Source organism: Vulpes lagopus, chromosome 6 (assembly GCF_018345385.1).
Source record: "Vulpes lagopus strain Blue_001 chromosome 6, ASM1834538v1, whole genome shotgun sequence".
In the NCBI taxonomy this organism is placed as follows: domain Eukaryota; kingdom Metazoa; phylum Chordata; class Mammalia; order Carnivora; family Canidae; genus Vulpes; species Vulpes lagopus.
This window is the reverse complement of record NC_054829.1, coordinates 48572581-48860938: the sequence shown is the minus strand read 5'-3', so window position 1 is coordinate 48860938 and position 288358 is coordinate 48572581. Positions and strand designations below refer to the sequence as shown.

The 288358-nt window shown below is 34.3% G+C and overlaps 1 pseudogene; it reads left to right on the top strand.

The window, feature by feature from the left end:
• Nucleotides 1-219363: 219363 nt before the first annotated feature.
• Nucleotides 219364-220707, top strand: LOC121492546 (annotated as a pseudogene).
• Nucleotides 220708-288358: the final 67651 nt, after the last annotated feature.

Below are 288358 nucleotides of genomic sequence, written 5' to 3'. Positions count from 1 at the left end.
TATCAACAAATGAAAATTTGGGCAAAATAAAATGTAATTTCTTTCTCTTTAATTGTTTTAAGCATTAGTGGCTAAGCACTAGTGGCTTACGTTTTTCTACAAAACAAAGTAGTGTCACTAAATTTTGAGTCCAGGATATAACTGTATAATTCTTTCTTTAAATGGTTAGGGTACAGGGCGCGATCCTGGAGACCCGGGATCGAATCCCACATCGGGCTCCCGGTGCATGGAGCCTGCTTCTCCCTCCGCCTGTGTCTCTGCCTCTCTCTCTCTCTCTCTGTGACTATCATAAATAAATAAAAAATTTAAAAAAATAAATAAAAAAAAAATAAATGGTTAGGGTTTTTTTTTTTTTTCTTCCCTTTTTAAAGAAGAAACAAAGAAAACTTGTATTGTACCTTCCTCACCCTTTGGTCTGTCATAAAAAGAAAATTTTGCAGGAAGTATAATTAGAAAACTATGAGGAAGATGACTACTATTATTCATTTATGATGACCAATAATATTTTGGTGTGTGTCTTAATTGTTTTCCTTGTTATATAAATATATACTCTTTATATCCATATCTCTCTGCATATTTTTTTTAAATTTCTATTTATTTATGATAGTCACACGCACAGAGAGAGAGGCAGAGACACAGGCAGAGGGAGAAGCAGGCCCCATGCACCGGGAGCCCGACGTGGGATTCGATCCGGGGTCTCCAGGATCGCGCCCTGGGCCAAAGGCAGGCGCCAAACCGCTGCGCCACCCAGGGATCCCCTCTCTCTGTGTATTGAGCTATCTATGGTATCTAGATATACATTACAGTTGAACTCTCTATATAATATAATATAATATAATATGATATAATATAATATAATATAATATATAACGTTAGGATACTTTTACTCATCATATTTTGGGAATTTTCCTATAACTTACATCTACTTCAATGACTTGATTTTAGTAACTATATCTTGAGGTGGATTCCTTTTTTTAGATATTAGACATTTTACCAGATATTTCATTTCCACTTGTTTCATAGTCATATAATTATAATTCTGTATTGGGGCATTTGGGTGCCTAAGTCCATTAAGTATCTGACTTCAGCTCATGTCATAATTTCATATTTACATTCATTGCTATAACTCTTCTTGGTCTACTGTCATTTTGTTTTATATATTTGACTTTTTGATTTTCTTGCATTTCCTCTCTGACTATAAGTATTAACTTTCTTTTCTACTTTATCCTCACATAATTTGTAAGATACTCTAATAGTGGCAACATTATGATATTTTTAAACATCATTATTTAACTTTTTCTATTTTTTCACTTAAGAAGTAAAATCATATTACTTTTTCCTTCCTAGCTTATTTCTAGAAAGTGATATCACATAAATCTTATACATTAGACAAATTCATACAAGGAGATTTTGAAAATATTGAATTAATAGATAAATTTTCCCAGAATACTTATATTAGAATGTGGGAAATAAACTCTTTCACCTGAAAATGCCATACTGAAGAGTTCTCCTTTATGTAATAATGTGATCCCCCTAAATATTCAAAGAATTTTAGTGAGGTATATTATGTATGTTTATAAAATTTATTTATATACAGCCCAGTGTCCTAAAATATGTCATTGGAGAATTCGAAATATAAAATATGAAGCTTTTTGTATACTGGTCTTGAGGAATCATTTTATTTTTAGGTTTTTAATTTAGCTATGGATGTTTGTATGATGTACTTAAGATTATGAAGAAAATTGTAGGTTCTACTGTAAGTAAAATAATCTTTTTTAGGAAATATTGTATTCTTTTTTCTTATATCTATGTTATTTACATACAATTTCTATTTTCCATTTCCACTCTCAAATTCTTATGAATTTGAGTATGGTGAATGAAAATCAATGTAAAAATTATTGCTCTTTCATTTCTATCATTTTAGCAAACATATCCCTTTTGGTGGGTAGAAACCTTTGCTTTAAAAAAAAAAAAAAAAAAGAAACCTTTGCTTTGATCTTTCATTTCAAATGAGGGACTACTTTTTGACTTGAGTGGTCTTTTGACATATGTTATTTTCATCCGTCTTAATATATGCAATTAAGTTTGATAATGGTGATAACAGTAACATAACTATTTTTAAGAAATAGGGTAATCTTTAGAGTGTTTGAATTGTAAACTGTATTTGAACAATAACTGGGAATAGTCAAACTTTTATTTATTAATAAGAAGTTAATGGGGCACCTGGATGGCTTAGTCAGTTAGGCACGTCTGCCTTTGGCTCATGTCACGATCCCTGGATCCTGGATCTAGCCCCACATTGAGCTACTTGATCCATGGGGGTCTGCTTATTCCTCTCCCTCTGCCTGCGACTCCTCCTTCTTATGCCTGCTCTTTCTTTCTGTCAAATAAATAAATAAAATCTTAAAAAAAAAAAGAAGTTAAGGAACTAGAAGAATGGGCAAAATAGGTAAACGGGATTAAAAGATACAAACTTCCTATTGTGAAATTAATAAATCATGGAGACAAAAAGTACAGTATAAGGAATATAGTCAATATTATAATAATATCATATGGCGACAGATGGTGACTACACTTGTGGTGAGCACTGAGTAATGTATAGAATCATTGAATCACTATGCTGTGCACATGAAACTAACATAATGTATGTAAAAATTAATCCATAGTTTAAAAATAAATAAAAAAATAAAGTAATAACTGGACAGAAAAATGAGTTAAATATTTACAAAATTATGGAAAATATTCTCATTATCATTTCCATAATAAAGGGAATTTAAATACTCTTGGTATTATAGACAACTAATTAAAATAAGTTATTTAAAAGAGAAACCATAGTATGCATTAATCATAAATTTAATTTATAGGTTATATTCTTTTCTATTATTGTTGTTAAAACTATGTTTTTTCACATTTATTTACAAACTGATCATAAGCCAACTGTCTCTAATGAATAAACAGCTGCATACATCATATTACTATGAATATAAAGAAATTAGAACATATTTTCAATAAACATTAAAATGGTGGGTGATTTAAAAAATTTGCATAGGAAAATAAACAATAGCACTACAGCTTGGTGTTTTTTTTTTTTTTCTTAAAGTAGGTCTTTAAACTCTCGAAGCTTACTCTCCTCCTAAGAAATAAAAAATTGTCTGAATGCAAAGAATGCACTTGTTCATTAACCATACTAAAGGCTATTTTTATCTGCTCTCTGTATTTTAAGGGTTGTGGGTTTTCTCTATTCTGAGTGTCTTAATAAGACTTGCCTAGAGCAAGACATTCACCTCCCTATTTGCTGGTATCATGAGAATCCCAATTCCTTAAGTGCTGGAAGATAATGGATATCCAGAAAAATGACTTTAGATAAGTGTTGAGAGCAGGCTTAGGGTACTGAAGCCAACCATTGGGGCTCATGCACGGCATGGGCTCAGGGTCATAATGGTTGTTAAGAGGTAAGAACTGCTGTTTCCCTCTGCCTATGTCTCTTCCTCTCTCTGTGTCTCTCATGAATAAATAAATAAAATCTTAGAAAAAAATCAAAAAAGAATGTGAAGGCTGGTCCTACAGAAATACAATGGGTCTGAGTGGCAACATCCAAGCAAGCCACTGTGCTCTAGTGCCTGAGAGTGAGTATTCATAAATGCACAGGCCCTCCTGTAGCATCATTTTTGCTTCACTTCAGGGAGCTCTTTAGTTCTTGAGTAAAGTCCATTATGGTTATTCTTTGTAATACCTGCCCCTTTGCTTAAAATCATTTTATTCCCAGAACTTTGCTCTCTACTTCTTACTCAGTTTTTCATCACTCTTGCCTTAGTAAATACAAACTAATTACACATCAGGGTTCTTGAGTGAAAAATAGAAAGTCATCTAGTCAAATAATAAACTTCTTAATTGAGAGGAGTTTTGCTAGTTTATTCCATGTAGTCTTTATGGGCTCTTTGAACAGGACATACTAATGTTTCTTACATATTCCCCCTACTTTACATTCACAAAGACATTATAAGAATTCAAGAGCTTATTGCAGTGGCTTTCTTACCAATATCTCTGCCACTATTTTCTCCTACCCTCAATTTATTCCACATACTAATGATGTTACACATTTTTCAAAGCTGAAACAGTCAGTTTTTCAACAAGGAAACTTAAACCCCTTGGCTAGCATTCAAAAATCTAGAAGGTTTGTCAGTTATACTGCTGTTCTGGACTAATCTCCACTCTTCCACTTAGTATTCCATGAACCTCAGAAGAAGGTGAGTTTGGTTGGTCAGACTGAATGTATCCTTAATTTCCCTGACACTGTCCTTGTGCTTTAAGCTCTCTCTCTACAGAAGAACTATAGTTCTTCTCTCTTCATCCCATGCTCTCTCCTTTTGAGATCTTTTTAAACTTTTAAAGACTGCTCAGATGAGGGGCACCTGGATGGTTCAGTCAGTCAAGAATCTGACTCTTGATTTTGGGTCTGATTCACATCATGATTTCAGGGTCTTGGGATGGAGCCCTGTGTCAGGCTCTGTGCCCAGCAGGGAGGCTTCTGGAGATTGGCTCTCTCTCCTCTGCTTATGCTGTCTTTCTCTCAAATAAATAAATAAATAAATAAAATCTTTATTATTTTTTAAAGATTTTATTTATTCATGAGAGATATACAGAGAGAGAGGCAGAGACATAGGCAGAGGGAGAAAGCAAGCTGCATGCAGGGAGCCTGATGTGGGACTCAATCCTGGGACTCCGAGATCATCCCCTGAGCTGAAGGCAGACACTCAACCACTGTACTCAGGCATCCCAACAAATAAAATCTTTAAAAACAAAGCAAAGCAAAACAAAACAACAAGAAAAGCCCCACAGCTCAAATGATCAATTCTTTTAAACTTCCAGGATAATTTTCAGTCACTATTCAGGTGTCTCATTTTGGGCAGAAGGCAGACACTCAACCACTGTACTCAGGCATCCCAACAAATAAAATCTTTAAAAACAAAGCAAAGCAAAACAAAACAACAAGAAAAGCCCCACAGCTCAAATGATCAATTCTTTTAAACTTCCAGGATAATTTTCAGTCACTATTCAGGTGTCTCATTTTGGGGCTTCCCACAGGGTATTTCATTCTTCCTTTATTGAAAAAAAAATATATATTTCAATAAAGGAAGAATGGATATATATATATATATATATATATATATATATATATATATATATATTATGATAGTCACAGAGAGAGAGAGAGAGAGGCACAGGCAGAGGGAGAAGCAGGCTCCATGCACCAGGAGCCCGACGTGGGATTTGATCCTGGGTCTCCAGGATCGCGCCCTGGGCCAAAGGCAGGCACTAAACCACTGCGCCACCCAGGGATCCCGAAATATTTTATTATTATATCTAATCTCCCCTACTGGGTGTTAAGCTTTGTGGAGCAGATCCCCAATCTTATTTTTAGTTCTTATCACCATAACTAGCAAAATACCTGGCACATAGTAGGCCTTTAATAGATATTTATTTTGGAGGGAGGATGGATGGTGGAAGAGTAGGGGTACTCAACACATCTGGTCCCACAAACTTACCTCGATAACTTTCAAAACATCCTGAACACCTACGAATTCAACCTGAGATTTAAAGAGAGAACAGCTGGAATGCTACAGAGGGAAAATTTTTTGCTTCTTCTTTTTTTAAAAAATATTTTATTTATTTATTCATGAGAGACACACAGAGAGAGAGGCAGAGACATAGGGAGAGAGAGAAGAAGGCTCCAAGCAGGTAGCCGGGTGTGGGCCTTGATCTTGAGACTCCAGGATCACACCCTGGGCCAAAGGTAGACACTCCATTGCTGAGTCATCCATGCGTCCTAAGTTTTTGCTTTTAACAAGGCAGGAAGGCAGTAAAAAATAAAAAAAAGAATAAAATGGGGGGACGGGAACCCTGACTAGCAGGGCTAAAGCTGAGCCATGAAAGCCTCTGGGGCACAAAAGCCCAACCCTGGAGAAGTGGGAACTTTAAAAATCCAGGCCAGAGTTTTCCCTGATGGAAAAGTGCTTAGCAGGAAAATCGGACAGAATCGCAGGAGGGGCAGTGAAGCCTCAAGATTCCTGGAGTCACTATAAGAGAAGGGGCCCCCAAAGGAAAGATCATCGCAAACTGTGGTCCGATATTGGTAAAGGGCTGGAGTGCTGCAGCCCTCTAGGGCATTTGGGAGAAGCCAGTCAGTTAGGTGGGTGGGCTCTGGAGCTGCCTTTACAATAGAGACCAGCAATGGACAGAGGTGGCTCTACTCTGTTCCCTCCAGGAGAGGCGGTCCCTGGGAGTGCGAGTCCAGCTGCACAAGGCCCTGGATACCAGGGTACCCAAGTCGGCAAGGCTGGCAATCCTCCATTCCCCCTGGGACAGGCAGAAACAGGGAGGGCACAGGAAAGTGAGAACTCTCCTGCCACTGAGTACCCTGCAAGCTGTGCAGATTAGTGCACCTGTGCCTGGTCCCAGGAGTATCTAGGCCAATGAGGACTGGGAGACTCTGGTTAGGTACTTGTGGGGAGCTGGACTCCAGAGCTGGATTTGGCCCCCGCCATTTTTTTCCTCTTTGTTTCACCTTGTGCCTGGGAGAGGCGGGGCCCCAAGGAACAGAGGCCTCAGAGGATAAATAGCTCATACTGAGCCCCCCATCTGGCAAGGGTGGAGCATTTCTGCCCAGGCACAGACACCTAAAAATCAGCATAGCAGGCCCCCTCCCCCAGAAGAACTGCTGGGAGAACAAGGGAAGAGCAAGTTTACTGAACAAGTAGCATTGGAAAGCTCCAGAACTGAGGGAAAATAGTATATAGAAGTACAGGGTCTTCCTCTTTTTCCTCTTTGACCTCCGTTATTTTTTTTTTTTTTTTTGATTTTTGACCTCCATTATGACTCGTTTTTATATCAGACTAAAAATATCCAATATTTTTTCTCTTTTCTCACCTTAATTACAATATTTTACCCACTCTTCATTTTTAAGTTTTTTTTCCTTTTTGACCTTAATATTTCTACAATTATATGTCTTAGATATATTTTTCACTTCTGGATTCCCTTCAAAGTATTCAATTTAATTTTGGTAGATAATACAAGATGTGGGTATTTGTTTTTGCTTTTTGTTTTTTCTCTTCGCTTTGTTTTACAATGGTGGAATTTAGTACCTTCTAACACACGACCAAAATATACCCAGAACCAAGTGGAACACTATGTCGCTTCATTCTGTGAGATTATATTCTCTCTTCCTTCCCATTCTGCCCCCCATCTTTTATCTTTTTTTTTATGTTTTTGTGGTCAATGTTGGGGCTTTATATAAGTATTGCTGGTTTATATAAATTTGGGATTGAGCATCTTCTAACACACAGAAGAAAATACACTCAGAACTAAGAGGATCACCTTCTAGGACCCCTCATGTAGACTACACTCTCTCCACTACAACTTCCTCACCACCACCACCACCCATTTTTTTTCTTTACTTTTTTCTTCTTCTTTGTTTTTGGTTTTTGGCTTTTTATTTTTACTACTTTGTTTTAAAATTTGTTTTTCACTTTAGTGGTCCTTTGCTTTATTTTGTTCTGTTCTTTTTCTTTTTTTTTTTTTAGGATTTTATTTATTCATGAGAGATACACACACACACACACACACACACACAGAGAGAGAGAGAGAGAGAGACAGGAAGAGGGAGAAGCAGGCTCCACACAGAGAGCCCAATGTGGGACTCGATCCTGGGTCTCCAGGATCATGCCCCAGGCCAAAGGTGGCGCTAAACTGCTGAGCCACCCGGGCTGCCCTTCTTTTACTTTTTTTTTTTTTTTCTGGTCTCTGACCTCTTTGGAATCATTTAGCATGTATTTTACTATGTCATGTTTGATATTTTTGACTCAGCCCGCTCATACAGCCACTCTGCACTGGACAAAGTGACTAGAAGGAATAATTCATCACAAAAGAAAGAACCAGAAACAATACTCTCTGCCACAGAGCTACAGAATTTAGATTTAAATATGTCAGAAATTCAATTCAGAAGTACAATTATATAGCTACTGATGGCTCTGAAAAAAAGTGTAAATGATTCTAGAAACTTCATTACTGAGGATTTGAGATCTAATCAGGCTTAAATTAAAAATAGATGAAATGAGATGCAATCCAAACTGGATGATCTAACTGCTAGGGTTAATGAGGTGGAAGAGTGAGTGATATAGAAGACAAGTTGATGGTAAGAAAGAAAGATGAGGAAAAAAGAGAAAAGTGATTAAGAGCCCACAAAAAAAAAAAAAAAGACTTAGGGAAATAAATGATAGCTTGAGAAGGAAGAATATATGTCTAATTGGGATTCCAGGAGAGGCTGAGAGAGAGAGACCACAAAGTATATTTGAACAAATTATAGCTGAGAACTTCCCAAATCTGAGGAGGGAAACAGGCATTCAGATCCAAGAGATAGACAGGATCCCTCCCCAAATCCAATAAAAACCATTCAACACCTCGACATTTAATAGTGAAACGTGAAAATTCCAAAGATAAAGAGAAAATACTTAAAGCTGCAAGAGGCAAGAGATCCCTAACTTATGTGGGGAGAAAGATTAATAGCAGACCTCTCCACAGAGACCTGGAGGCCAGAAAGGGCTGGCAGGATATATTCAGGGTACTAAATGAGAAGAACATGCAGCCAATAATACTTTATCCAGCAAGACTCATTCAGAATACGAGGAAAGATAAAGAGCTTCCAAGAATTAGTGACACTAAATTCACTGAGGAGGACACTTCATGGGATGAGCACTGGGTGGTACATTATGTGTTGGCAAATCATACTTAAATAAAAACAACTGTAAAAAAGACATTTATTTTTGTTAAATATTAATAATTATATAAATCTTTGTGTGTTAAATCTTAAATTAAAGGTAAAGAAAATTATATTTTAAGTAAAGAATTATTTCATAAAAGCAAGTATGCCTTCATGTCTAAAATTCTGAAGTTGATTCTACTGGAGAAAAACATAAAAAGCACCAATTACTAAGACAAATATAGTACAAATCAACCTAGGAAATAAAAGAATTATACTTTTGAATTAATAACATGCTGAATATGTACCATAAACATATGCTATTATTTGATAATTATATCTTACTTAAACTAAATGCAATAAAAATTAAATGATATTCCTTACTTCAAAACAGTAAGATATTAGAATTGAGTTTTGGAATTATGTCTAAGATCATGCTATGGTGTTTAATATTTTGAAATGGCAAGAAGTTCTCTGCACTTGGAAATTTCTTTCTAATACTTTTCTCTAAGATGCTTGAATTAACTCAGTAACTCTTTTTTTTTCCTGTACTAATACCATTTAATGTTATATGATTTTTTTTTGTTCATGTTCAAGCTCCATTACTAAAACATGAGCTTACAATACTTAATCTTGCTTCTATTCTTTGGTGCACTGTGGATGTATGAATACATTCATATCACCTGATTTTTTTAGAAGGCACAATAATTTAGAATTTGGTCAATAAATTTTATATCAGCGCACATATTAACTCCAAGGGTGCATGAAAACAAAAAAAATATTTTTATTTATTTTTTTGTGGAGATAAATGAAGATAGGAATAGAGTAATACTAAAGACACTCAGAGTGAAAATAGACTTCAAAATGACTGTCTTAGAAGGCAGTGGTATCATCAAGATAGTGGGAGACATAGTTCTTTCCTGAATTGACTCCTCTTTAGGTGGAGGACAAGGAACATGGACACCACTGAGAGAATCCTGGAACCCAGGGGTAAGGCTGAAACACCCTCCTGCTACAAAGACCTGGGCAGACTACCTTAGAAAGGTAAGAGGGGAGTGTCTGATCATGATCTTGGAGTCCTAGGATTTGGCCCCATGTTGCCCCATATCTTGCTTTCCACTCAACAGGGCGTCTGCTTGTTCTTCTCTCTTTGCCCCTCTCCCTGCTTGTGCTATCTCTCTCAAATAAATAAAAATTAAAAAAAAAAGGTAAGGGGGAGTGGCTACACATGATGACATTTCTCTATCCCAGACTGAGGTCTTCTCTGAGCATACAGGTATTCCAGTGGGAAAAGAGAGCCAAGGGTAAACATCCAGCTTCCCCAGTGTTGTGGGTTACTTCTTGGGAGCTCTGAATCCATTCTCATCCCACAGAAATTCCAGGGGACTCTCTGGGGCTTGACCATGAGGAATCTGATTGTGACTGGGAAAGGGGGAGGGGGTTGCTATAACCAGCACTCTGATCTTGATGAAATTACTGGCTCTATAGAGGATATAGATGAAACAAAATAGTCAGTGTTAAGAGAACTGACTTTGAAGTCTGATTCACAGGTTAAATTCTGGTTTGCCCACTTACTAGAGGTATGTTCTTTGGCAAGTGATTTAGTATCTTTGTATCTCAGTTTCCCTGTTGGTAAAATATAATAATAGAAGCTACCTCATTGGGTTATAGTATTGAAATATTTATTTAATGTTAAACATTGAGAACTTACCTGTTCTATAGAAATGACAGTTGTAATTATGTCAGAAGAACTTCAAATACCCAGGAATATTAATAATACGTAACACTTTTTGTAGAACTTACTCTGTGCCAGGCACTTGACATATATTACCTCATTTAATCCATTCAATTACTTTCTAGTTGCCAACAGGAACATGATGGCATATTCAAAACATAATGTAAGGATAGTTGAATCTAATCTACCTTATTAAGGAATATGGATTTCACAGGGCTAGCATAGCAAAGTATTTTTACCAACTGTAGACCTGAAGGAGCAAATGGAGTTACTTGGACCTAGTACATGTAACTATATAAAGAGTGCTGCCAACCAGAAACTGTGGTTTTTGATAGGGGACTGTAGCCAGTCTATAGTTACCTGGCAAGAAGAGAGGAGGAGAAATGTCCCCACATCACACCACCCCCCCATCTCCATCTCTGGTCTAAGGTAGAAGGCAAGCGAATTCAATGATTTGGTTCATATGAGTAGGCCTTTCTAAGCACAGAGTAGGCTAGGGATAATTGAGAGCGGAATCTGGTGGGCAAACATAAGATACATAGCACAAAACTTTATGGAATAGGAATTATTGTTAAATTCAGGTACAGAAGAAAAAAGACTACACAATGTTGTATAATTTCTACCACCAACTTGCTAAGCAAAGGATGGGATCAAAGGAACCCAGACAAGCTAGCTCCCAAGGCGATGGTCTTAAACAATATGCTCTACTACACAATAAGGAGTCTAGTAGAGTTTACACTTAGCAGAAGCAGAAATCAAATGACTCATCTTTTTTTTAATAAATTTATTTTTTGTTGGTGTTCAATTTACCAACATAGAGAATAACACCCAGTGCTCATCCCGTCAAGTGCCCCCCTCAGTGCCCGTCACCCATTCACCCCCACCCCCCGCCCTCCTCCCCTTCCACCACCCCTAGTTCGTTTCCCAGAGTTAGGAGTATTTATGTTCTGTCTCCCTTTCTGATATTTCCCACACATTTCTTCTCCCTTCCCTTATATTCCCTTTCACTATTAATTATATTCTCCAAATGAATGAGAACATATAATGTTTGTCCTTCTCCGACTGACTTACTTCACTCAGCATAATACCCTCCAGTTCCATCCACGTTGAAGCAAATGGTGGGTATTTGTCGTTTCTAATGGCTGAGTAATATTCCATTGTATACATAAACCACAGCTTCTTTATCCATTCATCTTTCGATGGACACCGAGGCTCCTTCCACAGTTTGGCTATTGTAGACATTGCTGCTATAAACATTAGAGTGCAGGTGTCCTGCCATTTCACTGCATCTTTTCAGATGCTCCTTAGCAAGAATCCTACCATTTCTTAAACCTCAGATTCTTTGCAATCCCACTCATGTAGTTCTAGTTTGGTCTTTAAATACATTAATGGAAGAACTGTTCTATTGATTCTGTACCGGGAAATACAAGGCTGAGTAATATGCTGCTTATGCTATGAATGATCTCATGATTTGTCTGTCTCCTTCCTAGACTAGTGTATCATCTCTTTTCTGGCCCCCTTTTACCCATCTTCACACCAGTGTAATTTATCCTGAGGATTACCAACAGTGACAGTACAAAAATATAGATCTGATCATGTCACAACCCAATAATTTTCACATGTGCCTTTCCTGAATTACCAAAATTCCATTATGGATGGATAAATAGTATTGAGGTTGTTCTAAAACTTCTTCCTTTCTCAACTGGAAGTGCTGTGGGATGGGCAGTGAGTAAAGAAAAACAAAATACCTTCTCTTATAGGAAAAATCTCTGGGCTGTTTGATTATCTGACATTGATGACTCGAAAGAAAAGCAAAGCTCTAAGAAACTCTTCATAAAGTTAACATTTGGTTTATGAATTTAGAAAAACGTCTTTTTCTAATTATTTTAAGTCACTATGATTCTAAAAGTTTTATAGTAGAAAGTAAAATATAACCTTTGAAAATTAATTATGCAACTATTTAATAGGATTTTTGTGCTCACTTGTCTTTTAAGAATACTGAATAAAACAGAGAGAAAATAAAATAGCAAATTGCTGTATTATAGGCTAAACTATAAAAGGAATAAAGACTTAAGTAGTTTATTGCCTAGCATTCCTAAAAATCTATTTTAAATTCTGTAATATAATTATCATTCCACAAATTTAAATACTCTAATGGTAATGATATTAGATTCAGTCACTTCCATCATTTTTATTTAAACTTTCCTAATTTTAAGAAACAAGAGGGAAGATGAAATCTCTAGTGATGAACAACACAGTACTGATTTGAAGGAATATTCTATTCTCTCAAGTATTTCTCCTCCAAGCAGTGCCCAGATAGGGCATCTCTAATTATTTCAATTTACTAGACTTAATAATTTTACTCACAACAGAATGCTACATTTAAAATGTCATTTCATAGATAAGGAAATTGAGGTGCATAAAATTGAAATAATTTGCCCAGGGTCACATTGTTATTAAGAACTGGTGCTGGAATTTAAGCCCCAGTTTTTTGGGTCATATTGCACATTCCTAGGGCTTTCCATTTTGCACCATTCTTCCAATCAATATTTTTAGTAGACTATTTATCACTGCAAATATTCCAAATTCAATTACAGCAGTACTCAGAGGTGAGTTAAGTTTTGGCCTCCAAGTGCTGTTCACTGGGACTGTAGTAATGGTCCCTCAAGAACTGTCTTGATTTATCTGTAGTCTTTCCTCTTGTCTTGTTTCAGAGGGCTTAAATGCTGCTTCCACAAATATCTCACTGTCCTATTATCACCACAATTTCTAAGGTTTTCTTACATCTGCAACATAGTCCTCCAGATTAATTTTTTCCTGATTTCCACTTCTTCTGCACTTTCTCTTACAGGTTGCTTTCTTGTTCTTCTATACAACCTACAATTCACTTTCATTTCTTGCTTTTCTATTCCACAGTCATCTGCTCCCACTATAACTTTGCTTCTTGTACTGGTATTTTACTTTCTGTTTCCATTCATCTTGTAAAGGATCCTTTCTTTTCCTTTAAAAACCTCAATATTTAGAAGGAAACATTTTATTTCTGAGTAGGCCCTGTGAGGAAAACAAATTCTCTCAAAATCTGTGCAACCGTCCTCATGTGGCTTTTTTCCTCCTCAAATTTAAACCACCTTCTGTTCCAAGAACCTTTACATAAGTAGTTGAAAGGTTGTTAGACAGAAATGCCAATGTGGTGAATTGGTGAATTGTCTTTTTAATTCTCTGCTATCCACCTGCATTTACATCTGTTCACCTTTCTTACATAAGACTATGCGACTGTTCCTGATAGAAATTATTTGCCCTAACTTAGTAATGAAGTTTGAAAAATAATACAAAGCTTCGATCAGTTTTTTTCAATAACTAAAACCCATGTAAGGCCTTACTAGTGATAACCAGGAATGATTTGTAAAGAGCCAGATTTCTTAATCTGAGTGCTTCAACGATTTGAATTGCTAGCTCTTTCATTTCTTTCCCCCATTGCCTCTGCATAGACACACGTAAAAAAGTATTATTTGAAAAAAATTCCCTAAGTCTAAAAAAAATCCCCTTATAAATTATACTTGGAAAAGCCTGACCCATATGCTTTTCTATAAATTTTGAAAATATATACCAGATAAAATAAGGGTCATTAAAAAACTGTAGGAATTCTGAACACTTTTCACAAAGTCCAACTATCTGGATAAGCAAGTCCTGCTAAATAAGCACTTAAAGCAAAACGTGAAATGTAGTTAGGTAATACCGTGGCTGATTTGGAATTAGAGTCATATGACTCTTCCAGTTTTTTTTTTTTTTTTTTTTGCAAGAACCAGGTGAATAGGCACATATTATTTGAAGTTTGCATGTTATCAGCTTTATATCAATTTTGGAAGGTAGATACAGGTGCCCTGGAAACATTCTGAATTGTAAATAATTGAAAGGTGGGTTCTTTAGAGTATAGAAGATTTTTAACTGATTTCCACCAAGATCACAAGACTTACAGTGTTAGGATAGGAATTAGAGTGTCTGGGGGATTTCTTTTCTAGAGTGTCTGGTGGATTTTTATTGCTGTTTATAGTAAGTCTTCTGCATAGCCAATCCTATTATCTACACTACATACAACAGATATCAGTGGAGTGGCAAGGTCATCCACCCTGAGTGCCAAAGTCCCCGGAATCTTCCCGCCATACAGATGATACAAGGTCATCCAGCAGGAGTGGACGGGGCAAAAGGTGTGTTTAACTTAACCAAGGGGAAGCTAGCAGGTAAAACAGGTTATCTAAGCCAGTGATCAGGTTTATATGACAGGAAGGTGTGGTCAGGTACTCAGGGATACAAATATGAAGTATGAAATTAGGCAAACCAAGTGATGCAGAAATCAAATGCCCACGGGAAACATGGGTGAACCAACATTCCCCATTTAGTCAAAAGCTCATGTCATAGTCTGAGAACTCAGCAACTCACAACCAGGCATGGAGTGTATTATTATTGCATAGTAAAAATAGCTGACATTCAGATATCTATATATATCACTTCATATACAATGAAATGTTCTCAAAGACACCACACATTGTGATAATTTTATCATCCATTATTTAAAACCACCCAAGGAAGATGTTATTCTTACATTGAGGAGAGAAGCAAGAAGTCAGAACAAGAATGGAGCTTGACACTTGACTGTGTGTTCTGAGGCAAAAGCTTACGCGTCTCGTGCTCATCACCAGAATTAAGTGAATGCCTGAACTCACACAGGAAGCTCAGGAACATTTGTGGAACAAAAAACCACACAACTCCAACCCTGTAATTTGTTTCCATCCCCAAGCAGGATAGATGTGCTCTTCTTATATTTGGATACTATAGGTCTGATGAGGCAGAAAATTATATGGGGATCCTGGGAATGGCCATGTTGTGATAAGAACTTTTGTTAAAAAACTAGGACACTTGCCTCCATGTGACTGTATTTAAAAGGAAAAATGATGCTTTTGACCAGTAACTACTAAACACTGGTGCTGGGACTAGTCTTAATTGTATGTGTGTGTGTCTGCGTGTGTGTGCGTGTATGCACATACATATGTACCTACGTATCTATGAATATGTACTTAATATTTTGCGTGGAATGTGAAAAAAAGAAATATACTCAATATTCAGTAAATTTATTAAATATAAATAATTATTCTTTATTTTTAGATAATGAATTGCCTGTATTTTAATAAAATAAATCACTCTTTTATAAAATAGTAGTAAAAAATTAATTGGTGAAAATAGCTTTTTTTTTTTTTTTTTTTTAATAGCAGAGCCTATGTGCCAGGCACTGTTCTTAGCTTTTTTATAAACACTAGCCTGGAGGTGAATATCTTAAAAAATGGCCACATATGATTTGTTGATTCTCTCTTTAAGATGTGGAGTTTACTTTCTTTCCTTGAAATCTCTGTGATTTACTATGACCAATAGAAAGTGGCAGAAGTAATATTTTTGTTACTTCCCAGCCTCAGCCTCAAGGTGCTTTTATAGATTCTACTCTCTCTCACTTGAAATGCTGCTTACCTCAATGTAAGGGCCTCCAGTGGTCCTCCAAAGGGGCACAGGGAGAGGACCAAAGTACCCCAGATAACCACCAGAGATGTGAGTCTGACCCTCTTGAAGTACCTAGCTTTGCAACCTCTTGATGATGACATGATGAACTTTATGAATGATCCCAGGAGAGAGGGCAAAAGGAATATTTTGCTGAATCCTGAGCAAACTGAATGGTTACTCTTTCAAGCCCCTTAGTCTGGGGTGGTTTGTTATGCAACAGGGGCTATATAATATACATCATTATTTGCCACTGCAGCAGTTCTCCCTTGTCCGTGGATTTGCTTTCTGTGGTTTCAACAGCGATCTGGAAGCAGGTGATCCTCCTCTGGTGTATCATCAGAGGTCAGTGGGAACCTAACTCTGTCATGACACCTAAGTCATTTACCTCACTTCACCGTACTTCTCATCACCTGAGCATTTTATTACCTCACATCATCACAGGAAGAGTGGATATAGTACAATAAGATATTTAAAAATCTATTTTATTTGTTTGAGAGTGAGAGAGAGAACCAGAGCACAAGTGGGGGAAATGGCAGAGGGAGAAGGAGAAGCAGGCTTCCCACTGAGCAAAGAGTCTGATGTGGGGCTCTATTGCAGGACCCTCAGTTCATGACCTGAGCTGAAGGCACATGCTTAACCACTGAGCCATCCAGGTGCCCCTACAATAAGATATTTTGAGAGAGAGAGACCACATTCATATAACTTTTATTATATATATTGTTACAATTGTTCTGGTTTATTATTAGTTATTATTGCTAATCTCTTACTGAACCTAATTTGTAAGTTAAACCTTACCATAGGCATAAATGTTTGAAAAAAACATATATAGAATTTGGTAATATCTGCAGTTACAGACATCCACTAGTGGTCTTGAAACATACCCCCTGTGGATAAGGGGAGACCACCATCATATAACTTTCTAGTATGCTATTACTATCTCTATTTTACAAATGAGGAAACAGAGGCTCAGAGACATTAACAACTTGCCAAAGTCATACCTCTAGCAAATGGCATTTCTTAGATTCACATGTAGGCAAAATTTTAGAATCTAGGGTGTTAGGAAGATATTTAAATATCCATACCTGTTAAAAAATGTTGACAATGCTATATTAATCCTTTACTTGAAAGATTACCATTCAAGGAAGTTAAAAAAAAAACCCTTAGAAACTACACTCAGAATATTTGTCATACAATAAAACACAAGATAATTATGTTTAATAAAATCTCTCTATATGTCCATTGCTCTATGTCTTGTCTGTAATTCCTGAAAGCTATGACCGAGAGAAACTCTAGCATGTAGGCAGTTTATGTGGTAAGTGATTTTAGGGAGCAGAAGATAAGGAAACAACAAAACAAAACAAGACAAAACAGGGGAATGAGAAAATCATCCAAGGACGCAATACTAAGTTGGCATTTGCTACTGGCCACATGAGCTCTATCAGGTGGACATCTTGAGGAGTCTCATGAAATTAGTGCACAACTCCCTGCAGCTAGAAGAAAAGGAGAATAATTTATTCTCATTAAGTAGAGTGGTTTCATGAATGTTAGTTCCTCGGGGTTCTAGGTAACCTATGCATCCGAGAGGAGAACAGAAGAAATACAGGGCAATAGCATGAGGTAAAGTTCTTTCCATTTTACCTTCACAAAGCTGGTCAGAGTCTTCGAAGAAATGGTAAGCAGGAATAGGCTGGAGGAAGGATGGGACCAGGATGATTTGAAGGGGCCATCAGATGCATCATATATATTTAAAGACATTTCTTTAGAAGGCACAGTAAGAACACTGCTTTGTGTAAATTCTCAGTAAGGTTAAATAACCTTAGGTTGAATGCTCTGAGACCAAAATTAGAAAGATCGGCACAGGGAAGACCATAAGCACTTTCCTTTATGAGATCTGACTTCTAGAGTTGCTTCCTGCCCAATGTCAAGAGCAAACTATAAAGACATTAAACTCCATGTGGTATTTGACCTTGTCTGAACTTTCACTATTTTGCACCCCTGCCCCCACTTTCCTTTTTGCTTCTGAAAGCCAAGCATTAGTAATATATCCATGCAAGAGGAATGCTAAAATTCTCTTAATGAGCTACCCTTGCATTCAGTTATATAAGGTCAAAAAGGAAAGTGCACTTCATATTTGAGCCAAGCCAACTACTCATAGCAATGTCAGTGTAAGAGAGCCAATTTGAACTTAACATTAATTAGCTTTTTAGTGGGCTGTAAAACTTGCTCAATGTATGAAATACTTCATAATTATGGGACATTATGGTCATATTCTGAAGAACTGAGGCAGAAAGACCCCGAATAAAGCAAATTGCATTTAGGTCTGAATTATAAGAAAGTTTAATGCATTTCATATTTTTGAGAATGTTTTGAAATTATTTTAATATTGTGAGTTTTACAAAGTTTTAAGAAATGTTAAGTAACTATGTTATGCATGCAATGGCAAAGGTGAAAATTAATATTTACAATGCATAAAAAGTTACACGAAATAAGATTTTTTAATCACCTGGCGCTAAGTTTTTCAAAGAAACCAATCTGCTCACTATAGCTATAGTATGGTACTCTGAACACAAATCAAGGGCATGCTGTTACATCTATAACCAAGTGTAATAATCTATGTTTCCTTATTTGGAAGGGGCTCACACTTTACTCTCATGACAAACTTAGCCTTGCCTTAATAAAGACACTTAAATATCCATATACCTATGTGATGTGTTACTTCCAGGCCAATGTCAATTTTCTTCCTTTTAAAAACATTTTGTGTTGTTGCTTTCCTTTTTTTTTTTTTTTACTACTTATTTCAAATTCATTTCAAAGTTACAGAAAAGAATTAAAAAAAAGCAAAAAATATCATTTACCTTTAATTCGGATAAAATTCAAATCCTACACATTTTCCCAAAGTTATACTTAAGTTATTGAATTATACATCTTGCTTACAATTATCCCCTTAATATATGCTTCATTATAAATTATAGCTTTTTATCCATCTAGAAACAAAAGTTACATCAGAAGAGATCATGAAGCTAAAACCTCAAAGTGAACAAACAGTTCGTAGACATACAGCATAGATGCCAAATAAAAGGTGAAAAGATATTTATTTTTATGCACACTTAAAATGTCTGTTAACATTTACTAGATTGACAAAAATTTTAAAATTTGGTAATGTTCAATAATGTGAGGACTTAAACATATGCTCTCATATAATATTGGTGAGTATACAATGAAATATTAGAATTGAAAGCCAATTTCGAAGTAGCTATGGCCAGTTGCTATTAGATTTGTGAGAATTTTTTGCTTTGCAGTTTTTTCCTCCTAGTTTTCATTCTGATTACTGTCTTCTCTAATAAAGATATCTTTACTTCAGTGTAATCAAATCACCAGACTTTTTCTTATTTTGACTTATTGGTGAATTATAAGCAATATTTCACAATTATAAAAATACATTTAAAATTAGAAAAATAGGGATCCCTGGGTGGCGCAGTGGTTTGGCGCTTGCCTTTGGCCCAGGGCGCGATCCTGGAGACCTGGGATCGAATCCCACATCAGGCTCCCGGTGCATGGAGCCTGCTTCTCCCTCTGCCTATGTCTCTGCCTCTCTCTCTCTCTCTCTCTGTGACTATCATAAATAAATAAAAATTAAAAAAAAAATAAAATTAGAAAAATAAAAACATGTGCATTGTTATTCAATGCACAAGAGGCTAATTTAATTGAGGAGGCAGTAGAGGCCATTAGTGGAATTTAAGGTATTTGGAAATAGATACACAACTATTGCCTAAACCATTATTGAAAATTTAAAGAACTTTTACGAAATACTCTTGAAATTAAATATTTTTAATTCTATTGAAGAATGTAACATAGATGTTCAAATGTCATTCACAAGTCTATTTTACTAATATTAATTTATATTCTCCAACTAATATGAAGAAAAGGGTGGACCCCAATATTTCCTTTGTTTTCTAAGAAATTGTACATGGTGTTATGTGAGTGAATGTAGTTTATAGAGAGGGATTCCACCCCCCCAACATCTCATTACTGAATGACATTGATGTGGAGTTATGTAACAAAATAACCCTCAGTTTGCAAATTAACATTGGTGGCTTCATTGACTGTTTATGAGGTAGGTACTAAAAGACTCTACCTGGGAACCTTTCAAATACCATAATTTACTAAATAATTCTTTAGTTGTTAACCGTAGTTTGTAAGCAGCATCTATCTTAAGTTTGTGGAGGAAAAAGGTAGTGAACTGGACATAGAAAATGAAAGACAAATGTTAAGAATTCACATGTGATATTTACTTAAAATCTAAATAGTATACCCTTAAAACAAAATTTTCATTGGATTATTGGCATTTGGACTTGAGGTACAAATTGATGCCAGATGTTTTAGAGTCAAAAACTATATCACCTTTCTTGAATCCTTTTACTATTATTAGCGCATCTCTAAGTAGTAGAATCAGGTGTTACATTTTATATCCTTATTACTAGCAACCCAGCACCATAGTCTCAAGAAAAAATAGTTACCATGGCCTCAATGTTATCTTTGGCTTCTGAATAAGACCCTTTCTCCTATGACCTTTACTTACTTGTAAGTACAAAAAGACTCTTTTACGTACATACAAGTATATAATAAATAAATGTGTTTATGAAAATATATAGTAATTTCTTTTGAGAGAAAAGGATACATATTCAGTTTACAAATAAAGAGAACATGTTTAAAAATATAAATCAATGGACATTAAGGAGGGTGCATGATTTGATGAGCACTGAGTCTTATGTGTAACTGATGAATTATTGAACTCTACATTTGAAACTAATGAAACTATATGTTGGCTGATTGAATTTAAATTAAAAAAATAAATCAGTAAAAGTTAAGTCCATTTAGTTTCATAAACAGAAAATGAACAGTGGATGCTGCAAACAAATGTTAGTATTACAAAATTTCAAAATTAGAAGACTCTAAAGTTTATGGATTCATATGTTTTTATATAATATCCTCAGTAGATTGTCACACAGTATCTGTGAACTCACTAATGAAGGTATGCCACCTTTCCAAATATTTTGGGATAGCCTAATTATTAGAAATGTTCTCCCTAAAAACATAAATCTGATACCACTAAAAAAAGCTAGTTTTCAGAATAGTTGTGGAAACCACGGAGTTTGGCAAATGCTACATCGCAGCCTCTCCTCACCCTATCTCAGAGAGGAATTATTAAACTTTTATCAACATACTACTTTGTTTTACATCCATGCATGTTATGTTTATTAATAGTACACTCCTTTTTATTGCTGAGTAATATTCCAGTGGGTGAATATGCTATCTTTGTTTATTTTAGAGGTTTTCAAATAAGGCAGTTTCTCCCCTCAGGGTATATGTGGCGATGTCTGAAGATATTTTTGATTATCACTAACGGTGAGGTTACTAATGATACCTAATAGATAAAGGCCAAGGATACTTTTTTTAAAAATTTTTTTTTAATTTTTATTTATTTATGATAGTCACAGAGAGAGAGAGAGAGGCAGAGACACAGGCAGAGGGAGAAGCAGGCTCCATGCACCGGGAGCCTGACGTGGGATTCGATCCCGGGTGTCCAGGATTGCGCCCTGGGCCAAAGGCAGGCGCCAAACCGCTGCGCCACCCAGGGATCCCCAAGGATACTTTTAAACATCTTACAGTACACAAGATAGTTTATACAACATAAAACTATTTGACCTACAATGTCAATATTGCTACTCTTGAGAAATTTTAGTCTTCTTTGGTGGATATTAGGCTTGTTTCCTGTTTATGTCAATTATAAAGAAATAGTTTGAATATTTAAAAAAAAAGATTTTATTTATTTATTCATGAGAGACACACAGAGAAGGAGAGAGAGAAAGAGAGACAGAGAGAGAGAGAGAGAGAGAGACAGAGACAGAAAGAGAGAGAGGCAGAAACATAGGCAGCAGAGGGAGAAGCAGGCTCCATGCAGGAAGCCGGGTGTGGGTGGGATTCGATCCCGGGACGCCAGGATCGCCCTGAGCCGGAGGCAGGCCCTCAACTGCTGAATCACCCAGGCGTTCCTGAACATTTTTTAGATCTCTTTTGGGAGACATATGCGTTCATATTTCTTGGATAATTAGGTGTGGGAATGCTAGATTATAGGGTCTGTGTATGTTTAATTTCGGTAGATACTGGCAAAGAGTATCTGGAACTGGTTGTTCCAGTTTACACTCCCACCAGCAATGTACAGAAATGCAGTTTTTCACCTTCTTCACCAACACATGAACTTTTCATATGTTTCTGAGGGAAACTTTATGTGATAACTTTGAGTGATAACACATATTTAATTGTATAATTTAATGCTATTTGAGGAATTTTACAGTATAGAGTATTCCGATCATGCCAGGACGTTTCCTTTTGTCTCTACAATTTAATCTCAACTTCTATGAGCAATCACACTGATCCTATTAAAACACATGAATTTTGCCAATTCTCAAAATTTGTATAATGTAATCATGCTGTTTGTACTTTCTTGTAGCAAGCTTCTATGCTCAACATAATATTAACCTAATGTTGAGGTTCACACATGGTGCATGATTCACCATATCATTTTTTTCTAAATATTTCATTCTCTGAACATATCAGGATTTGTTTATCCATTCTCTTGTTGATTGACATTTGTTTTTTGGCAATAAATAATAAAATGAATGGAATATTTTATATGCAGTTATTTTACTTATATATGTTTTGTTTTTGGGGAAGGCTGGGTAAGCCCAACAAGTAGAATTGCTGGGTCATAAGCTAAATACATGTTTAGCTTGATTCAAAAACCATCAATTTTCTAAAATGATTTTACAATTTTACATTGCTTCAGCAATGTATGAATGCTCCAGTTGCTCCACAGTTTTGCCAATATGGGTGTTGATGTTCAATTTTAACTCTTCTAGTAGGTGTGAAGTGCTATGTCATTGTATTTTTAATGTCTTTTCACTGATGACTGAAGATGTAGAACTCTTTTTCATATACTTATTTCCCATTTAAATATCTCTTTGTGAAATATCTTTTCAATTATTTTGCCCAAATCTAATTGGAGTTTTTAAAAAAATATTTTATTTATTTATTCATGAGAGACCACACACACAGAGAAGCAGAGACAGGCAGAGGGAGAAGCAGGCTCCATGCAGGAAGCCTGACGTGGGACTCGATCCCGGGACTCCAGGATGACGTCCTGGGCTGAAGGCAGGCGCTAAACCGCGGAGCCACCCAGGGATCCCCCAGCCACCCAGGGATCCCCCCTAATTGGAGTTTTTAAGTGATTTGCTGAAGTTCTTTACATGCTAGATGAAAGTATTTTGTCATTTATAGGCATTGTAAATATTTCTCTCAGTCTGTGAGATATTTTTTGTCATTTCCTTAATACTTTTGATAAGCAATTTATGACCTTGCATTTATGCAGATGTTCCACAACATTTGTTGAACAGAGTTTCTTTCCCACTGCATTGCTCTGGAATCTGTCTTACTTTACATAAGTAGGTCCATTTAGGGGCTCTATATCTGTTCATTTGATCTATTCATCTATCTTTACATCAATATCACACACTGTTTTGAATACTCTAGCTTTAATTAAATTTTAAAATGATATAGTGTCAGTCTATCAACATTTTTATTTTGTAAGATTATTTTGGTTATTCTAGGTCTTTCTCACAGCCATAGACATTTTTGTATCAGTTTGTCTATAGATATACTTGTTGATATTTTAATTGAGATTATATCAAAACTATAGAAAATTTTGCAGATAATTTACATATTAATGACTGAATCTTCCAACTTATGGACAAAGTATAACTTCCCATTCATTTAGATATTCTTTAATTTCCCTTAACAATATTGTTTGCATTTTCATTTGGAGGCTCACATGCCTTTTGTTATAGATTCCTTGGGGTATATAGTCAATCATGTGATCTGTGAAGAAGACACTTTAACTATTTCTTTCCCATTCTGCACACCTTTTGTTTCCTCTGTTGTTTCTGCTAGCATCTTCAGTACAAAGCAGGATAGAAACAGTGTGAACAGAAATCCATGTCTTGTTTGTGAGAAAGTTTTTGATTATGAATCCAGAGCTTTTGATTAATATGAGCTATTCAGAGTTTTGGACTTTTCTTGAACAGTCATAGTTAATTTGTGTCTTCCAAGAAATTTGTCCAAGCCATCAAAGATTTGGAATTTATCAGCATAAAGTTGTTTATAACATTAACAAATTATTACTTGATACCTAAAGAAACTATAGGAAAGTATCCACTTCCAAAGCTGATATTAATTAAAGTCTTTTCTCTCTTTTTATTTTTATTCAAGGTAAGTTTTAATTTTTTACCATTTCATTTTACCTATGTTTAGGAAGTTGAGTCTTTTCCAACATGCACAAATGTTAATATTCAAATTCAATAAACATCAATAATTTCAGATTGTGCTATAACATTTTCTTAAGAAGTATAAACTTAACTGTGACTCCAGAATATAAGAAGTAGAGTAAATGTGGGCTGTCAGGTCCTGTTTTACAGAAAGGACAGTTCATGTTGGTCTTAGAACTGGTCTTCCATCCTGAACAAAATTGATGCCACCTAACTTTTTTTTTTAATTCAAACATTATGTGTTGAGAAGTATATACAATGGAAAGTAGCAGAGTGATTGCATTTTTAGGGAAAGCAGTGTGGGAAAGTAGTAGTTAAGCTGGTTAGAAGAGAAATGATTTAATGAAATGGCATGTTGTCCCAAAGATCCCAAAGGATCACACTGAGAAAATTGCAGGCTCCCAACTTAGCTTGTGACTGTTCCTATGAATCAAGGCCTACTCCCTGAACTGTGTAACTAAGTTGGCGCTATTACTGGCTTCTAACATTCTAAATAAAACAGTCTTTCCAAAAAAAAAAAAAAAAGAGAGAGAGAGAGAGAGAGAAAGAGAGAGAGCACAAAACTACATAGAAAAATTGAGTGTAGGTTAAACTGATTTTTTATTTCATTCATTCTGTATACTTTAAAATAACAAGCTTATTAGCTGTTAAGAAAACAGTACTTTTTTTTTCTTTTTCTCGTTCATGTATGTAGTAGTTTACCCATAGATGTATATTTTGTCATCATTTCTTTTTTGGACTTTTCACATTTTTAATGTATTACAAACTCTAATTTGGTTATCTAAGCTCTTGATCAAAGGGGAAGTTAAAGGAGATTAACCCTTAACAAGGCTTACCGTTGGGCTGTTTAATAAATTAGATATCTTCAAAATTTATCTTTAATTCTTCAATCCTCAAAACTACCTCCAACTTGATAATATAAAACCACAACTATTATATTACACCCACAAATTCTCTGGAACAAGATTTCAGACAGGGCATGAATATGGGCTTGTGCCTGTTCTCTGATGACTTGAGGCCTCTGCGGCTTTCTGCTTCAGTAACAGGAGTGATTTTAACCACTGGGGCAAATCATCTGGGGGCTTGACTCAAATGTCTGGCTCCTGGGCCGGGGTAAGTAAAAGTCTAAACTAGTTGGGGCTGTCTACTGGAGATCCCACATGGGGCCTCTTCATGAGACAGGCTTCTCATGAGCACAGAACCACATTCCATGGGACCCAGGCAGAAGCCGTAAGCCTCTTCCTGACCCAGTCCCAAGAATCTTATAGTATCACTTCTGTTGCATGATATTGGTTACAAGCAAGTCACTAGGGCAGGCCCATATTCAAGTGGAGAGGGATGAATCTCTACCTACCTCCTGAAGGTAGAGTTGGAAAAGACCCTGCCAAAGAGCATGTGCAATACGAAGTTCTGTTGTAACCGCATTTGGAAAGTGACTAAATAAAATATCATGATTTTAATTGTTACAGATGAATGAAGAGTTACTGAGCAAAGGACTTGGGTCTGTCACCAGTGCTTCTCTCATTCCAAAGTCCATGTGCTTTTACTTTATTAGATACTTAATCTGTGTTATGTGCAGAGATTGATTTCCATATGATTTCAGTGTTATTACCTAGGTCACACGTTTTGTGAAGTAGATTGATATTTCTTCACTTGGCATTGTTTTATTGTGTTGTGTATACTTAGATTCAAAAATTTAAAAAGCTGCCTTATCAATAAAAATAAAACTCGAGTGTTAGAAGTTCAGCTTAATGAACAAGTCCCTTATTTTTAAAAAGTGCTAGCCTTTGGGATCCTTAATGGTAGCTGGGTACAAGGAATATTAGATCTGAATTGAAAAAACAGTTATGGTAAGGTAAGAAAGATTTCTACTATATTCCTGTATCATCTTTCATCCCCTGTGCCCCAATTTCAATAGAAGCCTAACCATTCATATAATGTACATCTAATAATTTATATGATGTTGATGCTTTCACATTACATTGTAACATATAACACTGGAGGTTTGTAGGCCAGCTCTTTGATCCTTTGTCTCCCCTTACTCCTTTATAGCACCACCTTTATAGCAGATTTTCCCTAGTCTATTCCATCTCCCTACTAATTGATTGCTTTGAGGGTAATAAATAATATCATTAGTCCATTGAATGTGATATTTCTTCTCCCATGTTGCACTGAGTAGGCAGTGAAGTAAGTGCCTGGATCTGATGAAAGGTACCCAAGAGTTTCAAATTGGTTCAATATTTCCGGTTCTTTATAGCATATCAAGCATTGACTTCAGTCACTAGATATATTCAGTGCCAAGCCCAGAATATGCACAAATACATTTAAGTCTACTTGGAACAATAGGTAAAGGGCCAATGTTACCTACTTGCTAATTATGTGCTTGACGTTTACCTGTGGGAATGGGTTCTATGGTGAACCACAGATTCTGTCTTCATTGTTAAAAAACAAGGCAGGTTTTACTAAACATTTGAGCTTCAGGGGAGCCAACAATATATATCACTTTTACTTTTTTACATAATTGTGTATTTAATGTTTTTTTTTTCTCTAGGCAGCATATAGATAGGCCTTACTTTTAATCTCATCTAAACATATCTGCTTTTTAAATGTGATAGATGGATCACTTTTCCTTTAAAGTAATTATACAAGTCAATGTATAATCTTACTATTTGTTTTGTATTCGTCTTATACATTCTTTGCTTCCTTTTTTTACTGGATCAATTGAATATGATTCCATCTGCCTACCTCTTTTGTTGGCTTATAAGCAATAGCTCTTGTTATTTTTGTTATTGCTTTAAGGTATACCCTATGTATCTTTAACTTATTGCAATCAACCTTTAAAATATATTATTCTACTTTATATATATATATATATATTATAAAATCTTATAACAGTATACTTCTCTTCCTTCTCTTCCAGCTTTTTGCTCGTTATCATGCAATTTAGTTCTTTATATGTTAATCTCCAATGATGCATTGTTAAATCATTTTTTGTAAATACTCATCTTAATGTTAAAAAATAATAAAAACCCTCCTATCTCTAGCTACATAGTTACCATTTTCAGCATTCTTCATTCCTGTATGTTGATCTGTATTTTCATGTGGTATAACTTTATTTCTGTATAAAGAACTTCCTTTAATATTTCTTATAGTGCAGATCTGCTAGAGATTAATTCTTTTATCTTTGGAATATCTAAAAATGTCCCTTAGTTCAGCTTTGTTTTTGAAAGATATTTGCACTGGATATAGAATTCTCGGTTTATGCAAATTGTTTCAGTATTTTAAAAATGCTACTTCAAATTCTTTTCAATTTTAGTGTTTCCCACAAGAAATCTGCCACTACTCTTAACTTTGTTTTTATGTATGTACTTTATGTTTTTTTTCCTGCCATAAGATTTTCTCAAAATCACTAGTTTTGACTAATTTGATTAGGACATGCCGTGGTATAGTTTTCTTTCTATTTGTTGTGCTTGGGGATTCTTGGATTTTAAAAAATCTTTAAACTTATAATATTCTTCATAATAAAAGATTGTTCATGTATTTTCCTCTCTGACATCCCTCTCCCCCTACTTTCTCCCTTAGGAACTCCAATTACATAATTTTTAGGCCACTTAAATTTGTCCCAGAACTAAAAAATGCTATTAAACACAAGTGTGTTTAATTGTTTTCGTCAGTATTTTTTCTGTCTTTTGGATTACTATGTCTTCAAGTTAATTCTTTTCTCCTGAAATTTCTAATCTATTAATCCCACTTAGTATTTTTTTTATAACAGACGTTGAAATTTTCATCTTTATAAGCTTGGTTTTTAAAAATATCTTCCATGGGAGCACCTGGGGGGCTCAGCTGGTTGTCTGACTCTTGATTTTGGTTCAGGTATTGATCTCAAGGTTGTGAGATCAAACCCCATGTGGGGCTCCTCACTCAGTGGGAGTCTGCTCTCAGTTCCTCCCCTTGCTCATGCTCTCTCTAAAATAAATAAATGAATCTTTTAAACATTTTTCATTCTATGCTAAATTTCTGAAAATATGGAATATAGTTATAACCGTTTTATGTCCTTTGTTAATTTTTAACATGTATGTCAAATCTGAGTCAGTTAATTTCAGTTGGTTGATTTGTTTTGGGGTTGTGGTGTGTGCATGTAAATTCAGAATATAAGTATAGAATATATACAACCACGAGGTAAATTTAATATACCGAAAGACATAATATTGTCCATGTTGAAGAGAGGATGAGGTTACTTTGGTTACTTATAGCAGATAGAGACATTGTTGGGGATAGGGTCATTCCTCTTTTAAAGGTTTAACAATCTACAATATTTATCTATCTTTCTACATTCTCAACTTATTTAATAACCTAGTGCATGTGCATATGTGTATACATGTGTTTATATATCAGCACCTAGAATAGTGTCCAGTATTAACAATTAACAATTTGTCTCAATTAACAATTTGTTCAGTAAATGAATAGATCTATGAATAGATGAATGAATGAAATGGAGCAGCCTTGGTATATTCATTCAGTGCAGAAAGATTCAGGGGAAAAAAATATTGTTTCTTGGATGCTGGTTGAGGAAACTAAGTTAAACAATCAGATTATAGAGTACACTTTTAAAAATGTGTATTAACTTTTAAAAAGAATTGATTAAAAATATTATACCATTTAATAAAGGAATTCTACTAATAGGAATCCTTATGAACTGGTGTTTTAGGGGACTCCATTGTCTTTATAATTCATGAGAAATTATGTTTTATGTGAATTGTACCTCATCTTGAATAAATGGACCTTGAAAATGTATTCCATTCAACACATTCTGAAGATCAATCATACATGAAATTGGAGCTCTGGCAATATCCATGAAAATATAATCATATATGATTCATGATCTACAAAATCTGATTATTATATATATACTTTGAGACTAGAAGTATTTATATCATCATTCAGAATTCTTATATTAAAAAATTATTATTACCTCATGAATAATTTCTCAGAAATTATTTTTAAAATTCCTATTTTCTAAAGAGTAACTCAATATCTACTAGGATATATATTAGTAATATCATCTTTTATGATTCTTCTATTTTCTTAGGTAAGACTTCATGTAAATTGAGATTTTTCCTCAGTGACATTTACCATTTGGATCAAGATAATTTTATTCAGATTTTTAAACTATAAAATTTATGAAAAATTCATTCTAAAATATATTAGATCCTCAAATATATTAACTATCTTGAGATATATGTATATTTATATATGATTATAAAAATTAAAAAGAATAAGGAATAATTTTGTATTATTCATTTAATTGTCACCCATTCTGAAATAGAACAAGAGATTATCCATCCATATTAGATCATGTGGACTGCCAATTAAGTTCATCCAAAAGGAGGAAAAAAAGCTAAAAATAAATATTTGGAGACTAAATTATTCAAATTCGTTGTCAGGATGCTTTATTCTCAATGTTTTCTTTCTTTTATTTGCTCTGTAGACTGTCGTCATTGTCAGGTTCATGTCCAATATTGGAGTGCCTAGGGCCAGAGTGCATATGGAGGTCCACATACTATATTTATAAATATTTGAAAGTTATAAATTAAGGCAACAATTTACAATATAAAATATTATATTATATATGTATGTTTTATATATATATATATATCCTTCAACTTTGATAAACATCTTCATAAAAACCTGGAAGTTCTGACTTGAATTTATACTGCTTGAAACTTTTCAGGGTTCTATACCAAAGAGTTAATGCTAAGGAAGAACTGCTACAAATTCCTATGGCCTTCTACTGTGTCCCGCTACTTTTATACTCCCAGGGCTTTACTCGCCACCACCAATTACTCTACCCTCATCAACAGGTGCCTCATAGGTACTTTGAGATTAAGAGATATGCACAGCTTTGCAGTAGTCAGAGTGCACTGGCAACAGTCCTTGAGACAGGAAATTCCAGGTTTCTGTAAATCCATAGAGAGGATTTAAAAGGGGGCCAGGGGATCCCTGGGTGGCGCAGCGGTTTGGCGCCTGCCTTTGGCCCAGGGCGCGATCCTGGAGACCCGGGATCGAATCCCACATCAGGCTCCCAGTGCATGGAGCCTGCTTCTCCCTCTGCCTGTGTCTCTGCCTCTCTCTCTCTCTCTCTCTGTGACTATCATAAATAAATAAAAATTAAAAAAAAAAAAAAGGGGGCCAGGATTTCAGATGGGAGTATCATATCCTTGACACTTAAGATTCTTTATACTATAGAGAAGGACATGGTAAGAGTCATGGGTGAAGGAAAGCTAGATCCAGGCTTTCTAAAGCACTGGCCCCAGGGCAGTGGGTGCCTGTCTTCCCTGGCCTAAAGGAGGCCCCGACTAATAAACCTTAATATTGTAGACTTAACAATATTGTCAAAAAACCTTCAATCTAGTAATTATGTTTGTTTCACTTCCAAACTATGACTACAGTTAAGAGGAAAAAAATTAGCTTTCGTTCTGAATAATTAAAGTCATTAACTAAATATGTGCATTTACATAGAGAATACATCTAATTTCAAAGCTTTGTCAAATATAATAAGCAAGTATTCAGGAAAGAAAACATACAAAATGACATGAGTTGTAATAGAACATTTTTAGTTTGCCAAGTATGTGGTACTTAACTTTCAATGAAAGTTGTAATATACTTTTCAAACAACCTAAGTTTGCAAAGCTACACGATCCAGAAATTGATGACATGTTCCTAAAAATGATAACATATTTCTAAACCACTGTTTATTAACTATGCACTTTTACTTATATATGAGAATAACTATATTTTTATATAATCTCATTGTATAAATACACTTATGATTTAATTTTACATTTAAAAATATTTTATTTATTTATTCATGAGAGACACAGAGAGAGGCAGAGACATAGGCAGAGAGAGAAGCAGGCTCCCTGTGAGGAGCCCGTTGAAGGACTGGATCCCAGGACTCTGGGATCACACCCTGGGCCAAAGGCAGGTGGTAAACCACTGAGCCACCCAGGGATCTCCTAATTTTACATTGATAAGAATTATTTTGGGGTGCCTGGCTGGTTAGTAGAGCATGCAACTCTTCATCTCAGAGTTTTGAGTTCGAGCCCTACATTGGATGTAGAGAGTACTTACAAAAATTCTTTTAAAGAAAAAGAATAAAATAATTATATTCTTTTCCATGCTTCTAGTTTCAAAAGATACCAGAGAAGTTCTCTCAAAAATGTCCTTTTCTTATGTGCTTTACTTCTTTATTTGGATTCACTTAAGTATTAGCTTAGGATTTTCTAGTACAGCTACTTGAAAAATGAGGAAAATAAATTTTGTTCATAATGCACCCTTAGAATAATGATTTATTCCAATGATATATGAAACCGATTATCATGTTGAACACATTAAATTCAGTTGAAAAATAAGTATAGCACAAAAATGATTCATATGTCCTGTGTGTAAATCACAATATGGAATTAATTACGAATGGGATTTATGAAAGAAGATTTTTAAATCCATTAGAAAAGTGCTTTGGCATATCATAGCTAGCAGAGTAAAATCTTCCTTGGGAGCATGTCTGTATCTACAGAATACTTCCAGAACCAGTGTGTGCCTGTGTGTGTGTGTGTGTGTGTGTGTGTGTGTGTGTTTAACCACCGTTTGACTAACACTTGGCATAGGCCAGTCATTTGCCTCTGAATGTGAATTAGAGACACATTTGCCACTGAATGTGTATCTCTAACCCATACATCTCCATACCCACTTTTCCAAGAAACAAAGTTGATTTTCTCACCATATAAATTTCTCTGGAGGTGCCTTAGGGTTTGTGAGATAAGTGCTGGAGGTCTGGAGATACAGATGGAGAAAAATTCCCAGACCTGCATTCTCTTAGTCTGTTTCACAGAGAGATAGTCTATTTTTTTTTCTCTGTTAAATATTTTGAGGTATTTCTGATTTCACTTGAAAAATGCGTTCTACGTCTTAAAGGTATTTGGCAACACCTGGATGAACATCATTAACTTGGATTTCAGCAATCGTATAATTTTGAATCAATATTGTCATAAGATTATATGCATTGTTATTCAAATACAGGTAGATCAAATATAACCAGTGTTTCTTCTCTTTGGTAATTTAAAGTAGAAACATCTACCTGAAAAAAACAAATAGAAATTCATACAAATCTTATCTCTAAAAGAGGATAATAAAGACCTACTTTTGTTTTTGATAAAACATATCTTTGAGAGGACAGATGGCCAAGGAGATATGAGGAAATGTATAAATTAAACAAAATTGTTTAGTTGATAAACCTAATGAATATTGATTGAATGCTACTGGAAATTTTCAGAGGGAACTGAAAATGCATTAATCATAAATACATCCCCTTCTCTAAACCTAGATGAGAGACCTCTCCAACGTTTAGAGGTCAAATTCCATTTGGTATTACAGATTGGTTATCATCTAACTATTGGGTATATATTCAGATAATACTTTCTTGAATGATGTATAGGAAATGATATTATTTCTGGAAATAATAGTAGCATGATATTCTTTTTAAACAATAAGAAATACTATTCCAAATAGAGAATAATTATTATAGAAGGAAATATTATATACATTTTAATTATATTATATTTTCTTAAGATGTAATGTAAGATACGTGCTAAAAATGTGGAAATATACAACTCACTACCATTTCCTTCTATGATTATCATTTTTAAAATTTCATATCGGCATTAATGAGAAATCAGAAAGTTTTTTACAGTGATAGAAAACAAGAATTTTATTATAAAGTTCACATATAGAAACAGGCCTATCATTACTTAATTATGGAATAATCTACATTTTTAATAAGCTTTAAGTTTTTTCCTTTTTATTTTGAGAGCATAAGTGTTATGGTGAAGCTTATTTAACATAAAATGTTCAGGGGTACCTGGGTGGCTCAGTTGGTTAAGCATTGGACTCCTGATTTTGGATCAGGTCATGATTTCAGGGTCATGATATCAGGGTAGCAATCTCAGAGTCCTGAGATTGAGCCCTGCATTGGCCTCTGTGTTCAGCAGGGAGTCTGCTTGAGATTCTCTCTCTTTTCTCTCCCTCTGGCCCTCCTCTCAGTGCTCTCTCTCTCTTTCTCTCTCAAGTAAATAGATAAACCTTAAAAAAAAAACTGTTCATTTTATTATGTACCTAGTTCTATCAATGGATAAATTTAATCATATAATAGATTCATTAAACAGTTTAAAAATAAGAATATATTGTCCTTTATAATGTGCAAGATTATTGTTCAATAATATAAAAATATATTTTGCTTTGAAACATAGGTTTTTTAAAGTTCTCAGGGCAACAAAACAACCACTGGTATGCCCAAGAATAAAAAAGAAGAAAAACAAACAAAAAATCCTTCTTTCTAGCCAGTACCTCAGCTCTTATCTAGAAAGTATATTATACTATAATGTGTAAAACTTGTTTTATTACATAGATTGTTTTGATTAAATATCAAATCATTGTGAAAATATAAACAATTTAATAAATGATAGTTTGGCAATTGACTTTCATATATATAAAATTATATATATTTCATGCAAATAAAGATATTTCAAACCAACACCAATTTAATATATAAAGAACCTCAAAAATGTTTAGGTTATATTAGAGATGAAAATTTTTATGAACTTCTGCTAAGCATAAGAAAAGAAGCACACTAGAAATATTTCTAGTAAATAATGTTAAACGAGTAAAATTAAAAATCAATAGGCATGTATTGGTAGTATATTGTATATGCATAGGGTCTCTCTTCCAATATGAGTGCCCATATATCAAACTTTTGTCTCAGCATCTTGTTTGGTCTAATACATCTCAAACTTAATCTAAGTATTCTCCTGTGCCCCCAATCCCTTCACCTTTAGTTTTTTGTTCTGGAGGCCATTTCATTTAGATTCTCTTGTAGAAAACATGGCTACTATATCTCCCAAGGCTTATCACTTAAAATTTTAGGCACCATTAACTATGTGTCAAATTCAAAAATCCCAGTGAAACTTTCTGATTAATTCAGCTTGAGACTAGGAAATCCCTCAAATACCTTTTATTGTTTCTCTCCTCAAAAGACCTTAATGAGCAGATTCATTTCAGTAGAGATATTCTAAGAGAATAGCTCTCTGGGATAAAATGATTAAAAGAAACATATAGGTACCGCATCGTTGTCTTAAAATCCCCCTGTGTACACTAGCTTTCAGGTTTTCTTCAGCTGGTAAGGACTGATTAAAGTCTCCCTAACAAAAGTTTGAAGTGAGGTTTGGAGAAATAGTATAGATATTCCGGTAAAAAGAAAGGACTAGGAATTATAGTATTTTGAGTATTATTTGTGGCTTCTGTACTATTTTCTGGTGAATCTAACTAAAACATTTTCTTTGTGTTCTGATTTGTAAAATGTATATTATAAAAATAATACTTATCTTCTAGGATTGCTAAGGGTTTCTTTTTTTTTTTCTTAGATTATATATTTATTTATTCATTCATTTATTCATTCATTCATTCATTCATTCATTCATTCACGAGGGACACAGAGAGTGAAGCAGATACCTAGGCAGAGGCAGAAGTAGGCTTACTGTGGGGAGCCTGCTGTGGGACTCTATCCCAGGACCTCAGGATCATGACTTGAGCCAAAGGCAGATGCGCAACTACTGAGCCACTCAAGGGCCCTACTAAGACTTTCTTTTAATTAAAAGAATATAGATGGGTGCCAAAATATTCATGGCTTTAATACCATGGTGTGGATACACTAGTTGCAAGAAGATATATGTCAAATAACTGCCTACATGGGACTTAGGTTTTATTTGGGAAAAACAATAACAAAAGAAGTAGAATACATAGATCCTCAGATGGTGGTAAGTCCTGTGGTATAAATAAGATAAGGAAGAAAGATAGGGAATGCTGGGTATGGTTGGTGTTAAAAATGGGGTGGTGAGAAAAAAATGGGGTGGTGAGGAAACTTGCCCAAAAAGAAGATATCCTAGGACAGATTTGAAAGAGATGAAAGGGGAGAGGCAGGTAGTTGTGCATATACCTGTGAGAGGAGCATTCCAGGTAGAGGAAGTAGCAGTTGCAAAGGCTCTGAATCAAGCACAGTTTTGGAGTTTTGAGAAAAAAAAAGCAGGGAAACATTAAGGCTAGGGAACATGTGAATGGAGCAGAGATGGCAAAAGAGAGATACCTCATGAGAGAGGGCCAGATAGATAATGGAATAATAAGTATATTTAAGAGAATGTTGTATACCACTGAAAAAAAGTGACTTCTGCTCCTTTTTTTTTCTTAAAGATTTTATTTATTTGTTCATGACACACACACACACACACACACACACACACACAGAGAGAGAGAGAGAGAGAGAGAGAGAGAGGTAGAGACACAGGCAGAGGGAGAAGCAGGCTCCATGCAGGGAGTTCGACGTGGGCCTCAATCCCATGTCTCCAGGATCAGGCCCTGGGCTGAAGGCAGTGCTAAACTGCTGAGCCAACTGGGCTGCCCTACTTCTGCTCCTAATGCAATGGAAACTTACTGAAAAGTTTTAAGCAGGGTCAAGGTCTGAGGTAGGTTTGGAAAAGAATGTCTTTAGCTTTTGCTTAGAAAATAGACTGGAGGAAAGGGAGAGGCAGATACCACTTAAAATGCTACTGGGATACATAAAAGATGAATTGGAATGGTAAAAGTGGAAGTCACATCATCCAATTTTGGCAATAGTATGAAGGTAGAATCTGTTGAAAGTTTGGATTATTGATGTAAAAGAAAAATTACAAGAGTAAAAGTTGATTTGAAGATACTTACCTGCATAATTGGCAAGATGGAGTTTCCATTTGCTAAGATACAGACAACTATGAAGGAGCCATCATTTGGAGGGAAGACCATGATTTCAGTTCCGTACAAATTAAGTTTGAGATGTATATTAGACTTAAGATGTTGAGACAAAAGTTTGTTATATGGGCACTCATATTGGAGGAGTGGTCCTATGCATATACACTATACGACCAATACATGCCTACTGATTTTTTAATACCTACTCATCTAACATTATTTATGTTCTGCATTCCTTCATTCCCTATTTTCCTTCTGGACAATTGCTTCCTTCCCGCATAATTCACGTAAGTGGGTTTTTGTCTGTTACTTTTTAGTACTAGTTTTCTGGCCAAAAAAAAAAAAAAAAAAAAAAAAAAAAAAAACCTTTCACCTTTGTTTAGTCTGTCATAAATGTATTAATTCACCTATAATTTTAAGGATTAGTTCATTGATCATGCCCTTTTTAGATTGACAGTAATTTTCTTTCTGCATTATAAAGTATCATTCCATTATCTTTTGGCTGTCATAATTTCTATTAAGAAATTTCTATGATATATTTTATATTTCTATCTTGTTTCTTTGAAGATAATACAGGCATACTTCATTCTTTGTGCTTACTTCATTACACTTCACAGGTATTGTATTTTTTTTATAAATTGAAAGTTTATAGCAATCCTGTGTTGATGAGCAAGTCTGTAAGAGTCACTTTTCGAGAAGCATCTGGATGGCTTAGTTGGTTATGCATCCGACTCTTGGTTTCAGCTTAGGATTGTGGGATTGATCCCCTGTTGGGGTCTATACTCAGTGGGGAGTCTGCTGGGTATTCTCTCCCTGTCCCTCTGCCCCTCCCCCCACTCACTCACTCTCTCTTTCCTTCTCTCTCTCAAATAAAAAGGTCTTTTAAAAATTAACTTTTTCAACAGCAGGCTCACAGCATGTCTTTGTAACATTTTGGTAATTCTCACAATTTTTTAACTGTTTCATTATTATATTTTTATGGTGATCTATGATCCATTGTAATTGTTTTGGGCACCACATACTGCACCCATATAAGATGGTAAAATTAATCAATCAATATATGTGTTCTGAAAGCTCTGCTGACCAGCCCTTTCCCCATCTCTCTCCTCTTCTTGGGCCTTGTTATTGCCTGAGTAACAAGAAAATTGAAATGAAGCCAATTAGTAAGCATACAACAGCCTCTAAGTGCTCCAGTGAGAGGAAGAGTTGTAAGTCTCTCACTTTTAATCAAAAGCTAGAAATGATTATGCTTAGTGGAAGAAGGCATGTCAAAAGCACAAAATAGGCCAATAGGTAACCCTCTTGTGTGAAACAGCCAAGTTGTGAATGCAAGGGGAACATTCTTGAGGAAAATTAAAAATTCCAGGGAATAAACAAATGATAAGAAAGTGAAAAAGCCTTGTTGCTGTAATAAAGTTGTAGTGGTCTGAATAGATCAAGCCAGCCACAACATTCCCTTAAGCCAAAGCTTAATCCAGAGCAAGGCTCTAACTCTCTTGAATTCTATGAAGGCTAAGAGAAATGAAAAACCTGAAAAAGAAAAATATGAAGCTAGCAGAGATTGGTTCATGACATTTAAGATGCTGTCTTTATAACAAGGTAAAGCAGCACAAGCTGATATAGAAGCTGTAGCAAATTATTTAAAAGATCTAGCTAAGATAATTAAGGAAGGTGGCTACAGTAAACACAATTCAGTCTAATTTTGCTGAATATTTTAAGCCCACTGTTGAGACCTACTGCTCAGAATAAAAGATTCCTTTCAAAATATTAGTGTTCATTGACAATGCACCTGGTCAACCAAAGAGCTCTGTTGAAGATGTACAATGAAATTAATGTTGTTTTAATATCTAGAAACACAGCATCCATTTCGCAGCCCATGGATCAAAGAATCATTTTGTTTTCAAATCTTATTATGAAATAATATATTCATATATTATGAAATATATATATATATATATATATATATATATATATATATATATATAAGTCTAAAGCTGCTAATTGTAATGATTCCTCTGTTGGATCTGGCAAAGTAAATTGAAAATATTCTGGAAATGATTCACCATTCTAGATGCTATTATTCATTGGAGGAGGTCCAAATTTGACCATTAAAAGAATTTGGAAGAAGTTGACCCCAGCCCTCATGGATGACTGTGAGGAGTTCAAGACTTCAGAGAAGGAAGGAACTACAGAAGAGGCAAAAACAGTGGGAGAACTAGCATTAAAAGTAGAGCCTGAACATGGGTCTGAATTACTGCAATCTCAAGATAGAGTTGGACAGATGAGGAGTTGCCTCAAAAGGATGAACAAAGACAGTGGTTTCTTGTGATGGAATCTACTCCTGGTGAAGATGTCATGAATATTATGTAAATGACAGCAGAGGACTTAGAATACGACATAAACTTAGTTGATAAAGCAGCAGGAGACTTTGAGAGGATTGACTCCAATTTAGGAAAAAGTTCTACTGTGAATAAAATGTTATCAAACAGTATCACCTGCTACAGAGAGATCATTTATGAAAGGAAGAGCCAATGGATGTGGCAAACATTATTGTCTTATTTTAAGAAATTGCAACAATCACCACAGCCTTTGACAACTACCATTCTTGACCAGTCAGCAGCCATGAACATGGAAGCAAGGTCCTATAACTTTTTTGTTAATCCCATACTTTTTTTCTTTTTTATTGCTGTTTGAATATTTCTGTTGTTCTGACTTCGTTTTTAAATGTGCTACAGTTGACCGTTGAACAACCAGATGGGTTATGGGCATTGACCTCTATGCTGTCAAAAATTCCCATGTAAATTTTGACATCTCAAGTACTTAACTATTAGCCCACTGTTGACCAGAAGCCATGCTGACAACATAAATAGTTGATTAATACATACTTTGTATATTATAGTATTATATTCTGTATTCTTATAATAAATTCAACTCGAAAAAGACATGTTATCAAGAAAAGAAACAGAAAACACATTTGTAGTGTACATTTACAGCACAAATACACTGCAGTACAGAACTGTATTCATTGAAAAAAATCCACATATAAGAAGACCCATGCAGTTCAAACTTATGTTGTCCAAAGGTCAATTGTATTTTGCTGTATTTAATTTGCTGTTAATTCTATCTGCTGAGTTCCTAATTCAAAACATTTCTTTAGTTCTAACACATTTACTTGACTATAGTTTATTAATTGCAATTTTTTTTGGTGAAATTGGCTATTTAGAGACTAATTTGTATATCTCAAGGCAGTATTTTAATGTCAAGAATGAGAGATAAAAACAAGCATATGGATCTTGGCCGGGACCAGAGGCACACAGAAGTCTCAAGACCTCTTCTCACTATTGCTGTGGTGGTTTAGAGGTCCAGAGAGAGTTTGTCTCATTTAGAGTAGAAGTTCTTGATTTCTCTATAGATTTTTGAAGAGAGACAAGTGATATAATGAAAGCAAAACACTTAGCACTTAGCATTGTGTTGAATACATGATTCAAAACTTGATGAATGTTACTAGTGTTCCTATTAGTGATCTTTGCTGATACAAGATCCATGCTTTCACTTCCATGTTCTCTTTATCACTATAGCTTCTATATTTTGTGTCTTGAGCATATGATTAGATTATCTAACTGTGATCTCTGCTTTCAGCCAAGATAGAGTAACAGGGAGCAGGTTTACTTACCTGCCTGAATTACTCTGCTTGCTCTACTGCAGCAAAATATCACAATCTGTGTGGTTTAAGCAACAGAGACTTATTTTTTCACAATTCTAGAGGCCAGAAGTCTGAGATCAAGTTGCTACCAGATTTGGTTTCTGTTGAGAGCTCTCTTTCTGACTTGTAGAGAGCCGTCTTTTCACTGTGTCCTTACATGGCCTTTCCTCTCTGCACCTGTGAGAGGAGAGAGAAAGAGAGAGAGAGAGAGAGAGAGAGACAGAGACAGAGACAAAGACAGAGGAGAAAGAAAGAGAGAGAGTGCTTTGGTGTTTCTTCTTTTGAAAAAATTTAAGAAGATTGTATTTATTTGAGAGAGAGAGAAAGAGAAAGAGAGAGAGTGCAAACCAGAATAGAGGGAGAGGGACAAGCAGACTCCCTGCTGAGTGTGGAGTCAGACACAGGAATCTAATGATCCTGAGATCAAGACCCACGCTGAAACCAAGAGTCAGACACGTAACTGACTGAGCCTCTCAGGAACCCCTGGTGTTTCTTCTTATGAGGACATGAATCCTGTCAGAGTAGGGCTCCCTTCTTAGGACTTTATTTAACCTTAACAATTTCCTATGAGGCCGAGGTCCTGAAATAGCCACATTGTGGTTTAGGACTTCAATATATGAATTTTAGGGGCACATTCAGTCTATAGAACTGTCTAAAACAATGTAAAAAACAATAAAAATATATTAAACAATGGTTCTCAGGACACTGAACATAGGCAGCAAGACCATGATCTCTTAAAAGATGGAAAACAAATGAGGTGAACTTTTTAGGATTAACCCTTTAGCCATTTTAATTGCTCTGGTTTACTGCTTAGAGAGAGCAGATGTTGGCACAGCAAAAGTAAATAAATGGGGCCTGCTAGTGTCCTTGGGCATAAGGGATAAAACTAGGAGTTTGAAAAAGCCAAGATGGCTGGAGTTTGCAGCCTGGAGTACCAAAAAGGACAGTTGCCCAGAGACAGAAATACAGAGATGCCAGTACCCCATGAGTATTCTGTTGAGCACTGATGGAGGCATGCATGTGAGGAAACTACCTAAAGTTGGGAAGTAATTGCCAAAAACAGTTAAAGGAAATAATCTCCACAGTTTACACATGACCAGAAATAGTGCCTTTGTCTATAAGTCAGAGTGGGAAACTATAATTCGTGGGACATACTCTAGAGTATGTAGTAGTAGGAAAAAATGAGACTTCAAATATATGCTGCTATGGTCTCATCCAAAAACAGTTTAAAAACAAAGCCCCAAAAGATTATATTATTTCCAAGTAAGAAATTTAACTATATTCCAGAATAAATTTCAAAAATTTTAAAGGAATACAAAAATATCCAGTACCTAACAAAGCCAAATTTATCATGCAATGAAAATTTACAGGCATGAAAAAAATAAGGGAAAAAAGTTATAATCCTCACTTGGAGAAATATCTGCCCAAACTGATAACAATGATAACGTTAGTAGAAAAGATGTTTAAAACATTATGACTATATTTTATATGTTCTGGAAGGCTGAGAGTAATTCAATATGCTAAATAGAGAAATGGAAGATTGAATTGAATTTTTAAAGATAAAAACTGGGAAGTGTGGGTAGCTCAATTGGTTAAGCATCTGACTGGCTCAGGGTCCTGTGTTGGAGCCCTGCATGGGAGATCTGCGTGGGGCTCTACGCTCAGCAAGGGGTCTACTTTTCCATTTCCTTCTCCTTCTGCCCCTCTACTACTCCTCCCTTTCTCTCATGAGAAGAGAGAGATACACAGAGAGAGGCAGAGACATAGGTAGAGGGAGAAGCAGGCTCCCCATGAGAAGTCTGATGTCAGACATGGGATCATGGGATCATGGTATCATGACCTGAGCCAAAGGCAAATTCTCAACCTCTGAGCCATTTGGCATCCCTAAGTAAATAAAATCTTAAAAAACAATAAAAACTACAATGAGTGGGATGAAATATATACTGATTGCAATTAATGAGAAATTAAAAATTGTAGAAGAAAACGCTATAAAAGGAAACAGCAATAGACCTATCTAAAATGAGACATTCAGAGCAAGAAGACTTAACAAAAGAGAACATCAGTGAGCTGTAGGACAAATGGAAAGCAGTCTTCCAAGGTGAAGCTCTGTGAGATGGTGCTTCAAGGGTAGCAAGTGGTTTGGACTAATAAAAAAAATCACAAAAAGTTTGTAGCGTATAAGTTTAGCATGTTTGTTGATGATGCAATTAAGTTAGAAGCAATAATAACAAGCTGACATTCATGCCGTTTTCTGTTGGTTTCTGTGCTGCCCTATGTTTGTTGTTCCTACTTCTGGTGTGCTGATGACTTCCAATTTCTCATACCCACTGCATTTCAAGTTCCACAAATCACCATTTCATTTGGTGATTTTCATATATTTTTCATAATATTGGAAAGCTATTAGCACAATGTTTGTCATATGCTTAAATATTTGATGAATTCTAGTTTATATTTTTAGTACAGTCCTCCTGAAAATAGTCAAGTTGTTAGATATATTGTATTCCAATACAATAATTTACAATGAATGATTTGAACTAGTGTTTTATTAATGCAAGGATAAACAAATATTTGGCACACTTTGTGAGTTAAACCAGGTGGAGTCATAACCAATGAAACTACTTCAATTGAACAAGGGCATTTGAATTCCACCTGTAGTGGGACATTGGATGAGATTGTAACCTATTTTTTTGGTATACAGACAGACAAAAGAAGCTTTGAAAGCTGTATTTTCTTTTGTCTCTAGAGGTAGGTACTTCAATTTATATCTGGAGCAGGGTGTCCCTTCATTTTAGGCAAATTACCTGAATAGCCTCTAGCTTTAATCACTTGTTAGGGTTAGAGTTAATCAGAAGATAACATGTATACCAGAGTAAGGTGTAGATATGCTGGAGCTGCATGTCTCAGGGAGTGTGTGTTATTTCTATATGAAGTAGAGTGGGAAGGTAGGAGAAAGACATTTTTGTGTGTGGTTGAATGGAGAATCTTTATTTCTGTAGTGAGTGTGTGGTTTTTGTTGCTGATTTTTATTCATGAATGGTTTTTGTTGTTGATTTTTAACTTTGAGAGTTCCTTGCAGAAGCTGAGAAGCTGAAAGAAGAGGCAGAAAAACTCACTTTTGGGAGAAATTTCTTGAGATTTTGGGCCCAAATATTGTGGTTTGAGACAGATACAAATAGTTTTAGTTCTGAGTTGAGAAGGTAGCCATTTCTTTCCAACTCTACTCAGAACCTGGCACTCTCTCCTATCACAGAGAGTGGGAAGTTTCAGGGTTTCAGGAGAAACATCTCTGGCAAGGACATTACTTATTTCTGGATTCAGAATTCAGAATGTTCATCTTCATACCATGGCCCTGCCAATTATTTCTTTTCTTTTTTAAAAAAAATTATTTATTTATTCATGAGAGACACACAGAGAGAGTCAGAGACATAGGCAAAGGGAGAAGCAGGCTCCCTGTGGGGAGCCTGATGCTGGACTTGATACCAGGACCCCAGTATTACACACTGAGGCAAAAGGCAGATGCTCATGGGTCCTCTGCCAATTATTTCTTAAGAAACTCTGTTGGAAGTTGGAATGAGGCTATTGTTTAGAGTGATTTAAGGGTCAACAGGCCATGGGAAGGAGGAACTGGATCAGTAGTAAAGGAAGACCCTGAGTTGCAACTCCTGGGGGACTGCGGCACTGTAAAAACAAGTGACACCTTCCTTTGTAGGCTCCCAGTAAAACTGAGAGAGTCTTATGTTTTGCTGAGAAGTTTTAGATGCCACGATTATGAGAGGGGACTAAGGTGTTATAATATGGGAACATGACTTTATATTAATTCACAGGTTCATGAGGCCTGAACATTTGGCTGACTCATGATGTGTATCTCACAGGAGGAGAAGAACTCTGATCAACCAGCACTTTCACAGTCTTGATAATAGACAGCCTTTATTAAACAGGTGTTAGTCTTGGGAGTACAAACACAAACAATTACTGCTCAGTTATTTGCCATTTGTTTTTTGCTAAAGGCATTTATGTTTTGATGAAACCTGGTTAATATCAATATTAATAAAATAACTGGCTAAAGAGCAAAATAACATTAAAAATCTATCTGATAGTGAATGTCATCCTAAATAGAGCCCACTGGTGTGTTGCAGTCATAAATTTTCGAAAAGAGGAGAAAATGGCAAAAATGGCTGCCATTTGGATTGCAGCCTTAAAATGCCATCTCTCTATTGTACATCAGAAATGAATATTACCCTGTGTTAACTAACTGGAATTTAAATAACAAAATTAAAAAAAAAATTTTAAAAAAATACCTAAAAAAGTTACACCACTTTTAGGTACTAACTCCTAAACACTTGTTGAAACATTATAGCATTTTAGATCTTAAGGAAAGAAAAATCAGTAAAAACAAAATAGCAATGAGTTTGAAAAACGAGGACTATCCTAGCTGTAGATTAATTAACCAGTTAATATGAATGAAAATGAGTTTTATTTTTATTTTTTTAAAGATTTTATTTATTTATTCATGAGAGACAGAGAGAGAGAGAGAGGCAGAGACACAGGCAGAGGGAGAAGCAGGCTCCATGCAGGGAGCCCGAATGGGACTTTATCCCAGGTCTCCAGGATCACGCCCTGGGCTGAAGGCAAGTGCTAAACCACTGAGCCACCCTGGTATCCCCTAAACATGAGTTTTAGATTTGAATTTTTTAAACTCAATCTGGTAAGCAAAATCTGATTGAGCTGAATTCCAGTAGTAATGAGAAAATGGAGCTTTCCTATAATTCCACATTTCTCACTGATATAAATGTTTTACTGGGCATTTTAGGAAATTTTATTTGACAGAGAGAGAGAGCACAAGCAGGGGGAGCAACAGGCAGAGGGAGAGGGAGAGGCAGGTTCTGTGCTGAGCAGTGAGCCTTAAGTGGTACTCGATTGCAGGACCCAGTTCATGACCTGAGCTGAAGGCAAACGCTTAACCAACTGAGTCACCCAGGGGCCCCTTAGGCATTTTCAAAATGTTACATTCTGTCAAGGTAGAGGATACAGGTTGCAATGCCAGTTTCATTTATACCTGGAGTTAGCTAATGTTCCAGTTCACCACTGTGCCTCTGGCAGAAACTCCCATTTTGCATTTGACATGTCACTTAACGTGGGCCCCAATCTAACAGGCTTTTCTAAAAAGAGTTTTCAAAACATAAGATAGTAAACATATTTCCTGCACAGAATTTGACCTCTTACTATTTGGAGTTAGTCCCTATTACTTTCCAAGTGGCTCATTTAAAGGAGTCAATTTGTACTTCACATTGCCTTTCAGATAAATATATAAAGACTAGAAACACATTTAAGAATCTTGATTTTTTTGTGATGCTTTTAAAAAATAAACATAAGATAAACTATGACTAACAGAGAGCTGTAATAGGCCCTGATAATCTAAAAATATAAAAGATTTAACTTGACTTGGTTTAGCCAGAATTTCCTGAAAAGTAGCTTATATAATTGTTTGCTGCCTTTCAGTTTAAATTGGGAAAATATCTCCATATTAATTGTGGCCCATAGTATTTATTAGGCATAGATAAAGGGGTATAGTATAGTTTTCTTTATATTGCAAATTAGTAATAATTGATAAAATATATAAAATATATCTTAAGAAGTGTAGCATGTGTATGTCTTATCCTTGAAACAAATGTGTCACCTGAATATATTCAAAACATGAATTAAAATATCTAGAAGATAATGCTCTTAAATATGTAGATCCAGTTCATCAACATTACTGACAAATCTGTAGAAAGTCAATTTCATTAAGAAAGTAAATAAACCCTTATTTTTTCCTCTCCTAGAAGTAATCTGAAAATGAAATCATTGAAAAATAAATTCAGTTTCCAAAGTGTTTTTTTTTTTTTCCTTAAAATGTTATGTCCATATTAAGGACCGGTTTGGAATGGGAGCACCAAGTTTTCAGAGTGTTAAAGTAAATGAGGATGTAACTATTAAACAGCAATCAATGAAGAAGGAGTCCTGAATTTTCAGTCTTCACTTCTGAGTTATTTTTCAACTCTTCAGACAGTGATTCAAAAGAGTGCTAGGTAATCAGGTGTATTTATATGCTTAGATGTAAATGCATTCCCAATATTGTTTTTTTAAGTGTTTTATTTGCTTATCCTTTTCTTTTTATTTCCATCTAAGAATATTTTTCTGAAAAAAAAAAAAAAGAATATTTTTCTGAGATGCTGAGAGCACTTTATCATTATATCAATCTCTCAGTGTATCTGCAGAATCCCCAGGGATACCATTCCCGGGTGGCAAGCAGACATTCTAAGAACTTGAGGTGAATTTAAATCTGATTTACTAGACTGAAAAAGCTTTGACAGAAGGGCAAAAATACAATATTATCCTTGTTTCATATCTTTTTGTTCAAGGAAGTTAATATATATTAATCATTGTCAGTTAAAAAGACAATAATAATGTGCCTTATTTGTATTCTAAGGTATTTGGCACAGTCTGAATAATTAGCAAAAATGAGTTTGGTGTAGATTACCTGAAAAATTAAAAAAGAATATTTTACTCTAAAGAATAAGGCTCTAAATGTGATTCTTTTAGGTGATACTATCTCTCGTGACATTTTTCCCTCAGTAATAGCTCATGGGTATTATAGTTTCGAAACCCAAAACCATGATGTATGTGTTCTTTTCAGATGTATACAAATGGTGATGAACCACTGATTTGAAAATTAAGGAGTGGGAGGAGGCAGTTCAAGATGGCATCATAGGAAGATTCTGAACTCACCTCTTAGCGTGGACCTACCAAATTTATGATTAGGAGCTGAACAGATCCTTCCCCACAAATGGTGAAAGGGCCAAGTGAAGATGAATAGGAGAGGCAGAGACACGGTCTTCTCCAAAACTCCACTCCTGGCATGGAAACCCATAATTGCGAAGAATCCCATAAGACTAGAGTTTCTCCCTGAGGAGCAAGGAGTTGAAGTGCTCCACAATGGACACCTCAGCTCTTGGGATCGGCAACAGAGAGATGAGCGTTCAAAACATTTGGCTTTGAAAACCGCTGGGGCTCATATCCAGAAGGCCTGAAGAGCTATAAGGAACTGAGAAACTTCTGTTAGAGAGCTTGTAGACAGATTCATTTGCCCTGAGGACCAGTGCAAAAGCAGCAGTTTGAAATGCATCTAGGCTATGTGTGAAGAAGATTCATTTGTTGATCTTTAAGCATCTGCCTGAGAGGCAGGGACCTGTTGGGAATCTCTCCATGGATGAGAGCACTGGCATGTGCCATTTTTATGCTCTTCCTCTATCTTGATATGATTTTCTCTATATTGATAGCTTTGTGCTTGCCCGCTGTCCTGCAAAAGCCTTTGAGCATGCCATGACGTATGTTCTCTCACTGCCATACTAAAGCTAGTAGCTGTGTGCAGTTCACACAGGAGTTACTTCTTGATCACCTGTCATGGGTAGCCAGGGGAACCTGTGTTCTTGGGTCCCATGGGAATGTAACAATTGGAAAGACAGTTCCTGGAAGGCTACCACCCCCAGATCACTTCACAGACAGCAGACTGAAATGCACCACCAGTCTTTCTGTGAAAAAGTCCTATTTACTTGTCCTGGAGCTTTAGCCTGATGGACAGACTTCAGGTTTGCCACATATCTAGATGCTATTGATGTGCTCACAAGGATCATATTGTAGGGAATGGCAAATCAATTAAGAAACTTCAGACTTAAATGACACATTAAAACAGATGGACTTAGTAGATACATATAAAACGTTCCATCCCAAAACAGCAGAATACACATTCTTCTCAAGTGCAACATAGTGCATTCTCCAGGATGGATCATATGTTAGTCCACAAAAAAGTTTCAATAAACTTAGGAAAACTGAAATCATATTGGGCATCTTTTCCAACTACAGTGTTATGTGGCTAGAAATCAAATTCAAGAAGGGAATTGGCAAAATCACAAATATGTGGAGATTAAATAACATAATAACTAAACAATCAATGGGTCAATGAAAAAAATCAAAGGTGAAATCAAAAAATATCTTGAAAATTAAATGCCTCAGAAAATTAAAAATAGAAGTATCATATGATTCAGTAATTCCACAACTGAATATTTACCCAAAGAATATTAAAACACTAATTTAAGAAGATATATGCACCCTTATATTAATTGCATCACAGTTTATAGTAGAAAGATATGGAAGCAAATCAAGTGTCTACCTATAGATGAATGGATAGAGAAGATGTGGTATATATATACAATGACTTTCATATTCTTAAATTCCTATTATGGTACATGTGGATTTAGATCTTTGGCAGTGCTATTCTTTTTGCATTTTTCCCCCAGTATCTTACTGTAATTATATAGTTTGTGTTAAATCTATATTGAATGTTTATGTTAATATAATTCAAACATTATTCATAGCTAAACATTTTTGTGTGCTGTGGTATAATTCTTTATTACTATTGGTTTAGCTAATAATCACCTTATTTCATAATTCATTTAATTTTCTTTGTATTCACTGTTAACTTTTTTTTTTATAACTTTCAGTACCTTCTTAAAATATTTTTTTCTTCATGTTGTATTCCAATTATGTGATTGATGGGATGTATTAGATTCCTGAAGCTGCCGTAACAACTTATCACAAACTGAGTGACTTAAAACATACATTTCTTGTCTATGATTCTGGTGTCTAGAAGTCCAAAATCAGGGTGTCAGCAGGGCCAATGCCCCCTCTGAAACCTGTAGGAGAGAATCTTCCTTGCCCCTTCCTAGTTTTAGGTGGTTTGCTGGCAATCTTTATTTATTGCTTGCCTCTGCAGCACTTCAGTCTCTACTTCCTTCTATGGCTTTCTATTCCCACCCTCTTGCAACCTTCCTTCCCCACCTCCTGTTGTGTGTATATATCCCGGTGTCTCTCTTCCTCTTATAATGGCATCTGCTATATTGTATTAAGAGCCCACTGTACTTATGTATGACCTCATTTTAACTAAATACAACTACGACGCTTCTCTTTCCAAATAAAGTCACATTCTGAGGTGTGGGAGGTTAGAATTTTAACATGTTTGAAGAGGGAGGTGTCACAGTTCAACCCCTATAACAATAGGTCTTCTTCTTTCTTTTTCCTTTGGAGATATTCCCTTTTGAAGTCTCGATTTTTTTCTGCCTGAATTACTTTCTTTCAGTTTTATAGTACATTTATTATCCTGGAAATTTTTTCTAATGCTATCCCAGGAAATTCTGTCTTTCTCCTGAGTTACATTCTAGGGATCTTACGGATGCTTCCAGTGGCTTCATCAGGTCTGTCTCATAATTCTCATTTACTGTAATTGAATAGCAGCAACAGTAACATAGCTTAAACACAACTGGAACAGATGAAGAGAAAACTAATCAACAGTAATGTCAATAGGAAAAACTCTTACTGAGTCAACAATGAAAGAGTAATATAGAAAGCATGGAAGAAAAATTAAGGATGGGAGAGATGGCTTCCAAACTGATAACATCTTGTAAAAAGGACTTTGAGAAAGACAGAATAGGAAATGAAGACAAGGTTAAAACTCAAGGAACACAATGGAGGAAAAGTGCCTAAAACTGAATAAGACACATACTCGAATTATAAGAACCTTAAGTATTAAGTAATATTAAAATATTAATACATTCTTGACTGAGATATCAGAACACCAAGGAGTAATGAGAACATCTAAAATGCTTGTATAATATATATGATATATAGGCATATACATATGACAGTATATATTTCCTATTTGAGAATAAGAATCCTCCAAAGAAGAAAAACATAGAAGAATTCTCCTATAAGGAGAATTTAAAAAAAAATCATACTAAAAGAATTTAATATAAGTCAGAAATGGATAGAAACTAACAAAATGGGGCAGCCCAAGTGGCTCAACAGTTTAGCACTGCCTTCGGCCCAGGGCACAATCCTGGAGACCTGGGATCGAGTCCTGCATTGGGCTCTCTGCATGGAGCCTGCTTCTCCCTCTGCCTGTGTCTCTGCCTCTCTCTCTCTCTCTGTGTCTTTCATGAATAAATAAATAAAATATTAAAAAAACCCTGACAAAATGACAAATAATTAATATGTGGGAGAAATGAGTAACACATTAAGAACATTGATGTGACAGTAGACATAGAATTCTATGCCCCAAAGTAGAGAATGCACATCCTTTTTCAAAAGCACATGTGATAGTTTTTAAAAGTGGCTATTAGACCACAAAGTTAACATCAATAAATACCAAGCAAACTTGAGTGATATAAGTCATATAATTTTAAAATTCAAGTTTTGATATTTTAGATCTATTGTTCTTTAGGATAACAAAAATGAGATTTCTGGTCTAAATTTTATACATATTTTATTTGTCTTTAAATATTGTATATATTGTTCTCAAAAACAATATTCTGATCATATTTCTGTAATTATGAATTAATGTACTAATTTTACTGTTAATTAAAAAATTGATTCTATCACTTTTTGTTTACTATGCAATAGTATTGTTCCATTATTGTTTTAATTCACATATTATATGGCTAGTACAATTCACCATTTTGTAAGTTTATGTTTTTGTCTTTTAAAGTATTTTTATATTATTTTGCATAGATATTATTTAATAATACTATCACATTTACTTGGCAAATGTAAAATGTTAATATATCTTTATTTTCCTCATATATATTATTTTTTGCTGTAAAATTTATGTTTTAGCTTTATAATTTATTTTATTCCTCCTAAACCTATAATTTACTCCTTCCTATTTAATTACAATTTACCCAGTTGCCTTTAATTTTTTTCTGTGGCTTAATGCATAAAAGCTATTATAAAATATCCAATATAAAAAATATCCAATATATAAGTGTCTAAGTTGATATTTAAAAAATGTTAGTTAATACAAAGGTATTAATGGAAATATCTATCAATTTATTTTATTTTATTTTTTTTTAACTTTTATTGGTGTTTAATTTACCAACATACAGAAAAACACCCAGTGCTCATCCCGTCAAGTGTCCACCTCAGTGCCCGTCACCCATTCCCCTCCAACACCCGCCCTCCTCCCCTTCCACCACCCCTAGTTCGTTTCCCCGAGTTAGGAGTCTTTATGTTCTGTCTCCCTTCCTGATATTTCCCAACATTTCTTTTCCCTTCCTTTATATTCCCTTTCACTATTATTCATATTCCCCAAATGAATGAGAACATACACTGTTTGTCCTTCTCCGATTGACTTATTTCACTCAGCATAATACCCTCCAGTTCCATCCACGTTGAAGCAAATGGTGGGTATTTGTCGTTTCTAATTGCTGAGTAATATCCCATTGTATACATAAACCACATCTTCCTTATCCATTCATCTTTCGATGGACACCGAGGCTCCTTCCACAGTTTGGCTATTGTGGCCATTGCTGATAGAAACATCGGGGTGCAGGTGTCCCGACGTTTCATTGCATCTGAATCTTTGGGGTAAATCCCCAACAGTGCAATTGCTGGGTCGTAGGGCAGGTCTATTTTTAACTCTTTGAGGAACCTCCACACAGTTTTCCAGAGTGGCTGCACCAGTTCACATTCCCACCAACAGTGTAAGAGGGTTCCCTTTTCTCCGCATCCTCTCCAACATTTGCTGTTTCCTGCCTTGTTAATTTTCCCCATTCTCACTGGTGTGAGGTGGTATCTCATTGTGGTTTTGATTTGTATTTCCCTGATGGCAAGTGATGCAGAGCATTTTCTCATGTGCATGTTGGCCATGTCCATGTCTTCCTCTGTGAGGTTTCTCTTCATGTCTTTTGCCCATTTCATGGTTGGATTGTTTGTTTCTTTGGTGTTGAGTTTAATAAGTTCTTTATAGATTTTGGAAACTAGCCCTTTATCTGATATGTCATTTACAAATATCTTCTCCCATTCTGTAGGTTGTCTTTTAGTTTTGTTGACTGTATCCTTTGCTGTGCAAAAGCTTCTTATCTTGATGAAGTCCCAATAGTTCATTTTTGCTTTTGTTTCTTTTGCCTTCGTGGATGTATCTTGCAAGAAGTTACTGTGGCCAAGTTCAAAAAGGGTGTTGCCTGTGTTCTCCTCTAGGATTTTGATGGAATCTTGTCTCACATTTAGATCTCTCATCCATTTTGAGTTTATCTTTGTGTATGGTGAAAGAGAGTGGTCCAGTTTCATTCTTCTGCATGTGGATGTCCAATTTTCCCAGCACCATTTATTGAAGAGACTGTCTTTCTTCCAATGGATAGTCTTTCCTCCTTTATCGAATATTAGATGGCCGTACATTTCAGGGTCCACTTCTGGGTTCTCTATTCTGTTCCATTGATCTATGTGTCTGTTTTTGTGCCAGTACCACACTGTCTTGATGACCACAGCTTTGTAATACAACCTGAAATCTGGCATTGTGATGCCCCCAGCTAAGGTTTTCTTTTTTAAAATTCCCCTGGCTATTCGGGGTCTTTTCTGATTCCACACAAATCTTAAAATAATTTGTTCTAACTCTCTGAAGAAAGTCCATGGTATTTTGATAGGGATTGCATTAAACGTATAAATTGCCCTGGGTAACATTGACATTTTTACAATATTAATTCTGCCAATCCATGAGCATGGAATATTTTTCCATCTCTTTGTGTCTTCCTCAATTTCTTTCAGAAGTGTTCTATAGTTTTTAGGGTATAGATCTTTTACCTCTTTGGTTAGGTTTATTCCTAGGTATCTTATGCTTTTGGGTGCAATTGTAAATGGGATTGACTCCTTAATTTCTCTTTCTTCAGTCTCATTGTTAGTGTATAGAAATGCCATTGATTTCTGGGCATTGATTTTGTATCCTGCCACGCTACCAAATTGCTGTATGAGTTCTAGCAATCTGGGGGTGGAGGCTTTTGGGTTTTCTATGTAGAGTATCATGTCATCGGCGAAGAGGGAGAGTTTGACTTCTTCTTTGCCAATTTGAATGCCTTTAATGTCTTTTTGTTGTCTGATTGCTGAGGCGAGGACTTCCAGAACTATGTTGAACAGCAGTGGTGAGAGTGGACATCCCTGTCTTGTTCCTGATCTTAGGGGAAAGGCTCCCAGTGCTTCCCCATTGAGAATGATATTTGCTGTGGGCTTTTCGTAGATGGCTTTTAAGATGTCGAGGAAAGTTCCCTCTATCCCAACACTCTGAAGGGTTTTGATCAGGAATGGATGCTGTATTTTGTCAAATGCTTTCTCTGCATCTAATGAGAGTATCATATGGTTCTTGGTTTTTCTCTTGCTGATATGATGAATCACATTGATGGTTTTACGAGTGTTGAACCAGCCTTGTGTCCCAGGGATAAATCCTACTTGGTCATGGTGAATAATTTTCTTAATGTGTTGTTGGATCCTATTGGCTAGTATCTTGTTGAGAATTTTTGCATCCATGTTCATCAGGGATATTGGTCTGTAATTCTCCTTTTTGGTGGGGTCTTTGTCTGGTTTCGGAATTAAGGTGATGCTGGCCTCATAGAACGAATTTGGAAGTACTCCATCTCTTTCTATCTTTCCAAACAGCTTTAGTAGAATAGGTATGATTTCTTCTTTAAACGTTTGATAGAATTCCCCTGGGAAGCCATCTGGCCCTGGACTCTTGTGTCTTGGGAGGTTTTTGATGACTGCTTCAATTTCCTCCCTGGTTATTGGCCTGTTCAGGTTTTCTATTTCAATATCTATCAATTTAAAGTGGATTATTCCTTTAAAAATTCTCTTACTCTAATGTCTATATCTTATTCTGTGTTTTGTTCAATTAATCTCTCTTTTTTGTTAATATATTAATTATTTTATTGTGGGTTTATGACATTTTTAGTTTTATGAGTAAAGAATGTGGTTTGACAAATTCTTGAATTGCACTGCTTGGATTTGTTGAGTTTTTAATATTCATCTTTATAAATGTGCACATAGGGTGTTCTGGATAGGAGACATATATATTAGTTATTATAATTACATGTGTAATAATAATTGTGTTGCTTTCCCTAGTTCTGGTCCTTACTTCTAGGGTGACATGATGAAAGCCAGATGGAATAATTCCCTACATGAGTGAAAGTTACCGCATAGGTAAAAGATGGAGAAACATGGATTTTCTCTTTTTTTGCATGTAATGTACAGGGATGAGAGGCAACAGCCTCCTCCTCCCCTTTCATCTTTGGAGATAGGGTGGGAAGGATCCTAGGTTTCCACTTTAACCTTCTGGAATGTAAATTCATCCTTCCAAGGTCATGATAAGTTCCAGTGTCTCTGACTTTTATGACCTAGAGATATTTCCAAGGTTCTGGACCTCATTCTTCTTTGAAATGTAAATATCTAAGGAAATAGAGCACCCATGTTTGTGGCCCCTTAAGAGATTAGTTTAAAAGTCAAGCTTAGCCTGTAACTACTTGGACTTTTTGGGGAGACAACAAAAAATTTACTACATTTTAAAAAATATTTATTTATCTAATTTAAAGAGAGAGTGTGTGTGTGCAAGAATGACAGAGGGAAAGAGAGAGAGAATCTCAAGCAGATTCCTTGCTGAGCATGGAGCCTGACTCAGGACTCGATCTCACAACCCAGAGATCATGACCTGAGTTGAAATCAAGACAGCCAACCAACTGAGCCACCAAGGTACTCCATTTTACTATGTTTTTGATCAACATAATTAACTAAACAAGTGGTTACAGATCATTATAATCCTCAGAGTATGTTAAAAACAAAATACTTCCAGAGGAAGTATAGACACATGTTTCTATTCATATACAGCTCAGTAGCACTGAGAAACTCGGGGAAGATTTGCTTCTATATGGGTTTATAGCCTAGCTTTATCTTTCGTGTGAACATTGGATAAGTCTTCTCTAAGCCTCAGTTATTTCTTATTATAAAAAAAGAGAATGATTATAGCAGTATCTATCTGATAGAGATTAAATATTGATTGTGATACAGTTTATTATCTAAGCTGGGGCATTTTGACAGTGTCTGGGGGTACTATTATTCTTATGCTGGAGCAACAGCATAAACCAGGAGTGTCCCTGGCACACTAGACATAAGGCCATACTAATTGAAATAAGATATCTCATTACAGTGTCTGGTACCCAGTAATTACTCAAGGATTTTTAACTTTTATGGTTTACTTGCCTGCTTTATAAAAAAATATATTAGCGTTTTGTTACCTTGGTGGTTTATTTTAAGTCATTTTGTCTTGTTCAAGTAAAATATTTTAAGTTTTTTATTGGAATTTAACACCAATTTGAAGTCCTAATTTTAAAATACCTATGACATATTGTGGAAATAACTGAACCCCTTGTGTATATAGCAACACATTCTATTACTATATGAATGCAAGGATGCTTACATTTATTGAGTACTGGAAATTAGTGTTATGCAAACTATGCCCAGATTTTTCAAAAATAATTTTTAAAAACTTGTTTCCAAATTTGAGTTATGATTTGCAGAACTGACACTAAGCTGTGTATTCATCTTTTCTCTAAGCATTTATCAGAATGTCTTTCAGTTGCACTTGCTCTATGGGTAATCACAAGTCAATGCTAATACATAATGAAGCTGGGCTTAACTTGGGGTTAACCTCTGGTTCTCATTTTTTTTTATACATGTAGTTGAGAAGTTATGGATATTCCCCCTTCCAATTGGGCATATTTTTAGAAATAAATTTATGGGTTTTATGGGTTGTAATTATTATTGCACTCTTTCAACTATTTGTGAAATTCCACTTTGGTCAATAGGAAATGAAATTGTAATATTCTAATTAGGTAAATAAAAAGAACATTTTAAAAATTACTTTCTAAATTCATAATTTAAATAGCTTTCTCTGTGGGACATAGCCACACATTATTCTCTTTTTTGTTTTTAGTTTTGCATAATTTCTTTGCTTCATAGCATTTGACTTTTATGTAAGTATTTTTGTTGATTGTATATGGCCTACTTAGACTGTTCCTTTGATCATTTTTATTGGTAATTGCTTAAATAATCTGTTCCATTGATCTGTCAATTCTTGCACCAGGCTCATAGCTTCTTTATTGCTGCAGATTAATAGCATTTTTATAGAACTGAGAGATTTATGAGTGTTAGTGATTTAGGGAAGTAGACTGAGAATTACACATATCTCACTCCCTTCAGGCCTATATATTAAAACATACAAATTTTTGAGAGTAGTAAGGGTATCTAGCTTGTTTCTTTGGTGGTATATTTGTTTTTGTCCAGAACAGTGTTCACACACCCACCCACACACACGATGCTCAATAAATATTTGTTGAGTGAATGACCAAATCTTCTAAACAGAAATTCATATAGAAATGGAAATACTTCGAGGCGCCTGGGTGGCTCAGCGGTTGAGCGTCTTTGGCTCAGGGCGTGATCCCGAGATCCGGGACTGAGTCCCACATCCGGCTCCCTGCATGGAGCCTGCTTCTCCCTCTGCCTATGTCTCTGATTCTCTCTGTGTGTCTCTCATGAATAAATAAATGTCTTTAAAAAAAATGGAAATACTTCATTTTGAGATAATGCAGCTTAATATTTTCACATTTTTTTGTAATGTAAAAATTTCAATTACAATTTCTTTATCTCAATCTACCCCGAAAACTACTATTGGAAGATACATTTGTATAATAGCCTACATAGTCTTCATTTAAAAAAAAATTGAAATATCTCTTCTAAAAAAGCTTTAAACCAAAAACTTTATTTGTTCATTCCTTTGTGCTTGAAATATTTTCTTTTCTCAGTTTCTGGAACACCCTTCATTCTAATTTTCCTTCCAGCTCACTGACTGCTTCTTAATCTCTTTTACCTCCATAGCCTCTGAATGGAGCATATCAAGTCTTGCTCATGGGTGTTCTTCTCTACTTTAACTCTCCTTTTCTAGGTACTATCATCCATTCCCAAGTGTTTGAGTGTTAGTTATATGCTAAGTACTTCAACTTAATATCTTTAGCCTTGATGTCTCCCTCAAGCTGCAGACTTGATGCACAATTGCCTACTTGAATTTTGATCTCTCATCTCGCAAATATTTTAAACTTAGTATACCCAAACTGAGATTCTTGAGATTTCTTTCTCTCATCTCCATACTTAGCCTTTCCCCAAGATTCCATAATTCAATTAATGGAACCATCTCCTATCTAGTTACTAGTGTGAAAAACAAATGAGTTTTCCCAGAGACATTTAAAAATTCTTACCATTTTTTCAGTCTCTTTAGACACCATCCAATTTCAAACAACCATCATCTCTCACCAAGAATTTTTGGTCTCCTTGCCTCTCTTCTTCTCTCTACCTCCCATTGTCATTATTCTTCACTCATTTGTCTGAGTATATGAATACAATTATGACATACTTTTGCTTAAACTAATTCCATTCTTTATTATTCAGAATAAATTCTGAACTCCTTGCTGTGCCCTACACTGCTTACATGGTTTGAAGTTCCTGTACTTTTCCAACCTCATCTCCTTTCACTCTCCCATTCGCTTTGATTTTTTTGTTCTGAGAAATGCATTAAGCTCTTTAATATGTTACATCATTTGTCTCAATGACAGGTTTATTCTCATTCTTCAAATTTCTGTTTAAAATTTGCTTCTGTGAAGAAGCCTCAAGCAACCCCATCATATATCCCCATCATTCTCTCTTTATGGCCCAATATTTACTTCTTTCCATCTGGTAATCACAACCTATATCTATGTTACATATATATTTTTAGTATCTAAGGACTCACAAAACATCTCAAATATTTTTCTATTTTTAAAGTTTATTTTCACAATTTATTAATGTGCACTACATAGAGTTCAAACATTAAACATGTAAAATTAAGTGCAGTGTTTGACATAAAAAACATTTGATTTTTAAAAAATCTATGATGCAGTATTTAGCCCTAGAAAAGAAATTTTTTTTCTGTAGAATTGGTAAATTTTTGCCTTTCTAATAATATAAAATATATAACCAGTTTTGGTTTTCGTTTTACATTAGCTAACAGAATTCTGAATCAAAACCGTTTATATATCTAAATTATGTAACTATGTAATTATTTTATCTTGCTACTTTAAAACATTTCTATATAATTAAATACGATCTAGTAGAATAACATATCATTTTAATCGATGTTGGCTTCCTAATATATACTTTGTATTGTATGTATATTTTCACTTTTGAAAATGAAAAATAAATTTTTCCTTATAGTTTTTTGTGATTTTTCTGTGTAGTCTTTATCATTAGGAATATTTTATAAAATGAAAGACATATTTAGGTGAGCTCTTATCTCTTATTTAAGAGCACTTAGACTATATTTTAATTGCCTATTTCCTTTTTATTTATTTTCAACCAGGACTATAAAATATGATAGAAGAGGTTATATTGGTTTTTACAAGTGCTAAATCCTTTATGTATATTGCATGGTACTTACTAGATGATCAATATTTATTAAATGAAAGAACAAGTGGTATGGTTTTTATCTACAGCAATTATTGGGACAGATATGAAATCCATGATGCCTATTGTTGCATATATATCTTTAATAACATCCCTTGTTAAACTGCTGTTAAGCTTTAAATCTTTGAACAATCTTCACTCACAAAATCTTGTTTTGCTGATAGCTGAAGCAATGACAAACAAAATATAGTGCTTGACTCAGCAGTCTCTTGCATTTGCCTCATTAAAATTTATAATAAAATGTTTGGTTGGATTTATCTAAGATCATTACTTTATTTTGTGAACTGTGGATATGTGTTGGAGACATGGAAATGATTGATTTCACAATATGAAATCTAATTTTCCTCCGAACAACCTTTTAATCTGGGTTACAGGCCACATGAGAAAACATACACCTGGAATGCTCATTCTGCTCATGACATCTAATGCAAAAAATCCTAGTTATTTGTTTATATTTTTTTTTCATTTCTGGTTCAAAAGAACCCCTGTGAAGAACTGGTAATTGGGAAGTGTTGGCAGTCATATTATCACCAGTGGAAAGTAAATACTGTCATTAATCTAGTAAAGAATTCTCAAATACCTAGTAAAGTCTGGATATATATTAAAAGATCTAAGGCAATGGTAAAGGAAAAGTGGTAATCAGAAGCAAATTTGTATAGTCACACTTCAAATGTATTTAGGTTAGTTTACAAGTATTTTGCATTCTGCTCAGTACTTCTGTATTTTCCATTGTGTCTTGGTTAGATATACAATAGCTTTAACTCTAGTTATACAATAACTTTTTATATCCTGAGGAAAAGTAATTAAAAAGAAACAAAACCTATGCATAAAACTGACTAACATCTTAATTGGGCAACGATGTGTTAAAAGGTAGAAACAATTTCTGAAGATGCTTGGATAATAGTCTTTTATCAAAAAGTAGAGGGAAACTAAGATGTAAAATCCATTATTTTTATATGAGATAATAAAAAGTTAAAACATCCTGCTTTTAAAAGGAATACTATTATTTTTATGTGTTAATATGCTCCAAATACAGTTTCCCAGAGATACTTCCATATCAAATTATTTTGATAAATTTGGAATATTTGTCCCATTATTGTTAATGCTTTTAGATGCTCAGCGAACAAAGTATGTATTAAATATATAAATGTATTAAAATATATAAATATATATATTTATATAAATATATAAATAACAAAATATAATAATTCATAAGGTCTATCACTACAGAACTACTTAACATTTTGACAAATATTATTATTTAAAAATTTATAAATTTGCTTTCAGTTCTTACATGTAAAGAGCTTGAAAGTCATCATTTCCATTCTTACAAGAAAAAGCTGGACAAATGAAAAGCAATATGTATTTTTTTGAGCCAGAAGAGAGCTTGGTTTTCAGATAAAACTGCCACTCCAGAATTTGGAAAGACAGGCACATCTAGGAAATCAGCCCAAAACTGTTTATATGGAACAAAACCTCTGGTGCCATAAACTTATATTAGCACTAAATGGTAATTTTAATTAATAACTTGCTGGAGACTGCATGTAGATGAGAATGAGAGTGAGAAAATCCTGTGGACTTTAGTTATTGGTGGACCCCAAGGCTGTTGTAGACTTTCTCTCAAAGAACCTCACCAGATCCTCATAAGGAAGATTCGAGAAAAACCCCCTCATGGAGGGAAAGAGAAATCACTATAAAATACCCTTAAACCTTGTCCTTAACAAAAGACTAGTGTCCAGCAGAAAAGACTTTGCTAGAACCTTATCTCACTGGAGGAAGAGGAAGGGAATTCCTCCCACTTCAGCCTCCTGTAGCCTTTTTATCTCATTTAATAAGTGGCAGGGGGAAGATAGTTAAGAGATATCAGGTATTCAAAGAAATAGATTAAGGATGATACAGTCAGGGAAGAGTATGGACATAGAGAAAAAGGCTACATCACTGGAGAAACATTTATGAATGTCAACAAATGGGCTCTCATTGAAAGACTAAACAATATACAGGAAAAATGGGTAATGTGAGCAGAGAGGTAGAGATTCTAAGAAATGATTAAAATGAAATGTTATAAATTAAAAACATTGCAAGAGAGATGAAAAAATGCCTTCAACAGGCTCATCAGTAGACTTAACATGGTTAAAAAAAGAATTTGTGAACTTCACCAATAGAAACTTTTTAACTGGAATGTAAGAGAAAAAAAGAATGAAAGAAAGGAACACCCAAGAATTGTAGGCTTATTTCAAAGTATGTAATAGACATATAATCAGAATATCAGAAAGAAAAAGAATGGAGCAGAAGAAATATTGAAGTAATAATGGTGAAGAGGTCTCAAAGAAAGACATAAAACCACAGGAAGACCATAGAAGTCCAAGCAGTATAAATACCCAAGACCCCACACTCAGACTCATATTTAAACAGAAAAATCTTGTCAGAGGCCAGAAAGGAAAGTGAAGGGGAATATAACCAATAAAAGAACAAGAAAACGACTCACAGCTTCTTATGAGAACACAAGGAAGAAGAACATGGAGTAACATATTTAACATTTTTTAAGAAGCAGTTTAGAATTCTAGAGCTAGAATAATTATCTTCAAATAAAACAGACATATATATATATTTCTCAGATAAAAAGAAGAAATTTATGGCCAGCAGACCTTCTCTTAAAGGAATGTTAGAAGAACTTTTTAGGCAGGAGGAAAATGACAAAGTTCAGAAATCTGGATATATAATGAGAATAAATACATTGGAGAAGGCCTACATAAAGGCAAAATAAAACCTTGAATTTTCTTTATCTTGATCTATAAGATAACTGTTTAATATAATGATAGTAACAATTTATTGGGTGATTATAGCATATAGATAGGTGAAATAAATGTAAACATTATTACAAGTGATGAGTGACAGAAACATGAAAGATCTTATAAGGCACCTATACAACACCTATAGTGATATAGTGTTAGTTGAACGTGGACTTATATTAGATTAAATGTGTGTTATAAACTGTCTGGAAGCCACTGTTTTTTTACAAAAGGAAGTATGATATAATCAAATAGGAGAAAAATAGAATTATTTAAATACTCTTAAAACTAGAGACAGCAGAAAAAGAGGGAGAAAGAAACACACACAAAAAAACCCCAAATGGAACAAATAGAAAACAATAACAAATATGATATACATTAATTAAAAATATATGTAACCCATTATTTTAAGTGAGAATAGTATAAATAAATGAATTGAAAGAGATGATCAGAATAGACAAAAAAGACCCAACTGTAAGTTGTCTATATAATACCAAATTTAATAATAAAACAAAGATAAGTTAAAAGCAAAGGGATGAAGAAAGATATAATATGATAACACTAATCAATGAAAGCTGGATTAGCTATATTAACAAACAAAGTAGATTTATCATAGAATATTATCAAGGATAATCACAAAGGGGTCAATTCTCAAAAAATGAAGTAACAACCCTTAATGTGAATGAATATAATAACTATGCATCAACATATATGAAGCAAAATTGATAGAAGTGAAAGGAGAAGTGGGCAAATTATGGTTGGAGATTCCAACATTCTTGTCAGTAATTGACAGATCAAGCCAGAAGAAAATTACTAAGCACATGGATGGCATTAGCAGCATTGTCAATTAACATGATCTAAGAGACATTTATAGAATACTCCATCAAATAAGAGCATAGTATGCTTTATTCTTAAGCTCACTTGGAAGAATAAATAAAGAGATTGTGAAGAATTGGTATTTTTAAGACTGGGCTATAACACGAGTATACATTTAAAATAATGAAAGTTGTGAGGTGCCCGGGTAGCTCAGTCAGTTATGCATCCAACTCTTGATTTCAGCTCGGATCATGAAGTTGAGTCTTGTGTTAGCTTGAAATTCTCTCTATATGCCCCTCCCCCTCACTCAGGCTCTTCCTCTCTGTCTCTCTCTAAAATAAACAAAATCTTAAAAAAAATAATAAAATTTGTACAAAATTTGTCCTCAGACCACAGTGGAATTAAACAAAAAATCAATAACAATAAAATAGCTGGAAAATTCTCAGATATGTGGAAATTAATAACATACTTCTAAATAACCTATGGATCCAAGAAGGGGTCTTAAAGGAAATTAAAACAAATTGGAACTGTATCAATATGAGAATACAACTTATTAAAGTTTCTGGGATGCAAGGAAGCCATATTTAGAGGGAAATTCATAGCACTAAATGAATATATTAGAAAGAGAAAGATATAAAATAAATAACCTAACCTTTAGTCTTAAGAAAATAGAAAAAGAAGAGAAATTAAAATGTAAATTAAGCAGAAGTAGGAAATAATACAAATTTGAGAAAAATTAATGAAATTTACAACAAAGACATAAGAGCATCAACAAAACCAAAACCAATAGCTGGTATTTAAAAAGATCAATAAAAAAATAAAAAGATCAATAAACTTGGTAGACTTATAGTTAGAAATTAGGGTAATGCAAGTTGAACCAACGATGAGATAGACCTAACCAACTATGAGAAAGGGTAAAATCCCCCAAATGGACAAATTCATTCTTGATGATAAGGCGAAAAAGAAATGAGACACAAATTGCCAATAACATAAATGAAAGAGAAGTTCATCACTAGTGATCCCATGGACATTAAAAGAACAAGAAAGGAATAGAATGGATACCTCTATGCCCACAAATTTGATAACTTAGATTTAATAGAACAATTCCTTGAGGGTATCCCCAGTGGCTCAGTCATTTAGCACCACCTCTGGCTTAGGGTGTGATCCTAAAGACCTGGGATTGAGTCCCACGTCAGGCTTCCTGTATAGAGCCTGCTTCTCCCATTGCCTGTGTCTCTGCCTCTCTCTCTCTGTGTGTCTCTCATGAATAAATAACTGAAATCTTAAAAAAAAATCAATTCATTGAAAGAAACAAAGAATCGAAACTAACACAGAATATATAACATAAATTGCCTTATTATTACAGAATAAATTGAATTAATAATTAATAACCTTACAAAAAAAGAAAGCTCTAGGTCCAGATGCTTTCACTTATGTATATTTCCAAACATTCAAAGAAAAAAAAATACCAATTCTTCACAATCTCTTTCAGAAAGTAGAACCTAGGGGACCATTTCCTAACCCATTCTATGAGGTCAGCGTTATAATATCAAAAACAAATAAAGACATAACAAGAAAGGAAAACTATAAACCAGTATCTCTCATGACTGTAGATGCAACAAACCTCAGCAAAATATTACCAAATTCAATCCAACAATGATTTAAAAAAATTATACAGCATAGATAAGTGGTGTATAATTAAGGGATTAATTCACATATGCAAGCCTGGAATTTTTTTCCCCTGTATACCAACACTGGGATTACACTTTGAAATTACATTTAAAAAAGCAATACCACTTATCCTAGTAACCCCCAAAAAACAAAAGGGAAATACTATGGTGTAAATCTACAAAATATGTGCATGACTTGAATACCTAAATATGGAAAATTACAAAATACTGATGAAAGAAATAAAAAAATTTCAAATAAATAATTCTGATGGTTTTGAAGGTTAAATGTCATTAATATTATTTACATTTTCCCTAATTTCACCTATAGATTCAATATAATTCTAATTAAAATCCCAGAAAATTGTTTTGTAGACAATAACAAACATTTTAAAGTCCTTATGGAAAGCAAAAGACTTAAAATAGTCTACACAGTAGTGAACAAAAAAAAAAAAAAAACAAGCCGAAGGAGTCACACCATCTGATTTCAAGTTATAGTATTTAAGACAATGTGGTACAGCATTTCTCAACACTGTGGCTTTCAGCCCACTCGTGATCTATCGGACCAAACCTTCTGCACACCTGGCTGGTTTGGGTCTCTCCAATGTCCGGTGCATCTTTCTTGACCTTTGTTTCTTTCTGTTCAGGAACCATCAGTCCCCTTGTAATAAAGGTGGTAGATTTCATTGAGGTTTTAGATTGAAACTTTGAATAAATCAAAAATGTTCATTCTTAAAAAAAAAAAAAAATAAAAAAAAATATATATTTTTTTAGGCAAAATAATTAACGCATAGATCAATGCACTAGAATAGAGAGCTCAGAAATAGACCTACACACACACACACACACACACACACACACACACACACACACAAGAGATAGACCTGCATAAGTATATTCAACTGATCTTTAAGAAGTATAAGTCAATTCAAGGAAATTGAAATTTCTTTCAAAATTAGAGAAAAGAAAGTCTTTTCAACAAATAGCATTGGGGACAAATGAATATCCATTTGCAAAAATTGAACCTAGACACAGATCTTACATCTTTCATAAAATTTAAATCAAGATAGATTATAGACCTAAGTATAAAATGCAAACTATGGAACTTCTACAAGGAGGACTTGGGTTTGATGATGAGGTTTTAAATACCAAAAATATGGTGCATGAAAAAATAAGCTCAGAAGTCAGACTTTTTAAAAAAGGTCTATGTTTTGAAAGGCACTGTGAAGAGAATGAAAAGACAAAACAGACTTGGAGAAAATACTTGCAAAACACTTAACTGATAAAGGACGTGTACCCCAGATGTATTGAAAAAAATCTCTTAAAATTCAACAATAAGAAAAGAATCCAATCTTAAAAGTGTACAAAAGTCTGAATAGAGACCTCACCAAGGAAGCTCAACATCACTGGAAATTAGGGTAATGTAAGTTGAACCAACGATGAGATAGAACTAACCAACTATCTCAGAAAGGGTAGAATCTCCAAATGGACAAATTCATTCTTGATAATGATATAGAGCAGCAGAAATTCATTCATAGGATTGCAAAATGGTACAGCCACTTTGGAAGACTCCTTGGCATTTTCTTATGAAGCTAAATTAAACATAGTTTTATCATACAATCCATCCATCGTGCACCCAGGAGTTTACCCAACTGATTGGAAAATGTATGTTCAACACAGAAACCTACATGTTAATATTTGTAGAATCTTTGTTAATAGTGGCTGAAAATTGGAAGCAAACAATATGTCCTTCAATACATGAGCGAATAAACAACTTTTGACGCATCTGTACTGTAATACATAATATATTATTATGTGTATAGCATAATAATGTAATATTATTTAGTGATAAAAGAAATGAACTGTATTAAGCCATGTAAAAACATGGATATACTTCAATGCATATTTGTAGGTAAGAAGCCTGTCTGAAAGTGTTAACTACTCTGTAATTCCATTCTTGTGATAGTGTGTTAAAGACAAAATTATAGAGACATAAAAGGAATCAATGACTGCAGGGGTTCAGAGTGTGTGTGTGTGTGTGATGAGCATGGATGGAGGTGGAGGGTAAAGGTAGTTGAATATTTGAAGCAAAGGGCAGTAAAACCCGGTAATGAAGGAAAATGGCAGAAATATTAGAGATTAAATTTCTTAGCATTTTGGTAATCTCTACTCTTTAGAATTGGAAATTAATTTGATGTAAGAAGCAGATAAAATTAATACAGCGTAAAATCTGAGTTTATTTGCTACACACATATATCAAACGGTCTACTAAATACCTATTTCTGGATGCCTCAAGAGCACCCTCAAAGCAACATTTTCAAAATTAGTCTTGTAGCCTTTCTCTTAATTTTATTCTCCTTTAATGTTGCCTATTTCAAGAAATATTTCTACAACCCATAGTTATTGAAGCCATAAATACAGTCGTCTGTTTTAACACCCTCTGACACCATACATTTCCAAAGTTGGATCAATTTTGCCTCATAAAGATATCTTGAATTGGGGATCCCTGGGTGGCTCAGTGGTTTAGCGCCTGCCTTCGGCCCAGGGTGTGATCTTGGAGTCCCGGGATCGAGTCCCACATCCGGCTCCCTGCATGGAGCCTGTTTCTCCCTCTGCCTGTGTCTCTGCTTCTCTCTCTCTGTGTCTTTCATGAATAAATAAATAATTTTTTTAAAAAAGATATCTTGAATTGATTCTTTCTATTTGTATCAACACTTTTCTATTATTTCCTGTATGATCTGCTTAAAGTACCTTTTAAAAAGCCAATCTGCATTTTATCCATTCTAATCTCTACCCTGTGGCCAAAGTGATCTTTGTAAATTTGAGACTGTTTACATTACCTCTCTGCATTAAAAATGCTCAGTGATTTTCTGTTACTCTTAGTATAAAATATTAGGGCCTGTACATGCTATGTGAGTGTGTAATTGTTTTATTCACATCCCTTTTCATTCAGAGAGGTACATAATTTGGACAATAAATTATATGCTTACCCTAATTATAAGACTTTTTATTGTCTGGCCTCTTTCTATGTCTTATGCCCCATCCTGAAATTTGCTCCTTCTTCTCATAGCTCCCGTTTTTATTCATTCCTTGGTACCGGCCACACTCTCCTCCCACAATGCATTTGCCTGTGTTGTTTGCTATGTCTAAGACTCCATTACCCTGGCCTCTCCATCCCTCCCTTTATTATTATTATTATTTTTTGCCTAAACAATTTCTCCTTGTCCTTCAGACCACAACCTGACTACCCACAGTGCCCTGGACTTCCAAAATGTTTAAATCCTCCTACTATATTATTTCATAGGAATATGTATGCATGTTTCCTTTGTAGTACTTATTACCATAGCAACTTTACATGTTTGATTATTTTATTAATATCTGCTTCTCGTATTAGAAACTTACTAGTGTGTAAATACCATGACAGTGCCTAAATAAAATTTGTTAAGCTTAACCTTTAACATAATAGCTGAGCAAAAATGAATTGTTCCCATCATCATGCACAACTTAGGTCCATGGTTTGTCATACTAATCACTTCCATGCACAATCATTGGAATTCCTTGCCCTTTTCTTCCTGTTTTGTATGTATACAGCAAAAACACAACCTTAGAGAAAACCAAATATCAGTTACCAGTGGAGCTGTAGTAGCACCAGATATTATTAATCTCTTATTCCCTTATCTTTTTAGAAAACTATCTCATATCATATCCTTTGTCTTTGAGCCTTCAATACATCCTCCCCCAGTGTTACCCTCAGTTAATCATTTTTCTTTCTGTTCCACTGAAAAGAGAACTTGTAACGCCCGATCCACAACTATATTAACATATTACACATCTGTTTAGTCTCATGCTCTTATACACTGCCTTTCCTCCTATTAATATAGATGCTTTTGTGTTTCTATTTAATGCAATATTCTACTGGTTCACCGCTTCTAGCCCCATCTCACCATCTGAAGGCAATCTTTCTCTTTAGTTTCCATATTATCTATTTGTCTTCTCTACAAAAGCATTTTTATTAGCAATGAAACATGGTTCCATATTTAATGATAAAATCCCATTCTTAATACTTCACATATCCCTTCAGTTATTGATTTATTATCTACCACTTTACAACAAAAACTCCTCCAAAGTGTTGCTTGTACTTTCTCACAAACTATTTCAATCAGGCTTTTAAATTCACCATTCTACAAAAATATGCTTCTCAAAATCATTGATGATTTCCATGTTGTTAAGTATGATGCTGAACCTTTTTTTAAGAAAAAAATATTTATTTATTGGAGAGAAGGAGGGGAGGGGAGCCGGGCAGGGAGAGGGATAAGTGGACTTCTTGCTGAGTGCTGAGCCCAGTGTGGGGCTCACTCTCCTGATCCTGAGAACCAGATCTGAGCTTAAATCAAGAGTCAGACATCCAACTCTTCAACCTACTGAGCCACCTCTCATGGTGATTCTAATCTTTACTTGATCTATCAGGAGGAATTAAGAGTTGGTTACTCTTTCCTTTTTGAAATACGATCTTCACTTGTATCACATTTTCCACGTTTTCCTCTTACCTTCTTGACTGTGTCTTCTCAGTCTCCTTTGCTGGTTTTCCTCATTCCCCAACCTCCTAATATTTGAGTGACCCAGAGCTCAATCCTCCTACCTCTTACATCTCTATACTAATTCCCTCAGCAATTTCATTTGGTTTTATGGCCTTTGACACCATCTGTACTCTGATGACTCTTCAATTTATATCTCCATATAGGCACTTTCATCTGAATTTTAGATTCTCATATCCAAAAACACACATAACAACTCTACTGGAGATTTAATAGTTGTCTCAAAATTAACACATTCAAAATAAAACTCTACTTTTCCCCCAAATCTGTCCCTCCCACAATCTTTCTATTCTTAGTTATTGTCAAATCCATCTTTCCAATTTGTTCATGCCAGCAACATCTTTGGTTTTTCTTCATTTTGTACTTAACATCTACTCAGGTTGCAAACCCTGTTGACCCAACTTTCAAGATTTATGTAGACTTTGTTTCTTTTTTGCAGACTTTGAATACTTTACTTCATTTCTACTTCTGCAAGAGATACAAGCACTGTCATTCCTCAATAGAAATTTTGTGATAGCTTTTTAACTGGTTTTGTTGTTTTCACTCTTATCTTTCTATAGACTCTTCTCTACATAGGATCTAGAGTGATTCTTTAAAAAAAATGTAATATTAAAAATATTCTGTTTAAAATCCTCATAACTTCTCCTCTCACCCAAAAGAAAAACCAATGGCCCCATAATGCCCTATAGAGCCCTACATAATCGATCCTCACTGTTTCCCTTTGATAATGACTTTATTTACTCTCTCCTTTGTTCAAACTGCTCTAAACTCACTAGTCTTCATGATATTCCTGAACACACCCAAGTGCCCACAGCCTATGTTTAATTGACCAAGATATTTCTTTCTAATAACATCACTTATCCCCTTCATTTACCATTTAAGAATAAGCACTCCTTGCCCTTTCATTCCTGTGTTATGTTTTTCTGAAAACAATTATTACAATGTGCATGCTATTTGTTTGACTTATGCATTATGTATCACCTGTTTCCTTCTATCATAAAATTAAGGATTTTCCACCTCTATTTTGTTTTCTTTTTCTTTTTAAAAAGATTCTATTTATTTATTCATCAGGGACACAGAGAGAGAGAGGCAAATTGAGAAGCAGGTTCCTTGTGGGGAGCCCAATGCGGACTCCATCCAGGACCCTGGGATCACCCCCTGAGCCAAATGCACTGAGCCACCCAGGTGCCCCACTATTTTGTTTTCTTGATCTATTCCTCAAATTTAGAAAAGTGATGGGCACAAAATGGAACTCAGCATACATACCAAATGAGTGAATGAATAATTAATTAATTGAATTTATATAGGAGCTTAGATCCACTATTGATATAGTAGGTTTTATTGATCTCAACCCATTTCTTGTACTACTATAAATTCTCGAAACATCAAGCATGTGTTTTAACTCAGAAAATTGGAGAGGCAGGTGACTTAATTCCTGGAGGCATAGGAATAGTCTTGTGCGATTTAAAAAGTGTAGAATTTGTCTCTGGGGAACTAGTGAGACCTAAGATAAATTTGGAAACAAAGACAGAAGGGAGATAGTGTTAGGTGGTGCTGCATAGTAGGTCACAAAGGAGAAGTGTTTAAACTCATTATAGAAATGACAAATTGCTTATTTTGCATTGTAGACACAGAATGGAATGTTACTCTGTGGCATTATTGGAGATACTCAGCCAGATTTCAGTGTGTGATTTAGAACCTGCCATTTTCTGAAAATGATGTGGGAGTTGAGGAACGGGCTGACACACATAAAGTTATATACCAGGATCCAAGGAAATGAGGGGGTGGTTGGTTTGACAAGCACCAGATTTGATGTGCTTAAAACTAAGGCCTGATACTGTGGACGGAATTCTGGGCAGGGGTTTTTTAAGTCCTTTAAATTCATATTTCATATCTAATAGCTTTTTGCAAATATACAAGTCTGAAAGAGTAGGATTGCTAAGTGTAATCCACAGAGGTTTAATTTGGGAGATGTATAATGCCTACTAGAAATAGTTTGCAGTGGTATTTTGGCTTTATAAATAAAGCATTCTACTATGAATGGGATGTAAGCTATATGCAGAACTTACCATTCAATATGTAGTTGTATGGCACTAGGGTATATAGATGGTGGTTTAAAAGTTTTATTATAGGTACACAATTATTTTAGATATTTCTTTGGGGGTAAATACCCAGTAGATAAAGATGCAGTGAAATGGCAGGACACCCACACCCCAATGTTTATAGCAGCAATGTCCACAATAGCCAAACTGTGGAAGGAGCCTCAATGTCCATTGACAGATGAATGGGTAAAGATGTGGTATATATATATATATATATATATATATATATATATATATATATATATATAATGGAGTATTACTCAGCCATTAGAAACGATGAATACCCACCATTTGCTTCAATGTGGATAGAACTGGAGGGTATTATGCTGAGTGAAGTAAGTCAATCGGAGAAAGACAATCATATGGTTTCACTCATGCAGGGAATATAGAAATAGTGAAAGGGATTATAGGGGAAAGGAGGCAAAATAAGTGGGAAAAGCTAGAGAGGGAGACAAAACATGAGAGACTCCTAACTCTGGGAAAGGAACAAGGGGAAGTGGAAGGGAAGGTGGGAAGGGGGATGGGGTGACTGGGTGATGGGCACTGAGGGGGGCAATTGACGGGATGAGCACTGGGTATTATACTATATGTTGGCAAATTGAACTTCAATAAAAAATATAAATTAAAAAAAATAACAAAAATATATTTCTTAAATATCAGTTCTATAAGCCATATGTTTTCCCCATAGTGAAAGCAAAAAAAACCCCATCAAATTGGAGTACCATAAATATGTTAACTATAATCACATCTTAGAGTCTAAGTTAATACTTAGGCTTACATTTTGGAAAAAGTATCCCTCTGTTCTATACAGAGGAGTTAGAGTAGTAGAAATATCAGTAAATTCAGGGTCACATAGGAATTAGGAGGTTATCCCAATAGTCCAGGTGAGGGATTAAAGGTGCTTATATGGAGATGGAGTTTTGGGTACAATTAGATACCTTTAAGAGATATTAAATAGTAGAACTGATTAGACTTTGTACTGGCTGCCCTAGGCCTGGTGAGGAGAGTTGAGGTGTTGTGAATGGCAGTCTTCTGATTTTAGATATTGAATTAATGGTGTTGCCATTACTAAGAAAGGAAACTGCTGAGGTCAGCTTTGTTTGTGTGTGTGAGATTATAAATCCAGCTTTGAACCTAAATTTGAGACATTCCATTAGAACTGCAAACATATAGCTAGATATAAAAATATGAAATTCTAAAGTGTTGTCTAGACTGAAGATAAAAATTTGAAAATCATCCTGTTTATAGATACAATTGGAGGCAGGGAGTCAATGTGATATCTTATAAAAAATGATTAGAAAATTGGGCAGCCTGGGTGGCTCAAGGGCTCAGCGGTTCAGTGTCGCCTTTGGCCCAGGGTGTGATCCTGGAGACCGACATCGGGCTCCCTGCCTGGAGCCTGCTTCTCCCTCTGCCTGTGTCTCTGCCTCTCTCTCTCTCCCTCTGTGTCTCTCATGAATAAATACATAAAATCTTAAAACAAAATGATGAGAAAATTACCAGAAAATAATGTAAGGTCCAATATCTAGGGCTGGGATAAACATATTTTTTTCTGTGAAGGGTTATGTAAATAACAAATATTTTAGGCTTTGAAGGCTATGTGGTCTCTGACACAATTATATATCTTGCCATTATTGTGCCTAATTAGCCATAGACAGTATATACATGAAGGAACCTGGCTTTGTTCTGATAAAACTTTATTTACAGGGGTGCCAGTTAAGTGTCTGCCTTCAGTTCAGGTCATGATCCCAGGGTCCTGGAATCTAGCCCCATGTCAATAAGCCTGCTTCTTCCTCTCCTTCCTGCACATGGTTTCTCTTGCTATCTCTGTTGCTGTCTCTGTCTTTCTCTCTCTCAAATAAGTAAGATCTAAAAGAAAACTTTATTTACAACATCAGAAAGCAACTTGGATTTGATTCATGAGCCATAGTTTGCTGACCCATGAGCTAGGATCCTGAACTTAAATACTGTATCACATAAATGAAAATGAGTTGGTAAGGCAGAAATAGAAGTGAGAGGAGGCAGAAAAAATTAATTAAGGGTTGTGTCAGAAAAGTAGATGGAAAAGAGAATCCTAAAAAAAGAAAAACCTTATGAGTTAAAAAAAAATCTAGTTTGATTTAGCCACATTGGTAATCATTGGTCACTTTGCTAAAATATATTTTAAAGGTATAATGGGGTAGAAAAAAATTACAGTGTTTAAGAAAAGAGGTAAATGGACACTAAATACAGATAGCCCTTTATGAAAATTAGATGTGGAGGATAGAGATAAAATATGCCTAGAAAGGGAAGAGTTTTCTGAAAGTGAATATAAAATGGATATAGAATAGATAACCAGACATCTCATGTATATCATATATACATTCACATGTCTGGACCCCCCCCCCCCAAGTTCAGGCTCCCTACTCCATTCTGTGCTCACTAGCTTAAGCTAGAGGCTTTGGCATTTAGTGGTGTCACATCAGCAGATGCCGAGGTTCAACAAAACTCTAGTTTCTAAGCTCTCCCCGTTTTCAGGAAGGTAAGGTCATTTAAGGTAAGGTCATTTTCGGAATACACTTCTTTAGAACATGTGTATATGGGGAAGCATTGCTTTCAGTGACTATATACATTACCAGTGGCAGTGCCGCATAACAAAACAATATAAGTAAATGAAATTTACCAAATCTAAAAATATTATGTTAATTTGTTAATAAACTACTTGTAAACTGGCACCCTCTTTGTGATCTAGAAATCTAATTAAACATGGTTTGTAATGTTTGAGAATCTTGAGGTCTCCCTGTAATTTCTGGAGAATTGCCTAGAGTTAACATGCCTATATAGTCCTCTGTCACCACTCTGCTCTCTACCGGTGTGTGGGAAATAAGCGGATGCTTTATTATTTTCCATGAAAGATTACTTGCATCACTAGTTTTTCTGACTGTAATAATATCCTGGGAATAATGGTCTTCCACTACTTCTCCTTACTCAGCCTTAATATATATAAAAATATATATTTTTTTATCCATAGACTCCCTGATTCTCTGGGGATAACAATCCCATTTTTCCAACAGTCTCAAGATAAAAGTGCTTTTTGAGAACTTTTCCCACAAATGTGGATTATCTCTAAAAGAGAAGGTTTACAAATTACTAAATATAACAATTTTTGTATCTCATGGGTGTACTCTCATCTCTAGAAGGGACTAGGCACAGGTTTTATGATAAGGGCCTTTCTCACAGCCATTTTGACTTTAAGAGGCAGTCCAAAATTCTACTTAAATTTATCTCTTCTAGTTAAAAATGTACATTTAATAAAGACTTAAGTACAAACCTGAAAACCTGAGTTTTCTTCTCCCTTACACAATATAATTTAAAGAATTAATGCAGAATTTTAACATCTCTGTGATATTTCCAAGTTTTAGATTCAGATAAGCATTATCTTTCACATTATGTGCATTGCACTTTATTATTGCTTAGTAATAAAGGGTACTAAAAATGTACTAACTTGTTTAGTTAATAAACTGTAACTTTATTCTAGCATTAGAGACTGATGACTATTTAGAGTTCTATTGTATTCTAATATACTAAATCCATATTCTAGACAAATTCATACTCCTGAGCCCAAACTCTGAAAGTTTCTTTGTTCATACGTGATATAAAGCCATTTTACTTCCTATTGACAATGTGTTCAAAACTTTAGCTGTATAATAAATATTTTAGAATTTCATTTTTTATAGAATGATGTTCTATTTGTTTCCAGTCTTTATACAGAATGGTTGCAAGTTGCATATGCCATGCAAGTAAGGACTAACAAAAAATACATTTCAATTCCAGAATCAGAATTAGGAAAGTGAGATAGCTTTATGCTATTGGTAAAAGCAATGGAAACAGAAAAAAAAAAAAAAAAGTTGTAGTACCTTTTTTATTTTCTCAACTGCATTTGAGAAAAAAAAATCAAGAACTTAAGAATCCTTTGACTAGCAATATTTTGGAAAATATCAGACTTCTAATGATTGATGATAAAAGAATAGCAGACTGCTTTAATGGTATTTTTTCCCCTTAATGCTGAGTCAACAATATCAAAATCATAAATATCTTCCAGTCAGTTTTACTGTATGTTTAGAGATTGCATATTCTATCAGTATTTCCAGGATAGGGATGACACTAAGTGAAGGTGAGGCATAGGAGGTACCCAAGAACCTGGGAACGCAGATTAATAACAACCAGTGTTTGACCAAAGTCAAAGTGAAAAGGAGTTTTAGAGTACATTAACCACACCTAGGGAGCTCTCAAAAGTCCTGATACTCACACTTCTCTCAAATCAATCAAATCATAATCTCTGGGAGGGAGACCCAAGAATGGATATACTCTTAAAGTTAGCAGATAATTCTGACATGCGACTCAGTTTATGAATCACAAATTTAGAGCCTGAGACAGAAATGTTGTTATAGGGCATCAGTGACAAGGGAATTTTATTGTGCCTACTTGCTCATTTAAGAAGTTTTTATGTATTTTATTTTGTAGATAGATCCAATCTTTAAAGACCCAATATGTGCAGATAAGATCAATGAAGTGTATTAGAATTTTTGATTGTAGCAAGAAAGAGCTGATATACCATCATGACTAGCCAAATTAAAAATTGGGCCAGAGGAGATAGTTTTGAGAATAAAGAGTTAGCCAATATATAAAAGTTAGAAGCCATTGTTTCTACTTGTACCTAGATATTTATAGTCATTTAAATTTTGCTTTAATTGTGAATATCAAATACATAAATCTAAAATAATAATGTTTTTGTTTAGCTATTATATTAAAAATTAAATAATGGAAAAACATGCAAAAAACTTCTTTGCCAAATTAATACCATCAAGGCTAGTTCTTGAAATCAAAATATTGTAGTTAAGATCTTGAGTCAAATTTACCTATTCCAGAGTTTTTTAGTGTGGTTTATAGTACACATGAATTAGAATAACACTGTCTATTAGAGACGGACATCCTTGACTGCTACCTCAGATATACATAATTGTAATCTCTGGGTGATAGGCTTTGTAATGTAAATTTTATTCACAAACTTCTCAGGAGATTTTGTTACACACTAAATTTTAAAATAATTATTTTACTTCTTTCTAATGTGAAACTCAGATTTATAAATAGCTATATGCCATAGTAGGCCAGGAGAGGGCAGCAGAAAGCTGGAATTTATGGGAAAGAAGTGAAGCCTTGAGGGATCTGTAAAGTCACCTAGGATTTGGGAAAACATACATCTAGGTAATTGGACAAGAGTTTGTAACTCCAACTAAGAAGCAAATCTGTTGGTCTATTCTGTTCGGTACTTAAAAAGAGCTTGTGGAGGTTGGACGAGTTAATTTATAACCATACGTCAAAATGGAGAGCAAGTCAACTGGAAAGCATTCATTCCCCAGAAACAGATATTTTGACCACCCCTAAGCCCAAAATAAAGAAGAGAGACACCAAATAAAGAATAGAACAATAATACCTACAGTGTTTTGTAACATCTCTTTATAGAATATATTTATAAAGCCTGTCATTACTGAAATATTTTCCCTGTAATAACAATTGAGTAGAAACTGTTGGTGTTCTAGTTGATTTTGATTAGAAGAAAATAAGTTCTTAGCCTACTCACCAAGCCTTCTACCAGTGCTTAAATGTTTCAGATGTTTGCTCAAAGGATTATGACTAGCCAACTTTGCTTTAGCATGTTGTCTGTTATAATTTATGCTTTCATATTTATTCACATACTTGATATTAGGTATCCTGTAGACACATTAGATACATATTACTTGTTATTCCATTTCATATACTTAATGCCTAAAACTAGTGAAAATTAGTTTATCTTAGTATATTGCCAAATACAGAAACACAAGAGTACATAGCTATGTGGATTTAGAGAACAGAATCATCTATAAATAGATACCTTTGAATTATAAATACAACAAAGAAAAACAGCATTTCAGTCTATGACCAGTATTTGTTATACAGTGATAACATATGGCCAAAAGATAACACCTACTTTTGGAAATGGTTTAAGAAGAGAATGTTGTTTTTGATGAAAAGATAGAATGATAGAAAGATAGACTCCTTCTATAGAGTTATTGACACTGAACACTTAGTTGGAAATCTTTAAAATTGTTAGAAATATTTTGCAGTGAGGGTACTTAGAAAAAAAAGCCAAACTAGTTATAATGTTTATCAGAAATCGTTAATAGCCAATTGATGGTCAAGTTGGAGGAATAGTTATGTATGAGCTCAGAAAAATTATATACAAAAGTAAGTACTGAATGGGCATGGTATATAATGCAAGTATAAGACAATCTAGGGATACAAAAGACTCTTCCATGAAAGTGAAACAGTGAAATATTTCTACTAAAATGAAAAGAAAAAAAGAGGGGGTAGGGTAAAAGGGATACCTCAAAAGAAAAAAGGAAAAAGGAACTTATTTTTAATTGAGAAGAATGAATAATTTAGAAGAATGTAAGGTGATATAAGTAAACTGTATCAAGTGAATTGTCAAAATACCTGCCAAAAACATTCTCATATGCATAATTGCATTATGCATACATAGAAACAAGAACACAGGGTAAAGAGAGAAGGATTGATGGGCTAGTGCTCACTAACTTTTCAATGCATTTTTATTACACCAAAAGTTTAGGGTACCAAACAAAAAAAACAGAGAGTTAAACAGGATTAGCCATATTCTGTTCTTCAAAAAATTGTTAAAAATAGTTATTCTTAAATGTAACCATAATATTACACCAAAAGATGATATCCATAATTTTATGGGCTTTTTTGTCGTAAGCACGAAGCTTATAGCAATCAGATTCATTAATATAACTTCATAATTGAGAAGTTGATACATGTGTGAGATATTTGAAAGGGGAAAGAGATGATATTATAAAGCACTAAAGGAACAAAAGGAAGTAAGTAAAAAATAAATAGAATATATAACAATCTTAATTTATCCATCAATCGATCAATTAGTTTATCCATCCATCCATCCATCCATCCATCCATCTATCCATCCATAATCCAATATAGAATATATCCACTACAAATGGGGCACTGGGCAAGGTAAAAATCAGGTGTGGCTCTTTGGAGATTTTTATATAAGGAAGGCAGTGGGATGTGAGTGATGGATCGTAAGCTACAAGACAGAGAAAACCACCTACAAAATACTTATTTGAATTTTCTACTATAAAATATCCATCTTGGTTCACTTTGGAAGCCATATTACTCAAACAATAAAATAACAATAAAAAAAGCACCAAAAATATTTTTAGTATTTTCAGATGAGCATTCTGACAAAGTAAAGATTTATAAAGGAATGAACAAGTAGAGTAAAATAATTTTACAAGGCATTTGGCTCAGTTGCTTTTTAAATTTTATTAGTTTATTTTAAGACTAAAGCAGACACAAAATAATTCCAAATATAGTAAGAAACCTCAAGCGAAGATAGGAAAATTTACTTACAACTGCTACCATTTGAGGCACTCCATAAATTATTTTGGATTTCTAATGAACATTTGTTTGAGCTACTTTTTTGTTTATGTAATTCTAGTGCATTTATAAGGGGTAGCTATATCAGGCTAGGCAGAAGGAAAATCTTTTTTTTCTATATTCACATAGTCAGCAGGGCTGTGTATGGACCCTGAGCAGACAAGGGCATGCTGAATTGTTGCCTATTTGGTACGACTACCATGGGCAAGGTTGGAAATATTTCATTAGCATCCTTTTAGAGTTTACCAATAAAAGTAACTTTCTCATGATTTGGAAACCAGAAGTAAAGCAGAGACCATTATTCTAAAGAGATCATGGTTGTCATACATAGAAACTTTGACGGATGCAATATCATCATCTAGGCATGGTGACCTCAGTCTGCTCCATGAGTTACATATCACATGAATGGGGGTTACGTGGAAGTCTACTAGCTCTGACTTCATGAAGTTAATTTAGTGCTGAATATATTTTTTCACAACCTGTAGTAGCTTTTTTGAAAAATTTTAAGACTTTTAGAGCAGTTTTAAGTTCACAGCAATATTGAATAGAAGGTATAGTTTTTTTTAAATATACCTTCTGCCCCAATGCATCCTAGCATCCCCCATTGTCAATAGTCCCACCAGAGTAGTAATTTGTTACAATTGATGAACTTAAATTAACACATCCTTATCCTCTGGAGTCTATAGTTTACATTAGGATTCACTCTTGGTGTTGTAAATTCTGAGTTTGGACAAATGTATAATGGCATATATTCACCATTATAGATAGTATCAGAGTATTTTCACTGCACTTAAAATTTCTATACTTCACCTATTTGTCTCTGTCACCCACCCTACCTCTGGCAACCACTGATCATTTTACCACTTTCATAATTTTGCGTTTTCCAGAATGTTGTATACTCGGGATGATATATTATGTAAACTTTTCAAATTTTTTTTTCATGTAGAGTAATATACATTTAAAAATCTTCTGTCTTTTCATGGCCTGATAGCTCATTTCTCTTTAGTGTGGGATACTATTTCATTGTCTGTATGTACTACAGTTTATTTATCCATTCCCCTAATGAAGGACATCTTCGTTGCTTCCAAGTTTTGGTAATTACAAACAAAGTCAGTATAAATATCCATGTACCAATTTTTCTGTGAGTATGTTTCAAACTCCTTTGGGTAACTAACAATGATTATGATTGCTGGCTCGTATGATAAGAATATGTTTATTTTGTAAAACCATACTAAACTGTCTTTCAAAGTGGGTGAACCAGTTTGCATTCCCACAGCAATGAAAGAAATTTGCTGTTGCTCTCCATTCTCTTGGCAGTATTGGTTGTCAGTGTTGTGGATTTTGGCAATCCTAATAGATGTGTAGTGGTATCTCATTGTTTTAAATTACATTTCCCTGATGACATATGATGTAGTGTATCTTTTCATATGCTTATTTGCCATCTGTATATCTTCTTTGGTGAGGTGTCTGTTAAGGTCTTTGGCCCATTTTTTAATCTGGTTGTTTGATTTCTTATTATTGAATACTAAGAATTCTCTGTATAATTTGGATGACAGTTCTTTATCAGATAAATCTTTTACAAGTATTTTCTTTCTGATGCTTGTCTTCTCTTTCACTTGACAGAGTATTTTGCAGAGCATAAAATTTTATTTTATTTTATATTTTAGGAAATTTTAATTTCAGTGAAGTCCAGCTTAACAGTTCTTTCTTTTGTGGATCATGCCTTTGGTGTTATATCTAAAAAGTCATTGCCAAACCCAAAAGCATTTAGATTTTCTCCTATGTTATTTTCTAGGAATTTCATAGTTTTACATTCTACATGTATGTCTGTGATCCATTTTGGGCTAATTTTTAGGAAGGACATAAGGCTTTGGTTTAATTTCATTTTTTTGCACTTGAACATCCAATTGTTCTAGCTCTATCTTTGTTGTATGGCCTTTGCTTTTTTTGTTAATGACCAGCTGCCTATATTAATGCAGATCTATTCTGAGCTCTTTATTTATTGATCCTTTCACCAATACCACAGTTTCTTCACCACAGCTTCTTACTGTAGCTTTATATTAAGTCTTGAAATCAGGTGGTGTCAGTTATCTTTGTTCTCCTTCAATATTGTGTTACCGTTCAGGATCTTTTGTCTGTTCATGTAAACTATTTACAGAGAGAAGCAGTAATAGTGGGTTTATCCTAGCAAATCTTATCATAATAGTTCTTATTTCATAGGTCATGGAGCCAGTAAGGGGATCCTTCTAGTTATGATTATGAATATTGCCTTCTAGAAGCGAGGAAATAACCACAGGTGCATTTAGAAACTCATTGACCCTATCATGAGATGGACTTAAACCAAAACTTCATTAATAAACTGAGTCCACTGGCTCCTACTGGAGTGGCAAACCAGAATGTCATTTTGGGTTCCAAAGGATTAATGTCAGTTCCCAAGTCCAGTAATTTCGGAAAAGTCCAGAAGATTTCCTTTTCCTAATGTATAGTCACCCTCCTCTAACTCTGTCTTGTGGCGATCCAAGTCCTCGGTTTGGAAAAATAAAGCCAAACAAATGTCCCTATAAAAGTTTTTTGTCATTTATAATTTAAGTAAAATGGTAGTACACTGCACATCTATTTTCACCCTAGGGATGTCAACCATTGAATACTGCTCTTACCCTTCTGCTCATAATGTGCACAATTATCTTTTCTGATTTGTCTTCACTTATGGTCCAAACATGGCAGGACTTCCATCTAATTTTACCAGGACCTCTTCACATGGAAGGTTGTAGATTCTAATCCTCCTCCTAACTTGATGAGACTACTAAACTCTCTGCTTTCCTTTCCAGAGACTAGTTTTTAATCTTCATACTCCACGTACCTCTACTTTTCAGCAAATTTTGAGGGGAAAACAGGCTTGTGATTGCTCAACGCTTTTCCTTTCCTTCTCATTAAACTCAATTCTCGTTCCTCTCTTTGTCATTTCTCAAGACTTTTTCCACCTTCTGAGTGACCATACTCTATTCCATCTCTGCTTCCCAACAGTTCTACCCAGGCAAAGTCCAGATTTTCAGTTACCTGGTGGCCAGAGCCAGAAAATACCTCAAGGGAAAAAGGCTACAGAATCTCAGTTTATCTTTCATAAATCTTCTCTGTGGAGAATTTTGTCTTCTCTACTCCAGGTTGATTCATTAGCTCTCCAGTGCCTGTCAAGATATGCATTAGAATATTTTCCCATTATAGTTGCTCTCAAAAGGAGCATTGATATGCCACGAACTAATCCATCATACCTGGAAGCAAATGTTATGCTTACTATTTGAAAACAAATAAAATAGTCATTATTGGTTGATTAAGTCTTAACTGGAGTGTTCTTTAAAGAGAGAGAGATTGAGAGAGCATGTGTGGAAGGGTGAGGGGTGAGGGAGAGGGAGAGAGAGAATTTTAAGCAATCTCCACATCCAAAGCAAGCTTGATTTAGGGCTCAATCTCAGGACCCTGAGATCATGACCCGAGTCAAAATTAAGAGTTGGATGCTAAATCAATGAGCCCCCCAGGTACCCCATGAAGTGTTTTGAGCTTAGCAACTCCTATGCCCCAAATTTCTTTACCTACGGCTTTATAAAAAAGTAATTTTACACATAAAAATAAGATGATCCTTATTTATTTTCTAGTTAGGTACTTTCTTAACAGTCTCTAATCTAGCAATCACTAATACCCTCTTAACAAATACAGATTCAGATCTCTAGTTTCAGATGTTTTAGAAGGTTTTACTTTTCCTTTTCTATCACTTTTTTTCTGGCTTCTTATTTTTAGATAGAATTGCTTAATTTTTCATTTCTCTTATGGTCCCCTGTGTCTATCTTCTACTTTTTAAAAATCATTTTTGTTTCTCTGTTCCTTTACTTTGAATTTTGAAAAAAAATTTTTTTCAACTTTTCCCCCATGCCAGTAACATACTTTACTAAAGAGTGAATTCTGCAGTTGGGATTTAATTTTCTTAAAACATCTTTCAATTTGAAATACTTATTTGCCATGTATATGCATATATAAACCTCAGCTCACTTTTTGCTATGATTTTGATTATTTTTCTTGAACCTCATGTTTTTTTCCATGTTAAGAATTTCAAAGAGTTTTTGTAAAGTTCCTTTTCTCCTTCACTGTTTTTTTTCTGTTGAGATCTTCTTTTGAGACATTAGGAGGCCATTCCATTTTCCATGCACTGTGGTAAGTTTTCAACAATGAAATCTTCATTTTTTTGTCCTTCTACTTAATTATTCTCTATTGAAAATAGATTTATTCAGACCACGGGTTTGCCAATAGGTGATTTGCCCTGCTTATTTTCCATTTTTAGTTTAGATAAAAGTCCTTTTCACAGATAGAATTAGAGTGTGAAGTAGTATTTCAATATTCTCTCCAATGTCCCATACCTAGCAAGGACTCAGTTCATATAGCTTACAAGAGTTGAAGTGGGCTATTCCTTAACCTTCATTCTAGATCCTATGATACTAAACTGGATGGGCATGCAAAAATGATAGTTGTTAGAATGCATGCTGCCAAGGCTCTTCCTGTTTTTGTCCTATATTGAATGCTTAATTTACGTGAACTGAAAATGCCTCATATAATAAGCTAGTAATAGTAATTCCCCTTTTCTCCAGCTGACCTCTATATCAGTCATCCCCTACCACCACACACATACTTAGCTTTCAGTTGTTTTTCAAAAATATTAGTCTAAAAATGTCTGTAGAAGGAATCATATTGATACCTCAAAAGTCATTCTTATACAAAATGCACATTTTTAGGTTTTCTGTCTAGCTATTTGGTTGTTACATAAATGATTCTCTGAACAATGGTGCAAACAGCAGAGAGAGGAAGAAAAATATCTTCCATTTCTTTTATCTGGCAGATTGCATTTTAGATTGAAGAGCATATCAGCAATTAGATTGTAATTTTTCATTCCATTCCATTGTTCTTGCTGTTATGATTTCTTATAGCTATGATTCTCAGTATATTTTTTAATTTCTTCTATGTCTTTAAAATAATTTTATTTGGAATTTGACACAGGAAATGCTAGATATGATTTTAAATGAGAAGATATTGCCACAATTTTAAGTTATAAAAATTGTGCACACATTTTTATTCTTAATATTTTACTCTTAAATCTTTTTTTAAAAATATTTTATTTATTTATTCATGATAGACATATATATATAGAGAGAGAGGCAGAGACACAAGCAGAGAGAGAAGCAGGCTCCATGCAGGGAGCCCAGCGCGGGACTCGATCCCAGGACTCCAGGATCACGACCTGGGCCAAAGGCAGGCACTAAACCGCTGAGCCACCCAGGGATCTCCTTAATATTTTAGTCTTAAGAAGATTATTTCAGAATTTTATATAGCCATAATAAGCATTTGAGAAAGTAAATGTCTTATTTTTCTCAGCTCTACACTCATTACAGGGGAAAGAAAAACACTGCTCCTCTATGTTACTCATTTATTTACTTATTAATTACATGTCTTCCCTTACTAGAATAAACTCATTGAATAAACACTTTTTTTGGTTCAACATTATATTTACAACGTCTAAAGTAGTGCTTGATACTTGTCAACCCACAAAAAGAAATTTGTTGAGTGAATTATAATCTTTCTTTCTGCATTCAAGTTCATAAATCTGAGACCACTGGCTGGAGAGTTGTCATTTAAGGATAAAGCAATAAATTCCATTAGTATAGTTGGGCATCAAGGAGACTTCTTTTATATGTCTAAATTCACTGAGAGAGATTAAATTGATTTTCTCCTAGGGAGAATGAGAATAGCCAATTGATTTGAGATTTAGAAGGAGGTTCCTTGAATTCCAATACTGTTTGTGAGAGAGGTAATAGTGATATGGGTGCGGTGAGTTGTAGGTTCCACCTTTATTTAATGCAGTTTCTCATTCCTCTTGGAAGCTTTACTCAAGGTCCTGAGAATCATGTTTTATAAAGATGTGCATAAGTGTGAGCTTGCAGAGACACTGGGAAAGTGTAATCGGGTGATGGTTTTTTCAACATCAATAAATTCCACCTACAAAACAAAAAACAAAAAAATAAAACAAAAAAACCAAAGTGGCACCAATGGAGATAACCACCTCTTGAGAACATGTGGGCATAGGGAAGGAACAACAGCAGTTTCACTCACCAAGGATTAAGGATTAAAGCCTCTTTTGTTCCTGGTTGATGTGAGTTTTGTGGTTCTTCTGTTGTCAAAATCAGAAGAAAACACTTTGATTTCTTTAGCAGTTCTCCAGATGTTAGACAATTAGGGCTTTGTGCTTTTTAATTATTCACAATGAACTGAGCATCTTTGTGCATTAAATTTTGCAGAGGTAAATATATTTTTTTCTTAAGCTAGTTATTCAGATATTGAATTACTGGATAAAAGGAACAAATAGTTTTAAGGCTCTTCATTTACAGTTCCAAATGACTTCCTCCAAAACTGTTCACTTTTCACTACCATAAACTCTCTAACAAATATTTAAACATGATATTTATATTTACAAAACTGTTCACTTTTCACTACCATAAACTCTCTAACAAATATTTAAACATGATATTTATATTTAGTCATTGAAAGTTTAAAAAGTTCATTTATGAATATCATTTTTATTTGCTTAAAGGTAAAGTTGATAGCTTTTAAACTAATTTCTTTCATCTTTTGTGTCATCTTTCTTTATGTGATTTGTGCATGTACGTTGGAAAATTAGCACTTCTTAATGATTTGTGGGTGAATTTTATTTGTGGACTATTTTATCCCTTTGCCTTTAACAGTTCTTATAAATATCACCCTTTTTAAAAAAATATTATTGGTAAGCCTTTGAATGCATATTTATTGCTCCTTATTGTGCTCACTTGTTTAGAGTATTAGTTACCTTTAATTTTTTGTTAATTGTATGGAAAGTGTTGGACATTTTCCTGTTAAATTTGGTCCTAGCTTTTAATGAGAGAAAAATTCATCAACACGTTATGCAAATATTTTGAAAATTTGATGCTTATAATAAGCTTGTTTTGGCTGTTGACTGCTGTATTCAAGTAAAGAATAGCCATTTTAACTTATTAAAGGAAAAAACTCTACTCATCTTTATTTCACATTAAGGAGGATGATTATAAAATATCTGGGAATTTTTAGATAATGTATGACTTAAAAACTGTGTGACCATATTTAGCTTTAAATACTGCAAGGTATATCTTCTAAATTAGAATATACTAACTCAAAGAAGTAGCAGATAAAGTTTATATACTTGTATTTTGAGATGATTTCTATGTAAAATTTCCTTGTTTATGAAATGGAAAATAAAATGATGCAATGGACGTATTATATACATCTATGCATATGTATATGTGCATATGTGTATAAAATTAAATATATAACATGAGATGCATGGTTAAAAGGATCATAAGAAAGGCAGCATTTCTAGATTTTTATAGCTGATTTAATAATTTTTTTCTATTTTGCCATGTTATAATAAATTTCTAAAGCTTACTAAATATAAAAATTTCTAATATATGATTTATTTGACTCTCCATATCTCCATTAAAAAAGTAGATGAGCATTTTTTTTTTGGTTGTTTTAACTCTATGGACAGGATGCTGTGTTAAATAGTAGTTTGATTCTATAATAAGTGAACATAATAATGATTTGTTTCTCTCTTGCCTGCTCAAACGAGTGTTTATGGCATATATTAGTCCACATGTAGTTATGTATCATTATTCCATACTATCTTTATGTAGCTTATACTTCAAAAAATCACTCTGAAACAAAAGCCAAGCCATGAGATACCAGATGGGAACTGGATTTTTAAAATATATTTTGCTATTTCCTTATATAAATTTGGTTAGTGGTTTTATTTCAAAAAACTATAAAAATGCTCAGACATTTAATTTTTGTTTTTTAGAGAGAGAGAGAAAGAGAGAGAGAGAGAGAGAGAGAGAGAGAAAGATTAGGGGAGAAGGATAGAGAGAGAGAGAACATCTTAAGCTTGCCTCATGCCCAATGTGAAGCCCAATTCCAGGCTTAATTTCATGACCCTGAGATTCTGACCTAAATTGAAATGAAGAGTCAGATGCTTAACCAACTGAGCCACTAAGGTGCCCCTACATTTAATTTTTTTTAAATGAAGTATAGTTGATACACCATGACACATAAATTTTAAGTGTACAACATGGTGATTCAAGTTCTTGATACATTGTGTTACTCTTTAGCTATTTTCCCTATACTATACATTTTATCCTCATGACTTATTCATTCCATAACTGGAAGCCTTTATCTCCCACTCCCCTTCACCCATTTTGCCCAGCCCCTACCCTTCCTCCTTCTGACAACCATCGGTTTGTTCTCTCTCCTTATGGGTCACACATCTAAATTTTGAAAGGACAGAGGCATAAACACCTAACAACCTTAAGTGTTTTTTTTTTTTTCAAATTGTAACACAAATTCCTAATTAAATGACTCCTATTGAACACTGGAATGAAACGCATATCTTAGAGATCCTGTGGGTTCAGTTCCATACCAGTGCAACAAAGTGAATATCAATAAAATAAGTCAAATAAATATTTTGGTTTCCCAGTATATATAAAAGTTTTATTGATATTATAATACAATCTATTAAGTGTGACATAGCATTAAGTCTAAACAATAATGCATATACCTTAATTTGAAAATACTCAATTACTAGGGCACCTGAATGGCTCAGTTGATTGAAAGTCTGACTCTTGGTTTTGGCTCAGGTCATGATCTCAGGGTCATGAGACATAGCCCAGTGTGCTCAGTAGGGAGTCTGCTTAAGATTCTCTCCCTCTCCATCTGCCCCTCCTCCACTCACATGCTCTCTCTAAAAATAAATAAATAAATTTTTAAAAAACTTCTTATTGCTAAAAATTGCTATAATTTAAGCTTTCAATGAGTTTCAATCTTTTGGCTCAATGCTGATATCTGCTCACTAATTAGGGTGGCAGTTGCTAAAGGTTAGGGCAACTGTAGCTTTTTTATTATTTTATTTTATTTTTAAAAATATTTTATTTTTTTATTCATGAGAGACACAGAGAGAAAGGCAGAGACATAGGCAGGGAAAAAAATCAGGCTCCCTGCAAGGAGCCTGATGTGGGACTCGATCCCGGACCCTGGGATCAGGTACTGTGCCAAAGGCAGATGCTCAACCACTGAGCCACCCATGCATCCCATGTAGCTTTTTTTTAGAGAGAGAAAGAGCTTGAGGTTGGGAGGACCAGAGGAAGAAGGAGAGGGAGAATCTTAAGCAGCCTCCATGCTCAGTGCAGAACCCAATTCAGGGCTTGGTATCATGACCTGAGACATGACCTGAGCTGAAATTGACTCAGACACTTAACTAACTGAGCCATCCAAGGTCCCCTGGGTATGCCATCTTCGAAAAAAACAAGGGAAAAATGACATTTGCCACATCCACTGACTCTTCACAGATGGTTTCTCTGTAGTATGGAAGGCTGCTTGATAGCATTTTACCTTCAGTAGAGCTTCTTTCAAATTGGAGTTAACCTTGTCAAACCCTGCCACTGCTTCATTAACCAGTTTATGGAATATTCTGCTTCTTTTTATGTTATTTCCATATCTTCTCAGCATCTTCACTAGAAGTAGGTTCCAACTCAAGAAACCACTTTATTTGCTCATCCATAAGAATCAACTCCTCATCCATTCAAGTTTTACCATGAGATTGTAGCAATTTAACTATATCTTCAGGCTCCACCTCTAATTCTATTTCTCTTGGTATTTCTACCACATCTACAGTTACTTCTTTTACTGATGACTTGAACCCTTCAAAGTCATCCATGAGGGCTGAAATCAACTTCTTCCAAATTCTTTTAATGTCGATATTTTGACCTCTATTAAATACAAATATGCTTAATGGCATTGGTGAATCCTTTCCAGAAAATTTTCAACTTACTTTGCTTAGATTCGTCAGAGGAATTGTTATGGAAGCTACAAAATGTATTTCTTAATAAGGCTTAAAAGTCAAAATGACTCCTTGACCCGTGGACTGCAGAATGTGTTAGCAGGCATGAAAACAACATTAATCTCATTGTACATCTCCAGCAGAGCTTTGAGTGACAGGGTGCATTGTCAATTAGCAGTAATATTTTGAAAGGAATCTTTTTTTTTCAGAGCATTAGGTCTCAACACTGGGCTTAAAATATTCAATAAACCATGTTGTGAACAGATGTGCTGTCATCCAGGCTTTGTTATTCCATTTATAGAGCATAGACAGAGTAGATTTGGTAGAATTTTTAAGGATTTTAGAATGATTTATGGAATGATCAATGAGCATTGGCTTCAACTTAAAGTCACCAGCTGCATTAACCTCTAGCAAGAGATTCAGCCTGTCCTTTGAAGCTTTGGAGTCGAGTATTGACTTCTCTTTTCAGCTATGATAGTCAGTCCTACATAGGATCTTCTTCTAGGAGAAGTCTGTCTACTTTGAAACTCTGTTGTTTAATGCAGCCACATTCATTAATTTTCTTAGCTGGATCTTCTAGAAAATTTGTTGTAGCTTCTAATCAGTACTTGCCGTGTCACCTTGCAGTTTTATATTTTTGAGATTGCTTCCTTCTTTAGACCTCATGAACCAACTTCTGCTAGCTTCAAAGTTTTCTTCTATACCTTCCTCACTTCTCTCAGTGCGTAGCTGTGGATTAGTCTTTGGATTAAGGGAATGTCGTGGCTGGTTTGATCTGTCCAGACCACTAAATCTTTCTCCATATCAGCAACAGTGCTCTTTCACTTATCATTCATGTGTTCACTGGAGTAGCACTTTAATTTTCTTCAAGAACCTTTCCTTTGGATTCATAATTTGCTAAGTGTTTGGCTCAAGAGGCCTTGTTTTCAGCCGATTTTGGCTTTGAATATACCTTCCTTATTGAGTTTAATCATGTCTAGTTTTTTTATTTAAAATGAGAGATGTGTGACTCTTCCTTTCACTTGACCATTGTAGGATTATTAATTAGCCTCAGTTCAACACTGTTATTTCTCAGGCATAGAGAGGCCCAAGAAGAGGAAGAGAGATGGGGGAACAGCCAGTCAATGAAGCTGTCAGAACACATTTATGGATTAAGTTTACTGTCTTATTTGGATGAAATTTGTGGCAACCCAAAATAATTTTAATAGTAACAACAAAGATTACTAATCAGCACAACAAATATAATAATGATGAAAAAGTTTGAAATATTGCACAAATTATCAAAATGTGACAAAAGAACAATAAGACAACAAATGCTGTTGGAGAGTGGTACTGATAGACTTGCTCAATGGAAGGTTGTGGCAAACCTTCAATTAAACCAATGTGCAATAAAACAAGGTATGCCTGTATATAAAATTAATTTTCTCCTACAATTTTTTGTTGGTTGTCCTATTTAGTAGTGTTGCAGACCATTGAAAAAAAATCTCATATTTATTATTTTAAATGTTCTTTGATCCTCCAATCCTCTCACTACCAAAACTTATAATATGTTGCAATATGATGATCTCTATTATTTTAGAAATTTGGCCAATTTGGAAATTCAGTGTGTCTTTACGTGATCTTCTTTGTAATGTCATATGCTTGAGTTAGCCATTTTATCACATAAACTGTGAGCTAAAATCATTCCATTTGCATATTTAAAATCATAGAATATATAATCTGAGATTGGAACCTTGTTTATGAGTCTTAGCGAGAGGTAAATGCTATGGATCACATTCATCCATGGCCTTGCTGACCGAGTTTATAGAAGCGAAGTCATGCCTCAAAGAATTGATCATATTTTGACCAGATTAGCATCATTCCATTTCAGAAAGGGAAATACTGTACCTCTTCCCTAACTTGGTTTCATGAATCAACTCTAAAAAACCAAATCACTTTATTCTCATTGCAGCCATAGTTATAACAACAGTTGAAAGAAATAATGTAATTTTAACAGCTTCTTCTCTTACCTAATCTATTCATGATAGATACTCTCTTTAGGCATCAAAATATTTGGGATATGTAAAGCAGATGATTAAAATGATCTGAAAGTATCTCTTAGCCATCTGGGAATATGCAGATTGGTAGAGCATCCACTGACATAATAATGAAAGAAACTCCTTAAAGATACTTTGATTTGACAGAGAGGGCAGGGGTAGTTCCGGATGTATTAGGGAAGGGAGAGTGGGGAGAATGGCAGAATGTACAGTGACAGGGACCAGGAACCAAGCAAGAACCCAGGATTAAGAAAGACACAAAGAGAAAAGTCAAAACTTAAAAGATCTAAAATTTTAAAAAGTTAAAAATTAAAAAAAATTAAAAAGTGGCACAGAAAATACAGGAAGCTGCTCTTGGTACAAAGAACCTATAATTTTTAATCATCACATTGAGCTTATACTGTAGGTTCACTACATTTATTCCCCAGAATCAGTAACTAGACTAAGAGAAGTCACCTTATTTTTTTCAATTTAAAAAAATGTTTAAAAGATTATATTTATTTATTTGAGAGAGAGTGCACAAGCAGGGGGAGGCGGAGTGGCAGAGGAAGAGAGAGAAGCAGGCTTCCCTGCAGAGCAGGAGCCCTATGTGGGGCTCCATCCGAGGACCCTGAGATCATGACCTGAGCCGAGGTCAGAGGTTTAACCAGCTGAGCCACCCAATTAGAAGTCAATTTAAAACAATAAAGATAATGATTCTAGTCCTGCTATTTCATTTTCCCCTATTGGTCACCAGAATTGAAAAAAGCCAAGGGTAACTCTAATTGACAAATAAGACATCTGATACACAACATATTGTACGAACCACATTGTGAAGTGTTGAGTCAGGATTAACAGTTGGGGGCTTTTAAAAATATCACTTGTGGTGAAAATCCAATCAGGAAAATATTTAAAAGTGATTAGTTTGATTGAGATTTGGAGTTCAAGACAACTAGATTGAAACCACGTTTTCCAGAATTATTAGCTGTATGACCTTAGTTAAATTACTTATTCTCTGAAACTTGGCTTCCTCATAGAATGAGCATAATATATACATTATAGGTTTATAAGGGTTAAATAAGATAAGGCTTCCAAACTATTTGGCATGGTTATTGTCATATAATGGACACAGTAGATTTTAGTTATTATTGTCATAATTATTATTATTATGTTGATACCTAGTTATACATGACAGCTTCCAGATCCTGAACATAAAGGGACTGTACTTTCAAAGTCAAGCAAAGAGAAATACACAGAAACCCAATATATCAATTATCCTATGTCAGGAAATGTGGCTGTAGGTAAAAGTAAACAGTAGTGGAGATTGAAGTTTGAGACTAAGTAAACAGACAAAACCATGGTCTTTAATAAGATATGACATCAGGTATTCTCAGCTTGACCTAGGTATTTTGAGGATAGAGAGAGGATGGTAAAGTCAAATCTATACGAAGACTTTTTTGAATGCAGTATAACAGGGGTGTGAAAAAAACGAAAGACAGCTTTGTAATGAAGGTAAACTAGGATCAGAAATATTCTAATGCAGTTACCCAAGTGTCATCTAGGACTTCTTAAGTGCCTCTTGACTGGGGATATGATTGACTAAAGCCTTGATGCTTGTGATAGGCAATCACTAACTGTTGACAGTTTTTCAAATTGCGGAATGTTATCAGAGGGAGCTATGCAGATCACCATATTGTGGGTCAGAATTTTGGAAGAGTTTTATAATAGGTTTACTTATCTCTCCTGAAAATGCTGGTGTTGGATTTAGCCTACTCCAAAAAGTGATAGTGCCTTTTGAAGTGGCTTACCTACCACCTTACTGACAGGTTTTGTTTGGTTGGTTGTTTTTGTTTTGCTTTGTTTTGTTTTGTTTTGTTTTAATTTTTGTTAGTACAGGCAAGATACAGTACAAGCAAGTTTATCTTTCAGTCTTCCTATGAACTTTTGAAGAAGTGTTGAGAGACAATAATACCTAATATGTGATACAATTTTAGATTTAGTTTTGAAATTCTAAAAGTAAGAAATTGCACAACTGAGGCAAGGGATAAATTGCTGTTTTAAATAAGCTTAAATGTCGGGGCTATAGATTTAGCAGAGGGAATCTCAGACAATTCATGAGGATTGGTGATATCAGTGCCACATATATAAGTAAGAGTAGAAGTGAGATTATAGAAGAAGTGACAAATAGAGTTCCAAGACCATGATTGTAAGAACATTTGGGGTATATTAACTTTTGTCAAATTCTCTTGCTTTTGTGTGTGTGTGTGTGTGTGTGTGTGTGTGTTACTATTCCTGTTTGTTTCCTTCTTGTAGGAACCAGCAGAATTATTAAAATGCAAAGGATTTATATGTTCGCATTCAGTTTTACCAAAGAAAAGAGGAGGTTAGAAAGCATGTGTACCATTTTGTATCGTCTTTAAAAAAACATCTATTAGGAACGAAATGGGCAATGCTAGTTATGTAGTGGATAAGCAGCCAAAATCATCTGCACACACAATAGAGAAAAGAGAATAATGAGAAGAAATTATTTTATTTCAAGAAGATTTCTAATAGCTCATCCTTTAATATTTCCTTTTTCCAAACAAGAACAGAAGATAAATTGAAAATTTATGATATAGAAGAATAAGAATGTGACTGCCTGGGAAGACAATATCCTGGGTCAACATGAAATGCTTAATGATAGCTCACATAAAATAGAAACATATTGGGTCACAGTTTCAGAGTTAAGCAAGAGACACTGCACAAAAGTCCGACCTGTTAGCCTTTGTAAGGAAACGTGGCTGTAGCTACAAAGTGAACAAAGGGCGAAAAAAATATATATCCTTACATGTACAAAAAGGGAGAGATTTCTATATGAGTGCTTCATGCACAAATAAATACAGTGTTAGCCAAGGATGGTGTGGGGAGAAGATTAGTATATAAGATCTTACAGCAGGGAACTAGTAATAGAAGATATGACTGAACAGTAATATAAGATATAACTGAATCTACTCAAATAGGGCTAGAATTAGAAGTTTTCATAAATCAAGAACCTTCAAAAGCTATTGAACTTATGAAAAGAAGTTGAAAATCTTTGCCCACTTGTTCAGGTATATTGTAGAGTAGACTGTTTTCTTCCTTGAACTTTGGGTGGAAAGAAAAATAAAAATCACTTGTAAACAAACAAAAACAAACAAACAAAAAAAACAAGCTCCTGTCATCTGCTGGTGTACCGTCCCTATTTATATTGTTTATGTGCTATAGGAATATTAAACTGAGAAATTAAAAGCAACTTGTCTAAGACCTTGTAGTCTGCCGGGACAGTGGAAAAATCGATAGCAAAGTTTTCCAAGAGAGAGATTTTCAGTTAAGAGCACATGAGTTTTCTTAAAAAAAAAAAAAATGTGTATGTATTTATCCCATACTGAAGAGAAGCTCAAAAAGAGCTCAAAAAGAGAATTATAATATAAAAAGAAATAAATAAGAAAAAAGTCACCAACAGAACAGACAAAATAATTAGAAATACACATAACAAAATTACCCTAAAGACACTTTAGAGTGCCCATTAAAAAATATGTATTTGGAATCCAATTTCAGTTTCACATATTCAAAGTATTCTGTTTTAAAATCATTTTTCTTGGAAAAGAAGGATTAAACTTATGACGATATCTAATATGCTTCTAAGAATTTAAAAATGAAGGATATTTTAGATATGGGTAGTCTATGTGATGCCTGAATAGATGTAGAAGAACCTGACTGGTAAACAGCTGGCCACCAGGACAAGTCCTGTAGATGCAAAGTGTGTGTGGAGATTTTTGAAGAGCTTGAATCTAATTTCTACAAATCTAAAAATTTACTGTTGCTAGGAAGTAAAATCCTAAATGCCTTATGCCCAAACCTTTATTGAGAAGATATTTACTTCAATATGATCACATTAACTGACATCAAGAATCAGTATAATAATACGGGCTTGATTAAAGCAAAATTGAAGGTAAATTTGACATTTGGCTGCTGCAGTTTTAGCAATACAGAAAAGAAATGAAGGTTGTCCTAAATGTTGTGGGCAGTCGGAGAACTATTATTGAATTAGGCAACAGAAGTTGCCTAAACTCTGCTGTTGTGTCATGGAACAGAAAGAAATCTGCCATTTCTATTTTTAATAATAGCGATACCTACTTATAAATAATACTTCATAAACAATTTATAAATAATTTATAATAGAAATTTATGTTTTAAAAAGAACAGTATTTTGGGAAAAAGAAATTACATGGAAAAAGGACAGAATTTCTGGAGAAAAATCAACATTAAAATGAATGTGTAGAATGCTAAACATTGTTTAAGAGAAAATTAGCTATTTAAAATATCTGAAACAGATAAAGGGATGAAATATTGTCAAGAAAGATTAAGACAAATGGAAGACATGGGTAGGGCAACATATGTCTGATTGGAAGGACTTGACTGTATTTTCTCTAAGAAATTAAACACAGAGAGGGGAGAAAGGGGACAAAACTCAGAATAAAAGCTTTATGTATTTAAGTTAAAACAAGATATGTGGAATAAATATTTTTTATTTATAGTATTTATAAATTTATAAAGTAGTATTTATAAATTACCATAAATATTTCTAGAGGAACAAAGGAAGTTTATAGATCTACAATAATTAAATTGTATCATTGGTAGATACAATGATAGTAAAACAGTAAATTAGTAGAAATGAACCCTCCAAAATGCTTACAGATAAAAAATATCAAAATCTTAGGGGATATAAAACCTCTTCCATATATATATTATTCTAGAGAGTAGAAGAAAACACGAAAGCCCAGGATGGACCATTTCACTCATAAGAGGGAAATTATAGTCCTCTGAGTGTCATATTTGAGATCTTTCAGGCCAGATATGTTTTAGGATTTAGCATTAGCTTTATTTTTAAGTTTTTTTTTAATTTTTATTTATTTATGATAGTCACACACACAGAGAGAGAGGCAGAGACATAGGCAGAGGGAGAAGCAGGCTCCATGCACCGGGAGCCCGACGCAGGACTCGATCCCGGGTCTCCAGGATCGCGCCCTGGGCCAAAGGCAGGCGCCAAACCGCTGCGCCACCCAGGGATCCCTGCTTTATTTTTAGAGTGGTAATGAGTATATGTTTGCATGTTATAAAATATTATTAATAATGTCTATACACCACACTATTATATTAATAAACAATCTGTTTATATGAATAAACATTAGAATTTCATTAACAAAATGTATAACCATTAACAGTGTAACTATTAACTGTATGTCATAAAGTCTGTTATATGTATTATATTCATTCATGTTTTATATTTTGCTAAATTGATAAATTAAATAATGGGATAAATATAGACCTCAAACGCTAGAACACTGACATTGTTTTGAGGATTTTATTTATTTATTCATTAGAGATACAGAAAGAGAGGCAGAGAGAGACACAGGCAGAGGGAGAAGCAGGCTCCCTGTGGGGAGCCGGATGCGTGATTCCATCCCAGGACCCTGGGATCACCCCCGGAGCAGGAGCCGAAAGCAGACGCTCAACCGGTGAGCCACCCAGGCATCCCTAGAACACGTATTTTTAAGAAATATTTTCAGTACATTTTTATTTACATAGATTCAAACCACATTCTATCTGTACATACTAACGCAGTGCATTTATTATAATTATTTAAAAATATTGGAGATGAAGCATTATTATTGCCATTGTCATCAAACTGGAGTTGGACACCTTGTAATAACGATGAGACAGGATTCTTAGAGATAAAACGGCACTACAATAGTGATTTTAAAAGCATTGTTTTCTGGCCCAATGACATGGTTTTCCAAGCAATCCCTCTCTAGTTGAATAAATAGTCATGAATCTCTTACTGAAAAATTCAGGTTGTTCAAAAAGAGCAACAGAATGTAGATTTTCACTATATCCCCGAAAATGATCTTATCACCTGCATTTACAATACCATCATTATCATCTTCACTAGGACCTTATGCTTATGTATATTTAACTATAGTAGAATAATTTCACCATCATACAGAGAAAACACAATAGATATATCAAAGAATGTTTGTTATTTTTTCTGTCAACTTCTGACTTATTTATACTTTAGTCTGACAAACGTTTGAAATCAGTAACATGGTTTAATATTCATTTTCATTAATGAGTTTCCATTTTAAGTTTCCATTTCCGACATTATTATAGGATAAAGTTTTCACTGAGCATGTGTTCATATCGGTTTATTATCATTAGCATTTATTTACTATAAATTTATTATATATGAGCATCTTTATACTAAATTATTTCAGGAAATAATGATTCCTCATGTTTCTTAATTACAGGGAATATGCAAGGTAAAAGTAGTATTTATAATACTATTCCATAAGGATTTTTGGCATTGTTGTTGTCTGATATTTTACTTATACATATATTATAAACTTCAGTAGGTGTTAATATTTTAAGTCAATATTTAAATATTTAAATATTTAAATCAAAATTTAAGTCAATTATTTTTTAAAGACTTAATTGAAAATAAGGCAACCCTACAAATTTCTCACATAGTTACCCTTTTTTGTGCTTTTATTTCATTGTGGAGATCTTATATTTCAATCTGCTCTCATCTCATTCTGCCTGAAAGACTAGCATTTTTTGTAATGCCGGTTGTAGGTGATGAACTCTTTCAACTTTCATATGTCTGAAAAAGTCTATTTTGCCTCAAATTTTGAAAGATATTTTCTCTGGACATGGAATCTCAAATTGAATTTCTTTGCAACGCTTAAAGATGAGGCTCTGTATCTTCTGAGTCACGTTGTTTCCAATGAGAAATCTGCTGTCATCCATATCTTTATTCCTTTGTAAATAATGTGTCTGTCCTTTGCTGTTTTATGGCTTTTCTTGCTGCAAATGGCTTGAGCAATTAGACTGTGATTCATATGTCTCATGATTAATTTTTGTTTAGCTTGAGTTTATACTTTTCATCAAACTTGGGTACCTTTCAACCTTAATTTTTGCTAGTTGTGTTCCTGATTTTAAAACTACTAATCTTTTATTAAGTAATGTCTAATTGTAATTAATCTCATCCAGTATAATCTTTATTACAAACATTGTATTTTCAAGCCTAAAGTTTGATTTGAGTCTTTGGTATATGTCTTTACTCAACTTTTTGAGCATTGGAATTTAGTTCTAATAACTACTTAAATGTCCTTGTTTTATCAATTTAATATTTGTATTCACTTCTCATCAATGTCATCAATTGATTTCCTTCTCACTTTGGGATATATTGTCCTGCTCTTTTGTGTTCAAATCTTTGATTGGTCTAGACAGTGTGAATTCTACATTGTTTGCTGCATACTTTTGTATTCCTATAAGCATTCTAGGGCTTTATTCTGGGACACAATTTAGTATTTGGAAACAGTATGATATTTTTATTTAGTTATTTATAAACAGCTACAATATCCTTAAAATTTGTTATGCAGTAAAGAACATTTAGGCTAAGGTTAAACATTCGCTGCCACTGAAATAATACCATTCTCAATACTTGACCCAACACTAAAATTTTAGATTTTCTACACTGGCTAGGGGTAATAGATATTATTCTTGTCTCTTTTGATCTCTGAGTTCTATTTCTACTGATCCTTTTGGATAATTCTGTCCTTGGCCTCAGGTAATTTCTTCACATTCACATACTGATCAATGAGGTGTAATCAAGAGATACTCTCTGCAGAGATTAGATTCTGTGTGCAGTTCTCTCCTCTCTAGTGCTCTGTTTTATCATTCCAGCTACCTTGGTCTATGAGGAATCTAATATCCATCTCCTCAACTTAAGGAGAGAGCTGGGCTCCACCCTGGTTCCCCTTCGCTGTGCCAGGATCTGTAAAATTTTCAAGTCAGGACCAGGGGCATTTTTAGGTCTAATCCATTTTTTCCTTGTCTCAGTGATCATGGACGTTTGTTGCATGCTGTCCAATGCCTTAAAAACCATGCTGTAATATACTTAGTTTTTTTAAAAATTTTTGTTTCAGATGTGTGTCTGAAATTTCTACTTCAATAAAAGAACATGTTTTATTAAATAAAAGATAATTGAGTTTAATGGGATGCTGCATTAAGAATAAAATATTGAGATTGTAAATTGATTTTTAGCAATTAGGTGCTCAGAATTAACCAAACAGCTGCAGCAAATCTGTTATATAGACAATGAAATATGCAATATTAAAAAGTTTGTAAGTTACTAATATGACTGCATTTAAATTGTCAGCTCTAGAAGCTACTAAAATTATCCCATCAACCCCACTGTAATCAAAATTACTCATTTTTACACTTAGATTATGTCACTATTTTTCACATTACTGTAGCTCCATTTTTCAAACTAAGCCAGAAATCTCAAAGAATTTACTCAGGCACTGAGAAATGGAATTGCTCAAGAACTGGACTGGAATAACACAATAGTTTCTTTTCTATTATGGAGATCAATTTAAATTCAGAGAGGGAGAGAGAGAGAGAGAGAAGGAGCGAGAGAGAGTTCTAGAAAAAAATTGACCTTTATATTATCTTCATTTTTAGATATTTTAGATTTTATATGTTAACTTTCAGTTTAAGTTTTAAAAATACCATTTTAATATCAATATACAAAGTACCTAGGAATTAATTTAAAGAAAATGTATAATAAAAAATCAATAGAGATAAAGAAGACCAAAATAAGTGGGAAGATACAGCATCTTTATATATTGGAATTTTTAATCTTCAAAATGGAATTTTCAATCTTTAAAAATTCCAAGTCTCCATAATTTAATTCTAGATTTATTAGAGCAGTATCCACAATCTCAACATGTTTTTGTGGAATTGACTAGCTGATTCTAAAATTCATATGAAATGCAATGGAGAAAAAGGCCAAGTCAGTCATAAGGAAGAACAAAGATTACTCACATTATCAGTTATAAACACTAAAGATATATCTGCAGTAATGAAGCCAACATAGTTTTGTTTGAAGACAAAGAGACTGATAGCTTATAATAGCTCAGAAATAGATCCACACATATACAGACAATTGAAATATGATGAGGTGCTACAGTAAACCAGTAGGGCCAACATAGCATTTTAATTAAAAATTTAAAAAAAGCTCTAAGTGGATATCCATCCAGAAAAAGAAGTGAAATTGAACCCCTACCTCATGCAAAGTAAGTCATATCTAGTCAGATCAAAAACGTGAATCTGATATCCAAAATTGTACATCTTTCTAGAGAGTACTATAGGAAGTCATTTCCAATATTTTAAGGTAAAAAAGATGTGAAGGAAGAAGAGAAAACCACTAAATACAAATTAAAATAATAATAAAACATAATAAAAATGTGAAATGCCAAAAGAACTTTAAAAAAAAAGACAAGATTCCAAATGGAAAGAGATACTTGTTAAATACATAATAGACAATGAACTAGTCCCCAGAATGAGTAAGAAGTGTTTACATTAAAAAAAAAAAGGTAAACAGCATTAGAATAAGTACTTCACAGATGAGAAAATGCAAACAGATGACAAACACATGAAAAGATTTTCAATACTTCATAATATTGATAATAAGGAAAATGCAAATTAAAAAAATATGTTACCGCTACTCACCAATCATAAAAGTGTGATGATAACTATTGGCAAGGTTGTAGGCATACTATCTTCATATTTTGTTTCTAAGAATGTATGATTGCTTCAACCATCTTAGACCAGTTAGGCATTAATTAACAAACTTTAAGACATACACACTTTGTCATTAAGCAATTTTCCTCCTAAGCATATATGCAAATCTTCTGTACATGATTCTCAAGCTATATGAAGAAGAATTTTCTTTGCATATTTGTTTTAAATCAGGTTTGGTCATAGCTCACACACATTTCACCAGTAAAGTGGATAAATACAACATGGTATATTCATTCATTCAGTGCAAAGTAAGCAGAAAAAATCAATAAGCAATGGAGGATAAAGTGTAGTTGAATTTCATAAACGTAACAATTCTTGAAGAAAAAAGACACAAAGAATTCATATGATTATATTCATCTAAAAGTACAAGTAGGGAAGAATAACTGCAGAAGATAAAAGAATGTGCATAATCTGATGCTCTCCTTGATTTGCTAATTACTATGTCAGTTTTTCTTCACCTTAATAGCTAGGACAGACAGGAATCCAAGTTCATGGGAGATTTGAGAAACCAGGCTATAGAAACTCTAGAAAACATTCAGTCTGATTAGCCTGTTAGAAGCAAAATATTGATTAAATAAACAAAGTCAGATTTAATAAAAAAGAATTTGTCTCTATTCATCGACTATTAGTAAAAATATATAGGCGAAGCATTTATTTTGAAATTTCAATTAGGGAGAAACAAATAACTGTTTACTTAAATCTATGGGGAATAATTCTACTTACTGAAGTAAAGATATTAATAATTCCTTGACTTAATCCAAATAATTAGAATATAAATATAATTTTTCTTATAACCAAACTTCATTTAAAAAAAATTCAAAATATAAATTCCAACAAACTTCTGGTATCATTATCTGGTATGTGTTGTCCTTACTTTAGCAAATTATGTTCCACGCACATTTACAAAGGTAGCACGGTTGCAATTTTTTTTAAATTTTTGTCTTTGCTTTATTATTCTTTTCTCTATATATAATTTTTTCACACTGTTATACTATTTTCTATCCTTGGAATAAAGCCAACAATAAATAACCTGTCGGGATCAACTCCAAGTTGTATAATATATGGGCTATTAACAAAGAGAGCACAGCTGGTTTGCGTGCATCCTTAGTTTTATTTCATGGAAACGATATATAATTATGGGGAAATAGGAGAGAAATACATGATTTTAATATTAATTATTGGCAATTGGGTTAGATGAAGAAAGTAGGATACACAGATTTAAAAATATTAGGTATCTATTTTAAAGAATGTATAAAAAAGATTTATTTTCTTACTCCTATGTCATTTTTAAACATACAGTAGAAAGCTAAAAAGTAAGATCTTGTCGGATACCTTTTCAGAATTCAAGGTCTCTTTTTTCCTTTAATTATATTGTAAAGCCTAAAGCCAACATTTTCTTCCCCTGATACACGTTTTTGTTTCTTATTCATATGTATACTTAGGAGATAATGTTATTTTTTTTCCTTTCTTTCCTTCCCCTTCCCTCCCACCAAATTATCTATTCAAATAACATATTATGTTATAGTTATGTAAAGTTGGAATGCAGTTTCATCTAACTTAAATATGAACAGAAATTCATTACTAGATCTTATTTTAAAACTTGAATATAAAACATATTTTAAAATATATCTTAGTGCAATATGCTAAGTTAAAATTTGGTTCAGTGGCTGTCTTATTGTGGCTAAGTGTTTCTTTATGAAAATATATGGAACTATTACAATATTCTGTCAGTGGGTTGGGAAAACTCTCATATGTCTGTGTCTTTAGGCAATTATTCTTTCAAATGATGTTTAAATGAATGATGGTTGTGAAAATTAAGACCTGTATATATTTAGAATTTTTTTGTATAGCACTTGGCCTATACAAGTTTGGATTTTTGTTGTAATTATTTTGACCATTTAAAATTTTACTTTTTAAAACAAATGAAGAACTCTAACATTTGCATTTTTAACTTTCATGAAGTCACGTTAACTTCAGTGGTTTTTCTTATACATATACACCGAAAAGCTTTGAAATCTTTATCTCAGGCATTACTAACAGTAGGATGGAAAATTCCTAGATTCTGCTTGACTGTGTCTTCATTGAGGTAGATGATAGGAATTAAAGAAAAATACACCAAAAGAATTACTCTAATTCACAGAATTGTGTGTATTTGTGTATTCTCATATATCTCATTTTCCATCATGGCTGACTTCTGCATTAGACCAAATTATGTAGAACTGTATTCAAGTTAGGTAAGAAATTAGAACTTTCTGGTTGTAAGAAAGGTCCCTATAAAGCAGAATGTAACAGTTCATCTCAAATAGCAAGTCTCTGCTAAGAATCCTCAGTTTCTATCTCTAAGGCTATTGACAACTCTGAAGAATCTGCTGATTAGTTGCTATAAAATTTCCCTGAAAAAAGAAAAACAAATTTAACATATACAATTCAAACATCTTTCTAGTATTCTCTCATGAATTTCTTTAGGGTTCTAAGAAGAAAATATTCCTCATTTCCTTGGTGACAAGGCTCAAAAAAATCAAAACTAATTCTGCTACAAATGGCCCAAATTTTAGTTGTTTAGTTGGAATTGTTTCTTAATACCCTTTACAGGTTTGAATATTCACGACTTCTCTTACAGAGAAACTGCATATTTCCATCTGCCCTGAGCTCCAAGAGTTCCGACTGCAACTCTCAGTTCCTGACAAATATAACAAAGAGGTTGCCCTGAGCTGCTCATATGTTCATATTCAATATGTGATTTTTTTTACATTAGCCATCAAAATGGCTTTTTTTTTCTAAGAGGAGTGTCAGTACAAGCTACTAAAATGGATAAAACTGTCTCTAGCACAATGTGATTATGATGCTATTATGGAAAATATGTTACATACATGAACAAATGAGAACTAGAGGACTAAATTTAAAATATTATTTAAAAAGACAAAAATATACAGATGGTTGCAACATTTGTTATTTTTTATAGGATCTCTTTTCATATGTTGGTGACTGCCATTTGAAGCAAGGTAGGGAGAGCAAAAGGTGGGCTAGTCCCTGTCACACCTTCCTTGGAATTAGATAAATGAAGTACGGAGGAATTTGTTCTTTAATGTCTTTTGTTAACAATGCTGATAACTTGGTCTTTAATTTATTAAAATAATAGCCTTTTTAATATTACTTGCAGTTAGCATTTTACATCTATCACATTTGGACATTTCAATTTGCATAGATTTGAGTGATTGTTTAATTTTGAGAAATCAAGCTATCGCTTTTAACTTTCAACTCACAAATCACTTTTATGGCTAAATGTTGAAAAGGACAAATGTAATAAATGCTTGAAGAAGACAGAAGTATCTTCTGTTCTTGTAAGTTGCTATTTGACAAAATATCAGTAATGGAGGCAGGTGTTTTAAGAATAAAGAAATCACTGTTTCAGTAATTTCAAAAATGCATACATATATAATAAAGAATTTTAGAGCTCATATTTAAAAAGAAAAGCTTCTATGTGTTTCAGATTGGTAGCTGAAATTAGGTGAATTAATAACATTCTAAAGGCATAAGGAGACATATAATAATGTTAGCTACAATTTATTGAACATTAACTAGATAGCAAGGTCTGTGCTAGGCACTTGATATGAATTGCTCCTAATACTAAAAGGAAACATGCAAGATGATGGATTTAGCTTTATTTAAGTAATGGGAATTTAAACTTGGAATTTAAGTAATTTACCCAAGGGACACAGCAAAGCTGAATTTAAACTCAAGTTATCATTCTTAAAAGCCCATGTTCTACCATTGCATAAGCTCAGATGATCTTAAAAGTGAACTACAAAACAAACAAACTTAATTACAGACTTATCACTCTTTTATCTTCCTTTATCCCATATTTTCCTCATCTACAACAATTTAGGAAAACGAGTGCCAAGACTAAGATGAATCAAGTCTTTTCCAGCATGAGTATTTGAGTTTTAATCAGAAACTGGGGCAGAGTTCTCAGGGCAACATGTCAGTATGTTGTATATCCAGAAAGTTTCCAAACCCCCTTGGTTATACTGATTTGTGACTTCTATTCTTGATGAGATCTCTTTCAAAGGAAATTAGAGGTGCCAGTTTACAGGGGTGGGGAATAGAAAGTGATGGTATTGGTAGTGATGAGTCTCCCAGAGGGATCTACCTGGACTACCATGGTCTGATTGTATATGGGAATCTAAGTATTATGTATTTGTTGCTATTTTAATTCAACCAAAAACCAAGACAAGAAACATTGATCCTTTATCTAACTCATCAGATTACTTGTTCATTTCAGGAAACAAACAATAATTTTAAGGGATGCAAGATGCTAAGAAAAGCAGCAAAAAAAAAAAAATAAGGGATGTACTTTAATTTGCTTATTTTTCAGAACAGAAGTGAGCAGCTGTCTTTTCCCTCAGTAAATTTTGAGTGCAGTCCTATTTCAAAACAAAGGTGCATCTTAGCAACTCCTATAGCCTTATTCTTCAAATTTGCTAGTGTGTTTTTCCTTTTATCTCTTGATGAATAAAACATGATAAATAAAACATGAAAAGGTGAGTAGACGTTGTGCATAGTGATGGGAATTTGTAAATATAGAAGCTCCTTTTTAAATTTCCCATCAAGTTATTTAATTCATTTGTATTTAATTTCTGGTGAAATTTTAGAGATGTAAAATGCTATGACTGTCTTTTACGTATGGAATTTGACACATGAGAATATCTTCTGATTAAGCCTGTACAAATTACAATCTCATTTTATTATCCCAGAGTGATGTGATTAGAGTATAAACCAGTGTGGAGATGCTCACCAACCAACCAGACACCCTTGCTGAACAAATCGCAAATGGAGCCCAGTTGACATAAACACCTATGTCTTGTTTTAGTTCTATGAATAAGACATTAGGGAAGAGGTCTAAGGCTGTATTAGTCAGGAACATGACTCCTTTAATTCAAACATGTCTGTTCACTTGGTTTTCAGCTGACACTTTGGCTGCTGACAACCTTCCTGTCATCCCTCCGTCACCAATTTATTTCACAGCCCAGTCAGTTGAAAAGATCAGTGTGGATCCCTCAGAAGTCCCTAGTTGTGCTTCTCAATAAAACTTTAGAACTAAAAGCTCATGGAATCCGTGAGGAGAAATAAGGAAACTCAAGGCTGTAGCACTGCACAAGTGAGAAAAAAAAATTTCAAGAAATAATCCTGTGGTTTCGAAGAATTCTCATCTCACTCCTCTGGGGTGTTGCTGAGGCCCATTATCTGGTTACTTTCATAATTTATTGAAGAGCACGGTAGGGGGCAATGTATTGCCCCCTACTGTGTTATTCAATGGATAATGAATTAATGAACAGAGGAGCAAAGAGAGTTGAGCTTTAGAAGGAAAGAAAAAGATATGTGTGTGCAGCAAAGAGGCTAGGAGAAAAATAGAAGAAATTTCTATTGAATGTAAAAAGGGGTGCTCTTGTCCCAATATCTTGCTTCCTTCTTTTACAAAACTAAAATCAAAAGAAGAGAAAACAAAACAAAATTTAATAATCCTAATATCAAAGAGGCCAGATATGTAAGGGTGAATCATGACTTTTGGTTTGAACACTGGTCTAAGAAACATATGTCAAAAAAAAAAAAAAACCGACAACAATCTACACAATAGCTTAAGTTAAAAAAAGAAAAGAAATGGCTCAGAAACATGTCTAGTCATTAATGTGAAAGCCAATTTTGATGCTCCACAATAAGCAGAGAAGATCAACCCGGAGACCTAATGGCGTTCAAAAACTCCCAACTTTTCATTTGTTCAGCTCTGGACTCTTTAAGAGGTTTGAACTATTCTCATGTGAACATGTTTCCTCTGGCTCCCTAGATCTCTTTTCTTCTAGGAGCTATGACATGTTAAGATTGCTGGATACTTTCACAAAACTTTCTTTTGGTTTCTTTGGACACAAACAGAAGCTACAAAGCTGTTAATAAATAATTGTATTTTTTTTGATATTTCCACTGTGGGCTAATAGATAAAACTTGTTTCCTTGGGGTCCACAATAAATCCATCCAACACCTGGGTGGCTCAGTGGGTTAAATGTCTGCTCTGGACTCAGGTCCTCTCTCAGGGTCCTGGGATCAAGTTCTGCAAAGGATCTCTGCTCAGCGGGGAGCTTGCTTCTCCCTCTCCCTCTGCCCTTCCCCTCTGCTCATGCTGTCTCTCTCAAAATAAACAAATAAAATCTCTAAAAAAAAAACACCCCAATACGAATTCATCTCTATTGAAAAGTGCCGTGCCGTATTTCTAATGTATTGTCACTGCTATAATTAATACAAGTCTCTTTAGAAGTCATTTAATAAATATTAACAAATATTTCCTAAATAGAATTCCATTTCAAATATTTCTTATTGTGAAGACAAATATAAGAATAGTATTCTCTGATGCTACATTTTTCTTACTCAGAATAGGAAGAGTTGTTTCTCTTCACCAACTAATTTGAAATGGTTTTAGAAATGCAGGAGCAGGTGGATTCAATGGTTGCCTTATGTATGTGCACAAACCTGAGTAGGGACTTTCTGTGAATTTATATATATAAATAATTTATATAAATAATTAAATAATTTATATACACACACACATACACACACAAGAAGAACATATGAAAATGAAAGCAGGAGCCAGATAAAGGGGTAGAATTAGCCTCAAGATCATTGTCAAATGAGTAAGAAACATGAATAAAGCCAAATTGTTAAAAATGTTGTGAAACTTTGCAATAGAAATAGGTGTGCTAAGAATGGACTAAGAATCTGGAGGGCCAGTCAAGACCATAAGGAAGAAAGGGCATCAAGACAGTGTCTGCAATGATAATGGCATTGTTCTTACACAGAAATTTATAAGCATTGAAAATTAAAGGAAATTGACTTACATGAAACTTTTTATGAAACTTAAGTACATATAAATAGCTAATCACCAACGCCATCCTCATGTACATACAGTATCTTTGATATGGATTATCAATGTTTCCTTTATAGCCAAGCCCTCCCTCTGCTGTTATTTATTATCTTTATTATACTCTTGTGGAAAGAGTCCATGTTTTAAGAGGAAGAGAGATCAGGCTCTACCTATTGGCCATGCCATGTATTCTTTTGACCTGGGGTAACAGTCTTGAGTCTATTGGTAAATGTAAAACATATAGGTAAAAAGTTTGAATGTCACTAGGATTTTGTAAGCCAGGAGCTATATAAAATATGCTTACAATACATGACAGAAAATGAACAAACAACAAATGTTAGCTGATATTATATATTTTATGATACAGGAAAAATTATTTCTCATTATTTTATACAATCACATGATTTTAAGTTTGTGATAATTTTTCTTAGCACTCAAAGTTTATAAACTATTATACTTTTCCTTACTCTTCATTTAATAATTATTTTAAAATATTTTAGTTTTAATTTTTTAGTTTTAATTCTTGATAACTTATTCTGTTTTCTTTACTTTTCTCATCTATTTTTGTGACATTAACATTTCATTTCTCTTTTCCTTTAAAAATGCTCATTAACTATTTTGGATGAAAATTTAATTCTTCTTTGGGTGCTGTTGTATTTTTTTATATTTTACATATATATTTTTTTATTTATTAGAGACACACAGCGAGAGAGAGAGAGAGAGGCAGAGACACAGGCAGAGGGAGAAGCAAGCTCCATGCAGGGAGCCAACATGGGACTCCATCCCGGGTCTCCAGGATCACGCCCTGTACTGAAGGCGGCGCTAAACCGCTGAGCCACGGGGGCTGCCCTGTATTTTTTTTTTTTAATTCTTTACTTTCGGTTTTTAATTTTTATGCATTGATTTTGTTTTTGTGTTTTATTTTACAGCATTTATCTTTCACTCTAAGCACTTTTGAACTTAATAATGTTTCTTATTAAAATTTACACAAATCTTGTCAGCAGAGCTTTAGGAGCAACAGGCTTAGGGATGGTTAATTAATTAATTAATTAATTTATTTATTTATTTAAAGATTTTATTTATTTATGTATTCATGAGAGACACAGAGGGAGAGAAAGAGGCAGAGGCATAGGCAGAGGGAGAAGCAGGCTCCATGCAGGGAGCGGGATATAGGACTCAATCCTTGTACTCCAGGATCAAGCCCTGAGCCGAAGGCAGACACTTGACCACTGAGCCACCCAGGCGTCCTGGGATAGTTAATTTTATTTTTTTTTATTTTTATTTATTTTTTATTTATGATAGTCACAGAGAGAGAGAGAGGCAGAGACACAGGCGGAGGAAGAAGCAGGCTCCATGCACTGGGAGCCTGATGTGGGATTCGATCCGGGGTCTCCAGGATCGCGCCCTGGGCCAAAGGCAGGCGCCAAACCGCTGCGCCACCCAGGGATCCCCGATAGTTAATTTTAAAGGCCTACTTGCCCTCATCCCATCTAAGCCCTGTAGCTCTGTGTGTAGGACTCTGCAATAAACCTCTATGCAAACCAGTAAACAACAAAAAAATAAGGTACTATGTCCCGGTTTGCATAGAAAATTTGCTAGTTATTTCATAGATTATTTGCTATTTTATTCTGAAGATTCATGATACACTCAGCATAGATAACTTACTTGAATGTCTACAGTGTTTTGATATCATCTACCCTTCAATGTCTCTGTGCCTTGAAATCCATCTAATATAAAAAGGCCATGGATATTGGGCATGCTATAAGCAGTGTATTCCCTCCTTATAAAGCATATTTAGAATCTGAGGAGAAAAAAGTGGAGCTGCTATGCTTTTCCAGATGATTCTCACAATTACTGGACTCCATTCGAATTCCATTACTAATGGAGAAGTGGTCTCCACTCCATCTTTTGACCACTGGTCCATAACCTTGAGAGGGCTCTCAAAATGTGGCTGATAGCAGAACCCAGCCTTTGTTACTTGCTCTACAAGGAAATAGCTTAACATCTGTCCTATTCTTTTATAATCATACCAATAATACCTTCCTTCTAGGTCATAATTGTGAAATTTCTTATAGCTTGGCTATAGCTGAGGGTCTGGATCTTTAGACATTTTCTATATAATTCTTCTTACCATTTTTACTGTGATCTCTGGAACCCTGAGAGAAAGTTCTGATAAATTGTCTTACATATGCATGACTTTAATTTAGTTCCCTTTTATGCTGAATGTTAAGTTCTGCCTTAGTATTTATGAAATATCTTTTGGATACAGTATAACTTTTAGTTTATATAATTCACTCCATTTAAAATAAAAAAATTCTCTCAAATTCCCAAAAGGTTTCCTTTTTGTCTCTTTCTAAGTATTTAGTTTCAGAGTTTGGAAGCACTTGATATGATTTCAGACATTTCTCTCTCTCTCTTTTAAAACATAAACAATCAGAATAAAAATAGAAAAAATAAGCAATTTAAAAGTTTAAGAATCTTTGAAATGAGGCTACGAAAAATAGCAAATATAGATAAGAAAAATAATCAAATGCATACACCCATCAAACACTACATGTAGAGATTGTGAATGATTGGTATATATCATTTCAGATTAGTTTCCATGTAACGCAAAACATTACTTTAATGACATTAGTTCATTAAGGTAACAGTTTCATATATTAAATGGAAAGCTAAGGTCCTTATATTGGAATCTTTTATTTTTGCCTTTGTCCTGAGTTCTCTGCTGGTCATGTTGCATTATTTGCTTTTAATATTTAAGTGCTTAAATTCTAATTTCTGAGTGTTCAAAGTCTCTTGAAGTAGTGTCTATTTTCCTCTAAAAAATATATTCCATTATGTCTACCCTGTATACAATTAATATTTCAGTTTATACCTCCTGTTGTACAAATTTTTACAATGAGGAAGATAAGAGATGATTCTGTGCATTATAATTTACTTCAAGCTTTATATGATATGGAAGCCTTGGCTAATGTGTCTGTAGATATTTGTGGATTTTTGGAAGGAAACTGGCCATGTTTTATACTTTTTGATGCTCTCAAAACACTCTGGTATAAAAGTCACTAATGTCACACTTGGTTTCTTTTTCTAAAGGAAATTGAATCTACTTCCAACATTCAAAAATGGGAAGACTTGACAGAAGTAGTAATTTCTGGGTTTTTCTACAAAATTTAGAGTTTTTACAATACTAGCAACATTTTGTCATGAGCAGTGACTGCCACATTAATGAGGGTATGAGCTCCTCAGCTCATGACAAGCCTCCACTACTCTCTATTATAGACCTAAAACAACTGGCTTTGGTCTTTTATTTTTATTTATTTATTTATTTTTGCTTTTTTTTTTTGCTTTGGTCTTTTATAATTGATAACAACTTGGCCTCTGTATGTATTTAAAATGGTAATCCCAGATTTGTTGCTCTTTCCTATTTTTCACCATAAACATCCTTCCTGTGAGGCAATCATATTAATTCCCTAAGGCTTACCATATTTTGTCACTCCTGATTAAATAGGCTTCTTAACTTTAACATGTTCAATACATCAGGGTTACAAATGCATTTATAACAAATCTGATTTTCTTTGTAATGATGCAGGAATGTCCTTTATTTCCTAATTAGAAGCGACTGATAAAATATGATTGTGAGTACCATGGCATAGATATCTGAAATATATTAGTTTATTTGTTGCATTAAATTGTACTCTTCTTCTTCTTCTTCTTCTTCTTCTTCTTCTTCTTCTTCTTCTTCTCCTTCTTCTTCTTCTTCAGTGTTTTAGAAAAGTAAGATAAAAGTGAATGCCTAGCTTTGGTCTATGTTCATAATGTTCCATCAAATGCAAAAAGTAAGGACAAACCTTAGTGATCCCTGTATACATTGCTTAACCTTGAAGTTGCTTTGTGATAAACAGCAGGGGCTAATGAGAAATGGCAGCTTTCCACTTGCATGAGCATCATCCTGGCCATCAGGGCCCAACAATGCCTAAAATAAAGCCAAACAGAGAAAAGGGTTGAACTGATTCCAGAAAAAGTCTGGGGGAATTAATAATTCAGGAAAAGCTAGAATAAGAAAAATATAATATGTAGGAAAGAACAATTTTTGTAAAATATTGTAAGAAGCAAAATGCTAGGTAAAATATTAAATATAGAAGTAGTAGTGATCTGAGGCAGTGAAAAGTGAGGTTAAATTCTGGCACTTTTGGAGGACGCCTGGGTGGCTCAGTGGTTGAACATCTATCTGCTTTCAGCACAGGGCGTGATCCCCGGGTCCGGGATCAAGTCCCACATTGGGCTCCTTGCAGGGAGCCTGCTTATCTCTCTGTCTCTGCCTCTGTGTGTGTGTGTCTCTTATGAATAAATAAATAAAATATTGGGATCCCTGGGTGGCGCAGCGGTTTGGCGCCTGCCTTTGGCCCAGGGCGCGATCCTGGAGACCCGGAATCGAATCCCACATCGGGCTCCCGGTGCATGGAGCCTGCTTCTCCCTCTGCCTGTGTCTCTGCCTCTCTCTCTCTCTCTCTCTCTCTCTCTCTCTCTCTCTCTGTGACTATCATAAATAAATAAAAATTTAAAAAAAAGAATAAATAAAATATTTTTTTAATAAATAAAATCTTAAAAAAAATCCTGGCACTTTTGATATTTAGCTGTTTAATGGGTGGCTATTGGTCTAGGGAAACTGTTAACCTCTCTGATGGATTCCTCATCTTTATAGTTCTATATGCTTAGAGAAGGACGTCTGAGATATTCATATATTTGTTTGCATGTGTGTTGATATATTTACACATACATACACATATGGTCATACAACAAATAGCATCAGGAGTTGTTTACAGCTGCAGCTGAAGCTACAATTTCTATTATCCCCCTACTAATCCTCTAGTTGTATACTGTGGTCTCGTACCTGTCAGTTTCTATCATACTACACAAAGATTGTGAAGGGGACTGTCTCTTCCATGTTCTATTAGGAGACTACCTTCCACACTCTAGAGTTTATGATCCATTATGACCTGTTATATTTAATTACAACTACTTGAAGAGTCTGTACTCAATAAACAAATAAACAAAGATTCTGTCTTCTAATTCCTGCCGAGATTTTAGGAATGAGGCCCCAGACTTATTAGATTTATATTCCCTCACTTACCACTTGACCATATGAACTAATTTTTTTCAATATGTCAATGTCAAAAAAAAAAAATAATTTCAGTCATTTGCAACTCAAGCAAGGCATTTGCTGAAAAAGCAATGCTATGTTTGACAAAAAAAAAGAAACAAAATCTCTATTTCAATAGACTTCAAAGAGTCTCAAAAATCTCTCTCCATAGCTTTCCTAACATCGAGGGTTCTATATCCTGGATCTTGAGTTCAAGAAAAAAAAATGAAATTTAGGAGCTGGTGTTTGCTTAGTGAATTACAATGCAGATCTGTAACCCTTGACCAGGGGCTTTCTATCCTTTCCTTTTTTGAGTTAGTCTCTGAAATTTATCTCTCAAAATGGCCCTTGTCATTTATTCATTGGTCATTTCTAGAAATAATCAAGAAGGAAATGATGTATTGGCTGTATTCCAGACCTGAGAAAAATTATTTAGTTGTTCTTTTCATCCTATAGATGATGTTAAAAGTAGGAAAGAAAACAGTTAGACTTGGAATAAAAGAATATTTGTAAAAAAAAAAAGAATATTTGTCATATATAAGCAGTATATATTTACATTGCTTTTTAGAAATCATCTCTGCAAGAACATGATTGTGGGGACAAAAAACTATCATTTCTATAATTATGAGTACCAACTTAGTAGCAAGTGGACAGATATTCAAGAAAAATCCTAATGCTAAAGATTTATGTTTATATGGGTAAATTTATGATAAACAACTAAATACCTTTGTGATTTATTATAGCTAAATGTTATTTAGTTGAAGTTAATATAACTTCTATTGAAAATTATAGTTTTGTACATACATATGTACACATATATATATGTATATATTTTCTTACTTCTTCAGTAGTGACAGGCAAGCTTTGCACAGAAAAACCTTTCTATCAATGTCATCATGAAAAATCTCAACCAAAAAATAGTTTCTAAAACACCAGGGAATTTCTAAGGCAATGAAATCTTATAAGACTATGATCCTTTAGAGAAGGAAAAGTAAATGCTTCTCTTGAGAGATAGTAGCTATATATAGCCCCTGCCCCCCGCCTTTAGATATCTGTTGATTTGAAAACTGTGAGGAGAGGCTGAGCAGAATTGGTGGCTAAACAGCAGAATAGACCTGCTGGTAATTTTACAGGACCTAGAGAAAAGAGCATGGAACTCTTAAAATCTACCGAGGAGTAGGATCCGTGTGGCTAATGCCCCAGAGTTTTATCAGGGAACTCCAGCAAAGGTGTAGGCCTATATCCTAGAAACAAGAGGAACAGAAAATAAGCCTCTAAAGGACTGAAATAGAGCTAATTTCCCATTCTTTGAATAAAATTAAGGTCTGTCTGTTTTTGTGTTTCTGTTTTGTGAGCAAAAGTAAAATGAAATCTTCTTTGGAGGAATATAATATCAAATAGAGGCACAAATTGTCTCTATGGGTTTTCATTCAATGTACATGACAATAAATCAGAATTTTCAGAACTGCTAAGAGACAAAATGTCATGACATAAGCCATAATACAATGACTGAGAATAATAGTTCAAGAAATTAGATAACACTTGGAACAATTTCCATTGGAAAATATAAAAAATGTATGCAGTGAAAATTCTAGAATTGAAACATACCATGAATGAAACTAAGAATTGAAACTTTATTTTGTAACAGTGTAGAAAAATCTAAAGAAAAAGAAATTAACTAGAACTTAAAACAGAAGAAAATCCTAACTGTAATACTTAGAGAAAAGAGTGAAAAGTACAGATAGAGTGAAGAAATATATAAAATACAGTGAAAGTTTCTGACATATATATGTTGGAAATCCAGAGAAGGGAAGAGAGAGAATTTGACAGAAGCAATATTTGGAGAGATGAAATTTGATGAAAAAATTTGATGAAATTGATGAAAAAATTTCAAAATTTGATGAATTTGATGAAAAAATTTCAAAATTATGTTAAGTCATAGCTTCAGTATAAATGCAAAAAAGCTACATCAAATATATCTCTTGTGAAAACCAAAAGCAATATAAAACATTAAAGTCAGACAGAAAAATACATGTTCACAAAGCACTCGGAAACTGACGTTGGCCTTCTCAACAGACCAGAAGGCAGATGAAATGAAATGGCCATCATCAAAGGTAGAAAACAAAATCACGGATTTAGAATTCTATATCCAGCAAAATTATCCTACAAATTAGTGTTAAATCAGGAAATTTTGATATAAAAATGAGATAATCAGCAACATAAAGGTAATAAGAGAATATTATACACTTCCATCATCAAAAGGAAAATAATTCCAGATGGAGCAAGAATATGAGAAAGGCATGAAAAGGGGAAATGTGATAAGGAGTAATTTAATGACAAGCTACAGGGTATGATAATGTATTCATATGTATAAATGGAGAGAGAATTACTACATGGTAAAATTGCATGATATTTGGGAGACCATGTATGAATTAAATTTTAAAGTCCTTATATTGACTGAGATTAGTAAAGCAAAATTTACACTATGCTTTAAGAATTCAATAATATATATTGTAACAGATGTGGAACTGATTGTGTATTTATTTCTATATATATATTCAAGTTTAGTACAAATACAGAAGAATATAAAAATCAGAAACATACAGTTTAATATCAAAGGTGAACACAATTATGTTACCAACTTCTAGATAATTTCATATATATATATGTAATTATATATATGTGTGTGTATATGGCTTTCTTTCTTTCTTTCTTTCTTTCTTTCTTTCTTTCTTTCTTTCTTTCTTTCTTTCTTTTCTCCACAGCCAATATGGAGCTTGGAGTAACAATCTTGAGATCAAGAGATGCACAGTTTATTGACTGAACCAGCCAGGCACCCCAAGTATGTGTGTATGTTTAAAATACACACGCTGTTTTTCTCTAAAATGATGTTTTCCATTTACTGTGCTTAGACTAGGCATCTTATATAAAAACACAATAGGGTATCTCTCAAAAAAATTCATGTATGTTCTCCCATGTTTTATGCAATTTTACCATGCAGTAATTCTCTCTTCATTTCATGCCTAAAACTAATTATTATACCTGCAGTGTCATAGTTATTTTTATTTTACCTTTTCATCTCATCTTTCATATTTGTGTTTCTATATGGGATTATGAGGCCAGGCACCAGATAATGGCACCGGATCGTGTCAGACTTCATGAGAAATGTTAAGAAACATGTAATTTATCCAAAAAATCGTAAGAAGAAATAAAGATATATTTTATTTGAGTATAACAATGAAAATATTTTGAATTTGACGTTATCAGTAACATAATTTAAAAGTTTTCACACCAGACTGTCAACGGTAGTTTAGATTCTATGTGAAGACAAAACTGGGTATGCTATGGCAGAAAGCCAAGTAAGAGACCAGGTCAGGAGTAGTTGAAAGAATGTAGGAGATGGTAGAGATTTGAGGAATAGTATGAGATTTAAACTACTGGATTTAATGGCTAAATGTAGGAAGACAAGCAATGGGGAAAATGCGATCAGATTCATAGATTTTTTATTTTTTGTGAGCTAAATGATTTTGTGATTCACTGAGTTGGAAAATACAAGAGGAGGAAAAGCAATGACTCAGAAACAGAGCATTTCCCTTAGTTACTTAACAAACTAGTAATTCTAGTTTGAGATCTTATATCTTTTTTCTGAAATGTTGTTCTGATACTTCTTACACTTGTCCAATAGAGCCAATCAATTTAGATCTGTAAGAGACTTGTGATGTATTAATACTTTACAGAAATCTCCATGAGTGGAGGAGAGAACCTCTTAGGAGAATTGAGTGATTTAAACTAAATACACTAATTTCACAGCTGATGACTTGCATAATCTAACCAGGTTCTGTATGACAGCCTCTTGTTTAACATTTCAAGGGGATCCTATAAGTAAAATAAATTTTCTAGAGGCAAGCCGTCAATCTTTTAGTTTTGCTTGGCTCTAATCTTTTGAGGGAATCTGATAACCAGAAACACAGGATTGAAAATGATGCATGAAATAAAATGTTCAAAATATATTGAAAAGTGAAAGAGATGATGAGATTGGATGTGCTTTCTAGTTACCAATTTGTCTCCCTTTCTAAAGAATTTCACTGTCTTAGAGGTCTTTCAATGTTTTTTTTCCACTGTACCTATACTGCCCATCCTAGTACACACACTTAAAAGCAACTTTGATGGTTTCAACTCTATGGAAAAAAAAGCTCCATCTTAAATAATTTTTGATTTTCTTTATGCCTCTTGCTCTACATGTTCCATGAATACCTGGATATGTGGGGACTCTAATGTAGTAAATGGCTGTAAAGGAAGTGTGAGGCTAATTGAGGGAGGCAATGCATCATGATGGAAAGACTATGGAATTCAGCATTAGACACATCTAGATTCAGATCTACACTCCGGATCTTTGGTGGCTGTGTGATGATAATCAAATATCAACTTTAGTGTCCTCATGTGTAAAATGAAACTAACATTAAATAACCTAGAATTAGTGGGTTGTTGAAATTAAATATATACCCTAAATTTAATGACATTAAAATGAAAATAATTTAATAGAACATTATTAAATGATTAGCCTAACACAGATACTAAGTCAATATTTTGAAAATTGTATTGTTTATCAAAACGCTAATACCATTAACATTAATGATTATCAATACCATGAACATTAACACCATGGTATTAAGTTTTGAACTTATTCACACTTTTTAAAATATAGCATAACTTTATTAGTTTAGAATCTTACTTTAAATGACATAGTTGGAATAATTATAGACTAAAAAAGTTAAAGGGAAATTGTTAAAGAAAATATCAATAATTTAGAACAAAAGTCATTCTAAATCTGAAATGGCCAACAATTAAAATTATTTTTAACTTTCATTTTAAGAAGAATTTTCTAGATTGAATACAGAAGTGAATTTTGATGTGTCTTTTGTTTCAAAGTATTGAATAAGAAGTAGAAAATTTCTTAAAAATTGGAAAGTTATAATCATTTCTTTTGCTCTCTTTCAAATATCATGCTATCTATACTATACACTTTATAGAAAACTGATTTGAATTTGTGTGTATTTATTATGTGTGTTCAGGTCTGCATGTATGGGAAAGAATTCTCTTTTTACCACAAAATATGTATGAATTCCCATTTCCACTTGAAAAATACAAAAATTGAAAACATACTAGTAATATACCTTACGTTTGGAATGTTTCATACTGCTATCAAACATTATTTTTGGAAGTTATTATTTTGATGCCATCATCATCTATTTTTTAACATTGCTGCCCAATAAATAGATATTAAGAAAGCATAATAGGAGAAAATAATTAGTTAAAAAGAAATACAATCACAAGAAAATCTGGAAAGTGGATGTAAATAAATCCCCAGGATATGATGGAATTTCCCCAAGAGTTTTAAAAGAACTGAAGGGCGAAATTGTGAAATTGTTAGCCAAAATGAATTACCTGTTGGAGCAAAAACTACAGTGTCAGAGCACAAAAAGTCTGCCAATGTGACTGACATCTAGAAGACACTCTGCAAATACAGTTGTTGAGATTTGATTCTTTGGTGTCCATGCTGGTGGAATGTATAAAAAAAGAGGGATCATGATCTTTTTACATTTTAAAAAACAACTTGAATTCTGTAAGCAATAGTACACTGTACTAAAATTTTATTCTATTGTATTTATTTTTATTTGTTTTTTAAAGATTTATTTTATTTATTTTAGGGGGGGAAGAGAGAGAGAGAGAGAGAGAGTCAGAGAGCCTGAGCATCAGTGGGGGAGGAGCAGAGAGAGAGGAAGAGGGGAGAAGCAGACTCCCCCTTAGCATAGATTCCCAGAGTCACTGAGCTGGATCTCAGACCCTGAGATCATGACCTGAGCTGAAATCGAGTCAGAGGCTCAACCAACTAAGGCCCCCAGGTGCCCCTATTCTATTTATTTTTAAAGATCAAGTAGCTTTATTCAAGATCATACACATAGTTAATAAAATAGGTAACATCAGGATCAAGGACAGAGGTCTTCTGAATGAACTCCAGGCCTTTCCCATTAACACAGGCTTTTCTTGAAGTTACTGTGCCTTTTCCCAGACCCATCTTAAAAAAAAAAAAAGAAAAAAAAAGGAAAAGAAATTTTTTTGTTTAGTTTTGATGATACTTCTTTGATTATTTTCAATTCTTAATTTTTTTATTTGAATAGAGTTGACATACAACATCTGTGGTAAGCATAACATAATGTATAGAATTTGTGAATCACTGTGTTATATACCTGAAATGAAAATTTTATTGTAGCTTAATTATCTATTTTGCCAAAGATAATGAAATATTTCTATTTAGGGGAGATTGTTTCTATCATGTGTATTCCTCAGAGACAGGAATTAAAAGAGTTCATATATCTAGATGTCAAAATATCAGTTGTGATGCTTCACTGAAAACCATGTTTTCAATTTTCATCATGAGTTTCCAGCAATCAGTTACATCTTCAGACTCTCCTTCTAGTCCTCTTTCTATTTCCACCACATATGCAGTTACACCCTCCACTGAGGTTTTGAACCCTTCAAAGTCACCCATGAGGCTTGGAAAAACTTCTTCTAAACTCTTGTTAATATTGATATTTTGATCTTTTCTCATGAATCATGAATGTTCCTAATGGCATAAGGAATGATAACTCTTTCTAGAAGGTTTTCAATTTACTTTGCCCAGATCCATCAGAGGAATGACTATCTATAGTAGCTACAGATGTACAAAATGTATTTCTTAAATAATAAGGTTTGAAAGTCAAAATGACTCATTGATTCATGGGCTGCAGAATGAGTATTGTGTTAGCAGCCATGAAAACAACATTGCTTTCATTGTATATTTCTGTCAAAGCTCTTGGGTGACCAGGTACATTGCCAAAGAGAAGGGTTATTAACTGGCCTAATATCAAAATTGTTTCTCATGGAATAGTGAGACCGGAGGAGAAGGAGATGGAGAAAGGACTGATCAGTGGAGCAATCCAAACATACCCATTTATCAATTAATATGCTAACTTATATGGGTACAATTCATGGTGACCTAAAACAATTATAGTAACAACATCAAAGACCACTGATGGCAGATCTCCCTAACAAATATAATAATAATGAAAAATTTTGAGGGATTTTGAGAATTACCAAAATATGCCTTAGAGGTACAAAGCAGGCAAATTCTGTTGGAAAAATGGTGCCAATAGACTTGCTTGATACAGGGTTGCCACAAGCCTTCAATTAGTAACAAATGCAATATCTATGAAATCCAATAAAACAAGGAATCTCTTATTGTGGAAAGGAAAGTCAATCTCAAGGTTTGCCATTATTTTGAGTATTTAAACAATAGTGTGGGGACGCTTGGGTTGCTCAGTGGTTGAGCACCTGCCTTTGGCCCTGGGCATGATCCTGGACTCCCAGGATTGAGTCCCATATCGGGCTCCCTGTGTGGAGCCTGCTTCTCTTTCTGCTTCTCTCTCTGCCTACATCTCTGCCTCTCTCTCTCTTTCTCTCTCTCTGTGTCTCTCATGAATAAATAAATAAAATCTTTAAAAAAAAGTGAGGTTAATGAAAGTTTAGTGTGTTAGTTACTAGAGATAGAAAATAAATAAACTGCCCTGGTTATCAAGGGCTATATAGACATTAAATGGGGACAGATGTGCAAGTATGTATTACTTCTTTCCCATTATTCATGGTTTCACTAATGACCAGGGTCTACAGTTGCTAAAATGTGAATGAAAGCCCCAAATTACCTTTTACCTAGTGTTACCTGGAAGGGAAGAGTACTCTGAGTCACTAGCAATCTGGATCCCCTGAAGGGATGGTCTTGTGCTGGATTTTGTGTGAGGGTCATCCAATTCTTGATCTTATACTTTGATTTATCTTTAATCTTGGGGGAAAACATAAGCAAAGAGGGGAGAAGTGAATTTTGCTGATATAAATGATAAGAAAATGTATGTAAGAGCTGTCTTCTCTTCTGAACAGAATTTTCTTACAGACTCAAGTAAGGAAACATATTTCAGGGAAATGGGAGAATGCAATACAGAATGAATTTTGGATAAATCTGAGATAGGTAGATGTAGTGAAATGTAGCCAGAATGTAAGAAAAAGAAAAAGAAAGAAAGAAAGGAAGAAAGGAAGAAAGGAAGGAAGAAAAAGAAAGAAAGAAAGAAAGGAAGGAAGGAAGGAAGGAAGGAAGGAAGGAAGGAAGGAAGGAAGGAAGGAAGGAAGGAAGGAAAGGCTTTGCTGGGAGATAAGATGAAAAATGATTAGGAAAGAAAATGAAGAGTGAAGCAGATTCGTTTCTCTGATATTTTTTGAGAGAAGCTAAATTTCAGCAAGTTGTTTTGTTTTCAAAACATCTGCCTAATTTTTTTTCTCCTGTGATTCTTACAATCATTTTGGTAGTTAGCAATGCTTCTGGGTTTGTGTATATGGAACTGATTATTTGTCACAGTAGGAATGGGTTCATTTAAATTTCTTCCTGGTGGTGGAGAAAAAATATGCTGCTTTATGACAGTACAAAGAGGGGTCAAAGAGATCCAGATATTAGAGAGAATCATTTCCAAACACATAGTGCTTGCTATTTCTTAAATAGCAGGGTGACATTTATTTTAATGCTATTTAAATGCATCTAGATTCTATTACACTGTTCTGCATGCATGTATTCATGAGAAAGTCTACATTTTGTGCATAATGCATGGAATTTTGAGCTAATCATGTTCCATTTTACATAGTTATTAAATAGAGAAATATGTTTTCATTAATCAGCTGGCATTTAATTAATGTAAAATATCCATTTGATTAAATCTTCATTAGATGTCTATTCAAAACAGTGACATTTCATGTGTTATTGGACAACCTTACTGCCCACACAGATGGCATGCAATAAAAACATTAGCCAAATATTTTACCATGACTGGTTGAACAAACTAAAGCACATCCATCTTAATAAAATACATTATAGAGCAGGCCTCTGCAATACAGCCAACAATGAAATTATTACCACACCAGATTGGTGTTCACTCTAACATATGCTGCCAATCGAACATATTTCGCAATTGTGTGTGTAAACAAGCAGATGCAGATGTGTAATGTTCTGACTTTGATCTTGAGCACATTTTACATAGTATTAATACCAAACACCAAAGCAGATGGGTTATGGAGTTAAGAATTTGAGCATACCTGATGACCACTTGGGCATCTAACAGCAGTAGAAGTAGGCTACTAGAATTATTAAAATAAATTTTTAATCATATGGACATTCATCAATAGAGGGATTATATCTTTACTTTCTTATGAATAATTAGACATTTGGACAAAATATATCCAAAACAGGACACAATAATTCTTATTAATAGTTACAGTTAACATTATTTATTAGAATACATAGGTATTATTCTAAGAGTTTTATCTAGATTATGCAAATACTTCAGACAAGCTGAAGGAATATTAATGTTACACACATTTTACTGATAGAGAAAAATAATCGTAAATATATTAATTAATCTCCCTCAATGTTCAACTAAAGTTAGTTAAAGTCTGGCTTTAAAACTCATAAATTTAAGCAATTTATTGTATTTTCTTTTCAAATACATTCATTCAAAGCCATAGCATCAGTATTATTAACTGAACTTTAGTGCCACAGGGAACTATTTTATGGAATAAAATGTAGGATCATCAAGTAAAGGGATAATTCTTATTGATTTCTGTAATCCAGAGACTTAACATAGTACTTAAAATAAGAGTGGACATTCAATATGCTTAAGTGGTTAAATAAGTGATCTACCGATTGCGGAGTAGCTGATATTTGTGTTGATATATATGATGATGTATGTTTCCTGAGAAACGCTAATGCTTTTTTCTGTTTAATTTTTTTAAATTAAGAATTTTTTATAATTTTTTTCAAAATTTTCATTTATTTATGATAGTCACAGAGAGAGATAGAGAGGGAGGCAGAGACACAGGCAGAGGGAGAAGCAGGCTCCATGCACCGGGAGCCCGATGTGGGATTCGATTCCAGGTCTCCAGGAAAGCGCCCTGGGCCAAAGGCAGGCGCCAAACCACTGCACCACCCAGGGATCCCTAAATTAAGACTCTTTAAGAACAGTTTAAGGTTAATACCAAAATTGAAGGGAAGGTACAGATATTTCCCATTTACCCTCTGACCCCACACATGTATAGCCTTTCCCACTATCACTATGCCCACCAAAACACATTTGTGACATTGATGAACCTGCAGTGACATATTATCACCTAAAGCCCATAGTTCACATTTTGATTCACTCTTGGTATTATAAACATTGACTTTTTAAAACATATTCGTTGATCATATCCTCATACAGATGTGTTGATTAGCTGGGTTGAAATGTATGAGTAGACTTCTCAGAATCATACATACAAAAATGTATGCATGCATACAAATATTCACATACATATATACATACAAGTATTTATACATATAGATGAAAATATATTTGCTTAGAGGCATTTTATACAGTGTTTCAATGGTCCAAAAGCTAAATTATACTGTCTACTTTTTGCAAAGTACTCCTGTTTCTTTGGTGAAAGGAAAAAATCCTGCTTTAGAATATAATTTGAGCCTGAGTGCACTTTGGTGAATGAGTGAAGGCAGTAATTGCTGACTTATCACCTTCTTTGTGACAGGACTCTCTTTCATCCATTAGCTGGCATGACAGTATTTGTTTTTCATTTTTCCTCTAATGATGCAGCCTGATTTACCTTATTTTACATACTAAGGGTGAGTTAGTTAACATTCATGTAATCATATCATTGTTTTGGTAATGAAAAATTACACGGTACAGTGAGAGATCATATATGAGCACTCCATGCATTATTTTGAAATACTCAAAATTATCACAAGCCTTAAAATTGATTTCCATTTTATTTCCACATTTTTTTTTTAGTTAGTAAAAATATCAGGCACAGCCAAAGCAATGGCCAGGTAGTCTACTAAAATACCTTATTTGCTGTGGCATTTCTCTAAAATATGATTTGAAAAAGTTAAAATTGTCTTCTTTGTTTATCATTCAGTGAGTTGTTAAGTAAACAGTTCCTTTATAAGGAGAAGCATTTATTTAGTATTAGTCTTTCTGTTTCCATTTTCCTACAACCATCTCTTCTAATTCATTTTCTATATCACTTCTAGGCTGACTTGGTTTCTTAAATGTCTCATTAAGGAACTCTATCTTTCAAAATGCTCATTATTTCATTGCTATCAGAATTAAATTATTTCTCAGGGAAAGAAATATTCATCAAAGTTGGATTTTACTTCCCACCACTCTTCCTTCTTTCTGGCCATTTATTACCTTCGTTCACTCCAACTGCAATGTTCTTCCCTATCAAAGATTGGTGTCTGAGACAAAAAGACCAGTTGGATGGGCTTCACAGTCATATGTGACTTGGAGGTTCACAAGGGATAAAGTCAGATATGGAGCAGCATCCCAAAATAAAATCAACAGTGTATTTCTGAAAGAAAGACATATGGTTAATTTAAGACATCTGTGTTCAGAATCAGAAGACAGTTAAATACAGAGGTTGGAAGGAGGGCAAACAGCAGAATCAGAGTGAGTTCAGTGCTTTGGAAATATAAGAACATAGGGACAAGGTGAAGGTATGAATCCCATTGAGCAATTTGAGTCATTCATCCAAAAGAGATATATCATAGCATAGCTTTTTATATGGTGTCCATGCACTGGATTTCAGTATAGACAAGTCAGTACAACTATTTAAACATTGAGTTGGAGTGAGCCACGTAAGGCAGTAGCACATTTAAAAATCCTTTAAGAATGCAATGTGAAGGATGCCTCAGTGGCTCAGTAGGTTGAGCATCTGCCTTTGGCTTAGGTCATGATCCCAGGGTGCTGAGATTGAGACTAGCATTGAGCTGTCTGCTCAGTGAGGAGCTCGTTTCTCACTCTCCTCCTTGCTCATGCTCTGTGTTTCTATCTCTATTTTTCTCTTTATGTCTCTCAAATAAATAAGTAAAATCTTTTGTAAAAGATTTTATTTATTCATGGGAGACACACACAGAGAGAGGCAGAGACATAGGCAGAGATATAAGCAGGATCCATGCAGGGAGCCCGATGTGGAACCCGATTCCAGGACTCCAGGATCACGCCTGGGCTGAAGGCAGGTGCTCAACTGCTGAGCCACCCAGGCATCCCAGATAAGTAAAATCTTAAAAAAAAAAAAAAAAAAAAGTAATGCGAGCCCTCCATGATGATGATATCTGTGGTAACATGAGGCAAGAATCACCTATATGGAGCACTCTAGGTTTTTTCTTGTGTTTTACCTTTTTTATCTTGATTGTCAAGACAAGATTGTCAAAACAAGGAATTGTAAAATCTGGATTCTGAAGAGAATAGTGAAATGCAAAAGGAATGTACTTGAGGGTAACTGTGAACTCTGATATTGGAAATGATAGTATAAGATACTTGGAATAAACCAAAGTGGCATGGTCTTATACTAGAATCGGCTCCATAGCAAATGATTATTTCAAAAAAAAGTTCTGGTATCAGGTTTGGCCCCCTAGAAAGAAACTATCAGTTTTATAAACCCAGAGTTGCTGGCAGTCAGAAAGCTTTAACATCATTTAACATTTTAGGAAAAAGTCAATGACTGTTGGTATCATAATTTCCATAAAGATGATTTATAATTAATGAGGGGACTTTCACAGGCAGACTTGATCATTGAGAGAGGGTGACATAATTATCTTGTTGGGAGAAGACATATCACTTACAGATCTTGTTAAAAATCTTAATATCATCTATATGGATTTTGATTTGAAAGAAGCAAAATTGGAACCAATTTTTAGAGAGACTTGAAGAGAACTATTGAGAAAAATGTCCAAGAATACATAACTACAAAATTTATTTTGATATTTTAAATAGTATATTCTTATTTAAAAAATATCTTAGTTCATGTTTAGAAACTTTAAATAGACCTATTAGTCTTATATTCAATAATTTGTAAATTGCTATAATTTCTAACAAAATCTATAATTCCTTTGAATTTTTTCTTTTAGAAAATGACAATCTGTGAATAGAGACAGCTTTGTTACTTCTGTTCTGACCTTTAATCTTTCCATTTAGTTTTCCTAAATTATTACTTGGCTATATGTTCAATGGAAACTAAGTCAGATATTGACTTTTTCCTGATTTTAAAGGAAAAATTCCAATATTTTTCATTAAGGGTAATAATTGTTGTAGGTTTTACTTAGTAGCTACTCTTTAACAAATTAAGCATGTCATCTTCCAATACTATATTTTAAATTTTTCATTTGTTTGCTGATTTCCAAGAATGAATTGTAAAATTTATCAAATGCTTTTTCTAAATCTATCAAAATAAATTTTTTCATTTGAAGTTGTCATATAATTAGTTACAAATCTTCTTAATGGTTTTATTGTTTTTGAAAGTTATCATAGACTGAGTGGGTTAATATTTGTTAGAAGTTTTCCATTTATCTTCATTAGTGAGATTAATTTATAATTTTGATTACCTTTGTAATCAAGATTATTGTAACCTAGAAACAGTTGAGATGGAATTCCTGTTCTTTTTTTTCATATTGGAAATAGTTTGTAGAAGACTAGAATTATCTCTCCATTGACATATTGCCACAATTCACTTTCAAACCCACCTGAGTTTATGTTCTAAACTGTTTCTCAAATTCATTAATGTGTCTATAATTATTTATGATTACTAACTTTTTGTATTTTAAAAGTTATACTTTTCTAGAAATTTATTCTGATATTTAAAAATGTACTGGCACAAAGATTTTTGTACAATTGTCCCAACTTGGTTTATTTGTGCCTGCAATCATTTAGCAATAACACCAGATATTGGACTAGTCTTTAAGAAAACAACCTATAGATAGATAGATAGATAGACAGATAGATAGATAGATAGATAGATAGATAATCTTTATTGTAACATTATATTTTGTCTGTTACTTTCTGTTCCATTATTTATTTTTTCTACTCAAAGTCATATTTAACATTTATTTAAGCACATAATGGTTCAATTGTTTCTTTATTTCTTTATATACTCATCTATTTTATTCTTAGGATTTTTCTTTTATAATCTAAAGATCATTTCTTCTCAAAATAACTCTTACTCATAATTTGTACTTTTAATGTAGAATATTGTAATTTTTATTCAACTAAAAAAATTTAACCTATTAGTTATTTAATAATTATTGCTTAAGTTTCCAAAACTGTGGTTAATATTTTCTGCCTTTCAAACATTGATATTAAATTTGATGTCATCGTAGTCACAGAACATTGTGTGACTCATATTTTAAGAATTTTGTTGAGATTTTCCTTGATTCATTTTGCTTTGTTTTGTTGTTTTTTGTTTTTTTCTGTTCAAGTTTTTATTTAAATTCCAGTTAGTTAAAATATAGTGTAATATTAGTTTCAGGAGTAGATTTAGTGATTCCCACTAACATACAACACCCAGTACTTATTATAAATGCCCTGCTTAATATATATGCATTCACTTGTGTGGCCCATCCCCCTTATCCATCTATCCCATGTGCTTTTGGATGAGGTTCTATTATAATTTCTGAATGCAAGGCTTTATAAATGCTCATTAAATGAAATTGCTTAGACCATTTATTTCATGAATTCAATTTTATAGTTTTATGTTGACCTAATGAGTCATGTTTTTAAACCATTTTTGTATGATATTATTCATAATAAATTCATAGAAATAATAGAGAAAATGCACACATATGATTCAATGTTATATATTTTTGGAAAATACATGCATATTCAAAGACTTCAACAATTAGAGTGATTGTAAATGAGAAGAGTAGAAATAAACAGTGAAAAACATTTAACTAAAATAAATAAATAAATAAATGAAGTGAGAATGGTACCTCATCCAAACTGGTAAATTACCATAAACTGAGAGATAAAACTGTCTCTCAGAAGTATGTGGCTTAAGAGATAAGAAGGGAGAGAGAGAGAGGATTATTCTCAGAGAGAATGGTTAAAGCCTGTGACCCTTTAGCAAAGTTAAATTCTTGAAGAAATTCTGAGAATTTGTTTAAAAATTTGAAAAGGAAATTTAAATGCCACACCAAACACAAAAATTAATGGAAGAAAATATTTTATTTTGAAATTAGAAAAGCACTTGGCCAAAAATAAAAAGGAACTAGGAAATTCCTTTGTTAATTTGGAAAGTAAAGCACACACCACTCCTCTCTACCCAAAGGAAAGATAGCATAGAAAATTCCATTAGGGCACCTGGGTGACTCAGTGGTTGAACACTTGCCTTTGGTCCAGGTCATGATCCCAAGGTCCTGGGATCGAGTCCCACACTGGGCTCCCTGCAGGGAGCCGCTTCTCTCTTTGACTGTGTCTTTTCCTCTCTCTCTCTCTGTGTTTCTCATGAATAAATAAATAAAATCTTTTAAAAAAAGAAAATTCCTATTCATTCATTTATTACCTATTCATTCAATTATCAGTTTATTGATAAATATTTTCTTTGGGCAGCGCCGGTGGCCCAGCAGTTTAATGCCACCTTCAGCCCACTGCCTGCTCCTAGAGACCAGGGATTGAGTCACAGGTCAGGCTCCCTGCATGGAGCCTACTTCTCCCTCTGCCTGTATCTCTGCCATTCTCTCTCTGTGTCTGTCATGAATAAATAAGTAAAATCTTTAAAAATATATATTTTCAACATAAACAAAACAATGAAACAATTTAATATTATCCATATATCTGTGAGAAGAATAGTGATCTTTATTACCAACAGAAACTATCAATTATTTTTGGTATAATTAAGAATAGCTTTCTCATTATAAAAATAATATATGTCTGTTTTATAAAAAACTAAAAAATTAAAAGATACACATAGATAATTTGAAACAGTAAAAAAGTTCTTTTAATTACCAGGGCAGGGCAGCCCCAGTGGCTCAGCAGTTTAGCACTGCGTTTGGCCCAGGATATGATCCTGGAGACCCAGGATCGAGTCCCATGTTAGGCTCCCTGCATGGAGCCTGCTTCTCCCTCTGCCTGTGTCTCTGCCTCTCTCTCTCTCTGTGTCTCTCATGAGTAAATAAATAAAATCTTAAAAAAAAATCACCAGGGTAGATTTAATCACAGTTGGTATATATAGTTAGTGATTATTCCTGTATGTGTGTGTAGATCATATCTCTCCATGTTAATGAATATTAATGACCAAAATAATTTTTATTAGGTAAAAGTATCCCACTGGTGATTTATTTAATCTGGACATTTCTGTTGTTTGTTATTCATCACATGATAACTGTTACCATCCTACATTATTTTGGGGGGATTCATTTTCAGAAATGATATTACCAGAGTGAAGAAAATGAATACTGTTAAAGATTTTTAAAATGATTTGCTAAATTTGGACTAAATCACACTTCCAAAAGCAGTTTAAGAAAACTCTATTTCTCTGTGCTCTTATCAACACTGAGTTTTCATTCTTGAATTTGAAACTCTAAGAATTACATGTAAATAGATGGAAAAATAAATAGAATTTGTATCATTACACAACTACCTATTTGAATGGAAGTTTTGTTAATGAGTAAAATATCTTTATATTGCAATTTAATAAATTATTAGTCAATGATAACAGAAAACTGTCATCACTCTGAAATATGTTTTATATATATATATTCGATTCACAAGTATGCTTTGTTTTGTCATAAATCTATGATATAGTGTTTTGATTTGTCTTGGTAAATAGTTTTATAATAACTTTATGAATATAAGAATTATCGTTTTCCTTGTATGAATAAATTAGAGTCTACTGACCGATGGTTAAAATAAATATTTTGTAAAGATAACAAAAATTAACTTTTAGATATTGAATTTGACATTGTTATTAATCATATTATTTGATATTACATTCATTTGCCATTCATAGAAAATATCCTATTTAATATGAAAATTTATAATTTTATATTTCATATTTCTAATTTCAAACACTAATTTTCTAAGGATAAAGATTAAGTGGCTTGTTTGAACTGCAGTCTGGCGCTTGCTCTAGTTAATCTTGGCACAACAGTTTTATCTTCATGATATTACTAAGTAATTTTATCAGGCTTGATGTTATCTACTCCTGGGGGCAATCATCTCTTCTGAACTACCCCAGATAAATGAAGTCAATTGACATAACTCCCATTATATTTCAGCACAGCACCTGTTTTTTGCTTGTTTATCTTTTATAGGAATTATCACTACTGTATCCAATGCTTTATCTTTTAACTATGAATAACTCACTAACTCTCTGAGGCCAAAAGGCATATCTACTTTGTTCCAGGATTTAGTAGGAACAACATACTCTTGTTTAGACTTAGGAACTATTAGAATCGCGCTTACCTTTATTTAAAATCATTTCAAACTTATGCAGAAATGAGACAGGAGGCCAAGCTTTTTTAAAAAAAAAAAAAAACAGTACTGGAAATTATTCTGTTGTTTTGGTGACTTAAATGAGACAAAGAACCTGGTGTTTTCATAGGGAAAAACAAACAAATACATTCTTTTTTTTTTTTTTTTTTTTTTTTTTAAATTTTATTTATTTATGATAGGCACACAGTGAGAGAGAGAGAAGCAGAGACATAGGCAGAGGGAGAAGCAGGCTCTGTGCACCGGGAGCCTGATGTGGGATTCGATCCCGGGTCTCCAGGATCGCGCCCCGGGCCAAAGGCAGGCGCCAAACCGCTGCGCCACCCAGGGATCCCAAACAAATACATTCTTGAAAGTTCTTTAATTACATTTAATGTCATCAGCTACATAGTGATTGCCCAGGGAGGAATTCGCCAATGAGTCCTGACTGAACATTTTTGGAAGTAATTATTTTAAATTCCGGGAGTAGAATAAAGGATAAGGCAAATTTCTTTTCATATCTACCAATGTTGGCACTACTGAAAGCATTTGGAGAAAGTGTAGTACACTTTAAAAACACTAGAATATACTACTCATATTAAGAGGTATAAATGTGGCAATAAAATGGATCTTTAAGATCTCTGCTCTCATGCTTTTATCTTTATAGCTCTTTTGCCCTTGCAATATTTTCTTTTTAATGCTTATGTTGGAGTTATTGCTTAAATATTTTCTGCTTTGAAAATAATACTTATAATACACCCTGAAAAAATGTAGATACTACCAAGGGTATTCATTAATTTAGATATCATCTTATGTATCATCAGTATCATGAATACCTACTGATTGTCTTAGTTTTTTCAATGATATGATTTGATTGATATTTTTCTTAGTAAACCTTAGTTATACATATTTTCTTTAGTAATTACAAAACACAGATGAACTATAATACTTCCTTTAGGATTATCATTTTGTATAATTTATTTCATATTAAAATATACATAATTTAAAATTTTAAATATATGAAGTCTATAACAGATATGAGGTAGTTTTGTTAAAGCAGTCTTTTTTCTTTTTCCTTTCTCTCTTTTCTCCTTCTATTTTCCTTTCACCCACATCAAGTAATCCATGTTAATCATCTAGTGTGTATCCAAATGCATTTTCCTAATCACTCATATAATCCTATTAAGCTTTTATAAATGCAGTGGATTTGGGGGTCAGTGCTTGAAAAAAAGAGTTAATTGTATAAGTTGTTCTACATTTTGTTTCTCTCACCCAAAATATATTGAGCCTTGTAAAACTCATTTTTTTTCATGCACTCTCACGGTCTTCCAAAAATTATTTTATTAATGTTGCTGTTATTTTTGTATATCATGTGAGAGATGGACTCAACTTTTCCCCAAGATAAGTAAACAATTTCAATTATACCAACACTCTTACTGAATCAGGTCTGGTTGATGACTTGAAATGAAGGAAATCTATGGGCAGGCTGCTCTTCCTCTGTGGAGGCATCAGGAGGAAGTCCTACTGTTCCTCAATCTTCAAGGATTTTCCCAGCCTTCCATGGGTTCTTGGTGGCCCATGAGACCAGACTTATTCATGTTGAGCAGTGTTAACTTTAGCCACAAAAGGTGATGGTTTTGTAGTCCAAACTCTTTCCCAAACCCCCAGCATTCTAATCTTTACGTCAGACCCAATAGTTTCTTTCCTCTGGAAAGGAATACAGAATAATGAGGGAGGGGAGTGAGAGAAACTCAAGTCTGTCATTGTCTTAAGGATTCTCATCCAAGATTTCACTAATTAGGAAGAAAAAAATATGAGACATGAAAAACTACATGCTATAATCAACTAGTATTTTTAGAAGTATTAAAAAATAAGAGCATTTTACTTAAAGTTGGGATATGTGCTTTTTTCCTTTTTAGGGATTATATAGCTAAAGTGGTATTATTTCAAAGTATGCATAGATATATATATGTATACACACACAGACATAATCCATAATATATATACTAGTATCTATATTAGTATATATATAATATATATATACACTAATGTACATCTTATTTTGTACTACTAGTATATACTAGTAGTATATGTGCACTAGTATATATAGTGTATATTGTATATATGTATTCTAGGACATAGAATTTATGTATATAATATATATGTATACTTGGACAGCCCGGGTGGCTCAGCAGTTTAGCGCCGCCTTCAGCCCAGGGCCTGATCCTGGGGTCCTGGGATCCATCCCACGTCTGGCTCCCTGCATGGAGCCTGCTTCTCCCTCTGCCTGTGTCTCTGCCTCTTTCTATCTCTCTGTGTCTCTCATGAATAAATAAAATCTAAAAAAAAATAAAATACTTGAATTAAAAAATATATATGTATACTAGTATATACTGGTAGAATACATATTAATATATAATTATTATTATATATAATAACTAATTAATAATTAATGTATATAATAAATATATATTTATTACTAGTGCACATCTTATTTTGGTTGTCATAGTTACCATGCCTCTTATAGACATCAGTTCCAGTGTACTAAAGGAATGTAACAAAAATAAACCTGTGTTTGAAATTATTGCACCATAAACACAGTTGTATGTTCTTTAGATATAGACCTTTTTTTATTGATTCTTTCAGACGCTTTCTACTGCATGTTATCAGAGACATTTTTACTAGGCATCTGCATCAAAATTCATGTGCAACTAGCCTGCCTAGTCGAGCATTGTATTCTTTACTTTATATTCAAGACAGCTGAATGATTCTACTTAGTTTGAGTGGCACTCTGCCACACATATATTACAGCGCAAGGAGAAGTCGAAAGAATCACTGAAGCTAACCATACATTACATGCATGGTGCACACCAGATGTCTCTTCTTACATTGTTATGGTTTCATAAGCTATGCTGACATTGTCATTAAGTTCAGAAATTTGATTTTGCTTACTTTGCCATCCTTAAAATAGATGACTCTGAAGGTTGTTGCTTTAACAAATAGAATTTTCAGACAAAGAGTTCTTTCACCAACATATAAATAATTATGTTATTCCATTTATTCATACGAAGTAATGAAACAGTCAATTCAGAACTAAGAAATCCTACCAACCAAGAGCATGAAGAAATTCTAAAAATTCTATCACTGAGTTTCTCCTCTATAGTATTCTAATATAGAATAACCACTTCCCTATCTCTCTTTTATTCACTTTTAGAGGCATTTGTTTTTTATGGTGTGTACTAACATATATGACTGAGTCTGTAAAGTGTCACAGGCTGGATAAGACTGAAACATTCTCCTCATTAAAATTTATGTAGCTTAGTTAGATAGCTGAATTTGGCTTTGTGGTATAAAGCCAAAAATGCTCATCTTCCTTTAATGATGCCTTTGATGGCTTTCTGACATGTGGACCTAATCTCTAAGCCTGCCCATGTAATGTCATAGGGAAATGGAAGTGCTCTTCTGCTTAGAGCATTGCTTTTTCATTAGGCAATGAATGCTGCAGATATTTAAACTAGTGGCATTTGACAGTAATCAAAAATTTACTTTAAAAGAAAACTTTGCTGTTTTTAGAAATAAGGTTGTATAGAAGGGATGTGTGTTGGGATAATTAAAGGATTCATTTTTTTTTCATTTATTTAGGTGTTTCTGATTAAATTTAGTTTTGGATCAAATTACTTAATAGTTTCTATATTTATTCCTAAAGCTCTGATAACTTTTTTCAAGTAAATTGTGAATTAAAACATACAAACATTATTTAAATGTGTTTCACTCTAATTGAGTTACTGCTAGTATTGCTTATTTAACTTTGCTCTCCTGTTTACATTTTTAGAGATAAGCATCCCAGAGAGTGGTTCTTTATTAACTGCCACTAACACTTCTCTTTTTCCCTTCAATATATATTTCTTTGCTTTGGGAGCCATTTGAATGATGATTCTTCTTGATTACCAGATTAATGATTGAGTCCCATAGAGAGCAGATAAGTTTTTTTCTATTAATATGCTTTGGTCATTTGCCATTCCTAATTTTTATAGAGAATGATTTCATATGCTCTAATACTGGTCTCAATCACTTTTATTTTTTAAAGATTACCATGAAGCTCACTCACAGGACCTTGAGATCATAACCTGAGCCAAAATCAAGAGTCAGACACTTTACCAACTGAGCCACCCAGGTGCCCTTCAATCACTTCTATTCCTTTTATATATTATCTTGCTTCAGTTTACTTTTCCTGCTCTTTTCTAATCTTTAGAGGTCACAAATATTTAGAAATGTTTAAAGTAGGTTGACTAATGCATTTACCAGTTATTTTAACTTGGAGTATCTTTTGAAAATGCTAAAGAAGAAAACCTCTTATTGTTTACCGCAATTTATTATTGTAGTATTTCAACTGCACTCACTACTATCAAATAATAGTATTATATGTAAAAAAGATAGCTTTAACCCTTATGATCAGAATTTCAAATCCTCTATAGATGGCCAAATTGATATGATATTCATATGATGAGATGTAAATATTTAAGATTTTTTCTATTACCCAATATTTAATATTTTTCCATATAAGTAACCTGTAAGATGAAATAGTGTAGTCATTTTAATTTTTGCCTCTGACTTCTGTTTTATTTTATTCTGAGTAAACAGTTCTTTTTTTGCCCAAAGTCCATGGTGACTTAATAATCACTCTTCAGTAATAAAAAGTTGCCTACTCATATGTATTAATCTACTCATATTTCTACTCATATGTCTACTCATATGTCTACTCATATGTATTAATCTACTCATATGTATTAATCATAAGTTTCTCTTTGGGACACCTGGGTGCTCAGTCAAGTAAATGTCCAACTCTTGGTTTTGGCTCAGGTTGTGATCTCAGGCTGGTGAGATCCAGACCCCCATAAACTCTGTGCTCAGTGGGGAGTCAGCTTGAAGATCCTCTTCCTCTACTCCTTCTCCCATGCTTGCATGTGTGCTCCCTCCCCCCTCCCCTGGATCTATAAAACAAATAGATAAATCTTTATAAATAACAAAAAACAAAACAAAACCCAAAAATTCCTTTTTTTTATTTTTTATTTTTTATTTTTATTTTTATTTTTCAAAAATTCCTTCTTAATTTAAAATGGAGGCCTCTCTCATCCCTTCGTATAGACTGTTGTAGGTCAGAAAACTGTAGCTGAAAGCAGAACCTGGTTGAATTTTGCTTATCAAGTGTTTAGACTATGTTACTTGAAGAAGGAAGATGGGGAGGAGGATGTATGGAAGCAGAATAGCTCTTTCCTGATGAATGTCAAGGTGAGCTGACATTAGTACCCTCTGAACTTAGCAAATGCTTAAAAATGACATTTTAGGTACTACCTGTTGTCTTCTGATTGCCCAAAACTCATTTTTCATTCTCTCTAAACCAGTTTTTAGGTGAAAGTGGGAGGTCGTCTAAAGATTAACCATCTTTTTTTCTATTACCTTCTTTTCAAATATATATGTAGGGATCTAATATTCCTCTTTGTAACCTGACATATTTTATGTTAATGCTTCAGCAGGAACTGGAGCAGAAAGCATCCACTTTTGACATCCTGTTCCATAAATATTTGACTACACCTTTAACATGTTAGTGTTGTTGCATTTGTTTTATCTCTCCCCTTGAGGGTAGACTCGGAATGTGTCACCACCTTAGATGACAACAAATACTTTAAAACTCATGGGATAAATTGGTAGGTAATTTTTCAGAAAGTTGACCAATTTATAATGCACTAACCATGCTTGAAATGCACCTACTAGTAAATCCTAGCCCCCAACATTTCATTATTATTCTTTTGATGATTCCATGAGTAAAAAAAAAAAAAAAGGATTGTCTGGGTGCTATCTTTAATTTACATGAGTTTAATTATTAGCAAGATTGATCCTCTGTGCTTATGTTTACCAGATGTCTGTTTTCTCAGATTTTATCTACCCAGGTCACTTGTCCATTTGCTGAGATAAAAATTTCGTTTGATGCTTTAAATACATACATGCAAAATAACGTATAGTACAGTAAAACTAACAGGCATAATGTCTAATATAATTAGTAACTAATCTAGCCATCACTTAAGAACTAAAGCATGGTCTACATATTTGGAGCCCATCTGGTGTGAATCTTCTGCTATAACAAGACAATTTTTATTAACAATATTTTCACAAGTATTCGAAGTTGTTGCTTTTATTAATCATTTATATACATATATTTTTTAATTGTTAAGTTGAAAAAATTCAACAAACATTGACCACATTGTGTACAAATAAGTTGGAAATATAATTTATATTAACAATAATTTATATCTTTAATTTCAATCTTACCATCCAGAGCATCTTTGCACTTATTTAAATGTTGTAATATCTTTCTGTAGTTTTTCTTTGTTCATTCAGGTCCTTGATTTTTACTTAAGTTTTTATATATAGAATGTATCATTTATTTTTATAATAACTAACTTTCATCATAATTTTTAACTGTTTTGTTCTGTAGTATTAGAAAACAATTGATCTTTCCAACTATATTTAATGATTGGCCAGCTATTTGAAATTTATTTCATTTTTCAGTGATATGACTTTGCCTCATATTTTCCAATATATATTAATTTTATATTATGTCTTGTCATATTATATGTATGCTTTCTTGTGATAATATAGTCATGCCCACAATTTGAATGAAATATTTTGTATTCCCTGTAAATATTGTTGATAGTTATTAGGTGTATTATTTTCAAAAAGGATCTTTCTTTTATTATTAAGTATTTTATTATTCTGGTTTTTATTAGATGTTTATTTTTTTAATGAATATATTTTCCACCTTTCTGCCAGTCATGTATCTATCATTCATAGTCATTTATCTATCATTCATCTAAATGGTGCTGCTATATAAACATTGTAACTTACTTTCTGGATAGTTTAACTTCCTAAGGAATTATAAAAAAACATGAACAAGTCTTATTTTGTTTCCAGATTCTGGCTCACACCAAGGTGGACCCAGAATAGAGAACCACTCATCCATTTTCTGGAAGATAATCTGACAGACATTGCTGCAGAAGGTCAAGAACTTTTTTTTTTTTTTTTTAATTTTCAAGCATGTTATTTTCTGTTTTATAGCATATATGAATCTATGATTCTATTTTTTCTTCCAGTATCATTGGCTTTGGAATTACTAAGAATTCTCTGAGATTATGGAAAAGGACTACTGTTTATTTGAATTTTCAAATGGACTTTTTCTAGTGGGACTTGAGTACTCTCACAGAATAATTTTTTTTTAAAGATTTTTATTTATTCATTCATGAGAGAGGGAGAGAGAGAGAGGCAGAGACAAAGGCAGAGGGAGAAGAGGCTCCATGCAGGGAGCCCGACGTGGGACTCGATCTGGGGACTCCAGGATCGTGCCCTGGGCTGCAGGCAGGCGCTAAACTGCTAAGCCACCCAGGGATTCCCTCACAGAATAATTTTGACTATGATTTTCTTTTGGAGTTTATTTTCCCATTATCAAATCATATTTTTATAATAGGAACAGTGTGGGTATTTCATTTTACTTTTTTTATGGATTCATACTATTTTTCAAAAAGTAAATTTATAGGAAAACTAATTATTGTTATCAATATATTATATTTAAGAGGGACAAAAATAATCATACGATATGATGCCAGAAATGAATCAATGATTTTTACCTATTACGATGTTTCTGACTGTGAATAAAAGAAAACCCAAAATTGCTTAGACAATAATATGATACAGTGTTTCATATAAAACGTAGAATGGATTTCTTGATTGATTGATCTAGTGACTCCCCAGTAGTATTAAGGGCTCAGATTCTATCAATATCTCTGTCCATTGTTCCTATTGTAAATTTCCTCAGCTTATTTCTCTATCTGGTTATTAAAAAAGTGTCACTTGCTGTGGATTACAGGTTGCCTAGGTCACATTTGATAGAAGGGAACTGGAGAACTCCTCATTCCCATCAATTTCCTTTAGTCTAATTATCGCCAGCCTAGCTCACATGCCTTACCAAACCGATAACCAGCACTGTGGGAAAACTTTGCACTGATTCTGTGTCCTGGTCCAGCCCTGAACTCCTGTATTAACAGTGAATTTGGGATTACTAGTGATGACTTTCACTTACCAGGACCCACATCAAAACCCACTGCTGCTAGAAAACAGGGAGAAACACTGAGTATGTTGGGAGGTTGCATGTTGTGTGCCCCCCTAAACTTTATCCTTCATCGTTTTGTATTGCCAGCATCTTTGTGTGTGTGCCTATATTCTCTTCTAGTAGAAACAATGCTTTTTAAAGCTAGGAACCATTTTTTAACGGTTAGTCCTTTTAGGACTTACTGTGTTTTATAACTATTTCATAAACATTTGCTAAGTGAAGAGAATAATTTACTATTACCCATTTTATTATTTTTTTTAATATTTGGAAAATAGACCAAACATTGGTCCTGGGTTTTTTGGTCATAATTATTATTTCATGAGTTTTTGCTTTGTACCTGCTTATTCATGGATTACATCATTCCATATGATTTTTCTAAATGTGGTTCTATTGATCAGTGCCCTACTTATACTCATTTCTGTGGTAATAATAGGCATATATAGTATCTTTCATTCTATATGAAGTCCTGATATGCTCTGTTTCTTTCAAATGCCTTACTACTACTGGAAATATACTATTTCTATATATTTCTAAAATTGGTGTTTATGAGATTCTATACTGCTCACATAAAATCCTTAAAACAGAGTTTATGTTTTCTTTGAAATTTAGTCATTTTCCCATTGAAGATAAAATATATGATTTAAAAAATTTCCCCCCAAAAAAGAAATAAATATTAAAAAAATAAAAAATTTTCCATGTGATGCAAGGCACCTGGGTGGCTCAGTTGGTTAATAATTCAACTCTTGATTTCAGCTCGGGTCATGGTCTCAGGGTTGTGAGATCGAGCCCCATGTCAGGCTCTGTGCTGAGTGTGGAACCTGCTTAAGATCTCTCTCTCCTCCTAAAAAAAAAAATTATCTCCCTCTCTCTCTCCCTCTGTCCATTCCCCCTTCTCTCTTGCTCTCTAACTAAATAAATAATAAAATTTACATGTGATATTAAACTGATTTGTAATAACAGAGGCACTTCACTAACATATTTGTGAAGAAATATTCATTCTGTTTTGTATCCACTGTGGAAAGTGGTGATCTACTTGTCTAAGGCTAGGATTTATAGGATTCCATTACAAATGGATTATACTTCTGGATATACTGGTACATGTATATCCTGTGAGATAGAGCATGGCAAAATTGCATATACATTGGCATATACATTGTTATAGAATTTGTAAGTCATCATGTTTAATTTTATTATTATAAAATAAATTAACATCACCTCATAAATCTCTTCAGTTTAATTCTTATTACTAATTTCACTTATAACGGAAATATGTGAACTGTAAGAAATTTCTTATCGGATATGTCTATTTGTTCAATACTTAGTAAGTAAGCATCAGCAGAAAATGCCCTATATACCAGGTACCATGTCAAGTACTGGAGATAAAAGATGAATTGAACAGTCTCTATATTAAAGGAGCTCGAAGTCTACTAATGCAAATTAAAACAATGAGATAATTCCATACACTAGAATCATTAGAGAGCTCTAATGTGGAAAACCTTACTAAAACACAGAGAAATCTTTGTACAATTCTTGAGGCGGTTAAGAAAACTTTCCAGATGATAAAACCTAAGGTGAAACTTAAATATGTCTGTTTTTTCTTTATAATTTTTATTGATATCTTAAACTAAATAGCGTTTGAAACCACATAGCTAGTCTGCCAAGAAAACCAGTATAAAGTTATAAAGTATACTGGTGAAATCTTGTCACAATTAGACGATAGAGCAGGAAATGGGTTAATAGATTTTCCTTTTTGCAAGAAAGCAGAAGCAAAAATTATCTCCTCATTCTCAAGTTTGTTTGATATTTAGATAACAAGTCAGTCAGACAAATTAACAAATATATATAAAGTGTTGGAATCAACCAGAGCCAGGAATGGCATGAAAGTTCACAAATGGAAGATGAAGAAAACAACAAAGTATTATTCATTTGCTTTTTTAAAAAATGTATTTATTTATTCATGAGAGACACACAGAGAGAGGCAGAGACATAGAGGGAGAAGCAGGCCGATGCGGAACTCAATCGCTGGACCTGGGATAACACCCTGAGCCAAAGGCAGATGCTCAACCACTGAGCCATCCAGGCATCCCAACATAAAGTATTGTAAAATGACCCTTAGCATGGAACAAAATTTCCTTTGAGGAACAAAGTACCCCTAATATGAAGAGCTGAAGGGGAAGAGGCCAATCAATATAAGTAACTCAAAATCCCATTGGTTCAAGAAATAAAAAAATCTAAATTGCTACAGAAATCATTCATATATTATAAATACTGCATGCCAACTTTGTTTCCTTCATCTCATTAACTATTGCGTACTTGATCTGGAATAGTTTTTCTATCTTTTGAGGTCAGTACCCCTGTGTTACATTACTATTCATCTAAATGTTATTTTGCTTCTGTTTTCCTCAATCTGTTCAACTTAATTCTTCAATTTTTAAAAAAAGTTTATTTATTTATTTTGGAGAAAGAGAGCACTTGTGAGAGTGGGGGGAGGGCAGGGGAGAGAACTTCAAGCAGACAACCTGCCAAGGGCAGAGCCTGAGGTGGAACTTGAAGTGGAGCTCAATCCTACGAGGGGGAAAGAAATCATGACCTAAGCCAAAATCAAGTCAGCCATTTAACCAACTGAGCCTCCCAGGCACCTCAAATCTGCTCAACTTTAAAGGCAGCAGTTTTGTTGACATCCTGTAAAACAGTTCATACAGTGATATCACAGCTCTCAATATGTACTTCTACATTTAAGTACAGGATTTTTATTGCTGTTATCTTTGATAACCATTGTCTTTCATCATTTTTGGAGTATTTTAAGTTACATTTTCTAATTTTACCCCTAAAACACAATCAGAAATTACTAGAACAGTTTCAAATAAATGCAGTGATTCATTCACTACATTACACTGCTTCCTTTTTTTTTAAGATTTAAAAAATTTATTTGGTAGAGAGAGATAGCACAAGCAGGGGGAGCGGCAGGCAGAGGGAAAAGGAGAAGCAGGCTCCCTGATGAGCAGGGAACCTGATGCAGGGCTTGATCCCAGGACTCTAGGATCATAACCTGAGCCCAAGAAAGAGCTTAACGAACTCAGCCACCCTATGCCCCTATACTGTCTCTTATATACACCATACAAGCGACTTTTCACTTCTGGAACTTTAATTATATTATTATTTATAATCATGTTCTCAACTAACTACATTTATCTCTTGACTACCATATGTTTATTAACTTTTTTCAGGCATGCAGTTCATAGAACTCCACAATACAACTTTTTTGGGGGCTGAGTCTGGAAAGATCTAAGAAAATAGGATGGGTGGAATTAAGCTGAACTAAATATTGGTAGGAAAGAAGCAGTAAATGACAAGAACAGTGAAAGTTATATTCTTATTTTAAAGTAACAGATTCATTTTTGTTTCCTGATAATTAATTAAAATTAATTAATTGGAAAGTTCTGGTGATAATTCCAAAAGAGCACTTCTCAAATGTTTTAAATTTTGGCAACTTCGTTTGAATACAGGATTTCTACTTATTTTGATTAATTATATAATGGACAGCTCTCAATTTGGTGGATACATTTTGATATTATTATTAAAAGAGAAACTCTAATTTAATATTTCAAATTCTTATTTATTACAAAGAAAAAACAGTGTCACACAAATGATTGAGTTACATTATTAAAAATGTCCCCATATAAAAATTTCCACATATTTTAAATACCTCTGATTGAGATGGAAACTGATTTTTTAAATGGCAATTTATAATTTTGGATTATTTAGCCATTAGAAACAAATATGAGATGTTTTGACAATAAAATAAGTAACTTTACACAGGATCAGATAAACAAACCTTTAGAGGAACTAAAGATTTTAAAGGATTTTAACGGCTGGTAAACTCTGATCCTTTACTGTTATAAAATTCCAAGAAGGAAAAACATGTTCTATTCTGTGCCAGTCATTACAATTGTCAATAAATTTAACTCTATTGACTGCATTATCATAGGAGAAATTCACAAAATAAAAAAAGAAATAAGAAATCCATAAAACTGTTTATTTCTCCTTTTTTGACATCTTTATTTTATTTTTCAAAAAATTTTTAAATTTTTTAAAAATTTTTATTTATTTATGATAGTCACACACACACACAGAGAGAGAAGCAGAGACACAGGCAGAGGGAGGAGCAGGCTCCATGCACCGGGAGCCCGACATGGGATTCGATCCCAGGTCTCCAGGATCGCGCCCTGAGCCAAAGGCAGGCGCCAAACCGCTGCGCCACCCAGGGATCCCTATTTTTCAAATTTTTATTTAAATTCTAGATAGTTAACATATAGTGTAATATTGGTTTCAGGAGTAGAATTTAGTGAATCATCACCTGTGTATAATACCCAGTGCTCAAAAAAAGTGCCCTCCTTACTACCCATTCATGAAACTATTTTTAAGTAACTTCCCATTATCCCACCTGTTTTTTCAAATATCTTCAAGGAGAATAGCTAATGTATTAAGGTTTAGTTGCTTTATTTATAATATGGGACAAATTATAGCACCTATACCATGCAGTTTTGTGAAGATTAAATGGGGTAATCCTCTATATCCCAAAGAGCTTAGTATATTTCCTGGTAAATAACTAGGCATTACTATCATTATTTGAAAATATTTACCATATGTGTTTGTTTACCTGTGAGTGTGTGTATTTATAAACACAGAAATGCCACTGCTTTGTTTTGACATCTATATTTATAGACATATTTAAATGGAGAAAAATTAAATTTGGTGTATGCTTGGTGTAAAACTCTTCAGCTTGATTATACCAAAGACTCAGTTAGTTCCATATATATATATATAGATATAGATATAGATATAGATATAGATATAGATATAGATATAGATATATCTATATATATATATTGAGGATATATTGAAAGAATCATGGGCTAAGGTCCCGGAAGTAGCAGCCATGTTTACAAAGCTAATCGAGTCAGTGCATGCAACAGGATGTTTTGCAATGAACAATAAGGTAAATTTCGATTTTTTAATGAAAAACAGTTATTGATAACAGTGGTTTTAAAACACTTAGGTGATAGCAATCTCAAAATAATTAGATTTGAAATCAAAAGATGGAGATGAAAAATGTTATTAGTAAGATAAAAATGCGAATGGTAGAAAGTGCAATGTTTTGTATTCAAGAAACTATAAAGGTTAATTGGGAGCAAGAACTGAAGAAAAGCTATTAATGAGAATTTGGGAATATTCAGAACATTGCTGGAAAACACAGAATTTGAGTCAAATGCCTAAATCTACTAAAATTCACATTCCCTGATAATAAACTTTGTGAATATTTCACAAGCATTTATAGTATGCATTTTTTATGGAAAAAGTTAAGAATTTAATAATAGTTGAAAATTTAAAGCACAAAAAGGCATTTTGAATGAATGTTTGTTGAGAATTGACTAAAGATATTTATCTTTGGTAAGATTATATTACATTCGCAATGCATATTTATCTAAGGCTATATAAAGAATTGAAACTCCTTGCTTTTTCTTTTATAGAAATGTTTATAAACTTTGGGTTCTCATACATCCATATGAGAGGAGAAAGCACTGTTAAGCCTTAACCCTTCTGGAGCAATGTATCTAGTATTAGTTTTCTAGCTCTCCAGACAAAATGAAACCAAGAGTAAGGGCCAAAATATGCCTTTTACTTATTTTTCTTAGATTCTTAAATTCAATCTTGCTTGAAAAACCAAGAATTGTTTTAGTGAAATAGCATATACTCTGATAAAAAAGAGATCTACCTAAAATGTGACTCTATTTCTCTATGCATTTTATTATTTATCAAATCAGTCACAAGTAAAATATTATTTATTCCCTGTAATTTAATAAGTTTTGTGGCTTTCAATAGAAAATATCAAAGATGAACCAGCTGTTATAATCCTCTATTGGCCTTATTTTTCTTTAATGGTAAATAAGTGATAGGAATTGTTTTCTACAATATAAAGTTCATTTTGTTGTTCTAATATGCTACCAACAGGATATATGACCATAAAAATAAAGCAACTTATTTGATGGTTGAATGCTAATTTTCTGAAACAATATACATCCATGTTTAGGTTAAAATTTTAACTTAAATGAATTATAACTGGCTTAATAACCATTCTAAATTTACAGGTAAATTTTAATTTTTCTTGTATCCTGATGATGTTTTCATTCATTTGAATAACTCATTGATTAAAGAGGAATTGAACTCAGTTGTACTACTGGACTTCTATTAAAAATCCCAAGCCCTATCTTTGGCATTTGTTAGTCATGTGACTTAGAAAGCCATTTTCTATATCACTACTAAAATTTCCAATATACTGACACCCTGACATAAATTTGTGGCTCAGTTTCGAAATTAAAATAGATTATTTTTCTTTAATTTTCCTTTCAAACATTTTAATTGTGATATTTTGCATCAAAGTAAAAATATGAATACCTGAAGATCCACAAATTTCATTATTAGGTAATATTGTACAGCAAGATAAGTACAAGAGTGTTCATATCAGTGTTACTTGTAATTTTGCTGCATTGGATACTAATCATATGCAGAGTTCTTCAATTCTAGATAACAGTAAGAATCATCAAATTAGAGATAAGTAAGATAACATGTATAAATCTCTAGTAATATAATCTCTAGCAATATCTGAATGCACTTTTCACCTATAAAATAATAGTATTGCAGAAATAAAATAATTTGTGACACTTTTAGAGTCATAGAGTATTTGATTACAAAAGAGCTAAGTGATTTCCAATTAGATTAATTTGTGTATTTAGAAAGACTGTATGCCTAAGTAGTGTCCACTAAATTTCCTATTATAAATATTTCAGAACTATTAGAAATAGCTTAAAATCCTATGGTGTACAAAGGAAATATAAACTTAGTCTTCTCATTTGCAGCTAGAAAAATTGGAACTGTTGATTTTACAAACATGCTTTCTTTTCTGGTTTTGAACAGGTACTGCCTGTACATCATATGCTCTGCCATTCTTTCTGATTTAGTCCAAATGCTTTCTTTTTCATGGATTTTTTAAATTTATCAAATGTCATTTGCATATCACAATTATATTTTTTAAAAATAAATCTTACCACTGGTATGTTAGATAAACCAGCATCCATAAGAGTTAATGTAATATCTATTTTGAAGTTTCTACATTGAATCACATCACATCTGTAGTAACAGAACCACAATTCTCTCAAGATACTGAATTTGAATTAATCATCAGACTAATAGGAGCAAGAAGGATTCTTAAAATATAAAATTCATAATTATTGCACAATTATAGAATGTGAAAGACAGAACTAAAAAAATCCTATTTTTATTTAGTTCAAGAATTTTCCAAGTGAGTATAAAGATGTATCTCCAAAAAAAGGGACTTGTTTTGTAGAAGGCATTTTTTCTTTTTCCAAAATAGTTTTTGGAGAGGTACAATAGTTTTCCTGAATTTACAAATATCTTGAGGTTTGCCTAGTAGATTTTTCCAGTAGAAGCTGAAGCAACTCATGAGATGACCAAGTAGTCAGCAGTCTAAGCTTTAAATTGTAGACAGGGTCAAGCCAAATTTACTTGTGCATACATTATTTTAGAGCCTGGATGCTATAGTCAGAGAACCTTGAAATTTGGGTGGCAACTCATAATATTCCCCACTAATCTTGACATTTCTCAGGCCATTGGCAAAGTTTTTTTCTCTCTTCAAAATGGACCAGTGTATTAGAACAATTCTAAACTGGACACCCCTTCATCCTTGTCCTTCTCATGATATTCATCCCTTTTTTTAAGCCCATTCCACTAATGATCTGTTGGCAAAGGAACTGGAAAGTCCTTCAAAGGCTTTAGAAAACCTGTCCAGGCAGTGAGAAGGGACACAGTTATTACAAACGACAGGACAGACTTTCCAAATATCTGGAAATCACTATGTAACTTCTTTTTGTTTCGGTGCTCCATCACCTACCTTCATTGTTTATTTACCACACACCTTTTCTAGATTAGTTGTCCACAAAGTCAACAAGAGGAGATAAAAATGCTGCTAATTAAGCTTGGAGGGGTGACTGGATGTAAACTGTCTCAGTGTCATTAAACTTTTAAAATTTGTTTACTTTTTCATGACTACTCCATAGTTCAAACAAACGTCTTATTCTTACATTCTAAAGTTGGATCTTTAAGATTGAGATTGTTAAAAATATAAATAATGAAATAGTAAAAATCCAAATGACATCTTTTAACATTATTAATTCTTTATTTTTTAAAATTTTAACATCTAGGAGGTGCCTGGGTGGCTCAGGTAGCTAAGCGTCTGCATTTGGCTCAGGTCATGATCCCAGGGTCCTGGGATTGAGCCCCATGTCTGGCTCCCTGCTCAATGGGGAGTCAGCTGCTCTTTCTCCCCCAGCTCATGCTTTAGCTCCTTCTCTATCTCAAATAAATAAATAAAATCTTTTAAAAAATAAAATTTTAAGCTCTAGAATTTTGGATAACAGATAAACTACAAAACAAAATAAGTATGTTATAAATAATCTGAGAAGGACAAACATTATATGGTCTCATTCATTTGGGGAATATAAAAAAATAGTGAAAGAGAATAAAGGGGAAAGGAGAGAAAATGAGTGGGAAATATCAGTGAGGATGACAGAACATGAGAGACTCCTAACTCTGGGAAACGAACAATGGGTGGTAGAAAGGGAGGTGGGCAGGGTGGGGGGAATAGGGTGACTGGGTGATGGGCGCTGAGGGAGGCACTTGACGGGATGAGCACTGGGCGTTATGCTATATGTTGGCTAATTGAACTCCAATAAAAAATAATTAAAAACAAACAAACAAACAAAAAAACCCCAGTAAAGTTAAATTATCTACGTATCCAAACATAATTAACAAACAGTAAGTTTTCTAGTTTTTCTTATGATTATTTATCTTTTTTACATGATAGAAATAAAACATCATAAAGTCAAAGACCTAATTTTTTACCTGCCTTTTCTCCCCAAGGCATTCACTTCCTCTTTTCTGTAGAGGAAATCACTATCATACATTTGCTATATGTCTTTCAGTCTATTCTATAGAATTTACTTTATGTAAATGGGTCCATGAAAAATATAATAGTTCTGCATGTTTAATTTACTTAAGTGCTATTGTACTGTGACTTGTGTGATTTGTTTGTGTGAAATTTCTTTTTTATATTTGTTATTTAAGAGAATATTTTCAAGATCTATTCAAGTTGGTAAATATAAATCTAACTTCCATATATTATTTTATTGTTTGACCAAATCATAATTTATTAATCTATTTTCCTATGTAGATCTCTGGATGTTCTCATTTTACTCTATGATAAATAATTCTGCATTGAATTCAGTTGTTTTGTGTTCTCATGAGGGCACATCTTAGAGGACCCAGGCTCCTTAAGATTTATACCTAAGGGCAGTTATTACTCAGTCCTTTGCCATTTCAAGACTATTAGATGATGTCAAATTATTCTTCAAAGTGGAAATTCCAATTTACTTTCCAAAAGTTGATTAAGAAAGTTTTTGTTGCCCATATTCTAGCAGATATTTTCTATTAAGAGAATTTTGACTTTTGTCTACAAATGTAGTTTCTTTGATGATTATTTATCTTCATAGCAACTTATTTCTTTTAAATTATATTTGCACAGATTTAATATTTTCTAAAAATAGCTCATTTAACTGCCCAGTGTTGTTGACATAAAATTTGCAACTCTTTCAACAAATATGTATTAAGTGCCTGTCATGTACTGGGCAGTACACAGAAAAGTCAAACACTATTCATCACCCTGTTTGCAAATATTTCCTTTTTTATGGCTCTTTTCTTGGCCTCCGGTACTAGCATGCTCTGATTACAGTATCCAACAAAGTAGTTTGTTATCAGAAAATTATCAAACTACATATACACATAATAAAATAGATTAATTTCACAAACATTGTTAAGTGAAATAAATGATACAGAAAAGGTTTTATGTTATAAGACAAACTTGTTAGTTTCTGAATCAGATCTAAATAATACTCAGGGTGAAAAATTGTAATATTGTTTACATAAGAGTAGTTAGTGATTGGAAGAGGACATAATGAAGACTTCTGATTGGGAGATAGGTTCCAGTTATTGGCCAGCAGGATAGTTCCCAAATGTATTTATTTTGTGAAAATGCATTAACATATGACCTTATGATTTATGAATTATTATTTGTGATATGTTTTACACTGTGATTATATATTACTGGTTATTAAACCAATAGAAATATTGGAACATGAAGTTGAGAAATAATTTTTTTTAAAAAATGGATGAAATAGAAAAGAAATGAATAAAGAGATTCAAGGAATTAATTCAGGGGATAAAAATCAGATTAATAGAAATTCTTTAAAAAGTGTAAACAACTTGGGAAAATAAAATTGTCAAAGAAATCACAAAAAGAGAAATTTCCAGATTTGAAGGAAATAAGTCTTCAAATTAATAGTCAACCCAGAACCTTGTGTAATGAATGTGCATTTTGTGAAGTTAGAATTTAAAAAGTTAAAGAGAACACATGAAGGAGTCTGTAAATGAAATTGAAAGCACTAAAAATAAGTAAACTCAAAACATTAACAAAATAAAAAAATAAATACTAATGAACTGGAATTAGAATAGCATCAGACATCTCATCAATAGCATTGGGCATTAGAGAACAATGGATTGATGCTTTTAATTTTCAGTAAGAAAACAGTTTTCTCCCTAGAATTTTGTCCAAAATTAAACAATTGTCAAGGAAGACTAAAGTCATGTAATATTCTTTAAGCTTATCTTTCACCTTTACTTAGGATTTGATTGGGAGATTTATTCCCAACAAAATAAGACACTAAAACAAGAATGGAGATATGAGAATAAATTTTGCATCCAGCGTAGAAAAAAGTAAAGAGAAGCTTAACCATATATAAACAGCAGCTTTAAAAAAATATTTTATTTATTTATGAGAGACACAGAGAGAAAAGCAGGCTCCATGCAAGGAGCCCAACATGGTACCCGATCCCAGGTCTCCAGGATCATGCCCTGGTCTGAAGGCAGCATTAAACCACTGAGCCACCCAGGCTACTGCTAAATAGCAGCTTTTGAAAAGGATTAGTAGGATGAGAATTTAGAGAAACCTGAATTTATGATAAAGGCAATTGATATATAGTGAAAATGGAAACTTAATTGAAGTTGATGCAGTGCATACTCTGTTGAATAATATGGGAGTTCAGAATTAAGGTCACACTGAAACACATTTAGTGTTTTAACTTGCAAATACCTTAAAATATCTTATTTATGTGGTCAAAATGATCTATATAACATTATTAGTTTTAAGCTTTTATAATCAGTCTCAGAAAGCTATGTTTACAAAAAGAAGATATGAAAGTAAAGGCATTGGTGGCAATTTAGGCGATGAAAATATGTGAGAAGTACGGGTAACGAGGAAGGTGCTACTGTTCTCATCTAATAATGTAGAGAGTTAAAAGATAGTGTTTGCGGTTTATAAAACAAGAAATGTTTAAAGTTGCTTGAATGGTAGAGGTAATTAGAAGAGGGGATATGGATACCAGTATAATTATTAGGGGAGGTAGGAGTGAAGAGAGAGTTTAATCTAAGTCCTGTCTTTTGTCATCAACATCTGCATCACAACTCACATGCACAGAAAAAAGCTATCTTTATGTCTTCTTAAACGATTCCTTTTACTACAGTTTTACAAAAACTATTTTTTTTTCAAAAACTATTGTTTTTATTCCCGAGCCTCCACCTAGCTTCTAATGGCTGTTCTGCCATCAGCAAGATTCTATGGTTAATTATATGTAGTCTGCTTTTTTTGTCTCAGCTTGTTTCAGAGTCTGATACCTCTTCCTGGTTGACACGACTTCAGTTTGGGTCCCTCTGGCTGAAGTCTCTGAGACACAGCTACATCTTATATGCTTCCAGCTAACTTGGCATTCTATGCCTAGCCTTGGATGTGGATTGGCTAATTTTGGAGTCCTTATGGCAGTTGGTCTATTATGTCTCTACTTAGCAGGGGACTTGGAAAGCCTAACTTCAGACTCCATCTGCCTAACACGATGGTGCAATGTTAAGGTAATGTGGTGGGAGAATGGCCTGCAGTCAATTGGAAGGGTTCTGAAGAGATCTGTATTGGATATCCTATTGCTACTATAACAAATTGCCACATACTTAATGGTTTAAAAATCATTATCTTAAAATTTTTGAGGTCAGATCCAAAATATATTTCACTTTATTAAAATCAGAATATTGGTAGGTATACATTTGTTCTGGAGGCTCTCAAGAGAATCTGTTTTGTTACCATTTCTACATTCTCTGGATTGAGCTCTTGGATCCTTCCTCCATCTTCAAAACTAACAGAATAACATTTCACATATTTTGCTTTCTTCTTTCTGCCTCCACTTATAAGGACTCTTGTCATTACACTAGATTCACAGAGATAATCCAGGATAGTTTCCCCCATATCAATAGTTAGCCATATCTGCAAAGTCCCTTTTACCATGTAAGGTAACATCTTCAGAGATTCCAGGGATTAGGGTATGGACATCTTTGAAAAACCTTTTTCCCTGCTAAGGAGTCAAGGTTAAAAGTCCATTCTGTATTAATTGTCTCTACATTTCTTTCTTTCTTTTTTTTAATGTGATTCTATTTATTTATTTATTTATTTATTTATTTATTTATTTATTTATTTATGTCTCTACATTTCTAATGTAGCTCCTTCCCAGGAAACATAATTGTCTGACAGCTGTGCTTTCCTGTCACCTACTCAATGTCCCTTTCTTTTAATTTCCAGAATCTAGAGGCAGAGAATTCCCAAGCTGATTTATACCTTATTATTCTCTTTGCTATTTTGTCTGCAAGACATCCTCATCTTCTTTAGTTGGATAGATGTCTCTCACTTAGTAAGGAGAAGGTTAGATACTCAAGAGGCAGCTAAATAAAATGTAGAAAAATATCCAAATGTACTGTTAGAAAGTGATTTTCATCTATTATATGAGTAGTGGCAAATGTGAAAAAATATTATTAATATGATGTTACTTATTAGTGTAAAAAATCCAAAGTTATTTAAATTCTCCAGAATTTAGGGAGAGGAAAGAGAACTTCTGTAGTATTTGATTCTTTATCTGTGTATATATGTGATTTATATAGTAAACAAAAAGTTGAAAAAATCTTAATAAAGTACTGGGTGAGTTTTTAAGAAAATCTGTTTGGAGAAAAGTGGAAGTTAAACTCTTATAAATATTCTATTAAGGGAATATTTGTACAAAGCAGAACATGACACTCCCTTTGGGTAAATGCAGCACTGTGGGATACACCTTAATAGGTATCCTTATGGCAATTCATAAAATATGCTACTTTAAAGGCACCTGAGTGGCTCAGTGTGTTGAGCGTTGAGTGCTTGGTTTCAGCTCAGATCATGATTTCAGGATCCTGAAATCGAACCCTGTGTCCAACTCCATGCTCAGTCAGGAGTCTGCTGGAGATTCTCTTTCTTCCTCTCCTTCTTCTTCTCCTCTCCCCAACCAACCCTTCCATACACTCTCACCCTCTATTTCTCTAAAATAAATAAATCCTTTAAAAAATGTGCTACTTTCTCTGGGCAGATGCAATCATATGCATGAACTTATAGCTCACTGAGCAGAATGTTGGCTAGATTTTGTCCCTCACGGGCCATCAGCTGGACAACCTTCTAAAGTCTACAATCAGCAAAACCATATGAGGCATTCCTGCATGGAAAATTCAATTGTCCAATATTCCTAGTTATGTTACTACAAATTGAAAGAAAAATACAATATATAAGGCTTCAGAATTCAAATTGCTAGTGCTTATATTTGAGGTAGTTGAGTTTCAATATGCATTTCTACTGTTTTCAAAAGTTTCACTGTTGGATAGCCAATAGCAGCATTGGATTTTTTTCTCCTTTACTTCATAAAAGTCAGTTTTGCACCAACAACAAAGCAGTCAAAGTAGCATATCTTGGAGATGATCCCTTATCTGTGGAGAATTTGAGAATAGTTACATCAACTATAACTCACTTCACTTTTTTATTTTGACCATGAACTGGAAATTTCTTTTTTGAAACTAGAAATTCTAAATAACATCCATAAGAAAATACCCCTCCCTAGAAACAAATTTTTTAATTCAAATTATAAAGACAATTGCTATAGTTACTATTGAATTTTAGTGGTATATATATATATATATATATATATATAATATCAAAGTAGTTTGTTAAATTCTTAAAACTTAATTTTATTATCATTTTATTTATTATTGTTTTATATTTCATTTATTTTATTTTTATACTTCTTTCACATTACCTAAGAAACATTGTGTCCTATGTGAAAGGTAGTATGGAAAATTCATAGTTATAAATATATTCACTGCCTGGCATGCACAGATTCAGCTGCCTGCATTTACTTCCAGAGCACATTTGGAATTATTCCAGCTTGATTCTACTACACTTTATGTCTTCAACTCCTGTAGTACTACATTTCGCTGAATTTAATTGGTAGTTTTAGAGTTTTAAAAAATGACTTTCAAGATAGAGAAACTGATATACCAATTCTCTCAGCACAATCAGAGATTTTGTTTTTAAAATTTAAAACAGTGAAACAGAATAAAGCTGTAAGGTGTAATATTTTTGTTTGATATACACAAATTTTAGGTTATATGGAAACTGTTACCGAATTTGTGCTTAAACTGTCGTCATTAAAGCCAGAGAAGAGCCTGAGCCTGATACACTAGGCAGGCTAATAGTGTAGGATTTCTACAATTCCATGTGTAGGAAGGAATTAGTGCCTTTCTGGAAAAGAACTGATTAAAAGGGAAGAAAGAGTTGAGGTATATAATTTGGGATTAAGGTGGACTTTCAGGAAACAGTAATTTGTATCCTTGTATTTGTAGCATTATTAGTACTTATCATTTAATTTATTTGTTTGCTTTATCCCAGAATCCCATAATTGTATGCTGTGGCTTGCAAGGATTTCACAATAGGAATGTATAGACAAACTTAAATATTCATGGGATAAGCTAAAGTACTTATCTACATTTGTACATGATTTTATAAAAGCATTTAGTATGAAGGATGTGTTTAGTCGTATTGTCAGTTGCATGGGTTTTAATGGCAGTGAAAACTGATCTTGACATTGAACACTGGCGCCCTTGCCTGTGTCTCTGGCCCTGGGGATTGATCTCCTCAGCCTATAAGTCTACAGCCACTGTATCTCAGATAGTATTGCTTTATAACTAACAGAAACCATAGATTTCATGTCAGTGGACCAGAGTGGAAAGAAAGTGAAAGATGCTATGGTGTCAACTAGTACTCAGAGAACATTCTTTTAGATAACTATTTAAGTAGAAGTTAGGAAGGGAGGAGAATATCCAGGTAAAGATGACGATGGAGAAGATCAGTTTACTCTTTAGTGCATTTATAGTGATAGGAAGCATGTATTCAGAAAACTTATTTCCTTTGATTATTTTAACCCTGGGGAGGTTTCCTTTCCTATGTAATAGCTACTGAATTCTTTAAGGCAAGTAAGAGATGTGAATTAATGTCTTAGCACTGTCTACTTTATAAGATCCATTGCTACAAAGAGTTCTACTTACCCAAACCATCTTTTTTCTAGTTAATGGTTAATTTTATAACGAATAAATCTTAAATCTTTAAATATTGCTGAAAGGTTATAGAAATGTAACTGTTACAAAGTGTATTCATTAAGATTCCAGTATTTGACGCATTTTTTAAAAGAAATGAAAACAGACAATGTTAGTATCCTGTGATACTACAGGTTACAAAAAAATAAAAATAAAAAAAATAAAAATAGCGCGGTATCCCTGTTTTTTTTTTAGGACACCTGGGGCTGGAAATGTTACAGGTCTTGCAAGAAGAAAACAGTCATGAATTTTTAAGGAGCTTAGCTTAAGTGAGTTACAACAGAATCAATATTTAATCTAAGAAGGGTATGCCATTAATATGTCAGAAAAATCAAATTTATTCCAAAATTCATCATAAAAATAGACCTTTCTGGGGCACCTAGGTGGCTCAGTCAGTGGGCATTGGACTCTTGATTTCAACTCACATCTCAATCCCATAGTCATGGGTTTAGACTCCACCTTGGGCTCTGTACTGGGCAAGGAGCCTACTTTAAAAAAATTGGGCTTTTCTTTTTTTTTTTTTTTAACCATACATTCTCAAAATGTATGTTTTGATTTTTTTATGTAAATATAGTTAACATAAAATGCTATATTACTTTCATGTATACAACATAGTGATTTGACAATTCTACATATCATACAATGTGTCACAATAATGGTAGTTACCATTTGTCACCATACAATGTTATTACAATATTATTGTATTACATATTCCCTATGATTCACATATATTCTCATATATTCTGGTTATAATATATTATTGATATTGTAGTGTAGTATTCTTATTGGCTAGTTTTTGCTAAAAGCTCAATTGGTATAATGCCCTAACCATTTCTAACCATTCATTTCTGCCCTCACATTAAGATCCCTTGAATCTTTATTTAATATTTCGATTAAAATGATATTGAGTATAGATAGGAAATATACACATAGTTTGCATTTGAATTCTGGAATGCAATATTAAGTTCAATCCTGACCTTATACACAAGTTTTTTTTAGCTTTATTGTTATCTTTTTTTTACAATGTGCACTTCTTGCTACTCATCTATCAGGCACCTCTATCTCTCTAGATTTGGGGCCTCTATTAGTCTGTATAGACTAATTTATACTGTGGAAAAAGATGAATAAAAAATATTAGTGGCTCAACACTATAAAAGTTTGCTCTACCATACTACAGATTCCACATGAGTGAGGTGGTGCTTAGGTCCACAGAACCCTCAGATTCCCAGGAAGTTAGCAGCACCACCACGTTATGGACAGATGATTTTTGAAGAAGCAGGTTTATCTGGAATGTAGAATGGGAAAGTACACCTGGAGAACCATGCACATGGGCCTCACTTAGCTAGGAGGTGTCAAATCACTTTTCCTCATGTGTCATTGGCCGGAACTAGCTACATGGCCCTAGTCTAACTGCGAGAAAGGCTAAGAGAAGTGAAGGAAGAAATGAGAAGTTTGGTGAACACCACTGTCACAGTGGTCTTCCCTATTCTTGCTGTCAACAGAATCTTTATCTCTCAATATGAGCGTCAGGTCTTGGAAGCTATTCTCTCGTTTCTCTTAATTCCTGTTTGGATTTCCAAACATTGTCTGCATCTGTATTCTCTAACTCAAAGTTTTGAATGCTCTCTTGATAACCATGAATGGATGTAGGAATTCCTTATTGCCTGTTTTACAAAATGACTATACTCATTGAGCATCCCCAGGCTCTTTGAAATGAGGAAAAATCTCAGAATAGACATTAAAATCAATTTTTAAAATGTGACTCCATCATAAAATTTGGTCAACTCCCTATTACCAACTACTGAGTTTTGTCTCTATGCCCCAAAGGCTGAGAAAATTTTGAAATCCTCTACCAATAGACACTAGAGAAATTAATGGTTAGAAAAATACTGAGTTAACTCTTCTTTTCCCTACTTCCTTTTTACCCAATTTTCCTTCTCGGAGACTTTCCTGCCTGCCCAGAACATTGTTTCTCTATTTATACAAATTTTAAGTGGATTGAGAAGAAAATCAATGAAATAGGGCAACATACAGATAGAGAATTATGTAGAAATTTTGGTTTGTTGGTTGGTTGGTTTTCCTTTAAGGAAATTTGCTACTGGAATTTGCATTGTACATCATGTAATGAAAATTCAGAAAAATACAAGGAGAGAGGTGCCTATATTATGAGGGGTTCCAGAGTATGGGTATGTGCCAAAGATAAGGTATCAGGAAAAGAATAGGAGAAAAGAGGTTTGAGTCCTAGCACCTAAACTTATCAATGGAATAATAACCCCCCAAGCATTGAGGAAAAGCCTGAACTGGACAGAAAGGCAAGGACTTCTACCCTGATGGAGGGCCCTCCATATGAAAAATATGATGGAAGTAGAAATAGCATCTCCCACTTTTGCTACTTTTAATCGTGTAGGGTTAGCCATTAAGTCTGCGATTAACTGCAGATATGGTTTATGCCTCATAAGATCTTCCTTCCTTCAAGAGGCCAACCTCCTGCAATAGCCAGAGCCTCTGGTACATTTGATGTAATAAACATAGCAGGCGGATTAGCATTTTACCTCAGGAGATGCTGCATGACCCAAATAGTAAGAGATTAAATTAAATTCAAGAATACCTTATGCTGAGTGAAATAGGTCAGAGAAAGACAATCATCATATGGATTCACTCATATGTGGAATGTGAAGGACTATAAGAGAAAGGAGGGAAACTGAGTGGGAAAAATTAGAGAGGAAGACAAATCATGAGAGATTCCTAACTCTGGGAATCAAACAAAAAGTTGCAGAAGGAGAGGTAGGAGGGGGGATTGGGTAACTGGGTGATAGGCAATGAGGAGGGCACCTGATGGAATGAGCACTGGGTGTTATACTATATGTTGGCAAATTGAATTTAAATAAAATATTTTTAAAAATTTCAAGAATACCCTGTCCATAGGCAGAAATGGATTCTTTCTTTTGTTTTCTCTCTCAGTACGACCAGAGAATTTTTCTTTTGACCAAGATGGAATAAGTAGAACTGGATTTAGCTTGCCTAAAACAACAGCAACAATAGCAAAACAGCAAAAGAATAGGGGAAAAAATGAAATAATTGTTTTTAAAGTACTAGGCATTGAACAATGAAGAAAAAGGAAATGGAAAACAAATAAGGTAAGCCCTATCATTACCCAACTCACAGCAACTGTTTCTAGCACAGTGCAGTGACTGGAAACTTAGGGGGAGCCCAGAATATTCTTAAGGTTGAAGAGACAGAGCTGAGAGTCTAAAGAGATCAAGGATACCAGAATTCACAGGACAAAGTAACAGAGAGGAGAGAGAATCATGGAAAGAGAATACAAGACTTGCAGGGGGTTCTCCTAAAGTATAAAGCAAGTACTTAGCACGTGGATGTGAGGAAAATCCTGCAGGAAAATATTTAATAACAACAAAATAGTAGAACAGCATCTGATGTTCAAACAAGGCTATGAACAGTGTCCTTTCCTACCAGCTAAACTGGAAAAAAATTAAATCATGGACTACTGAACAGAGTATGAAGGAAGGTCTTTTTTCATATGTGGGTAATAATAAGCCCTAGACTTAGGGCTGTTCCAGACCCACAAATCATAAAGCAAGCCATAAGAGAACGAACCATTTCCAAGTCACTTAAATGCACCACAGAACAGAACTTAAGAATTTTAAATGTAAAAAATTGGGATGCCTTCGGCTCAGGGTGTGATCTTGGAGTTCTGGGATCGAGTCCCACGTCGGGCTCCCTGCATGGAGCCTGCTTCTCCCTCTGCCTGTGCCTCTGCCTCTCTCTCTCTCTCTGTGTGTGTCTCTAATGAATAAATAAATAAAATATTTTTTAAAAATGTGAAAAAAAATATCCAGCATGTACCAAAATAAAATTCACAATATCAGGAACCCTTCAAAGACTACCAGGAATACAAAGAGGTAGGAAAAGACAACCCAAAATGAGGAGAAAAATCAATCAATTAAGACTCAGAAGTGGTAGAGATATCTGAATTATCAAAAAAGTCATTAAAAATAGTTTTCAAAATTAGATTAAAAAGTAGATACAAGGAAGATATTTTAAGTGATCAAAATCAAACTACTAAAGTGAAAACTATAATATCTGAAAATAAAAAACTCTGAATTGGATAAATGCCATATCAGATATTACAGGTGAATATATTAATGATTCTGAGGATATATAAATAAAAACTATCCAATAGGGTACCTGGGTGTCTCAGTGGTTGAGCATCTGCCTTTGGTTCAGGTTGTGATCCCAGGTTCCTGGGATCAAGTTCCACTCTCCTGCAGGGAGCCTCCTTCTCCCTCTGCCTATGTTTCTGCCTCTGTTTCTTATGAATAAATAAATAAAATATTAAAAAATAAAGTATTCAAAACAAAATGCAGATGGAAACAAAGTTACTTGTAGGATATAGGACATTTTTGTAGGATAACTTCAAGCAGATTGCAATATATACAATTGTAGACTTTTAGTGGGAGGGATACGAAAGATTGAATAAATAATGGCCAGTGAATTCACAAGCATGATAGAAATTATAAACACATATACTCAAACACCTCAATAAACCACAAGCACAAGAAATATGAAGGAAACTATACCATTTCATGTCATAACCAATAGCAGCAATGAAAAGAGAATCTTAAGGCAAACAGAAAAAAAGATGCTGTGTACAGAGAAACAAGATGCAGATGTGGGAATATTTCTGAGAAATAATACAAGCTAAAATACAGTGATGAAATGTCTTTAAAATACTGATTAAGTTTAGGAATGAGGAATACCGTTGTTTATATAGTCACAGCCTTTATGATGTGATCATCATATGAGATCATCGTCAAAGTGAATACGATGGTGATAAAGGATTCTATCCATTTGTTAAAGCCCATAGAACTATACACCACTAAAATTTTTAGTATATGCAAACAACAAACACAATAAAAATAAACCAGGCTGTGACAAATGTATGTAACTGCAACACAAATGAATCACATAACAACACTGAAGTGAGAAAGGAGGAGAGTAGGTGTGATTTTTTTAAAAAGATTTAATTTATTTATTCATGAAAGACACACAGAGAGAGACAGAGACATAGGCAGAGGGAGAAGCAGGTTCCCTGCAGGGAGCCTAATATGGGACTTTGATCCCAGGGCCCCAGGATCAAGCCCTGAGCTTAAAGCAGAAGCTCAACGTTTGAGCCACCCAAGCGTCCCAGTAGGTGTGATCTAAGTAACTTTGGAAAACAGTATTTGGACTACCCACTGTAAATAAAATAGTAAAAATAAAACAAAAATACTGTATAGAAGCACTGTACTGTAGAGGTATTTTTCTGCACTTAATATACAAAGCTTGGCTTAAATTAAGTACTCAATAAATGGTCACAAATTATCTCCGTTTATGCTTTTATGTTTCATAATAATTTCTAAAATCTTCCCAAATTTTAAGGGTCTTTGGGGCTTGGTCCAACAAAGTAGACTATGAGATGAGCTGTAACCAAAATTGCGGTGCGATGAGAGATGAAATGATTACTCAGAGTCCAACACTTTGGAGCAAAGAGACACCTAAAGGGGCTGCATCATGAGGTACGGCCAAGAGCTCATGCGGAGGTGAAGACCCACGAACACGTGGACTCTGTTTTATTATTGCAGAATTTAAAGTATGTGGAAATGAGGAAGGGAAAACAACTCAAGAAATCAATCCTGTGGGTGCCTGGGTGGCTCAGTGGTTGAGCGTCTGCCTTTGGCTTACGGCATGATTCCCAGGTTGGGGGGATCGAGTCCCACATGGGGCTCCCTATGGGAGCCTGCTTCTCCCTCTGCCTATGTCTCTATCTCTCTCTGTGTGTGTCTCTCATGAATAAATAAATTAAATCTTTAAAAAGAAGAAGAAAGAAAGAAAGAAAGAAAGAAAGAAAGAAAGAAAGAAAGAAAGAAAGAAAGAAAGAAAGAAAGAAAGAAAGAAAGAAAGAAAGAAAGAAAGAAAGAAAAAGAACCAATTCTGTGAGGGACAGCTAGGGACTGAGAACGTGAGTAACTCCACGCGTCTCAGAGGGTACTGCAGGGAATGGGAGCACTGACCTCTGCAGGCCTGGCTATCTTATCTACTATCATTGCTGTTTTCAGCATGTACCATTTTCAGTACACTGATGGCAGGGATAATTGGCTTTTTCCACAGGCATAAAGCTGTGGCCATTTATACATGTTCCTGCTCTTGTTTCTTTTGCCAGCTGAAGTCTTGCTCTCCCACACAATATTATTTTTGAAGAAACCTAGGCAGCTCCTTAACCAAGATGGAGGTAATATAGTTGAATGGTAGTTAAGATGGAGTAGAGATGAGATCATTGGTAGTGAGGAGGCCCAGGAACTGAGAGGTTGAGCTACTGGAGGGATGGCTTTAATCACAGTAGTATGACATGATTTATGATGACAAAAATAAGCAAATATAAAATCATGAATAGCTTCAATATGTCTTGTTAGTCTTGAGATTTACTTCTTGACCTCTGTTGGGAAAGAGGAATCAAGCCTTAGTACGGTTATAGTGAAAGGAGGGATTTGGACCTGAGAGTTTGCTAAGCCTTAGAAGGAATAAAAAGAACAAGCAACTAGGAAAAATGGAAAAGAGTTGAAGTTATCTGAACTGTCTTTGTTCATATAGAAAAATGTTATAAAAAGTTATTTATTTAAAGATAATCAGAATATTACTTTGAACAGGCCTTCTGTTGTCAGAATTGGATAATTCTATAGGACATGATTTTCATGAAGAATTTCTTAGCAAAGCAAAAATCTTCAAATCCTGTTGATAAAAGACTCTTTAAGCATAAATAATATTTATTTAAAGAGCATAAAATCTGGCTCCAAGGAGGACAATTAACGTCCTTGGATATGGGGTTTACCTGAACAGATGCTCTGGTACTTTTATTTGAAGTAGCAAATGAGGCCACATATATTTGCAGAATTAGCACATTTAAACAGATGAAAATTGGACGTTGTACCCATTTTCATTGTTACGGGGATTGTGCTATGAGACACCCCAGATGTTACTCTTTGGCAAACACTTGTTATTTTTTTTGTTTGGGGCTCAGAAGATTATCTTATGATTCTGGATATGTACCAAACTCACTCTCAAAGCATCTGGCCTAATTTAGTCAAGCAGATAATATAAATGGACTTCCTTACTAACAAGGTAATGTGTAAAATGAAGTTCACTTGGTTTGGGAATCCTTCATGAATAACATTACCTTTCCCATGCAATGTGATGCACTTCACTATTTAATGAATGATAGTTGTTGGCTGAACAGAAGGCTCCATGTTCAACATGGAGACAAATTTCTTAATTTATACCGTGTGTTACAACTTCCTTTGGGCTCTACTTGCTTTCATTATAGTAGAGTATGAAATTTTAATAGTTGCTGAAAAGCAGACTGCTGTTAATCCAGTAGCAATTGTTGGTTAGTTTTATTTTTCTTTATGTATTTACAATGTTGCATCTCTTTTCCTAACTTCACTTTGTATTTCTGATATTACTTATTTTTTCATTTAGAATCTGAACTATCTTGGCAATGAGCCAGATAGGTGATTTCAATATATATGTGTTCCATTATTCCTCTCTCTTGGTGAGATGTCCAAAGTTGGTTTACTCTAGCCAAAATATGTCAGATGTGGAAACTTTTCTTTTGGCTTCTGATACTGATGAGGACCTTAGTAGATGAGGACCCACTTTTTTTTTTTTTTTTGCTTTACAACACTGGGAGCCTCTGGGGTGTAATCTGAACTAGTTTCTTTATGCAGAGGGCAAGAAGAAACTGAAGAAAGAGGCAGACCACTCCAGACTGGTAGGTGGCAGGTTTCATAGGCAAGGGAACTTACATTGTCTGGGGCTTGTCTGGGGCAGTCACAAGACAAGTAGATCTCGCTTGTCCTCCAAATCTTAAAAGTTTATATAGAGGCCTTAACTGGATTCGGTCACATATACTTTCTAGAGGGCCTCAACCACACATCACCATCTAAAGGGTATGCTCTTGGGGCAATTCTGGAAAGTGAGAAGGCAAGTGGAACACATTCCAAAAACAGGGGAGAGAGTAAAGAGCCTACATTTGCCTGAGTCAGGTTCATGGATCAACCATCTGTCACTTCCTCTCTATGGTTTCCCCCTATATCTTCATTCCAAGGACTTAAAAAATTTTCTGGGTTATTGGATGGATGTTTCTTCACTTGGGTCATATGTGTGTGTGTGTGGGGGGGGGTAATTTCTCCAATCAATAGCTTCATTAAAAGAGCCAGAGGTTATGTTTATCCATGAAGAAACCACAACCAGTGCAATATTCACCATTAAAGCTGCCACTTAATTAACATCATACTAGTCCTTCTTAGCCTATCATGATCTATCTATTATTGCAAAGGCCATACAGGAATATTCAAGGAACCACCACTCTGTATTCAAGCTGTTGGATGTGGCTCCATTCTCTGCAATGCCACCCTATATGTAGTGTAGCTTCTTTTGGTTGAGGAGAAACCAGTTTCAGGGTTTTCTACCTAATTGTTTCTAAAGTTTCTTTTTCTATAGGTCAGAGAACCAAAGTGAGGGTTCTGTTAGCTGCAAAGTTTATCTATTCCAATTTCATATTCAGAACACAGATAAATAACCACAGAGCCACAGATTCATTGGATTATTTGTCAGACAAATTTTGGCAACAGCACTTTCTTTTATTATTCATACTTCACTAGTCTAATTTGGTGGTCACCATAGGGTTTCATATGGTGGTGTGGAGTCGTTTTGTACAGTGTTTGCAGACTTTCAAAAGATGTGAGGATTCTCTCTGCCTTGGTATATACAGTTTGATAAATAACCACAAGTACATTTGGAGAAGTATTAGGAGAATACTAACATGTGGTGGTATTATAAGGTTGTGTTTTTAAGAGAAGTCAAACTCCATTTAATTCATGTGCTCTGACTCAGAACTGACCAAAAGTTGGAAATAGATGAAACTTCCATTCACTGGCTTTTGTTTTTCTTGGTTCAACAATCAAGCTTACCTTTGTTGCCTCTCCACTCATCTTGTACTATGCTTATTAATGGATCCTTGGTTTTCATTTCACCCTTGGTCCAATGATAGCAGTCATATTCACCTTGCCTTTGACACATTAAGTAATTTAAATGCCTCCACTTATTTACAATTCTATGACTCACATTGATCTAATGAGATCTATTAAAAGTATCATCTCATTCTGGGTTACAGGGTGCAGCCACCACAGAGCTTCTCAAATATGCTACCATATTAATTTGTTCATTACAGATTTAATAAAGAGAGTGTCGTCTGAGATCTCCTAGTGTCTGGTGGATTCTTTGGTCTCAAATTAAAAAAAAAAAAATGATTCTAACGTATTTACTACCATGAGGCTTTAGAGTCCCTGTTTCTATTGAAGTATAATTAACATACAGTGTTATTTTAGTTTCAGGCATACAATAAGATTCAACAATTTTGTACATTACTCAGAGCTCATCACAATAAGTATTCTCTTAATTTCCTTCATCTATTTCACCCATCCCCCACCCTCCACTCCCTGGCAACCACCGGTTAGTTCTCTATTTAAAAGTGTTTTCTCCTTCGTCTTTTTTGTTTGTTTTTCAATCTTAAATTCCATATATAGTGAAATCATAATGGCATTTGTCTTTCTCTGACTTATTTCACTTAGCATCATAGCTTGTAGGTCCATCCATGTTGTGGCACAAGGCAGGATTTCATTCATCTTTACCGTTTGAGAAATATTCCATAACATATTTATCTATATATCTATATACATCACTTCTTCCTTATCCATTCATCTGTGGACAGACACTTTGGTTGCTGCCATATTTTGGCTATTGTACATAACTCTGTAATAAACATAGGGGTGCATATATCTTTTCAAATTAGTGTTTATATTTTCTTTGAGTACACAGTAGTGAAATTACTGGGTCATTTGGTAATTTTATTTTTAGTTTTTTCAGAAGCTTCCATATTGTTTTCCACAGTAGCTGCAAGAATTTAATTTGCATTTTCTTGATGATTACTGATGCTGAGCATCTTTTCATGTGTCTGTTGGCCACCTGTATGTCTTGTTTGGAAAAATGTCTCTTCATGTTCTCTGTCCAATTTTATTTATTATTTATTTATTTATTTATTTATTTAAATATTCGATTTATTTATTCATGACAGACACACAGAGGGGGAGAGAGGCAGAGACACAGGCAGAGGGAGAAGCAGGGCAGGAAGCCCGACATGGGACTCGATCCCGGGTCTCCAGGATCCAGTCCTGGGCTGAAGGTGGTGCTTAAACTGCTGAGCCACCCGGGCTGCCCTCTGTCCAATTTTAAATTGGATTATTTGGGGGTTTTTTGGTGTTGAGTTGTGTTGGGTCTTCATATATTTTGGATATTAACCCCTTATTGGATATATCATTTGCAAATATTTTATCAACCATTCAGTAGGTTGTCTTTATGTTTTGTTGATGGTGTCCTTCCATGTGCAAGAGCTCTTTATTTTGATGTAGTCCCAATAGTTTATTTTTTGCTTTTATATTGGCAGCCTTAAGAGACATCTTTGAAAAATGTTGCTTCTTCTGCTATCAGAGAAATTAGTGCCTATACTCTCTTCTAGGATTTTTATGGTTTCAGGTCTCACATTTAGGTCTTTGATTCATTTTGAGTTTATTTTTACATATGGTATAAGAAAATGGTCCAGTTTTATTCTTTTGCACATAGCTGTCTGGTTTTCCCAACATGACTTGTTGAAAAGACTGCTTTTTCCTATTGCATATTCTTGACTCCTTTGTCATAGATTAATTAATAATATAAGAGTAGGTTCATTTCTGGGTTTTCTATTCCATTCCATTGATCTATGTTGTTTTTGTGATAGTGTACTAGACGTTTTGATTACTACAGCTTTGTAGTAATCTTGAAATATATGATTGTGATACCTCCAGTTTTGTTCCCCTTTTTCAATATTCCTTGGCATATTTTGTGGTTCCATATAAAATTTCATATTATTTGTTCTAGTTCTGTGATAAATGGTGATGTTATTTTGATAGGGATTTAGTGCAAAAAATTAAAAACTGGATTCCTTTGAATAGTACAGACGTCTTAACAATATTTGATTCTTCTAATCCATGATCAAGGAATATGTTTCCAATTGTGCCATCTTCAATTTTTTTATCAATGTTTTCTAGTTTTCAGAATATAGGTCTTTCAACTATTTTCACCTTTAGTAAAACCCCGGGGGTTAACACAAATAACACAAATAAAGCAGTACTTATTGTCATAATTAGTGATATATTTCTAGACATGCTTCATCATGGTTACTTTCTAGAATAAATTATTGTACCAACTCTTTTACTTTGAGTTATCCTGAAAACAGAATCAAGATAAGCATGTAAGTGCAGTTTAAATTATTTTGGAAGTGTTTCCAGAAAGTTAGAGGGGGGGAGTAGAAAGAATAATTAGGGAAGTACTTAAAGCCTGAGTGCATTATTGAAATAATTCCTTTAGCAGCGGGGCCCTAACTAGCCATACTTCCCTGAGGAGTGTTCAGCATGCCTCCTAGAGATGTCTGTCTGAAGCAAGGAAGTCTGAAATATTTTCTTCTACTCCCATTGCCCTTTGATTGAGCTTTAACTGGAGGAAGTATTATTTCTTTTACCTTCTGGTCTGTACTTGTATGTTTACTGCAACATTAGGGAATGTCTGGGGGAAGAAAATGATGTACATGCACAGTTTGTACTTAGGAAACTACTTCTCAGGATAAGGTGAGTCTGAGCTTGTGTGAATGCTCCATGCATACAAATTTATTCTCAAGTCTCTTGTACATGTGGCTAAAATTAAAAGCATGTCAGTTTGTGTGAGGCTGGGCTTTTACGAGACTAAAGAAAAAATATATATATAACAGCTCAGAGAATACTGTATTCTTGAAGCCTTTCTGAAGAATATTTTATAGGTTGAGTTTTATCCAACCAGATAGGACTGGGAAGGTTTCAGCAAAGTGATTGTTTCTGAAGATTAAATCCAGTTGGAGGACCAAGACTAACACTGAGATGGGAGCAAGGGCAGAAACATAGTATGTAAATATTTTATATCCCTAAAAATATAAAATAAGTGGGAGTCAAAGGGTGCCATTTAAATGTGGGAACCCAAATTGTAGAAGCCAAAGTAAGGAAAGGGGAAACTGAAAGCATTATAAAAAGCATAAATATAAAGGTAACAGTAGATATTTTAAATATATATTATCTCCCTATATATAATCCTGGTCTTTCTGAACCATTTTATTAGACTTGTCTATTGTATATACATATAATCATATTGTATACATACATATACATCCTAGCTTGTTTCCCCCAAAGAACCTCCCAACCCAGAGGTAAATATATCACAGCAGCAACAGTCATAATTAGTACCCATGTCTTCTTAAATACAACTTCCCACCAGAAGGAACCAGGACTTCTTGGAAAAATGACTTAAATCAAGCTTTAAATAGGGAGAAAATAGATGAACCTGTAATATCTAGTGAGAGTAAGCAAGAGCACACTTAAAAACTGGCAAGCGCATGTCAAAAATTTAGGTGCTTAAAGGACTCCTACTGACTAAATACACACAGGTGAAGTATCCAGAAGAATAAACGATAGTAATAGCTTTTTAGCATTTAAGAAAATAATTCAGAATCGATTGCAATTCTCAAAAGGAATCTTCTTTTCATAATAATACCAATAAATTACAGGAAGTGAAGGAATTAGAAAATCACCATTTCATATTTACCAATGTATAGTTGATACTGTTATGGATACAGGTAAGGACCATTAATAGATTCTTAAGCCATTAGATGAAAGCTGTAAGGACCAAGCACACTCACATCATCTCAATCATGACCAATGGTGAAAAATGAGTCAAAAATTAACCTTACCTTTTTCTTTTTGGTGTACATTACCTAAACCATGTGATCCAATTTAACATCACCAGAATGGAACAACCAACATTGTACATCTCTTGGTGGAATGTAATATGGAAAACACCAGCTATATGGTATCTTTGCTGAAATATTTAATCTGAAACAAATTATTAGGAATCAATCAAATTCAGACTTCAGGACATTATACAAATACCTGAATTAAACTCTTTTAAAATGTCAATGTCATCATTGTATTAGATATAAAAAAATATTTTGGAAATTTCTAAATCAAAATAAACAACTGAAACATTAAAACTGAATGTCATGCATGAATCTTGATTTAATTCTAGATGCAATAAAAGATATAACGGATGTATTTGGGAGAATATGATAAATTTAATATGAGAGTTTCATATTAGATAATGTTATATCAGTATTAAATTTCTGGCTTATAATTTCATTGTATAGAATTTGTATTGGAATCCAGTAGGATGATGTTCTTGTTCTTAGGAAATACATGCTGAATTATCAAGGGATGAAGTGCCAATGGTGTTTGAGAGGTACTTTTAAATGATTTCGCAAAAAAGCACATGCATATATTTATGATATGTGTGTATGTATGTATAGAGATTGAGAAGGAGCAGAGAAAGTGCCACAAAATGTTTATAATTACTGAAGCTAGGTAACAATTACATAGTTCTTAATTATATTATACTACTCTATCAATTTTCTATATGTATTTAAAGTGATAGATGGAATATAGAATTGACGCTTGAACACTGCAGGAATTGGGGCACTGATGCCTGTGCAGTCAAAAATCTGTGAATAACTTTCAACTTCCCTAAAGCTGAGCTACAAATATAGCCTTCTGTTTACTGAAAGGCTTACGAGTAACATAAACAGCCAGTTAACACATATTTTGATTATATGTATTATATGCTATATTCTTAGAATAAAGTAAGCTCAAAAAAAATGTTATTAAGAGAATCATAAAAGAAAATGTTTACAGTACCTTATCGGATTTATCAGAGAATAATCCACGTATAAGTGGATTTGTGTGGTCTAAAATTGTGTTGTTCGAGGGTCAACTGTAAATAATATATATATATTACATATATATATATATTTCCTGGTTTATGTTTGTGAATTTACTACATTACATTACTAGAAGTTTATTAACTCGTAAAGCTATTAAAAACATGAACATGGTATTTTTGATATAAGACCTTTGGGACCAGTCTCTGCCATTTATAACCTTACTTATTTCCCTCTTAAAGCTTCATTTTTCTTATCTGTAAAATGACAAAAATAATATTACCTATTTCATAGGTAGTTAGTATTAAGTGAAAATTTTCTTGTGAGACACGTAGTATAGTGTTTAGTACATGTACACATTCAGTATTGTAATATATATATATATATATCAACAGTTACAAGGACATTATTTACTACGCTATAGTTATAATTTAACCAGCTTACAAATATCCTTATTCTTTGTTCCTTTAAAATATCGGAATATTTCATAATCCTCACCTGTTACCTGCAACAGATGTCCATGTCTAAACAAATAGCTTATGTAAAACAGTTGTACAATACTTGAAGAATTAATTCAAAATTAATTGTAAGTCTTTTCCCTTGTAATTGTAAGCACCTTTTCCCTTGCTGGCTTTTCTAGTTATTGACTACTTAAGATTTTTTTTTGACTACTTAAGATTTTACATATTTATTCATGAGAGACACAGAGAGAGAGACAGAGACATAGGCAGAGGGAGAAGCAGACTCCTCGCTGGGAGCCTGTAGAAGAACTTGACCTCAGGATGCCAGGATCATGACCAACCAAAGATAGATGCTCAACTGTTGAGCCACCCAGGTGCCCCTACACCAAAATTTCTCATCACATATTGGTCACTAGAAAGATGATTATTCCTAATTGTTGGAAAATAGTTAATTAATAAAAATGTGCTCTTGGACTTGGAAGTACTTCTGTTATTTGGAACAGGAACTCTTATTACTCAGAAGTACTCTTTCTACTTCCCTCCTTGTCTTCAAGTGAAACCTATTTTTCCATGTTCCTATCTGGACCTATTACTTAGTTCCAGATTTCTTATTTTTTATACTTTTTTTCACTCCATCCATTTATCTTGGCTAATTCATTCATGCCTACTATCCTAACTTGGAGTTTCTTGCCTGTCCTCCAAATAATAAAACCTCAGATTAGCCTAGAGTAACCTAGAATTTATATATACACATATAATGCTGTGTGTGTGTGTGTGTGTGTGTGTGTTTTAAAATAAGCCTCAAAATACCAAAGAAACTAGCCTAATAGGCTTACAGAATGTTGGTGGAAGAAAAACTAAGGATTCGAAGGCTAGTATTCAGATGTACTTCCTTGTAGTCTAACACTGTGTTTCTCTGTGTGATGCTCCGTGATGCATTCATTTCCCATGTAACCTTTAGCCCATTGAGCTTATAATAATAGGTTTTGAATTATGATAATTTAATTTGAATAGAAATTATAATCACAGAATTTGATGAAGGTATGGGGTTTATAGATTATTTGATCCATCTTTTCTGTCAATGCAGGACCTCCATCTAACATGATATAATTTAACTGTTTACTTATAGTCCTTAAAAAAAGAAGACTCTCCCCCACCCAAACTGGGGAAAAAAAATCTGTTCTTAGAGAAAGTACTTCCCTAGTTTTAATTGCTTTCATTTTTCTCAATATATCTGTTATGGGCCTAATTTTTATTTATATATGGCTAATTTGCTAGTACATATGATAGTGGAAGAATATCAAATTAGTTATATAATTTGATCTATCATTTACCTATATAATCAAATTAGGTAAGAAACACAGAAGAGACTAAAAATCCATAAAAATATTGCAAATATACATGTTAAGCAGACATGACTCCAAGAACATTAGAAGAGGAAGAAAGAATTCAAAATTTAACCACATTTAAATCCAAAGTCTCATATACTACTCTTGTCTCTCAGCCTAAATTTGACATAACAGCTATTTCCCACCTGAAAAAAATGTGACTACCAATGGAGCACCTTTTATATTTTTTATTCTTTCTCCTACATGGACTTTGAGGTGTTCTCAGCTGTAACAAATAACATTTTGGTTTCTGCCTTGTAATATTTGGAGAAATGCTATCAAGGTTGTGCTATTCCCTTTAATTGCTGAAAAATAATAAGCTATGGTGTGTATATATTTCCCTCACAATTTGTGAGACATATGCCTGTCTTTACTATTCTCAAGCACAATCTGTTACAGTGTTTATGTTTATAATTATTATGGCTGTCAATCCTTCTTACTATTATTACATATTTACCTCGAAAATTTTGAGACATCACAGGCATTCCTAATAGGCCAGCATCAGATTACAAGGATGAAAAGCAAATAATAAAATAAAGGATGCATATTTTGTTAATGATTTTAAATCAAACCAGAGAATGTCATATGGCCTGCTATTTTAGAAGTTGAAGAATCCAAAATATATTTTATAAAATGGGCTTACGTTTTACCTTCATGATTCTGAAATTATAGGAATTATTAATTGAATGCCAGCTTCTCTATCCAAAGAGTACAACAGTTTTTCTGTTGAGATGGTATATTCAGTATAATCTACTCTTTCTTCAGCACATATAAGTTTTAAACTTAAGACAGCTGCAATAAAGAGGTGAGGAGGAGACAGGGGAAGAATTTGACATTTTGCCCACACCATGCTAGGGAAGGCAGATAAGAATATAATGGACTTCCTTACTACAACTGCATCTCCTCTAAATAATGGAAAAGAAGATCTGATATATTTTAGCTATAAGCATTTACTTATTTCTTTATTCAGAAATCTCAGCAGGATCATACTAGCCCAGAATAAAACATTCCCATCAATACTTTTAACATTGAATTGAGTGAAGATGTAATGTAATATAATAAGTAGTAAATTAAAGAAAAGATTACTTTTTCACTATTCCTTTCTTCAAAATAATTTTGGTTCTTTTCCAATTGTGTCATCTGCTGAACATATTTCATGTGCATAAATAGAAGCTGTTGACCTTCCATACCCTAAGAATGTTTATTCACTATCTAATCAAAACTCCCTTATTGCAATTTATTTTATTTGCTTCTTACTATTTACAATTTGTTCTTGCTATATGGTGGCTCAAATAAGATTCTTGTAAAAATGCATACACTATTGAAGCTCTCGTTGCAAAATAGGCAATATGCAATATTAATTTTTGGAAACATTAATTTCATTTATTTTTCAAAGACTTTATTTATTTATTCATGAAAGACAGAGAGACAGAGAGAGGCAGAGACACAGGCAGAGGGAGAAACAGGCTCCATGCAGGGAGCCTGATGTGGGACTCGATCCCGGGGCTCCAGAATCACGCCCTGGGCCGAAGGCAGGCGCTAAACCACTGAGCCACCCAGGGACCCCCTCATTTCATTTATATAGTTCAGCCAATCATAGGGACTGAATCCCATGAAACCTTTGAATTTAAATTATCTATACTTAAAATTTTTTTAAATTATAACTTTACTATATTATTGTAGTAAAAATAAAACACACCATTTGATGAATAATGGGGCTTAAGTTATGTCCTTTCATGCCTTTCTCTTTACTCACACAAACGTATTGAAGCCCTATATACTTATCTGGGGATTTTGTGTGTGGATTTTTCCCAAAATTGAATTATACTACAAATATTACTTGAATACTACTCGTTAGAGGAAAATATTTATTTATTTATTTTAGAGAGGGAGCACCAGCAGGAGGGGCAGAGGGAGGAGAGAGAATCTCAAGTCTGACTCAGGACTCCATCTCATAACCTTGAGATCACAACCTGAACAGAAACCGAAAGTTGGACACTTAACTGACTGCACCAACCCAGTGCCCCTGAATACTACTTTTTAAAATCTTATCATATTTTTCACGAATATCCTTACCAGTTAGTAGATATAGATGTAACTTAGTGTTTGCTAATTCCTCATGCATGTAATGTAATAGGTATATAGAGTATTCATATATATTGTTTAATATTTTATTTATTTGAGAGAGAGAGAAAAAAACACGAGTGAGGGGAGGGGAAGAAGGAGAGGGAGAAGCAGACTCCCCACTGAGCAGGGAGCCCAATGTAGGACTCGATCCCACGACTCTGGGATCATGACCTGAGCCGAAGGTAGATGCTCAACCAACTGAGCCACCCAGGCACTCCAGAATACTGCATATACCGATGAATTAAAAAAAAAATTTTTTGAAATGGCCCCCTGCTTCTTTCCTTCTTGGTCCTCCTTCAAGCCAAAGAACTTGATTTAATAATTAATTGTGTATCATTTGGTATATTTCAACACACTCATATATCTATACACATAGATACAAACACACATATTTCTATTCTTCACTGTACAATACCTTATATAAAACAATTGAAGCCCCTGTTAATGGGTATAATTTATATTGGTTAGTTCCACAATAAGACTAACATATTTCAAGCATAACTTCTTATAATAAGGAGGCTTAAGAGCTAACACTACATTTTTCTGAGTCGTCTGTAGCTAATGTTCTAAAGTGAGAGAGAAGTTGCACATAAAGCAAGCATCATGCTTACATTTTTTTTTTTTTTAGGGCAGAGGCTTTGAACTTTTGGGATTTGTGGCTTTGATAGCACTGTCCTTATTCTCAAGTTCTTGATCATGGCTCTCTGGTCTTGCTAGTAATATTGAGTGGTTTTGGGAACCAGTGATATGCTGGAGCTGTCTCACAGCTGATCAGTGCTTATTGTGTCTGCTTCTTCTCTACTGTATCATACTGGTGAATTGAAAATGGCCTTTGCAGAAGTTTTTGTACTGCTGCCTGTATTGAGCAAGTTACATAAGGAAATTACTAGATTCAGAGTTTTAATTTCTTAGCTTACTGTGGTCACAGAGCAAGGAAGTTTTATTTTGTTTTGTTTTTAATTACTCTGAATAAAACTCATTACTGGAACTAAAATCAAAAGGAGAGTTTGCTTCTTTCACACATGAAACTTAATTTCCAGCTTCTTCTGTTTCCTTATGTGAAAGGAGGGAAGTGAATAAGAAATACTGAAACTCAAAGAACTGAAATTATGATATTTAGAACAATGGAGATTGTTCTAGACACCTCATATTCCATGACTCTCTTGGTCCCCCATTAGTGATGAAGTGACTCTTCCTCACCTGTCTGAAGATGTTAGTCCTTTCTTGCTGGAAAATCATACAACCACACCTAAGTCAGTAACTTTGTAAAAAGATAACGACTTTCTGTATGCCTCACTGCTAACACATACCATTACCTCCCAATTTATAATTGGAGTCAGATGCTTGCTTGCCCTAGCAACAAACTATAAGGTGTACTCACTTGGAAGGAGGAAAACTCAGGTTCTGCTAACTTAAATCACTCTGACACTGAAGAATCTGTATAGAAATATACTGTTTACTAGCCAAAAGAGGATGGACCATGTGCTAATTGAGACTGAATTTATTAATATCAATACATTATAATAACTGAATTTATAAATATTTATTAATATCTGAGACTCTGAATTAACCTAGCTAATAAGATGGGTCTAATTATTTGCTTTGTTGATTAGTCAAATTTACACATATGATGGTGTCAGATGAATTAATTTGAGGTTATTGAATTATTTGATTTTGTTTTAGTGTAAAACACAAGTCTGCTTCTGTTAAAATCCAGGTGTACAATATATTGATCCCCTCAGGCTAGATAATTGGAGTGAAGGTGATATTTGGGCTGGCTAGAGACCCAGTGTAACAACATTATCATTTTCTAATTGTCCTACTATGATATGACAAAATATGAAGTACAAGCTGAAGAGTGGATTTACATGGGAATGTTACACTGGATTTATCATAAATATCTCTATCCTCACTTAACTCTATTCCCTGGAAAACTCAAAGAAAAATGTTCTTTACTAAACTGTTACAAAATACACTGGGGAAGGGAGTACAAGCATCCTTGAAAGGATCTGCAATAACCTGGAAGAGAGCATTCACCTTCTATCATCTGGAAGTAAAGGTTAGAGATAATCCCATTACAATCAATTTACTGATTCTAACTTGGACTAGGAATGCAGTATAGGAAACCATCAACTCTTAAGATATAAAAATCTCTCTGAGTAAAGGGGAAGCCAGTTACACTTGAGACATGGCCTTCATAACAATATATCTGCATTCTGTAAATGTTCCTCTTACTCATATTCAAGGGAACTATGGTCTTTTTCAGAGTAACTATGCAGTGATGTAAGAGAAATAAAATTTAGAGGGTGGTTAGAGAGATTATGAATGCCATGGTGATGTATTTAACAGAGAAGAGGCTTATGGAATTTAAATAATAAGTGTAGTTTTAATCCAAGCTTGCCTCATATTGGTTTCATAATGTAGAAGAGATTATGAATACATCCTGTTCATCCCATTACTGAGTTTCTTCCTCAGTGACAAGCACAATGCATATATATAGATTTACAATAAGTGGCAGAGTACTCACCCTGTCTCCCTGAACCATGGAGTAAGGGCCATCAGGACAGGAAGACTCAAGTGGAAAGTCCTGGATCATTTCCTTCCTATCATAATAGTGATTAGAAGATATATCATGTTCTGTTAGATATCAAAAATTGTGATCACCACTAAAGCATTGGAAAATACGTCTAGTGATTCTTATCCTATCTATATTTAAGTACCATACTTATACATAAAGGAGACAGATGTTTCTCAGAAAATAATACTATTAAAAATGTAATCATGTAATGAATCTAATTTTATCTGTATCCTAGCTGTGTTATCCTTATTGGAGCAAACTAACACAACCAGGTTGTCAGTTTTCTACCCAGGCATCAGAGGGAAGCCTCTCTAATTCTGTAGTCTTCTGTGGGCTGAAGTAGACTCAACCAACTTATTTGGTTCTTCCTTGGCTAGTTGGAAAAAAAAGTGGACTTGGTCACAGAAAACAGTCTTTATTTTCCCCAGAAATTTCTCAGCACTGAGCTCCTTATGGAATCTGCCATGTTCTTCTCCTAATCATTGCACCCCTGACATATACCCCACAATCCCTTTATAACACCTCCTGTGGTCTTATCTGGCTCACAGGAGGAAAAATGTTGTAATAGTTCTCTACCTATACCATGTGGTACATGCTACTTTGTAGACACAAAAGATTTTTATACGGAATGGGTGAATATGTTGGGTTGGATTTATGATTGGAAGGAAGGAGTTTTGTTTCACTTCCATATGGCCAAAGTTCATGTGGTATAACAAAGAATCTTTCCAGTCTTTATCTTGGTTCCTGGGGAGAAACCTCAAACCCTTGGACCTTCCTGAGTGATGGGAATTCCTCTGTTATTCCTAGGCCTACAAATTTATGCTATGAGATGACTCTTGGTTGGCTTTTTGATAGTTATGCCAAAGAGATGACTCAAGATGAGGTCAAAAAGACAAACTGCTTGGGATGCCTGGATGGCTCAGTGGTTGAGCATCTGCCATCAGCTGAGGGCGTGATCCCAGGGTCCTGGGATCGAGTCCCACATTGGGCTCTCTGCATGGATCCTGCTTCTCCCTCTGCCTTTGTCTTCTGCCTTTCTCTCTCTGTGTCTCTCATAAATAAATAAATAAAATCTTTAAAAAAGACCAACTGTTTAATTAGAATGTTGAGACATTGAGCTATGTAATAACAGTATGACCTCCCCATCTCTGGAGGGAGACAGTGTGGGCTAGAATTTGAATTCAAACACTAGGTCCATGATTCAGTCAATCTTACGTGAGTAATGAAAGCTTAATACAAATTCTGGACACTGAAGCTTGGTGGAACCTCCTGAGGGTAAACACAACAATGTGCCAAGAGGGTATTATTCCCTGATTACACAGGGAAAGAACACGAAAGCTTTGTGTTCAGGACTTTCCTAGATCTGCTTTTTGGGTCTCTTCATTTGACTAGTCCTGATTTGTATCCTTTATAATAAAACTGTAATTAACTGAAGCACTTTCCTTCATTCTGGAGTTGTTCTAATGAATTATAGAACCTAAAAGGTTGTGGGAACTTCTGGGATTTGGTACCAGTTGGTCAGAAGTGCATGTGGTTGGCATCTAGCATTTGGTGTGAGAGCAATCTCATTGGGAACTTTACTCTTTACCTTGTGGAGTCTGATATTAATTCTTGGTGATTCATATGTGAATTGAATTGTCTTGCAATGTTTTATCCTTCCACACAACATTTTAACCAAATAAAAAATAGTATTCCCTGCTTTATGAAGGAAACATTTGTGCTGTAATTAATATAATGTCATATATCAGCTTGCCAGATTATCTCTGTATTATTTAATTTAGTTGGTTCTACTGCCATTCAATGAGATTAAGAGTTTAATTTTGTATGCAACTTCAGCTTTATGATATTCTAGTGGTCACATACTATAAAACAGCTAGAAAACACCTTGTAGATACATCACTATCATGATTTTGTTTACCATTTTAATTCCAGTGACTAGCCTAGGGCCTAGCATATAGTATGCAAAGACTCAAATACTTATTTAATATTGAAAATTGGTAGAATAAGAAAGCTTTCTATCCTAAGACTATTCTGTTCAAATTGACAAACAGTTCAGAGTGCATATGGTCTATTAATAAAGTGTAACTGGAATAATCATTTATTTCATATAAGTTATCTTCTCTTCCATGATTTACTTGTAATAGACATGAGGTAGAGAAATATCTATACTGTGAATCAGAGCTTCCCTACTAAAATGCCACAAATAGGTTACCTTTTTGAAGAGAGGGTTGCCTCTCTTCAAGAGTAACCACAGACCTCAGCAAATTCCTTCTAGGTTTATCAGAAACTTCACAGAAGGAAGCCCAGGAAGAATTTGCTACACACATTACCTGTAGGCAACAAATATAGGGAGCAACAAACCAGTGCCCACCACTTTGATACATGGTCAAGGAGGGTCTATGAATTGAACACCTACCTCGTCAACCAGCTATAGATGGACTCTTGCTTCTCATGGGCAAAGAGTCTTTACTGTTACCAGTGAGGATATTCCAGGTCCTAAAAACGTAAAAACCATGGTGCACTATCCAACCGATTGTCAATGGCCTTGAGGGGAGAGTTAAACGTACTAAGTACCTAAGTAGAGATACATCTACAAATACATGTTCATTCCTTAAGTTAGGTCACTATTATTAATTTTAGGAACTTGATATAAAATACTTTTGTGGCTTTCAAAGTCTAAACATGCTACTAATATTTAATATTTCTAACTGAATAGTAAAAATAAATTATATGTTCATATATATATTTTTTCCTTTTATATTTTTGGACAGTGGCAAATATTAAATGTTAATTCTTTCCATCTGTTTATGTGGAGTTCCTTGAAGGTAGTCACCAGTAAGAATCTGAAGATATAATCACTTAAAAATCTAGGTAAGCATTGAACATAACCATTTCAAATATAAAACCAGATGTAAAAGGTTTATGTTTTCATTGATGGCCCATATTCAACCATTCCAACAATATGTTTATTTTTTTAAAATAATTTAATATAGGGGATCCCTGGGTGGCTCAGTGGTTTAGCACTTGCCTTCGGCCCAGGGCATGATCCTGGAGTCCCTGGATCGAGTCCCATGTCAGAGCCTGCTTCTCCCTCTGCCTGTGTCTTTGCCTCTCTCTCTCTCTCCGTGTCTCTCATGAATAAATAATAAAATAATATATTTTAAAAATTATTTAATATATAAAATATGAAAGGAATTTTAATGTCATTCCACATGTAGACATTTCTTAAAGTTCAATCCAGGGTTAGATTCTCTTAGTCATTTTCTCCATGTGCCATGATGTATAAAAGTTTGGGAAGCACTGCTATAGGAGAACTGAAAAACTGGCTTATCATATAAGAGATAGTGTGAACTTATGCATAATTAATTTGTTTCATTTTGTTATACAGTGGTAATTTATTATTAAGAGATGTGTGTCTAAAATCCCTTGAGGGCAGCCCGGGTGGCTCAGCGGTTTAGTGCCTGCCGTCTGCCCAGGGCATGATCCTGGAGACCCAGGATCAAGTCCCACATCAGCTCCCTGATGAAACCTGCTTCTCCCTCTGCCTGTGTCTCTGTCTCCTTTCTGTGTCTTTCATGAATGGATGAATAAAATCTTAAAAAAAAAGTCCCTTGATAACTATTAGATAAGACTTAGCAGGGATGCACCCATAAAATTATATGTATATATGTGTGTGAAAATTATACATAAAATTATATGTGTATGTATGTGCATAAATATATACGTATATACATTTAATCACTAATTTTTAATAAGTGAATACCTAAGATATTTACAAGAAAGTAAAAATACTCTCAAGATTATGTTTTAAAAAAATATTTTAAAAAAAGAGCCAGAGGGATCCCTGGGTGGCGCAGCGGTTTGGCGCCTGCCTTTGGCCCAGGGCGTGATCCTGGAGACCCTGGATCGAATCCCACGTCAGGCTCCCGGTGCATGGAGCCTGCTTCTCCCTCTACCTGTGTCTCTGCCTCTCTCTCTCTCTCTGTGACTATCATAAATAAATAAAAAATTAAAAAAAAAAAAAGAGCCAGAGGCATAGGTTAAGGACAATAGCATTCAACATACTGACAATTGAAAATGGATGTTTACTTATTATATATAAAGAGCAAGTGAAAATTAATTTATTAATGGTTGTTAGTAAATAGATGGAGAGAAGGAATCCAAAATAATATTAGGAAAATATTAACCTACTTCACCTCAATTGATTATGAAAGATTTGGACCAGTGTAAGGCATGCTTCAGGACTTGCTTAACATGCAAGTTATAAAAGTAAGGTATTCACATGTTTGATGAATGCACTAATAAACACTATATTTCCTCTCAATTTACAACTTATCACAATTCTATGGGATTTATTAATCTGATAAAAAAGAAAAGTGATCATTGAAATAGTTAGCTACATGATTCTGGAAAAGACATGCATGGGTATGTGTATATATTTTCTTTTAGTTTTTTTTGAATGATGATATTAATATCCTGAATAATAAATTAGTAATATGTCTAATAACACTTCTTTATTTTACCCGAGGATAAAAACTTAGTGATGGAATAGTAGGATCTGAGAACTGAAAGAAATCATCTATCTCAATTCCTTATATGGCTGAAGAAAGTAAGCTGAAAATAGGCTAAATAACTTTTGTAAATCTTTAGTCACTCTAATTTTTATATAGCTTCCCTCCACATAACTGAAAATATCAATGAGAACAGATTTAAACCTTTTTCAGTATAAGAACAACAAAGACAAGAGCTAATATTTATTGAACATCAACATATGCAAGATACTGCTTGAGATGCTTTTTTATCTCCTTTATCTCTTTAATATATTTAATCTCATTTAGTCCTAACAACAACACTACATGATGGAGATGTCATCATTATCTTGTAAAAGAAAAAACTCAGTCATTGAAAGGTTGTCCACAGGCACTGATTATGTAGCTATCAAGTAGTGGAGACAATATTTGAACATAGGTCATCTAGTTCTCTAGATCCTATAGACTCTCTCACCACAATTAAATCCCTTCTCATGAGCACAATATATCTAACCCTATCTATTCCAATTAAGGAAGCATATGTGAATATGCATGAGCAAAATTTGTAACCTTTCCATTCCACTGAAGGAAACATTTATGACTATGCATGAGCAAAAGTAAAGTTGTAAGACTGTGTGCATGCCCACTTGTGTGTGCACACATGCATGTATGTATGTATGAAAGAGGAGAAAGAATGAGAGATACATGATTTGACTTAAAATCAGGGTCTATTTATCAAAATCATTTCAGGTTTCTGTTTAAAAGTGAGGAATGTATTTAATTTGAGCTCAATCTTTATGCCTAAATACTTAAACAATGGGATTTTAAGGACAGTAGTCCTTCTCAAGAGGTGATCTGGAACCTCAACTTTTATGAAACCTGAGAACTTCTCTCATTTTTACTGAATAACAGCTTTTATAGAGATCTAAAAGTAAGGTTCCTTACATTTCTGTTCACTTTTGTGATGATCAGAAGTCCAAGTTTCCCAGATCATTCATATCACAAGGACACATCACCATATTGTTTTATACATAATCTAATGTGGTTCTACTAAATTTCATTTTCTATTAGCCCAAATATTTTCACTCTAATCTCTGAAGTGCATAATCTTTCATCATAAAGGCAACATGTGCCCTCAATTTCCTTTCTGAAAGTTTCCTTCACTTTTGGGTCAACTGAATCCTGGCTGTATGCTGAGTCTCTTTTTCACTGCAGCCCTCTGAAGTGAAGAATGCATTTTCCCACATCCTATTCACCTTAGAACCTAGTGGTTGAAGATGTTCCTCCATTTATCTTGTTGCTATTTGCCAATCATCTGGTATTTTGGCATTGTAGTTGAAAGTACTTCCATAAAAGATAATTTCAGACATTTGATGAATGTGATGAGTACATGATAATCAAATGGAATCTCTTTGTTAAGAGGCAAATATTTCCAGCCACAAGTATTAATTTAATCATATAATGTAACTCATACTTTTGCATACTGATGTCTTTATACACAAAATATTCTGCCAGTTTCCTCTTCTGCTATAGTGATAGCTCACATTATAACACAAAAGGATCAATACAATGACAATTAATTATAGGGTAATACTATTCCATCTAGACATACCAACTCACTCTTGATAAGTCCCAGAAAAACACATAACTGTAGAGGAAGAGCATTGCAATTTAAAAGTAGGATTCTCGAGTGCAAATTCCCAAAACCCCCAAATGATACTTTTTGTTTTAGCAAGGGAAAATAGACATTTCTAGAGAGTTTTTCTTTCCATAGACAGATAAAACTTTGGCAATTATAGAAGAAAACTAAGAAACAAAGTTCTAATGCCCCCAATTAGTCAAATTGGTCAATCCAAAATTATATTTTAAGGATTGGCATCTTTTTCATGTTCTAAGTCTGTCCCATTTTATGTATTCACACACACAAATTCAATTATATATAGTCAGTGTATATTTTGTATATTATATTTAATATAATTTTATGTGTATTATAAATGAATTATATATATATTTAACTCTACTTCCTTCTTGCCTACATAACTGATAAAATAATAGATCCTGTTATCATTCAGAATTGTTTCAACCCTAAAATCCATTTCTAAAAATATTCTTCTTTCCATTTCATTATATCTATCATTCTTGTCCTCATTCCAGTTATACCTTTTTACTAGCCCCTGTACTGTATGAATGGGTTATTTTTCTTCCATATCTACAAAAGGCTAAGCATATTATCAATTCAATGGCTGTTTTGATAACAACTTATTCTCCTTACCTCTCTAGTCTTCCATTATTTTGGTAAGAAAAACTTTATCCCCGATTGATTCAAGTTTTATCACTTCTACCTTACACATAAATACTAAATGTAGCTGGAGAAAATTATACATTATCTTTAGTTGGTTTATAAAAATATGATTTCTGATGCCAAAGAGGAAAATAATGAAGAATAGATGTTAAAACAAATAATCTTGCCTCTGGAAACAGGAAACAAAGTTAGTGTTATCGGTTGCCCATTCATTTGTATGTGAAAGAGGAGCCAAATTACTGAAAAAGTGGAAAGAGCGTGAGAAATGTTGTAAACAGAAAATGAATATGGAAGAAATAAAAATTATCTTTTAATTTTTATAGGAAATATAAATTATTTTTGAGTACTTTTATCTCTATTTCAACATACATGTATGTCCGTATATGTATGTGTGTTTTAATATGTACCACATGCAGCTATTTTCTGAGACAGAGCAAGAAAGACAGATGACATTTACCCTCAAGAAATTTAGAATTTATGAAGGGAGATCAAAATTGTAAGGGTTGGAATTAGACAAACCTTTATGCACTTATATTTGTGATAAGCGCCTCAAAAGAAAGGCAGAGTGTATAGTGAAGAATGACATGACATGTCCTGGAGTGATTTCCTGAAAACTGAAAGGAAAAGGTTGGCCTTGTTAAAAAGAGAATATCACGAAGTAGGAGAAAATATTTCAGCGATAAACGCTAGCATGTAAGAAGGTAATGAAATAAGTGCTTGTCTGCAAATAACTTAAACAGAAAAGTGTCACGAGGCTGGTAAGCAAGAAGAAGATTGTTTCACAATGAAACTGGGGTGTTTGGCAAGAGGTATGTTTTAAAAGTATGTTTAGACTTTTTAAGAATTTGGAAAGTGTGATGAGAAGGCATTTAAGCACTGCAAAGAAGTGAGTGAAATGGAAATATCTACATGTGAGCAATTTAATCTAGTTGTTCTATGCATAATTATTCTACGGAGAAGACAGCATCATATAGATAGACACTAGTTAGTAGGTACTTGAAATAATCCAAATAAAAAAGTGATTATGGATTCCTTTAAGAGAGTGCAGGTAAAAATGGTCTTTCTTTGTCTCCTGTTATTCAGGATGTAATGCCTGAAAGAGTTGTAGCTATTTTGCAACCGGCCTGAAGGGGAAGCCACACCATGGATGGCTGAGCAAGAGATGGAAAGAACCAGAATCTTTGATAACACATCACTGAATCCTTGAAAAAAGAAGCCTGAAGCCAACAACTGAGGTCCAGAAAAAAGACTTCTATGTAGAGAAGGGACTGTAGTAAAAGCTGTCCAAGTGTAATTTCTGAGAGAACGAGATTTCTTCAGGACTTAAGATTTGTTTTTGTTTTTGAGTGAGAAAAAACCTTAAATGGTTTAAGCAATGCCTTCAAAGTTTAAAGAATAAGAGATATTTTCAAGAGAGTGGAATGTTTTGATTAGAGATTTTGTGGGGGACAAGGTTTGAATACTGATAAAGGCCAAACTACAAGAAAGGGTAACTTCACTAAGGACAAAGTGGTCAAAGGGACAAGGGATTTGAATTGAATAGATGATCAGTGTGAAATTTGAACAGATCTAGGATAGTAGCAAATAAAATTGTGGTAAGGAAGAGTATGTGAGTTCAAGTTAAATAATGAGGAAAAGTGACAAGGATCTAAATAAGTGACAGACATAAGAAGGAGAATGTAATTGTATGACCATGAATCTCAATAGAGGTGGGAGGACACATCAATATAATTGGAATGGCAGTAATGTCAAGACCCCGATGTATATGAGATATGAAAGAATGCACTGATCACACTTGAAAGAGCACTAAGTAAATGGTGTTAGTGAAAGCCAGTTGACACTTGGCGCTCACAGATAGAAATAAAATTCATAGGTACTGCAGAAAGGACAGTTTAAAAAAAATTGTAGCAAAAATTCTGCAAGACACAAGAGAAGATTTAGCTAGGATGGGGAGGATACAAATATTGGATACAATGCAAGAAAGACCAAATCATTCTAAGGATTACTGTAGACTAGAATATAAAAACTAAGAAGGGTGTTACTATATTAGTCATTGACTCATGATAGATGCATCAGAATTCTGGTGGATTTCTTCTTGATGATGTCTTGAAAGATTTGTTTTATGATAAATTGTCTACATTCTGAGAAAGAAGTCCTGCTGTGTGTTATGGAGAAAGGTATAATTTTCTTCTGCAGGAGTTGGCATCTGCCAGTAACAGTGAGTGGCTGGGAAAATATGTGTTTTATTGGTCATTGGAAGAAATTTAATGTCTTTAAGTATATTAGCTATAGATATCAAAATAAATTTAAATTAGATTGTCAGTACTTCACTGTTAAAAGTCTACATACTAAATATTATTGATATGATTAACATGTCATTATATTTCAGTGTAGAATTTGTTAACCCTCTAGGTGTCTGCTTGTAAGAGGACTCAAGCTAACAAAGGCACCAATTTCCAATAACATTATTAGACAAAAAAGCATCATGGATCCTAAAGATAATGACATGGACAGCATGCCAATTACTTTTAAAATTCAAGTAAAGTTGATAAGTTTGTTGAAAAAAATCTCCCACATAAGTTGAATTCATGTTTAAAATTTTCCCAAAAAATTTAATTCCAAATCCTTACATCTTCACAGCTGGATCCCAAAAATGTAAAGAAACATAACACCAATTTCAAACATTTTTTTTCCAGAAAGTGAAAAAGGAAAAAATCCTTGTGTTTGATTTTATGTGGGCTGAATAAACTTGGTACCAAAACCTGACAAAGATTTTTACATGAAAACAAAATGTATGCCAGTTTCTCTGATACATTTAAATGCAAAATTCCAAGCAAAATATTAGCAGATGAAAGCTATATATATATACATATAGTAATATAATACATATATATATATGGTAATATAGTACAATTATTTTGGAAATCCGAGGTTTATGTTCATTATGTTAACAGAATATAAAAAAATTGAATGATATCCACAATAAATGCAGAATATCCATTTATGATAAAAATTCAGCAAACTAGGAACACAGACTTTTTAAACCTTATTACACACAACTCTAGCAAAACATCACACTTAATTAATTATTATAAATTTTCTCCTGGAGAGTACTGGAATATGTCATATTTATGTTGGAACAATCAATATGTCATATGATTTATGTTGGAACATAAATATGTCATATTTATGTTGGAACAATCAATATTAAGATATGCCTAATTGTCTATTTTAATCTATAAAATTTATGCAGTTCTATATTAAAACATCAAGGATTATTTTTTGGTTATAAAATTTTTAAAATTAAAATTTATGTAGAAATTCAAACTAGCTTAGAATATCCAAGATAATCTTGAATACAAAAAATAAAACTGCAGAATAAAATATATTAAAGAGCTAAAATAATTAAGATTGTATCATGAAGGACAGATAACAGACAAATTGTATAGAATAATCAATCCAGGGATGCCTAGATGGCTCAGCAGTTGAGTGTCTGCCTTTGGCTTAGGGCGTGATCTTGGAGTCCCAGGATGGAGTCTCATCCTGGAGTCCCAGGATATCCCTGCGTGGAGTCTGCTTCTCCCTCTGCCTGTGTCTCTGCCTCTCTCTCTCTCTCTCTCTCTCTCTCTCTCTCTCTCTCTGTGTCTCTCATGAATAAATAAAAAAATCTTAAAAATAAATAATAATCATTCTAGAAACACACATAGTCACATGATAGATCACTTATAACAAAGAAAATGCTGCAATACAATAGGAAGTACATAGGAAGTACTGAAAAATCAACTTTTCAGTAATTTTGCTGAATGACTTGCATATTTTTGGGCCATTACCTCATGCCATATGCATAAATCAATTCCAAGTAGCTGGTAGATCCAAATGCGAAAGACAGTACAGTGACAGTAGAAGATAGGAAAAGGCATTATGAGCTAACTTCATGACTATTAAAATTCTTAATCTAAATGAAACTAAACTACAGTGTCAGTAAAGTATTTGCAATATGCATATATTTACATATATATTTCCTATAAATATTTATATATCACATATAAATATAGAAATTGATATGTATCTCTAATGAATTAATTTTAACTGGAGCAGATAAAGAACTAGGCACTATACAAAAGGGTATATCCCAATGGCCAAAAAGAAAAAGAAAAAGAAAAAGGAAAAGGTATTCAATATTAGCTTTTTTGAAAAAAAATTAAATTAAACTCTGTACAGCTACCAAAATGGCCAATATTGGAATACATTAAAGATACCAAATTTTAGTAAGACATGGAGAATGATAGGGAAATGTGAAAATAGAAAACCTATTCATGCTTGTTTTAGAGGTATTGTTTAAATAGTATTGCTAGCTACTTTATTCATAATAACTAAAACCTGTCAACAATGGACTGGATAAATTAATTGTGGTGTAATGACAGATAAAATACAACTATGAGAATGAAGCAAGCAAACAAAAACCAAACTAACCAACCAAAACAAATGAAAAACCAAAACTATTGTTATGTTTTACAACATGGATAAATCTCACAAACAGTGTTAATCAAAAGAAGACAAACACAAAGAAATTTATTGTATAGATCTACTTATATAAAGTCCAGCATAATAAAGACTAATAGAGTGTTAAAGTTTAGTTTCTATATGGTAGCAACTGTAATGAGACAGAAAAATGACTTCTAGAACACTAATAATGTTCTATTTTTTTATATGCATGGTAATACTTGGGTTTGTTCTCCTTATGAAAATTCAATCTACTACACACTCATGAATTGTGAACATTTTGTAGGTACGTATTAATTAAACTTTTATTTAAATTAAAATGAATTATTACAGCAAAAATTTCACAGCTACTTTTAGAGTGAGAGAAATGTATCAGAAGATTCCAATAGAATTATTATCTTCCCTAATTGTCCAACATGGTTTTTCATGAGCATTACTAGCCGTGTCAAGGGAATGGATTTATCAGTTTAGTTGGAGCTAATCAAAATTCATTCCCTGGGGAATATGGCTAGATGACACAAAACAATATTAAGGTTCTGTTAACAAGGAAAAATTACTGTAATGGGTTTTCATATATCATATAAAAATTTATACTCTCATGTACAATTTTATAATAAGACACTTTTAGCTTTGGTTTGGAGACAGAGATCATAAGATATACCCTGGGTAGATGATCTGATTTATGAGCACTCACATCTTACTATTCTCTTTTATAAAATAGCACCCTCTTTATATGATCCCTTCTGTCTTTGTCTCAACACTGCTTCCTGGAGGGTTGTTTAAAAATATATTAATATATGTATTTGAATGGAAAAGAGTGTTTGTATTTCTGCAATGAAAATATATTGCCCTGCCTGTACCATATTTTATTTGTAATAATTTTATAGTTCTAGAGATTAATGCCTTACCTATCAGTTAACTTGGTTCCATTTGACCATTTTTCATATCGTGCATATTTGCTACTTTATTCAGTCAGCACAGACTCTGCTATACACAGGACCAGTTTTGACTCAATTGAGTGGTTACTGAGTGGTTTATAATGGTAACTAGTTCATTACACACTAAAAATAATTTCAATGTGTTTGCATGGAGGTGTATTAACAAAATATAATTTAAAGAAATTTATATTTGTACCTGCAATTCTAATCCCCAGAGGTGAGGATACAGTCAATTTTAAATTTTCTTATATTTCATTTGTTTAGCAAATACTTATAAAGAAGCTAATATATTCAGGTACTCAACTAGGTCTCTAGGATAGAATAGTGAACAAAAAACAAAAAAATGTCACTCTCTTTGTAGAGTTTACATTTCAATGGAAAAAGGCAGACAATAAAAATACAAGAATCCGGTTGAAATAGTACAGACCCTTCTAAGGATGAAATATTTCTGATGTGTTAAAAGGAGGACAACAACAATGCCATTTTATATGAAGTGGAGTGATCAAGAGGGAAAGTAGTAAAATATGAGTTTAGAGAGTAATTGGGGGCCACCTAAGGCCATTATTAGAAATTTGACTTTTATGCTCAGTAAAAGAAATTTTGAGAAGAGTGAGATAAATTGAATTCCATTTAAAAATGATCAATTCAGCTGCTGTGTTTCATAGAAAGTATGAAAGAAAGGGCAAACATAGGAGGAGCTGTAAGAAGATTATTTCAGTAATCCAGACAAATAAGGATAATGTTGCTTGGAGAAGGATAGGAGAAGGATAGGTAAGGCATTGTTACATTCTACATGGAGTATTTTAAAGAAAGAGGCAGTAGAATTTCCTAATGTATGAGGTGTGAGCAGAAAAGAAAAATGAATGACAATTTTTTGGACTATAAGTTGGAAAAATGAAGATATTGTTAAATGAATTATGGAATGAAGTATTGGAAATATAGTATGAGATGGAAAAATATGTTGTAGTCATTGGTCTATAGATGGCATTTCATAGTATGATAATGAATTAGTTCATCAAGAAAGTGAATGGGCTTGAGAATAGATTAGCACCAAGGACTAATAACTGTAGAGCACTTCAATTCTAAGTGGAGAACAATAGGAAGAATTCATAAAAGTACTGAGACAAAGTTGAGTAGTGAAAATTTGGAGGGGCATGATGTCATTGAATTTTAACATTGGGTATAATTTGCATGGCACCTTATGCTTACATTTTTTTAAATGTTCAGTGCACTTTATTTTTTTAATATTTTATTTATTTATTCATGAGAGACACAGAGAAAGAGAGGCAGAGACACAGGCAGAAGGAGGAGCAGGCTCCATGCAGGGAGCCTGACGTAGGACTTGACCCCGGGTCTCCAGGATCAAGCCCTGGGCTGAAGGCAGTGCTAAACTGCTGAGCCACCGGGGCTGCCCTTATGCTTACATTTTTAAATCATATTTAATCCCTAGCTTTGTCGCTTTTATACCTTAATACCTTATACTTCCATATTTAAATACAGCTTTTAAGAAGTAGTGAGGTAGTGAAATTTTTGTTTTATCCTCAAAACTGTAACTAAATTTGCCACAATGACCTTCAACAGGGGTGTATATAAAATCTGTCTTGAAAGTTGAATGATGTCTACAATACTATTTGCTAAATTATATATTAGAATACCAGTTTAAAACAATTGTTATGGTAAAAACACATTTCATATATGAATGTCAAAGAATCTAGGGAAAATACAAAGTTAACATGTGATACATTCTTGAAGGTGTATTTTTGTGTATTTTTTCCTGTAATCTACACTCTTTGAAAAATGTAGATTAAAAAACATTGTCATAAATGAAACAGATATGAGAAAATGTACTTCAGGCAACAAAACCAATTGCTAGATAAATATCAGCAATAGACATATGTGATAAGACTATTAACCAAAATAAACAAAGAACTCTTAAGACTCAATAATAATGGGTGTATGGCTGGCTTATTTGGTAGAGCATGCAACTCTTGATCTAGGGGTTGTGAGTTCAAGCCTCACATTTTGTGTAGGTCTACTTAAAAAAAAAAAAAAAACACTAAGAAAACATCTTAACAGTAAGAAAACAAACAACCTGATTAAAAAAATGGGCAAAAGACCAAATAGATACCTCACACAAAGATATACAGATGGCATATAAGCATATGAAAAGATGTTCAACCTCACGCATTAGGAAATTGCAAATTAAAGCAACAATGAACAGTGTGATGGTTTCTCACAAAACTAAGCATACTTACCATATAATGTAGCAGTTGCTCTCTTGGTATTTGCACAAAAGATTTGGAAATTTATGTTCACACAAGTAGCTGTACATATGAGTTCATAGCAACGTGATTAATAATTGTCAAATCTTGGGGTGCCTGGGTGGCTCAGTTGGTTAAACATCTGCTGTCAGCTCTGGTCGTGATCTTGGGGTCCCAGGATGGAGCCCCGGATCAGGCTCCCTGCTTAGTCGGGAATCTGCTTCTCCCTCTCCCTCTGCTCATCACCTCTGCTCGTGCTCACTTTCTCTCTCTCTCTCTCTCTCTCTCTCTCTCTATCTCTCAAATAAATAAAATCTTAAAAAAATGATTGTCAAATCTTGGAGGCAACTAACATGTCCTTCAGTAGATGAAATGGATGAATAAGCTGTGGTACATCAACGGAACATCATTCAGTGCTAAAAGAAATGAGATACCAAGACATGAAAAGATATGGAGAAAGCTTAAATACACTTTACTAAGTGAATGAAGCCGATCCACAAAGGACGGTAGAATTCTAATTACAGGACATCCTGAAACAGGGAAAACTATGAAGACAGTAAAAAAATCAGTAGTGTCAGGGTTTAGGAGAAGGGAAGGATGACTATGCAGGTTAGAGGGGAGTGGAGGGCAGTGAAACCAGTGGATGTGCCACTATAATGGTGGATACATACTATTGTACATATTGTACACAGAATGTACAATGCTAAGAGTGAACCCTGATGTAAATTAAGGACTTTGAGTGATAATGTGTCACTATAGGTTCATCAATTGTAGCAAATGAATCACTCTGGTGGGAGATGTTGACAGTGGGGAAAGCTGTGCAAATGTGGGAAGAGGGGATATTTGGAAATTTTCTGTATTATCCATTCCATTTTTCTGTGAAATAAAAACTGCAATAAAAATTAAGTTCCATTAAAAAATCAATCAATAAAGATAATCCTTTGATGATTTAAATATTCAAATCGTAGTTAGAGTTATTTAAGCCATTTTATATAAAACTTGCCTCAAACAAATGGATTATTCATAAAAAAGGCTCATGGTGAATTAGCTGAAGGGGTTCTCTAGGGTCATTATTTTTTTTAAAAAAGTGCCTAAGAAATCCATTTTTCTACCTATTCAATAATCTAATTGGGAGAAGTGGTCTTTAAAACTGTTCTAATTCTCTCCGAGATATGAAGAAAGTAACATTAGCTATATCATTGGAACACTTGTTTTCCTACTTCCAACTATCTGCTTTGCAAATATATCAGTGTACAAGAGCTTCATTTATTAAAATAAAAATATGAAAGAAATACTGTTTAGCAAACATCAGTAGTCAGACTCCAATGGTTATACAAGATTTGATCTGCTTTAAATGTATATGTTCATCTAATGACTTATTTTTTCCTTTATGCTCTATGATCAATGCACTTTTATGACATTGTACTTATTTGCACAGAAGGCATAGAAGCTAATTGCAGAGGTGAATCCCATTCACTCATAATATTAGGTCTTATTTCCTCTGAAATGACAATTTGCTTCTTTGAGTCATGGAGATCTTTCAGCTAAATACTCCTGATTGTTTATTCATTGTGTTCCAGATGCCTTTTGGGATTTGATTTCTGACTTGAATGACGTATCATCCTCATTAGTATCTCTCAGATAGCACTCTCCTTATTAACGTCTTAGACAAATATAGTACAGGCATACCTCAGAGATATTGAAGGTTCAATTCAAGACAAACTGCAAAAAAAAAGTATTGCAATAAGGCAAATCAAATGAATTTTTTCCCAGTGAAGGAATATAAAAGTCATGTTTGCCCCATGCTGTAGTCTATTAAGTGTGCAATAACAATTATGCCTAAAAAAGCAATGTACATATGTTAATTAAAGAATACTTTATCAGCAAAAACTGCTAACCATTATTGTAGCTTTCAGTCATTCTTATATTTTAGCTCATGGAGGGTTTTGCTTTGGTATTGATGGCTGCTGACCGATTAGCATGGTGGTTGCTGGAGTTAGGATGACTGTGGTAATTTCTTCAAATAAGGCAACAGCAAAGTCTGCTGCATTTACTCTTCCTTTCTTGAATGATTTTTCTGTAGTGTGCAATGCTGGTTGTTAGCATTTTACCCACACTAAAACATTCTTTAAAACTGGAGTCAATCCTTTGAAACCCTGACACTGCTTTATCACTAGCTTCATGTCATAACCTAAATCCTTTGTTGTCATTTCAACAATCTTCGTGAGATCTTTACCAGGAATAGATTCCATCACAAGAGAACACTTTCTTTGCTCATCCATAAGAAGCAACTCCTCATCTCAATTTTTATCATGAGATAGCAGCAATTCAGTCCAATTTCAGGCCCCTCCTTCTATTTCTCTTTCTCTTGCTATTTCTACCACATCTGCAGTTACTTCCTCCACTGAAGTCTTGAGCCCCTCAAAGTCAACTATGAAGGTTGGAATCAATTTCTTCCACTTTTAATATTGATATTTTGACCTCTTCCCTGAATAACAAGTGTTGTTAATGGTATGTAGAATGAAGAAGCCTTTCCAGAAAGTTTTGGATTCCCTTTGCCCAGATCATCAGAAGAATCACTATGTATGGTAGCTTTATCTTACAAATGTATTTCTTAAATAATAAGACTTGAAAGTTGAAGTTACTTCTTGATTCATGGGTTGCGGATGAATGTTGTGCCAGCAGGCATGAAAACAACATTAATCTCATTGTACATCTCCTGCAGAGCTCTTGGGTAACATTGTCAATGAGCATTAATGTTTTGAAAGAAATATTTTTTCTGGGCATATCTGATTTCTGTCATCCAACATGTCCAATTTAGCATAATTCTTAAAGGCCCTAAGATTTTCAGAAAGGTAAATGAACATTGGTTTCAACTTCAAGCCATCAGTTGCATTACCCCCTAATAAAAGAGTCAGCTTGATTTTTGAGGCTTTGAAGCCAGGCATTGGCTTTTCCTCTCTAGCTATGAAAGTTTTAGATGACATCTTCCTTGAATAGAAAGCTATTTCATCTACATTGATTACCTGTTATTGAATGTAGCCATCTTCATTGATTATCTTAGCTAGATCTTCTGGAAAATTTGCTGCAGCTTCTATATCAGCACTTTCACTTTTATGTTATGAGGCTTTTTTCTTTCCTTAAACCTTATGAACAAATCTCTGCTAGCTTCAAACTTTTCTTCTGCAGCTTCCTCACCTCTTTCAGCCTTCATAAAATTAAAAAGATTTAAGGCCATGTTCTGGACCTGGGTTCGGCTTAAAGGAAGGATGTGGCTGGTTTGATCTTCTATCCAGATCACTAAAATTTTCCCCATATCAACAATTAGGTCGTTTTGCTTTCTTATTCCTGTCTTCACTGGAGTAGCACTTAATTTCCTTTAATAATTTTTCTTTTGCATTTACATCTTGACTAACTGGCACAGAAGTCTTAGCTTCAGCCTATCGTAGCTTTTAAAATTCCTTCCTTCCTAAGCTTAATCACTTCTAGCTTTTGATTTAGCTTTTGATTTAAAATGAGAGGTGTGAGGAGTACCTGGGTGGCTTAGTATCTGAGTGTCTGCTTTTGGCTCAGGTTATGATCCCGGAGTCCTGGGATTCAGCCCTGCATTGGAGTCGTTACAGGGAGCCCCTTTGCCCTGCGTCTATGTCTCTGCCTCTCTCTCTCTCTGTGTCTCTCATGAATAAATAAGTAAAATCTTAAAAAAAAAAAAAGTGAGAGGTGTATAACCCTTCCCTCTACTTCAGAGTCCATACTAAGGTTATTAACTGGCCTAATTTTGACACTAGGCCATTATGTCTCAGGGAATAGAGGCCTGAGGGAGGAAGAGAGATGGGGAACAGCTGGTCAGTGGAATACTCAGAACATACACAATATTTATAAATTGAATGTGCTATCTTATATAGGTGTGGTTTGTGATGCAATTACAATAGTAATATCAAAGACCACTAATCATTGGTATCTATAATAAATATAATAACAATGAAATAAGTTGAAATATTGCAAGAATTATAGAAGTGTGACTCAGAGACACAAAGTGAGAAAATGGTGTTTGAAAAAATGGCACCGATAGACTGGCTTGGGCAGGATTGCTACAAACCTTCAATTTGTAAACAAAACAAAACAAAAGACAAAACACAAAACAAAACAAAACCCCTCAGTATCTGCAAAGCAAAACAAAATGATGTATGCCTATAACTTCCCATAATGGAGTTGCTTAAGTAAATAAGCGCACACATAAACATGTGTTCAACATCTACACTTCTTAGAGCAGATGTGCTTAGAATTAATGACTGGCTTTTTATATTACTTCTAGCTCATCAAGGGTTAACTCATTTATGAAGGGAAATAATTTTAGATGTGACTCTATAAAAAGAAAAAAAGGAAGCGATGTAATTAAAATTCACTGTAGAGATGTTTTCAACAAGGAGGAATTCATCATTTATATTTGGGATATAAATAATAAGTTAAATCCTTTTTGAAAAGAAAGGTGTAGAAGGTTTCCTTGAGATTGTTTTATGCCAGGTCAGTTCAGTTACAATAAAATATGTATTATGCTTTAGGAAACCTTAACTATATTTGGTATGATTTTATTAGAGAACGTTGTAGTGCTTAATTCACAGATTAAATTCTAGGAATCTAGATCATTTTTGAGCTCTGCCTTTTCTTCATGTACCAGAAGAAATGAGATCACAAAATGAGACCACTACAGTGGTGCCATTGTTCTTGATTTCTTCTTTTACTTGTACTAGGTTAGTACTTATCTGCTCTTCTATTCCTGAGAAACACACAGGGATTAATTATAGGGATTGCATTTTCTTTTCTATAGTCAGACGCATAGATTAGAAAGTCCTCTTAAATTGATATACACCTCTCCTCTCAATGCCGGATTCTAGTAAAGCTAATTATCCAATTCTGGCATCTGCAAAGAGAGTTGTATATACTGAAGGCAATCTGCATAAAAGTGATCTTTGTTCCTACTAAGATACTAAGAATTGTGATTCCTGGGAATTTCAAGATCTGAGAGCTTTCAGGACAATGTGTTAGTTGTAAAATTGTCAACTCCAGTTCCAGTTCCTTTCCCGTATTGGTGTGTAGGACTTGGAAATATTTACAGCATCCTGAGGGTGCTGAGATGGCCCTGAAGGATGTTCTTATAGCTTGCTACAATACTTAAGGATGTCCTGGAGGATGCTCTTAAAGTTTGCATAAATTGTTGTTTTGTTATTTTAGGCCATTCCTTAAGAGTCTACATTGCCACCAAATAAATATCATTTCAGCTCCAATTCCAGTGATTTTCCTGACATGCAATAGATGTTTTGAGTTTTTATTTTTTTGGGTCCCACCTGAAAGGCAGAAAGTGAGGGATTTTTTTCTTTCTTTCTTTTTTTTTTGGTGAGAACACTTATTTTAATACTTATAGGAGATGTATTTTCTTCCAATGAAAAAAAAAATGAGCCAAGGAATGCATATAATGTTCCCTTTAGTTACTTGCAGGAATAAGTAATAGTTTAAGCTGAAGAAGGTGACATATTGAATTTATTTTATTTTTATTTTTCTAAAAATATTTCAGATCAATTTTGAAACAGAAAATTATCTATCTGATGAATTTTACTATAGTTTGCATCCACAATCACTGCAGTTTTCTTATCCCTTGAGTTACCACAGGGGTTTTAAAAACTATCATTGAGGTTTCAAGGGCCAGTGATTTGGAAAGTGTTCTGCTAAGCTGCATGTGCAGATCATGGATATGCCACTACTCATGAAAGAAAATTAATAGACCATCCTAATGACCCTCTGATTTTCCCTGTTGTTCAAGCAGCTGATTCAATCCCCAACAGCTATAATTAAACAGAGCAATCTGTCAAGGAAGATAGCTGCTCTTGTTAAATTCTATAAACCACCATGTTGGCTTTTCCTATTGTGCTCTGTGGCTGACACACATTCTTGAAAGCTTTTTGCCAGACAAAACTGCCAGAGGGTAAAACTAAACAAGCATCCTATGGAATAAAGCTGAAGATGCTGGTGAAGTATAGCATCACCTCATGATTTTTAGTTTTGTAACAGACTGTCCTGCATCAAATACAATAGTGTATGTAAGTTAAAAAATTAAATTCAAAATTAGAATAACAAAAACAATGATCCTGGCATAATGTCTTCTGTAACTGAATTTCATGATAGATCAGTTGGAAGTTATTCTTTTATAATACTGGGGACAGATGTTTTAGCAGTTTGTTTTCTTGAAAACTATTATCAGGTACATCAAATTCTGTTGTTAAAGGAATACTTCCTATTCTTAAATGGACTCCCAGTTTCCCTTCTTACTAGATTGCAGCCCTCACTTATAGTCCATTTTACTCAGGCAGCTCCTCCATGAGAACCAATTTATATGAAATACAGAAATAGTTCAGTCCAGTAATAGGGCCAATTTTATGTGCATATTTCTTAACATATAGCAAAACACTATACAGCACAGTTACTATGAAATGTTTGTGTTTGCTTCAGGGTGGGTAAATAGCAGTGAAAATCAGAAAGAAGCTAAATCTCTCCAACTAGGATAACTTCTAGGAATTCACAGACCATACATATAAATGAATTGCTGAGTTGAGTTTGCAGTTAGTGATTTTATAATAGCTTTACGTTTCTGATTGAGGGCATCACAAATAAAATGAGAATTAAAAAAGCTGCCTCTTTCTGAGTCACATAGTTTTAAGAATATGAAATTTTTATTCCTATTAATTCACATAGGTTGAGTTAGTTTCCATTGTCCTTTTCCCTCTCGCTCTTCCTTCTCCATATTTCAGTTTCCATGTGATGACAAGTGGAGTGTCATTTAGTCTCCCTCTCTACTTCTTCTACCATTGTCACCTGACTACCTTTACTTTTGGCCTTATTGAAAATAAAGAGAAACAGGCAATTATTGGTTATAGAAATATATTCCACATCACTTGAAAGATCAGAACTCACAAACAGAAACTCCATGCATTTCTCTTTATCTGTGCAAAAGATTTTTGCTCAATTTCTGTAAAAAATCAGAACTTTTTTGCCTTGTCCCATTTTAGAGACATTATCTTAGTAAAAAATATATTATTAAGGACATTCCATTATAGGAAAAGAAAACTGGCCCTCTAAATAAAATATATGTATTTCATACATTTTCGCTAGCAATGTAACTGGACAGAAAAATCAATTTTAATGAATATTTTTCTGGGCATTTTTGGGTCATTTTGATTGCACTGTGGTTGTTAAAACTGGAAAGAAATGTTGCCAGACACAAAGTGACACATAAATTCATTTTTCATAAATAATTTTAGAAATGCTGCATAAACTTTCATCTTTAGTAAGATAAATCCCCCATAAAACAATTTTATACTATCTGATATCCTGACTGTCCACGCAATAGATTTGTATGAGTAGTGAGTGGCTTATTAGTTTTGTCAGTGTGCACTTTAATGTTTCTTAAGTATTCCAGATAAAAAGAATTTTTTTAGATAAATTTCTCCAGAGAAAACAGTATGTAGGAAACACTTGAAAATTGTGTGTATACAGCATCTATTTAAAATCTAAACCTGAGCATCTTACATTACTCTCTGAGGCCTTTTGAACAAACTGTAAAAGTGAGGATACTGCAGCACTCAAAATCATAATCAACCTAAGTTGTTAACTTGTTTTTCTATATCTTCAATTCAGTTTAAATCTGTCTAAAAGATTTTTAGACACTCTTTTCTTTCATTGCTCCTACTTATGGTCATTGTTGTGTTATTAATCATTTAAAACTACTCTTTTCACTTCTTGGTAACCACAAAGCAAAACCATGCAGTAGATACAAAAGACAAAGAGAAGGGAATCAAAAACTACTGTCATCAGTTCACAAAGAAAGGCAGGAAGAGAAAAAGAAAGGAATAAGTGAATTACAATACAGCCAGAAAACAATTAATAAGATGGCACTAGTAAGTCCTTACTATCAAAAATTGCTCTATGTGTAAATGATTAAATTATCCCATGAAAAGATATAGAATGGCTGAATGGATTTAAAAAAACAAAACAAAAACAAGACTCCACTCCATGCTGCCTGCAGGAGACTCCCTTCAACTAAGGCTCAATGTGAATGGATGGAAAAAGACACAACGCACAAATAAAAACCAAAAGAGATCAGGGATGTCTAAACTTAGACAAAACAGCTTTTAATTAAAAGCTATAATAAGAGATAAAGAAGGCCATTATATAATAATAAAGGAGTTAATTCATCAAGATGACCTGACAATCATAAATAAATATATGCACCTAACATTGGAGCGCCTAAATATATTGCAGAAATACTCAGAGATCAGAAGGGAAAAGTAGAACAATAATAGAAGGGGTTTCAATACTCCTTTTTCAACAATGGATTGATCATCCAGGCAGAAAACCAGTAAGAAAATATAGGACTTGAATTATATTTTATTATTTTTTTAGGAAGCTCTACACCCAGCATGGGGCTTGAACTCACAACCCCAAGATCAAGAGTCACACTCCACACAACCCCAAGATCAAGAGCTCCACTGATGAACCAGCCAGGCACCTCTATGAACTATACTTTAGACCAAATGGACCTATTGGATGAAAATAAAATATTACATACCAAAGTAGCAAAACACATATTTTTCTGAAGCACACATGGAACTTCTCCAGGATATATCATATGTTAGGTAACAACTCATGTCTTAACAAATTTAAGAACACTGAAATCACACCAAGTATCTTTTCTGACCACAGTGATATGAAACTAGAAATCAAATAACAGGAGGAAACATGAAAAATTCATAAATATGTAGAGATTAAATGCAGTGTTAAATAACCTGGGGGTCAAAGAAGAAATCAAAAGGGAAATCCAACATATCTTGAAACAAATGAGCAGAAACATAACATACCAAAACTTATGGAATGCACAAAAGTATTCTAATAGGGAAGTTTATAACATAAACACTTACTTTAAGAAAAAAATCTCAAGGAACTAGAGAAGTAGAAAGTAGTTCATTAAGGAACTAGAGAAAAAGACAAACTAATTTAGCAGAAGGAAGGAAATAACAAAGATCAGATGAGAAATAAGTGAAAGAGAGACCAGAAAAAAAAAAAAAGCAATAGAAAAGATTGAGAAAGCTTGGATCTGTTTTTTGAAAAAATAAATAAAATGGACCAACCTTTAGCCAAGCTAACACAGAAATGGGGAAGACTCAAAACAAGCATCATAAATAAGAGATATTACAACTAACAGAAAGACAAAGGATCATAAGAGACTACTCTGAACAAATATGTGCCAATAAGTTGGATAACCTACAAGGAATGGACAAATTTCTAGAAACCTACATAACCTACCAAGACTGACTCAAGGAGAAATAGAAAATGAGAACAGACCAAAATGAATAAGGAGATAAAATTAGAATAAAAACCCTTCAAACAAGGTAAAACCAAGGACCAGATGGTTTTTCACTGGCGAATTCTACCAAAAATGTGAAAAATGTGAAGAATTAACAGAGTTATTCATAAATTATTCTAAAAAGTTGAAGATGAGAAAACACTTCAATTTCATTTTATAAATGAGCATTATACTAACACTAGAGCCAGATTAAAAAAAGCACTATAATAAAAGTAAACTACAGGACAATAGCCCTGATGAATATAGATGCAAAAATTCTCAGCAAAAAAAAAAAAAAATTCTCAGCAAAATATTAGCAAACTGAATTCAACAGCACATTAAAAGGATCATATACCAGGTCAAGTGGTATTTATCCTTGGAAAGCCACTATGATTCAACACATGCAAATGTAATATACTACATTCCTAGAATGAAAGATAAAAATCATACAAATCATCTTAATAGACGCAGGAAAAGCATTTGACAAAATAGAATTCTTTTTATGCAAAAATCCTTCAACAAATCAGATATAGAAAGGAACTTACTTCAACATAATAAAGGCTGTGTAAAACAAAACTACGGCTAATATACTCATCAGGGAAAGTCTAAAGGTTTTTCTTTTAGATCGAGAACAAGAAAAAGTTACCCACTCATCACTCTTATTCAGCTTAGTACTGAGGAACTAGTTAGAGTAATCAGGCAAGATAAAGAAATAAAAGCCACCCAAATCAGAAAGCAAGAAGTAAAATTGTCATTATTTGCAGATGATGTGATCTTATATAGTAAAAAATCCTATAGGCTCAACCAAAAACTGTGAAACCAATCAGCAATTCAGTGAAATTACAAGGTGTAAAATCAAGAAACATACAGTGCTTCTATATACCAGCAATGAAACATCTGAAAAAGAAATAAAGAAAGCTATCTCATTCACAATAGCATCAAAAATAACAAGACACTTCAGAATAAGTTTATCAAAGAAGTCAAAGATCTACATGATGAAAACTATGAGATTTTGGTGAAAGAAATTAAAGAAGGCACAAACAAATGAAAAGGTATCCCATGTTAATCAATTGAAAGAATTAATATTGCTAAAATGTGTTTACTACCAAAAACCATATATAAACTCAATGTAATCCTTATCTAAATTCCAATGACTTTTTTCACAGAAATAGAAAAAAAAAACAGTTCTAAAATTTGTATGGAACAAAAGACCTTGGACAGCCAGAATAATTTTGAGAAAGAATAACTAAGTGGGATGTGTAATATTTCCTGATTTAAAAATATACTATAAAGCTATAATAATTTCAACAGTATGGCACTGGCATAGAAACAAATACATTGACCAATAGAATAGAATCAAGAGCCTGGAAATAAACCCTCTCTATTTATTCAGTTAATATTTGAAAAAGGGAGTCAAGAACACACAATGGGAAAAGGATAGTCTCTTTAATAAATGGGTCTGGGAAGACTGGATATTCACATCAAAAGAAAGAAATAGAATTGCTGTTTTACAAAATTTAATTTGAGATAGATTTTTAATCTATCTAGACTTAAATCTAAGGCCTGAAATTTTAAGACTCCTAAAAGAAACAGAGAAAAAACTATTTGACGTTGGTCTTGGCAATGATTTTTAGTTGTGACACCAAATACACAAGTCACAACAGCAAAAGTAAATAAATACATCTAATAAAAATATTCTACTCAGCAAAATAAATAATCAGCAGGATGAGAAGGCAACTTATGTAATGAGATAAAATGTTTTCAAACCATGTATCTGATGGGGGTAATATTCAAAATATATAAGGAACTCATACAACTTAATAGCAGAAATCAAGCAATCCAAATAAAACATGGGCAGATTACTTGAATAGACATTTTTTTTCCAGAGAAAACATAAGTGGTCTACAGGTGCATGAAAAGATACTCAATATCACTAATCATCAGAGAAATGCAAATCAAAGCCCCAATGAGCTCTTAGCTCATACTTGTTAGAAGGGTTATTACCAAAAGAGAAGAGATAAGTTTGATGAGGATGTGAGGAAAAGGTAACCTTATTCACTGTTGGTGGGCATATAAATTGTTCAGCCATTATGGAAAACAATATGGAGGTTCCACAAAAAACTAGAAATAGAACTCTTACCTGATCTCTCAATTCTGCTTCTGGGTATTTAGCCAAAGGAAATGGCATCAGAATTTTGAAGACGTGTTTTCCCCCCCATGTTAATTGTAGCAAAATTCATTCAACCATTCAAAATGGTCGAAGCACAGAAACAACCTAAGTATCTTCTATGGATGAATGGTTAAAGAAGATGTGGTATATTACTCAGCTATAAAAAAGAAGAAAATCCTGCCATTTGCAACATTATGAATGGAAATTAAAGGCATTTTGCTAAGTGAAATAAGTCAGACAGAAAAAAGATATATTGGATCATCTCATTTATATATGGATTTTTTTTAACATAAACAGAGTAGGATAGTGGCTTTCTGAGGCAGATAGTGGGAAAATGGGATAATGTTGGTAAAATGTACACATTTCTAGTTATTAGATGAATAAATTCTGGGGATCCAATGTATGGCCTGGTGACTCTAGTTAACAGTACTATATTAAATACTTGAAAGTTGCCAAGAGGGTAGATTTTAAGTGTACACATATACCTAATTGTAATTATGTGAGGTGATGGATGTATTAACTAATCCTATTGTGGTATAATTTCACAATTGATACATATATCAAAATGTCAAGTTGCAGACCTTATACAGTACTATATGTCAATTTTATCTCAATATAGTGAAAAGAAAAAAATTAAGTGAAAAAATAAGATAAAAATTACCAACTAAAGTAATCTTTGATATGTTCACTTAAAAAAACAAAACAAAACAAAACAAAACAAAACACTGTTCTTTTAAAACTTAAGCTATTAGAGTGAAACTTCAGAGAATGGGCAAAAGCTATGGAGTCAACTGAGGCAGATTTGGCACAGGAAGAGGAGTATCTTGAGGAATTTAAACAACTGTTAATTTTCAAACTGCTTCCTCCAATTCTTGCATTATTTGACCCTATAAAAGGAGTATTAGGAACAATATTCATTAGGTTATGTCATGTGCCTACCTCTGGGCTTGGATGGGAAGGCATCTCAAATATGGGCTTACCATATTTTGACAAGATGAAGTAAGAAAAGAGGTGTGATGTTAGGAGTCTCGAGTGACTGATGTATGAGCAAATTATCAATAGCAACATCCATCAACAAATATTCACAGTATTCTGTTCTTGAGGTGTTGAGCTTACAAATGTCAGATTAAAAAGAAGAAACGGTAAGAAAATGGTAAGAAAACCATTTTGTTTGTAGGTGTGAGAAATTGTTTTCTATTCATTTCTCTATTGGTAGAGAACTAAACCCAGAGAAGACAAACATCCTTTCACATTACCCTCAACAAGAATCAGCAAAATACTTCTCAAAATGCTTGGTTGTGTGTATAGTGTTTTACTATTTACAAAACATTTAGCACCTATTGTTTTATTTAAGTTTCAATTCAACCAAAGGTTAGGAGTAAAGGCATTATTTTGTTTTGTTTTTGTTTTATAGATGAAAATGACTTGAAAATCAGCAAAACACAAGTGTGAAAAGGACAAACTAAAGAGTGGGGAAAATACTATCTCCTTTCTACAGCAGTAGGAAAAAAAATAGCACAGCAGTTGGTGCTGCATCACTGAGCACTCCATAGGCAGCTGATATACTATGTGCATTTACTATTCACACAAAGACGAATCATAGCTGAACAGAAACTTTTAAGATGCTTCAGCAAAAAATCAAGACTTTACATAAAGAAAATATGTATTTACCCATTAAATCTCCTAGATACATGGCATTGTGATCCTTTTTCTTAGTCCATGAAGTTCTTGGCCAGGGCTCATTTAATTAACTCTCTTGTGTGCTTGATACTTCTGTAGTCTTTCAGCACCTTTATATTTTGTATATTATTCATTCTAAGTATGTTCCTGAAGAACATTTCCCATGAGTGAACATGTGAGTCAATACTCATCATGCTGTTGTGAAAATGTAAATCCAGTTGAGTCTTGAACAATTTGGGGGTCAGAGATGTCAATCCCTGCACAGTTAAAAATTCGCATATAACTTCTGACTCTCAAAAAGCTTAAATTAAGTATTAACAGCATACTTTTGACTGGAAGCCTTACTGATAACAAAGCCAATTAACATAAGTTGCATGTTATCTGTATCATATGATACATTCTTACAATAAAATAAGCTAATAGAAAAAGAATATCATTAAGAAGATCCTAAGGAAGAGAAAATACATTTACAGTACTGTATTTACAAAAAAAAAATCTAAATGCATGGGGACCCATGCAGTTCAAACCTGTGTTGTTCAAGAGTCACCTCTAATTCCAGATGTCAAGCCCAAACTCAGATGCAGTTATTTATCTTTCACTAATTAGGAAATGAGAAAATCTTCCTGTAACATAGAACTGACATCAAAACATTTGCCAACATTCCCAGAAAACTCATTTTTCACTGATCCTACATAATATAGAGCTAAATATATTAATTTTAATCATATATGTAATAATTTTGTGAATAGAGAAACTACCTTTCTAATCATAATTTTTTTTAAGTTTTCTAATCTCAATATTAAGTCGACACAAAATATTACTTATAAAATTTGTATAATTTAAAAAGAGTAATGAACAGCAATTCTTACGATCCAGTTTAAAAGACTATTATCATCATTTTTGTTTTTCTTTTCTTCTTTCTTTTTTAAAGATTTTGTGTATTTATTCATGAGCGACATAGAGAGAGAGAGTCAGAAGGAGAAGGAGGCTCCATGCAAGAAGCCCGACGTGGGACTCCATCCCAAGACTCCAGGATCATGCTCTAGGCTGAAGGCAGGCGCCAAATCGCTGAGCCACCCTTATCATCATCTTTGAAGATGCTTTATGTCCAGTCTACTTCCCTCCTTCCTCAGAAATAGCCATTATCCTAAACTTCACATTTTTTCTTTTGTTTTTCCTTATAGTATTATTATATTACTATACACAGTAATATTATAGTATTATCATGTGTTAGTACTTCTAACCACTTTTTTATGTGCATATTTTTCACCTCATAAAAAGAGAATCATAATGCATTTATTCTTTAAAATACTTTGTTTTCCTCTGAACATTTTGAGATTTTTACTTGATGGTACTTATATTTATAATCCATTTATTTATTTTTTTAAAGATTTTATTTATTTATTCATGAGAGAGAGAGAGAGAGAGAGAGAGGCAGAGACAGAAGAAGCAGGCGTCCTGCAAGGAGCCCGATGTGGGACTCGATCCCGGGTCCTGGGATCACGCCCTGAGCCAAAGGCAGACGCTCAACTGCTGAGCCACCCAGGCATCCCTAATCCATTTATTTTTACTGGAGGGTAGCATTACACTGTATAAAGGTAGTAATTTGTTACCTTTTTTTGTGTACAGTTATTTGCTAATACAAAGAGGGATGCCAAGGTATTTTTGTAGATGTATCCTGTTGCACATATGCAGTAGTTCTTCTAACATGAATTCCTAGGGATGGAGTTTCTGATTTATAGATAGGCACATCTTCATATTTACTTGAAAAAGCCTATCATAATTTGTGTCTCTGAAAAGCAGACACTGAGATAAGGAATCAATTGCAAATAGTTTATCTGGGAAGTAATCCCAGAAAGAATTGAAATAAGAAAAAGAAGGCAGCTAGTAAGGGTTGAATTTTTAGGCAAGTTACCATTGTGGGAAACTGGTGCTTAATTCTGCAGAGAAGCTATAATAACTGGTGTAGAATGTGGTTGGACCTCACGAATATCCAGCCTTAAGTGTGAGCAAGCTGGAGTATTTGTACATTAACTCCCTTGTCATTGGCTGAGGGCTATTCCTAGAGCCATTAATTCCTTGCACTCTGGCCTGCCTTACACGCATGCTATGCACACCTGGGGTTAAGTGTGAACAGAGAAAACACTCTCAGATAAAAACATAGAGACGTTGGCAGCTGAGAGCCAGGCTTACATATACTATAAAGGTGAAGCCAAGGAAGATAGCACATTGGCTAAATGTTACTCCTCACTTTCTCTAAAGCATTGTATGGATTTACATAGCTACCAACATGTTAAAAATATTCAAGTTATGCCATGTTGTCACCAGCATTTGATATTATCAGACTTTTTTCTATGTTCAATCTGTAGAAATGAGATGGAGTCTTACTCCTTGATTTCCATCATCACATAAAGTTCTATTGTGTAGTACTGGTACAGACGTTTTCAAGGAGGTTTTTTGTGAGCGGCAGGAAAGCAGTAGACTTTCAGGAGAAGAGGATGTGAAGATTTGTATTTAAAGTAGAGACAGGGATCCCTGGGTGGCGCAGCGGTTTGGTGCCTGCCTTTGGCCCAGGGCGTGATCCTGGAGACCCGGGATCGAATCCCACATCAGGCTCCCGGTGCATGGAGCCTGCTTCTCCCTCCGCCTGTGTCTCTGCCTCTCTCTCTCTCTCTCTGTGACTATCATAAATAAAAATAAATAAATAAATAAAGTAGAGATAAACAGGGGCACCTGGGTGGCTCAGTCAGTTAAGTGTCTGACTCTTGATCTTGGCTCAGGTCATGACCTCAGGTTTCTGGGATGGAGCCCCACATCAGGCTTCACCTTCAGTGGGGAGTCTGCTTGGGATTCTCCCTCTCCCTCTCTGTCTACCCTTCTCCTTGCTCTTGTTCTCTCTCAAATAAATAAATAAATATTCAAAAAATAAAGTAGAGATAAATAATAGTATACCTGTGTGCTATGAAGAATGAATGACCTAGAAAATAGGAGCATTCATGATGCATAAAATAGAGAAATCTTAGTGAAAAGATTCCTTTGAAAGTGCACTACAGAGATTTTTGTTCTTAGCTGGGAGGACAGATAATTCACTCTTAACAATGTGAGGAAATTCCCCAGTCAAGTTATCTGGGCCTTGATTTTTCATTTTGGGAAAGTTTTTAACTACAGAATCAATTTTAATAAATTTAGTGTTATTCAAGCTGCCTGTCTCTTCCTGAGTGAGCTTTGCTAGTCTGTTTCTTTTAAGGGATTTTCCACCAATATGGACATTATAGTGCTATTCAGCTACAGATGAATCTTACAAATTTTGCTATGTTGTGTTCATTTTCATTCAGTAAAAAGTACTTTTTAATTTTAATTTCTATGTCTATTTAGAAATGTGCTGCTTCCAAAATATGGAGTAGCTCCAGAGATCTTTCCATTATCAATTTTATTATTAGCCCTAGTTTTGCTTAGGAAAATGTTTTGTATAATTTGAATGCTTTGAAATTATTGAGTCTTTGCTAGTGGCATAACATGGTGTATGCCTTGATGAAAGTTCAATCCCTACTTAAAAAGCTTATGTATTCTGTTTTAGGAAAAGTGGGATTAAGTTAGGCGAATTAAAAGTATGGCTCAAATCTCCTATATTCTTAATTTTCTGTTTTTTTTTTTTTTCCTATCAGTTATCGAGCTGGTGTTGAAATCTCTGACTATAATCATAGTTTAATCTATTTCTCCCTCCGGTTCTATCAGTTTTTGCTTTGTGCATTCTGAGGATATTCTGTTATTGGTTAAATGTTTAGGATTATGATATCTTTCAGATGAAATGATCCCTCTATCATTAGGAAATGCCTCTCTGTATTATTAATAAATATTTTTGTTCTGAAATTATTTTGTATAATACTAAAACAGTCATTCTAGATATCTTTTGATCACTGATTATTGATAACACAGTGTGTATGTATATATATATATACATATATATATTCACACACATATATATTCCATTATTTTACTTTTAGTTGTGAGAAATCAAATATTCCTTTCAATTTTCAGCACCTCTAAGCCATGGAAATTCATATGCTATAGTAGAGCATGTCTTCTTTCCTTTCCCCATAAATATTTGTTTTTTCACAGGGCATTTGTATTAAACCTATAGCCATTTGCTTTCTTCATGGTAAAGACACTTGCTCCCATTCAGAAGATTAAAAAACAAAGAAATTCACCCACCCCTAAAACACACAGTCATGCACAAAAACACACACATACACCCCTCCCCTTGTCTCCCCTATGGGTAAAAGTTTACCTTCCCGGTTCCTGGGTTAAGGGACAAATTTTGAAAATAACAACCATAGGGATATTGGGACATATCTCCCCCTGTGCGTATATTTCAAAAAGGTATAAAACTCTGTATTGGAAACTTAAAAGATGATTGTCTTAACTTCTGCTTAGAGAAATTTATTTAAATTACAAAGGTTAAGAACCCTGGAGCCTTCCCTTTCTGTTCCAGATTTTGTTTATATTATGGAGAAAGGCTTCTTTTGTTTTATAAGGAGGGGCAGGTGTGAATAGTTGCCCTTCTATCCCAGATTCATATTTGAATTATCTATTTTTTCCTGTAGTTAAGTTCACTATACAGGTAAGATTATTCCTCTGGGTCTCATCATGTCACCTTCACAGTACTAGGCATGGGGGATCAACTTGGTAAATCTCTGTTCTCTGACTCAGATAACTGCAGTTTCTGTCAGTATCATCTATTATCTATCTATCATCTATCTGTCATCTATCTATCTATCATCATCTATCATCAATCATCTTTCATCTACTTGGCATATAGCGTTGCAAATATAGTAACATCTCAGTCGCTTCACAACTTCTGATTTTAAATTAACCTATTTGTTTCTATTTAATGGAGCATTGTAACATGCAGCATATATTTGGGTTTTGCTTTTTCATCTAATCTGATAATCACTGTTCATACCATCAACATAATATTTGTTGCAGCCTAAAGCTCTTTGATAAACATTAAAAATAATAATACAGTTTTGCTAGTGTTAAATTTCTTCAGCATTTCTATGTGTAAGAAGTATTTATTTTATCTTTATTTTGAAAAGTATTTCCTCTTTTAATAAAATTATTAATTGAGAGATTTATCTGTTTTTTAAAGATGTTGCTCCAATATCTTTTATTTACCTTTTTATTTTCCTCACAAAAAACTGCTGTCACCCATATCTATGTTCTCTGAATGTAATATAATTTTTTCTTCAACTTCTATTAACATAACATCTCTTCCTCTGATTTTAGGCATTTTGCTTGTGATGTACCTTATGGATGTAGTTCCCTTCATGTTGCTTGTACTTGGGGTTTGTCGAGCTTCTTTATTTGTGGCTTTATAGTTTTTAACAAAATTTGAGGAAAAACATTTGCCATAGATTTTTCACATATTTTTTATCATCGCACCTTTTTTTTCCTTGCCCCCTTTTAAGGGAGTCCTATTACATATACATTAGACTACTTGATATCGTCACACAGCTCACTGATGCTCTATTCACTTAGAATAGAGCTACATTTTTTCTCTATATTTTGTCTTGGGAGTGCCTATTCATATGTGTTTAGATTCATTAAACTTTTTGTTTTTTCTACAATATTTTACTTGCTGCTGGTACATCTAAAAAATTTTTCTCTCTCAGTTTTTATCACTGGAAGATGGATTTGGGTCCTTTTAAAAAATAACTCCTGTTTTTCTCTTTAGTTTTAAAATTTTTCCCCTAGCTTCTTAAACATATAACATGCATTTATAATAATTATTCATGTGTCTTTGCCTACTAATCTCATCATTTGTGTAATTTCTGAATCTATTCCAATTGATTGGTTCTTCTCCTCACTATGGTTTGCATTTTCTTGATAATTAGAGTTCCAAATAATTTTTTGATGATAATAAAATAATCTATTTTGTGAATAATATGTAACAGGTGCAGTGCCTTTTCATCTTAACAAATTAAAGGGGCAAATATTTAGCTCAAATTTTGCAATTGCAGAGACTGATACACAAGTTATTCAAACTTTCATAAAGATCATAAACATTGTAACATGTATTTTTGAGATTTGAGCAAGCATTTTGGAAGTATTTTCCCATGCTTTTTCTATTATGCCACATTATGTTTTTAAATGCAAAATTAACAAATGTAAGTGGAGAAAATAGTAGAGATAGTGATAGTTACCTACCTAAAGCATATTATTTTAGAACACTAAAAATGGTTTCTTGTTCATTTTCTATTTTTATTTTACTTAAATTCAGAGTTAACAGGTACTATATTATTATTTTAAGGGGTAGAATTCAATGACTCATTAATTGCATATAATATCCTGTTACACTCTTAGCAAGAATGCAAACCGGAGCAGCCATTCTGGAAAACAGAATGAAGATTCCTCAAAATGTAAAAATAGAACTATGCTATGATTGAGCAATCTCACTACCAGGTATTTACCCAAAGGCACAAAATTACTGATTTGAAGGGGCACATGCGCCCCAATGTTTATTAGCAAAGTCTGAAATAGCCAAAATATGGAAAGAGTCCATCAATGCATGAATGGATAAAAAACATGTGATATATAGATACAATGGAGTACTACTTGGCCATCAACCAGAATGAAATCTTGCTGTTTGCAATGATGTGGATGGAATTAGAGTGTATTACGCTAAGTGAAATAAGTCAGTTTGAGAAAAATACCATATGATTTTACTCTTCTGTGGAATTTAAGAATCCAAACAGATTAATATAGAGGAAGAGAAGGAAAAATAAAACACAATAAAAACAGAGAGGGAAGTAAACCATAAGAGACTCTTAACTGTAGGGAATGAACAGGATTGCTGGAGGGAAAGTAGGTGGAGGTATGGGGTAATTGGGTGAAGGTCATTAAGGAGGGCACGTGATGTAATAAGCACTAAGTGCATTCTTGGTAATTTTTAATTAAATTCTGGGCAATAGAAAACTTATTGATGGTAGATTATTTTTACTCTAATAAATACACCTAAACTTTATTCTAGCATGCAAGTTAATTTACTTGAAAATGGTTTGGCCCTTTCCGGTCTTGTTTTTAAGTATTGTGAGGTGAAATAAGAACAGCATATAGCTGAGTAATAATTTTCCTTATTACTAGGGCAAAACCCTTCTGAATACTCTACCCAATGCTTTGTAAGCCTTTCCAATTTGACTTGTGTGAAGTGGTATTAATTCTGGCTCCATGTAAGCTCTGCAGCCTTTTCTTTTAAATGATTATGAGTGGTTCTTTCCTTGGGTGGTAGTTTCTTCAAATCCATATATGTATTAGTACTCAGCTAAAGTCTCTAGGAGGCCCCTCTGCAGATTCTATCTGTGCAGCTTAGTCTTTATTACTCTACGCTGTGAACTCTAGGCTTTTTCTTTCTTTTTTCTTTTCTTTTCTTTCTTTCTTTCTTTCTTTCTTTCTTTCTTTCTTTCTTTCTTTCTTTCTTTCTTTCTTTCTTTTTTTTGTTCATGATAGACATGGAGAGTGAGAGAGAGGCAGAGACACAGGCAGAGGGAGAAGCAGGCTCCATGCCGGGAGCCTGACACGGAACTCGATCCTGGGACTCCAGGATTGCGCCCTGGGCCAAAGGCAGGCGCCAAACCGCTGAGCCACCAAGGGATCCCCTGAACTCTAGCCTTTTTGGGTTCTCAGCACACTCAGTATTAGCTCGTCAACTCATATCTCTTCTTAGGTTCCCCTGTCTTTGCCCCAGTTGGAAATTTTCTTTAGGCAGTAAACTAGTGTAATCATAGGGTTCACTTCATGCTTCCTGTCTCTTAAGTATCACTATCTTTAATTCCCTGCTGTGCATAGGCTTAAAAACTATACTCTTGGGGATCCCTGGGTGGCTCAGTGGTTTGGCGCCTGCCTTTGGCCCAGGGCGCGATTCTGGAATCGCAGGATCGAGTCCTGTGTCGGGCTCCCGGCATGGAGCCTGCTTCTCCCTCTGCCTGTGTCTCTGCCTCTCTCTCTCTCTCTATCTATCATGAATAAATAAATAAATAAATAAATAAATAAATAAATAAATAAATATTTAAAAAAAAACTATACTCTTTTATATATTTTGCAGGTTTGTTCATTTGTTTCAGGTAGGAGAGTAAAGTCAGTCCTGTGTCTCTAGCTTAGTTGGGAGTAAAAATCAATACTCAATTTTTAATAAATATTTTCATTTAAATTAAGAAACTTCATATGATTTATATAACATGTGGAAATAGAATAGAGAGGTCTCTGTTAATATAACTTTCTCTAAAAATTAGCAGGTCCTGACCCTGGGTAATCGAGTCCTACTGTTCCAACTTTCTTATTGGTCATTTTGAACCATCATCATGTTTGAATATGAAACCAAAGATTGTTTAGGCAGAATGACCTGATGACTTGATGACTTGTAGGACTCCTGACAACACTGATTCCATCTTTGGCTCTCCATTTTGTTCATGCCTATGCAACAACCTCCCTTGGGGCTAGTGTTCAAGGCCTCATGGAGGTTAATGTCAACCCTGACAAAATGCAGAAAGGATTATTCTGATCTTTCCTACAGTGGCACACAGAAGGTTCCACTTTAGATAACCAGTAGAGATCCTCTGGTGCACAGATGGTGCCATCTTAGATAACTAGCCTTAGACCTTACCACAAAGCCCCTCACTCTATAAAGCTATGAATTAAGGTTGAGATTGGGTGGAGAATAGCTGTGTAGCACTTGGATTGTTTTCTGCTCAATCCCATCAGTAAATTACCCTGAATAAAAGTCTGCCTAAATGGTATGCAGGGGGATTACTTTGTTTTTCAGTCTCAAAGTGCCTCATTTGGAAAGATACTTTCCTGTCCCTCTGCCAATTTCTAACATGACTAAAGAGTCAAGTTTTTGGAAGCCTCTTCTTTCTTATCAAACAATCACACTTTTGCAATCCTGCCAGATATTTATGTACACAATAAAGAAAACTACAATTGTGATGAGAACTTTCCGACATGATACTATGAAATTATATTTGTAATGCAGGTTGGCTTTAGACAGAAATATATTGCTTAAGTTGCTTCATAATACACTAAAAAATGTTTTTAAAATGTTAGCCCAAGAATAATAATGTATAACTGATCCTTCTACCATGCACTGCTTCTATCTTTGTAGAAAAAACTAAATAATGAAAAATATACTGAGGTGATATATTTTCATTTTAGAAAAGAGTATAAATTAAACAAATTAATTCTGAAACTTTAAAAATAAAGGTTAATTATTAATTTAAATATATATTTCCTAATAGATCTAGTAATAGGGCTCTATCTTCTCTCTTAATGTACAATCAATTGCCACAATGTGGATTTAGTTGGCATGATAATCTGATTTAAGGAAATTACTGATTTACAAAATATCTTCAAAAAATCTTTTTAAGTATATGTACTAGATGGAATGAAATATGAAATAGTTTGCCTTAAGGAAATTCCTTTAATAAATATATCAAAAAGCAGCCCTTCATTAACATACCCAATATTTATTTTGAAAGTCCTAAAAACTAGGATAGTACATTACATAGTTTAACTATTTGGATAAAACTTTTATGTTCAGAAAAAAATAAGCCTTGGGAAAACCCAAATCCTAAATTCGAAGAAACTATTTCATTTGCAAATTAACCACAGATAATTGAGGTTTGAGCCATTTAAAATTTTATTAATTTGGAAGAATATTTATCCAGCCATCAATGAACTAGTTATAAATATCTAGGACAAACAGTCCAACAGAATACTTATAAATTAATATGAAAAATATTATAGCTATAAATAACTTTGCACATCATCTATTAATATTATGCTTATAAAAAGAAAAATTTAAATGTATATATTCAAAAACACATTTCTTTAAAAAAAGAAATCAAGGAAAGAACAAACTCACATAAGAGTTGTATCCTCAGGAATCATTGCACATCCCAGAGTCCAGGGTTTCTTATCTCCAGGAACACAGGGCATGAATTTGTTATTCTCTGGAGGCAATACTATTTGATAAATGCTCCTATTAATTGATTCCACAAATTAACTACTAATCCAGAGCTTTTGATTATGAGTACTGCTAATCAATTTATTTGATAGCAAGCTTTCAGCAGTTTGTAAATTAAAAATTGCCTACATTTTACTGGGTTGGCTTAATTAACAGATTTATCCTAGTTGTGAGAAAGCAAGATCTTCACTTTTAATTTCCTCTTGACCCGCTTTCTCTCTCCACAGGGCCTCCTTTAGAGGTTCTTCAGAAAGAGAAAATTAAAATGCTGTCAACAGATTAAAACACTGTTTAGCCCAGAGGAATTTTTTTCAGGGTCTGCATATTGTGTGGAGCCATTTTAAGACTGCTTTCATGAGGAAAATCTTCTTCCAGATAGTCAGGTTCTGTCAGGCTAACACATGTGGATGAAAATTGTCTCCTGTGCCAGGTCAAAATGCTGACATCATTATTGCTGCCTGCAATATCTGTTAGAAGACCAAAGAGCCTCTGACAATCACACGGGCTCTCTGGTTATTTATTCTTGTGGTTATACACCTTTATCTGCATGGAGGGCAGAGCAAGAACAAAATGTTATCAACCTAAATTTTTATTAAATTGTTCAGAGTCACTCGTCTTCAGGAGAAATGAGATTTTAGAGACCAATAATTGTGCATCTGTATCTATCACTTATATCCATCACAGAGCTATTTTTGCCTGATTCTTCTGCCATTTAAATCAGCAGAGCCTAAGTGTTTCTCATTTGTTAAGTGCAAATGACATTTAGAACTTATAACTTGTCAGCATATACTCAAAATTTTATGTGCAATATAGTGAATGGATATTCACTTTTATCATAAATATGAAAATTTTACATAATTTTATATGGATGATACTTGAGACCGTTGCAACAAACATAAAGAACCCCTGTTATAGGCTTATCTCTGAAATCTGAAACTTAAACAGAAGAGCAATTACTATGAGAGAAACTAAAACATTTTTAAAAATTTACCCTTCTAGATTTTTCAGAGCATACACAGAATTCTAAAATAATCCCAAGATTCCTGTCCCCTGTAGTACATATATCTTGTTTCAGTCATTCAGAAACACATTAATCTAGCTGTTTCTATGAAGGAATTTGAGATAAAAATAAGTTCCCAATTTAAGTGACTTAAAACTAGAGCGATTTCCTCAGTGGGCCTAAACTAATCAGTTGAGACCTTAAAAAGTAGTAGGGCTCTTTCTAGTGGAAGAGACTAAATGAGAGAGACTCAATGAAAAAGAACTCCATTTCTGGATTTGAACATGGAGGAGGCCCTATGTTAGTGAAGGTTGGGTGAACTCTAGCAGCAGAGAGCAACTGGCTGATATTCTGCAAAAAGATAAGGACCTCAGACTTAAAAACTTCAAGGAACTGAATTCTGCTAACAATATGAGCAAGCTTGGAAACAGATTCTTCTTTAATCAAGCCTCCAGTTGTCAATACCCAGCCAACATCTGACTTCAGCTCCGAAAATCCTGAATAGGGAAGCCAACCCCATCTCTCTCAAACTTCTGATCTACAGAAATGACCCAAAATGGTTATTTTTTAAACCACTAAATTTGTAGTAACCTGTTATGCATCATTACAAATTGAACACAACATATAATATCTATCATCCTGGAAAGTTATGAAGGATCTTAATGGTGTGCTACTGAAATAGAAATTTAAAAATTGTACAAGGTTGTACTGGAATTATCTGATATTGTCAGTGTAATAGTCTTTCTATTGCTATGGTACCATTTTGCTACTAACTTTGCGCCTTAAAACAACAAAAATGTATTAGATCAGAAGTTTGATAAAAGGTTAAAACCAAGGTGCTGACAAGGCTGCATTTTTTTTCCTACAGATTCTAAGGCATCCTGTTTCCTCGCTCATTCAGATTGTTGGCAGAACAATGATAACTCTGAGGACAAAGCTCTGAAAGTAGAGCAGAGCTATTAGCTGAAAGGGCAGAACAAGGAAACAAACAGTATGATTCTTAAGCCTTGAAAACTAATGGTGTTTGCCTGTCAGGATTTCAAAACTGCTTAGGAGTAATGACTCCTTTTTCCTTCTAATGTTCTCCCCGTTAGAACCAGAATACCTGCAAATGTTATAGTAGGCCTGCCCCATCATTGTATTCAGGGAACACAGAACTTGTTTTTAAGTTTCACATTTTTACAAATGGAAAGGTTTTGTGTATCAATGTAGATTACACCCATAGTCTCACCAATACCTCGTCTATAAGATTTAGATAACGAGAACTGGTACTTTCGTGTTAGATATTTGGATGTGATTTTGGACTTTGAGTCTATCTTTTAATGGATTGAGATTTTTTAGACACCTGGGATTAGGGTGGATATATTTTGCATTTAGGTTAGACACGAATGTTTGGGGACCCAAGAGTAGACTATGTAGGAATAATAATGCCCCCAAAGATGCCTACACCCTAATTTTTGGAACCTGTGAATATGATACTTTACATGGAGAAAATGAACTTTGTAGATGTGATTAAGGATATAAACCCTGAGATGGGAGATTATCCTAGATTATCCAAGTGAGCCTCATCTAGTAACACAAGTTTCAAAAGTGAAGAAATTTTCTTGAGTGAGAGAGAGAAGACAAAAGAAGGAAAGGGAGAATTCTACAGGTGAAAACGACTCACCCGTAAATTGTTGGCTCTGAAGTTGAAGTTAAGAGGCCATAGCTAAGGAACACAGGTAGCTTCTGCAAGCTGGAATTGGACCTCAAATGACAGGCAGCAAGGAAATGGGGTTTCAGTTCTACAATTGCAAAAAAGTTATCATTCCTTTTTCCTAAAAGGAAGCACATGTTTGCCGCTGACTATTTTTATCAGCCCGTTTGCTGTCTGCAAAATTTTCAGGATCTGAGATTTAGCTTTCCCTTTTGATCCAAGCTGGCAATGTCTCTGCTGGTATAAAATTCTCAAGTCTTTTGGATCTCCTGTGTATGTCATAGTGTTCACTAATTAGACCAGAAGCTCCTTAACAAATCTTCCCTAGATAAATTAATCAATATTTTTTGCCTTTTGCTAAGATAACTGAGGGACAATGCTTTTTAAGTTTCTGAGATGTTTTCTGGTTTAATTGAGGAGATTTGTGTGTCATACCCTTAACATCTTTAAAGAACATTTTATGAAATCGGATACCTTGACAATACAAATTTGTTATCACACAATTCTATAGGTAAGGAATCTGACAGAGGTCTCATGGGGCAAAATTCAAGGTGTTGGAAGGGCTGTGTTCTCTTTTGGAGGTTCTAAGAGAAACCAGATGTGTGACTTTTTCAACTTCTAGACTCTATCACTTTCCCTGGCACATGGCCCCTTTTTTCATTTTATGGTCAGTTTTGAATATAGTTCAGGATACAGTAAATTCCACTGTGATTGGAGAAACAGTACATCTAGAAAGAGATTTTTAGTTAACAATACAAGTAAGACTTGGGATAAGAAAATCAAGTCACAGAAAATCTCAGAAAGAGGCAATTGTTATGATACTTTGAAGCAGGATTCTATAGGACTTAGTGACTGATTTAATACAGTGTGAGGGAGAAGAATGAATAAAACTGCAATTTAGGAAATTTATGTTGCTATTAACAATAAACAAGATCATAAAAGATAACAGATTTGGAATGAGACAAGTGCATTTTTTCATTTGAAGGTGACAGCAAACCACCCAGCAGGCATTTGGATAAATAGTACATTTTGACATTTGAGAGAGATACAGCACAAAATGATAATACCCACATTTGTGAATACCATGATGACACAAATGTCGTCTATTTGATTATATTAACCAATACTAGAATATTAGAATAGTATTTGAATTGCAAATTGTAAGATTGCTATGTAGGAGCAAGTCATATTTCTTCAGAATGAATCAGATTATACACATTAAATCTTGAATTGTCAAAGGATTACTGTAGTGGATGAAAGTATCAGTAGATTCACAAATTTGTATATAAAGCTGCTTGAAGTGAAATATGATAAACACAGTAAAAAAAAAATTCTGAATTAGACTTCAACAAATCTATTCTTGTATAAAGAGTTGAAGTTTATCAATTAAGAAATATAAAAACCTAACAGAATTTTCCCTAAAAGTTTAATATTAAAGTATACACATAAAACAAGATAATTATATTACTTTGTCTAGTAAAATATTAATATTAAAATATTATTGCATGAATAAATGTATATGCCCCCAAATCCAGCCACGGTGTAAGACAGAGAAAGTTAGATTCCTATTTTACAAAAGCATTTTGCTTTAAAAGATTTGAAGGTCTATTTACCATTTTAATGTATTAATTTTATTTTTTCTATTAGCATAAAATTGGAAAAGTGGGAAAAACCCTTTGGATACTTTTATTTGTGCACTAAAACACCTGGAGGGAACCCTCAGAAATACAACTAGTATAAAAATCAGAGCTTATTTTTTTTTAAGAGTTCTCAAAACATTCATGAAGAGGAGGTCAATTGTTCAATATCTTTCTTAAATTCATTTTATCTGTTCTCATCATGTTTTTAATAGATAATTTTCCACTTATGCAGAGATCATAATCTAAGACTACAAAATAGGAGGTATAGTATAAAAAAATTTATATTCTAATCCTTTTATGTTGAGGATAGAGTGGGATGCCATGAGGGATGTGTAAGGAAAATATTGTTACAAATCAAATAGTTAGTACTGAATTACAATTTAGTGGGCCACTTCATCTCAGTACTTTTTTCAAATAATATTTTTTAAGTAACAATATAATAGTATTTCCTACTTAATACATTTCTTTCTTAAATTAATTACCTCCAAGGGATTTGAATACTAACTTGAAATTAGTATTAAATTATATATTTTTAATTTATCATAAAGGCATCTTTTTAAAAAATGCTAATACCTGGTTTGGAGTTGAAAATAATTTATGAAAGAAAGTCTTCCTTTTTATCCTCTATTTTTATTTATTTTAATAACCAGAGATAAAACTTACTCGAATGAATTGTTGTGACTACTGATCAGCTTCTCTTAATTTTTTGCTTATAAAAAAATAAGCAATGAAATACATGAGACAAATAATTTTCAATATGCCACTTGTTTACTAATCTTTCAAAAATATGAGGGATTAGTGTATTTATATTAGGCTAAGATATATAACACAATGAAGGTTTGTAGTATATTCTCACTTGCAGGTAGAATTAGCAGAACAATGAAAGCAATGCACAGATGCCCCTTGATAGAAATAGAATTGCTCACGGATGCCAGCAGTAATTTTAAATGGACATTAAGAAAAAACATATTGACTGTATGAATGACAAATGGGTATCAAACCCTGGAACAAATGTTACTAAAAGTTTCTTTCTAGCTAGAGATTTTAGTCTAGATTAGGAAATCAAAGAATTGTAAAAGTCAATTTATGAGAAAATTAGCTAGGAAAATAAGAGTTGGTAGTCAGAGACATTTGCTTAAAATTGAGATTTTGGAGTCAATGGGTATAATCAAGGGAGTGAGCAAATGAGAACTGCTGAAGTATAAAGTCATTGGAATAAATGATTCCTTCTTCAAAACTTCCTCAATCCTTTCTTTTGCTTAATTTCTACTTATCCTTCAGCAAATGCCTTATCAGATCTTCCTTATCTCTCACCTAGATTGAGCAAAAATATCCACATTTTTTTCTCCTAGTTTAGTCTCAAAACTCTTATATATCATCTATATTTTTTCCACAGAGATACATATTTTAAGAAATTGTTCCATTCCATCTAAGTTTTCAAATTTGTAGGATACAGTTTATTCATAGTATTCTTTCAATATCCCATTAATGTTCATGGGATCAATAGTGATGACCACAGTTTCATTCTTGTTATTGTTAATTTGTATCATCTTTTTTTCCCCCCTGTGTTAGCCTGGCTAAAGATTTGTCAGTTTTATTGATTTTTTAAAGAACCAGTTTTTTATTTCATTGATTTTCATTTTTGTTTCCTCCTTTTAATTCCATTGCTTTCTGCACATTGGGCCAATCTTCCTGTGAAAATAACTTAAAGTATTGGTTAAAGTATTAAAAGAATGTTAAAAAATATTGAATAACTGACAAGATTGTAAGGAAATGCCAAGACAAATCTGAAGTGATTGCAGGAACCCAGAAAGTTAAGGTAAGCAGGAAAGGACTTGACCTAAAAATTTTGCTAATAAAGGTAATTTCAACTTTGGTTTTTATGGCTTCTCCAGGTAAGGACAAGAATGAAAACCCATGGCCCAGCAAATGTGTGTCTGGGTATATCTAACAGGAGACTCTCCTCACATTGAGCTGAGATTGAAAGGAGTTGGGACCACATTTAAAGAACCAATATGAACCACAGGAAAACTGTGCATTCTGCTGTTATTTCATGAAATATTCTATATATGTCAATCAGATTGAGTTATAGTACTGGCTAAGTCAACTATATCATTAATTTTCTGCCTGCTTAACCTATATCAGTTACCTAAAGGTGAGTGTTGAAGTTTCTAACTATAATTATAGATCTGGCTATTTTCTGGTTTTAATTCTATTCCTTTTATCCTTACATATCTTTACTGTTTTAAGTGAATGCATGCTAAGGATTGTTATGTATCCTTGGAGAATTGACCCCTTTATCATGATGTAATGCTCCCCTTAATTCTTGATAAGTTTCCTTATTCTAAAGTCTGTATAGTCTGAAATTAATATAAATACACCCACCCTCTTCTGTAGTGTTAGCATATGAAAGGTATCACATTCTCTATCTTTTTACTTTGTTGTTTGTTAGTTTTCTTTTTTTAAAAAAGTAAAGTCTAGTTGACACACAATGTTACATTAGTTTCAGGTGTACAACCTACTGATCAAGTCTACAGATTAAGCTATGCTATGCTATAGCTCCCATCCGTCACCATACAGTGCTATTACAATGCCTTTGAGTATATTTCTTATGCTGTGTCTTTTATTCTCATGAATTATTTATTCCATAACTGCACCTCCCATTCGTCATCACCCATTTTGTCAAATCCCCCATTCTTACCTCTGGCAACCATCAGTTTGTTCTCTGTATTTATTCTATCCCTTTACTTTTAACTTCTTTGTGTCTTTATACATAAAGTGAGTTTCTTGTTGATAAAGTATAATTGCTCTTTATCTACACTAATGATATATACCTTTAGTTGGTATACATAGATCACTAACACTTAAAATTAAATGGAGTCTCAATCTCACAGCTCTTTCATCTATAATCCAATTACTATCCTGGATTCCTGTTGATGTGGTGGTAATGTGTGTTGGTAGTGGGGGAGCATACTGTAATCTTTTGTTTAAATCATAGTCTCTTAATGGTCATTTGTCCCAGGGCTGTAACTTTTCAAGTATCTCAAGTATCTCACCCTCTTAGGTGAGACAGGAAGGCCAGAAATAGCTGGGGTTGGGGAATTTCTCTCCCACACAGGAGAATGCAGCTCTGGTAAAACTTTTCTTTTGAAGAGTAGGGCTTTATCACTAAGAAGTCCCTTGTTTATTCTAACACAAATTAAGCCTCCAGAAATTCTCAAAATCACCATCTAAATTTTTGGACAATGGCTCTTTCTCCAGTTTTTTTTTTTTTTTAAGATTTTATTTATTTATTCATGAGAGAGACAGAGAGAGAGGCAGAGACATAGGCAGAGGGAGAAGCAGGCTCCCTGGGGGGAGCCTGATGCAGGACTCTATACCAGGATTTAGGGATTATACCCTGAGTCAAAGGCAGATCCTCAACCACTGAATCACTCAAATGCCCTCTTTCTCTCTAGTTTTTAAGCTGCACTTTGTACTGCAACCTCAAATCTCTGATAAGTACATGAAAATCATTAATTTATAGTTTGTCCATTTTTTGTTTGTTTGAAGGATGGCAGGGAAAACATTCAAGGTGTTTATGTATCAGAGTTGAAACCAGAATTGTTTGCAATAAATATGTCTAAATACAAATTTCATAATTTTAATGTATCTATTCAAAATTTTTCAAAAACTCTCCATTATATAGAGTGTACATATAAAAGTCCTTAATATAGTATGTACCTATTTAAGACTTGAGCCTTGTTTACCTCTCCAACTAATGTTTTTCACTCATGAAGGGCCACTAAAACCCTAATCTAATGTACAATTTACAATTCAATGAATGGTGCATACTATCTCATGCCTACATAATTAGATTATATACTGTTCTTTTTGTCCTCAAATACTTCTTGCCTATTGTTTATGAATCCTTTAACTCCAGCAATATATTTCAGAGCCTCTAAACTTCCTTGATCTTCATGTTTTTTTCTGTTATTTATTCCCAGAGCCTGTTGTGAATACTTGCATTATAGCATTCATTTTCCTACTATAATTGATTAGCTAATCTCTGTTCCTCATGTCAGAGGGTAAGAATCTTGAGGAGAAGCATTTCTAACTTTTAATCTCTGTACTATAGCAGTAGCAGAATTACAGCTAATGTTGCCAAGAATATATTTTGAGTGGCCTAAATGATAAAGGTCTGCATTTAATTTGGTTACAGAATTGAGGATTAGTAAGTAAATAGCAAGGATTTGGGCTTTTATTACCAAGTCATAAAAAGTGTAAAGTACATAGTTAGTCCTTTCTTTAAAATATATCTTGACATATGTAAAATATACTTAGCTGATTCTGATTGGTAAGGCTTATTTAATCTGAAAAATAAGTGAAAATCGAAAATGTCAATCTAGACACATCAAGGTCAGTGAAGATATGTAGTTTTTTTCATATCATATTTCAGCATGATTTGCAAAGAAGTATTAAAACTCAAAAAAACTAGGACTTTTTGTCAACCTTGGATATGGAGAAAGCAAAGGCAAAAAGAACTCCACGAAATGCGGAAAAGACTATCTGGCTGGCCAATCCTAACCTGTGTCAGAAGAAGCCAAAGAGAAACAGCAGGCTTCTGGTGAACCAAAGTTACCAGGAACCTCAGCAAGTGGGACCAAATGGAAACGATCTATGAAAGAAGGCAAAGCTTCCTGTTCAGAAAAGACAACACAAGGCAAGAGTACAAGAGTAAGTATTCAAAAGAAAATCCCAGTTCCTCCATTACCTTCGAAACTGCCGCCACCCAACTTGCTTCACTGAAGCATCCTGCGGGCCTGGTGCCAAGAACTCAAGCTGAGCACCAAAGGCCAGAAATTAGAGCATATAAGCGAATCTGCGAATATGCTTACCCAGATCAGAAGAACATTCCTGTCACCGCAGAGGACGCCAAGATTCTCACGCAAACACAAAGAAGATTGATGATGGACAAGGGGGAAATGTCTCTGGAAAGTGCTGGAGCAAAGATACCTTCTGATGGAACCTACCCTTCTGAAGTGGCTACCCGCCCTGAGGGTCTGATGCTCTCCTGGAGGGGGTCAATACTATTGTAACAACTTTGGCCCCAGATGCCCTGTTTGCCTCCTGGTCCAGAATTGCAGCCAGGGCTGGGAAGATGGAGACAGTGGCATAGCCACAGAAGGCCCACGGTGTCAAGTGGTGTGTGGTCCATGGGAGAAGTATGCCTACGGACACAGAAGGCTGGGTTCACCTGCAATTTCATGCAGGACAAGCCTGGGTGCCTGAAAAGAGGGGGAGAGTATGCACCATCTTCTTGCTCCCCGCTTGTAACTTTCCACCCCCACAGCTGGAGGACAATATGCTGTGCCCCAAATGTATTCGCAGGAATAAGGTCTTAATGAAAAGCCTTCAATGAGCTTTCAATTGCAGGGAAAGGGACACAGCTGTGATTATAATCAATGGTACAAAGAGAACTACAATCAACTCCGTGGTGACACTGATGGCTGGACTGTAGGCTGCTCACACCCTCCATGCTTCCTGCTTTCAGGGATACAGGCTAGTGCATTGCAAATGTTACCCTCCAGCCTCCACTGGGGACTGTGGCTTCATGGGTTGAGATGCAGGGGCTCTTAGGTTTTAAACAAGAAGAGCATTTCAAAAATTACCATTCATTCTACTTAATAAGAAGAAAAAGTCATTCGTACTACCAAACCTTTACCCTTCTGAAATAAAAGTGACCTTAATTTCTTTTAAAGTGGGAACCTGAGCCTCGCCTGGCATAGGGTTTGGGGGGGTGGGGTGGAGTGGAAAGTACAGGTGTGCTTCCATGCTGGATTTCTCTGCAATTCTAATTCCTCCAGAGACTGCTACACCTTCTTAGGTTCATGACTTAAGGCTGTTGAGCATTTTAAATCAAAGGGAAAGCTATTATTCTTTCCCACTCCCAAAAACATACCCTTAATATACAAAACATTTTTTGATGTTTTCTTAATTACCTGAGACCTCTATGATGTGTCTCTGGGATAATAATATGGAACACTTTGGAGGTATTATTTTTACTTGTAACTAACATGTGTGTTTCTACTGCTTAAAAATATTTAAAGGTACTTCTGAATCATAAATTCATAATGTATTGGATTTTAAATTGTATATAAAATCATCTATTGTATATAGGAGGGCATATGCATTGTGGGCAAATTCTTAATATTCTTAACTCAGGATTAAGCCAAAAATCATGATTTTCTTTGGCATAATTCTTTTTTAAAACCACTCAAATGGGGCAGGCCCCTGTGGCCCAGCAGTTTAGCGCCGCCTTCGGCCTGGGTGGTGATCCTGGAGACCTGGAATCGAGTCCCACGTCAGGCTCCCGGCGTGGAGCCTGCTTCTCCCTCTACCTGTGTCTCTGCCTCTGTCTCTCTCTCTCTCTCTCTGTGTGTGTGTCTCTAGGAAAAAATAAATAAATAAAATCTAAAAAAAATAAATAAAACCACTTAAATGAGTTATGAGTAAGATTTTTTTAAAAAAGAGCTATACATTTAATGTATATAATTTGATAAGTTTGATTCATTTAGAATTTTTTTGTGACCTTCCTAAATTTATAGTCCTGTGGTTCTTAGAAAATATTATTTTTCACTTGTGTTCTATGGCAGTTTCCAACATTGTTTTATTGTTGTGGATTTGGAGATTATGAAATTATTCCCCCCTCTAATGTACTGGAAGGAGTAGTCAAGTTAGAAAGTAGTAACCATTAGGATATGGACAGATTTGGGCAAGATTCCTCAATAAATGTTAAAACTGTTAACAAAAACTCAAAGAAACTTTATATTTTTCTCAGTATTTTTCTTAATTGCTTTAGCCTTTTTTTTTAAGCAGTTTCTCATTTCTCATTTCAATTTCTTGAGTAAATTGGTTTCAGAAATATTTTCTTAATAATTTGCCATATGCATATTAGTATTATTTGTTATAGAAAGATTATTCAAATTTTTTCTCTTAAAGCAGAACAAGTGACTGGGCATAGATTCCTGTAATCCATATTTTTTATTCATTGGTCTAGACATAAAGTCCTTCAGGGTGTGTAGTGAATACCCAAGCCTTTCCTGAGTTGAGAATTTTGCATTTGAATTACTGAGTCAGCTAGAAGATGTGTTGAATCAAATTGAACACGATTACTTTCCATTGACTATGTATCAACATATGCTCTTGTAAACCATTTACTCTAGCAAAGACTGCAATAAATTATATATAGAAGAAAAGTTTTTATATATTTATTTGGGATATTTTAGATAATAGTCATAGAATAGTTTAACTATTAACTATTGGAATTACTCCAGCAGTGTAATAAGGATCTTATTGTCATTGTTAAAAAAAAAAAAAAAGGATGCCCTTTTTAGAATGCTGCTTATACAGATGGTTTAAATTCAGCTATAAATCAGGAGGAAGTTTAAGAAGTCTATCTATATTGATGATATGTTATTAGACTTAGTATCACATAAGATATTATTCTTTCAATTTTTGTAAAATCACCACCAAAAAGGAAGCATATTATTTCATGCATATGTGTCCACCTTGCACTCAGACTTAACCCCAAACCCAGATTTTGTTTGATACTTCTACATCTATCTCCCTTTACACCTTGCCTCCTTTTCAAAACTGCTGTTTTACCACTCCTACCTCACTACTCTTTTTTTCATGTCTCTTCAGAAAATGACAACTGTTGAAGCATGCTCTTATGTTGCTCCTTCAGTACGAAAGTTCTTTGTTAGAATTTTTTTTTAAGATTTTATCCACCCACTCATGAAAGACACAAAGAGAGAGAGAGGCAGAGACACAGGCAGAGGGAGAAGCAGGCTCCATGCAGGGAGCTGAACGTGGGACTTGATCCTGGGTTTCCAGGATCATGCCCTGGGCTGAAGGCAGGTGCTAAACCGCTGAGCCACCCAGGGATCCCCGACATTTTTCAAACATATCAGTGTAGGAAAATAAAGTCCAAAGAGACAATGACAATTTTGCTGGACAATGGAAACAGAGATGAGAATTCAGAACTACTAAGGCAACTGGAATTTGGGGGACAGGCATTAGAAAGGAACATTACAAAATAATGCAGAAGTTGCATCAAAATATTCTTTGCATCCTTGGAAAATTCCTAAGCTCTACATGTATCGGGTAAGAACAGCTGCTAGAAAGCTAAGAATGAAATGGAGTTTTGCAAGGTCACAGTGTTGGGGTAACACTACAGTTCTGACCCAGGCTGAAGTTTGGTAGCTATTCTAGATTTTAGTCAATATCTCAGAAAGTCCAAACCTCAAGAAAGGATCACAATGCCACAGAGACAGAACTAAATTAGATCCAACTGAAGTAAGTCTGAAAAATATGTCAGCACAAATACAGAGGTAAACTTCATGGCTTAGAGAGACAGCAGAGCATCTTAGAGCAGAAATCAGTATAGAATATGCAAAGAAAGGATTCATTAGAACATTTGAAAATAGTTCTTCAGATAAACCACCACAAGAATAAAGAAATTTACTTAAGTGCACATAATTAGAGAGGCCTATCTATAATCTATGTGAGTATACATGTTCATATGCATACACAGACATATAGAAATAGAGAGAGAGATAAAGTATTTTTCATCTATTTCATATGATAGTCAAAACCTGACCAGACAAAACTAATAATGGGAAGCTGATTTACAAATTTAAATTACAATTCTTACGTGTGATGAATAACGTAAGAAGAGATATATTTTATCCAAGAATGATTCTTGAAAAAATAAATTCATTTATATAAATTCATTCAAATGAATTCATTTTTACTAACTATAATTGCTTAAGAAGTAATTCAAAAAAATAAATAAGAAAGTACACTCAGTTATTAAATTCCTGTTTTTCAGTTATTAAATTCCATATTAATAAGTTGCCTCCATATTGGTCTATTTAATATTTTAAGTTTATCAAAGACAAGAATGAAGAAAGTAGCTACCATAGGAACAACTTACAAATTTAAAATCTATATCAAATCACACCTAGTCATCTATACTGCATGTTTTCAAATCAGACCCAAGTAATATATTAAAATATAATTAGGTAATATATAATATACCATGTCTAACTTTCAAATTTTTACCAAATGAAAGCTTTATAAGGAGTTTGTATTGGAAAGTTTTGAGAGTTGAACATGAAATGATTGAACATTGTATCCATATTGATATTGGAAATAGAAATATGCTAAAAAGATCTACACTTAATTTTCAAAAGCTTAAAATCTGGCATCACCTCATTGATCTTATGAAATTTTGGAAATTGTTTGCACTTATGCTGTTTAATATATATATTTTGAATAGAAATAATACATTCCAACAGCAATGTATATTTTGGAAGGAGAAAAATAAGAGAAGGATGCAAGATATTTAAAATAAAAACTGAATGTGTTATATGTCACACATTTGATGTATACATATATTTGTGTAGAGACATCCCTGGCTACCATCTTTTCATATATGGTTAGAGCCAAACTTACACTGTCTACTTATAACTCTATATGTAAAAAATGGGAGCAAATAAAAATCCTGCCTTTCTATTACTAATGCCACTGTCAGATTTTAAAGTGATCATAGGGTTATAACTAATATTAGCCAATATTCATCATTTGCTTTTAATAAAGTAACAAAATGTATCTCAGTGATTCAGATGCAGCTTCTAGAAATAGTGATACATTATTTTTATTTATTTATTTTTTTAGAGTGGGAGACAGAGAGAGAGAGGACAGGGGTGGGAGACAGAGGAGAGAGAGAGAGAAAGAAAGAAAGAGAGAAAGAGATTGAGAGAATCAAGCAGGCTCCATGACCAGTGGAGAGTCTGACTTGGGGTACAATTTTCACAGGACCCAGAGATTGTGACCTGAGCCAAAATCATGAGCCAGACGCTTAACCACCTGAATCACCCAAGCACCCCAGTGATACATTCTTTTCTGCAACTTTTTTAACTTTTCTTCAGAAAATTGCTATATATGCTGGGTCTATTTTCCATCTCTGTGTCCTAGCTCTGCCCAAGATATATACCGCCGTCTCTGGAGTTACAGGTCTGTGTTGACATAATCCTTAATTTCCTGCAAATGTGGATAAAAGTCATACTATCTTGAACATTAGACTCATATTTCCCATTACAAAATATTTATTAAACTGTACTCAATACTATATACTACACAATTAATTGTGAATATAGAGATTAAAAAAAAAGTATGTAAGATTCTTAAATTCTTCTGGGAAGAAATAGGTAGGGGAGGTGGGTAGTCCATCCCTACTTCAAAATAAAGACTGAGATGGGTAGAAAATGGAGTTAATCACCATTGTAATTTTTCTAAGTGTACATTATCAAGGCAGATTTCTTTATACCCTACATAATAATAGGCATGCCTTTATTTTAAAATATTCTGTGTTCTCACTAGGAGTTTGTTTATATATATATATATATATATATATATATATATATATATAGTCTGTGTGTGAATTGTTAGATCTATTACTATGGGCCTCTTTTCTGACCCTCAATTTTGTGGTTTAAGCTTTATAATTTAAAAATGATTATTCTTTAGAAATTTGGGTCTATTACTCAGCTAATATTTAATGCTTTAATATATTTTTGAAAGACTTTTTCCATAAGCCTGCCTCCTCCTTCTTAGTTTTAGTTCTGTATCTTAACATAGTTTATTGCACAAGATACCTATTTATGGATATTAACCTAATTTTTAAGTATCTACTTGTACTCTTCACTGACTAATTGGCTTTGAGCAGATTACATAACTCTGGTGAGACTATCTCCTTGTCTCTCAAGTGGTGGAACTGGATAAGAAAGCTAGGAAGTTCTTCTAGTTCTAGAGTTCAATGATTCTGTTTTCTTCTCATTTTTGGCCAGGCCAGACTCTTTTTAAAATTTTTTTAAAGTTTTCTACCTGAGTACACATCAGTCTCTTTAATCATTTAAATTGTTCTTCAGTGGATTTGCTCCAATATCTCTGCTTTACTTTGCCTGAGGTGTCTGACGTTGGCTGCAGAATTGTACATATGTTTGTTGATTTCTAGGAGAGTGAGCTCTTAAATTGAGTCAGAGGCAACACAAAATAAATATTTTGATGGAAATTGTCACTATAAACTTGATACTGAGGATTTCTCATTACTAAAATTATGACTTCATTAGCATTTTCTCTTTCTTTTTTTTTTTTTTTAAAGATTTATTTATTTATTTATTTATTCAGAGAGAAAGAGAGGCAGAGACACAGGCAGAGGAAGAAGCAGGCTCCATGCAGGAAGCCCAATGTGGGACTCGATCCCAGGTCTCCAGGATCACACCCCAGGCTGCAGGCAGCGCTAAACCGCTGCGCCACCGGGCTGCCCAGCATTTTCTCTTTCTTAAGTTCTTTTCTACCACTTAGATTTAGGGCCTATGAAACCTAAATAAGGATAAGATCTTCCCATCACTTCTATCTTTATAATATGAATTTTACTTCCTCAGAAGATAATTCAATTTAAAAAAAATCCATCACAAGTAGCAAAACCCTTACCAAAAATTTTCTTCCAATACAAAGAAATTTGTCCTTTTATGATTTTTATTATTCATGTTTTTAACGCATGGAAAATGCATTATGTTCTGCTTATTTTAAATTAATTTAAAACTAAACACACAGTTTATTGGCTATATAGAATTAACTTGATCAGGAAGCAATACAAATTTTTGTTTTCCCTTTTTAAGGATTAAACAGAATATATATGAGAGGAAAAAAAGATTACTTAAAGGGATCAAATGCTTATTAAAAACTGGAAATTAATATTAACATGATAAGATATTAAAGTAGGACCCAAGGCAAACCAGAAGAGAGTAGCATGATATATTCAAAGTGCTATTCTTCTCTAGCTAAGAGTACTCTATCCAGCAAAGCTATCATTTAGAATAGGAGACATCAAGAGTTTACTACACAAACAAAAACTGAAGGAGTTCATGACCACTAAACCATCCCTGCAAGAAATACAGCGAACACTTTGCAAAAGATATACCAAAAGTGTCAAAACCAAGAAAGGAACAGAGAAATCTCCAGGAACAAAGACAAAACAAGTAATAAAAGGGCACTAAATACATATCTATCAATAATTACTTTGAATGTAAATGGACTAATGTTCAAAAGACCTGGGGTGTCAGAATGGATTAAAAAAGAGGACCCATTTATATGCTACAATTGACTCCTTTTAGACCTAAAGATACCTACAGATGGAAAGTGAGTAGTACTTTCAAAAGAAAGCTGGAGTAGCAATAGTTGACAAACTAGACTTTAAAACAGAGATTGTAACAAGAGACAAAAAAGGACTCTATCTCACAATAACGGGGACAGTCGAACAAGAAGGTATAACAATTTTAAATATGCACCCAAAATAAGAGAACCCAAGTCACATACTAGGTCACAAATCAGCCCTCAACAAGTACAAAAAGACTGGAATCATACCATGCACCTTTTCTGACCACAATGCTATGAAAACAGAAGTCAATTATAAGAAAATTTCGGAAAGACCACGAGTACTAGAGGCTAAACAACATGCTACCAAACAATGAGTGAGTCAGCCAGAAGATCCAAGAAGAAATTTTTTAAAAAGTACATGAAAATAAAAACACAATGGTCCAAAACCTTTCAGATGCAGCAAAAATAGTCCTAAGAGGGAAATACATAGCAATAAAGGCAAATAAAAATCTCAAATAAAGAACCTATCCTTACCCAGAGCAGCTAGAAAAAGAACAACAAACAAAGCCTACTGTCAGGAAAAGAAAGGAAATACTAAAGATTAGAGCAGAAATAAATAATCTAGAAACTAAACAAACCCAACAGAACATCAATGAAACCAGGAGCTGGTTCTTTGTTAAAAATAATAAAATTTATAAAACTCTAGCCTGAGACTTATCAAAATGAAAAGAGAAAGGCTCAAATTAAAAAAAAATCACAAATGAAAGATGAAAAATAACCAACCCCACAGAAATACAAACAATTATAAGAGAATATTATGAAAAACTATATGCCAACGAAGTGGACAACCTGGAAGAAATGGATAAATTCCAGACACGTATAAACTACTAAAACTGAAACAGGAAAAAATAGAAAACTTGAGCAGACTGATAACCAGCAAAGAAATTGAACCAGTAACCAAAAAACTGCTGAAAAACAGAAGTCCTGGCCCAGATGCCTAAACAGGCAAATTCTACCAAACATTTAAACAGGAATTCATACCTATTCATTTCAAACTATTCCAAAAAATAGAAAAAGAAGGAAACTTCCAAATTCATTCTGAGGCCAGCATTACCCTGATACAAAAACCAAATAGACTCCATTATAAAAGAGAACCACAGGCTAATATACCTCATAAACATGGATATAAATGGAAAATGTAAATTGTGAAAATTATATATTGGTTGTAATAAACATGGGATCAATTTGATAGGAACCGCAAGTATGTGGAATTGAAGAAAAATATTTCATAACAATTGGGTAAGGCCATGTGATGTTTCTCACAATTACTAAATTACTAAACATCAAGATATTATAGTCAAAGAGGCAAAAAGTTAATATTTCTAGACTTCATTGAAACTCTGGATTTGATCTTGTACATCATTCTTCTTAGGATATCTCTCTGAAGCTCATAGATAAACATTAAACAGAAAGCATGAATTTAACAATGCCATTCTTCAGGGTTTATTGAAATTTTTATGGTCCTGGAGATGTTACCATACTGTTAGGTAACTAGATTATTGGCCAAAATATATCTCAAACTTAACATATTAACACTAAAGTCCTATTATTTGCCAGCACATCCCTTTTCCCTCTTTTATCTAAACTGTCACAGTCTTCTTTATCTTGATTAATGAAAACACTGTACTCCAAATGTTCAGGCCAAAAGCTTAGTATCATTCTCATCCTTATCTTTTTATCACATCCCCTCATCTGCCCCCTCAGAAAATCCTGTTGGCTCTACCTTCAAATTATGTCCTGTGTTCACCTACTTCTCACATCTACCATTAATTTTTACACATACAATCAATACTTATCTAGTCTAGATAATAGTAATCTACACTAACTAGTCTCTCTACATACAACATTGACCTCCTCCATCCCCAGCGAATGTAAATAAAAATTCATTCTAATACATACAACAACTCTTTGTGGCAGATGGTATTATTAGTTTTATGCCCAGTTTTCAGTTGATAAACTAGTGTACAGAGTTTAAGTAAGAGTGGGATGGCAAATACTATATGATTTCATTTACCTGTGGAATCTAAGAAAACAAAGCAAATGAATAAACAAGCAGAAGCAGGCTTATACAAGTTCAGAGAACAAACTGGTGGTTACCAGAAGAAAGAGGAGGCTGGGAGGTTGGGCAAAATAGGTGAAGGGGAGTGAGAGATACAGGCTTCTGGTTATGGAATGAACAAGTCACAGGGATGAAATATACAGTATAGGGAATAGTCGATAATATTGTAATAGTCCTGGATGGTGACAGATAGACTTGTGGTGAGAATAGCATAACATATAGTGATGTTGAAGCACTATGTTGTATGGTGTAGACCAGAAACTAATGTAGCACTATGAGTCAACTACACTCATATAAAAACATAAAGTTAAAAAAAATAAATTGCTGGTAAGGGATCACACCACATAGTTTATAAGCAGAGCATGAACTCTTTATCATTACTGTGTATAGTTCTACAAAAAGATAAATATATCAATTCAGTCAATTCCATAAACCCTAACAGAGCAACTGCTATATATATTTGGTAGAGTGTGATTGGATACTGAAGGCTGTATGAGGCAGGTGGGAAGAATCAGGGACCTAATTTTAAGCCAGATTAATGATTTGGAAAATATAAAATATAAGAATGTTAAATGAAGCATTCTAGTTGCTGAACACCATATGATCTCTGATCTCACTTAATTTTAAGTTGACAAGTTGGATCACACAAAGCCATCACTATACCAGATCTTTTAGGAAAAAAGAAAAATAATTGGAAATTCTGTTCACAATTAGAAATTGTGAACTATGAAGAACATTAAATGAGCTGAGGCAATTTAATCAAAAGAAAAGTGGATTAATATATCAGGTCATAACTTACCACACATTTTGGAAACTGGTTGGAAAATCATGCTGCAAATTCTTGGCACAGCCAGAGAGGATGACAGGTGTAGAAAGGAGATATTGTAAGGCATGACATGTAAGAAGCTGGGGGTCCATCAAAGGCAGGCCAGATACAAGCCGTGTAGACAGCTGGTTTAGGTGTTACTCAAGGTCAGGCTGGAGTCTGAGAAGATGGCTCATATCATGTGACAAAGGCCAGAGTTAAAGTAGCCAGAGTAGTACTCAAGCCCGGAACAGAATTACAGAGCTAACTACCTAAGACAGAAGGTACACTAAGTTAATCAGTTAATTTTATTAGAAGTAAGGTTGTCACACCCTCTCCCACTACCACCCAAAGAGATGTTTACTGAATAGTTACTCTGTCACCATGTGATTTTCTAGCACTAAAGAATTATATGGAAAAGAAATGTAAAGTTATGAGATAGCTTTTCCATAAAAATTTCAGAGTTGATTGATGCACACAGAATCCACAATAATCAGAATAAAACTTGATAGAATGAAGCAATATCAGACTTAGGAAAGAAAGTACAAAATTTTAAAAAGAGCAACTCATTGCTGAAATCAGGATAAACACAATATTTTTTTAATTTTTTTATTTATTTATGATAGTCACAGAGAGAGAGAGAGGCAGAGACACAGGCAGAGGGAGAAGCAGGCTCCATGCACCGGGAGCCCGACGTGGGACTCGATCCCGGGTCTCCAGGATCGCGCCCCAGGCCAAAGGCAGGCGCCAAACCGCTGTGCCACCCAGGGATCCCAGGATAAAAACAATATTGAAGGTTAACTGGGAATCTAATCATGCTTATTTTGGAAAAGAGCTATCCAAAGACAAGAATGAAGAAGCACACCAGAGAAAAAAGTATGGAGCATGTTTGGCAAATTGGAGAAACTGTTCTCATATCTTAAGTAGGTGAGACAATAATTTCTTTTAGAAGCTTTACTTATTTCTAGACAGAGCCCATTTGGAATCCAGTCTATCTTAGAATTCTCAGAACTATCTATCTTCAATCTCAGAACTTCTATTGGACTTAGAGGAAAGATATTTGTCATGACAAGCTGATGATTCTAAAAGAGCCACACCACTGTCCAAGAAGTGGAAATGGGAGCACTTCAATGAGGACCCAAAGGACTTGTGTTCTGTGTGAATTCTATCAAGCAGCATAGATAGAAGGGAATTGAGAATTTGGCAGTGAAAAGATGAAGTAGATGACATATCTTTTCCATTGCTGTAGAATGTACTAATTAGATCCTAGAAGCTTCTGCATCTGAGATACTTCTTTGATTTCTTTGATCCAGCAGAGGCTCTGAGTTTCCCACGTATGTCTGGAGCCTTCCTAATCACTATCATCTTCAACTTCAGTGTCTTCTGTACTGCCATACTCAAGTATATTCATTTTTTGGAGCCACCAATTTTTTTTATGATGCTGTGATGGTATCTTTTCTGTCTTAGGATGAAGCCTGCAACTACAATGTTAGTTCCTTGAGTGTTCTTGAAATCCTATTACTTCTCAGCCAAAGACAGACACCTAGGGTGGTGATGATGGGGCAGTGCTTTGAACTAGTGAGTTTATTATAGAGGTAATGAAAGCAAACTTGTTTAACTGAAAACCCCACAAAGAGTTGCTTGCTCTTCCTTTTCCAGTGTTCTTTCTTATTTATACCTGTGCATGACTCTAAAGTGTTTGATAATTTAAGTAGTTGTAAAAAATACCACTCATTTACTGTCTATGTAATATGTATATGGCAGGTAGTTTATCAACTAATTTACATATGTCTGTTGCTGTGATTTGAAATTTCTAAGCCAGAATTGTCATCATTTAGAGTAATTCTAGAAGATCCCACAAAATTAATATCAATATTTGCTGACAGGAAAATAAACATGCAGTTCAGTTGTTATCTCTCCTTTGGACATTATTTTTGAGCTTTTACAAATGAATAATGGCATCCCTCAAATACAGGAATAAATACGTTTCTATCCTTATAATTATCATTTTAGTGCTAAAATGAAAAAAAATGATTTTGCTTCAAAACAAAGGTAATGGGAATTAGGTAAGTATGCATTAGGATTCATCTTCTAAATAATAAGGCCTTCCCTTTTCAGTTGTGAGTTTGTTTCTGGAGTGACTTAAAGATCGGCTTATAAATAGTCTTAATATTTTTATTAATTGTGGGCATTTGTACATTCTGATTGCAAACAAGCTGTAATATTGCTTAATATATCATGTTTTTAAAGTGTTTGATTCATGTAATTTTAGAATTTCATCTTTATTTTTATATTCCTGTTTGTTTTTAAAGGCTTTCCTTTATCTTCCATGCCAAGCCAGAGACACAGGCAGAGGGAGAAGCAGGCTCCATGCACCGGGAGCCCCACGTGGGATCCGATCCCAGGTCTCCAGGATCGCGCTCTGGGCCAAAGGCAGGCACCAAACCGCTGCGCCACCCAGGGATCCGTATGCCAAGCCATTGTAATCCAGTTTCTGGATTTGACTTGAGCTTTTTAATTGGTGCTCTCAATAACTCATCCCATTCTTTTAACACTCTCACTTTCTCTAAGATAAATGAATAGAAGTTATTTTTAATCTAGATCTCTCTGCTTTGCATTGCTGGTGAATTTTTCTCTATGTGACAGTTTCAACTGAAATGTTTTCTGTAAAAGGGTATAATTTTTAGTCAGTATAAAAATTATCTTTTGCTTTCTACTCCATCCTTTATTTTTCTTTTGAAATGCAACTTATTTGAAATTTCAACACTTTTGTATACTTTTTGCTAAACAATGGTAGGGAAGAGTACATGCTTCATATTCTCTGTAGTTCTTACTCATAATTTTATAGAAGGAATAAAATTATAATTTAAGAAGAAAATGCCACCCAAAGATGATAAGAAAATCATTCTTTCAATAAAAATTTTAAAAAAAATTAAAAAAGGGATCCCTGGGTGGCTCAGCGGTTTAGCGCCTGCCTTTGGCTCAGGGCGCGATCCTAAAGACCCGGAATCGAAGCCCAGGTCGGGCTCCCAGTGCATGGAGCCTGCTTCTCCCTCTGCCTATGTCTCTGCCTCTCTCTCTCTCTCTCTCTGTGTGTGACTATCATAAATAAATAAAAATTTTTAAAAAAAGAAAATCATTCTTTCTTTAAAAGATTTTATTTATTTATTTTAAGGAAAAAGAGAGGAGGGGGCAAGTAGGAGGAGGAGCAGAGGGAGAGAGACCCTGTGTATATGCACATAGTTGTATTTATATATCATCTATTTGGAAAGATGAATTCTGAGTTTGCTTTTGAATAAACTGGGGATAAAGAAAAGAAATAATCACATTTAGCTTAGCATAAAACATAGGCTTATCTATGTTGCTTCAATCTATTGCCATAAACATGTTTCTTTTGACATTTAAAAAAGATATAAAACATAAAGAACTGATAATGATTATTTATATATTTCACATTAATTGCATTTGTTTGGATGTCTCTAGTTGTTTTGCTGTAAGAATTATAAAATCTTAGTGGTTTTTCTCATTGGGGCACCTGGGTACCTCAGTAGGTTTAGCATTTTCAGGTCAGGTCATGAGATCAAGCTGCTCATGGGCTTCACACTCAGTATGGAGTCTACATAAGATTCTTTCTTCCTCTCTTTCCCTCTCTGCCCTTGCCCCTGCTCATATTCTCTCTCCTCTTTCTCAAATACATAAATCTTTTAACAAATAAGAAAAATAAACTTTCAGTGGTCTTCAAAACCAGAAGTATGTCCCTTTCCCACACTATGTGTCTGTTACCCATTGTCCAGAATGGTGAAATAGTTTGGGGCTGCAGGATATAGTTTTCTAAGCAGAGAGCAAAGGAGTAATGGTCAATCAGATTATGTTTCTTAACATTTCTAACAAGAAGTGACATGTATCACTTCTGCTCATATTTCATCAAAGCACGTTATTTTTTCACACCTGAGTTAAACACGGGCAGGATTAATACTTATCATCTGGGGCAGGACTGCAGATATGGATATTGAAGTAGGTTCTTCTCTCTGTTGCTTCCTTACCCTCTCAAATAAAATGGCTGATCCTCTAAGGCAACAAATGTACAGTAGATACATTTTAGCCCCCATGCCCATCCCCACTGATATACTTCGTTTCCAAAAAGTACAAAACAAAAAAGTACAAAACATGTATTAAGTGGGCTCACAGTGTGATTTAGGCTTATTGCATATGTTTAAGTGCAAAGTCTACGTGGCACACGCTATGTTTACCGTAAGTACATATAAAATTTCCATTTGCCTCCAATTTATTTAGCCAATTAATAAAAGGCTTTGCTTTAAAACTTTATTGATATTTTGGCATTGTTTAAAATGTTTATTTAGTCCTAAAGTATAACCATTGTTGTATAACAAAAGATGTCAAAATATACTGTTGTTCAGGTAAAATCAGAATGTGGTCAGAACACATGTACCACAAGTAATCATGTCTTGGATACTGCAGAATGTGGACAAAAGCAAGAGGAATATTTTATCCTGAGTAAAGCATATCCAAATTTATGGATAATCTGTGATATTGTTCCCTAATTTAACATTTCCCCTTCATGGATAATTTTATTCCTCTTAATATATTATACAACATGATGGCTTTTAAAATGTAATGCTTCAAAGTTTCAAAGGGCCATTTTATATCCTAATACTTATCGAGCACCGAAGCATGAAAAAGTCTCTGAATTTTTCTACAGTAAAGCTGCCATTATATCGAGGAGCAGTATAGGCACAGCAAAAACAATCACCTAAGAAGCAGAAATCTAACTCTGTAACTTAGCAATCTTCATATGCTATTAATAAATTCTTTGTTCAGGTAGAAATTTTATTTACCAATGCCTTAATTAGTTTTTTCTAAGCTTAGTACATAAAAGCTTCTATTGAAGTAAAGTTTAGATGGGACGCCTGGGTAGCTTAGCGGTTCAGCACATCTGCCTTCAGCCCAGGGTGTGATCCTGGAGTCCTGGGATTGAGTCCCACATTGGGCTCCCTGCATGGGGCTTGCTTCTCTCTCTGCTTATGTCTCTGCCTCTGTCTCTGTGTCTCTCATGAATAAATAAATAAAATCTTTTTTAAAAATGAAGCAAAGGTTAGAATGATGCTTCCTTTTATTTTCTCCTGCTAAATAAAGTGATAGCTATAGCCAAGGAAATTTTTAGATACCTAGTGATACACAGAAATGGAGGGATATATTTAAAACTGTATGTAAATAGGTAATACATGATATAATGACTCAGTAAAATAGGGAAAATGTACTATTATATGAAAAAGCACACATTCAAAGGCATATTATTATAAAAATGAATAAAACAGTTTGCCAGCACTTTTCAAGAAGGTGATAATCAGAATGAACATTGATAGGGAAGAGACAACCTGTGCTATTTGACATATTTTGTCCAATGATGGTAAAATCTGACCTTTGGTGGTCCATAGCTAAGTTCATCTCTCACTACCTAAACCTTGCATTTAACTGAGGAGTGCATAGGAAATATACCCTATAGGTAAATTCTAAGACTGACATGATACAAAAGAAGAATAATACGCTTAAACAAATGAGTTTTTCTTATGTATGTTCAATAACTCTCTTGAGTGCCTTTGTGCCAGACTTTGGCCTAAGTGTACCATAGTGATCAAACAGACATGTGACCTGTTCTACATGGAGTGTACATCCTAGTGGGTTAACACTTATATAAAAAAAACAAGAAAACTATAGGCCACTAAAATTAGTATTTGAAGTAAAAAGGAAACCTTCAGGGTTTCCAAATGTAACACAAAATAATGGGTTAAGGGAGGAATGTTATTGTTACTCTTTTTTGTTATTCACAAGATTGAAAAGATGGAGGATTGTTTGTTTCTTTGCTGTTGAGTTGAATAAGTTCTTTATAGATTTTGGAAACTAGCCCTTTATCTGATAAGTCATTTGCAAATATCTTCTCCCATTCTGTAGGTTGTTTTTTAGTTTTGTTGACTGTATACTTTGGTGTGCAAAAGCTTCTTATCTTGATGAAGTCCCAATAGTTCATTTTTGCTTTTGTTTCTTTTGCCTTCATGGATGTATCTTGCAAGAAGTTACTGTGGCCGAGTTCAAAAAGGGTGTTGCCTGTGTTCTCCTCTAGGATTTTGATGGAATCTTGTCTCACATTTAGATCTTTCATCCTTTTTGAGTTTATCTTTGTGTATGGTGAAAGAGAATGGTCTAGTTTCATTCTTCTGCATGTGGATGTCCAATTTTCCCAGCACCTTTAATGAAGAGACTGTCTTTCTTCCAGTGGATAGTCTTTCCTCCTTTATCGAATATTAGTTGACCATAAAGTTCAGGGTCCACTTCTGGGTTCTCTATTCTGTTCCATTGATCTATGTGTCTGTTTTTGTGCCAGTACCACACTGTCTTGATGACCACAGCTTTGTAGTACAACCTGAAATCTGGCATTGTGATGCCCCCAGCTATAGTTTTCTTTTTTAAAATTCCCCTGGCCTCGGGGTCTTTTCTGATTCCACACAAATCTTAAAATAATTTGTTCTAACTCTCTGAAGAAAGTCCATGGTATTTTGATAGGGATTGCATTAAATGTGTAAATTGCCCTGGGTAACATTGACATTTTCACAATATTAATTCTACCAATCCATGAGCATGGAATATTTTTCCATCGCTTTGTGTCTTCCTCAATTTCTTTCAGAAGTGTTCTATAGTTTTTAGGGTATAGATTCTTTACCTCTTTGGTTAGTTTTATTCCTAGGTACCTTATGCTTTTGGGTGTAATTGTAAATGGGATTGACTCCTTAATTTCTCTTTCTTCAGTCTCATTGTTAGTGAATAGAAATGCCATTGATTTCTGGGCATTGCTTTTGTATCCTGCCACGCTACCAAATTGCTGTATGAGTTCTAGCAATCTTGGGGTGGAGGCTTTTGGGTTTTTTATGTAGAGTATCATGTCATAGGCAAAGAGGGAGAGTTTGACTTCTTCTTTGCCAATATGAATGCCTTTAATGTCTTTTTGTTGTCTGATTGCTGAGGCGAGGACTTCCAGTACTATGTTGAATAGCAGTGGTGAGAGTGGGCATCCCTGTCTTGTTCCTGATCTTAGGGGAAAGGCTCCCAGTGCTTCCCCATTGAGAATGATATTTGCTGTGGGCTTTTCGTAGATGGCTTTTAAGATGTTGAGGAAAGTTCCCTCTATCCCTACACTCTGAAGCGTTTTGATCAGGAATGGATGCTGTATTTTGTCAAATGCTTTCTCTGCATCTAATGAGAGGATCAGATGGTTCTTGGTTTTTCTCTCGCTGATATGATGAATCACATTGACTGTTTTATGAGTGTTGAACCAGCCTTGTGTCCTGGAGATAAATCCTACTTGGTCATGGTGAATAATTTTCTTAATGTGCTGTTGGATCCTATTGGCTAGTATCTTGTTGAGAATTTTTGCATCCATATTCATCAGGGATATTGGTCTGTAATTCTCCTTTTTGGTGGGGTCTTTGTCTGGTTTTGGAATTAAGGTGATGCTCGCCTCATAGAATGAATTTGGAAGTCCTCCATCTCTTTCTATCTTTCCAAACAGCTTTAGTAGAATAGGTATGATTTCTTCTTTAAACATTTGATAGAATTCTCCTGGGAAGCCATCTGGCCCTGGACACTTGTGTCTTGGGAGTTTTTTGATGACTGCTTCAATATCGTCCCTGGTTATTGGCCTGTTCAGGTTTTCTATTTCTTCCTGTTCCAGTTTTGGTAGTTTGTGGCTTTCCAGGAATGTGTCCATTTCTTCTAGATTGCCTAATTTATTGGTGTATAGCTGTTCATAATATGTTTTTAAAATCGTTTGTATTTCCTTGGTGTTGGTAGTGATCTCTCCTTTCTCATTCATGATTTTATTAATTTGAGTCTTCTCTCTCTTTTTTTTAATAAGGTTGGCTAATGGTTTATCTATCTTATCATGAAATGGGCAAAAGACATGAAGAGAAATCTCACAGAGGAAGACATAGACATGGCCAACATGCACATGAGAAAATGCTCTGCATCACTTGCCATCAGGGAAATACAAATTAAACCACAATGAGATACCACCTCACACCAGTGAGAATGGGGAAAATTAACAAGGCAGGAAACAACAAATGTTGGAGAGGATGCAGAGAAAAGGGAACCCTCTTACACTGTTGGTGGGAATATGAACTGGTGCAGCCACTCTGGAAAACTGTGTGGAGGTTCCTCAAAGAGTTGAAAATAGACCTGCCCTACGACCCAGCAACTGCACTGTTGGGGATTTACCCCAAAGATACGGATGCAATGAAACATCGGGACACATGCACCCCGTTGTTTCTAGCAGCAATGGCCACAATAGCGAAACTGTGGAAGGAGCCTCGGTGTCCATCAAAAGATGATTAGATAAAGAAGATGTGGTTTATGTATACAATGGAATATTACTCAGCCATTAGAAATGACAAATACCCACCATTTGCTTCAATGTGGGTGGAACTGGAGGGTATTATGCTGAGTGAAGTAAGTCAATCAGAGAAGGACAAACAGTGTATGTTCTCATTCATTTGGGGAATATAAATAATAGTGAAAGGGAATATAAGGGAAGGGAGAAGAAATGTGTGGGAAATATCAGGAAGGGAGACAGAACATAAAGTCTCCTAACTCTGGGAAACGAACTAGGGGTGGAGGAAGGGGAGGAGGGCAGGGGGTGGGGGTTAGTGGGTGACGGGCACTGAGGGGGACACTTGACGGGATGAGCACTGGGTGTTATTCTGTATGTTGGTAAATTGAACACCAATAAAAAATTAATTTATTAAAAAAATAAGAAAAAAGGTGGAGGAGAATCAACTGGATTGAAAAAAAATTAATTGGACTCTTTAAATAATTATTACATTGATGGTAGTAATGCAAAACAGCACAATTGTGTACTCTTTCTTATATAATTATCAATTTAACTCATGACCTGACAATTCTACTCCTGGGTATCTACCCTAAAGGATGAAACTTATATCCTGACAAAAACTTGTGAGCAAATGTTTGTAGTAGCATTATTTTTAATAATGCCAAACTGGAAAAAGTCCAAATGCCTATCACCTGGAGAATTAAAAAAATAAAATATAAAGTATTCAATAATGATATATTATTCAACAATAGAAAGGAAGAAACTACTGATAGTTGCTATAAGAATAAGCCTGAAGGCATTATGCTAAGTGAAATAACCCAGACACAAAAGACTTCATATTATATGATTCTGTTTTATTGGAAATATCTAAGAAAAGTAAATCTGTAAGAAAACCTATAAAGAAAAGTAGATTAGTGGTTGCCAGTACTGAAGATAGGAATGAGCACTGATAGCAAAAGGTCATAAGGGATATTTTGGGTTGATAGGTTTTAAAACTGTATTGTAATGACGGTAGCATAGGTCTTTAAATTTATTGAAAAGCTATTGATTTTTCCACTTAAAATGGGTGAATTGTATAATATGTAGGCTATGCCTTATACGTTAATAAATTTGTTTTAAAAAGGAAGTAGGAACAAAAAGTAAGTCTACTTTTTAATTACATAATGCAATTAGCATAATATAGGATATTAAATATTTTCAAGTATAAAGATCCATAAAAAACAATCTTGCAATTAAGTATATTGTTGGTATAAAATTCAAATAACAAAGAAAATAGCAAACGGAGAATGCTGATGCACGCAGTATTTAATGAAAATTGTTTAAGTATTTAACTGGACATTAAATAATGTATATTGCATTCAATTTATATGATGTAATATTATTTTTTAAAAATCGGTAACCAAACACAAATTAATTACAGCACTTAATTTTCATTTTATCCTAGCTCCTATAAATGCTTTAGTTGTAAGAAGTTAGGTTAATAACAGTAGAAAGAAAATGAAAGAAAGAAAGAAAATGTCAAGAAGAACTAATGACCATACATTGATTAAATAACAGTTGAGGATATGTTGCTACCTTTGCTAATAAATTAACACTTTTGTTAAACTGCTTTACTTTTACATTTTGCCCACCTAGAAAATATCACAAACTGTGAGCCTTTCAAAGTCATTCAATGTAACTCACTCTTCTAGTTTGTAATAGTAGTAGAAAGTCCCAATCTCGTGGCCATTAAAGGTAATAATTCACTGCTTGCAATACTGGTCATATAGAATGTTTACTTACTGAGTACCTACTAGGTGCCAATCAGAAAGCTCAGTGCTTTATATGAAATTACTCACTTAACTCTTATAACATCTTTGGGAGGTCAGTGAAGAAATCAGAAAAATGAGGATCAAATATCTTAAGTAATTCGCTCCGGTCCCACAGTTAGGAAATCTAAATTTAAATATTCAAACTCAAGTGTATTTGACTCTAAAACCTGAATTTCTAGATAACAGACTTAATGACATCTACTTCCTGTTGAAATCAGTATTCCTCTGAATTAGTAAGGTCTAATAAGGTCTCAAATAATCAACATCCCCATTTTAGAAGAAAGAGGTACTAAGGTAGATAAGCACTGGAGTGTTTGTGCCATATTTGTGTTATATACGATTCATACAAAAGAATAAATGTGATATCTGAGTACATTATGAAGCATAAGGATAAATTCAATTACGAAATATACTCAGTTAAGGGGGCAGCCCGGGTGGCTCAGCGGTTTAGCGCCGCCTTCAGCCCAGGGCCTGATCCAGGAGACCCAAGATCGAGTCCCACATCAGGCTCCCTGCATGGAGCGCGCGCACGTGTGTGTGTGTGTGTGTGTGTGTGTGTGTGTGTGTGTCTCATGAATAAATAAATAAAATCTTAAATATATATATATATATACTCAGTTAAGAAGTAAAAAACTAATAACACCTGAAGATACCTCCTATATGCTTCTCCCTTAACCTCTACCTTTGTATCTTTCTCTTCACTTTTAAAATGTTAATTCTTTTGACTGAACTTTATTATAATATTACAAGACAGTGTGTATTGTATTCTGCAACTTCTTTTTAAAACTGAACTGTCGAGAGGGAGGGGCAAGACGGCGGCAGAGCAGGGTCCCCAAGTCACCTGTCCTCAACAAATTACCTAGAAAACCATCCAATCATCCTGAAAACCTACGAATTCGGCCTGAGATTTAAAGAGAGACCAGCTGGAACGCTACAGCGAGAAGAGTTCGCGCTTCTATCAAGGTAGGAAGACGGGAAAAAGGAATAAAGGAACAAAAGGCTCCAAGGGGGAGGGGCCCCGCGAGGAGCCGGGCTGAGGCCGGGGGAGTGTCCCCAGGGCAGGAGAGCCCCGTCCCGGAGGAGCAGGAGCTGCACCAACCTTCCCCGCGGAAAGGGGCTCCCCGGGAATTGGAGCAGGACCCCCATAAAGGCGGGGATGCCCTCGGGCTCCCGGGGACAGTAACAGAGGAACTGCGCCCCGGTGAGTGCGCGGAGCTCCCTAAGGGCTGCAGCGCTCGGCGGGACCCGGAGCAGCTCGGAGGGGCTCGGGCGGCGGCTCCGCGGAGGGGGCTGCGCGGCTCCGGGAACAGCTCAGCGGCGGCGGCTCGGGCAGAGGAAGAAGCTCCTTGCGGAGGGGGCGGCGCGGCTCCGGGAACAGCTCGGAGGGGCTCGGGCGGCGGCTCCGCGGAGGGGGCTGCGGGGCGGGAGCTAATCCAACAGCGCAGGCCCCGGAGCACAGGGCGCCGGGACACAGCCCAGGATCCGGCCTCCCCCGGGACAGGCAGAGGCCGGGAGGGCCCAGGACAGCAAGGACGCTCCTGCCTGGAACTGAGCAGATCAGCGGCCCCGCCCGGGAGCCCCCAGGCCCTGCAGACGGAGAGCCCCGGAGCTACTGAGGGGGCTGACTCCAGGCTCCCAGAGCTGCCCCCGCCACTGTGGCTTCCTCCCGGGGCCTCACGGGGTGAACAGCCCCACTGAGCCCTGCACCAGGCAGGGGCAGAGCAGCTCCCCCAAGTGCTAACACCTGAGAATCAGCACAGCAGGCCCCTCCCCCAGAAGACCAGCGACACGGACCAGTTCCAAGGGAAGTCAAGGGACTTAAAGTACACAGAATCGGAAGATACTACCCCGTATTTTTTTTGTTTTTGTTTTTTGTTTTTTTGTTTTGTTTTGTTTTGTGCTTTTTTTTTTATCTCTGTCTTCTTGATTTCTGATTGCTTCCCCCACCCCCCCTTTTTTTTCTCTTTTTTCTCCTTTCTTTCTTTTTCTTTCTTTTTCTTCTCTTTTTCCCCCTTTTTTTTTCTTCTTTCTCTTTTTTCTTTTTCTCTTTTCTTTCCTTCTCTCTCTTTTTCTCCTTCTCCCAATACAACTTGTTTTTGGCCACTCTGCACTGAGCAAAATGACTAGAAGGAAAACCTCACCTCAAAAAAAAAGAATCAGAAACAGCCCACTCTCCCACAGAGTTACAAAATATGGATTACAATTCAATGTCAGAAAGCCAATTCAGAAGCACTATTTTACAGCTACTGGTGGCTCTAGAAAAAACCATAAAGGACTCAAGAGACTTCATGACTGCAGAATTTAGATCCAATCAGGCAGAAATTAAAAATCAATTAAATGAGATGCAATCCAAGCTAGAAGTCCTAACCACGAGGGTTAACGAGGTGGAAGAACGAGTGAGTGACATAGAAGACAAGTTGATGGCAAAGAGGGAAACTGAGGAAAAAAGAGACAAGCAATTAAAAGATCATGAGGATAGATTAAGGGAAATAAATGACAGCCTGAGGAAGAAAAACCTACGTTTAATTGGGGTTCCTGAGGGCGCCGAAAGGGCCAGAGGGCCAGAATACGTATTTGAACAAATCCTAGCTGAAAACTTTCCTAATCTGGGAAGGGAAACAGGCATTCAGATCCAGGAAATAGAGAGATCCCCCCCTAAAATCAACAAAAACCGTTCAACACCTCGACATTTAATAGTGAAGCTTGCAAATTCCAAAGATAAGGAGAAGATCCTTAAAGCAGCAAGAGAAAAAAAGTCCCTGACTTTTATGGGGAGGGATATTAGGGTAACAGCAGACCTCTCCACAGAGACCTGGCAGGCCAGAAAGGGCTGGCAGGATATATTCAGGGTCCTAAATGAAAAGAACATGCAACCAAGAATACTTTACCCAGCAAGGCTTTCATTCAAAATGGAAGGAGAGATAAAGAGCTTCCAAGACAGGCAGGAACTGAAAGAATATGTAACCTCCAAACCAGCTCTGCAAGAAATTTTAGGGGGGACTCTTAAAATTCCCCTTTAAGAAGAAGTTCAGTGGAACAATCCACAAAAACAAGGACTGAATAGATATGATGACACTAAACTCATATCTCTCAATAGTAACTCTGAACGTGAACGGGCTTAATGACCCCATCAAAAGGCGCAGGGTTTCAGACTGGATAAAAAAGCAGGACCCATCTATTTGCTGTCTACAAGAGACTCATTTTAGACAGAAGGACACCTACAACCTGAAAATAAAAGGTTGGAGAATCATTTACCATTCAAATGGTCCTCAAAAGAAAGCAGGGGTTGCCATCCTTATATCAGATAAATTAAAATTTACCCCAAAGACTATAGTGAGAGATGAAGAGGGACACTATCTCATACTCAAAGGATCTATCCAACAAGAGGACTTAACACTCCTCAATATATATGCCCCGAATGTGGGAGCTGCCAAATATTTAAACCAATTAATAACCAAACTCAAGAAATACCTTGATAATAATACACTTATACTTGGTGACTTCAATCTAGCTCTTTCTACCCTGGATAGGTCTTCTAAGCACAACATCTCCAAAGAAACGAGAGCTTTAAATGATACACTGGACCAGATGGATTTCACAGATATCTACAGAACTTTACATCCAAACTCAACTGAATACACATTCTTCTCAAGTGCACATGGAACTTTCTCCAGAATAGACCACATACTGGGTCACAAATCGGGTCTGAACCGATACCAAAAGATCGGGATAGTCCCCTGTATATTCTCAGACCATAATGCCTTGAAATTAGAACTTAATCACAACAAGAAGTTTGGAAGGACCACAAACACGTGGAGGTTAAGGACCATCCTGCTAAAAGATGAAAAGGTCAACCAGGAAATTAAGGAAGAATTAAAAAGATTCATGGAAACTAATGAGAATGAAGATACAACCGTTCAAAATCTTTGGGATGCAGCAAAAGCAGTCCTGAGGGGGAAATACATCGCAATACAAGCATCCATTCAGAAACTGGAAAGATCTCAAATTCAAAAGCTCACCTTACACATAAAGGAACTAGAGAAAAAGCAACAAATAGACCCCACCCCCAGCAGAAGAAGACAGTTAATTAAAATTCGAGCAGAACTCAATGATATCGAGACCAAAAGAACTGTGGAACAGATCAACAGAACCAGGAGTTGGTTCTTTGAAAGAATTAATAAGATAGATAAACCATTAGCCAACCTTATTAAAAAGAAGAGAGAGAAGACTCAAATTAATAAAATCATGAATGAGAAAGGGGACATCACTACCAACACCAAGGAAATACAAACGATTTTAAAAACATATTATGAACAGCTGTACGCCAATAAATTAGGAAATCTAGAAGAAATGGACGCATTCCTGGAAAGCCACAAACTACCAAAACTGGAGCAGGAAGAAATAGAAAACCTGAACAGGCCAATAACCGGGGAGGAAATTGAAGCAGTCATCAAAAACCTCCCAAGACACAAGAGTCCAGGGCCAGATGGCTTCCCAGGGGAATTCTATCAAACGTTTAAAGAAGAAATCATACCTATTCTACTAAAGCTGTTTGGAAAGATAGAAAGAGATGGAGTACTTCCAAATTCGTTCTATGAGGCCAGCATCACCTTAATTCCGAAACCAGACAAAGACCCCACCAAAAAGGAGAATTACAGACCAATATCCCTGATGAACATGGATGCAAAAATTCTCAACAAGATACTAGCCAATAGGATCCAACAACACATTAAGAAAATTATTCACCATGACCAAGTAGGATTTATCCCTGGGACACAAGGCTGGTTCAACACTCGTAAAACCATCAATGTGATTCATCATATCAGCAAGAGAAAAACCAAGAACCATATGATACTCTCATTAGATGCAGAGAAAGCATTTGACAAAATACAGCATCCATTCCTGATCAAAACCCTTCAGAGTGTTGGGATAGAGGGAACTTTCCTCAACATCTTAAAGGCCATTTACGAAAAGCCCACAGCAAATATCATTCTCAATGGGGAAGCACTGGGAGCCTTTCCCCTAAGATCAGGAACAAGACAGGGATGTCCACTCTCACCACTGCTGTTCAACATCGTTCTGGAAGTCCTCGCCTCAGCAATCAGACAACAAAAAGACATTAAAGGCATTCATATTGGCAAAGAAGAAGTCAAACTCTCCCTCTTCGCTGATGACATGATACTCTACATAGAAAACCCAAAAGCCTCCACCCCAAGATTGCTAGAACTCATACAGCAATTTGGTAGCGTGGCAGGATACAAAATCAATGCCCAGAAATCAATGGCATTTCTATACACTAACAATGAGACTGAAGAAAGAGAAATTAAGGAGTCAATCCCATTTACAATTACACCCAAAAGCATAAGATACCTAGGAATAAACCTAACCAAAGAGGTAAAAGATCTATACCCTAAAAACTATAGAACACTTCTGAAAGAAATTGAGGAAGACACAAAGCGATGGAAAAATATTCCATGCTCATGGATTGGCAGAATTAATATTGTAAAAATGTCAATGTTACCCAGGGCAATTTATACGTTTAATGCAATCCCTATCAAAATACCATGGACTTTCTTCAGAGAGTTAGAACAAATTATTTTAAGATTTGTGTGGAATCAGAAAAGACCCCGAATAGCCAGGGGAATTTTAAAAAAGAAAACCATAGCTGGGGGCATCACAATGCCAGATTTCAGGTTGTACTACAAAGCTGTGGTCAAGCTGTGGTCATCAAGACAGTGTGGTACTGGCACAAAAACAGACACATAGATCAATGGAACAGAATAGAGAACCCAGAAGTGGACCCTGAAACGTACGGTCATCTAATATTCGATAAAGGAGGAAAGACTATCCATTGGAAGAAAGACAGTCTCTTCAATAAATGGTGCTGGGAAAATTGGACATCCACATGTAGAAGAATGAAACTGGACCACTCTCTTTCACCATACACAAAGATAAACTCAAAATGGATGAGAGATCTAAATGTGAGACAAGATTCCATCAAAATCCTAGAGGAGAACACAGGCAACACCCTTTTTGAACTCGGCCACAATAACTTCTTGCAAGATACATCCACAAAGGCAAAAGAAACAAAAGCAAAAATGAACTATTGGGACTTTATCAAGATAAGAAGCTTTTGCACAGCAAAGGATACAGTCAACAAAACTAAAAGACAACCTACAGAATGGGAGAAGATATTTGCAAATGACATATCAGATAAAGGGCTAGTTTCCAAAATCTATAAAGAACTTATTAAACTCAACACCAAAGAAACAAACAATCCAATCATGAAATGGGCAAAAGACATGAAGAGAAATCTCACAGAGGAAGACATGGACATGGCCAACAAGCACATGAGAAAATGCTCTGCATCACTTGCCATCAGGGAAATACAAATCAAAACCACAATGAGATACCACCTCACACCAGTGAGAATGGGGAAAATTAACAAGGCAGGAAACAACAAATGTTGGAGAGGATGCGGAGAAAAGGGAACCCTCTTACACTGTTGGTGGGACTGTGAACTGGTGCAGCCACTCTGGAAAACTGTGTGGAGGTTCCTCAAAGAGTTAAAAATAGACCTGCCCTACGACCCAGCAATTGCACTGTTGGGGATTTACCCCAAAGATTCAGATGCAATGAAACGTCGGGACACCTGCACCCCGATGTTTCTATCAGCAATGTCCACAATAGCCAAACTGTGGAAGGAGCCTCGGTGTCCATCGAAAGATGAATGGATAAAGAAGATGTGGTTTATGTATACAATGGAATATTACTCAGCAATTAGAAACGACAAATACCCACCATTTGCTTCAACGTGGATGGAACTGGAGGGTATTATGCTGAGTGAAATAAGTCAATCGGAGAAGGACAAACAGTGTATGTTCTCATTCATTTGGGGAATATGAATAATAGTGAAAGGGAATATAAAGGAAGGGAAAAGAAATGTTGGGAAATATCAGGAAGGGAGACAGAACATAAAGACTCCTAACTCGGGGAAACGAACTAGGGGTGGTGGAAGGGGAGGAGGGCGGGTGTTGGAGGGGAAAGGGTGACGGGCACTGAGGTGGACACTTGACGGGATGAGCACTGGGTGTTTTTCTGTATGTTGGTAAATTGAACACCAATAAAAGTTAATTTAAAAAATAAATAAATAAATAAATAAAACTGAACTGTCCAGGGTGCCTGGATGGCTCAGTAGGCTAAGTATCTGCCTTTTGCCCAGGTCAAGATCCAGGGGCCTGGAATCAAGTCCCGCATTGGGCTCCTTGCTCAATAAGGAGTTTGCTCCTCCCTCTCCCTGTGCCCTTCCCCACTTCTTGTGCACTCTCTCCTATACTCTCTCTCTTTCTCTGATGTAAATAAATAAAATCTTTTAAAAAAAGAATTATTTTCTATTTCTATTCCCTCTTCTATTAAATAATTGATCTTATTTTATCTATTTCTTTCTTTTGGGGTATTTTCTTCATATTTATATTTGATTTACTTATGAACTTATGAATTCTGAATATCTATTATATTAGTTAAATATTTTCTTCTTTGTAGATTGATGCTTTATCTTCTTTATAATAATTTCTCAGCAAATTATCTTTTTTTGTTTTTTTAAAGATTTAGTTGAGAGAGAGGGAGTACATAAACAGGGAAAGGGGCAAAGGGGGATGGAGAGAGAGAATCCTTAAGTAGACTCCCTGCTGAGTGGGTGGTCCACCATGGGGCTCGATTCCAGGACCCAGAAAGCTGAAATCAAGAGACAACTGCTTAACTGACTGAGCCACCCAGGTGCCTCAAGCATTTTTAAAATTAAATTAAATGTATTAATATTTTCTCCTATGATTTCCACTTTTATGGATTGTTTAGAAAATTTCTAATTATTATAGATAATATGTCTTGTATTTTCTTCCTAAGGATTTTAAACTTAACTGTAGGTCTCGTTTTATTACAAACATGTTAAGCATATATTATATTGTTCAAGTCAGGTTATACTTTTTGCAACATTTTACTATGAAAACATATAACATTAAGAAACATTGAAAAAAGTTTTATAGTTAACATCCATATACAGCATATATCCACCACCTAAATACTATCATCATTATTATTTTATTTTGCTTTATCATTTATCTATCCATTAATTATTCCTTTATTCATCTATCAAACCATCTTATTTTCTAATGAATTTCAAGTGGTTCAGGTATGTTTCTTAAACATACCAGGTGGTTGAATTTCAAGTGGTTCAGGAAGTTTCTTAAATAACTTCACCATGAGTACCATTAACTAGAATTTAATATTTGTTCACAGATTTTTTTTTCCTTTGAGTTAAAATTGACTTGCAATGACATACAATGAAATTAGTATATAAAAGTATTTTAGTATATTAAATAATTTGGTGACACTTGACAAGTGCATATACCTATGTAATAAAAAAAGACAAAACTTTTTTTTGAGAGAGAGAGAGACAGAGAGAGAGAGAGAGAGAGAAAATGTGCAACTCGGGTGGGGCAGAGAGAGAGAGAATCTTAAGCAGGCTCCATGCTCAGCATGGATCTAGATACAGGGCTTGATCTCTTGAGCCTGAGATTATGAACTGGGCTGAAATCATCAAGACACTTAACTGACTGAGCCACCTAGGAACCCTATAAAATAATACTTTTAAGACATACAATACAGAAGCACCTGGGTGGCTCTGTGGTTGAGCATCTGCCTTCAGCTCTGGTCATGATCCCAGGGTCCTGGGATCGAGTCCCACATTGGGGTCCCTGTAAGGAGCCTGCTTTTCCCTCTGTCTATGTCTCTACCTCTGATGAATAAATAAATACTATCTTTTAAAAAAAGATATACAATATAAACAACATCCCATAAAATCCTCTCTTGCCTCTTTCTTGTCAATCTCTACTCCTAACACCATGGAACAACCACCATTCTGATTTTTTCTACCATATATTAGTGTTATCTGCTCTGGAAATTTATATGAATGGATTATACAGTGTGGAGCCTTTAGTGTCTAGCGTTTTTTTGCTCAGCATAGTACTTTTGAAATTCATCCTATATTGCATAAATCAATAATATTCTATATTTTATTGCTGAATAAAATTCCATTGCATGAATATATCATAATTTATTTAACCATTCACTTAGTTATATCCATGTGGGCAATTCCAGTTTTTCAATATTGTGACTAATCTCCTAAAACCATGTCTTCTAGTAGATAAGTTTTTACTTCTTTTGAGTAAATATCCTGGTGTAGAATTTCTGTGCTTTAGGAAGGGTGAATAGTTTTATATAAAATTATGAAACATTTTCCCAAGTGGTTGTACCATATTGTGTACTCACCATCAATATCTGAAGAGTTCTGGTTACTCCACATGATTATATTAGATCTTGAAATTAAGTAATGTAAATCCTCTTCTTTTTCAGGATGATTTTGAATATTATAAGTCCTTTGAATTTCCATATAAATTTTAAGATCAGTTGACAGTTTCTGCAAATATGCCTGCTGTCATTGAGATTGTGATTGCACTGAATGTAGAAATCAGTTTAAGGTGGATTGAAATAATAATAAAATTTAATTTTCTGATTCATAAAAATTGTATATCTCACAATTTATTTGAGTCTTTAATTTTATCAGTAATATTTTGTTGTTTTTAGTGTACAGGATTTTATGAATGTTTTGGGGTTTGATACTATTGTATTGGAATTGTTTTAACTTTCATTTTGCAATTTTTATTGCCAGTACATAAAATTATAATTGATTTTTGTATCTACTAATCTTTCAAAAGTGCTGTATTACTACACAAAGTTGTTTTGTAGACTCCCTAGGATTTTCTATGTAAGCAATCATATCAGTTGCAAAACAAAACAATTTTGATGCTTATTATTTCTTTTACCTGATTCATTGTAAGGCCAAATATAAGTGAGATAAGTGAGCGTAGCCATCTTTGCTCTTTCTCATTTTTAAACAGCTTATTGAAGTATAGTTTATAAAGAACTGTATATATTTGATGTGTACAATTTTATGGTTTTGTACATATGTTAATATATATGCTACCATCACCACAATCAAGGTAACAGATATATCCAACATCTTCCAAAGTTTTCTGTGTGCCCCCCCAAGATCTTTCTTTTTACATACTTAATGTGAGACTTATCCCCTTAAATTTTGAAGTGCACAATACCATATTGCTAATTATGGACACTCTGTTATATAACAGATCTCTAGAACTTATATTTTATGCATAAACTAAAACTAGCTAACTATAGCATTGAATAAAAACTGACCACTTCACTCACCCCCCAGACCCTGGCAACTGTTATTATATTTTTTGCAACTTTGAGTTTGACTATTTTATATGCTTCATGTAAGTGGAATCATACAGTATTTGTCTTTCTGTGATTGGCTTATTTCACATAGCATGATGTCCTCCAGGTTCATCCGGATTGTCACAAATGGTAGAATTTCCTCTTTTTTAAAGGCTGAATAATATTCCATCATATGTGTATATATGCCACATTTTCTTCATGCATTCATCTGTTGATGGAAATATGTTTTTCCGCATTATGGCTACAGTGAATAATGCTGCAATGAACATGGTTATCCAGATATCTCTTTAAGATATAGTTTCAGTTCTTTTGGATGAATGCCTTGAAGTGAGATTGCTGATCATATGGTAGTATTATGTTTAATTTTTTGAGAACACTTCTTATGATTTTTCATAGTTACTACACTGTTTTTCATTCTTATCAACAGTGTGAAACATTTTCAATTCTCCACCTTCTCACCAGCACTTGTTATATTTAGCTTTAAAAAAAAAAAACAGTCATCCTAACAGGTATGAGGTGATGTCTTATTATAGTTTTGATTTCCATTTCCCTGTTGATTAGTGATGTTGAGCATCTTTTCATATACCTTTTGATTATTTGTATGTCTTCTTTGGAGAAATGTCTATTCAGTTCCTTTGTCCATTTTTAAATTGGTTAATAAATTAATTTTTTGTTATTGAGTAATAGTAGTTTCTTATATATTTCTGATATTAACCCCTTATCAGGTATATGATTTACAAGTGTTTTCACCAAGGACATGAAAAACTTGTATGCTGAAAACTACAAAACACTGATGGAAGAAATTATAGAAGACACAAACAAATGGAAAGACATGCCACGTTTGTGGATTAGGAGATTTAATATTGTTAAAATGTCCATACTACCCAAAGCAACCTACAGATTCAATGCAATATTATCAAAACCCACTAGTGTTTTGGAAAGAAGTAGTGAAAACAATCCTAAAATGTATACAGAACCACAGAAGACCTCAAATACTCAAAACCATCTTGAGAAATAAGACCAAAGCTGGAGGCATCACATTTCTTGATTTCAGAATATATTACAAAGCTACAGTAAGTAAAACAGTATGTTACTAGCATAAATATAGACATATAGATCAGTGGAACAGAATTGACAGCCCAGAAATCTACTCACATTTATTTGGTCAACTGATTTTCTTTTTTTCTTTTTAATAAAAGGCAATTATACAAACACTTTACAAAATTATTTATTCATGAGAGACACAGGGAGAGAGAGAGAGAGAGAGAGGGAGAGAGAGAGAGAGAGAGGCAGAGAGACAGGCAGAGGGAGAAGCAGGGTCCATGCAGGGAGCCAGATGTGGGACTCGATACCGGTTCTCCAGGATCATGTCCTGGGTTGAAGGCAGGCGCTAAACCACTGAGCCACCCAGGCATCTCAGGTCAACTGATTTTCAACAAGAGGGCCAAGAATACAAAATGAGGAAAGTATCATCTCTTCAACAAATGCTGTTGGGAAAACTAGATATCCACATGCAAAAGAATGAATTTTTTTTACACGGACATTGGGTAAAAGCTTCATGGCATTGGTCTCCACAGTGATTTCAGGGATATGACTCCAAAACTATAGTCAATAAAAACATAAATAAATAAGTAGAATTATAACAAACTAACAAACTTTTGCACGATAAAAAAAAATCAACAGAGTGTTAAAGCAATCTATGGAAGTTAGTGAACATAATTTTGATAACTACGAAAGATAAGTGAAAGAAAATAAACACAGAGATAAGAAGAAAAGGACCAGGCTGTCTGCTTCTCCCCCTTCGACAGACAACTGCAACTTCTGGTACAGTACCAGCTGCATCCCTGAGACACAATGGAGAAGGTAAAAGTAAATGAATTTGGCCATATTCAGTGCCTGGTCACCAGGGCTGGTTTTAACTCTGGCCAAGCAGAAATTTTTGCCATCAATGACACTTGATTGACCTCATGTACATGGTCTACATGTTCTAGTATGATTCCACCCACAGCAAATTCCATGGCATAGTCAAGGCTGAGAACAGGAAACCTGTCATTAATGGAAAGCCCATCTCCATCCTCCAGAAGTGAGATCCTGCCAATATCAAATGAGTATGTGGTGGAATCCACTGAAATCTTCACCACTATGGAGAAGGCTGGAGCTTACTTGAAAGGTGGGGCCAAGGGAGTCATCATCTCTGCCCCTTTTGCTGATTCCCCCATGTTTGTGATGTATGTGAACCATGAAAAGTATGACAATACCTTCAAGACTGTCAGCAATGCTTACTGCACCACCAACTGCTTGGTCCTTCTGGCCAAGGTCATCCATGACAACTGAGCATCTTGGAGAGGCTCATGACGACAGTCCATGCCATCACTGCCACCTAGAAGACCATGGACAGCCCCTCTGGAAAGCTGTGGCATCATGGCCCAGGGACATCCCAGAACATCATCCCTGCTTCTACGAGCACTGCCAAGACTATAAGCAAGGTCATCTCTGAGCTGAATGAGAAGCTCGCTGCCATGCCTTTAGTATTCTCCCTCTGCCCCCAAAGTGTCAGTCTTGGATCTGACCTACCACCCAGAGAAAGCTACCAAATATGATGACATCAAGAAAATGGTAAAGCAGGCATCTGAGGGCCCTCTCAAAGGCATCCCGGGCTGCACTGAGGACCATGCTGCATCATGTGACTTCAAAAGTGACGCCCACTCTCCCATCTTTGATGCTGGGGCTGCATTGCCTCAATGACCTCTTTGTCAAGCTCATTAGGAAATAATGTCATTGTTATGACAATGAATTTGGCTGCAGCAACTGGGTGGTGAACCTTACAGTCCGCATGGCCAGGAGAAAGAAACCCCTGGACTACCAGCCACAGTGAGAGCAAGAAGAAGACCTTAGCTGCTGAAGAGTCCTTGCCCCAACTCATCATCCCTCAACACATTGAAGGGCTTGGGGAGCCCTCCCTTGTCATGTACCATCAATAAAGTACACTGTACCCAGCCAAAAAGAGAAGAAAAGGAGCAGTACACAACACTACTGTAAGTGAACACTAGTAGACACAATTAAAGAACTACAGGACTGAATCATATCTGGCATCTACTAAAGAGGCAGATTGCTTTTGAAGTTTGAACATTCCACTATGCCTGAACAGAAGTGTAGTAACATAATGTTACTACATATCTTTTACCTAAATAAGATTATCTACCAAAACAACAACAACAACAAAGTGGAGTTAAGCAAAAAACTGCTACATCCCTCATCCAAATACAATTATTTATATATCAGCAATTGGCTAGAGAGCAGTGGAATATTGCATTAAAATTTGTTAAACACAAAAATTGAAAGCAACTGTATCTTATTCTATATAATTTAAAAAATTATAGGTACTTTAGATAAGTAACAAGATGGTGCTTTACAAAATAATAGTGCATGAAAAGAAAAATTTCAAGAGTTAAGAATTGTGGAAACAGGAAAAATAAATTTCATAGGTAAGAGAAAATAGAAGCTTTTCTTAAAAGCCACAGACTCTGTGGGATGTGGATAGTAAAAAGTAGTAGAGTTGAGCTTCCCAACTTTGTTTTTTGAAGTCAAAAAGGACTTTGGAAAGTCAAAATGATTTCTAAGATCACATGAGCTTAGCAACTGTTGAGTTGAACCAAATTAATAGTCTTGAGGACTTTTCAGATGCTGTAATAAACAAAATAGCAGTGTATATGATCAAAAATAGATGATAAAGTATGAGAATCCTTTATCCTTACTTAGCTACATAATGCTACCCATTAATCCATTCATTAAACAGAATGCCAATTAATATGCTTATTATTAGATAACAAATTTTTCTGGAATTACGATTTGGAAAGGACTGCTGTGAAAAGTATGAATTACCACAGATAACAAACATTAGTTAATCTTTGCAATCAAACCATGTAGCCACGTACGATGCCCATTTCTCTCTTGGACAAAAATGAGAACTCGAATATAGCCATAAGTTGTATTTAAAATTACCAGCTTATGATTTGACTCCTTAAGTGATGTTTAAGTGTTGTTGGTTTTTTTTTATTCAATGCTTTATTTAAAGAAATAGCTTAAATTATAATTCTTTCTATTCAATGTGCTTGGATGAGAGGCATAGTTTAAAATGTCAGTTTCTGAAACTGAACTAAAGAGAAAAAAATAATCACAACAAAGCAACAACTGGGAACTTAATAGTTCTGTGGCAGCAGCTGCAGCTGTCTGAGAGACACACCATGGCTGTGCTGTCCATCACTGTCACCAACATGGACTTCATCTTACCCTGGCTAACATGGTGGTATTCAGTAGGGTGTTTCAGAAACCAAGATTGCTGACCCAGGCTGAGGAGTAGCTATGCTGTAGTGGATGGCCAATCTCTAGGAGCATCTGCTTACTTTTGGAAAGAGGCAAGGCTGATGCTACCTTTTGCCCTGGATTCAAGAGACTAAAGTTCTAAGTGAATCTGGGCTTTCTGAGATCAAATTTTTGGAAATGACAGAAGTTATTAACTATCTCTATGGGGATTCAGAGCAGTAGAAGATCTGTGACCCATTCCAGAAGTCCTCTGAGGAAGAGAGAAGCATTTGGAGTTTTGGAGGCAGGGAGTCTTTTGATCCCAGAAGTACTTCAATGTCTGGAAGTGGTTCCCAGGACATGAGAGATTTGCTGCACAAAAGCATGTGGATGGTAGTCCACTCAAGGAAAGAAATTTGAATTTTCTTGGTAACTGAATAGCTTTACTTCTGCCTTATAAGAGGAGTTAAAAAATTAAATCACAGAATGGATTAAAATAAAATGAGGCATTTTTTTTTTCTTTAAAAAGAAGGTTCCATTACTTATTAAACAGAGGATGGGGCAGGTGAACATAGAGTAGTAAAATTTATGTATCCAGTAAAACTGGATGATGTGGGGTATAAAGGATTATGTATGCAATGGTCTGTGACAATGTAGGAAGCAAGATGAAGCATACAGTAGGCTGAGCTTTAGCATGTTTACAGTCATGCTGTTGCTCATGCTTCATGCCATGCCTTTGCTCCTGCATCTTCCTTATCTAGCTGGGAAACCCTATTCATCAAACATCAACTTCACAGAGCCTCAATTACCTTCTCAGGAAATGTCAGTTCCTCTGGTCTCTATACCTTTGGGGTACTTCGTACACCAAAAAAAAAAAAAAAAAGATTCCTAATATTGTCACTCAAATATAAGCAAAATGTGAAGAAATATGTGAAGAAATACAGTGAATTAATTACTCTTGCCCTAGCACATAGCTAATCATGGTATAATAAAGTATTAGACTTAAGTATGTTCAGGGACACAATATGAATATCATGAATGAAAATAAATTGTGTAGAGAGAAAAGGACTCGATATATAACCCAAGAGAAGCTTTCTGGCATCTCTTTCATTAGTTATATTTGATTAATCGATTATGGCATATAAACAAGGCTGTGTTTTTTTTTAAAGATTTTATTTATTTATTCGAGAGGGAGAGAGATAGAGAGAGAGAGAAGCAGAGAGAGGCAGAGACACAGGCAGAGGGAGAAGCAGGCTCCATGCAGGGAGCCCAACCTGGGACTCGATTCCGGGTCTGCAGGATTGGGCCCTGGGCTGAAGGTGGTGCTAAACCACTGAGCCACCCAGGCTGCCCAACAAAGCTGTGTGTGTTTTTTTTTAATGTTTTTTTTTATATAAATTAATTTTTATTGGTGTTCAATTTACCAATATACAGAAAAATACCCAGTGCTCATCCCGTCAAGTGTCCACCTCAGTGCCTGTCACCCATTGCCCCCCACCCCCCGCCCTCCTCCCCTTCCACCACCCCTAGAGTGGGGAAAATTAACAAGGCAGGAAACAACAAATGTTGGAGAGGATGTGGAGAAAGGGGAACCCTCCTGCACTGTTGGTGGGAATGTGAACTGGTGCAGCCACTCTGGAAAACTGTGTGGAGGTTCCTCAAAGAGTTAAAACTAGACCTGCCCTACGACCCAGCAATTGCACTGTTGGGGATTTACCCCAAAGATACAGATGCAATGAAACGCCAGGACACCTGCACCCTGATGTTTCTAGCAGCAATGTCCATAATAGCCAAACTGTGGAAGGAGCCTCGGTGTCCATCGAAAGATGAATGGATAGAGAAGATGTGGTTTATGTATACAATGGAATATTACTCAGCAATTAGAAACGACAAATACCCACCATTTGCTTCAACGTGGATGCACTGGAGTGTATTATGCTGAGTGAAGTAAGTCAATCAGAGAAGTAAAAACAGTGTATGTTCTCATTCATTTGGGGAATATAAATAATAGTCAAAGGGAATATAGAGGAAGGGAAAAGAAATGTTGGGAAATATCAGGGAGACAGAACATAAAGACTCCTAACTCTGGCAAAGCTGTGTTTTAATGGAAGTTTATTTAAAAAAATATGGGGCAAGCTATATTTGGTCCTTAGGCTATCGTTTGCTGACACCTGTACAGAAGATAGAATTTTATTTTTATTTTATTTTATTTTATTTATTTTATGTTTTTAATCAGAAGATAGAATTTTAATTAAAAATTTGCAATATCTGCTTTAGTAAATCTATAATTTTTGCATAGGTTGTAATGATCTAAGTAAAATGTCATCAGTCATATGTGAACATTGTAAAAATATTCTTTTACACAAGGGAAATATAAATGATTGGTTCTATAACAGCAGCCATAGAGAAAACTACCACAGTGGAAAGTTAGTTATTTGAAAAGATAAAAAAAATTGAGAAACTCTATAAAAATGTGAAGGAGAAAGAAGAGAGAAAGGAAATGACAGTATTAAGAATTAAACTTGGTATATCACTATATGTGAAAGGATAAAATGAGAATACCACATAACTTACAGCAATAATTAAGTGAAAGAAAAAAATCTCTAAGGAAAACATAGATTAATGAAAACAAAAAAATAAATGGAAAAGTTGAATAGTCTTAATAGTTTTATATCTAACAAAAGACTGAATTAGTAAATAAAAAAATTCTTACACAGATTTCCACATACGGATGCTTTTGCTAGTGAAATGTTTATAGAAGAAAAAATGCCAGTTTTCACTAAGCATTCTTAGGACATAAAGGACAAATCCCTTCCCAGTGATTTTTTAAAATAAATATAAAAATATTTCCTTTACACTGTCCCTCAATAATGTCTTGGTTGAGCCCCTACTTTTCGGTACATGCTGGGATCCTTCATCACACTATTTTTGACAAATTCCATAAGATTTCAGTTACTCTCGATTACTACAATGGTATAGTTTTCATACTTAGAACACAGACTTTTCTATTAAAATTTCCAATCTTGAGCTTTATTCAGAGACTAGAGCACAGGTCATCTCCACTTATAATACGTTGGTAAATAGGTGGAATGAACTGGGAGAGATGCCCCTTGCCCCCTCTAAGATCTTGGGCTCTCTGCTCTTGGGCTCTGAAAGGGGATATAAGGAACAGAAGTCTCTTTTCATGGCTAATCAGTCAGTGTTGAGGAGGAATTCCAGGACTCACATGGCTCTGTCTGCTTGCCTGGTAGCCTCTGGTGAAGTAACTGTTTCTATAAGGATGGTGAATGGCCTTCCTTGGAATCGTGTTCAATTTCACCTCCACCACTGAGAACGGTTCCACTCTGCCAGTAGTTTCAGTCTTTTTCCTGGATTGATTATCCCGCTGATTTTGAAATGTCTCTGACTCCTGTTCCTTCACAACCATTGTGTTTCTTCACATAAACAACAGAAACCACTAGACTTCTCTTCCACAACCTCTAAAATACATGAAGATACTTATGCTCGTTTCCTGTCACAGATTATGTTCCCCAGAAAGCAGACACTGAGGAGGATACATGTATGCAGAAAATCTACTGGAGAGTGTTTCAGAATCATCAACCAAGATGAGAGAACAGGTAGATACTGGTACTATGATTTTTATAATTTTCTAATTAGAAAGACCTCTGATTGTTCATTTCTACTATGTCCCATTGTTTCCTCAAGTCTCACTTCCTTTTGCATAAAGCTGAGCACATCCATGTTGGGGGAATCTTCAACACGTGGCCAATAGGGTCTACTCTGCAGGAGAAGAGGCACTTCCTAATAATATTCAGAGACCAGAATATATTTAATATTAAAACCTAAGTCATTACAAGACAAGAATCTTATAGACCAATTTTCCTTAGAAATATAGTCTCAAAAAATCCTTGGCAAAATATTGGGAAGTAGAATATAGCAAAACATGGGATGAAAAATATATAATGACCATTGGAATTGAATTCAAGAAATCAAGATTGTTTAATGATCAAAAATTCAATCAATGTAATTTTCCACATTAACAAAGTTAAAGAGAAAAAAACAATCGCTCATCACAAAGATTTGACAAAAATCATATGGTAAAATTCACACTTCATTCACAATAAAATTTTTCAGAAAAGTAGGAGTTGAAAAGAACCTCTGCAATCTAAAAAAGTACCTCTTTAAAAACAAACAAAAAACAGCTAACATTGTAGGTAATGGTAAAATACTGAATATTTCCCCTTTGTGATTGAGAAGGAGAGAGGGCCTAATATTGTCACTTCTATTAAATAATGTTTCTAGGAGTATTAGCTAGTGCTGTAAGGTGAGGATAAAAAACATAGAGATTAGAATGGAAGAATTAAAACTGTGTTTATCACAGAAGATATTATTGTATTGAAAATCTTTAAGAAACAAACAAGAAAATCTTTAAGAAACTTATAAAATCACTACTAGATTTAGAGTAAAGGATATTGGTAAGAATGTAGGATAAAATCTAATAGTGACTCACCTAGTAAAAGCGAAATGTATTTTATAGAGTTGCAAGCATCCAAAAGCAAATGAACAGATGTGCATCTATCTTTCATCCAAATGGAGAGGGAAATACTTCAGTATTTCATTATTAACTCTGGTGTTTATCATGTTCTGAAGTTTTAGTTTTCAAGTTAGGCAACTCACTTTATTTTTTTTTTAATTTATTTATTCATGAGAGACAGAGAGAGAGAGGCAGACACACAGGCAGAGTGAGAAGCAGGATCCATGCAAGGAGCCCGATGTGGGACTCAATCCTGGGACCCCGGGATCACACCCTGAGCCTAAGGCAGATGCTCAACCACTGAGCCACCCAGGCATCCCAAGCAACTCACTTTCTATTCCTATTTCACTGCAGGTTTTTATAATAAATAAATAAATACTAAATATTATAGAATGCTTTTTCTAATTCTAGAGAAATGATGTGATTTCTTCCTTTTTTGGCTTATGTGTTGAATTAATCTTATTAACTTTCCAACCAAACTTGAATTTCTGGGAGAAAAAAAACAAACCTAGACATGATACATTATCATTTGCATGTATTGCTGAATTTGGCTGAATGATTCTGTGTCTATGATTTTCCATCTACACCCAAGATCTACACCCATCCTTATCTCCAAGATTGAAATCGGCATCTAATTTTCCTTTCTCATGCTGACCTTGTTGGGTTTTGGTGTCAAGTTTATATTTATCTGAGAGTATCTCTACCCCAATTTTCTATTATTTAGAAAAGTTTCTATAAGTTTAGAATTATTTCTTATTTGAATTATGTTAAATTTACCCTAAAATCCCTCTTTATGACTATTCAATTTCTTGAATATTGACTATATAATTCAGTTGTCAACTGAAGACCTAATCACACATTCATGGAACCCAATGAGCCTCAGGCAAGATTGAAAAAAATTCTACCCCTAGAAGCATATAGTGAAACTGCAAAAAAATGTTAAGATACAAAGAAAAATCACTAAAACTATCTAGAAGGAAAAAAAAAAAAACTCTTCAAATGACTATTGACTTCAATTTCTTTCTCTCTTTCTTTCTCTCTTTTCTTTCTTCTTCTTTCTTCCTTTCTTTCTATTTTTATTAAGATTTTATTTATTTGATATAAATAGAGAGAGCACAAGCAGGAGGCGCAGCAAGGAAAGGGGCCAGCTGACTCCCTGCTGAGCAGGGAGCAGGATATGGGGTTAGATTCCAGCACACTAAGATCATGACCTGAGCCAAAGGAAAGTGAGCCACCCAGGTGCCCCTCAATTTCTTTAATAGTCATAATATTATTAATGTTTTCTATTTTTATAGTCATTTCTACAAGCAATATTTGTTCTAAATTTAAGTTGTGACATAAATATTTTCATAATACATAACTGGGGGGGCACTTGACAGGATGAGCACTGGGTGTTATTCTGTATGTTGGTAAATTGAACACCAATAAAAAAATAAATTTATTAAAAGAAAAAAACAATGATATTCAAAATATTTTAAGACGATAAAACAACATAAAGATAAAAACAACATAAAGATATTTATAAATAAATGACACTGAAATACTCAGTTTTAGTAATGTAAATAGTAATTTAGCACCATAATTTACTAATATATATATTAGTAGTTTTATATATATATCTATTTGTGATTATATATATATATATATATAAAACTACTAATTCAGTCATATAAGTTATTAGTGTAAATTATTGATCAAATCATTCTAATATAATCCAATTCTTTTGTTGATTTTTGGGAATATTAGTGTCATCTTTTGTTTAATATGGCTGTTACTAATTCATGAGACTCATTAAACTGATATTCATACCATCATTTGTAGCCTCCACAGTAACAGCTTTTCCTAATATCATTAGTGAAGAAACAACAATTCTATTTAATAACAGTCATTTAATAATAACAAATCTCTTATAATAGAGCTGTAAGAGAGATACTCAATATCTTATTTCTCTAAGTTACTATATTTGTTTCCTCGGGCAGCTCCACAAAGTGTCACCAACTAAATGGCTCAAAACAACAGAAATTCATTGTTTCATGCCTCTGGAGACTAGAAGTCCAATATCATGGAGTGAGAAGGAGTAAGCTCCCTCTGAAAATTGTAGGAGAATCTTCCCTTGCCTTTTCCTAGTTTCTGGTGATTTGCTGGCAAACTTTGGAATTTCTTGGTTTGCAGTTGCATTAGCTCTATTCTCTGCCTTTGCTTTGGTAATTTCCTGTGTCTCTGTATCTTCACATGGTCATTTTATCAGGGCGCCTGTCACATTGGTGTCCACTCTATTACACTGTGAACACATCTTTCCTAATGAAGTTTGCAACAACCATATATGAAATGTTATTGTATTCTTTTTGAGCAACATAATTCAACCTGTAAGAGTCACCAGCTTATTGTTTTGGATTGTGTGGTAAAATTTGTTTATACCTAATTCCTCAGCTAGTTGAGATACACCATGTTATAATTTAGGTATGGCTCCACTGACCCCGGGCTTTACCTTCCGTTCTGACAGTTGAATTGTCACTCCTTTTGGGGGTATTTTTGTCTTTTTTCCTTCTGGATACTTTCAGAGGTTTCTTTTTTTGTATCTAATCTTTTTGCAGTTTCACTATATGCTTCTAGAGGTAGAATTTTTTTCATCCTTGCCTGGAATTCACTGGTTTTCATGAATATATAACTAGGTGTCTTCACAGATTCTGTTTTGTCCTTTTACTTTTCCAGAATTTCCAGAATTCCTGTTAGGCATATGTCAGATGTTTAATCTCCTTTCTCCATAGTCCTTAGTTCACAAAACTACTGCTTCCTTGCCCCTCTGTGCTGCAGTCTACATAATTTATTTTGAACAATTCTCCAGTTCTTTCTCTCTTCAGAATTTTCTGATCTTTATATTTTTAAATAAAAGTTTTAAAATTTAAATTTAGTTCATAATTTTATACTTTTTTTAAAGATTTTATTTATTTATTTATTTATTTATTTATTTATTTATTTATTCATGAGAGACAGAGAGAGAGTGAGAGAGAGAGAGAGAGAGAGAGAGAGGCAGAGACACAGGCAGAGGGAGAAGCAGGCTCCATGCAGGGAGCCTGATGTGGGATTCGATCCCGGGTCTCCAGGATCACACCTGAGGTGAAGGCAGCGCTGAACCGCTGAGCCTCCCGAGCTGCCCCATAATTTTATTTTTTTTTTTTTATTTTTTTTTTTTAAATTTTATTTATTTATGATAAGTCACACAGAGAGAGAGAGAGAGAGAGAGGCAGAGACACAGGCAGAGGGAGAAGCAGGCTCCATGCACCGGGAGCCTGACATGGGATTCGATCCCGGGTCTCCAGGATCGCGCCCTGGGCCAAAGGCAGGCGCCAAACCGCTGCGCCACCCAGGGATCCCTGCCCCATAATTTTATACATGTGATTATGTTTTCATTTCTAGAAGTTGTATTAATTTAGTTTCTCTTTAAGATCTGATGATTTCCAGTGTTTCCAATTTCCTGTTAATGTATTATATTGTATTGTGTTGTATTTCTTTAAATATAGTGACCATGTTTATATTATGGTTATTTGATTATTTCTAAAATATCTAAAAAATTTGGCTGGTTGATTAGTCATATCTATTGTTTGGTGCTAACAATAATGCTTTGTTAAATACCCTTATTGAACTTTTTGCTTTTCTCATAACAATAGTTATGAAAATTCACCTAGGTACACAATAGGAAATTCATTTAGCATAGACATGCATACCTTCAGTGTAGAATGACAGGATTACTCATCTAGAAAACTTTATTACATTTATGACTAAGGTTTTTAAATACCCAGGAAATGGCAACATGGGTGGCAAGTTCTTATGAGGAGTAGGGGTTATAATTTCATAGCATTTTTTCTCTGGTTTTTCTTAGCACCTAGACAACGTTCCCTGCAGTCATTCGGCTCTATGGCATATTTGCTGTCAGATGGCCCTTGACCAGAGAGTGCACTCCTTTGTACTTCCTATTTAAGCACCTTTGGTTTGTCCTTTTTTTACTGAGCACTCAAGTTAGTGATTTCTAGGTTCTGAAAATATTCTCAGGTTAAAAAAGTTTAATACTCTCCTTACTTCCTAGACTCCTGCTTTACATTAGATATTTGTACAATTATTTCTTCCTCTCTTAGCTATAATTTGACGTTGTAAGAAGCTGTTAAAATATATGTAATCCAGAATTTTAGTTGTTTTCAGAAAAAGGATTAGTCAAAATACTATTTCAGTCTTATTACTGAACATATTATTCTTGTTTATTTTTTTATCAGATAACTAATAAAAAATCTGAAGCAAAGAAATAAATGCATATGTACCAAGCCATAAACAGTCACCTACATGAGCCCTATTTAATAATTTTCTTTTATGTAGTCATACAAGACACCAAACATAACAAGGCAGTAGCTAGATTATACATTTTAATTATTTATATAATTTTGTAATAAATAATTTACATTAAACATACTGAAAAAATGTTTTAAGGAGGATCGGTAAAATTTATATAGAAAGTTGGCGACAAAGCTAAAATAAAAAAATATTCTGGCCTTTTATTTAGATATTTCTTCTAACCATAAATTGTAAAGAATATTTAGCTACATTAATCATTCATTAAATTATGAAAAGCATTAGTATTTCTTGAGAATGAAAGATGTTTATTTTTAAAAAAATTTTTAATTTATTTATTTATTCATGAGAGACACAGAGAGAGAGAGGTAGAGACATAAAGGGAGAAGCAGGCCAATGTGGGACTCAGTCCCCAGATCTGGGATCACACGCTGAGCCAAAGGCAGGTGCTCAACCATTGAGCCACCCAGGAATTCCAAAAGATGTATACTTTAAATGGGAAAGAACTGACATGTGGAAGACAGAAACTTCATGAAAGTAGTTATCCCCTTGAAATATTTTTGGCATCATAGATATTAAACATTCATTATAGAAATAGTGTTGTGAAAAGTTTCTGTGAATGCATTCCACCAATCATTGACCTATTCCAAATGCATTTTTTAGACATCCATTAAGCATATCTTTCAGGAAGTTTTCCCTCTTCAACCCTCTTGTCTCCCCCACTGTGTTATTCTTTATGGTGTTATTATTTTCTTTTATTTAAAATATTTTATCAGGGCGCCTGGGTGGCTCAGTGGTTGAGTGTCTGCCTTCAGCTCAGGGTGTTATTCTGGGGTCCCGGGATTGAGTCCCATGTCTGGTTCCCTGCATGGAGCCTGCTTCTCCCTCTGCCTGTGTCTCTGCTTCTCTTTCGCTATATCTGTCATGAATAAATAAACAAAATCTTTAAATAAATAAATAAATAAATAGAAGATTTTATCTATTTATTTAGAGAGAGCATATGAGTGGGGGAAGGGCAGAGAGAGAGAGAAACTCAAGCAGACTCCATGCTGAGTGTAGTGCCTGATACAGGGCTTGATCTAGTGACCCTGGGATCATGACCTGAACTGAAACCAAGAGTCAGATGCTCAACTGACTCAGCCTTGCAGGAGGTCTGCTGTCCCTATTTTCTTTCATAAACTTAATCAACACCCAATCATAAGTATTATTGCTTTATTTTTATTATATCCCAGAAATTTAGTAAGCATTTCATTGCATTATTTAATTTAAAAACTAAAAGAGATCTGAGAGTTAATCTTTTACTAACACATTTTAAGGTGAGGGAAATGAGTTAAAAAACCAGTCTAATGTCACACAGTTAATGAACTGAAGATATTAACTGAGTCTTGTCTGATCTCAAAGACAGATGCTTTGCTGCCTCCATAGTAATAGATGTGTGGTACCTTTAAAGAGAATTAAAAAGTAAAAAATGAGTTTAACAGCATCACACCAATAAGTTCTCCCTCCTACACACATACATATTCACAAAAATCTCTTTTTCACTACTGTCATCCAACTGAAGCCACCAACCAGTGATCAGTGATTCCGTTTTAAGTTGCATCACCTTCAGAGAAATAGTGCAGAAGCCAGAAAGTAATTTAAAAGGAATTTCAGTCTTTACTCACACGTGCCAAAAACATTGCTGGAACTCTTAAGTCATAGTCCTGCTAAATACTTCAAATATTCTCTTTTCTTATCTTCCCGAATTCTCTTAGATACTTCTCAGAGTTTCTCCTTCCTCTCCTTTATTATACAGATTAGCAAAATTTCACATGGCTTTTCCTTGTGGACCTCCTTCTACCTCTACGGTCTTTACTTTCTCTTTTGTTTTCAAATTCTGAACTGGAATATTTGCATTAGGCTGTGAAGGAGAGTCTACCTTCTGGGAAATGAAAGAGGTTAGATATACATGCATGTGTGTGTGTGTGTATGTGTCTGCTATAAAACATAATTTGGGTGTGGTAATGCCTAAAATAGAAAAAAATCTTAAAAATAAAAAGAAAAAATCTAGAGTAGGGGCTGAAGAAAAAAATGAGCTTGAAGTTGCTGTGGCCATTTTGCTTATTTTACAGGAAAGCCTTATGAATAAATAAAGTGACTGAATCTAAACTACAATTTCTTCTCTGCAGAAAGGTGACCATGGCAAAGGATATGTTCTTTAAGGCATTTCTTCTGCTAAAACCCTAAGTGTTCTTCCCTCTCTATTTTAACTGTGTAAGCAATTCCATAATATATACAATTCATAGATATTACAAATGAATAATTTATTGTATAATGCAGCTACTTAAGAAAATATTTAATGGCATTTAGTATAAAGTTAGACATTTACTCACCAAATCCTGACAGTATATCTCCTAGGTTCTTAACTAAAAAAGAAAAAAGGAAAACTGCAGGCACACACAAACAGATTTGTAAATGTTTATAGTGCCTTTATATGAATAATGGCTCCAATACAAAAACAACCTAAATGTTCAACAAATGATAAATTAATAAATCTTAATACTTCACACATTAGAACTCTACTCAGTCCTTAAAAGGAATAAGCTACTGACACATACAGTGATATGCTTGAATCTCAAAAGTATTATGCTAAGTGAAAGAAGCCACCTAGTCACAGAAAGTAAATAACTATATGATTCCATTCAATGACATTCTGAAGATTCAAAATTATAGAGACATAAATTAGATGTGTGTCTCCCAAGGTCTAGGGTTAGGTAGGAGATTAGCAACACAGGGGCTGAAGGGAGTTCTTTGGAGTCACGGGACTATTATATATTTTGATAGTAGTGGTAGTAACATAGATTTCATTTGTAAAAAAATAAAAAATAAAAATGAAATTTTTAATTTGTCACATATATAAATGTGTGTATTAATGTATATCTTCAAACTATTTAAAATATTTTTGATATTATCTCTAGATACACTTTTAACTCAGATAGAATAATTATCAACAACTCCAAAGTTTTCCAAATTCTATAGTATTCCTTGAATTAAGTTTAGGAAGCTTCCTAAACTTCCTAGTTTTCTGGTCCCTTGTGTTTTATTTAACATATTTTTACCACAGCACCCTAAAGCTATGAAATTCTTTTCTTACATAAATGTTTAAAATGGAGAGCCGCAATCCACTTTGTGGTGCCTGAGTGGAAGAGTGCTTTCACAACACAGGAATACTTGGGCTTGCCTCTAATGAGCAAAATTGTACCACTGGACTAGGATTTGAAGAAAATGAAAGCCCCTGTCTTCTTGGTCATATTCCCTTAACAATAGAACAACTGGAAGTAGTTTCAGTAACTACAACCTGGGACATGGGAGGATTGAGTGTAAAGTGAACAAAGTTATGACTCAAATCTCACAGATTTGCTGCTCTTACCCAGATTTCATAGATTTTCTTGAATAAATTGTTTCTCAAATTATTTATGCAATAGGACAATTTCCAGATAGTTTATATAGCTATTATTATTGTTTAAAATAATTTTCACATGCAAAAAAAACAAAAAACAAAAAACGTTATTTGCTGGGGAAAGGGTTTACTGAGCTCCTCACATTGCCATTCTACAAGTCCAGGGCAATTTTTATTGATCTTCAGAGACTTCAAAGTTTCATAATTAGTCATGTTCATATACTGCTAGGGAATAATTGTGAGAATGATTCTAACTAATTGGCACACATATAAGCTAAAAAGTACTTCTCAACTCTGGTGGCACATGACTCCTATTTAAAATACACTGATGTGTTCTACACATCAGTGGAGCTATTAAAACAACCTGGGGAACACAACTACCCCCAAGATATTCTAATTCAACTGTTCTGGATAGGACCTAAGTATAAGCAATTTAAAAATAATTCCCACAGTGACCCTAAACCGGAGTGTTTTGAGAACCACAGAATTAGACATTTTAGAGGCAGTCATGGATCAGATTCATACTTGAAACTATGTAACTTTTATGCTTTCTTCCAACACTTTAAATTAAGATACAAACTTTCTGAGGAAATCTCTGTAGTAAGCAGTTATCCCTTCTTCTTTACACCATTATAAATAACTAAATAATGAAAAGAACCCAGAGAAAAAAGTTTAAATTGCTTTGGTTTGATAAAGGCATGACTCACTCAAAATAAATATTTTCTTCTCAGCCTTCTGATATATATAGTCATCTATGCAAACATGATATTATTTATAAACCTATTCAGAGATGACATTTATTACAGCAAGTAACATGTGTTGGTGGAACTTAGTAAATTTCATGCCTGCACAATATGGCAACCAGATATCTTTTGGTTACATTATGACAAGCATTGTCTAAAAGAGATCTGGAAGCCTATAAAAGGCTTATGGTGAAAAATACAGGAAAGCCATGCTATGATCCAGGTAGAATTATTTTCCTGACTTTCTGTAGGAACCTCCATTATCACCTAAAGTGGATCTGACTAAGAAACTTCCAAAGGTTATGGTCTTAATGTATCCAAAATAAAAAGAAAATTAAAAGCAATATTTTTAGAAACCTTGCTTTAATGATTACACTATTCCTCCCAGGAGGATGGGCATTTCATTTTACAATTGCAGCAATTGTTAGTTTCTTCTATGTGATTTTACCTAATTATATAAGTAGACTATGTTTTATATGAGATTATTATCGTTAGTGTGACAAATTTTTTTCTAGGTTTCAGTTTGTAAAGAATTTACTAGTAAAATCTGTTTTTTTTTAATTCTTTGATCCTTTAAAAAGTGTTAATCAACACTGTGACAAGACTGTACAATACTATTATCTTGTAACATTTGGATAATTACCAGAAATGATTTAAAGTTTAATAAGAAACCAACATGTTGTGATCTACATTGGAAGAAATCATTGAAAGTTAATGTTAAAGGCAAAATATTTTTCATCATTCTTGCCACTACCATTTTGAAAAGGAGGGTAAGTTATTTATGTGCTGATATATTGAGGACATATTTTCACTCAGTCTTTTTTCATGTCTCCTAAACATCCCAAGCATGTTGGTAAAATAACTAATGTATAATAACTTAAATGATATAAAATGTGAAATAAAATAAAAATTTGAATTCTAAAGACAATGGTTTTAAAACCAAAATAATAACAGAAACAGAAGTAAACAAACCCACTCAAATTTAACAATTCACAAATTTCAAAACATTAAAGTTGTAAAAGCTTGAGCCAAACATGACTTTAAGAGGTTGTCTTCATTCCTTATATGCACATTGTTAAAACATTATTATGTCTTGGTTTCTTGCTTTTTTTTCACCTTCACATCCCAAAATACTGACAAGTTCTTTTGACTCATTCTCAAAAATCTCTTATAATCTTCTTCCCATCTTCTTCCAACTGGTTCATTCTTTAAAAAAAAAAAAATTATTTATTCATGAGAAACAGAGAGAGAGAGAGAGAGAGAGAGAGAGAGAGAAAGGCAGAGACACAGGCAGAGGGAGAAGCGGGCTCCATGAAGGGAGCCTGACTTGGGCCTCAATTCCGGGACTCCAAAATCATGCCCTGGGCAGAAGGCAGGTGCTAAACCGCTGAGTCTCCCAGGGGTCCCCCAACTGCTTCATTCTTGGTATAGCAGAGTTAACTAATGGAAAACAAGGATTCATATATTTGATTGCCCCTTTCATAAGTTGTTGAATCGATCTTTGACGAAGAAGTAAAGACAATTCAATGGAGATATTTTTTCCCAATAGATAATGCTAGAACAGCCATATATTCACATGCAAAAATAAATAAATAAATCTTGGTGAAGATCTTATACCCTTCACAAAAATTAACTCAAAATGGATCATGTGTCTAAATGTAAAATACAAAACTATAACACTGGTAGAAGATTACATAGGAGGAAAGTCTAGCTGACTTTGAGTTTGATGATGACTTTTTAAGATAGAACAGCAAAAACATAATCCATGAAAGAGAAAATTTATACAATGGACTCTATTAAGATTAAAATTTTTGTTCTGCAAAAGACACAGAAATGAGAGAATGAAAACAATCTACTGACTGGGAGAAAATCTTTGCAAACACATATCTGCAAAAGTCTAGTATCCAAAATATGCTAAAAACTCTTGAGTAAATACTTACTTGTAAGAATAAGAATAAGAAATTAAATAATTCAATTAAAAAGTGAACACAATATTTGAACAGAAAATATGTTCATCTTACAAAAAAATACAGATGGCATATGTTTATGAAAAGATGATCAATATCATAATATGTCATCAGAGAACTACAAATTAAAACAATAATATACCATTACACGTTTATTAAAGAGGCCAAAATCCAAAACACTGACAACACCAAATGCTGACAAAGATGTGGAGCAATAGCAATTTTCATCTATTGCTGGTGGGGATGCAAAATGGTACAGACTCTATGGAAGGCATTTTGACAGTTTCTTATGAAATTAAACTACTCTTAACTTTAAAAAATCTAGCAATTTCACTTCTTGCTATCTAGTTAAATGAGTTGAGAACTTCTGTTATTGCATAAACTTGCACAAGAATATTTATAGCAGATTTATTTTTAATTGCCAAAACTTAGAGGTAACCAAGATGTTCCTCAATGAGTAAATGGACAATCAAGACAATGAAATATTATTCAGAAATACAAAAAGAAATGAATTATTATTCCACAAAAAGACATGGAGGAAACTTAAATGCATATTGCTTAAGTGAAAGAAGACAATATGAAAAGGTTACATAATGTATGATGCTAACTATATGGCATTCTGGAAAAGGCAAAACTATGGAGACAATAAAATGATTAGTGATTGTTAGGGGCTCTGGGCAGGAGGAAGGGATATTTAGGGATATGAAACTATTTTGTATGACACTGTAATGGCGGATACATGCCATTATACATTTATCAAAACATATAGAGTATACAACACAGAGGGTGAACCTTAATGTAAACTATGGAACTTGTTAATAATGATGTAATGATTTTTGCTCATCAATTACAACAAATAGAGCACACTAATTCAAGATGTTAATAATAAGGCAAACTGTGTTAATAATAAGGCAAGGTGGCAGGGGGAGTTGAGAAAAACTCCACTTCCTACTAAACTTTTCTGTAAATCCCAAAGTGTTCTAAAGTCTATTAATTGTTTTGAAGGGGATCCCTGGGTGGCGCAGCAGTTTGGCGCCTGCCCTTGGCCCAGGGCGCGATCCTGGAGACCCGGGATCGAATCCCACGTCGGGCTCCCTGCATGGAGCCTGCTTCCCTCTCTGCCTCTCTCTCTCTCTCTCTCTCTGTGTGACTATCATGAATAAATAAATAAAATCTTTAAAAAAAAAATTGTTTTGAAAAAGTTCCTAGTGGCTTTTAACTGCTTTTTTTTTTTTAATGCTTTAAAACAAAATTTGAGCGATCCCTGGGTGGCGCAGCAGTTTGGCGCCTGCCTTTGGCCCAGGGTGCGATCCTGGAGACCTGGGAACAAATCCCAGGTCGGGCTCCCGGTGCATGGAGCCTGCTTCTCCCTCTGCCTATGTCTCTGCCTCTCTCTCTCTCTGTGTGTGTGACTATCATAAATAAATAAAAATTTAAAAAAGAAAAAAAATAAAACAAAAATTTAGCTATTCACTTTTCTTGAAGTTCCTACATGCTGTGCTTCTTATCTCTCTTTCTTCATCTTCTACCACATTTTACCTGTCCCAAATATCCTCCATTGTGTTAATCAAATAAAATAGAGCTTTCTATTTCAGGATTTCTACAATTGCTATCCCCTTGGAGATGTTTTTACTGTAAATCTTCAAGCCTTCCCTTCATTTATATGCCTTCAAAGAAGACTTTAATTACCAATTCATCTGAAGTTCTTTTTTCATAGGACTTATCAGTAGGTGGTATTTTCTTACATATGTTTCTCATGTTTCACCTGCATTAGAATGAAATTTTATAAAACCAAGTACCTCATCTGTCCTGTCTATATCTATCACTTCACAACTGTTTCATAGTCTAGAATAATGGCCATTATGTGATATTCACAAAATTAACATTTGAATAAATTAATACTTACAACTTTATAGGTGAGAAAAATAAGAAAGTTTGACAACTTGTTAATGTCTATTCAGCTGGAAGGTCATAGGAAGGCAATCTTTAGTTTCCTGATATCTCTTTGAGCAATGGATATTCCTCTTTAATAGACTTTGAGGCAGTGCACCATAGGATATTCATACCATTGTTGAGATAATTTTAGGGATAGAGAGGTTTTAATAAAGACTGTCATGAAGTTTTTGTCAATTAGGGTATAAAAATGCTTAATTAAGTCACAGTGAAGATGCTATTCTGTCATATATATTAGGTTAAAATATCTGATTTTTTTTTCTTAAATACACTGTATGTTGATTTTCATTTACATACTTTACAAATCAAAATAGAATCTCATGTTTATGGTCTACAAATACTAAGATCTCCACATTTATTGGTCTGGGTAATGACAAACTCATCCCTATAGCCTCCTAGGTCACCTCTAGTCTCTGATGTCATTAGTTAAAATGTGTTTTAACAAGAGAAATTAAAATGCCTAGAATTTTTTGACCTGAGGATTGAATGGTTCTACTTATTAATCAACAGATATTTGAGACCTCTTGTGGATAAATTTATTACACTCTTGGCTAAACAACAGAATGAGCGATTTATTTCTTTCTAAGATTTATGCACATTTAGGGCCATTTATATGTTAGAGTGAGATAACTAATTCGAGGAAAGGCATAAAATATATAGTAAAATTGTTAGATTCATCCTTAATTTGATGGGTTTGAAAACTTTTTGTATCATTTTTCCTACTAAAAGGTCTATATTAAATTTGGGAGGGTATTTCATTAACTTTAAATCATTATTTTCAACAAAATTGGACTATGCATAAATATAAAATATCAGTTTAATTGATATAACCACTTATACCAAGATAATACATATGGGTTAATTATCATCTGTTACCTATATTATAATATAGTTCTGTTACCCCAAATAATTTAAGTTGATTTTATTGAGATAATAAACATTTACTGATGAAATGAAGGGCCTATCATACATAGTGGTATAAAATTTTAGAATCTTTAAAACTTGTTACTGCTCTAAATCTTCACAATGACATTTGAGTGTCATTGTCATTTCATTAACATTGCACATCATTTTATACTTCAATTAGGTAACTGCAGATCTTAATGAGATTTTAGTAGTAACAAAATGCACTATCATAAAATTTGTGAGCTCTCATGGTGAAATTAAGCTCCAATGCTTGTATGGAGTTGTAAACTTCTTCAGACAGCTCAAGGAAATGGGGACTTGTGCCCATGGTTGACTTAAGGCAAAATTTATCTCATACAGTTTCATGCACTCTTTTTGAATTCTTTGCTCCTTTTGTACAATCAATGACCACATCAGTACTTGAGCCACAGGGCACTTGATGTCCAGGGATCTCCTTTCAGGTTTAGAGAAAATGGTAATCCCTAAATATCTAATCTATTTTCCTTATTTTGTGTAAAAAGACACTGAAATTCAGAGAGGCTCTGATCAATGCTATACAGCTAAGGTGTTTCAGAAACAGGCAGAAAAATGAGCTTTGTTGATTCATATTGCCTGTATATTTGTGTTGTGACTGTTTCAAATCAAAAGTAAGCAATCTGTAACAATATTGTGGAAATTCACTGGCCAAAGGTCAAACGATGAAAGTTTAAGATGTTAAGTACAATACCATTTTATAAAGGGAGGGAAAGAAATATTCATGAGATCAATATAGCAGTGATTATATGACACAAGGAAAGAAATTGGATGATGTGTGTATGTTGGGAGTGGAGGGAGGTCCCATGCTTTGTCAAGCTAACCAATACCTCCATGTTACTCCATCAATATTAAATATGCATTAAAAATATCATATTACTTGACTCCTCAATAATAATTGATGAAACTGATCACTCCTACCCTTAGTTTTCAGGATTTCACACATATCTGATTTTTTCCCTTACCTAAGTACCTATTTCTACCTAATCTCCTTTGGTCTTTCCTCAATCCCCTCATTTCTGGATATTGGAGTGCCCAGGGCCCAATCCTTCCTTGGATTTCTTGTTCTCTTGGTGCTCACATTTAGTATGGAACTCCTAATTGTATCTGCCACCTAAATCTGTTCCACCCATTCATTTCAGTCAGATGAAATACTGTCTCTCTAGATGTTTCGACTAAAATTTTTGACATGATATTCAAATTTTCTCTTTGTTTTATAAATTACATCCAATCTATTAGCAAAAATATATGCAGACGCTAAGCACCTCATCGCTGTGTCTAAAGCTCTCAGGCTGATACAAGCTACAAATATCTCTTCCCTGCATTCATACCTCATTTCCCTGTATCCCCAGTTACTTTCCCACAGGCTATTTTAAACAATACATCCAAGTTATTATATCATTCCTTTGCTTAAAGCCATCCAATCATTTACTTATTTTTTCAACAAATATCTATTCATGCTACATTCAGTCATTGATTTAGTCATCAAATATTTTCATGTGGTAGATACTCTTTAGATACTTGGCATCTATCACTAAGCAAACAAAAGTGATGCCTGCCATCATAAGCTTACATTTAAGTAAGGAAACACAATAAATGAGAAATGTGACTTAGAATAGAAATTAAAATTTTAATTTTATGAAGAACTTCATAAAATTAAAAGTAAAAGTAGATCAGAGTAAGGGGGATCCAGAATGCCAGATCGTTCATAGTGGAGAGAGGCCCAACCAGGCTGTAGTATTACTGTAGGTGGTTAGAGTAAGTCTCATAGAGAAGGTGAGATTTGAGCACAGATTTGAGAGAGATTAAAAACTTCAGCATATATCTGGAGGAATAGCGTTCTAGGCAGAGGGAACAATAGGGTCAAAGGTCAAAGGGTAGGAGCCTGATCAATGTGCCTGCCCTAATCATTTTGCTCCTGTAAAACTACTCCCTGACACCTGAATTTTATTCCCATGCTCTTGCACAAGGGTCTTCATTCCTGCTGCTCCTTCTTCTTTGAAAGTGCTTTTCAGGGTATTTGCAAGGCTTAAGTATGAAACTCTTCCATATTTTTGCTCAAATTCACCATCAGAGAGATCTTCCCCTGACCACATTATTTAAAATTGCAACTTCTCTTACCAGGCACTATCCAAGTCCCTTCTCTGCTTTAATTTTGACTATTCTCCTCAATTTAATAAATTATACCATATAATTTATTTGTCTTACCTTTTGTCTATCTCTCAGTCCAAAGGGTAATCTCCACAATTGCAGATATTTTATCTATTTTATTTATCGTGCTATCCCCAGCACCTAGAAGAGCATCTGGCGCTACCTCTTTGGGGTACTCTCTATTTTTTTTTGACTTTTTAAAAATTTGCATTTATTTTTTATTTATTTTCTTTAAATTTTTAATTCCAGTATAGTTAACATATAGTGTTATATTAGTTTTAGGTGTACTATTAGCGATTCAACAATTTTATACATTACTCAATGCTCATCATGATAGGTGTACTTTTAATTCCCTTCACCTATTTTACTCATTCCCCCACATGTCTCCCTCTGGTAACCAACCACAGTTTGTTCTCTATATTTAGAAGTCTGTTTTTGGTTTGTCTCTTTTGTACTTTGTCAATTTGTTTTCTTTCTTAACTTCTATGTATGAGTGGAATCATATAGTATCTTTCTTTCTCTGACTGATTTATTTCACTTTGGATTACTCTCTATTTTCATATCTAGTGAGTGGAATTATTGAAGCATTGGATAAATAATCATTGAGTGAAAAAAAAAGGCTGTTGGGGCACCTGAGTGGCTCAGTTGGTTAAGCATCTGCCTTGGGCTGAGGTCACGATCCCATGGTTTTGGGGCTGAGCCCTGTGGCAGGCTCCCTGCTCAGCAGGGAGTCTGCTTCTCCCTCTCCCTTTGCCCTTCCTCCCTGCTCCTACAAGCTCTCTCTCTTTCAAATAAGAACATAAAACCTTTAAAGAAATGGATGATTATTTGAGAAGCCATAAATTCTCCACTAACATTACCCATCAAATAAAAGAAATAGATAAATACTATGGTTATATAGGACGCTAACATTAGAGGAAGCTAGGTTAAGGGTAGATCACAACTCATAAGGTTGGTTAAAGTCCTTGCATTTTAAAATATTTAAATGATAATATTATTACCAGCTGGATAGGTAAAATATGACTTCTTGGAAGGGGATCTTCATATCATTAAAATGTATTGTAATGCTGATCAAAAAAAATTTTTAAAGATGTTTAATACTTGGGGCATCTGAGTGGATTAGTTGGTTATGTATCTGCCTTCAGTTCAGGTTATGATCCTGTCATCCTGGGATTAAGCCCTGCCTCAGGCTCTCTGCTCAGTGGGGAGCCTGCTTCTCCTTTTCCCTCTGCCCTCCCCCACTTGTGCTCTCTCTCTCTCTCAAGTAAATAAATAAAATCTTAAAAAAAAATATGTTTAATACTTTACAAAAGTGGCTGATAATTATAATCACACAACAAAGTTCTGTCCAGCTCCCTTTTCAAGTTTGAGACACTTCTTTTTCCTCTAAAATTCTATTAATGTTTTGGCAGTATTTGTACTCTTGGTGGAGTACCAGCCTTCCTGAGTAGAATGAAACTAGGAAACATAGGAAGTATGGAGTCCTTTGGTTGGTGCAGTCCTATATGCCAGATAGATTTCATATGTCACGGCTTTCATAATGCTAGGACAGTACCTCCCAGCGGTCGTTTAACAACTGTGTGGTCATGATGGAATAAGGTACAGATACTACCTATTTTGAGTTGATTTTTGTGCATGGTTAAGGTAGGGATCAAACTTCATTCTTTTGAATTAGTTGTCCCAAACCCAATTTACTAAAAAAAAAAAAAAAAAAAAAAAAAAAAAACCTATTCTTTCTCTTATCAAATTATCTTGGCATCCTTGTCAAAAATCAATTGTTCATAAATGTAAAGGTTTATTTCTAGATTCTAGATTCTAAATATAATGCCTATACCATATACAATCTGGAACACTTTGTAGTAAGTTTTAAACTAAAAAATTATGAATATTCCAACTTCATTCCTATTTTTCAAGACTGTTTTAGCAAATTTATGTCACTTGCATTTCCACATAAATTTTAGAATGAGCTTCCTAATTTCTGCTAAAGATCTGGATTGGGTTTTGTTAAAGATTGTGTTGAATTAATAGATCAATCTGGAATGTATTGCCATCTTAACAATATTACATCTTCCAATATGTGAACATGAGGTACCTTTCCATATATTTAGATCTTTTTACATTTCTTTCAACAATGTTTTGTAGTTTTCACTGTGCAGATTTTATGTTACTCTTTAATTGATTCTTATGTATTTTATTTTTTTATGCTGTTGTAACTGAATGATTTGCTTAGTTTTATTTTTGGATTATTCACTGCTGTATATTGAAATACAACTAATTTTTATAGGTTGATCTTATATCTTGCAACTACTGGACTTGTTTATTAGAGATACTTTTAAGGACAAAAGTACAATTGAGAGTCAACCTTAGTACATTTACAATGTTTCTTTAGTCTGAAATATTAGGTTGTGAAAGCATGCAGAGTGTGTCTAGATATAGAAATGGACAATTGAATAATTCAAGAAGCCATGCCACATTCTTGCATCCTGAGATCTGGAGGATGAGGAGCCCTCTTCTTGAGGGAGGCCAAGCCCTATACTACTTGTAGAGAGTCTTCCAAGTTCCTTGGGGAGATCATAGCTGCAAGATCACAGACACTTTGGAAGCTAACAAACTCACTGAAATAGTTGGGTCAAATCAAGTAAAACTGCAGAGTTGAGATACTGGTATAGAAGAAGATGAACTAAATAATTCCAGAATCAATAAAATTCCACAGCTATAAAAAGTAAGCAAACTAATAAGTTGTCATAAAATTAGTGACTATTGGTCTAAATATACACACATTTGATGATTTAGTATAAGACAAACTAATTGAAAATATTTTAAAATATGTCATATAGAAGGACATTTAGTTCAACAGAAGGCTCTATAACAAATTTCTTTATAACTCTATCTGTTCTCTACTCTGAATGACTCTGCCATTTATCAGTTCTTTACTAAAGTATCAGACATTTAATGATGTAGTTTCCTATACTTTCCCTTGTTCCTTAGGCTTCAAACTTGTTACAGAAAAAAAAAATCTTTTTTCAAAAGTTATTACTCAGAAGCCCCAAACTCAAAATACATAAAAACAGATTGAGTTGAAAAGTAACTAAAATTTTATACTTCTGTACATAAATGCTCTATTAGCAGTGATATAAATGACAATTGAGAGGCAAGAGATTACATTTAAAGAAGAAACATTTTGTTGTCTTAAAGACATTGTTTCAATCTATTAGAACAAAAATATTCATATGTTATTTCTGTAATATAAATACACTTTGAAAAATCATTATGATACAATGCGATAAGTATTATCAAAGGGGCAAAGAGTGTTTGGTGTTATGGAAAAGCAAAAGCACCAGTAGCCACCTCAATCTTAAAGGTTTTCCACAAGCAGCATATGTGCCTGAAGACTAAGAGATTTTTGTTTAGTAGGTCCTTCCTTTGTGGAGGGAAGAGCTGTGCTTTCTCTCAGTAGTCAATGATCACTTCTGCAGATACATCCTGTAAATATCACCATTTTGGAAAAATCTCTATTCTGTTTTTTTCCAAGCGATTGCAATCGGAACTGGCTGCCAAATAGAGACAGTAAGGGCAGCTACAGCCCTCTTAATAACTCCAAGAACCTCACCCAGCTAAGTTCCAATCTCCTCTATTTTCCCTCTATTTGGTGAAATTCTGGAGTTGTTCCGGAGATAATTTCACATATTGAAGAAATTATGATTAACTCTGGAACAGAAAGGATCGGCTATCAAAATATATGGTTTGGTGGCTAAGTGGGTACCTGAACAGAAAAGGGTCTATCAATCATAGTAAAGAATTGGACGCTTGTTGAGAAGAAAGATTAAGTTTTTGAATGGTTCATATACGGAAATGGCATCATCATATGTATGTCCTTAAAAGATACTCACAATGTAAAGCCATTTAGTAGATTGTGGCAATGAGAGATTATGGTAAATGATTTGAGTTATATCATTTACTATGGGAACACAAAGGGGGTTTTAAAGAGAGAAATTATAAGTCAGTTGAAGTGAAAAGTATAGATAAGAGTAAAAGGAAGAATAAAGAACCAGGAGCAGCCAATTCTCTACAGGGCTCAAGTGTAAGGTAATTTTGTCCATAGACACACAGTGATAGTCTGATCTGGGAGACTATAAATATTAGCTGCCTAGAACTGCACAAACGATTAACAATAATTAAGTAAAATAATTATCTCCTTTAAGGCTTTTAAAAGTATGTTTTTATGCAAATTTTATATTTATCCCAATATCTTACATTCTCCTAAATCTGTTGGAGGTTTAAGAGATTTGTGATTTTTATTCTAAGAAATTTTTGCTTATGTCAACAAACTTATTTCTCAAGGACTACACTAAATTCCAATTAAAAGGCCTGGGGACTAGAACTATCAATATGGTATTTTAAATGATAATCATAGATAGTATCTTCATATGCAGTGAATATGGTTACTGGATTCCATAATTTAAAAGTGTAAACATAATGATAAATTAAAAATTTTCCAAATGAAATGAGAAAATAACATGAATATTGAAATATTACTTTTATGATATACTACCTCTTTCTTTTATTATAAACAGAATGAGTGAAATACACTAAAATTAATATTTTATTTTTAATTTAACATTTTAGAAATTATTTAAAATGTATCTCTAAATACCTCTTTGCATGCCACTGGAAAAATCTGTGTACTCTAACAGTTTGCCAACTTAGATATTTTAGAATAACCTTTGGTCACACGATTTAGGATTTTTGATTTCATAGAAATTATTGTTCAAAGACAATTCTAGCATTTGTTTTTTACAACATTTCTGAATAACTCCTTTTCCTTGACAACCAGTTATGTATAGATACAATTGTGGGTAGACAGAGAGAGATACAGTTGTTGATGTCGATATAAATTGTTACCAGAGTTTAATCATATTCCATTATTACAGTAAATAACTCTATTTCCAAACACCCTATGTATTTTCATAGAAAAAGATGATAATAGAAAATTAGGTATGCTTAGAGAATTGTCAAAAGAGCTTGGAGGGCATGAGACAGGGGAATATATTCTTTTTGATTAGGAGGCTATGGAAATTACACAAAACCAGTTCTAATGAGCTCCTCTTTCTGCAGTACCAAATTGAGTAATTCACTCACATAGGAGCTTGGGAGTTCATACAAATTTTGTGTTGCCTACCACTGCCACAGGAAATTAGTGGCTTCTCCTTCACCTAGGATTTTCAATCTTATGTGAGTACCTCTCATTGGTATAATCTAACCCAGAATCCCGCTGACAAGAGATTCTGGGAAGTATATTTCCAAGATTTCTCCCTTGTAATAATGTAGGAGAGAATAATACTGATTTGCTGATTCACAATGACACAAAGATATAGAAAAATTAAGTATGACTATACAGATACAGAAAAAGTTAAGTGACAAAAGTTTATATATTTGAGAGATATTATGACCAAAAATTAAATGTATTTGTTCAACAACAAGGAATCTCTCAATCAACAAATGTATGTTAAACAAATACTAGTTATTAGTCTTAGGGCAACTGCCCAAATAATTGGCAATTCAGGAATTTTTGATCTTATAAAAGAACAAGATTAGGGAGACAGCCAAATTTTTTTTTCTATTTACTGAAAAGGAAAAATGAAACAACATATTCAGATAATAAGGAAAATAATTCTGTTATATATTATATGTATTTATTTTAAAGATTTATTGATTTATTTATTTAGAGAGAGAGACAGTGTGTGCAAGTGGGGGGAGGAGAAGAGGGTGGGGAAGGGAGAGAATCTCAAGCAGATTCCCTGCTGAGCACAGAGTAGGGCTTGATCTCTCCACCCTGATATCATGACCTGGACTGAAATCAAGAGTCAGATGCTTGCAATGCCTGAGTGGCTCAGTGGTTGAGCATCTGCCTTCAGCTCAGGGCATGATTCTGGGGTCCTGGGATTGAGTCCCACATCAGGCTCCTTGTGTGGAGCCTGCTTCTCCCTCTGCCTGTGTCTCTGCCTCTCTCTCTCTCTCTCTCTCTCTCTGTCTATCATGAATAAATAAATAAAATCTTAAAAAAAATAGAGTCAGATGCTTAAGTCACTGTGCCCAATCAGGCACCCCTCATGTTATATTTTTATTTTATTTTATTTTATTTTATTTTATTTTATTATTTTATTTTATTTTTTATTTAAATTCAATAAGCCAACATATAGAACATTATTAGTGCCAGATGTAGAGTTCAATAATTTATCATTTGCATATAAAACCCACTGTTCAACACATCACATGATGCCCGTCACCCAGGTACCAAATCCCCCTACCCACTCCCTTCCAGCAGCCCTCAGTTCCTTTCCCATAGTTGATTGGTAATGAAGTTTATTGTTTTCCATTATTTTCTTGCTAAACTATCTTTTAATGATAATATTCCATGTTCTTAATTCCAAAATAGTTTTATTGCCATTTAATTAAATTGAAGTCATATTTACTTCTGTCCTTTTAAAGCAGCATTATATTTCATTGAGTTGAATTATAAGAGTTATTCTATTTCTGCTATTGTTCAACATTTAGGCTCTTTTAACACTTTTGCCAAATAATAGATTTAGGCATATAACATTTTTATTGTTTGACTGTTTTAAAAGTTCCTAAGATGGAAAACACAATATTTTCATGGCATTTGATAAACATGACATTATTTTAATTTATATTCACCCTATTACTAAGATATGTTACCTGACTCATTGACATTAGGTAATTTAAGTTTATCTTTATCTTGTAATTAATATAACAAATGATATTCTGCTTTTTATTATGTACATTATTCACACCTTCATATGTATTCATGGTTCCTGCCTGATCACAGAGTTCTTGTAGTTAGGATATTTGCCCTGCTCATTTTCTACCATACACAGTGACTAAATTCCAAACACTCAGTAAACACATATTAATCCATTTTAATTATGAGATCATAAAATATGGGAAGCTAAAAATAAAACTCAGATTATTTGGATGAAGAAATATGTCAAGGAACTCTTTCTTGCTCATCATGTATTTCCACATTATTCCTTTTTTAAAAAGATTTTATTTATTTATTTATTTATTTATTTATTTATTTATTTATTATTTATTTATGAGAGAAAGAGAGAGAGAGAATCAAGGGAGGAGCAGAAGGAGAGGGAGACCAGCAGACTCCATGCTAATGTGGTGCCTGATATGGGGCTGATGTCATGACACTGAGGTCACGACTTGAGCTGAAATCAAAAGCTGTATGCTTAGCTAACTCCCAGACTCCTCAACATTATTTTTTTATGCATTCATCTAGATTTTTAATGGCTTTTTTTTCTAATATATTTACTTTCATTTTGTTGTATACGAATAAAACAAATGACCTGTAAGCCATATCTTGTAATACTTAAATCTATTAAGATAAATAAGCATTTTAGAAAAGTTAAAAAAGAATATTGCTTTAAATAGTTTGCTTTTGGGTGTCATAAATTAAAATACAGAACTTTGTATGTAGCTTCCCATAGTGAGATTGGGGTGATTCTAAGAAAACTCTTCTTGTGTGCCATCTCTGAAACTTTAAGAATCTTGTTCAGTTTAATAACGGAAGGAAGGAAGGAAGGAAGGAAGGAAGGAAGGAAGGAAGGAAGGAAAATAAAGTAGGAAAGAAAGCAAAAGAAGGAAAGAAGAAAGAAAGAAAGAGAAAAAGGAAGAAAGAGAGAAAGAAAGAAGAGAAAAAGAAAATTTACTTTGAGTTATCTGAAGGAAAGAAGAAAGAAAGAAAGAGAAAAAGGAAGAAAGAGAGAAAGAAAGAAGAAAGAAAAGAAAATTTACTTTGAGTTATCTATGAGTATTAAAGGCTCTTCCATTTACATATGAAGGCTAGGTACAAAATATAACTATTTTCACCTTGAAGGCTAATCTTTATGCTTATGTTTTCTTCTACTACTGAAACATACTACATTCCAAACCTACTCCTCTGATAACCTTATAAACTAAGCTTTTACCACAGAGAACAAAGAGACTTTTTTTTAGAGATAGAGACAGCAAGAGTAGGGGGAGGTGTAGAGGGAGAGAATCTTCAAGCCGACTCCCTGCTGACATAGGGTAGTTGGGTAGGCAGAGGAAGCAGCTTGATATCGCAGGACCCATGAGATCATGACCTGAGCCAAAACCAAGCATCAGACACTTAAATGACTCAGCCACCCAGGCATCCTGATTTTAATGTTAAGAAAAAGTATTGGGGTACATGAGTGGCTTAGTTGGTTAGGCATAGGACTCTTAGTTTTGGCTCAGGTCATGATCTGGAGGTGGTGAGACTGAGGCTCCCATCAGGCTCCATGTTACTTTTCAGAGCTTAAAGTTTTAGGCTCATTGTTTAAATGATTTGATAATCCTAACATATCTATTTTAATAGCCAAACTGTCCTTGAATTCCATGTGCACACAAAGCCTGTAATTCGTCATTCTGTTCCATTCCTTCTTACAGATAAAGAAAGAGAAGTTTAACAGTAAGGTTATCATTTTTTGTGACTACATGGTTTTAAATGGTGTCAGCCTCTCAGAGCCATATAGCAGACCTTGAAGGCTCTTCTGTTTCTTTAAGGAAATCTCAAATGATTTCTGGGGAAATCATTGAAATTCAAGTGAGGAGTTGTTGAGCCATTTTAAAAATGCTTAGATGAAGTCTAGAAATTAGAGCGGACAAAATTGAAAACCCAGAGATCCCAGCAGGTGGTTCCTAAGTCTGAAGTAGCAGAGGAAAGGACTAGAAGAGCATAATAATGGTTAGACACAAAAAGACTATAGAAAAAGTGAAATATTATGGATGACAGGTTATTTGAGGAACAAAGTCTGTGATTATACTGTTTACTGTAATGTCATTCTTTTGTGTAGTTTGACTGCCATCACTAATCTGCATTATTTTCAGAAAGGGACAAAGTACTATTTTCCTTAAATATATTAAAAGGAAAACTGTATTTTATTTTATTTTTCATGGGGGGTGGGGTAAGGACAGAGGGAGAAGAAGAGAGAGAATCTTAAGCAGGCAGCATGCCCAGTGTGAAGCTAGATCTTGAAACCTTGAGATCATGACCTGAGCTGAAATCAAGAGTCAGTCCCTTAATCAACTGAGCCACCTAGGTGCCCTAAAAAAGATATTTAAATATCTTTATTTTTTTTAAAAGATATTTTAAATATCAACCTTATATAACATCTTAAAATTAAATATGTTCATTTAAATTCAACAAGAAGATACTCACAAATTGAATAGTATATATTTCTTCTTGCTTATTTTCTGGAATATTCCATTGGAAATTTATTGACTCCCCCCACCCCCGATCTCATCCAATTACCCTTATCCAAAAAGCAACTACTTCACTTTTAGAACTTATTTTGTCTGCTGTGAACTTCCTTTTAGTAAAATATTATATTCTACCAGTTTTCCTGGGAAAATGCAGAGCTTAATTAGGTGAAAAAAGAATATTTTGGCAACCAGTTTATGTAAATCTGAGCAGTTATCATGAGAGAATAAGGGATGGAAGAAGAAAGAAGAATATAAGATTTATAAAAAGAGCCAAATGCTTGCTATTAATTTTCAAAGGTTATCATGTTGATTTTCCTGGAGAGTAAATCAAAGAAAAAGTAAGAAATATCACATCCTAGCATTTTCAAATTCAGTATTTACTGGGTGATTTTCTATTTTATTTAAATATTGTAATATAACCTCACATTTCTAACACAGGTAAAAAATCACAAACATATTTAAAAGTAGACATTTATGGTCTGAGTATTCACACATTTCAATATACCACTACCCAGGGTGGCAAAGGTTAAAAGAGAAACTTTTAAATATTTTCATATATTTTAGAATACATTTCTGCTTTTTGTTTCCCTTGATAGAATAAATATTGGAATAGTATCAATAAAATTCTATAGTCAAATTATTATTTATTATAACTTCATACTTTAACTAGAGCAAAAAATATCCAATACTTGTATGTTACATGTGTCATTGCAAAAAAAAAATTCTCAAAATTAACTTATTAGAATTAACCTAAGAATTGGATCCTTATTGAGTGGAGACTAATAGTATTCTGTTTAGCAGGTCATCAATTCAACAGATTCTTGAGAAATGAATTTGTTAAAGTCAAAAGTTAAATAAAAATAATTCCTTTTATAGATAATCAAGAATTATCTAAGTCATTAAATGTCAGACAAATCTAATATTGAGGAAGTTTAGGTGGAATCATATTTTAATCCTGAAATAATTTAAAACCTTTCAAAAGGCCAACATTTCTGTGTTGTCAGAAGATTATCCAAGAGACAATTCTCCAAAGGCCTCTCACCTTCTGCACATCTCCCAAAGAAAAGGAGTAAGAGCTTCTGTCCTACATTATTTTCTCATAGATATTTGTACAGCAAGCCATACTGGAAGATAGAGATAGTGCCACCTCTGGAGCAAAATTCAGAATTCTTTGCTGTCCAAGATAGTAAAGATAATGCCTTTCCTCTGAGGCAAAGAATGAGCAGATTTACTAGTGGCTCCCTAAAATATTGGGGTTTCCTGAGTTCAAGTCCCCTTGGCCAGAATGCAAACCCACTATATGTGCAGCACCTCCACCTGAGCCTTCCTTTTCATCACCGTCATGGGATACGAGGGACAAAAAGAACCAACATTTACATAATGCTCAAGTCACTTGCTGTGCCATGAGTACAGAGTCCTTTATTTCTGACCCAGAAAACTTGTGACCCCTGCTAATATCCATGGAACTCTGGCAGGCCAACTTGTAGCATGCAAGCTGGGTGAACTTTCAGACCCTTTACAATTATTGACAGTGGGTAAAATCCAATTCTGCAATTGTGGATATGGACTTCTGACTATAAGAAATTACATTTTGAGGGATGCCTGGGTAGCTCAGTGGTTGAGCATCTTCTTTAGGCTCAGGGCATGATCCCAGAGTTCTAGGATCGAGTCCCACATCGGGCTCCCTGCATGGAGCCTGCTTCTCCCTCTGCCTATGTCTCTGCCTCTCTCTTTCTGTGTCTCTCATGAATAAATAAATAAAATCTTAAAGACAAAGAAATTATATTTTGAGATCTTGTCCATGATAGTTATTTACCTGTTTCCTACACACACACACACACACACACACACACACACAGACACACACACATCTATATTCAGTATAAGAATTTGATAGCATATAGTCTGATATGCAATTGTTCCCAGTGATCTGTCCTTTCACAGACCTACCTGATGCCTGTAGCTTCATCTTGTGCCTTGCACATAGCAGGTGCTCAATTTTCAAATGAATAAATTCACCTACTATATCACCTTGCTTTTAATTTCTCATAATGTTTCTATTACCTCACTGATTCTATGACATTTATGTTTCTATAAACGTGTCTTTCTATAAAAATACATCTATATGCATTTCAGTGAGTTTCTAGGAATCATTTTAACCTATATTAAATTTCTGTTCATATTGTAGAAAGTTTTTGATTAGTATAGATATTTCTGTTTATTTAGAGCATTTTGAGTATAGTCCTATACCACAATATATATGTGTATTAACAATTTTTTCTGCTCTTCTTTTCAATAAGAATGAAAACCACTTTTGTTTTTTTTTTGTTTTTTTTTTTGTTTTCCACTTTTGAATATCTTACAAAAAGCTGATGTAAATCTGTTAGTCTGGGCTTCACCATGCCAAAGCCTATTGAACTGATACTGACTTATGTAGCAACAAATGTTAGCAATGAATCCTTTTGTGTTAGCATATTTTCACAACTATTTCAGAATTATTTAAGTGCTAGGGAGTATTTTGAATCCTATCATGGTACCATCAAGCTGTCTTTAAATCTGATTAGGGATGCTTTCTGTGATAGAGATAATTCAATGCAGGCAATAATGACTTCTTATAAAAAAGTTCCACTATGGCTCAGTTGTTGAGCACTTGCCTTTGGCTCAGTTTGTGATCCCAGGTTCTGGGATAGAGTCCCACATCAGACTCCCCGTAGAGACCCTGCTTCTCCCTCTGCCTATGTCTCTCTCTCTGTGTCTCTCATGAATAAATAAATAAAATATTTTCAAAAAAAGTTCAGCTATGAATTTATAGAACCACATAATTTCCTCATATTCATCTCCTTTATTGTGATGAAATAATTATAAGAAGAAGAAATTAACTTGTGTTTATGTAACAAAGGATACTTTAGAAAAATATAGTAATTAACTTTAAATTTTTATTCAAATGTAATTGACTTTCCTATTAGTTTCAGGTGTAACATATGATTTGAATTGTGAAATGTGGAGAATAGTGGCTAATAATGCTGCATTATATATTTGAAAATTGCTAAGAAAGAAATTTTTCATTCTTGATTGATATTAGCCTTTTTCAAAAAGGTGGGTACATTTCAAGCATATATTAAAATGTCTCTCCAGGAGAGACTAAAATGTATGAATTAGTGATGCACATAAATATTGTATTCATAAGGTCTATTATTTAAAAACCTAAATTATCTACTAATAGTTAAATAAGTTTTAAAAATTAAAATACTAGTAACAATAAATATCACAATCTTACTTCCAAGTTCCCACTGTTAATGGTGTTATATATGTTATGCTCCAAAAAGAAATCAAGCATTTATATATGCCTCTACTGTAATAATTGCTACAGCCTAAAATAGAAACACTTATTCTTGCAGAGTATTCATGCCTGGCTTACCAAGTGACCCTCAAAACTGCTTACTCAGATCCTGAAAGGATTCTAACATTTTATATGAATATTAAAAATACCAATGTATAATACAAATGATTCCATAATTCCCTCCCCTCTTAATAATATATCTTGGGGGTATTTAATGACTGCATAATAATTCTTTGTATAAATTTATCATAAACTAGTTAACCTGTTATATTGCTAATTTCAGGTTTTGGGGTTCATTTCTTTAAAAGATAATGCCACAGTCATTTCTCTACCTATACTATTATATTTTTTCTACCTATACTATTATAAGTGTATATTTATGCATACATTCTTCTCTC